This window comes from Eptesicus fuscus, chromosome 17 (assembly GCF_027574615.1).
Source record: "Eptesicus fuscus isolate TK198812 chromosome 17, DD_ASM_mEF_20220401, whole genome shotgun sequence".
Classification (NCBI taxonomy): domain Eukaryota; kingdom Metazoa; phylum Chordata; class Mammalia; order Chiroptera; family Vespertilionidae; genus Eptesicus; species Eptesicus fuscus.
Genome location: NC_072489.1, coordinates 17,090,174 through 17,357,498, shown reverse-complemented (window position 1 = coordinate 17,357,498; position 267,325 = coordinate 17,090,174). Strand labels below are relative to the sequence as shown.

Here is a 267,325-nt window from a genome sequence, read left to right as displayed (position 1 = left end):
AGAGGGATCCTCTGGCTATGGAAACAGAACGAAAATATTTTTATTATGATAGGAGAGAACTTTCAAATTTAAAAAATCCTGAAGAATTTCTTAAGCAGAGCTGCAGAAAAGGATACAAGGTTGGAAACAAAAGAAGGCAACAGAACTATAACTGAATTAAATTGTGAAGTAAGCAAAACAACTGTTTTCTCCATTTCTTCTCAGGTGACCGTCCCTCCCCAATAATAGAACAAATGATTGTGTTCACTGTGCTAGCCCTTTACATCCAACCCAATGTTTGCTTACAACTAACTACCCTATGAATGGAGACTGTTTTTATTTATTTGCAGGTGGGGAAGCAGGCTCAGACCCCAATAATGCGTAAATGCTGTATGTGGCTGGGACACAGACCTGGTCCCTACCCTTAAGCAGTATTCTTTGATCTGTTGTCCTCTGGATCTACCTGCCTCAGGAGTTAAACATCTCTCCTGACTTGCTTCTTAGCTATCAAATGTACCTTTTTTCATGTGTCTTTCCATTAGAGCCTGTTCTCTATTAAATGAGAAATGGGTTAAAGAAATCCTTCCCCATTTATTAGTAGGCACTTGGCATGGTATCCTTCCCAGGCAGCATGCTTATTAATGATGGGAATTTCAAATTGTGTCCTAGATTACTATGGAACATTTTGGAGACTTATGAAACCTTAAGTAGTTGTTGAGTCAACTGTTTCTCAGAACAAGGAAAAAAGAAATGATAAATATATAAGTTTTGAAAAAAATCAATTTTTAAGAATTGTTGCAATTCAATCCTGATTTTAGGCAATATTTGTCTATATAAAACTAAATAACCATTTGAGCAAATTATTTAATAATATGTAAAAACATAAATCAGTGTTTCTCATACTTTTTGTTTTCAGTAGCCCTTTAAAAATTATTGAGGCACTGGCTGGGTTGCTCGGTGGTTAGCGCATCAGCTCACAGACCGAAGGGTCATGAGTTCAATTCCCAGTCAAGGGCACATATCTCGGTTGCAGGTTCGATCCCCAGCTCTGGTCAAGGCTCGTGGGGCAGGCAACCAATCAATGTGAGTCTCACGTTTCTCTCCCCCCTTACCCCCTTCACTTCCACTCCGTCTGAAAATCGATGGGAAAATATCCTCAGGTGAGGGTTAAAAAAAATTATTGAGGACTACTCCAAACAACTTTTGTTTATGTGTGCCATACATATAAATACCTATTATATTAAAAATTACAACATTTTTCATTCAATAAAATTTTAAAATTTTATTGTCATTAAAAAATAATAATGCAAATAACATATTTTATGAATAATAACTATATTTAAAAAAATAGAACAGCATGGTTTTACATTCTTATAAATTTCTTTAATATCTATTCATAGAAAACAGCTGATTCTTATATCTTTTCTTAATTTTTTTCAATATCACACATCAGATAGCCTTGGAAAATTCCACTGTACACGCAAAGAATGGGAGTGATAAAGGCAAATAACAGCTTATTTTTAGTAGGAAAAAAGGCTTGATATATGGATCGCTAGAAAGGGTTTCAGGAACCCCCAGGAGTCCTTAGACCACACGTTAAGAACCACTGCCTTAAACCATACAAATGTTACCTACTATGGGATTCTTTGTCTAACCATTTTGGCATCAAATAGAACATTTAGTAGAAAGTGGAACAAGACAATGACAATTTACAGACTAGACCAATCCTATAAATATGAGTATTCTTTCTTTTTCAGGAGCTTAGAGTAAGTAAGCAGAATTCAGGGTCATAACTGAACACATCTACATTCTGCATTAGAAATCAGTCCACCAATTCAATTATGTTTGTCTTTCAGGCTGCTGTACAAGGTGGGTCCTGTCACATGAATATATAATAACACTAAAGTGGATTTATATCCCCTGTACAAACTAATATTAAAACTCCAATTAATTTGAAGTAAAAATTCTTTTCATAAGTATGAATGTATTCAGTGCTCACTATATGCAAGGCTCATAATAGGTGCTGGGCTTATAAAAATTTATAAGCACAGTTCCTGCCCTTGAGCAACTTATATATGTAAAGAGACTTACACTCAGGTATAAATGTATTTTATGCCATGTTCAATAATTCCCAAATTAGTTTGATGATCCAATGTCTCAGAATTATCTGGGGAGATGGAAAAAATACAGATTGCTGGACCATGAGATAAGCTGTTTAAATGGACCAGGGTGGTACTCAGACATTTGGATTTTTGAAAGTGACCTAGGTGATTCCCATGTAATAATGGGTTTGGGGATTAATACTAACCACATGGAACAAAGAAATGGATTTGGTTTTTGCCCATAGTACTATCACACATAAAACATGATTTCTTTATTTCTTCTTCAGTATTTCAAAGGTATATCATTGTTGGAAGATCTGTGTTATCAGGAGAAAGAGTACATAGTTAATTTCATTTAGCTAAAATAGAAACTGGCGTTTGTATTTCAAACATTTTATAGTTCATCTGCCTTTATCACATTAAAAAAATAATGCAAGATGTTACCACAGCAGTTTCTAATACATTACACCACTGGAAAAAGCAAAACATCTTTTTCAACAAGCATTTGACTGCAAAAGTGTTATTTTATAGAGCTTTGATTCAATTTCTTTAAAATGAATTCAATGAGATGCTCTGTGTTTCATTACACTTATCTTCAGGGTTCCACAGATTATGTTATAGTATTTCAAAACCTATGGAGTCTTCCATTACAAATTTCTTTGGAGGATATGTTATATGATGAGTAGCAACCTAGAGACTTATGATCCAGTGGTATTGCAGAGGGTGTTCTTTGCTAATAATTGTAGCCATTATCTTTTAAAATATATTTTTATTTATTTCAATGAGGAAGGGAGAGGGAGAGAGAGATAGAAACATCAATAATGAGAGATTCATTGATCAGCTGCCTCCTGCACACCCCACACTGGGGATTGAGCCTGCAACCTGGGCATGTGCCCTGACCAGGAATCGAACTGTGACCTCTTAGTTCATAGGTTGATGCTCAACCACTAAGCCATGCCGGCTGGGCAATTGTAGCCATTATTAATTATATTCAAGGAAATAAGAAAAAAAAAAAAAGCTTAAAATTTCCTTCCTTCTTACCATAAGGGGGAAAAAGGAAATAGCTAAACCAGCCATAAATATGATGATTTTTAAAAGTCCTATATAATAAAGATGTAATATGCAAATGGTCCTTACACTGTGAAGTGTAATGACCTACCGCATAACGACCGGATCATGGATCAGCAGGAGGGTGGGGCAGTGAGCTACAAGCGGGTGGTGGAGAGCTATAGGAGGGGTCAGGGCAGCAAGCTATGAGGGGGCTTGGGGGGAGGGGGTGGCGGGGAACTACAGGAGGGCGGGTCAGCGGGTAGAGAGCTACTGGAGGGCGGCAGCAAGCTACTGGCGAGCTACTGGTGCACAGATTCGTGTGCAGGGCTACTAGTTGGTGTATATTTCTCTTGATTTTGTGTTGGAAGCACCTTCAAAATTAAAGATTCCCTGCCCAGATCTTGGATGCATGGAACAGATTGATGAATTTCAGAGGGAAAGTGGGAGAGATGTGGTGGGAAGAGATTAACCAAAGAATTTATATGCATAACCAACGGACACAGACAATAGTGCAGTGAAGGCCTGGGGAGTGGGGAGAGTGCAGGGTGGAGGGGATCAATGGTGGTTTTGAAAAAAGAGGACATCTGTAATACTTTCAGCAATAAAGACAAATTAAAAAAAACAAAAGAAAACTCCCTGCCCAGATCTTGATTTCTAAATACTTTTCACCATAAAAGGAATCTGAGGTTATTGGAGAAACAGCTGATTTCAGGACTAGGGTAGGAAGATACAAGATGACCTAACATCACTTGAATCTAATCATGAAGAAATATCAACCAAACCCACATTGAGAACATTCTATTAACTATCATGAAAGACCAAAAAAAGGAGGGGGGGGGGGGGGGGGCTGCTGAGGAAGTTCCATATTAAAAGGGACTAAAAAGACTTGAAAAATACAGTTGATACATGATTATAAACTGTAACTTGTTTCAGGGAGGGGGAAACTGTAAGAGATTTGTTGGAACAATTGACAAAATTAGAATATGGACTGTAGATTAGATAAAATAGCCCCCACATTTGATAACTGTGTGATGATTATATAAAGGAATATCTTTTCCATGGCTGGGTAGGTCAGTAGGTTAGAGCTTTGTCCCATATGCCAAGGTTGTGGGTTTGACTCGTCAGGGCACATACAAGAATCAACCAGTGAGTGTATAAATAAGTGGAACAACAAATTGATCTCTCTTTCTCTCTCTCCTTCTCTCTCTCTCTTTCTCTCTCTCTCTTCTCTTTAAAAATCAATAAATAAAAAAAGAGAGAAGTTTAGGGAACGTTCTACCTAGAGAATGATGAGATAAAAAATAAAAAAAATAAAGGGATATCTTTTTTCTCAGTACATATAACCTAATGTATGAAGAGGTAAAGGGACATGATGAATGCAATCAATTCTCAAATGATTCAAATAAAAAACAAATAAAAATATTGAGAGAGAGAGAGAGAGAGCATGATAAAGCAATTTTTAGCAGCAAAATGCTAAAAATTGGTGAACTTGAATAAATGATATTCAGGAGTTCTCTATCCTTGTCTTGCAACTCTTTTATAATTTAAAATTGTGTGTATGTGTTTTAACGGCCCTCCAATTTCTCTCTCTCAGACTTCATTCCAAATTGGTCTAGAATATTCATTAAGAACCTTTTAATATATTTTATTTCCACTATTATTATTAGTCAGTTCTTAGTTATCTTTTATGAGTTGAGTTTATTATATGCTATCAATAAGAAGGAAAGCAACTGGATTTACAAAAGGCAAAAAAATTTCCTAAACCCAATTGCAAGAACTTTTTTTGCAACTAAAATCTGATTCAAGATGTGTGTTTTTATTTCATGTGTGTAAAATCACTGTTTTAATATAACTAACAAGGTAATATAAGATGTCCCTCCTTCTCTCAGAGAATAACATCACAATTCATTCAGTCCTACAAGGTGGAAACTTGAGGGTCATCTGACTCTCTTCCCTTCCTTGTAACCATTCACACTATCAAATAAAGAAGACCTGTTGATTATTTCTTCTTAAATTTTAAAAATGTATCTATTTATTTCAATCTCACTTCTATACTACTGGTGCTATCTTTCACCTGATTACCACAAAATCCTGTTCACTGACCCAGATTCTTTCGATCTTTTCTTACTATTCCGTTCTAGGTGTTTTAAGAAATTGACTAATTGAGCCGGTGATTCAGATGAATCAAGGTTAAACAAGGGGAAAAAAGCAAAGTAAGCAGACTTGTTCATTTCCTTGAATTATTTAGATAATTAGCTTTTCTACTTTCTTTGAGCATTGTCTAAAATGCTCATAAATAATTGGTTAAGTCTGAGGGGTTTTTTTGTTTGATTGTTTTAGTTTCTCACAATTTTTAAATATTCTTTTCTAATTACAAAGGTATGCATGCCTTTAAATTCAAACAATTGAGAAGCATGCAAAATAAACAAAAAATAAGTTCTCCTCTCCACTCTGTTTTCCACAAAGATAACCACTGTTAAGTTTTTGTATCCTTCTAGACTTTTTCCATGCTGTACCAATGTGCCTATCTGTATGTGCGTACAGTTTTTAAAAATGGGAATCATTCTGCACAATTTGTCTTTTTATTTCTTATTTAACAGAGAAAGCTTTTTTAAAATTAATTTTTATTTTATCAAAATTGTGCATATGTCGTTTTTTAGATGTAGTTTTTTACATGTAGTTTTAAAAGTCAAATAATTCAATAAGTCAAAATTGTTTCTAATCATTATGTAGCACATCCATCTGGTTTAAAATGGGAAAAGTACAAAGATTTATACTATGAAAAATCTCCCTTCTATCTCTGCCCCTGAGACACCTAAATCACAAGACAACAAATGACATTAATTTAGTGTTTATGCCTCCTTCATACACACACACACACACACTTTGAAGATCTTTTCATATCCTATGTAATAAAAGGCTAATATGCAAATCGACCAAACAGCAGAACAACCGGTCGCTATGACACGCACTGACCACCAGGGGGCAGATGCTCAATGCAGGAGCTGTCCCCTGGTGGACAGTGCGCTCCCACAGGGGGAGCGCTGCTCAGCCAGGAGCCGGGCTCATGGCTGGCTAGCACAGCAGCGGTGGTGGGAGCCTCTCTCGCCTCTGCGGCAGCGCTAAAGATGTCTGACTGATGGCTCCCGGACTGCAAGAGGGTGCAGTCCAGGCTGAGGGGACCCCCCCCCCCACCGAGTGCACGAATTTTGTGCACCAGACCTCTACTCATTAAATAAAAGGCTTCCTCAATTTTTTTATATAGCTTCATGATATTCCTTTATTTAAATGGTCATGTCTATACAATGGAATACTTAATTTATCTAATCAGACATTTAGGATGTTTCCAACAATTGCTTTTGCAAATAACCTGCTATGAATATATATCATTTTGCTTGTGTAAGTAATCTGTGGAGTAAATTCCTAGAAATGGAGTTGTGGGTTGAAAGTTTCATAGGCTAGGTTTTTTGGGAAGCAGATTCAGGGACAGAATTTAGAGTTCAGGATGTTTATTAGGGCATGCCCTTGGGTTCAACAGCTGTGGAAAGAAGAAGGAGGAAGTGAGATTGAGCAGCAGAAGAAGTTGAGCTTTGAGGGACCCCATGAAGCCTCAGCCAACACAATAGGGAAGCTGTGGAGCTTAAATGTCCTATCAGAATCAGCCTACATTGGGTGGAAATGGCTGGGCCTTTATACCCCCTCCTCCATCAGTCAGTGGATATGGGCAGCCCCAGGAAGGCATTGGCCTTAGGTGAGGTAACTCTTTTCAGTTGAGACAAACTTGAAAGGGCTGGCAGTTGAAGATTGTCTGCTGACAGAACTTCCAGCAGCTGGAGCAGCAAGACCTTCTTTGAAGAGGAATATCTGGGTCTTAGCCACTCTGATTAGGAGAAAAGTGACATCATAGTGTAGTTTCAATTTTCCTTTCTTTTATTTTGAGGGAACTTCAACTTGTTTTTCTAAGTTTAAGACCCATTTTTCCTCCCCATCCTCCTCCCCCACTTCAACTGTCTATTTATATCCTTTGTACATTTTCTTATTGGGTTGATTTTTTTTTTTGAGTGATGTGTAGGAACTCTCAGTGTTAGGGAAATTAACCATACTCTCATCATATACCCTCCCAAGATAGCCATATGATAATATTTGGCTAAATTAACATTTTATGTTTATCTGATTATGACTATAGAAACATTATTCACAACTAAGTCACATGAACTACTATAATTACCTTTTATTTTTTATACCATTTCTATTTTTCCTATAGTTAATAATTGGCTTATTTTTAAACTTTACTTAGTTTTCTGTGTGTCTTTCACTAATTCCTCTTTCTTTTTCTTTTTTTGTTAATCCTCACCAGTGGATACTTTTTCCATTGGTTTTTAGAGAGTGTGGAAGGGAGTGGGAAAGACAAAAAGAGAAACATTGATGTGAGAGAGATACATCGATTGGTTGCCTCCCACATGCGCCCTGACAGGTGCTGGGGATCGATTGAGGTATGTGTCCTTGACTGGAATCAAACCCACAACCCTTCAGTCCTCGGGTTGATGCTCAAACTAACCACTGAGCCAAACTGGCTAGGGCACTAATTCCTCTTTCAACCCTTCAACAGATGTTCCACTGTAGTCTAAGCTATCAACATCCTTGTCTGAATTATTGGGGCAATTGCCTCCTTATTGGGCAATTATTAGGCAATCTAGTTGCCTCCTTATTATCTCCCTGTTCCCATCCTTATCTACCCAGAGTCTCTTCTCACATGGCAGCCAGAGTTACCCTTTTAAAATGTCACCCCAATAAGTTTTAATTTAAAAAATGTAAACCACATGTGTCCCTGGATCCGGGTGAGGCCTCGCGCACCTAGGTCCGGGTGAGGCCACGCGCCCCTGGGTCTGGGAGAGGCCATGCGCCCCCGGGTCCGGGTGAGGCCATGTGTCCCTGGATCCGGGTGAGGCTGGGTCCCGGGTCCGGGTGAGGCCACGCGCCCCTGGGTCTGGGAGAGGCCACGCGCCCCCGGGTCCGGGTGAGGCCATGTGTCCCTGGATCCGGGTGAGGCTGGGTCCCGGATCCAGGTGAGGCCTCGCGCACCTAGGTCCGGGTGAGGCCACGCGCCCCTGGGTCTGGGAGAGGCCACGCACCCCCGGGTCCGGGTGAGGCCATGTGTCCCTGGATCCGGGTGAGGCTGGGTCCTGGGCCCGGGTGAGGCCACGCGCCCCTGGGTCCGGGTGAGGCCACGCGACCCTGGGTCCGGGTGAAGCTAGATCCCGGGTCTGGGTGAGGCCGTGTGCCCCTGGATCCGGGTGAGGCTGGGTCCCAGGCCCGGGTGAGGCCATGCACCCCTGGGTCTGGGAGAGGCCACGCGCCCCCTGGGTCTGGGTGAGGCCACGTGCCCCTGAGTCCGGGTGAAGCCGTGCCCCTGGGTCCGGCCGAGACCAAACCAGAGGGAGTTGGACCTCCGTTACCACCATTTGTCCACCATCCAGAGCTGAGGGGTCAGTGCTGACATGTACACATAAGGAACTGGTGGACATTGAAATTGGGTCTCAAAAGAACTGTTGGTCCAGAAAGAAACTCACTACAGACTGATTCATTTGCCTGTCAGCATAACTATTATTGCTCGTCTCACATTCAGTTCTTATAAGTATATCTCTAGTGACACATGATCTCGCTCATCTAGGGGAAATGATGAACAACATAGACTGATGAACAAGAACAGAACCAGAAACAAGGAGGCATCGATCGGACTATCGGGCCTCAGAGGGAGGATAGGGGAGGGTGGGGGGAGGGGGGAGAGATCAACCAAAGGACTTGTGTGCATGCATACGAGCCTATCCAATGGCTAAGTTCAACAGGGGGTTGGGGCTTCCGTGGGGAGGGGTGTGGGATGGGAATGGGGGGATGAGGACAAATATGTGACACCTTAATCAATAAAGAAATTTAAAAAAAAATATAAACCAATGTAGTTACAAAATAGTTATGGATGTAGAGTACAGCATAGGAAATATAGTAAGTAATATTGTAATAACTATGTATGGTGCAAGGTGGGTGTTAGTATTATCCAGGGGATTACTTTGTAAATTATATAAATGTCTAACCACTATGCTGTACAGCTGAAACTAGTATAAAATAATATTGAATGCCAATTGTAATTTATAAATAATATTAAGAAACACTATAGTAAGAGATATCATGCTTGAGGAAGTTACAAATAAAGGTGTGAAAAGACAAAAAAAATAAAGCTCCATGTATGCTTTAAAAATAAATAAATAAAATGTAAACCAATCATTTCACTCCTCCAGTGGGTCGCCATTTCCCTCAAAGAAAAGACAGCTATTACAGTGATCTACAAGGCCCTGCATGACATATGCCCCAACCTGTATCTCTCTGACCTCATTTTCTACTGCTGCTCCTACATCTCTCCCTCTCACATTTCTCCTCCCCCACTGGCAGTTCCCTCTGCCTGGAAATTTCTTCTGCCAGATAGCAACATGACTGATTCCCTAATTTCCCCAGGTCTTGGATAAACTGTCACTTTACACTGAACTCTATCCTGACCATCCTATTTTAAATTGTAATATACATCTTATTCTCCTCCCTACCTAGAGCAATTTTAATCTTCCTTACCCTGCTTTATTTTTTCTTTTTTATATAGCTTTTATTGCCTTCTAATATAGAATTTATTTGTTTATTATGTTTATTACCTTATGCCCTCCACTAGAATGAAAACTCCATGAGAATAGTTTGTGGCTCAAGGTGGTCACTTAATAAATAATAAATATCTTAAAATGTTGAAACCCATCAGAAAAGCAATTATTTCCCATTTTTTGTGCCTCTTGGAATCCCTGTCCTGTCTCTCTACCTTTTGTATCATTTTAATCCTGTACAGCTATCATCTATGAACTTGTCTACATTATCAATTTGGAAATCCTGTTTACCTCTCTTCTATGGTGGATCTCCTAGTTCCTAGACCCTTTGTCTTCTTTTTTGCTTTTCTCTTTTTTCAATGAGCATTTCATATTTTGGGTTTATTCTTTCTTTCTGGTAGTAGCCTCCTAAGGAAAAAATGCAAACTTTTTGCTATTTTATATGTCTGAAATTGTCTTTAGTCCAGCTGGATGCTTAATTGATGACTATGCATAGAACTCTAAATTAGAAACAATTTTCCTTGAGGATTTTTAACACACTATACCACTGTTTTCTAGTTTCCAGTGTTGGTCTCAATTAATGAGATGCAATTTTAATTCTTGATCATTTCTTTTTTTCTTCTCCGAAAGTTCTTAGGGTTTTCTCTCCTCGCCCCTCTCCCCCGCAGTGCATGATGTGGTATGTTGTGGGCCTTTTCTTATTTAATCTGCTGGCCACTCAGTAGATCCTTTATCAGGGGATTTGTGACCTTTGATTCTAGGATATCTTCTTGATTTATTTCTTTGATAATCTCCTCCTATTTTTTTTTCTTTGGTCTATCTAGAATTTCTTGAGATATGGTATGTATCTCTTTTCTTAAAGCACTCAGCAGATTGGTGTATAAATTGCTATTTATTAGATATAACTTGCATAATAGTACAGAAAGAGGACTGAAAGAAACAACATATTCCAGGGTTTAATAACACATAAAATCCTTTAGTAAGAGGCAAAATCAGTATGCTGTCACTTTCTAAGAATAGTGAACTAAGGGTGTCTCAAAGGCCAAAATGGGAGTCATATCCCCTTTAAGGACTCTCAAAAGTTCTAAAACCTAAAACAGTATCTGACACATTGTGGAAAATTAGTAAATAATAATTGAGTGAATAAATGTCCTTTGCAAGTATTTACATTTAAATACATTTATAGATAACATAAAATAAACACTGCACACATACCCAAGCAGCTTTTTCTCTGGAAAGTCCCTAATTTTTTTTTAATCTCTTAAAACATTTAAAATTAATAAATAATAATAATTAAGATATAATATTTACATCTTTTGTTACATTTACTTCTCTGTCAACCTGGAGTCACAATTCATAATCACTCTGAAGAAAAGGGATCTATTTTGCTACAATAAAAGGTATGATATTTTATATTACAACATTTCAATATCATTTTGATATTTGATATTTATTATCAACAATATAATACAGATAAGATTTTTTTCTATTAAGTTCTAGATATTTCCAAGGTAAGGAGCTTATAAGTAAGCCAAAAAAGTATAATTATACTACTCCTTTTTCCCTAAATCAAACTTCCTTTCATTATTCTTGATGGACATCATATGATTTTGTCCAAAGCCATACAACTATGACAATATTTTTTCTTTTAGGAAATCAAAACAAAAACACTCAAGGAATCCACAGCTTCCTCAGCATGGTATAGAATAGTATTTGAGACACAAAGTAGGTGAATTAGATCCAGAATCAGTTGGCTTGGGGGATGCCCAGGGTTTGTTGTTTCCATTTATTTTTTATTTGCATTAGAAAGAAAGCACATCAAATTTATAGTATTATTGTTGGTAGAAGGAAAAATATAATTAACCATGAGCTATGATTGACCTCTTCCTTCTTTCACTCTCTATTTCTGCTGATATGCCTAACTTAGCAGGACATGTCCTTAATCTCAGAGCCACCCTTAAGAGCTAAGAGCAAGTGGAAAAGTAGAATCTGAATTCTGAATTGCTTATACTATAAAGTTTCTAGAGAGTTTCGGAAAGAAACTTCTGCTGTACATAATCACATCATCATAAAACTGGACAATGGCATTTAAATAGTGGATAGGGGAATCTGTGCTGTGAGACTCCTTCCCCTTCCCCACGTGGGAGTCTATACTTGTTCTTCAATAAATTTCCACCTTTGCTCGCGCTCTCTCTCTCTCTCCTCTCTCTCTCTCTCTCTCTCTATATATATATATATATATATATATATATATATATATATATATATATAAAAATAAATAAATAGTGGATAGATGTACCTTCTAAGACCAAAAACCCAGCAGATATTCTGATGGTTAAGACTCTAAAACCATTCAATAACTTACATGTAAATATACGTTAATATTATTTTAAAATTACAGAAAGTATTCTATCATAAGCCATCTGTGGATCTATATAGTTTTCCAAAAAGTTGTTTATACTTGCTCTAATCAATTGTGAGTTTAACCAAGTGGGCTATATATTCTTTTGTAAGTGTGTCAGTTTGAATCTATGGAGGAGCAGACACCAAGATGAGATTAGATGAGCAAGAGATTTATTGGAGAGAATACTTACGAAAGGTAAAGGAGAAGGGAGTAGGATTAGGCAGGGAGAGCACTGTAGGCCTAACACCCGTGACAGGAAAGAGGGAAGGAAGGATTGGGTGGAAAGAGCCTCAGACCATAAAGCAATCCAGAGAAAATATCACCAAGCCTGTATTAAGTTTCTGAGCTGAAGTTGCCAATTAAAGGAATCCTGATTTGTGCTGGAATAGAGTGGTTCTGATACCCTACTCTGCTCAGTCATTGACCGGGAACAGTCTAAGGGAAACTCGGCCTGATCTGAACTCGTTAGAGCCAAAATCATGTCAGCTGTCAATCAACTGTCGAGGCTCCCCGAAGCAGAATCCCTTGAGGGGAATCTAAGTGGGGGACCTCCATGATTATCACAGTCCACCTCTTGCTCGGCACTAATCCATTACTCCATGTATGTTCAAGAAGCAGATTGGCCATGATTCCTGTTGGCTTGTTTTCCTAAGGGGAAACTTAAAAAGGGAAGATAAGTGGGATAAGCTACAGTCTCCCATAAGTGTAGTTAGTCTCAGCCCACAACTAGTGCTCACCATTTCTCTCCTTTACTATCCATTCTAAATCTCTTTCAGCCTCAGCTATGAACTCCATGGGTCATTAACATGAATCAGGGAAGTCTAGCATATTCAATTGAATATATGCCCCAATTTCTGGAACATACTTGATAATATGTTCATGAGGTAGATAGTGTGAAAAGTTCCTTCAAAAACTAGCCAAGGGATTCTAGTCAAGATGGCAGTGTAGGTAAACACAGTACTCAGAACCTCCCACAATCACATCAGAGTTACAACTAAACTATAGAATATCCATCGTTCAAAACTGCCTGAATTCTAGCTGAACACAAGTCCTATAATTAGGGATATAAAGATTAAGCCATATTGAAACTAGTAGGAGGTGTGAAGACACAAGATGGGCTAGTACCACACTCACCTGTGGTGGTTAAAAATCGGGAGGGATATCTCAGCTGTGGAGATCCCCTCAGGATCCAGGGTTCCCAGTCCCACACTAGAAACCCCAGCCCAGAGTTCCAGTGCCAGGGAGAGAAGTTCCCATAAGTTTGGCTGTAAAAACTAGTAGGGATTGTAGCTGAGCAAGATGGAGGGCTCCTGGAGTCCCAGGCATTCCTCTTGAAGGGCCTGCACACTGACTTACTCAGACTCACTCCCTCTGAGCTGCAGCACTGAAGCAAACAAAGTAAAATCTGCATGGTGAATATATAGGTGTCATTTATACTATTTTATGCATGTCTGATATATCTCATAATATATATAAAAAAGAAATGCCTAAAGTAAAAATGAACAGAGAACACATACTCAAATATTTTGCCATAAATCTAATTGACATACTCAGGAAGATGACCTCAAAATATGATCCAGAATCATACAGGGTCAAGAATCATTCTTATGGAGCGGGATTCCTACCACCAGCAGCTATTTTTTTCTGGCTGACTTCTCAATTCTAATGACTTTGGGTTTATGGTTATGGGACCAGTATTAGTATCATTACATATCATTATGCATTTCTCTCAATTCAATAGAAAATACTAAAGGCTTACTATGTGCAAAATACTGTGATAGGGTTCCAGCCTCTTCAAAACTGTATTTCTCTCTAAGCTAAATATAGTAACAGGTAGCAACTATAGATAATGAACTAAATGGATGTGACTCTTACTCAACAAACTTGGATATACAAGGAATGATGCATTAGTTCTTAAATATAAATTAAATTCATAGCTCCATTTTGAAAGCTTGTAGGAAATTTAGTCTTGTCTGTTGGTGCCCCTCCCATGTTACCTCAGTAGCGACCTTGCTAATGTACCCTCTATTGATTGCCTTCCTTTTCCTGTCTTACTTCCCCATTCCCTGCGCTGCCAAATTAACTACTTGCATTTTAATATTCTGATTATAGGGGAACCCAAAATGAAAGAAATAAAACATTAGGGCATCCTCACCTCAACTCAACCTCTTTGTTCATAAATATTGAGTTGTTTAATCCAAAGTAAACTTCTTAACTTCCTTCCATATAGCTGTTTACTCTAAAATGAGACTGAATTAACTTCCTCTACCAGTAATTAATTTAATTATACTGAAATTTTAATGACATGTTTTCAAGACTGTACATTGTGTAATACATAAAAGAACACATACCAATAAGATGTGACAATAATGACTCAAGGGTCAAAGGAAGTCATGGAATGTTGATACAACTTATGGGTGTGCCATAATTCACTAGGCTTAAGCTTCCATCCAGATACTTAGGAAATCTATTTACTGGGTAGTCAGAATCTATCAGAAGGAATTTTTTTATAAAAATATAAAAAACACCAGGCATTTGGGGCATTTTTATGTTAGAGGGTTCTCCCAATCCAGTAAGTGGTGTGACTTCCCCCACTAAGGTTTCCAAGCTGGCTTCTCAAAACAAATAACCTCTCTGTCAATCCAATAGAAAATCACTAAATGCTCACTATGTGCAAGATATTGTGGTATGGTCCCAGCCTCTTCAAAACTTAATTTTTTTTCTAAACTAAAGCATTTAGTCAGCAATACTAACTATATATGGGTAGGGCCCCAACCCTTGCAAGTCCTATTTCCCTACAGTTCATTAAATATTTCTCTTCTAAGAGACTACAATAGTCTTTCCTTTTCCCCGGGGGATACATTCTAAGACCCCCAGTGGATACCTGAAACCACAGGTAGTACTAAACCTATTATACTATGTTTCTTCCTATACATACATAGCTATGATAAAGTTTAATTTATAAATTATACACAGTAAGTAACTAATAATAAAATAGAAAATTATAACAATATACTGTAATAAAAGTTATGTAAATATCTTTCAAAATTTTAATTTTTTAATATATGATTCTTTTTTTATATAAATCTTAATTGTCGAAAGTATTACATATGTCCCTTTTCCCCCCCCCATTGCCCTCTCCCCACAAGCCTTCACCACCCACTGTCTGTGTCTATGGGTTATGCATATACGCATATGAGTTCATTGATTGATCTCTACCCTCCCCTGCCTTCCCTCTGAGGTTTGACAGTCTGTTTGACATTTATATTTATAAACTATACACAGTAAGTAACTAATAATAAAATAGAACAGTTATAACAATATACTGTAATAACAGTTATGTAGATATGATCTCTTTCAAAATTTTAAAAATATTCTGAGGATCCAAGATGGTGGCAGAGTAGATAGAAATGACACTTCCCTCCTTCCAAGACCAAACTGGAATTACAACTAAAATATAGAATAATCAACCTGAATAACCAACTGAAGACTAGCGGAACAGAAGGACTTAAAGAAGAAGCCACATTGAGACTGGTAGGAAGGGCAGAGACATGAAAAGGGCTGGCTCTGTACCCATGTACTTTGGCTGAGAATCTGGAGGGATATCTTAGCTGTAAATGTTCCCCCTGAGGACCTTGGGGTCTTAACCCCATGCCAGGCTCCCCAACCCAGAACACCAGAGCCAGGAAGTGGAGCCCACATAACATCTGGCTGTGAAAATCAGTGGGGATCCTGTCCCCCAGGGAGAGATGGTAGCTGCTAGAAACTCAGGTGCCCTCTTAAAGGGTCAGTGCACAAAATGTCATTCACAGCCACTCACCCTGGGCTCCAAGAGGGAGGACGGTTTGAATCAGACTGGAGTTGTTTGAGGAGAAGCTGTGTGGCTCCAGGGAGAGAGCTGAAGGGAGAGCTGCCAGGGTCCCTGTGCTAAATCCCTCTCCCATACCACAGATGCACTATTTCTTGGGTCAGGCACTCACCTTCATGCATCATTAGCCTGGAGGATTGCAATAGCCCCACCCTCCAGAGTCCCTATTTCCCCACCCTTCACAGACTGAGTCGTAAGGCTCTGGGGTGAGGGTCACTCCCCCAACCTTCCCAAGAGTCTGACTGGTGCCATCCCACTCCACCCCCAAGGGAAATCCACTTGCCCCACCCTCCAAGCTCATGGTGGCCCTGCCATGCTAAGCTCAGACTCTTTAGGAGTTCTGGGAATTATCCGGAACAGACTAAGTAGTGTGGCTCTAGGACAGGGGCCATTTCCCCCTTGTATGCCCCACTGGTGCAGAGCCCTCCCTTCACATGGCCAAATCTTGGTCTGTTTGGGCCTGATAAATTTTGCTGGTCTCCCCTGACAACTCCCTGAGGCCCTCCCCCACCACAAAGGTCAGCGGGCATGCAGCATGTGGCAGCTAACCTTGGTGCACCCTGGGAAAAATTTGCTGAGGAACCTCAGACCCAGCACTGGCACTGATTTTGAATCTCTATCAATCCGGTGAACACCCTACCTGGTGACTCACTGAGGACCTACCTCATGCAAGTCATGTACTTCCAGAGGCTTTTTCAGGGGCTGAGCGTAACAGGCAGCTGGAATAATAGGCAGGAGGTGGATTTAGAGGTGGAGACCTTGGATATTTTGCTCATCTGCCCCAGGTTCAGTGCTGGTGGAAGCTGGCCTTTGTACGTACCTTAGCCCTTCCCACCCACTCTCAGGCCCAGCAGAGGCAGTCACAAACTGTAGATCGCTTTGTAATTCCAAACAGGTTGCCAGGGGCCAGTCACAGGCAGATTCTGACGTTGCCCTGCACCGGAGTCCTCCCAGGAGTCCCCAAAAGCAAAACGCTCAATGGCAAGCTTCAGACAAAATCAGATCAGAATCCAATTAGCTCCACAAATGGCACATCCAAAGGGAGATCTTGACAGGCTCCAAACCCTGCTGAGGCAAATTCTGCTACATGTGGTCAGCAGCTGTACACTGTGGTTGGGGTCTTCCTTACAGTAAGCCAGCCTGAGAGTCGACCCTATACATGGGAGGACCAACAGCAATAAAGACTCACCTACAATAGGAGGGGTCACATAATCCACAAAAGGTACATTCCTAGAGCACCCAGCTCAGGTGATCAAGGAGACTGTACCACTGGGTCCCACAGGACACCTACTACATAAGGCCACCCTACAAAGCTGATTTACCTAATGCACAAAAACAAATACAGAAAGAGAGCCAAAATGGGGAGACAAAGAGACATTCCCCAAATAAAATCCTCAACAACATATTAGCCAACAGGATCCAGTAACACATTAAAAAGATCATACACCATAATTAAGTGGGCTTTATTCCTGGGATGTAAGGTTGGTACAATATCTTCAAATCAATTAATGTGATAAACCACATTTAAAAAATGAAGGATAAAAATCACATGATTATATTAGTAGATACAGAAAAAGCATTTGACAAAATTCAGCACCCATTTATGATAAAAACACTCAGCAAGGTGGGAATAGAGAGATTATATCTTAACATAATAAAGGCCATATGTCTCAACATAATAAAACACATAGCTGACATCATAATCAATGGGGAAAAACTAAAAGCTTTTTCCTTAAGATTAGGAACAAGACAGGGATGTCCACTTTCACCACTCTTATTCAACATAGTACTGGATATCCTAGCCACAGCAATCAGACAAGAAGAAATAAAAGGCATTCAAATTGTAAAAGAAAAAATAAAACTGTCATTATTTGTAGAAGACATAATACTGTATGTAGAGAACCCTAAAGACTCCACCAAGAAACTATTAGAACTGCCCTGGCCTGGTTGGCTCAGTGGATAGAGTGTTGGGCCGCAGACTGAAGGATCCAGGTTTGATTCCGGTCAAGGGCACGTACCTTATTTCAGGCTCCATCCCTGGCCCTGGTCAGGGCCTATGAAGGAGGCAACAAATGGATGTGTCTCTCTCACATCGATGTTTCTCTTTCTCTCTCTCTCTCCCCCCCTCCCTTCTACTCTCTCTAAAAATCAACAGAAAAATATCCTCTGGTGAGGATTAACAAAACAAAAACAAAACAAAACAAAACAAACAAAAAAAAAAAACAAAAAAAAGGAAACTAAGAAAACAATCCCATTTATAGTTGCATCCAAAAAAATATCACTCTGGCCGGGTGGGGCAGTTGGTTGGAGCTTCATCCCATACACCAAAAGGTTATGGGTTTGATTTCCATTCAGTGCACATAACTAGGTTGTGGGTTCAATCCCCAGTTGGGCCTGTACTTGAGGCAACTGATCAATGTTTCTCTCTCGCTCTCTCTCTCGCTCTCTCTCTCTCTCTCTCTCTCTCTCTCTCTCTCTCGAAAAGTCAATAAAAACATATCCTCAGGTGAAGACTTAAAAAAATAAAATGAAATAAAGCACCTAGAAATAAATTTAACCAAGGAGAAAAAAGACCTGTACTCAGAACATTATAAAACACCGAGGAAAGAAATTGAAGAAGATACAAATAAATGGAAGCATATACTGTATTCAAGAATAGGGATAATAAAATTGTTAAAATGCCCCTCCTATCCAAAGCAATCTATGGATTTGATGCAATCCCTATCAAAATATCAGTGGTGTATTTCATAGAGCTAGAACAAATACTCCAAAAATTTCTATGGAACCACAAAAGATTCTGAATAACCACAGCAATTTTGAGAAAGAAGAGCGAAATTGGAGGAGTCATGATACCTGATATCAAAATATACTACAAGACCACAGTAACAAAAACAGCATGGTACTGGAGTAAAAAACATACACACGGATCAAAGGAACAGAATACAGAGCCCAGAAATAAACTCACACCTACATGGTCAATTAATATTCAACAAAGGAGGCAAGAACATACAATGGGGTAAAGATAATCTATTCAATAAATGGTGTTGGGAAAATTGGATAGTTACATGCAAAAAATGAAACTAGACCACCTTCTTACATCATATACAAGAATAAACTCAAAATAGATTAAAGACTTAAAAAATGTAAAACTCAAAACCATAAAACTCCTAGATGAAAACATAAGTAGTAAAATCTTAGACATTTCTCTTAGTAATATTTTTCCTCAGACAAGGGAAATGAGAAAAAGTAAACAAATGGGACTACATCAAACTAAAAAGTTTTTGCACAGCAAAATGAAAAGACAACCCACTAAATGAAAGAAGAACTCATACAACTCAACAACAAACAATACAATTAACAAATGGCTAGACACTTCTCCCAAGAGGACACACAGATGGTCAATAGACATATGAAAAGATGCTCAGTCACTAATTATCAGAGAAATGCAAATTAAAACTACAATGAGCTATCACCTCACACCCCTCAGAATGGCTATCACCAATAAATCAACAAACAACAAGTATTGGAAAGGATGTGGAGGAAGTGAAGCTTTGTGCACTGCTGGTGGGAATGCAAGTTGGTGCAGCCACTGTGGAAAAAACAGTATGGAGTTACCTCCAAAATTTAGAAATGGAACTGCCATATGACCCAGTGATTCCACTTCTGGGAATATACATGAAGAGATCTAAAACACTAATTCAAAAAAATATATGCACCCCTCTGTTCATTGTAGGGTTATTTATAATAGCCAAGCTTTGGAAACAGCCCAAGCGCCCATCAGTAGATGAGTGGATAAAAAAGCTGTGGTATATTTACACAATGGGATACTATTCAACCGTGAAAAAGAAGGAACTCTTACCTCTTGGGACAGAATGGATGGATCTGGAAGGTATGCTAAGTAAAATAAATCAGTCAGAGAAAGACAAATATCATATGACTTCACTTATATGCAGACTCTAAAGAACAATATACCATAAATGAACCAACAGACTCACAGATACAGATAACAGACTGATGGTTGCCAGAGGGAAGGGGGCTGAGGGAACAGGGTAAAAAAGGTGAAGGAATTTAGAAGTACAGATTAGTAGTTACAAAATAGTCAATAGTAAAGTACAGCAAAGGAAATATTGTCAATAGTATTGTATTAACTATATATTATACCAGGTGGGTAACACTTTGTAATGTATATGATTGTCTAATATGCTGTACACCTGAAGCTAATACAAAATAATATTGAATGTAAACCGTCATTGAAAAAAACTTTCCACCCACAAATGTAATGCCTTTTCTATCTTAATTAAGTACTTGTCATACACTGTGGCTATAACTTGCAGTTTGAGGTGCAATTGCAAAACTGGCACAAATTTCTTTTTTTTTAATATATATTTTATTGATTTTTTTACAGAGAGGAAGGGAGAGGAACAGAGAGCTAGAAACATCGATGAGAAAGAAACATCGACCAGCTGCCTCCTGCACACCCCCCACCGGGGATGTGCCCGCAACCAATGTACATGCCCCCGACCGGAACCGAACCCAGGACCCTTCAGTCCGCAGACCGATGCTCTATCCACTGAGCCAAACCGGCTTCGGCTGGCACAAATTTCTTTTTCCTTTTTCACTATTTCACAGGTAGAAGATTCATTCTTTTTTGTAGATCTTAGCAACCTCAGCATATGATTTTTTTCTTTCCTTATTATGTTGAGAACTTTCACCTTTTTGCTTAAAGGAATCACTTTACAGCTTTTCTTTGGCATATTCACATTGCCAGCATCATTACTCTTGGGCTTTGGGGTCATTATTAAGTAAAATAGGGGTTACCTGAATACAAGCACTGTGATACTGAGACCATTGATTGGGTAATTGACATGGCTACTAAGTGATTAATGGGTGGGATGGTATACAAAGTTCATTGCTGCATAAAGGGATAATTTATGTCCTGGGCAGGACAGAGACACTGTAGGATTTCATCACTCAGTTCAGAACAGGATACAATTTAAATTTATGAATTGTTTATTTCTGGAATTTCCCATTTAATATATTCAGACCATGGTTGACAATGGTTAACTGAAACCAGGGAAAGTGAAACCACAGATAAAGGGGGACTATTGTACTGCTATTTGACTAAGGGCTGTCAAATCATCTCCTTTTGTCCCTCTGCTTACCACCATTATGCCCTAGGTAGGGAGAGTCAATTTACCTTAGTTTCCTCAGTGAGGAGTGAGAACGTAACCTCACAGCTTAGATAAGGCTTTATTCTGAGTAGCAATTAAAGTACTGCCTTATCCTCTGGGAAGCTGCCTTCCAGTCTCCTGAATCAGTTTAGGGATGGAGAATTGGAGCTCAAATACTTGCCATAGTTAAATCACATTAAAAAAAAACTGTACTAGGTTGTATTTTACTTTTTTAAATTAAAATGTATGAACATGACTAAAAATTTTAAACAGTGCTACAAGATATAAAATAAAAATAAAGGTGTTTTCATTTCCTGATTTATCAATTTTCAACAATGATTGCTAATGTGAAAGTAAAAACTTTCAAACCTGTAAAGAATTTTTGTGAGTTTATTTGAGTCAAACTGTTGACAATTGCCAGGAAGCAGTATCTCAACTGATTGGGATAATGCTCCAGAGAATGGAGGTTTTTCATCTATTTTTATATATTGCAATCAAAGGAGGGGATGTAGGTGGGTTACATGAAATCCATTGGTGATAGATTAGAGAGGCGGGAGAAAGCAAAGGGCAGGGATAGGGGGGTGTCTCTGGATTGGATAAAAAGGAAAATAATAGACACATACTTAGGTGGGTGCTGGATAACCAACAGTTAACAGTTAACATGATAACAATGAAGGAATTTGTGGTATCTGTCCTGGCGCCCAGGCACATTAGGTTGTTACAAGTTACAAGTTACCCAGACATTTCAAGGGTATGTTATCATAGATGCAAAAAGACAGATAGGCTCAGTTAAGGTAAAGGTTGACCTTGTCAGTGAAGATACCAGCCTAGAACGTAACTGCCCACCATAACTGCTTTAGTTAACGTTTATTTTCAGACCATGCTTTAGGTCTCTGAATTTGCAAGACCACCATGCAGGCCTTCCCTGAGCTTGTCAGGTCAGCATGTAGCCCCTTTCGTCCGAACTAATAATGAAAGATACAACATTTAGCACTCAAATTCCTTCTCACTTTCCCTTATCTCCTCTTCCCTTCAGTTGTTGTTTTCTTCTGGTAGTAACCTTTATATGGTTACTGGTATATGATGTCCTTGGGTCGTTCTGAATGTACACATTTTAGTTTGACGAATTTTAAGTTTCACCAAGCTAAAATATTGTAGGATTGTTATCAATCCCTCTAGTAAGACAGTTGCATTATCTAGTGCATTTAAAATACAGCCAATAATTCTTACAGACTTCAAAGCTATTAGCATTCTTTAATTCATGAAGATTTAGTATCAAACTAATAAAAAATTAATATTAGTTTTATAGCACTTTTAGATTTTGAGGAAAACAATACATTACAAGCCTTGTTATAAACTCACTCTCTGAAACATGAAATCTCATTTATATGGAGATGAATATAAAAATATTTATCTAAGTCTTTATGGCCTTTTTTATATATCATTAACAGTTCACTTTTATTAGAGGAGATAGAATTATTGTAATTCAGCTAGATTAAGTCCCTCCTTATAAATAAATAGTTCTTATTATACTTAACAGTAAGAATATCAACAACTTTAATTATGAAGAGAAGAGTACACAGTCTAGCTTATCCCATATCAGGGTGTATTTGCTAAGTCCTTTGTCATGCACTTACATTTAATTTAAGACCAGACAATAAAAACACAAACTGCTAATTTAAGAAGAGTCCCCACCCATTTTTTTCTTTTATTTTGTTCTTTCATTCAGATATTAACTGTGATTACTCTGAAAGAGCATTGAGAAGTTAGGGGACAACCCTTTTTACTTTTCTAGGCCTCCTTGTGGACCTCTGTAGTTAGCACCAAAAGACACTATCAAATACCATGGCTCTGAGGAAAAGATGAAATTTTTTTTTTTTTTCAGGAGAAAAATTTTTTTTCAGGAGACGGAGAGAGAAGATTAACCCAAATGAAAACCTTGAACTTTCTACACAGATAAAAATTCAAAATAGATGTACTATGTGCTGTCAATTCTTATACCCTGTAATAGGTCAAAAAAACTGTTTTAGGTAAGATTAGATAAAAGGAGAAAAGAAAAATTTGGTAATAATTCATCCTCAGGTAATGTTTAGTATACTGGTTAAATCAGAAACAACATTCTAGAAATAAATTACTTTTAACTGGCATAGAGTACTTATGTTAGGGGCAAGAATAGAATATTGGGGACTAGCTATGGTTATGGGAAATATTAATCATGTCCTGTTAACCAGGATTGCCTGGTGTTGGTTAAAGAAAGGACATTCTGACCTGGCTGGGAGTTGTACGCCCCCAGGACCTGGGAGTCAACCTTGGAATGCGGTCCATTCTCATGGAAAGATTAACAACCTTGTTGCTCAAACAATGGAGTCCCACCCCAGCCTCCTATCCCCTTGCCTGAAATCCCTACTTCCGAATACCTATGATCCATATTTCCCTGTGTAATCTTTGTCTTACCCTCTGCAAGCAGTGGCTTTTGGGGCCTGCAGAGCACATTTTTGTGGATGACCTGCTGCTCTCCCATAGTGCTGGCATGTGATTCAACCCTGTCTCTGCTTAAATTGGCTCAAGTGGTGACGGGCAGCACGGACCCATTGATTGTCCGGTTACACTTATAATAACTTTAAATTCTTATTTTGCTCAGAATTGTATTTAGGAGGAAGGAGAATAATAGTTATACGTATTTCCAATTTTATAAAGTAGTTACAGTTCTAATGCTATATCCTGAAAATTTTCAGGTCTCCTGTGGTCCCCTATAAAAGCATATATTGCAGTATATGCATCAAAATGCCACCTGAAAGGGTGAATTAAGATACAGGGCTCTACTTTAGTAGGGGCTAATAAAAGAAAGCTCATTCTGCTAGCCTAAGCCTTGCACAAACATGCTCCCCTTAAGTGGTTATTTTACAGAAATTTCTGAAGACCATCACCCCTGGACAGCCCCCTGAGAAAGGATGTCCGGCGCCAGCAGAAGGACAAAGGGCAAGGTGGTAAAACTATGACGGGGGCACGGTCCTGACACCTGGGTCAAGCCGAAGCCCCATCTGCAGCTCTCCCTGAGCACATAAAAAGCCTGCTCCCTCCCCAATTCACAGCTGACTCCGGGTCAGACCACCTGCACCCAGGTGCCTGGAGTAAATATTACGTTGATTACACTGAGCCTTGAGTCCGTTCTGTGTGACCCCGGCCCAACCCCGAACCTTTCACCACCAACTGTTAGTTTTCTAAAAATAAAGTTTGGCCTTTTCTCCTGCAAAGAGTTTATATATTAGTGTTAACTGGAGGCTAAAGCACCCACCTGAATCCTGTGAAGAATGTTGGTAGACAGTGTGCCAAGGTGAAAGGCACTCTGAGCTGGCCTTTGAACAGCTAGGTTAGCATCTCAGCTAGCTTTCAACCTCTCTGAGCCTTAGTTTCCTCATCTGGCAATGGGGATGGTATTATTTTGCTATGCCTACTTTTCTGGACAATTTTGAGGGCCAGAATGAAATAATGTATCTGAAAATGCACTGTAATCTATAAAACACTATGCAAGTACTTAGTATTACCTCAATATATATTTGAGGAGAACCTGATATAAGAATAGCACATTAAGTAATATGAAAACAGAGGAAAAGAAGTGGGTCTTGCCCTCAAGAAGAAAGAGGCACCCTGCAACAATAAACAAACAGCTAGGAGGAGGGAAGAGGGAGGGAAGGAGGAAGAAGAGAGAGAGGAGGGACTGGAGGACCAAGGAGGAGGAGACATTGACCAACATATTTCATCTTTTGCTCAGAGCCATGGTATTTGTTAGTGTCTTTTGGTTCTAAATACAGAGGTCCACAAAGAGGCCTAGAAAAGTTAAAAGGGATGTTCCCTAACTCTCAATGTTCTTTCATAGAAATCAAAGTTAATATTTGAATGAAAGTTTAAATGTATGAACTATCTTATTTAATCCTCACAAAACCCACCCTACAAGGCAGGTATTATCAATCTTTTTTTTAATAGATGAGGGGATCAAAGCTCAGGAAGTTATAAGTTATTGGGTCTAAATCCCACAGCCAATAAATGACCCACCCAGATCTTTTGATTGCAGGTCTAATGCTTTGAATTTTCATTTACTGAAGCAATGGCTCCCAATATCTCTTGGATTACCAAAAAAATATTATGCCTACTTATACCTTAATATTAACAGTTGCATAATAGCCCAAACTGGGAACAAACCAAATGTCCATCAATACATGAATGGACAAATTAAGGTATAATCATATACAAGAAGATCATTCAGCAATAATTAAAAAAAAAGAACTGTTGATACAGTAACATAGTTGAATCTCAGAATTGTTGTGCAGAATGAAAAAAAGCAGGCAAAAAAAAAATCTAAAATAATAAAAGCATAATATGCTAATTAGATCGGATGTCCTTCCAGAAGTCCTTCCTTCCAGACAAAGCCGCAGCAGGCAGGGGCAGAGGTGGCAAAGGCCTCCGGCTGCAGCAGAGGTGGCAGCAGGCTGCGGCCGGGGCCAAGGCCCTTGCACGAATTTCGTGCATCTGGCCTCCAATATACACACACACACACACACACACACACACACACACACGTATTTTGTGCATCTGGTCTCTAGTATATATACATACTCTTTAGTCCATTTGCATAAAATTGGGGATGTGAGCAGAGGGAGGGAGGAATTACAAAGAGGTACAAAGAAACTTTTAGAGTGGATGGAAATGTTATTTTGACTGTGGTGATTAATATATATATCAAAACTGATCAAATTGTATATTTTTTTCACTTTTAGTGACATGCATTTATTATGCTTTCTTGAACAAAATCAGCTTTCTAAAATCAATGTCAACTTTAGAACCATGTTAATTGTTCCATTTATCATTTCTGGGTGAAGAGAGACACTAAATGGTTTGTGTGTGTGTGTGTGTGTGTTGTTTGTTTTAAAATTTATCTTTATAGTTGAGAATATTACAGATGTCCCTTCCCTTTTTTTTTTTTTTTTGTAAAGAGTATTCTAGTACATCAATAAAACAATAAAGCTTTCAGGGAGGCAATTAAAAAATGTGTTGTTTTAATTTCCTGTAGAACGGTCTGTGATTCTTTCAAAATGCAGCCTATGTTTTCTGTAACTCAAGAGAGTTCATTTAATTGGGTCACTTTTATAATTTCTCAATTTTGACAGTAAGTGGACTTTCATGACACTGACACCTTTATTTTTAAATCTGGACACTTCTTAAAAAGCTGAGGGGAGTGCTGTGATTCTTTCTCAGCAAGTGGCCTACCTGTCTCAGATGTTTTTGCAGAATTCCTAAGAGGAATTAACTACTGTTGACCCTTGAACAACATAGGTTTGAACTGGCTGTGAATCTGTGGACGTGGAGGGCGACTGTAGTTAAGAAGTTTTTGTGAAGTCAAGTTATATATGGATTTTCAACTGCGAGGATCAGTACACCTGTATTCTCATTGTACCCAGCATTTTATTAGGCCTTTGGAGTTGCAAGAAACAGAATTACCGATAGACTATTTTAAAGGAAGGGAGTCTATTGTAAAGCTATACTTAGAGTAAAACTGGAACTGGATTTAAACCTGGAGAATCATCAGGATCAGATGCAACTCGAGGATTTAAGTACCCTTTCAGTCTTTCTCGCAGATAGCATGTTCCTTTTCTCTTTCTCTATTATAGCACCTTTTTTTGCTCTACATGCCTACTCTGTTCTCATCCTTCTCATTGTTTTATTCTTTAATAAATCATCTTTAGTTTGCCCCTCCAGATCCACTCTTAATCCTTCTCCACATTGCTCTTTTTCCTGGAAACCTGACCTGTGTAGATATCAACAGAAAGAGGTCAGTGGATTTATTCTCCTGCTCCCTCCCTGCAAGGTCTCTTTAGGCAGACCGTGTCCCTCAACTAAAACCATTGCTCCTCTCAAGATGACTCACTCTCACGACTTTCCCCTTCCAACCTCTTATTTCCCTTCAGATCTAGGGCTGGTAATAGCTCCCTTGCCACCTAGAGTGGGTTCCTCTACCATCCCTGTGGTTCCCCTACACCTTGCCTTGCACATCTGTAATTAGTTTCTTTGTAGATAAACTCTCCTCAATTTATCCTCATTTGCACATGCCATCTGTTTCTTGTTAGAACCCTGAATTACATACTTGTTTATCTGATTTGTTTTATCACACAGCTTGTGCTTCAGTTTGCTGTGATCCACCACTAGGGCATTCTTTGTATTTGCAAATTCCAACATCAAAATGAGATAATCTCAGGGAGTTGGTTTAATATTATTTTTTTTAATGCCAGGCTGTGTGGAAGGTCACAAGCTAGCCCAGGATTGGCAGCTTTTAGGACAGGTGCTTGTCCCTGGGCCACACACCTGGGGAGGGCACATATGAAAGAGAAAAGTAACATTGTATGATTGTCCTGCATCAGGAACCATGAGTGACATGATTTCTCTTAGAAAATACTTTGACCATGGCAGGTACAATAATGAAAAAAAAAAAAAAAAAGAAAGATGGATAAAATATTCTGTTTATTCTTAAACATGCTAATATTGGGTAATTAGTAATATCTGTCCTTCTATGGTCTTTTTTTAAAAAATCTTTATTGTTCAGATTATTACAGGTGTTCCTCTCCCCCCACCCCCGCCATAGCTCCCCTCCACCTGATTCCCCACCCCACCCCATACCCTTATCCCCCCGCCACTGTCTTCATCCATAGGTGTAAGATTTTTGTCCAATCTCTTCCTGCACCCCTCAGGCCCCCTTCCCCCTGAGAATTGTCTGTCGCCTCCCTTTCTATGTCCCTGATTCTATTATATTCACCAGTCCATTCTGTTCTTCAAATTTTTTTATTCACTTGATTTTTAGATTCACTTGTTGGTAGGTATGTATTTGATGTCTTTTTGTTGTTCATAATTTTTACTTTTACCTTTTTTTTTTCTTCTTCCTCTTCTTAAAGAATACCCTTCAGCATTTCATGTAATCCTGGTTTGGTGGTGATGAACTCCTTTAGCTTTTCTTGTCTGTGAAGCTGTTTATCGGACCTTCAATTCTGAATGATAGCTTTGCTGGGTAGAGTAATCTTGGTTGTAGGTTCTTGCTATTCATCACTTTGAATATTTCTTGCACTCCCTTCTGGCCTGCATAGTTTCTGTTGAGAAATCAGCTGACAGTCGTATGGGTACTCCCTTGTAGGTAACTAACTGTTTTTCTCTTGCTGCTTTCAAGATTCTCTCTTTGTCTTTTGCCCTTGGCATTTTAATTATGATGTGTCTTGGTGTGGTCCTCTTTGGATTCCTCTTGTTTGGGGTTCTGTGCGCTTCCTGGACTTGTAAGTCTAGTTCTTTCACCAGGTGGGGGAAGTTTTCTGTCATTATTTCTTCTAATAGGTTTTCAGTATCTTGCTCTCTCTCTTCTTCTGGCACCCCAAAAATTCGGATGTTGGTATGCTTAAAGCCGTCCCAGAGGCTCCTTACGCTATCCTCACACTTTTGGATTCTTCTTACTTTCCGCCTCTCTGGTTGGGTGTTTTTTGCTTCCTCATGTTCCAGATCTTTGGTTTGATTCTTGGGGTACGGTGATCTACAGTTGAGTTTCTGTATATTCTTTATTTCAGACAGTGCATGCATAATTTCTGACTGGTCCTTTTCCATTTTTTTGGTATTCTCATTAAGGTCCTTGAAGGTCTTTTCAAGTTTATCAGTGGTTTTTAGAAGATTCTTGAATAACCTTATAAATGTGGTTCTGAACACTGTGTCGTCCATTAGTTTACTTTCCTCCATCTCTTCTATTCGTGACTTGCTTCGGTGTCTCCACATTTTGGCTGCCTCCCTGTGTTGATGGAGTGGCTTTGTGTGGTCAGTGACCTATAGGGGCCGGTAGCTCAGCTTCCCCAATCTTCCTAGGTGGTCGCTCTTGGTACCCCCCTTTGTGGGCTGAGTGCAAAGTCTTGGTGTTGTTAAGCTTTGATTGCTGTTGGTACACTGGGAGGATTTGACCTCCAGGCCAATTGGCTATGAGGATCAGCTGTGTCTACACTGGGAGACAGCCTTATTCAACTAGACTTGCAAAATTGTAAAAGCCTCTGTGCTCAGCTTGGATGGGGCGGAGTTTCAGGGTGGAGCCTACAGCCTTGGCTTCCCGTCAGCCCTGCCCTATGAGGTTCCTGGGTCTCAGTGTCCCTCAGTGTCCCTCTGTACTCGCTGCAAGCACCTCTGAGAGAAAGGCGCCCTGGAGTTTCGCCCGCTGCCAAACAGTCTAGTCTCTCCCCCAATGAATCTGGATTCCCAGATTCTCGCCCAGAACTGGGTTTCAGTGTAGTCAGAACTGGGGCTCAGTGCAGTCCGGAGCTTTTGTCTCCTTCCCGCTAAGGCAATTCAGCAGCACAGGCAACAGTCCGTCCTCTGCACGCATTCATGTGCGCGCCTCCGGAGCTCTGCCTGTCGCCGCTCCCCTGAGTTTCTGCCTTACAGCCCAGATTCCCCCAGTATGAGCCTGGGTCCCCAGGGTCTCGCCCGGAACTGGGTTTCAGTGCAGTCGGAACTGGGGCTCAGCGCAGTCCGGAGCTTTTTTCTCCTTCCCGCTAGGGCAATTCAGCGGCACAGTCAACAGTCCGTCCTCTGTGCGCATTCACATGCGCGCCTCTGGAGCTCTGCCTGTCGCCGCTCCCCTGAGTTTCTGCCTTACAGCCCAGATTCCCCCAGTATGAGCCTGGGTCCCCAGGGTCTTGCCCGGAACTGGGGTTCAGTGCAGTCGGAACTGGGGCTCAGCGCAGTCTGGAGCTTTTGTCTCCTTCCCGCTAGGGCAATTCAGTGGCACAGTCAACAGTCTGTCCTCTGCGTGCATTCACGTGCGCGCCTCCGAAGCTCTGCCTTTCGCCGCTCCCCTGAGTTTCCGCCTTACAGCCCAGATTCCCCCAGTATGAGCCTGGCTTCCCAGGGTCTCTCCCGGAACTGGGGTTCAGTGCAGTCGGAGCTGGGGTTCAGCACAATCTGGAGCTTTTATCTCCTTCCCACTAGAGAATGCCGGCCAGGCACTCAGCCACCCCGTCCTCTCCGGCTCCGTCCTCCCTGCACGCGTACGTGCCCGTGTCTCCGCACGTGTCTCCGTACCTCAGGCTTTTACGGCTCCTCTGGTTTTCCTTGTGGTTTTCTCTTTCCTTCTAGTTGTGGGCATTTCAGTCAGCCAGCTTTCCTGTGGTTCTGGATGATGTCCGTTTTGACTTTTAGTTGTATTTTTGAAATTGTTGTGTGAGGCTGCAGATTAGGTGTTTACCTATATCGCCATCTTGGTTTTCTCTTCTATGGTCTTATTACATTAAATTTGCTTGTCCTAATAGTTTATGCTGACCCTGAGGAATCTAAGACTTGAAGTTGATAAAAGGCATAATATCAGAAGTAACACAGGCTTTAAAGCCAGATAAGCTTGTTTCTGTTTTGTTTTGTTTGTTTGTTTGTTTTGTTTTTAGATTGCACACATAAATGAAATAATACAGTATGTTTCTTTGTTTGACTTATTTCACTTAGCATAATACCCTGTAGGTCCATCCATATAGTCTCAAAAGCCAAATAAGCTTGGATGAAAACCCTAAAGCTGCAACTTGTTGGCTTTATTACTCTAAACTTCCATTTCCTCATCTGGAAAGTAAGTATAATTATACATACCTTATAGAGTTGCCACGCAGATAATCTGAAGCATAAATCACAGTAGATACTCAATAAACAGTAGTTATGCTCTCATGTGCTTCTTTTAATTAAGCATTCACAGCTAAAACTTTTAGCTTGATTTAGAAAACCTTTTAAATGAAGGGGAGGGGGAAAAAAAGAAAGCAGCTTATTACTCTCTTTCTCCCCCCCCCCCCACCCCCCGCCTTGTATCCTGCTTAGCTGCAAGTACCTAAGATCTAACTGTTGTGAGTTCAATCATAACAAAATTTGGAGCCAATCCACACCATTTCCACTAGTATATCAGAAATATTATTTCCACCAGTTAATGAGTCTGAAGTCAATTTGCTTTGTTAAACATAGCCTATATACCTACTAGATGCCTTTTCCTCAATTCTCATTGTTTTGAACAATCTGTAGTATTCTTATTTTGATTGCTGACTTGCATTATTTTTCTCCTTTATGACCAGAATCCTAACTTGAACCCTAGCCTGGCTGTCTGAGGCCCCAAATATCTAGCACTGGCAATCCCTTCTCCCTGGAGGTGACCCAACCTCTGTATCTCCAGCTGACGGCTAGGAACTACTTCAAACTACTACTAACTCTACTTGTACCCTTATTTGTCTAGCTAGAGCCAGTTTGGCAAGTAGATTTCATACCAGGTAACAGCAATTGACTGTAGTAGCTGAGTTAAGAAGTATTTTTCCAGGTAAAGTAGGAAAGTCCTTTTCTGGGTGAAGTAGTAAAAAAAGTCTGCCTTGGGGTCAGATTGGGGGATGTGGAAGGGAAAGGTGGTGGCATGTATGACACACATTTACCTGGCTTGCTCAGAGATCCCTGCTGCTTGATCCCCCTGCTAGATTATAGTCCTTTGTCGTAATGCCAGCCATGAAGTTTGAGTTTCTCACATAATTTTGAACATTGTGATTTGGACTGAGGTTACCCTTATGAGGGTGACCATTCCAGCAATCAGGTGACTGTGACTGAAGGTCACTGTTCTTCTCCAGGCAGGGTGGCCTGCTCTACATAACCTCTCATTTTAGACCTAGGGTAGCGGGAACAGCTCCTCACTGTTACAAACCCCAGGCTACTTGGCTATCATTTGTGGTTTCCCTAACTCTATCTACATCTTTATAAGTGGTCTTTCCTCAAATTATCTTATTTTAAGTATGCCAACTGTTTTCTTTTGGTACCATGACTGATACAAGTACGATACAATAATAAACAAAGAGATAAAAAATTGTACTTTCTGGAGATTACATTCTAGCCATTTTCAAAATGACTTACAGTCAGGCTTATATAAGTTATAGGCTGGCCTGTCTGACATTTATATGCCTATTTTATCATTAGTCATCATTAAGGAAATGCACACATGTACCTGAAAGTATATTTTTGTGTAAACCTAGAATTAACTCTTCAGAACATCCTAAGGGCAGGAACTCTCCGACTTCCTCAATATCTCATACGTTCCCTTCATTTATTTAAAATAATATATAGGGTACCCCAAAAAATGTATATACACACTTTGAATAATTATAAAGGCAGTGCTTATTAAAATACATTTCATTTTCAAAATTGAGCTCTCAGCTGTTACAGTGTATACAATTTTGGGGACATCCTGTATTTATTAAGAGCCTAGGTGCTCAATATATGTTAGCTGCCTGTTTCTTTGTTCTAGGTATCATGCTATAAGATGAGGGTGGAGGATGTGTAGGAGAAAAGGGTACAAAGATGAGCAGGACAGGTTTGTGAGCAATGAACTCATAAATAATCACTGCACAATGTGAAAAGGCCATAATAGAGGTTTGTGAGAAGTGCTCTACAAAGATAGAAGAGAGAATGACTTAATTCATTTTGGGGATTGCAAAAGGCTTCCTAGAGGTATGTTTGAGCTAAGCATGGATGAATGAGTAATACTTTTCCAGAAAGAGGGAAAGGGAAGGATGTTTAGGAAGAGGATAGAAGTTATGAAAAATCCTGAAGGTGTGAAAGAAAATTACAGTTTGCTTTGTAATGTAGAGTACCACGTTGGGGATGGTGGAAGGAATGAAACTGGAAAAGATATGCAGGGTCCAGATTTTAAAGGGGAGTTGTGCATGAAGAGTTTGTTGTTGTCTTCTCGCATGCTTTGTGATTCAGGCCTTGCCATTAGAAGGGCAATACGGATTATGCATCAACAGCAGCATTAGCAAAACTTGGAAGTTTTTTAGAAATGCAGAATCTCAAGCCCCATCTCAATCTTACTGGATTAGGATTTGCGTTATAAGATCTCCAGGTGATTAGAATGTACTGTAAAGTTTGAGACCCACTGGCCCAGGGCAAGTTTCTTCAAGCTGCGGTTGCAGCCCATTAGTGGGTCATGAAATCAATTTAGTGCTTCTGCCACCAGCATTTTAAAAATGAAATAGAACAGAAAATATCTAAATGTGTTGCATATGTAAAAGTAAGTATTGTTTTGTGAAAGTCTTGTTTTAGTTATAAATCTATTCATACTTACTGCGTCCAGCTATAAAATATGGGCTCTGGTCAAAAAAGTTTGAGCCTCTAATTAAGGGCACTATTTCTCAAAGGGTTGTCTACATTGGAATTCCCAAAAGTATTTTAAAGTCAGGCCCACATTGAGGAAGGAACAGGAACTTGTATTTTAAACAAGTACTCCTGGGTAATTCTGATTTTGATACATGCTAAATTTGAGAACCACGGGTCTGGCAGTGATTCTCAGATGTTGGCACGCGCTAGAGTCACCTGGAGAGCTTGTTAAAACATAGGTTTCTGGGCCTCACCCCAGAGTTTCTAATTTGATAAAGCTGGGATGTGGCCCAAGGATTTCAGTTCTAACAAATTCCCAGGGAATGCTGCTGCTGGTGGTCTATTGACCACTGGTCCAGGAACATCAAATTGCAATTATGAAAGGCTTAGAATCAAGGTATTTGCTTCAAGCTGAATTATCTAATTTATGATTAAACCCATCAATTCAATAAGCACTACCATTCATTTCTGTATACATCGTCCTTGTATCATCACTTAACTAAAGGACCTTTCTTAATTATTTCAAGGAGGACCTCTAACAAATACTGACAGCTTTTTACTGGTATTCTAACCAACCAAAGTATATACCTTTTGCCGGTTTCTACTTTCTCTGGAGTTTACCTTCTATAGCCATCAAAGTTTCACTCAGACAGGAATAAAGCTTAAAAGTTCAGCACTGGCTTGGCTCAGTGGATAGAGTGTTGGCCTGCAGACTGAAGGATCCCAGGTTTGATTCCAGTCAAGGGCACATGCCTGGGTTATGGGCTCAATCCTCAGTAGGGGGTGTGCAGGAGGCAACTAATCAATGATTCTCTCTCATCATTGATGTTTCTATCTCTCCCTTTCCCTTCCTCTCTGAAATCAATAAAAATATATTTTTAAAAATCAACCAATGAATGCATAAATAAGTGGAAAAACAAATCAATGTTTCTCCCTTCCTCTCTAAAATCAATAAAAATTTTAAAAAGTTCATAATTTGTGAACTTTTAAATTTACAGATACTTTTATTTATTTACTAACTAGTGGCCCAGTGCACAAAATTTGTGCACGGGGGTGGGGGGGGTTCCCTCAGCCCCGCCTGCACCCTCTCCAATCAGGGACCCTTTGGGGGATGTCCGACTGCCGGTTGTGGGATCGGGCCTAAACTGGCAGTAGGACATCCCTCTTGCAATTTGGGACCACTGGCTCCTAACAGTTCACCCAAATTTGGTTCTGATTGGTCGGTTTCTATGCCAGTCATCATCTCCGGGCCTATCTCTGGGCCTGATCAGAGAGGCGGGGCTGATCAGCAGCCCCCAGGGAGGCCCGGAGAGAAACAGTGGCATGGCTGCTGGCAAAGCCCGGAGAGAAAGAGAGAGGCAAGTGCTGATCAACAGCTGCCACTGAGGCTGTGGATCAGACCCTGCCTCTCTCTTCGGCCTCTCTCTGGGACTGATCTGCAGCCCCCTTGGAAGTCAGTGCTGGGTCACCAACTCACTGACTGCAGGACTGACTTCTGGTGTTTGGTTGAGCCTTCGGTTGGTCTTTATGGACCCTGGGTTTTTATATATTAGGATTTTTTATGTATCTTTATTATTGAGAGTACTGCAGATATCCTCCATTGCCATCCTCCACCCCAGTGCTCATAAGAAATGCAAATTTTCCCATCCCGCCCCAGACCTACAAAATCAGAATCTCAGGTTTGAGGACTAGTAATCTTCTTTAACAAGCTTTCCAGGTGGTTCTTATGTGCCATAAATTGTGAGAAGCACAGCACTAAATCACTTGCAGTTGCTAGAGGCCCCTGTTAAGTTGTAATCTCTCTGTGTCACCACACTTAGATTCAAGTATGATACTGGAGGACCCAACAGCAATATAAACTTTGGGGGCGTAATCTCGGATATTCTGACTCCATGGCCAACACAGAGTATGCAGCCTTTAACTGATAGTCAAAAATTTCCCATAGGAGGCCGCGCGCCCCTGGGTCCGGGTGAGGCCGTGCGCCCCTGAGTCCGGGTGAAGCCGCGCCCCTGGGTCCGGGCGAGACCAAACCAGAGGGAGTCAGACCTGCATTACCACCATTTGTCCACCATCCAGAGCTGAAAAGTCAGTGCTGACATGTACACATAAGGAACTGGTGGACATTGAAATTGGGTCTCAAAAGATCTATTGGTCCAGAAAGAAACTCACTACAGACTGATTCATTTGCCTGTCAGCATAACTATTATTGCTCCTCTCACATTCGGTTCTTATAAGTATATTTCTAGTAACACATGATCTCACTCATCTAGGAGAAATGATGAGCAACATAGACTGATGAACAAGAACAGACCCAGAAAGAAGGAGGCATTGACCGGACTGTCGGGCCTCAGAGGAAGGGTAGGGGAGGGAGGGGGTAGGCGGGAGAGATCAACCAAAGGGCTTGTGTGCATGCATATGAGCCTAACCAATGGTTAAGGACAACAGGGGGGTGGGGGCATCTGTGGGGAGGGGTGTGGGATGGGAATGGGGGGATGAGGACAAATATGTGACACCTTAATCAATAAAGTAATTTTAAAAAAAGATTAAAAAAATAATTTCCCATATTTATTGGAAATGTTCATGTATATACATGTTAAAAAGCAAGCTACACATGTGCATATTTTTATCTCCTGAAGCCTATTACCAGAAATTCTTTTTCTCTTTTTCTGACTCAATGATATTTTTTAAACCTCCATATATGCATGTGGAAGTTAAGTACAATGAAAATATGTTTAAAGAAAAAAAGCTTTAAAATTCAGAGGTAGAATAGAGACTTATATTGGATGTATGTAGGCTGTTCAAAGTATCTGAAAATGTATATCATGGCCCCAAACCTGTCCTTAGCAACTCCAGTCAACTCCTAATGAAGTCAGCTCATTCCATTGGTGCAATATAAATGAATTGGTGTTGCTAGAGAATCTTCATTTTTAAAAAAATTCCTGGAAAGCCCTGGTCAGGTAGTTCAGTTGGTTAGAGCGTTGTCTCCATATATGGGTTTGATCCCCAGTCAGGCCACATACAAGAATCAATCAATGAATGCATAAATAGTGGAACAACAAGTCAGTGTCTCTCCCCTCCCCTCCCCGCCCCTCCCTATCACATTATTACCATAATTTCCCCCAACAGAAGCTGAAACTGCCACTTCAGCTCAACACACCTAATGTCCCCATACAGCTAACAATGTCTCAGATAATCTGGCTGTATTGTGTGTGTGTGTTTACTACTTTTGAGTACAAAGGGAGAACAAATAGTTTTTTTTAAAACCTGTAAAATAATTTTTACTCTTTTAACTCTTTTTATTTTATTTTAAAGAGGAGTAAATTTGTCTTAGCAATGTTTTTCCTTGTAATCAGTTACTACGATATATATTGAGGGGTTTTGCTTTCTGCTTCACATTTGTACCCAACTAGAGGGTTGCAACCCCTAACTTTGTGCAGTGCACACTCAGCAACTGCAAATTGCTTCCTATTTGCAAATACCTGCCTTTGTACTAGATCACCATTAGAGATTTGTCTATTACTGATGCAGATACACTGCAAAAGGCCCAGAGTAGTTGCAAAAAGCACAGAGGTGGGTTTTTGTTTTTGTTTGTTTTTAGAGAGAGTGGAAGGGATGGGGAGAGAGAGAGAAACATCAATGTGAGAGAGACACATTGATTTGTTGCCTCCTGCATGCACCCTGACCAGGGCAGGGGATTGAACCTGCAACCCAGGTATGTGCCCTTGACTGGGAATCGAACCTGGGACCCTTAGGTGCACAAGCTGACATCCTAACCACTGAGCCACATAGGCCAGGGTGAGGTGTTGTTGTTTTTTTAAATTGATTTTTAGAGAGAGAGGAAGGGAGAGAGACTGATTTGTTGTTACACTTATTTATGCATTCATTGACTGTTTTTGTATATATGCCTTGACCAGGGATTGAACCTGCAACCTTAATGTATTGAGACAACACTAACCAACTGAGCTACCTGGCCAGGGCAGTACAGAAGTTTTAAAAGTATTATAAGGCCCTCTGAACCAGAAGCTGTAGCTATATAATCTATAGTTGTAAATTAGGACGGTGAATTATGTAATGGCTAAAGGCAAGTCCTGGTGTGTTACCTTAAAGCAAGTTACCTAAATTCTCTGAGCTTCATTGTTCTCATATGGAAAATGGGAATACTAGTAAATAAAGTTAAGAGAATTAAATGAGATAACATGTAAAGCACTAACAGTGCTTGGCATAATATAAGTGCTCAATAATTGTTAGTTGTTATTACTGTTAGTAATAATATTATTTCTCAGGCCACACTGGTTTATTCATGAAGAGTTCTGAATGGTTATATATCTCATAAGATGTAAATCCGTCTGCTCCCAGATCTGGAATTACTTTATTCTCTTTGTGTTGATTCTCCTTTTTCTCTTTTAACTGTATTTTTCTTCTTGTGAGCAAACTCATACTTCATAATAACTACAATTGTATGGTAGTACAATATCAAATTTCTGGTTACAGGAAACTTTATGCTATGGATAAGGCTTGCTCTGTTGGAACCTGTTAGCTTTGAATCTGTTCTTGGCAGGAAGATTACCTTTATACTCTGCTGCTGCTTTTCTACTGATGTTGATTTTTATTCAAAATATTTCTCTTTTGTCTTTTGGTATTAGATGGGTGTACTACTGCATAGAAATTATTGTTGTGCATCTGTGGGTAAAGTGAGACTGCCTACATTTGTTCTTAGCTTTAAATATGTGTCAATAGGATGATAATGTCTAACTTCCCAGGAGGGATCCAGCAGCCCTAGCCGCCAAGTTGGCCACTGAAGTGGGTTTTTGACCAGCTGTTAATGCTGCAACTTGGAGCTTAAAAATGGGGGAAATGGCCCTAGCCAGTTGGAACAGTGGTTAGAGCGTCGGCCTGGGGACTGAAGGGTCTCGGGTTTGATTTCAGTCAAGGGCACATGCCTCTGGTACAGGCTCAATCCCCAGGGCACATGCAGGAGGCAACTAGTCGATATGTCTCTCTCGTATCTATGTTTCTCTCTCTTTCCCTTCCATTTTCTCTAAAAAAAAGATCAATGGAAAAAATATCTTTGGGTGAGGATTAACAAAAATAAAAATGGGGGAAATGGCATGAACAGTCCACAGGAAAGTGTCTTCTTATCTTTAAGTGTATAACATTCTGCCTTCATCTACACAGTAACCTGATTTGGAATTAGACAGGAGCCAAAGATCAAGCTACATTGCTGGAGTCTGGTTGGGATTTGGTATATCAGAAGAGAACTTCACAAGATATTCCAAAGACTCTGAAGAGTCTTAAAATAATGAATTATAGGCATTTACATCCTTTCATTAAATATATGAAAGATTGAAAATTACACTACCAGATGGATAGCTTATTATATGACTTTTTGAAAGCACAATAGGTCAGGAATGTTGGTGTTTGCCTAATATAACAACTCAAGTTTCAACACAGTTTTTTACAAAATAAACCAAACAGGAAAAGACTGATGCATTTTTTAAAAACGGAACTTTACTTGAGAACCTCAGTATGACTAATTTATATATGCTACCTTATTAATACTATAATATTTGAATGAACATATTAATTCTGCTTCTGAATCCTTAGTATTTAGCACAGTATTTGGCTTTATTAAATGCTGTTTAATGAATGAGTGGTTGAATGAATGAATACATGAGAAAGAGAGAAGGAGAGAAAGAAAAGAGAATGAAAAGAAGGAAGAAGGATAAGTGAATGTAGGATCATTTATTCCTCTTTTAAAGGTGGATAGATGAGACAAAGTGATTCACTGATGACAGTCAGACTGGCAATAAAATGAACATACCTGAGTGTTCTAGACTAAAATATCCACATTGTTCCTTCTTTAGAGGGTATGTCTTATTCTAGCTGCCTTGTAAAATCACCTACAGTACTTTTTAAAGAATATCAAAGCCCCGTTTACACTCTCTACCCCATCCCAATATTTTTTAGAATGTTATTCTAATGTGTAGCCAGCGTTGAGCATCACTGTGCTAGGGAATTATAATTGCTATGTTCTTCAAGGTTTTTGGTTTGTTTGTTTGTTTGTTTTAATATATTTTTATTGATTTCAGAGAGGAAGGGAGAGGGAGAGAGAGATAGAAACATCAATGATGAGAGAGCATCATTGATCGGCTGCCTCCTGCATGCCCCCTCACTGGGGATTGAGCCCACAACCCAAGCATGTGTCCTTGACCGGAATTGAACCCGGAACCTTCCAGTCTGCAGTCCAATGCTCTATTCACTGAGCCAAACCAGCTAGGGCTGTTTGTTTCTTTGAACCATATGCCCTGGCTGGTGTGGCTCAGCTGTTAGAATTGTTGTCCCGTACACTGAAAGGTGGCAGTTTCGATTCTAGGTCAGGGCACACACCTACGTTTCTGGTTTGATCCCTGGGCGGGGTGTGTATGGGAGGCAACAGATCAATGTTTCTCTCTCCCTGCCCCTCGCTCTAAAATCAATAAGCATGTCCTTGGGTGAGGCTTAAAAAAATAATATATATATATATATATATATATATATATACACACACACATATATATATATATATATATATATATATATATATATATATGCCAAATCTTGCATTTGTTCCTCCAAAGCTTTTTAAATTCAGTATTAGGTCTTTGCTATATACCAAAGATGATGTCTTAGTCTGTTCAGTCTACTGTAAAAGAACCATAGACCAGGTGGCTTAAAAAACAAAAATTTATTTCTCACAGATCTGGGGGCTGGGAAGTCCAAGATCAAAGCACTGGCAGATTCAGTGTCTGGCAAGAGCCGCTTCCTGGTACATTGATGGCCATCTGTGTTCTTACATGTGGAAGGGGCAAGGGAGCTCTCTCGAGTCTCTTTTACAAGAACACTAATCCCTCGTGACCTAATCAGCTCCCAAAGGCCCCACCTTGAAATACCATCACGATGAAGATTAGGTTTCAGTTGGGGACAGGGACACACATAAACATTCAATCTCTAGCAGATAAACACTAACAAGGCACAAAACAAGAATATCTTGTTTTGATTCATGACCTGCAAAGGGAAGTTTGTTTATTGCTATCAGAGTTACTGTTAAAAGGTTTTTTGTTTGAAATTAAATATGCACCTCAAGATTGGTTTTCTCAGTGTGTCACTGCAAGGGCAGGCTAGGTAACACTGGGGTTAAAGCTTCAGGATGCTACAGAACACCTTGGGTGTGTCTAGAGAACATAATTTTCCATTAATATCAAGGCACAAAAGCCAGAACTCTTCTCACTTGCTTGTAAATCTCATGACTCATCTCAGCTTGGTTTCTTTCAAGAATAGGATCTTACTATGGTGTTTACAAGTATATAATAATTATCTGAAAGCCAAATTGCGTTTTCTTTGATCTCAACTACTGCAATAAAATCTCCAGCCAGAGGCCAATTTTAGGATCCCCGAGGGCAGGATATTTTGTTTGTTTCTTATTTCCTGCTCAGCCCAGTAAGATATACTAGTAGACTACTAAGCACATAGTAGATACCTGCATATTTACTGAATGAATAAGCATTGATTGACAGTTTCCAATTCCTTGAAAACTCTATGGGAACTCCTTTAAGAACTTGATTACTATTATTATGAGAATCTAGAATGAATCTTACAATGGATATCTTTTATTTTAGTTTCTTCAGCATCACTTCCACTTCCCATCCTCAGATGGTAAAACTCCCCTTATTGGGCCCAAATCAATGTAGATTCCCCCTCTTCCCTGGCGGAAGAGAGTATACTGTGACCAACACCTGTCCCGTCAGAAAATTACATCCCCTATCCACTCCCACAAACTTCTCTCTACATTTTGGTTCCTAATTCAAGCCAAGACAATCAGTCTGCCCTATGACTTCTCTGCTGGAGCTAATAGGTGTGGAGGAGAGTATGTTCCATGATGTGACTGCTGTCTAGCCTTTGAGTTGGACCCGGGTTAGAATGGAGATTGCTTACATCATGGAGACACTGTCTGATCATAATAGATGTTTATTCTGACACAAATTAGCACCCCTCCCCAGCTTCCTGTTATGTGCTGGTTCCTTGACCAGTCCTGACTTGGTCAAGCATGTTAAGTAATTTCCAAACCTGGTAGCATTCACTTACTAGTGAATATTCTCTTCCTTTTTTACCCGATATGATTCTCTGGTGCCAGTCAAGTGGCAGAGGGTATCTGCTTCCTCTTGTAGCTGCCCAAGATGTGCCTTTATGTATGTTTTCCTGAATAAATTCTGTTAATTGCCAGACTGGAATAGCCTACTTCTTTCTTTGGTCTTTCCCTGCCCTCCACTGTATGGAGGTAGAGTTTCTCCCTGAGTTTGCATGTACTAACAATAGGAACAATTAGCTCTCTCTGATGGAGTTAACTGTGGATGCAGTTTGGAGCCTGGAGCAAGTGGCAGTGAGCCTTACGAAGTAGTAAGCCAATTAGGGGCAAGCAGAATTAAAAGTTGAAGAGAGTAAGAGAGAGATCACCAAACAACTCATATACACTATTTTAAAAAAATATGTTTTTAAAAAATATATTTTATTGATTTTTCACAGAAAGGGATAGAGAGTCAGAAACATCGATGAGAGAGAAACATTGATCAGCTGCCTCCTGCACACTCCCCACTGGGAATGTGCCCACAGCCAAGGTACATGCCCTTGACCGGAATCGAACCTGGGGCCCTTGAGTCCACAGGCCGATGCTCTATCCACTGAGCCAAACCGGTTAGGGCTAAAAATATGTTTTTATAGATTTTTTTAGAGAGAGAAAGAGGAAGGGAGAGGGAGAGAGAAACATCGAGAAGAGAGAAACTTCAATTGACTGCCTCCTGCACCCCCTTCCCCACGCTGGGGTTTGAGCCTGAAACTCAGGCATGTGTCCTGGAATTGAACCTGTAACCTCAATGTACAAGGGATGATACTCAACCAACTGAAACACACCGACCAGGACTACATTATCTTTTAAAATAGAAATATCCTTTTTGTTTTTTTGTTTTTGTTTTTCTGATTACGAAAACAATAAACACTCGTAAGAAATTCAGGAAATACAAAAAGTATGAAGAAAACTTATATTTGGTTCAACACCTGCAAACTACTTTTTATATGACTTCCCATGCATATACACAAGTACTGTTTTTCCTTAAACAAAAATGAGATTATATTGTTGTAAGCTCCTTTTATCAATTTATGTATCATAGATATGTCTCCATCTCAATACAGACAGATTTGCTTCATTGTTTTTAATGACTACATAATATCCCAGTGTAAATTAATTATCGTTTACTTAACCACCCTTGTTGGTGCAGATAGCTCTTAAAAGCTTTTGATTGTTTTCTGAAAAGGCTAGTTCCTGATCACTTTCTCCTCACAACTCCTTTTTTTCTAAGTTTACCCAGCATAATTCAAACAGTTGCAGGTTATTGGTTGGGGTGGGAAAGGAAGCAGACTTTTTTGAATTGTTAAAAGTATAGAAAGTAGTATGTTTTTAACCATGAGAACTTTTTTCAAATTTTAGGCTTATTAAGTCATAGAGATAAAGATTAAGCATCACGTCCCTAGTATTTAGTTAATCTCTTGGCAAATATTCTGATTCATTAAAAATAGTGTTTACATAAATGCTTGAGGCATAATATTTTGGCAATGACTGTACCACTCTCTGATGACTACCACATCTCTAATTGCAAAGGTGTGGTTATTCAATGGCCTGAGTAAATCCAGTTCCACAACTGGCACCATTTATGCTTTATTAAGATAACAAAGCAAGGCTCAGCAACCGGAAAGCATGTAATGATGGACATCTAGAAAATATATAAGTATTCAGGGTAAAGAAACATGAATAATACTTCATTGTTTATCCACAGACATTTAGATTGTTTCCATATCCTGGCTATTGTGAATAATGCTGAAATGAACATGGGAGTGCACTTTTCGTTTTTGTAAGTTCTAAGAAATACTGGTAGTTGCCAGAGTTAGAATATAGAAGCTCTCAATTTCTCTATGTTGTCTAAGAAATGTATCCGTTTTGAAGAATAAATAAATTTGAAAAAAAAAACAAAACAACCTCTTTTCTTAACGTCTAAGAGGCTCAAAGTGTACTTAGGCAAATTAATGTATGTGGAAAATAACTTGAATTAGGGCAATGAATACAAGTTGTTAAATTGTTCACAACGTTTAGGCTTAAGTTCCAGGATCATTGTGAAAGGTGTTTTGCAAGATATATAATATACTCAAAGGCATGTAAATTTATATTTTCAATCACCTTGAGTTTCATATTCTCTGTATTTATATGATTCAATGAGAAATATTTCTTCTTTGAAATCATAAAATAGCTTTCCAGGGAGAACTTTTCATAGATGTTTTGTCACCTTTATGTCTTAAAAAAAAAAAGCTGCCATTAGACTTCTGAGATACAGAAGTGTTTCAGGTAATACTGTAGAATTCAATAGCATAGGTTAACTTTATAGACTTATTTCCTTATGGTTAACCTAATTAATACTTTTTAATATAATTAGTAATGTTAAGGAAATAACTATTGTTCTATTAAAAAAAAAGGATTGTTGTTACTATCTACATCTTTGTAACAGCTACAATGATCCTAAAACTTGATCTGAGAGAATAAGAATGCAAATAATAGAAGAGACAACGTTTTTTACTTTAAATATTTTTTTTATTTTTCAATTACAGTTGGCATACAATATTATATTAGTTTCAAGTCTATAACCCAGTGACTTGGACATTATATGACTTACTAAGTGATCACCCAATAAATCTAGTACCCATCTGACACCATATAGTTATTACAATATTATTGACTATAGTCACAATGCTGTGTTGTACAGCCCCTTGTCTACTTTGTAACTACCAATTTATATTTCTTAACCCCTTCACCTTTTCCCCCCATCTCCACATTCTTTCCCTCTGGTATCCATCACTCTGATCTCTGTATCTATAATTCTGTTTCTATTCTGCGTATTTGTTTACTTTGTTTTTTAGATTCAACATATAAGAAGTCATATGGCATTTGTCTTTCTCTGTTTTACTTATTTCACTCAGCACAAAACCCTCTAGGTCCATCCATGTTGTTGCAGATGGCAAGATTTCATTCCTTTTTATGGCTGAGTCATATTTCATTGTGCACATGCACCACTTCTTTATCCATTCATCTACAGATGGACACTTACGTTGCTTCCATATTTTGGCTATTGTAAGTAATGTTGCAGTGAACATATGGATGCATATATCTTTTTTAATTTAGTGTTTTGGGTTTCTTTGGATAACTACCCCGAAGTAGAACTGCTGGGTCCTTCTTTGTCTCTTATAATAGCTTTTGTTTTAAAGTTTATCTTTTCTGATACAAGCCTTTGTTTTCTTTTCAAATATGTTTTTATTGATTTTAGAGAGAAGAAGGAAGAGGGAGAAAAAGATAGAAGAATCATTGATCAGCTGCCTCCTGCAAACCCTTTACTGGGAATCCAGCCTGCAACCCACGCATGTGCCCTGACCAGGGATCAAACCATGACCTCCTGGTTCATGGGTCAACACTCAATCACTGACCCACACCGGATGCCCTACCCAAGCTTTTTGTTTGTTTGTTTGTTTCCATTTTCATAAAATGTGTTTTTATATCTCTTTACTTTCAGTCTGGGTGTCTCTTTTGGTCTGAGTTGAGTCTCTTGTAGATAGCATATGTAAGGATCTTGTTTTCCATTCAGACTCCATATGTATCTTTTTAAAATTGAATTTATTGGGGTGACATTAATTAATAAAATGATATAGCTTTCAGATATACAATTCTATAATACATCATCTACATATTGTATTGTGTGTTCAGCACCCCAAGTCAAGTCTTCTTCTATCACTATTTATTCCCTCTTTACCCTCTCCTACTTCCCCTAACCATATGTCTTTTTTGTTGTTGTTAATCTTCACCAGAGGATGTTTTTTCCATTGCTTTTTCAGAGAGAGTGGAAGGGTGGGAGGGAGAGAGAAACACTGATGTGAGAGGCACATCAACTCCCTCATGTGCCCCAACCAAGGGCAGGGATCGAACCTGCAACCCAGGTTCATGCCTTTGACTTGGAATCAAATCCTTGACCCTTAAGTTCATGGGTCAATGCTCTAAACACCACCCAGGGCTCCCCAACTCATATGTCTTTTGATTAGAGCATTTAATCCATTTGCATTTAAAGTAATTGTTGCCCGGGCAAAGGTAAATGTAGAGAAGCAGTTTGAAAATATAGGGAAGCCCGGCTGGTATAGCCCAGTGGTTGAGCGTCAACCTATGAACCAGAAGGTCAAGGTTTGATTCTTAGTCAGGGCACATACCCGGGTTGTAGGCTCGGTCACCAGTGAGGGGCATGCAAGGAGGCAGCTGATCAATGATTCTTTCTCATCATTGATGTTTCTGTCTCTCTCTCCCTCTCCCTTCCTCTCTGAAATCAATAAAAAATGTATTAAAAAAAAGGGTATTGGATTTTGTCAGATGTCTTTTTGGTGTATATTGATATGATCACATGATTTTTGTCTTTCAATCTGTTTATATGATGTATCACATTTATTAATTTGTGAATATTGTACCAGCCTTGCATTCCTGGAATAAATCTCATTTGGTCATGGTATATGATCTATCACTGGATTTGATTTGCTAATATTTTGTTGAGGATTTTAGCATCTATGTTCATCAGGGATATTGGCCTGTAATTCTCTTTCTTTGTAGTGTCTTTATCTGGTTTTGGGATTAGGATAATGCTGGCCTTGTAAAAAGAGCTTGGAAGTGTTCCTTCCTCTGGGATTTTTGGGGATAGTTTGAGGAAGATAGGTGTTAGTTCTTCTTTGAATGTTTGGTAAAACTCCCCTGTGAAGCCATCCAGACCAGGGCTTTTGTTTGCTGGAAGTTTTTTTTATTACTGCCTCAATTTCATCCGTTGTTATGGCCTATTCAGGTTTTTTGATTCTTTCTGATTCAGTTTTGGAAGATAGTATTTTTCTAGGAATTTATCCATTTTATCCAGCTTGTTTGCATATAGTTTTTCACAGTATTTTCTTACAGTCCTTTGTATTTCTGTAGTGTCAGTTGATACTTCACCTCTTTCATTTCTGATTTTATTTACTTGGGTCATCTCTCTTTGTTTCTTTTTTCTTTTTTTTTAAACATATTTTATTGAGTTTTTACAGAGAGGAAGGGAGAGGGATAAAGAGCTAGAAACATCGACATCGACCAGCTGCCTCCTGCACCCCCGCCACCGGGGATGTGCCTGCAACCAATGTACATGCCCCTGACCGGAATCGAACCTGGGACCTTTCAGTCCGCAGACGGATGCTCTATCCACTGAGCCAAACCGGTTTCGGCTCTCTTTGTTTCTTGATGAGTCTAGCTAAAGGTTCATCAATCTTGTTTATCTTTTCAAAGAACCAGCTCTTGGATTCATTGATTTCTTTGTTTTTTGTTTTTTTTGTTTTTTGTTTTTTTTTTTAGTCTCTATGTCATTTATTTCCACTCTGCTCTTTATTATTTCCTTCCTTCTACTTACTCTGAGCTTCTCTTGTTGTTCTCTTTTCTAATTCTTTTAGTTGTAGGGTTAGTTTACTAGAGATTTTTCTTTTTAAAAAAATATTTCTTTATTGATTTCAGAGAGCTGGGGAGAGGTATAGAGAGATAGAAACATCAATGATGAGAGAGAATCATTGATCGGCTGCCTCCTGCACGCCCCCCACTGGGGATTGAGCCCACAACCCAGGCATGTGCCCTTGGCCGGAATCGAACCTGGGACCCTTCAGTCCACAGGCCAATGCTCTATCTACTGAGCCAAACCAGCTAGGGCTAGAGATTTTTCTTGTTTCTTGAGGTAGCCTGTAATGCTATGAATTTCCTTCTCAGGATTGTTTTTGCTATGTCCCATAGATTTTGGGCTGATGTGTGTTCCTTAATGTTTCTTTTTTATAAGCTCTAGCAACATATGATTCTTGATACATGAAAGTCTCACAAATATGCAGCCACTATTCATGGCATTGACTAGTTTCCATTTTCTCCTCATCCCTTATAATATCAATATACAAATAAACAGTCCAAAGCTGTTAATATTTCCTGTTAACAGCTTCTAATATGTTCCAGGTTTAATTCTATGAAGACATTGATTGACTGTAGATGCTAATCTCTTTGACAAATCCTTAGTTTGGTCAATAATTAAGGTCTTTGTTTCCCTATGTGGAATTCTTTGTTTGTCTGTAACCTACCACAATTTCTTCAGCCTTCCACCCTTTCTCACCCAAGCAGGGCAGATCTTCTTGAAAACCATATTATGATACTCTGTGTGAAGTGCTTGTACATGTATATATTTCTAAAATATATAATGGTTTGCTCATCACCTATCACTTATAGATTTAACCAGCTCTGGAGGGGTGGGGCAGCCCTCCTTTGTAGCATTTGCCTATTTCTATTGTAAATATTGAAACTGTGGCTGATTTAAAGCTACTGACATAACATCACTGAACATAGAGTTGGGAAGAGATGCATAGTAGCACACCATTATTTCTGTCACACAGAAACAATAAATATAACTTCAAGAACATAGATACTAGTACAATATAGTAAAATAATTAAAATGTGATGAGTTTTACCTTTTTTAAAAACCTAATTTACCAGGCATAAGTGTATACAATTTAATTTTAAATAACGGCTATGTTTAATACCTGGCTTATAATATCCTAAAAATTTAGCAATTGGCTCCTAGATTCAGATTAAGTTATTGATATTCACTGAACATTCTCATATGTTTGACATTATGCTAGTCCATGAGGCTGCAAAGAAGGTTAACCATTTGTATGCCATAAGCATCTATAGATGCAAGAGGCGGACCTTTTTAAATTAAATTCAAAATATCGTGGCAGTTAACTGGTTAAGACTCTTCCTATGAATCTTCCCCATGTCAATAAATAGCATGACCATTTTCTAGTTTTTCAGGCCAAAAATTTTGGTGTAATCTTTGACTCTTTTTCTCATATACCTTTCCAAGTCCATTAGCACATTCTGATGATATCCACCTTCAAAATACTAAATAACCATATTTCAGTAACTTCTCACCCCTCCAACCATACCAGCCTCTCTGAGCTACCATTTTTTCTTACTTGGATTATTGGAATAGTATCCTAAATGGTCTTGCTTCCATCCTTGTCCACTGAAGAACTAGTCTCAAAACAATAGTCAGACTGATCTTTTAAACTGTAAGTCATGTGCTTTTCCTCTGCTCAATACTCTGATAATTTCTCATCTCACTCAAAATAAAAGCAAGACTCCTCACTCACAATGATCTTCAGGGCCCAACATTTCTGATGCCTCTCTCCTTACTTTTCTGACATGACCTACTATTCTCCTCACTTCTTCACTCTGCATCTACTATAATGGCCTCCTTGCTTTAACTTAGATGTGCTGGGCAGGAACCTGCCTCAAGGTCTTTGCACTTGCGGTTTTCTCTGCGTAGAACATTGTCTTAGTGTGTGAATCTCTCCTTCCCTCTTGTCTTATCAAAATCTTTGCTTATATGCCATCTTCTCAATGAGGCCTTCTCTACTACCCTGTTTTACCACCCTCAGCATTTCCTACGTATTTTTCCATAGATTTATTTCTATTGACATATATACAGTCTACTTATTTATTTATTGTCTGTCCTCACCAAGCTTACAACTAGAATATAAGCTGCACAAGGTCAGTGAACTTTGTTTTGTTCACTGCTGATTCCCCAGTGTCTAAAATAGTGTCTGGTATACGTATAAAGGTGTTTAATATATATTCATTGAATAAATGAATGAATGAATGAATGAAGAAAGGAATGAATGAAGAACTGTCCTCAAGGCATTTATAGGTTTCCTATGTGTATCTTCTGTAACCGAAGTAACTGGATTTCCTGCCTTTGGACTCCAGTTTCCTGGTGATTAATCTCCCATATTTGTTGCCAGGCATCTGTAGTTTTGACCTGCCTGCAAGGATCTCTGTCAGTTACCAGCCCAACTCTGTCCTGAGTCTTCCTTGGCTGAAATTTATGTTCCTCTATTCCTTTTATCCCCATAAATTGATCTTTCAGTTTCAGACCCATCTTTGAACTAATGTGATTTCATGTCTGATAATTTTTTCCTTCACTGCCCGAGCTTTGGCTCTGATAGTTCTCTAATGCGACAAAGAGATTGCATAACAAAATACATTATCATCACAATCTTTAAAAATTAAAATGGGTATTGTAAGGATAATAATTATTTAAGCAATTAGATAGAATATTACTTATTATCCACCAATCTTCCTATTATCTACACAAAATAGGTGAATATCCCTACAAAATTCTTAGGTTTGACGTACACACATAAAATTAAACAGATTAGAAACATCTGCCAACTATTGTTGGATTTTAAGACCCCTTACTACCTATACAGTTTTCTCAGGCACTTTACAAAAATCCTAGAAGAAGTAGGATCAACTGAATGGTATCCTCATTTGTTAGCTGGTATTTGCTACCTAGACAACATGGCTACAGAAGCTCTGAATAAGTGGTCTGTCTCAAGTTAAGATGATTAGGGGTGATAATGTGAATCACAATAATTTTTAACTGCTAGAAAACACAAATTTTGTGGAATAATTTTGTTTTCTTAAAATTCTTCATAGCCTATTTTATTTCTGCAAAGGTTTTGCAAAGAATGACAGTATAAATAGTTATCCAAACTATTGGGATATGGCTCAAACTCAGGGAGCACTAAGTATCTAAAAATACCAGTAGAGATAATAAAAAGGACATTTCTCTTTGTTAACAGTCTAGAGGGATCAGAATTCTTTTATAGCATTGGTACCATTTCTATTACTACATTTCTGTGAGGAATTTCCACCCATTGGGGGAAAGAGAAAATCACTTATCATGTTTTTACAGATAAAGAAACTGAGGAACAAAAAAGACTTTAAAAAAATATATATTTTTATTGGTTTCAGTGAGGAAGGGAGAGGGAGAGAGATAGAAACATCAATGATGAGAGAGAATCATCGATCAGCTGCCTCCTGCATGTTCCACACTGGGGATCGGGGATCGAGCCTATAACCCAGGCATATGCCCTGATTGGGAATTGAACTGTGACCTCCCGGTTTATAAGTCAACGCTCAACCACCGAGCTACACAGGCTGGGCAGACTTTTTCCCCCCCTGGAGTCCACAATATTACATCAATTGCAGAAATAGGAATTCAGCATCCTTTCAGTTTTTAGCTTACCTGGTAGTTTTTCCAGATCGTTCTGTTGCTAATATAATTGAAATTCTAAGAAATAATAGGAGATGGTCAGGGCAAAGTAATGGTAATGAGCCAGAGCTAGAACTGAAAATACAGTCCAACTCCTCTAGCTCCCTGTCCATTGATCCTGACATTAAGCTGCAGGACTAAATTACTGAACTTCATCAAAAAGTGGCAGCCTAATGTTATTAGACACTAACTGGCATTAGTTCAGTTAACTTTTCATTACAGATGGACAGAATAATTAATATTTTGGTCTATCTAAGGGGGAAATAATCTCAAGTAGAAACTCTTTTTAGACAATGTTATTTATTCTGTTATTTAAGTATTTACTTGTGTGATATAAAAAGGATCTTGGTTGACTGAAGCTCATTAGGTGTCAGAAAAAAAGACATTACAAGTTAAAAACAATCATCCCTTTGCTTAAAGAAGATGTGAATCAGCAAGCTGGAGAACTCAGTTTTTCAGTGGGTTGGCTAGTCCAATGTGTCAATCGGAGGGGTAATGTAGTCCATTCCAAGCTCCGAGAATAGGCCAGGGGAGGAGAGTTAAAAATAGAAGAGAAGGGGGAGGGAGGTGTCATGTTTGCTCTATACTTAAGACATCTGTTGCTTAACCTTGTAAATTCAGATGAATGAGACCAGTCATAATTCAAAAATCAAGAAACTTTTCACCAAATGAAAAAGATTCTAAGAGATACTATAATACAGTGAGATGATTTCTCCTTATATAAGCTAACACATGTAACTCTGCTCATGTATTTTCAAGGGCATGGGCATTTTGCCCTGCTGGGAGGGCTATAAAGCTCACATAGACTTCCTCAGGGGTGAGACTCTCCATATAAATCAGAACTCTAGAAAGGTAGGAGCCAAATGAACAAACATCTGCATAATTCTTTTCTTAGTTTTTTTAAAAATAAGAAATTAGTAGATGAAGAAACACCTTTGGAGTTACTCAGTTTCACTGGGTATCTCCCATGTATACAGGAGGTATACATGTATTAAACCTGTTTAAAAAAAACAACACGAGAACAACAGACACATCTATATATATAAAAGCCAAGTGACCGGAACGACCAGAATGACTGGAATGACCAGTGGCTATGACGCACACTGCAGCCAGCCAATTGGCCCAATAGGGGGTGGGGCTGGCCAGCCAACCTCCCATAGCCCCTCCCCCGGGCTGTCCTGGCCCCGATTGGCCCCAATTGGTGCGGGCCGGCCAGACCCCACCCATATACAAATTCGTGCACCGGGTTCTAGTGTGTGTGTGTGTGTGTGTGTGTGTGTGTGTGTGTGTGTGTGTGTGTATAAAAGCTAAGTGACTGTTAGGACCAGTTGACCGAACAACTGGTCGATTGGTCGCTATGATGCACGCTGACCATCAGGGGGCAGATGCTCAATGCAGGAGCTGCCCCCTGGTGGTCAGTGCGCTCCCACAGCCAACCTCCCATGTCTGGCCAACCTCCTGCAGTCCCTGCCCCTGGCCAGCTGGCCCTGATAGGCCCTGATCAGGACTGGGCAAGAGGGCTCCAATCGGACCCGATCACTGGCCAGGCCAAGGGACCCCACCTGTGCACGAATTTGTGCACCAGGCCTCTAGTTTTAACATAATAGTTCTGCTTTTCATCAAACTGACGTTTTAAATGTACCATATAGCTTTATGTGAATTATCTTTTTTAACCCCTACAACAATCCAGAGAGGAGAATATTATTTGAATATTATATATTTAATAGCAGAGGGCAAGTGTTTTGTGTAAGACCACACAGATTGCAGACTAGTTTGACCTGGATTTAGAGTCTAGGTCTCCAAAACCACTCTAATACCCTTTCCACTAGGTCACAGAAGACTATGACAGTGTTTTAATTTTTACATTTGAGACAATTTCTAGACAAAACTTTAGGCTACTTGATGGCTTTTTGAGGAATGGATGCAGGGATATTTGTTTTGCCTCCCCATTTTTCTCACATATTTCTTCAGCAAAGTATACATTAGACATCAGATATGTGGTCTTTTTGTTGCAACAAGGTAAAAATCCATTTCCTCAAAAGTGTATGTGCATGATATGCCTGTTTGTTTTGGATTCACCAAGGGTACTGTAAGTCAGCCTGATGGTTGCAGGCAGAGCCCTGAAGTGAGAACTGAGTCGACTTGCTATAAAAGGATTTCCTGTCCTTTCTGAAACAAGATAGAGCACACTAATGAATAAACTGAGCTATAAACTTTAGCTATTAGTACAGTCTATTACGAGATATTACAGAGCCTTTCAAATTTTAGGTAAAAAGCCTTCAAGTATTATTTTCATTTTGCTTATTTCCTAGAAAATTTATAATTATTGAGCATTTGCTGACTACCATCAATTCACAAATTGTTATACTAAACATAGATTCTAACTCAACCTCTATCCAGTGGAATATTGTTTTAGTGATTTGGTGCTAAAGTTATCAAAATAATGGTGAATTCCTCCAAGCCTACATTTAGAGAACTTCAGGTAAGGCCTCTGCCTTCTCTAACCAATCATTTAATAAATACGCGAATATTTCCCATTATGTACCAAGTTCAATGTTAGGCATAGTAGTGCCTTCTCCATAATAAAAGCCCAATATCATTCAATAATGATTCAACAATATGAATGAAGGAAACAGAAAAAGTCAAAGATGTGACACTTACCCCAAAGGAGTGACCATCTAGCACACTGAAACATACCAAAGAAATTAATGTATCAAATTATTTTAAAAGCACCAAATCTCCTTTTTATTTCTATTTTTACCATGATTCCATCCTCTATTGGCTCACTGTGATTATTTTTGAGCTAATTAGCTTAAGATTTTACAGGATTTACTCTGAGATCCTCATCATGTTCTGAACTGTTCCTTTCCGTGGAGGTAGTACAAAAGAACAAGTTACGTGTGTGGACTCCGGCATCAAATATCCTGGATTCACATCTTGGCCCCTCTACTCACTAACCAGGAGATGGTCAGCAAGTTACTTCTCAATATTACATCTTTCTCACCTGAAAAAGGGGAAGCTAGTATAGTATTTCCCTCATAGAGATGTTGTGGGGATTAAACAAGAGGTTACAATGTAATGTTTATATAGCACACAGCACAACACCTTGCTTGTAGCTAGCACTCATTGTTATCACTAACAGTATTTCTTTCTCTCAGATAAAAAAATACCGTCAAAGTTAGACTTAGTTAACCTTCACATAACCTTGTCAAACCGTCTGCTTCCATATGCTGCCTGCCAGATGCTCTCTGACCAATGGGAAACCTGGGTGCTTCCCTGTGATAAACGAGACCAGTGAGGCCAATGCAGTGCAGTAACGAATTGGGTTGGCAGAACTGAAATGTACAACTGCACAAGCTCTAGGAAGCAGTTTCCTGTGAAGGGGTGTGGCATAGTGAGACAAAGATAAGCCTGAGTCAGACAGACCTCCATTTGAGTCAGCTCTGCACACAGTACAGTACTTAGCCTCTTTGGTGATTTCTTAGTTATGTGCCTTACGGCTATTACTTAAACTCGTGGGGCCATTATTTTTTTCATCTGTGAATTTGGGAAAATAATACTTTTTTTTTAAGGTTTTTTTTTTTTTGTGAGGACGGTGACTACACAGTATAGGTGCTCAGTAAATTCACTGAGGGCTGCAGCCATGCAGGGTAAATGCCAGTTTGTTTTGTTTGTTTTTTTTTTACTCTTTTTCTCTAGCTATCTTGGGAAAGAGTAGCAATAGCAGGGGTAGTTGTCAGGGCAGCCCCTCTGAAACATTATGATGGATGTGACTTATCAAGTCAACCACAAAGGGTTGTTCAGTGTACAAGGGGGCCAGTGGAGATAGAATTCCAGTCTGTGTTCCCTTCTCCAAGATGGGCAGAAGGGACCTCTTTATCTAATGTGTATGCAGGTGCTCCGTTCTCATTCCGTTTCTGTACCACTTCTTGACATTCAGTTCCTTCCCACCTTCCCCAGGTACTCTGACTTCATATGGAAATGACCCATCCTGGAGTTCCCACTATAACCTACCGGACACCTCTCACATCATCCTATACCATTTATCCTGCCATGAAAGTCCTAATCTGTCCAGAGGTCCACTTCTTTAGGACTCTTAAGAGATGAGTGTGATTTGTGTAAAGTAATTCCAGATTAGGAATCAATGACTTTCCTTTAGTTATACTGTCCATTGGCATTTTTAACAAAGGTTTTCAGTGTTTCAACCCAAAAGAGCCAATGATATGAGGGTTTGAGGTATCAAAGCAAAGATAATGTAGAGAAGCAGTTTGAAAATATAGGGAAGCCCAGTCAGCGTGGCTCAGTGGTTGACTGATGACCTATGAACCAGAAGATCATGGTTAGATTCCCAGTCAGGGCACATGCTCAGGTTTCAGACCCTATCCCCAGTGTGGGGTGTGCAGGAGGCAGCCAATCAATGATTCTCTCTCATCATTGATGTTTCTCTCTCTCTCCCTTCCTTTCTGAACTCAATAAAAAGATTTTTTTTTTTTAAATAATCAGGTTTAAGTTTATTAGAAAATTTGGGAGAACCAAATGCTTTAATAAGAAGCCCCACAAACATGGGAGCCAAGGAGCAGGGGAGGAAAGGGTCCCAGGAAAAAGTCCAGTCTCTGACGTTTCAGTCAGGTGGGGGCTGGGGGATGGACCCACAACGAGGGCAGCCTCTCATCTTGACCTCCAGGGGGCGCCACGCAGTTTTCCCAGCTCAGCAGGCATTTTGGGAAAAATGCTTCCGAAGACCACGGCGCTGCTGGATACCCTCCAGATGTGAGTCCCGAGCAGAGGACGCCTCCGTCGTCGGCTGGACCTGCACACGCAGCGGGTATGTCTGGCACCGCTCTCCCAACCTCTGGCTCGTCTCCTGCACCACGCGCCCGGCCTTCCTGGAGCTCCGCACCTTCGAGTTGACTGTGGCCCTTGCCTTGATGGTCCACAATTTTAAAAATTATATTGGATAGACTTTCGTCCTTTTAAAATGTGTCTTGTGGGTGGGTGACCCACAGCATGTGCATTTTAAGAAGATTCGGAAGGCCCTTCTAGCCAACCCCGGCCGGCCCTGGCTGTTGGCAGAGGGAGGGGCTGGGGTGCCACCCTCAGGCTGCCCAGCTCGGAGGCAGCTTTCACGGGCGGCTCCCTCTGGGGCTCCACCCCTGATGATGGTGCTGCTGCTGCTGCTGCTGCTGTGGGTGGTGGGGGAGCCGCCAGGGCCGAGCTGCAGGTCTGGGCTGGGGGTACCTGTTCTGAACCCCATGGACTCCAATGGGGGAGGGGTGATCATGGTTTCCAGGCTGGGTGGGGGAGTGGTCACCTTCAACCACAGGCAATGTGGGGCATGGAAGGCTCTTCAGCCCCCCCATCCGATGGCTGAGCGGCTCGCTGTAGGGCCGCAGCTCCTCCTCCTGACCCACGGTGAGCCAGGGGTGCTGCATGACCTCTTCCAGGGTCGATCTCTGGCTGGGATCGACAGTCAGTAACGTTTTTAGGAAATTTGAACCTTTTCTTGTCATGAAGGGGGGGACCTCGAACTGCCCGGCCAGGACCTGGTCCCTCATCTTGGCGAAGCTGTCCGCGTGGAAGGGCACCGTCCCGGTCAGGGTCCTGTACAGGGTCACCCCCAGGCTCCAGACGTCCGCTCTCCGGCCGTCGTACGGCTCCCGCTGCAGCAGCTCCGGGGCCATGTAGTGGAAGGTGCCGCAGAAGGTGCTCAGTTTGCAGTCGTCACTCACCCTCCGACTGAACCCGAAGTCGGCCAGCCTGACGGTCCGGGCCTCATCCAGCAGGATGTTGTCCGGCTTCAGGTCCCGGTGGGCGATGCCCCGCTGGTGGCAGTACCGGAGCGCCGACACCACCTGCCGGAACGCGGCGCGGGCTTGGCGCTCGCTCAGGGGGCCGTGGTTCTCCAGGTGTTCACGCAGGTCCCCTTCCCTCACGTGCTCCATAATCAGGTAAAGTTTGTCTGGGGTGGCAATCACCTCAAATAGTTCAGTGATATTTGGGTGATTTAAGCTCTGAAGACAATAGACTTCTCGATGATATCTAGGGAAGCCCTTCAGACTAATGGCTTTTCCAACCGCCTCTGTCCCGGTCAGCACGTGCCAGGCCAACGGCACCTTGGCACGGGCTCCCTGGCCAATGGGGTTCCGGAGAACGTAATCACCAATACAGCGCCCCTGGATGGCAGAGGGGGCTGCAAAGTCATTAGACATGGCAACTCCAAAATAACAAAACAAAAATAAATAACTAAAATAAAAACAAAAAGAAAAATAACACAAAAAGAAAACAAAATAAAAACAAAAAAATTAAATAAAAGAAAAATAACAAAATAAAAAAAACAAAGAAAATAAAAAGAAAAATTAAATTAAAAAATAAGAAAAAAAAAAAACAAACAAAAATGAAAAAAAAAAAAAAAAAAAGGCAAAAACAAACTAAGGAGTCCAAGTCCACAGGTCACCACAATCAGCTTCCTGGGCTATAACGGACAAAATCCTCGGCCCAGTCAGGGCCTTATTATAGGAGTGGTTTGCAATTTCATCACAATGGCACCTAATGAGGTCAGAGCAAGAAATTAAAAAGATTATTAAAAAAAAAAAGAAAATAGAGGGAACTTTTCAGCATATCAATACTAGCTGCCCACTCTGTTAATGTACAAATCTGGAATTGAATACAAACCAGGAAGTAGAAGCTGTGTATGTTTAATGAACAAACCTCCCTTTCTCACATCAGCCAGTCCATTAAAAGAATCAACAAAAACTTTGAACCCTATACCAATACCTACCTCTGAAAGAAGAGAATGTGGGAGGAGCAGACTTTGTAGTTATATATATAGTGAAAAGAGAACTGCTTTGAAAATCAGAAAACTTGGATTACAGTTCTGCCTTCACCACTAAATAGCTTTGTGGTAAATCAGTTACATGCTTAGACCTCAATGAAGTTACTGTGGACGGAGAGACTGAATTAGAGAACCTGTGAAGGCTTTTTCACGCCTAACTTTCTATGTTGCTTTTTTCCCATTGCAAACTGAATTGCCTTGGGGAGGAAGCAAAGCTGAATTAAAGAGTTTTATATTGAACTGCCTATCAAGAATGCTGAAGGAAAAAAAAAAGGTGCTGGTTTCCAGAGAGGCAGATAAGAGTGATTAAGAGGATAGGGACCGGAGTCCTTTATTCCTGGATTTGGGTAGTGAATCGGGACAAAATATTTCACCTCAATTTTCTCATCTGTAAATGAGGAATACTAATACCTATGTCATAATGTTAGTGGGAGGATTAAATGAGCTAATACATATCAAAGCACTTGGCGTACTGGCTGATACCTAGAAAGTCTTCAGTACTTGGCATTATTCATCCTAGCTCTGCTACTAAATTAATTCTTAATAGGCCAAGTCATTCACCTGTCTGGGTCTTCTTAAGTTTTTATTTTCTCCCAACCACTAAGACTAGATTATTTCCAAAGTGCTTTCTATTTCCATCTTTCAATCTCTATCTTTTTATTTTTTTTTATCCTCACCTGAAGTTATGATTTTGTTTTGTTTTTATGAGAGAGAGAGAGAGAGAGAGAGAGAGAGAGAGAGACCCCAACTGGGGATCGAACACAAAACTTAGGTATGTTCCTTGACCAGGAATTGAACCCACATCCCTTTTGGAGCACGGACAATGCTCCAACCAACGGAACCACCTGGCCTGGGCTCTATCTCTTTATGTTAGTAATAGAAACTTCTGTTTTAGAAATCTGGCCAGTTTTAGTAGCTCAATTATCCTTCTGATGTGCAGAGTAGTTCAAAGAAAGACCTACTCCCATTGTGTGGAAGGGTCATTGCTGGCTGGCTACCAGGATAAGAGTTGTACAATTTTAATTTCAAAACCATTGCTGCTGTAGCTCCATTCCCAGTAACAAGAGAACCTACGTCTTCAGGTGTCTGGGTTCCATGCCACAGGACAGTTTTAGAAGTCATTATTATTGCAATATTTGTAAAGTGCAGCCGCCACTTGGTCCTCCAAGACATTTGTCTCATTAGGCAATTAATCACATTCACCCATAGGTGACAATTTAATTAAATGTGAATATACTGCATGCCATGGATTTCTAGCATCATGTTTCTTATTGACAAGGAGCTCAGTACATTCAAAACCCCAAACTTGATCACAATAGTCCTTACATCCCATATTTGAGGGTCTGTGTCCTGGTTCACTCCTTGGTATCAATTCTGTATCAGTCAGAAGACAAAGACCATACCAGTCACTTGAACAGAGATAATTTAGTATAAATCATTATTGACTAGGTATAATGATGATAACTAAGTAACTGCAAAGGTAGAAAGAAAACTTGAATGAATCACTAGGTAGCAATTGCAGTAAACAGCTATAATCGCTAGGGCTGAGAAAACAAAGAAAAATTATTAATTTTTAAAACTTAGAGATAGGGCCCATATTAACAATTTTGTACATTAAATTGTCTCTGTTCAAGTAATTGGTGTGGTTTCTGTTTCCTGACTGTACTATGACTGATACAGTGGTTCTAAAGTATTAGAACTCATATCCCCACCAGCAACATTTGAGGGTTGAGATTGTTTAACATCCTTGCCAAAACTTGGTATTTTTCAACTTTTTCACTTTAACTATTTGGTAAGCTTAAAGTGCTTTTACTGCAGTGTGGTTTTTAATTTACGTTTTTTTTCCATGGGGAATGATGTCAAACATCTTTCCATTTGTTTACTGGTTATTTTTTTTTTAAAATATATTTTATTGATTTTTTACAGAGAGGAAGAGAGAGGGATAGAGAGTTAGAAACATCAATGAGAGAGAAACATCGATCAGCTGCCTCCTGCACAACCCCCACTGGGGATGTGCCCGCAACCAAGGTACATGCCCTTGACCGGAATCAAACCTGGGACCATTGAGTCCGCAGGCCGACGCTCTATCCACTGAGCCAAACCGGTTTCGGCTTTACTGGTTATTTTTTTAAAAAATAAATTTATTGGTGTGATATTGGTTAATTATATAGTTTTCAAGTGTACAATTCTATGATATATCATCTGTATATTGCATTGTGAGTTCCATCACTATATATTTCATTATTTTGTTCTCCTCTTTTGTGAGTATTCTGTTCAAGTCTTTTGCCCATTTTTCTATTGGGTTGCTGCCTTTTTCTTATTGATTTGTGAGAGTCCTTCGTATGTTTTGGACTTGAGTTCAAAACATACAGCTCTCTGTCAATATGTCCAGGCAGCCTTACTAGTTCAGATGTGCTTCCTTTGATTAAATGGCCCTAGGAACTAAATTACCATGTTGTTCTTATTGCAGGACTTCAACAAACCTAAGCGTAATGGAGATACTATAATTTTCTGGATTATGAGAAGATAAGAATATGTATTTTATCCATGCATTTATTCATTCATTTTACAAATCTCTTTGAACACATGTTTATTAAGCATTAATTATGTGCTAGGAACTATACCAAGTATGTATTTGTATACAATACTTCCTCCTAAAGTATTAGAACTCATCTTGAGAACTTTACAAATATCATCATTGTGATACATTAATAAATTTGCAATAGATTAAAAAAAATCTTCAGGAACCCAGAATATTTTTGAAGAACTAACAACTCATACCCACTAACTATCTGAGCCCATGAATATCAGTTATCTCGAAAAGTCTTGTGCAATTGTTTAAAATGCCTTCTAATTTTATGAAGACTCATGATTATATTCATTCTTTTTTAAAAAATAAATCTTTATTGTTCAGATTATTACAGGTGTTCCTCTTTCCCCCCCACCATAGTTCCCCTCCACCTGATTCCCCACCCCGCCCCATGCCCTTACCCCCGCCACTGTCTTCATCCATAGGTGTAAGACTTTTGTCCAATCTCTTCCCACACCCCTCAGACCCCCTTTCCTCTGAGAATTGTCAGTCCACTCCCTTTCTATGTCCCTGATTCCATTATATTCACCAGTCCATTCTGTTCTTCAGACTTTTTATTCACTTGATTTTTAGATTCACTTGTTGGTAGGTATGTATTTGATGTCTTTTTGTTGTTCATAATTTTTATCTTTACCTTTTTCTTCTTCTTTCTCTTCTTAAAGAATACCCTTCAGCATTTCATGTAATCCTGGTTTGGTGGTGATGAACTCCTTTAGCTTTTCTTGTCTGTGAAGCTGTTTATCTGACCTTCAATTCTGAATGATAGCTTTGCTGGGTAGAGTAATCTTGGTTGCAGGTTCTTGCTATTCATCACTTTGAATATTTCTTGCACTCCCTTTTGGCCTGCATAGTTTCTGTTGAGAAATCAGCTGACAGTCGTATGGGTACTCCCTTGTAGGTAACTAACTGTTTTTCTCTTGCTGCTTTCAAGATTCTCTCTTTGTCTTTTGCCCTTGGCATTTTAATTATGATGTGTCTTGGTGTGGTCCTCTTTGGATTCCTCTTGTTTGGGGTTCTGTGTGCTTCCTGAACTTGTAAGTCTATTTCTTTGACCAGGTAGGGAAAGTTTTCTGTCATTTCTTCTAATAGGTTTTCAATATTTTGCTGTCTCTCTCTTCTTCTGGCACCCCAAAAATTCAGATGTTGGTACGCTTAAAGTTGTCTCAGAGGCTCCTTACATTATCTTCATATTTTTGGATCCCTTTTTCTTTTTGTTTTTCTGGTTGGGTGTTTTTTGTTTCCTCATATTTCAGATCTTTGGTTTGATTCTTGGGGTACGTTGATCTACAGTTGAGTTTCTGTATATTCTTTATTTCAGACAGTGTATGCTTAATTTATGACTGGTCCTTTTCCATTTTTTTGGCATTCTCATTAAGGTCCTTGAAGGTCTCATCAAGTTTCTCAGCGGTTTTTAGAAGATTCTTGAGTAACCTTAGAAATGTGGTTTTGAACTCTATGTCATCCCGTAGTTTGCTTTCCTCCATTTCTTTCATTCATGACATGTTTCTGTGTTTCCGCATTTTGGCTGCTTCCCTGTGTTGATGGAGCGGTTTTATGTGGTAGGTGACCTATAGGGGCCAGTAGCTCAGCCTTTCCAATCACCTGAGGTGGACGGTCTTGGTACACCCCTTTGTGGGCTGATTGCAAAGTCTTGGTGTAGTTAAGCCTTGATTGCTGTTGGTACACTGGGAGGAATTGTCCTCTAGGCCAATTGGCTGTGGGGACCTGCTGTGTTTATAATGAAAGAACTGCTGCACTGGAGACACACTTATGGTGCAGGACTTGTTTCAGTGGGGTTTTGGTGCTCATTGAGTCTTCCTCTTGAATGTGTCACTTATGGATGTGAGGAGTTGCAATCTGTGTCTCACACTGACCACTAGGTACACTGGCTTCTGGATCTCCAATGGGGTTCAGGTCAGCTACTGTCTGAGGCCACCCTGCAGGAGCTACAGCAAGAACTACAGTCCTCTCCTCCCTGCTTGGGATTTGTAGATTATGGAGCTATCTGAACTGGTTTGCAAGTTTGCTAGGTTAAGCAGTGTTAGTGAAGGCCATTCATATGCAAAAGCCGCTGCTTGGAGCTTGGGTAAGTTTGTAGGTTGTGCGGGGCGGGGTCTCAGGGCGTCACTAGGCTAGGGCGTGGCAAACAGCAATGGCTGGCAGCCAGCCGTCCCAAGCCTCTGACCACATCCCCGCGTCTCACGCCCCAGCGCAGCCAACAATTATTCCTCCGCGCAGCTCTGCAAGCAAGCCACCCTCACTTTCCGACCCGATGGCAGACAGTCCAGCTTCTCCCCGTAGGAGTTTGGGTCCTGTGTGTCTCCCCAGAAACTGGATTTCAGAGAAATCGGGAGCTTGTCTCCCTTCGGGTTGAAGCAAGCAATGCCCGCAGCCAGCCAGGATCCGCCGCCAGCCCGTATCGCGTGCACCCCTGTACCTCAGCTTTTCAGCATTTGTGCACTGAATGCTCTTTTCTATTTCTGTCTAGTTGTAGAACTTCCACTCAGCCTGCCCTCCCGTGGCTCTGGGTGATAGACGTTTTGTCTTTTAGTTGTAGTTTTGAAATTGTTGTGCACGGCTTCAGTTTAGGTGTTTACATACGCTGCCATCTTGGGTTCTCTATTCATTCTTTCATTTACTCAAATCAAGTATTAGTTAAGCACATATTATAGAAACATATTAAATGTAAACTAATTTCTTAGGTCTTCCTTTCTTCTGTAGTCTTATCCTGGGTGGTACCATCTATTCCTATGGCTTCAGTTACCAACTAGCTATATGCTGATGACCCCCACATATGTTGAGAAGCCCAAAGTCCTTCATGAGTCTCAGAGTCAAATAACCAATTGTTGATGAATACTGTCACTTGGATGTCTCAAGGCACCTGACTACAACATTTTTAAACCTGAATTCATCTTCCCCCAACAAATATTTCTTTCTGTTTTCTTTTCCCCCCCAGTATATGGCATCAATATCCACCCAGTTACCAAAATGAGAAACGTAGAAATTTCTCTTGTTACCTTTCTCTTCTTCATTCCCACCCCCTAATATTTTATCAATTACCAGTACCTTTTGATTCAACTTATATGGCATCTCTCTTAAGTTAGTATATTTTTTCCCATGGCCAATACTATAAACCATACCACTGGCATTTCTTGCCTAGATCTCCTAATGTGTTTCTGTCTTTAGTCTTTCTAGTCTCTAATCTATTCTCTAATCTCCCCCTTTTAAAAAATCCTTCAAGACTTACCTTTCTTCTTTGGTTAACCCTTTGCACTCGCTTGCTTTTTTCTCGATTCCTTTATTCTAATGCTAACCGTGTTGAGTCACACTTGACATCCGAGTGCAAAAGGTTAAAAACCAAATACCTTAATATAGTTTATATGATCCTGCTCCTTTTGTCCCTTGGGCAGCACATCTCACTACTCTCTCTTTGGGATTTACTCCTACTAATTATACAAGTCTCCCTAAATATTACTTCCTCTGATCCTCAATATTGCATTAGATGCCCTCCTACAATAATCTTCCATGTCCCTTATCTCTCATCATTATATGGTAAACTCTAGGAGGCCAGAGCTTTTACTTTGTTTGCTGTAGTAACTCAACCAACAAATCACATTATTTATTGAAATAATGAATGAATTTCTTGGAACTCAGGATAGTCATTATTACAGTTACACAAGAAATTTGCCCTGTCCGGTTTGGCTCAGTGGATAGAGTGTTGGCCTGTGAACTGAAAGGTCCTGGGTTCGATTCTGGTCAAGGGCACATGCCCAGGTTGTGGGCTTGATCCCCAGTGGGGAGCATGCAGGAGGCAGCCAATCAGTGATTCTCTCTCATCATTGATGTTTCTATCTCTCTCTCCCTCCCTCTCTGAAATCAATAAAAATATATTAAAAAAGAATAAATTCTATTGTATTTAAGAAATAGTTCATATCCTTTAATATTAGGAGATATCTGGGTGCAATGTAGTTATTAAAAATAAACATACTTTGAATTTTGTGTAAGCCCAATTTCATCTTATTTATGCTGATGCTTGTAGAAAGCTATTGTTTGTCATGAGCATGTGTTAAAAATTTATCTGCCAAGATGGAACAAAATTTAAGAATTATGACCCTAAGGGATGCATTCCAGAAATGACTGACTAGATTTTAGTTTTCAAGATTGGCCTCCTTACTATTAACCTATATGTAAAATTTAATTTAACAATCCCAGTAGTATTTCTGGGAGAAGGACCCATGTTGGCAATCAGGAGGTTATTTGTCTATGTTTATATTTTTTCACAAAACTGATAAGAAAGCAGCAAAGGCCAATTTTAAAAGAATCATGAAATATTTATAATCTTTCTCAAATCCTCTTAAATGAGTACTACATTATTTGAATTAATAATGATATTTGTAAATTAACTCAGGATTCTGAGTTAGGACCATTTCAACATGCTATCCTGGTTTATAATTTTTTTGTAGTAAGTGAAATTTCCCTCTTCTTGATAATAATCATGTTTTGATTGAATAGATAATAGGTCTAATTGCTACAGGGTCTTAAAGTTGTAGCATTTATAGATATCTATATATGTCTATAACAAATCCATTAAATGAGTTATTCACTCTAATATTGGATAAACCAATGGCCCCTATTTCAGTCTAATACATAAATTTTAGCAAAGTAAGACATGTAGAAAGGAACACAATGTCGTCTTAGAATTCTCTGAGACTGAAATTTTGTTTATACTCTAGGCCAGTGGTCGGCAAACTCATTAGTCAACAGAGCCAAATATCAACAATACAACGATTGCAATTTCTTTTGAGAGCCAAATTTTTTAAACTTAAACTTCTTCTAATGCCACTTTTTCAAAATAGACTTGCCCAGGCCGTGGTATTTTGTGGAAGAGCCACACTCAAGGGGCCAAAGAGCCGCATGTGGCTCATGAGCCGCAGTTTGCCGACCACGGCTCTAGGCGATAAAATAGTTTGAAACTATTTAAATAGAATTGTACCCTATTACACATTGACAGCAAAAAACTACATTTTTTCATATGTATTCTTAGTAATGTTATTGGGTATGGTAGATTATGACACTAGTCATATGTTTTAAAAATTTATGTTATATTGATGCTCCAAGATAATTCAAGGGATCTTTCAGTAATTATTTTGAATGATACATTAATGTTGGACTGCAAAGTTATGGGAAGAACTGGTCCAATTTCATGGTTAGGATAGATAAATGAGCATTTTAGAAAAAGAAAAACATTGTACATAAAATGTAAATTTTGGAAAAATTTCTCCTAGCATATATTGCTTGGCACATAATAGGCATTTAACATATTTTTTCTTGACTGACTAACTGAATAAATAAGTAAATTATACTCATCCAGGTCTTATACCCTACTCTTTTTTTTAAAAAAAAATATTTTTTTATTGATTTCAGAGAGGAAAGGAGAGGGAGAGAGAGATAGAAACAATGATGAAAGAGAACCATTGACTGGCTGCCTCCTGCATGCCCTTCACTGGGGACTGAGCCTATAACCGGACATGTGCCCTGACTGGAATCGAACTGTAACCTCCCGGTTCAGGTCGACACTCAACCACTGAGCCATGCAGGCTGGGCCTTATCCCCTACTCTTATCCCAACTCTCAATTAATAGTAATTATTTTCTGAGTCTTCACCCAAATTTTAGATAATTTTGTTCCTAAGTTTTGGCAACTGCATTGGCTTTTAAAAGGCCTAATTAAGAAAGATTTGTTTGGTGTTCTGAACACACAATACAATATGCAGATGAGATATTATAGACTTGTACACATGAAACCTATAGAATTTTATTAACCAACTAGTAGCCCGTTTGCACGAAGATTCGTGCAATAGACCTTCATTCACCTGGCTGCCTGCACCAGTTTTCTGCCGGCACCGGGGACCCAGGCCTTGGCTGTGGCCACTGCCTTCTACCTTCTTTCAGGGTCCCGGCTTGGCCCTGGGCGGTGGCCTTGGGCTCGGCTGCACCCAGCGTCCCTGCTACCCTATCTCAGGAGCGAGCCGACCACCCAGGTCGGCTCGCTCCTGCAATTGGAGCAGGCACCCCGCTGGCGCCCAAGGCCCGGAAAGCCCCGGGCGGCTTTCCGGGCCTTGGGCTCCTCCGTATCCCAGCTTCCCTGCAACGGTTTCCTGGTGGGCGTGGTTGATGGGCGTGGCTTGGTTGGTGGGCGTGGCTTGGGTGTAGCGAAGGTGCGGTCAATTTGCATATTTGTCTATTATAAGGTAAGATGTCATCCAAAAAAATTCATTTAAAATGAAAGATTTGTTAATGATTATTACCTCTGAATAATTTTCTTCCTTTTTTTCACTCTTATAAGCTATCTACACTTTTCAAGACTCATGCTGCCTTTTATTCTTTAGGCTAGTTTTTATTTAAGAGAACAAAACTCTGTTTCCCTCTGCTTTTTAATAAATGTGACCCTTTCTGTCATCCTTTCCTTGATCCTTTCCAAATCAGCAGTGTTGCTATAAGTGAGGGCTGAGAGAAAACATGCCAAGTGCGATGGCTAAATTTAAAGAGAAGCATTTGCACCTGTTGTTAACTGGCAATGACCAGTCACACCCGGTTTCTTCCACCCTCTGCTTTTCACCAAGTGAACCCATAGCCCACTCTTTATCTGTGCCTGTATAAGTAAATACTGATGATTATATACATCATAACAAAATGAGAACAAATATAGCGTTAGACACTAAGTGAGTTCAGTTTCAAAGAAGCTGAAATTTATGCAATGTTGTATAAAAGAGGCAATCCAAGAAGTACTTGTCATCATCCAAATTTAGCTTAAATTAATTTGCCAGATCGGCAACTCTAACCCGAAGGAGCTCTGTAGGAGAAAGATAGTAACATAAATAATTTTGATAGGAAATACACATAAAAGGTAAAAGAAGAAGGGGACAGTGACCCAGGCAGCCAGATTAATCTAATCAAGCAGGTCTGATAATAAAGGGGTGTGGTTGACCTCATTGTAAGATCTGCTCACATCAAGTACCAAAGTACGATGATAGGAAGTCAAACAGCAGCCCTGGCTGGTGTGGCTCAGTTGGTTGGAGCGTCATCCTGTACACCAAAAGGTGGTGGTGGGTTTGATTCTGGGTCAGGGCACATGCCCAGATTTTGGGTTCGGTCCCCAGTTGATGTCTTACTCTCACATGGATGTTTTGGATGAGCCACATACTAGTATATGACTACCTAAAAAAAGTCAAACAACAAATGATGAGAGTTTAATTTTACCTGGACATTCACTCTCAGAGAAGGCCAAGCTGGTCTTCAGAAGAGTAGAACAGATGCTTATAGGAACAGTAAGAGCAAAGAGTTGGAGGTAGGAAGGTCAGGGCATGTTCAGGGTATGGGTAATAAATACCTGGAGAGTGCTGAGAGAGGGGAGCAATGCACTGATTTAACAGTTCGTTATAATTCAGCCTTCTCAGAGAAGGTTGTTATGATTTGGGGGGCACTTTTGATTACTCTGGAATGGATGGTGTTGGGTTCCATAAGAGTGTGCTGGATTTCTATGCACTTAGGAGGTGTGGTTTATTTGAGTACAAAATTAGTGTCCTGCCCCTTTGAATCACTGTGGATAGGAACAAAAGACTTCCTGACTCCAAAGGTCTAGTAAACAGCAACGGCCATAGGAGGCCACAGGCAGACCCAACACAAAAAGGACAGCATTCAAGTTTGCTGCCAACCTTTCTGATCCTGAGGAACAGGGACAAGGACAGTCCTATTTGAACAAGCCCTGCCCTTCTCAACTCACTGTTTTACTGGTGTTGTGTTCTAGACAGAACAAACGTGCAGATTGGATATTCCTGACCTAAAAGAATGTTAGATTGCAGGGTCACTGAGGTATAAAATGAATATGGAGTTGGTCATCCTTTGGAGGCCAGGGCATGAGACTCTTGTCACACAAACATGTTAAGAGGGAGTGTATAAATATATCTGGTAAATTATGTGTGTAAAGTATGTAAAGGATCCAGGAGAGAAACAAAATGAGGAAGAAAAAAAATGTGTGTGTGTGTGTGTGCGCGCGCGCGGGCATGGCTTAATGAAGTGAGACTAGAAATAGGTATATATAGGAAAAGATATGTTAAGAGTAGTTGAACCCTTCTCAGCTGCATTTACTAGAAATATTCATGATCCACAGAAGCTGACAGGAAGATGACATAAAAGATCACAGACACTAGGAAGTCATGGGAATGTAAGTGGTAGTGTTGGGGAGATAATTACAGATGAGTAGGTGTAGAGAAATAGGAATAATGACATCTGGAAAAATAGTGAAGGCAAGTAGCTAGAAAACAGATGTAGGCTGAAGTTTATGATAAATATTTGAAGGCTAAACCCTTACTCTTGCTTTGCTTCTTCATATACTTTTTTTCTGATCTTTAAGAATTGCTGATCTGACTTGGATAATAAGTCACTATCAGTGAACCATAACCTTTAAGCAGACCCCTTTCATGATTTCTTGCTCATGTCAATGAACTGTGTACATCACCTAACCTGGTTATTCTGGAATTCTTAGGCATATACTCCACTGAGTTGAGTCATAATTGGGAGCTGACTTCAATGTATATTTTAGTAGGGAACCTAGTTAGGTTTTCATGCTTCAGGAAATCTGTTCTGATTAGTTGTAGCTGAAAAAAAAGATCAACCTGTTTTAAGGATTGGCACAGAAAACAAGTCTTTAGCCATGTAGATTCAGTGACTACGTTTTTACAATTATAAAAATAGCATGCAGGTGGGGAAAAGTTAAACCATTAAAAAAGGCAGCTATCCCTTAAAATTCACCAGTCAATGTGTTTTTTATTTATTCTTCCAGAAATCACTATCTATCCATCTAAATTATATATTTATATATAAAACTTTTAAAAGTATTATTACTCTCTTAAAAAGTAGAGATGGGAGAATCCAGAAATTGACCCAAAACACTATGCTCAATTAATATTTGACAAAGGAGGCAAGAGCATACAATGGAGTCAAGACAGTCTCTTCAATAAATGGCATTGGATAAATTGGACAGATACCTGCAAAAAAGTGAAACTAGACCACCAACTTATACCACACACAAAAATAAACTCAAAATGGATAAAGGACTTAAAAGGGAAACCATAAACATTTTAGAGGAATCCACAGGCAGCAAAATCTCAGATATATGCTGAAGCAATATCAGCTCCTAGGGCAATGGAAACGAAAGAGAAAATAAACAAATGGGACTACATCAAAATAAAAAGCTTCTGCACAGCAAAAGAAACCATCAACAAAACAACAAGCCCACTGCATGGGAGAACATATTTGCCAATGTTATCACCGATAAGGGTTTAAACTCCTACATTTATAGGGAACTCATACAACTTAACAAAAGGAAGATAAACAACCCAATCAAAAAATGGGCAACGAACCTTAACGGGTTTGGCTCAGTGGATAGAGCGTCGGCCTGTGGACTCAGGGTCCCAGGTTCCATTCCGGTCAAGGGCATGTACCTTGGTTGCGGGCACATACCCAGTGGGGAGTGTGCAGGAGGCAGCTGATCGATGTTTCTCTCTCATCGATGTTTCTAACTCTCTATCCCTCTCCCTTCCTCTCTGTAAAAAATCAATAAAAAAATATTTTTAAAAAATGGGCAACGGACTTAAATAGATACTTTTTGAAAGAAAACATAAGGAAGGCCAAGAGACATATGAAAACATGCTCAAAGTCACTAATCATCTGATAGATGAAAATCAAAACAACAATGAGGTACCATCTCACACCTGTCAGAATAGCTATCATCAACAAATCAACAAATGACAAGTACTGGTGAGGATGCGGAGAAAAAGGAACCCTCGTGCACTGCTGGTGGGAATGCAGACTGGTGCAGCCACTGTGGAGAACAGTATGGAGTTTCCTCAAAAAACTAAAAATGGAACTCCCATTTGACCTAGTGATCCCACATCTAGGAATATATCCCAATAAACTAGAAACACCAATCAGAAGGATATATGCTCCCATATGTTCATAGCAGCACAATTTACCATAGCTAAGATTTGGAAACAGCCTAAGTGCCCATCAGCAGATGAGTGGATTAGAAAACTGTGGTACACGTACACAATGGAATACTATGCTGCTATAAAAAGGAAGGAACTCCTACCATTTGCAACAGCATGGATGGACCTGGAGAGCATTATACTAAGTGAAATAAGTCAGTCAGAGAAAGATAAATATCACATAATCTCACTTATTTGTGGAATATAATGAACAACATAAAATGCTGAACAAAAACAGATTCAGAGACAGAGAAGCATTGATCAGGTTGTCAAACCTCAGAGGGAAGGTATGGGAGGGTAGGGGTAAGGGGGAGAGATCAACAGAAGGACTTGTGTGCATGCATATAAACATAACCAATGGACACAGACACCAGGGCGGGGGTGAGGGCATGAGCAGGGGGAGTGGGCAGGCAATGGGGGGATAAAGACACATATGTAATACCTTAATCAATAAAGAAAAAAAAGTAGAGATGGGATAATTCTTTTTTGTTTTTCAATTACAGTTTGCATACAATATGATCTTAGTTTCAGGTGTACAACATAGTGACTAGACATTATATAACTTAAGTGATCAAGTCAATATGTCTAGTACCAATCTGACACCATACACAGTTATTACAATATTTGACAATTCATTTAAAAATTATTGCATACATTCGGTTACAGGGTTATTCTCTAATTTAACCAATTCCTTATTGGAAGATATTTAAGTTTTCTTCAACATTTTATTTCAAAAGTTCTGATATTTTAAAGTTTTTTTTTTCTGGTTGCTTTACCATCCCTTATAAATTTTATATCTCTAGAGGATCAGCACAGTGTCTGACATAGCAGGTAGTTGATAAATATTAATTCCTTTCCCTTCATATATATATATATTTAAAGGTATGAGGATGATTTTCTGTTGTGCTACCTACACTTTCTCCTTCTGGGGCCTGGTCAACCAGCCAATGTGAGATATGTCCTTTGCATATATGGAAAAGGTCTTCTTTATGAAGAGACAATTGACACTTGTTTAGATTAGTTTCTAGCCCTGGATTATTATAACTCAGTTTAGTCAATGGATCCTCAAATTACACAGTTTACCTGTGGTGCATCAGTGGTTTCATCTTTGTAGATAAAAGATGGCACATTTTGGTAAATAAATAAGAAGAAGGTTTTGGCCATCCCTCCAGTTTCAGGTTTATGCACTTAAAAATCACACCCCTATTATTGTGGTCATTGTGCAAATGTGCAGAACGAAATCTCAGTACTGCAGGACGCACGTCTAATTTTTATACTTGAAAAATAGAGAAAACAGCAATTCCAATAGAACTTCTCAAGGTGTAAGATGGAGATGAAGGGCACAATCCTGATTCATAGACATATTCGAGGAAGGCACAGGCAATAGAAACAAAACTAAAATCCATGGTAATCCTAGTAAGAAGGTGTGAAGGGAAGAGAGAGAAGAGGAAATGGCACTGGCACAGCATGGATAGCACCTAACATGCAGATGAGATAAATATAGATGGGTGGAAAACAGCTGTAAGTGGTTTCAGGAAGGTCAAAGATTTCCAGCTAAGGGGGTTAGTGTGTGCAGCTGTCAAATGGGGGGCTCATCTCATTCTTAAGCTCTCAGGTTTCACTGTTGGGCCATAAATGCCTTTTGGGTGAGTGGCTTGATAGTCTCATCCTAACCAGCCAATCATTTTACGGTCCTGTCCTGGAGTGGGGTGGAAGGATTAAGCTAACCAGTATTTATCAACTCTTGGTCAAAAAAGTACCATTTCAGTCAAGCTTTAAAGAATATTATTAGAACAAGTGATAGAATAAAATTGTGTTTGCGTGTTTTTGTTGTTTGTTTCTTTATCACCTAAGGCTACCCTTCAAAAGTGTTTTCAAAATTAAGAATAATACTTTTATTTGCTTACCAAACTGTTTTCTTGCTCCATATTTTAAAAATAGGTGTGAGAATTAACCAGCTCATAATAAAAACAGACAGTAAGGAAAAATTATCTTCTAAGGAGATTCAGGAACCCCAAATCTTATTTTTTTTTACAGTCTTTAATGAGCTCTCAGGATGACCTTGTTTCTTGTGGAAAGAAGTATTTTTCAAGAGAAAGTAATCAATGTTATTCCAAAGCATTTTCTAATGCCCACTTTCACTAAACTTTGAAAATTCATTAAAATAACCTTTGTATGATTTTATTAATTATCAACATGTTCTGTTTCTATAGTTTAATACTGGCAAGTGCACAAAAGGTCAAAGATGGTAAGAAAATAGTAGTGCTTCTGGAGAGTGTAAGAATATCAATATAAAGGTGCTAAAAATGAATTGAGTATTTAAAATATATACAGGTCTGTTAATTCATTCCAATGGCATGTACTCATTCTGGGACTTTGATATCATAATCATTCTACCTCTCCTATACTATGTTACTTATCTCAGTCATTAGATCACCCTATGATGTAGGGTTAATTTCAGCATATCCAAATGCCATCAGTTATGAATAATAATTCTAGGCATGTTGTTGAGAGTTCCAAGCATGCCTAGTTAATTATTATTAATTTGGTGCCTATTTTGGCGACTTAGAACACTCACAGAGTACAAAGCTTTGCACAAATGTCTATTTTCCCAATTACCCTTATCACAGCTCTATCCTTGGTGTAGATTAGCCAAATCGAATATGCCATCTCTGTTGCTGCTCTTCTGAGGGGCTCGAGTGACAATTACCAGTTCCCTAGAATTTGCCCGTAATTGACTAGGTCCCACAATAGGTAACTCTGGAAGTGACAGGCAGCCTCAAGTGTGCTTCTCCCGCCTGTCGATTGGACCTCGCAGGAAGCCCCGCCTCATCAACTCAGTCAAGGGCTGCAGTTGGTCCGGCTCCGGTGAATGGCGGGCCTTAGCTCCGCCCCGGCCGTCCGCTGCGCTGCCTGGGTCGGCGCCGTTTCCAGTTGAGAGATGGCGGCCGCCGCAGGTAGATCGCTCCTGCTGTTCCTCTCCTCCCGAGGCGGCGGCGCGGGCGCCGGCGGCTGCGGAGCGCTGACAGCCGGCTGCTTCCCCGGGCTGGGCGTCAGCCGCCACCGGCAGCAGCAGCACCACCGGACGGTGAGTGAGCGCGCCCGGCGGCTCCGGGGAGGGCGGGGCGGCGCTGGTGTGTGGGAGCTGCCGGTAGGCAGGCCGCCCGGGCAGCGGGCGAGTTCCCTCAACTCGCGGCCGCTCCCGGGGTTGCCGGGCACCGAGGGGCCGCTGTGCCCTTCAGGCGCCTGCGGCGGCGACCAGGAAGGGAGGGCGAGCGGAGGAAGCCGAGAGGACGAGGAGGAGGGGCGACGGCGGGGATGTTCCCGCAGGACCGGGGACACCAGGGCGGGGAAGGCAGGGACTTGAACCTCTCGCTGACCCGCCCCCGGCCTCGGTCCCTCCCTCCGGCTTTCTTCACCGCCCTGCCCCGCTGCTCCCGCCCGGAGCCCTGGGCAAGTTGTCCCCTGGCCCCCTGCGCGGGCGGGTTTGGGCGTCCCGAGTTGCCGCGGCTGCCTGTGTGTGTGTCAGGAGAGGGGCAGCGCCTGCTTCTGGGAACTGTCCCCGGAGGGCGCCCGGGACCCGCGGGGCCGCTCCCCGGGCCTCTCCCGGCCCTTCGGGGATGGGCAAGAAGGAAGATCAAACTTTATCCCTCTCGGCGACTTCCTGCGTGCGTGGGCGCGGGGAGCGGCGCCCTTGCGAGGGATGCTGCATTGCTTCAGGAGGCAGGCTGCATCCCCAGCCCTTCAAGGTCCCCGGGGGTCCCTTCGGAGGGCCGGGCGATAAACTTGCTCCGGGTGCCTGAAGGAGCAGGGTGGGCAGCAGGCAGAGGGACGCGAAGATGACAAGTTATTCAGGGAGTCGGATTTGGTGGTTGTCTTAGTTATTGCTGGTTTTCATTGGCTGGCAAGGATCGGGGAGTTTATGTCTGAACAGTTGTGTGTGTGTGTGCGTGCGTGCGTGTGTGTGTGTGTGTGTGTGTGTGTGTGATTTTTTTCAATTGCAAGTGATCCACTTGCCATGGAGTTCTAGACCTGACAAGTCTGCAGGTTCTCTTCCCTTGCACTTCCCAGACCCATATGTGTTGGTCTCTGGCCAACTCAGAAAGAGTGCAGGTTTCATGTCCTGGGGCTGAGTCCTGTAGTGTGTTCATGAGAGAATCACTGCAGACAGCCCAGCCGGATAGAAGACACTGGTCCCTTCAGCCCTCCACAAATACATCCACCTCCCCGGTGCTGATTACATGGCTGTTGAGTGGAAACTGGACTGGGGGTTTCTCAGAGAGGATACCCCAAGACCCATGACAGCAGAAAAGGAAGTGTCTGAAAGAGCTTTGCAAGGGCAAGATGGTACTGTCATTATTAGTCATAGGTATGGACCCTGTTCTTACTCTTTCGAGAAAATTGCACTTCTTCATATTTGCCATGCTGACATGTTGCTTTGCTGAAGCTTTTGGGTGAGAGCCTAGCTTCTTCACAGTTCAATTGCGATTTGCAGGTTTTATAGCCTCCAGTTATGTGTTCTGTTCTCATAAAAAACACACGGGCACCCAACAATCTGATTGTATTTCCCTCTCAAACAATTTAAAGACTTCCCAAGTTGTCTTTATCGCTATATTTTTATAACACATCTGCTGACTTTGCACAGTTTGTTTTTAAGACTATTTGGGTGTGGTATTCATGGAGCATTTTTGAATTTGTGCCTTGTGTGTTTTCCACTATGAGAATCTGTAAGGCTGTGTCTTCCTTGTGTGGGTACTTCATGGAAGTGTTCTGTGCTATTCTGGGGTAGGTAAAAGTAATGTGCTGAATTTGTAATGGAAAGAACAATGAAAGTGAAGTGTTATTTCTGAAGGGCAGAAGTGTTATGGGAATGGTGACTTGTAAATGAATTTTTCCCCCAAAATTTTAAAACTGATTATTTAAAATATATAAAGAGATTTTGTGTGTATCTTGTGTGTGATTGCTCTGAAGCCATTATTGTATACAGCTGCCTCTATTCGTTATTCTATGATTTCTTACAAGACTCAATTTGAAAGATATCTCTTAGAGATTTAAGTCTTGATATTTTACGCCTGAAATTGAGGCCCAAGAATGGGAGAGACTTGGCCAGAATTACACAGCTAATATGAATAGTTTTAGGATTTCCACCCACCCCCAATATTTTGACTCCCTTATTGTGTTCTTGTTGTTATGAAGTGCAATTGCTTCTTCACATCTCTTTCCTCCCTCACACTGTTTGTTAGGAAAGTATTAGTATTTCAAAACCCCGTGAATGGGAATTCTTCTATAAGGAGGTGTTGGTTTGAGGCACATGTATTAGGCAGATATGGAAACAACTTGCTCTATAAAAGTCCCTGAGAGACACTAAGGTTGAATCTTGCATAGGAGACATCCTGTGTATGTGCAGCAGATGGCACTCTGCATTGAACTAGATCACAAATCCAGCTTGTGCCACTTATGTTCTGCTGTAGTAGGTATGGCACATTAGAACGAGGGGGGCATTACAGTTCTGGTTAATTTTTTGCTTGAGAGGCATGTTTTTTGAAATCCAGTTATCTCCAGTTTTGAGAATGAGTTCTAAGCAACACAGTTCAGCTAATTGGTAAATGTAGTTGTGACGTTATAAAACATAATTCCTCCTCACCCCCATTAAAACATTATTAAACTGGGTGAATAGGAATAAAAGTACAGGGGCTTATTCAGTATTTTTTAGCACCATCTAGTAATTTTTCCTTCCCTGTTTGGAGCTCCCCAGCTTGTGACTGTAACTAAGACTGATGTAAAATGTTTGTTGCATGCCTTTCTGTGTGGTTAGTGAAGGTGGCTGCTATTTTCAAGGATGGTTCTTTAAGGGGGGACTGCCTTTCATTGTAAGCTGTGTAATTCCTTTGCTAAATCGAACTGTTTCATCTCTGATTATGACAGTCTGACTGTTGGCATTTCCTATCGGTCAACGGCTATGCTGAATTACTAAATCTTATTTTCTTAAGTCTGTCACTGTACTGTTACAGTTTGTGGCTGCCCCTCAGTATTTTACACATTGTATTTCTTTGGCAGAAATATCATTTCAGTTTAAACTGAAAGTTTTAACCGAGGTTACATTGCCTGACACAGCGGCAAATCCCAGTTCTTTAACTGGGTTCCTCATGTCTGGCCCAGTCTTAGTTTCCCAGATCCACCCTAGCACAAATACTCCACTGCCCTTAAGGCAGTATCCCATATATCCATGCTAAATGTTTATGCAGTTCGTATAGCTGAATTTCAGTTTTCATCACCCCTCTAACCCTAAGGTCCATTTCAGGTTAGAGACTGTGACCTCCGACTCCTCTTTGAATCTCACATCCTCACTTTGCACATGAGGAGACAATGGGAGCTAAGGGAAGGGACTTGATAGTTTACATTTGTGGTTAATTACACCTGCCATTAAAATTCTTTTAAATGGAGGGAGATTCAAGTCCTAGTCCTATTCTTGATTTGTGTGGTTCCTGGCTCTTAATTCCTTACTATTGTTTTATTGTGTCCTCTCTGAATTCTGATAGAATATATTATTTTCAGGACACAGATTGACACTTGTCTTGTTCTCTAAATGTTTCATTTGTGGTACCTTATCTTACTGGGAAGATAAGGCAAACACTGTGTATCTTATTACCCTTCTGTCTCTCAACTCCACAGTGCTGGGTATATAGGTGACACTCAGACAAGCATTAATTGAATATGTACCCTTTTGTCTGCTTGCTAGTGATAAGGCACAACCCTTCCCTGTTTTGCCTTGTTTAATGGCCTATTGCTTAGGCTGTCACATTTGGGTAATTGCTTTGTTTTGCCAGAGTTGTCTTTTTGTATATTGCACTTCTTTATGATGGATTGATGGAGAGGGTGGGTAATATTGGATTAGTTCTATAGTGGTACTAGCTTTCTATCCAAAGCCAGCAAAAGTATGATAACTAGCCAGATTATTAGAAATATAGTGGAACCTTGGTTCTTGAACTTAATTAATTCTGGAAGCCTGTTCGAGAAACAATTTGTTAAAAAAACAAATCATTTATTCATATTAGAAATAATGTAAATTGAATTAATCTGATCCAGATCCCCAAATGATTTGTTTAAACCTTTCTTATATAGAGTACATATTAAATGTACTGTTTAATCTATAAATAAACATTTAAAAACAAAAGAACATGAAATATAAGTGAAAATTTAACAAAAAGAAAATGAAATGTACAGTAAAAATGAAAATTTACATACACACTAGAACTTACCTTTAATGTTGAGAGATGTTGACTGAATTTTGAGAGGAGGGATGGAGGAATGTTATTGTTTGGGAGGAGAGTCCCTTCCATGAAAACATCAGGTATCTGGGTTTCTTTCTCGATTTTGTCTCTTTGCTCCACTAGAACTTGCTTCAGGCTCACTGGGCCTCTTTCTCACTAAAAACCTATCCAATGATGTTTGTTTTTGCCTGTATTTTAACACTTACCTGAGTGAAACACTGCATTGTCATTGAACAAGTTTATTGCACAGTTTGCTGCTTCTTTGTCAGGGTGATACAGTTATTTCAATAAAACTTTGCATTTCTCCGCATTTCCCAAGCATTTCCTGGATTAGTGAAGTAGGAATACCTCCTTTCCCTCCTTCTCCTCTGAAGAGAGCTCCTCAGCTACTCTCTGTTGCTCTGAAGGTCTTGCAGTTCCTTGGTGGTCAGCTCAGTGTTGTGGTCCTCCACCAACTCCTCCCCATCATCATCACCCATCTTCAAGCCCATGGACTTGCCCAGAGACACAATATCCTCTACAACAGACACTGGCACATCCTCAAAGATTTCAAAGCCTCTTTCAGCAATAGACTCAGGCCACAGTTTCTTCCAGGCTGATTGCATGGTCCTGGAAGACACTCCGCCCATGCTTTATCTATTAGCCTCAAGCAAGTGGGGGTGTTAAAATGTTCCTTTCAGAACTCCCTGAGGATTACTTTAGTTTCAGAGGTCACCTCAAAACACCTCTGAAACAGTGTCTTTGTGTAGAGTTTCTTAACATTAGAAATGACCTGCTGGTCCATGGGCTGGATGAGAGGAGTTGTGTTAGGTGGCCAGAACCTAACAGTGAAGAAGCTATACTCCTCCACCAACGGGGCTCCAAGCCTGGAAGGTGGGCAGGAGCATTGTCCATTACAAGTGCCCTGAGTGGCCGTTGTTTTTCTTAGAGCTATTTCTTCACACTTGGGGCAAACACTTCATGAATCCACTCAAAAAATTGCCTGGTTACCCAAGCTTTGCTATTAGCTCTCCACATCACATTCAACTTGTTTTTCATGACATTATTTTTCTTGAAAACACATGACATTATTTTTATTAAATTCAGAATGATAGACAATTAGAGGCTTAAATTTAGAGTCCCCACTCTCATTCCCTCACAACCTAATGTCAGCTGGCCCTTCACTTGTTTGTGTCCCAGCAATGACTTCTCCTCCTGTGTGATAGAGGTCATCTTTGGCATTTTCTTCCACAGGAGGGCTATCTCATGAGAAGTGAACACTTGTTGGGGAACAAATCCCTTGGCCTCTACGTATTCTTGAAATTCTGTCACAAAATTATCAGTAGCTACTTTGTTAGAACTGGCAGCCGCCCCATGCTTCTCTATATTATGAATGACACTTCTTTTCTTAAATTTATTGAATCATCCCTATTAGCCTTAAACAAATCACTTTCAGCACTCATGCCAGGGGTGTCTTTCAGGAGATCAGTATGCAGCATCTTTGCTTTTTCACATATCATTGCCTCTGAAATGCTGTCACTGGCTGACTGCTTTTTGTTTATTCAAATCAACAACAATTTTCCTACCTCTGTAATTGCCTGTGACCCTTGTTTAGTGAGCACTTTCACACCCTTAGCAACATTACACTTTTGATGTCCTCTTTATGTATTAAAATTATGCTAATTGTTGATTTCACCATGCCATAGTTGGTAGCCAGATTAGACATGACAAACTCCTCAATCAGACTTTGCAATTATTTCTTTTTAAGCTCTATTGCTATTCTCACAACTTTCCTTTTCACTTTGCTGCTATCACTAACCTTCTTAGGACCCATGGTGACTTCCTGTACGTATCTTATCTAATAAAGAGGGAATATGCTAACTGACCATCACTCCGTCACAAAGATGGCTGCACCCACAGCTGAGGCCAAGTTCCCATAAGGAGCCTTAACGAGCAATCAGCAGGGACCTGAGGCTACCCCCTCCCCCGCCCCCGTGGGGCTTGACAGGGGACCTCAGGCCCCATCGCCCATCCGGCAGGGCTTGCTTGACAGGGGACCTCAGGCCGTGCCCCCTGCCCTGGTGTCAGGCTGGGGGACCTCAGGCCACACCCCCTGCCCCAGTGCCAGGCCAGGGGACCTGAGGCTATGCCCCCCCCCAGACGGGGGACCTCAAGGTGCGCTTCGCCTCCTGGTGCTGGGCTAGGGGACCTCAGGCTGCTCCCCCTGCCCCAGCGCCAGGCCGGGGTACCTCAGGCCGCGCCCCCCACCAGGTGGGACTTGACAGGGGACTTCAGGCCGCACCCCGGCACCAGGCCAGGGGACCTCATACCACACCCCCTGCCTGGTGGGGCTTGACAGGGGACCTCAGGCCATGCCCCCCACCCCAGCACCGGGCCAGGGGACCTGAGGCTGCACCCCCCTGCCTGGCTGGGCTTGACAGGGGACCTCAGGCCGTGCCCCTCCACCCAGCAGGGCTTGATGGGGGACCTCAAGGCACGCCCCTCACCCCATCTGGGGGACCTCAGGCCACGCCCCCCGTCCTGGCGCTGGGCCAGGGGACCTGAGGCTACGCCCCCTGCCCAGCAGGGCTTGACAAGGGTGGGACTGGCCGGGTCTGGATCTAGCCCAACTGGGGGGGCCGGCCGGGTCTGGGTCTCAAGCGATTTTGAGGTGCATGTGGGTGGGCAGGGACTTGACTCTGGGTCCCGTGGTGTGCCCCAGACTCTGACTGGAGGAAGGTTTTCATATACATTTTACTAATTTTATTTCATCTCTGACACTTCTATTATAGAGAAAGGGCAAATAGCAATATTAAGTTATTTCCTCTAATTAATCCCCTTTTAATGTGCATGAATTTCATGCACCGGGTCACTAGTATTTAAATAAGAAAATTTGGATCTGTTCAACAAATTTTGATTATTTGACCTTTTCTTTCTCAAGAACTCTACTCCAAAATGAAATCTAAATAGAAAATTCAGCATCAAAAAGGGTGTATGTCAAAAGCAACAAATTGAATGTGAATCATTTTGGTTTTGGGGCTGCCTCATGTTTGAAGATGAAATTAAGGAGTGGTCATGGTCTTTTGCAATAGCACTTCATTGATACCATTATCTGAATAACTGCTGAGATGGTGCTTTTATTTCTTTTTATATTGTAATTTTGCAGCCCTGTGGGTTTTCTTAAAAATTACTATTTGTTGATTACTAATCAAAATTACTAATCTTGATTAAGGGCAATATTATCTTTTGAGATCTTGAAATAGCTACTGAATATAAGGGAATCCTCTATTTTTTACTTGACTGATGAATACCATACCATGGCTCATGAATATATTAGAATTACTGGAATAACATATTATTTGGAAAACTAAGATGGAGGATATTTAGAGCTCAGAAAGACCTGGTTAAGGAAACAAGAGTGTACGAGTGGTGAAATGGCTTTTCCCTTAGTAGCCCAGCAAGTTACTATGGAGCTGAAAATGTCTCATATGTCTCCAGGTTTTCCCATTCAATTCAATTTCATAATTCTGAATTACATTTTTTAAAAGATTAAGATGAAACTGTTTTTTAAAAGTGAATTGCTATCAAATTCTTCCACTAAGTACCTAAATTAAAACTCAGTCTTGACTTACTCCCTGATTTAGATCAAGCTTGATGACATCTGTTAAAAACCTGTCCTCTGTAGGTTGAACACAAAATAGAAACAATGCATTTATTTGTTTCACGGCACTTTGTTAAGTACTTACAGTGAGGTTACCGGTGTAAAAATTAAAGTTGACTTCAAGCAAAGTAATTTAAATAAGTTTAGTGAGTTATTGACCCATAAATTGTATTCAGACTTGAATTTTTTCTAGTGATAAAAATATAACTTGGTAAATTACATCACCAACTGGGTCTAATAGTATGCCAAATTGAACTTTTTCTAATGCAGTTCTGGAATAATTGGATAATATGACATTGCATTTTGATACCTCTCTTAAAAATAAGAGCCTTTTCCAAAGGTTCTTTAAGGGCATTAATGTTTATTAATCTAGAAGAGTGGTGTTTACCTTTTATTCTTTGTTTTCATACTTTTTCTTACTATTTATTGACCACTTTATTGTTCGGGGATCACTTGTAATAATGACCAGAAAATTGCTGAGAAGCGCATTAGGGTATGAGGCTGTCCAGAGGACAGTCTCCAACATGCTTATAGGTTACATGATCCTTTAACTTCATCTTTGCCTTCTAAGACAGGTCTACATTAGACTTCTTATTTATTGATAGTAAGTGGTGTTACAGGATGTTTGAGAGTATTACCGTTTGCTTTAAGCTTTAGTTTAGAGAAAGTTAATGTGACTGATAATTGGTCAAAGAACAGGAAAGCAAATAGGTTAGTTTGAACTGTGTGACCTATATAGTCAGAGGAGTAGATATAGAAGAAAGCATCTAAAGTCTGAGGGCATTGTGTTACCTCATTTAATACTTACCATAACCCTTTGAGAGGTATTATTATCCCAGTTTTATAGATGAGGAAATTGAGGATGAGATAGGTTCACTTCTTCTTAAGTGCCATAAACTTTTAGTGCTAGGGATGTAAAGATGGTCAAGACACATATTTTGGAACTGAGACTAAGTCTCAGTCTGGCTAGAATTAAAGCCGTACGACTCTGGTGTCAGTGTGAGTGCTCCTTCCCTTGTATCTTCTCCTTCAGCCATGTTTCTTTCTGAAGAATCTACTGCAGTCTTCTTTCAAGAGATCTCACCATCCTTCCCACTAACTACTTTTCTTAAATCTGTTTCTCCACCTTCCCCTCCAGGGATTAGCTGATGAGTCTCAGGCATGCTTTTTAGGTATCTTTGTAATTTAGTTTAGGATTCTAAAAACTCCCATTTATTGAGCATTGCTTCTTATGTCAGACACTTTTATAACAGGCAAAGCACTACCCCCATTGTATAGAGGAGAAAATCAGGACCTAGAAAGGTTAAGAACCTGGAGTCATTTAGAAAATATCTGTTGAAACTCCTACTCTTTGTGAGATGCTGTGCTGGGAAAGAGAACTGCCTCTGAAGTGGTTGGCCAGTAGACATCGACAAAAAAAGACTGTAACTGGCTTTGTGCCTTTTCCCCCCTTTCTGGTGGTGTAGTGGGAGCACTTAGACCTGCCTGCAAGAGTTGGAGAATATTTCACAGGGGAGGCCTCACTTAAGCGGAACCATGAGGAAATATAACGTTGGCCACATTCCAGGCAGTACCAAGATCTGACATGAAGTATGAGGAAGTAAGATATTTTGCCAGTAGTTTATTACAACTGGACTCTGGGCAAGAATAGCTAGAGCCTGGCTGGTGTGGCTTAGTGGTTGAGAATCGACCCATGAACCAGGAAGTCACTGGTTCAATTCCTGGTCAGGGCATATGCCCGGGTTGCAGGCTCAATCCCCAGTGTGGGGCATGCAGGTGTCAACTGATCAATGTTTCTCTCTCATCATTGATGTTTTTATCTCTCTCCCCCTCTCTCTTCCTCTCTCTGAAATCAATAAAAAAAAAAAAAAAATCCTACATAATAAAAGCCCAGCAACCGAACAGTGAATGACCAGAACGACTGGTTGACCAGTCGCTATGATGTGCACTGACCACCTGGAGGCAGATGCTCAACATAGGATCTGCTCCTGGGTGGTCAGTGCACTCCCACAGTGGGAGCGCTGCTCAGCTGACTGGGATGAGCGGCGCTCCCACAGCGGGGATCCCTGCAGGCACGAATCCTGTGTACCAGGCCTCTAGCAAATAAATAAATATCTTAAATAGCTAGGGATTAGGCTGGACAGTAAGAGTGATATCAATAATAATATTTATCAAATACACCATTTGCCAAGCATTTTACATAGATAATTTCACTTAATTCTTGTGACACCCAACAGTAGGTACTATTATCCTTGTTTTACAGATAGTGAAACTGAGTTACCTCAGACTGGTAAGTGACTTGCCCAGGATCACAGCTAGTAAATGACTTGCCCAGGATCACACAGGTAGTGAGTGACATATAAACCCAAGCAGGCTGGCTCCAGAGCCTGTGTCTTAACCATTGTGAGGGAATTAGACTGTGAAGGGACTTGTGAAGGAGTTGAAATTTTATTATGTAGGTCAGTGTTTTGTTTTTTAAAACTCAACCTACAGTAGAAATACAGTTTATATTATGACCCAGCATGTGCATGTGTATATAAGGAAAGTTTTATGAAACAATATTTTAAATTTGTATGAGTGATACATAGTTTCTATCATGTTTTGTTAACACTGGTTGGGACCCACTTAAATTGGTTTTACAATTTAAGCCACAGTTTGGAAAAATCCTACTAGTCAATAGGTGAGCATCTGAAGAATTTCAAGTAGGGCAATCACATGATCAGGTTTGTGCCTTAGGTATGTCACACTGGCAGCAGTATGAAGACTGGATTGGAGAAGAAGGGACCAGAAAGCAGAGAGACCAGTAAGGGCTATTTTAATGGAACAGGTAAAAGATGCCTGAATGAGGTAGGGCAGGAGCACTGGGGAGAGAGAAAAGGGAATAGAGAGAAGGGAGACTTAGGAAGTAGAATTGGTAGAACTTGGTGATTGGATGGGGACCATCAGCTCATACTTGGTAGAAAAGAAAGTCATTTTAATTCAAAGCTTATCTGACTCTATTCTTCAGGCACTGAAACTGTGTGTGTTTCTTTACATACTGTTTGGTTGTTTTTTCTAATCCTCTACTTTTATATATAAAAATGTGCTGACCTGGCTTAATTATTTAAAAATGATTTTTAAATTTATATAAAAAATTAGATGCCCACCTCATCCCCACATTCCTGCCTCCCCTCCCCTGCTCCGTGCCATTAGAATCTGGAAGATTTGCACAGCAATATGAATAAGTTCACATAGCAATATGAGCACTCAACAAATCTTTGTTGAGTGTGTTCTGTGTTATACTCTTCCAAAGCAGAAACTCTTAACATTATGTTCATTAATTAGAAAAATACTTTTTTGAGTGATTTTCTTTGACTTTGTTCTCCCTTATCTTTTCATTTTTGTAATATTTGATTCCCTTTAGGGCAGTGGTTCTCAACCTTTCTAATGCCGTGACCCTTTAATACAGTAGCTCATGTTGTGGTGACCCCCAACCATAAAATTATTTTTGTTGCTACGTCATAACTGTAATTTTGCTACTGTTATGAATCATAATGTAAATATCTGTGTTTTCTGATGGTCTTAGGCTCTACAGCAGCGGTTCTCAACCTGTGGGAAGATGGACCATTGGAAGAAGACCATTGGAAAATACAGATATTTACATTACGATTCATAACAGTAGCAAAAGGTTGAGAACCACTGCTTTAGGGGATATTGAACTTTGTATGTATGATAGTATTTAATTTTTTTACCTTAAAAAAAGGCAAAAAATAACCCTAGTTATTCATAAGCATGAAATCTTTTCTCAGTAAAATTTTAGCAATCTTTCTTTTTTTAAAAATTGTTTTTATTGACTTCAGAGAGGAAGGGAAAGGGAAAGAGAGATAGAAACATCAATGATGAGAGAGAATCATTGATTGGCTGCCTTCCACATGCCCCACACTGGGGATCAAGCCCACAACCCGGGCATATGCCATGACTGGGAATTGAACCGTGACTTCCTTGCTCATAGGTTGACACTCAACCACTGAGCCATGCTGGCCAGGGTTAGCAATCTTTTTTTCCACATTAGAAATGTAGATCTGAGTTTCATACTGCTTCTGCTACACCAGTTTCTCAAGAGAGGTACATAAATAAAAATATGTAATTGAGAACATGTTATTTGGAGTGATTCTCTAGAATTTTAATTGACCAGGCACCTTACTGGTTATTTTTTTTAGAAAGCACATATTCTTTGGTCTTCTAGGTATTATAATACAAAGATAAGTATCTATTTATTATGACAACTATGACTATTTTTAAGAGATATTACTATATCTATGTTACCAGAAAAGATTGTATTTGCAATGTAGTTGGTGACCCTTTTTAAATCTCATGGGAGCAAAGGATTGCAGTACCATTACAGAATTATTTTAGTTTTGTGAGATAGTTAAATAAATGAAGAGAAGGAGGTGTTAATAGGTATGTGTTTGTGCTTCCCAGTCACCAAAATAATGGTAAGTAATTGAAGAGGATTAGGAGCAATGTGGTATAATAGAGCCAGGCTCAAGGTTCTCTTCTTTTCTATTCCATTAACTTGTTATTTGTACTTGGGCAAGTGACTTAACCTTTTCTGTTTTAATAAGTAAGGATGCCTGATTAGGTAAGCCTAAAGGGCTTCTTTAATCCTAAGTCATATATCATTTATACTAATAAAAGGGTAATATGCTAATTAGGGCGGATGTCATCTGGACGTCCATCCAGACGTCCATCCAGACATCCATCTGGACAAAGCCACAGTGGCTGCAAGGCCTGGGGCTTAGGCAGCCATGGGCTCAGGCAGCCATGGGCTCAGGCAGCCGTGAGCACCGGTGGCTGTGAGGCCGGGGGCTCACTGGGAGTGGGCCTAAGCCATCAGTAGGACATCCCCTGAGGGCTCCCGGACTGTGAGAGGGGGCAGGCTGGGCTGAGGGACCCCGCCTCAGTGCATGAATTTTCGTACACCAGTGGGGTCCCTCAGCCTGACCTGTGGGATCGGGCCGAAACTGGCTTTCTGACATCCCCCGAGGGTCCCAGATTGTGAGAGGGTGCAGGCCAGGCCGAGGGACCCCACCAGTGCACGATCGGGAGGGACATGGGAGGTTGGCCATCTGGGGAGGGACCGTGGAGGGCTCCAGGGAGTGTCCAGCCCGTCTTGCTCAGTCCCGATCGGCCGGACCTCAGTAGCAAGTTAACCTACCAGTTGGAGCATCTGCCCCCTGGTGGTCAGTGCCGTGATAGCGACTGGTTGATCAGCCGACTGTCTGCCTCCTGGTGGTCAGTGCATTTCATAGTGACTGGTTGACCAGTCAACTGTCTGCCCCCTAGTGGTCAGTGCTCGTCATAGTGAGCGGTTGACCGGCCTTAGCATATCATTAGCTTATTATGCTTTGATTGGTTGAATGGCCGGCCGACTGGCCAACTGGACACTTAGCATATTTAGGCCTTTATTATATAGGATTATAAGTAATCTTATGTTATTGGGTGGCTTGTATAAAATCATAAACTCAAGTATAATGTATTTGCTTATTCTTACAAAAGTTAAAGGCTTGAAGTGAAGAAAATAGCCTTCCATTTCCTTTTCAGGAAGTTCACATTGTTACTTCTCACATTTTGATGAGCAGTTTATCTTGCATTTCTCTTAAACAGGTCATTATGCTTTTAGTCCCATTTTCCCCTTTCATCTTCTTTTTTCAATCTAAACTGCTGAGTGAGTGGGGGCAGAGGTGAGGATGTGTTGGGGACTCCATAGTTGTAGAGATGGGAGAAGGAAAAAAGCAGTTAATGTTGGAATGTTGAGGGAAGATGGGACTGTTCTAATAATTTGTTAATTCTGAGTTGTTGCCAGCCAACCTGAGTGTGAAAACCTTAATAAATGTTTAGTGCCCCTAATCGTCTGTTCTCCCAAACACTGTGAACTGAGCCTAATAGTGTCAAGAACATAGATAGTCAGTGTTGGATAAATGAGTCATTGAGTTAAAAAGTCCTAGAGACTATTGTCTAAATCAGGCGTCCTCAAACTACGGCCCGTGGGCCACATGCGGGTGTTTTTGCCGTTTTGTTTTTTTACTTCAAAATAAGATATGTGCAGTGTGCATAGGAATTTGTTCATAGTTTTTTTTTAAACTATAGTCCGGCCCTCCAATGGTCTGAGGGACAGTGAACTGGCCCCCTGTTTAAAAAGTTTGAGGACCCCTGGTCTAAATCCTTCCACTCTGTGAATAATGCACCTGTAGGTCACCTTGTTCTTTGTGCCTGGATACTACAGTGATGGGAATCACAGAAATATGAAGAAGGAATTACTTTCCTTTGATTCAGGCAGCAGCTAATAATCTTAAAAGAGATCACCAATTGTGCTGAAACAAGCAGGACTATGTAAAATGCTAAGTTAAAATAGTAATGAAAAAGACTATAGTGCTATTATGTTATAAGTAATTTAAGAAATTGACATAATGCATTTACCTGGCAAGTATTTGGAGTGAGTAGGGGAAAGAGGGAAGAGTGAAGGGCTAGGCACTGCAGGAGGAAGAAAGGAACTATTTGAAAGAGATGCTGCCAAATCTGGGTTTCTTACATGTATATATTTCCAAAGATGACAGATTTTTGGAGGTGTTTATTTTGGAACTATTCTTCTGTATTTCCAGCTGCCCCCACTGTATCCTGTATCTTGCACTGCCAGAATTCTGCTAGCTGCCATGAAGCAGGGCTATGGCAAATGGCCAAGTGTGATAAAAACTCATTTTTCATTTTAAAACAGTATAGATATCAGAATACTTTAAAGAAGTATTTAAAGATAGATTTACTGGAGTTGAAGTAGTAAAAAACCTAAGGAGACAATTGAAAGTTTTTTATTTTAATGTAAGTGCATTTCTTTTGTAAACAGAAGAATGCCAGCTTATATCTGTCTCTGTCAGTTTTTCTCTTTTTTTCTTCTCTTTCCCTGATCTTGAATGCTGGCACTAGAAGCACTGAATAGACAGGATAAATGAGTTTTCTAATCAGGAAGAGGTGGTGGTGTTTTTTATTTTTGAGGGAAATCCATATATTCTGTGTAAATGTCTTATTACATGTATGCACATTAATAGTTGGGTTTTGTTTCTTTATTTTGTTCTTATTTTAACCCACAGAAAATGAAATCTTTTTTTTTTCCACTTCCAGTTCTGACTTAAGCTTCAAAACAAAATGTCTAAGGATAGTTGAGATATTAAACAGAATTACATTATAACATATTGCAGAATTTTGGAATATTCATTTATTAGATGGAGAATTGAACTCCAGGAAGTACATTCTTTAATTTTAACATCTCATTCTGCATTGGTGTTTGAGTAAAAATGAAATCAAGTTCATAGTTTGGCCAAGTGCCACAAAGTCAGGTGAGCTTTAAATATATAATGGCTTTCTTTTTAATGCTTGCAAGGGCTTTTAGCAGTAAAAGGGGGAAAATAAAGGCAACTATAATAAATTTCTTGCCTATAATGAGTTTTTGGTAAGATTACAAGTAGAGACAAGCTGGAGCCCTGAGTTATGAATCTCCAGGTCACATCACAGCCAGCATCAGAAAGTAACAGTACTAGTGAAAGAAAAGACAGAAGATTACTACTGATCAGCAGGCTGTCAAAGAAGCTCACTTGGAAAGGCCCTTCTATCACCAGAGGGTTTCTTTTGGGGGGATGGGTGGTGAGAGAGTCCCTTCATAAGGAAATTATATTGTGTTTAGGCAAACATACAAGGGGAAAAGTCTTTTTAAATTATGTCATGTCTGTAAAAACAAGTAGAAGACCGTATTTTATCTTGAGAAATTAAAACTACAGCTGTAATTGCTGCCCCAAGTATCCTTCCTATTTCCTGTTTTCTCTCCCAGAAGTCACATCCTCTCCAAATTGGTATTTACCATTTCCATGAGTTTATGTTTATGATATACACACACACACACACACACACACACACATATGCCTTATATAGTATTGTAAGCATGTTTTAAATCTTATTTAAGAAGATATTAGACTGTATGTATCCTTATGCAATTTGTTCTCTGCTTAATACTTTAAAAATATTTAAATTTCATTTTTTATTTTTTATTTCTTGTGGTGTTTCATTCTCTATTTTACATATTTAACCATTCTGTTGACTGAAAGTCCTTTTAGCTGAATATTTGGGAGTGGGCAGGAAAAAGGAATATATTATGTCATTTTTAAAGTTAGACTGGGAATGTTGTTTTGACTTTCAAAACAGCCAGTTTCCTTTTTTGGTGTGGAATGTCCTCATTTATCATATTCCTGGGAAAACCCTTTGTACTTCCCAAGAGAAGACAGAGAAGAGTAATGTTTCATTACACAGATGAACATGTCTTGTGTAAAATGCAGAATAGCATCTGCTGTATACAGCAAGCTCATGAGGGATTAAGCTGTTGCAGCAAAATCTTGGTTTACTGTATAAAAACTCTCGGATTTTTCAAGTGCAGACAAGCTATGGATGGAAACTTGTTGGCATTTATTTATTATTTCTTTTCTGTGTGTTTGGAATAAATTGTAATTTGGAACTTCTGTATTTTGCAAAAGGGTCTGTGTCTTAAGTGGTAAAAAGCCTTCTTGAATTGTGTCTTGGTTTTGTGGAGCAAAGGAAAACAAGGTCTAGGAATGAGGGGAGTTACTTCTTTTTGAGTCAGGTAGTTGGTGTGAAAGAAATATTTCTTTTAATAATAAATTATATATATATATTTGCTAGTGTGTATTCTTACATTGTAGTCTTTGTTTTAAAAAGGCAATCTCTGATAAATATTTTTTCTTCTTTGATTGTTTTCTTCTTAACATCTTTGATAATGGATTGAAAATTTTGCAAAATACACACACAGAGCTTCATTCAGGTTGTCCCTCCAAACAATTTGCCATAGTGCATTAACCAGAAATGCTGATGCAGCAAGGGAAACACTAATAAGTGGGATGCTTTCCAGGGACTGTTGCCAAGGTGAGGCAAACACAAGCCGAAATTGAGAAGAAAATGTTAGTTAGGCACCCAAGATGTAGTCTGGCAAGATATGCTTGCTATTAACAGTGAATATCCCATTCTAATTAAGTTAATTGAGGCCTGCACAATTTGAATCACCAGTCTATCTTAAAATGTGACCCAACTGTAAGCATTTGGAATAATGCAAGAATAGTCTTTAGGCTAAAACTGATTTAGAATGAAAACTCAAATTATTGGATAAATTATTGTGCCTCAAGAATGATTAAGCTTAACTCCCTGTTTCTTCCATTGTGGTTCTGAAGGAAATGATGCTGAATGGACCTGCAAGTAAAAGAAAATATTTCTTTTTTGGTAGGAATGATTAGCTAAAAAGAGGAGAGGAGGCATTGCTAATTGAGAATGATTTTTGTTTTTTTTTCACTATTGGTGCTTTTCATACAAATCACGCAAATATATATTTTTTCACAATTATTTTACCCACAAATAATGTAGGTATGAGGAGAGGAGGTAGTGGTTTGTGAACAGGCTTTTAAAAAAATTGTCATTTTTTTTATTTTTGAATGATCTCTTATTCAATTTGCCGAGTCAAGCCTTTTGAAACACAACTCCTAAACCAGAGAGTTGTGTGGGTAGGCAAATGAATCAGTTTTTTTAGTACACCAAACAAGTTTTGCAAACTTGTTTCTGAAACTAGTCAAAATTCCTGAATGAATTTGGAAAGCCCGAGTCTTCTATTGCCAGGGTACCCTTAAGTTTTAAAAAACATTTCTTATTCTTCATTGTTTATTATAGTTCTATTTGTGTTTTGAATGCTGGCTGCATAGAGATGGGGCAAACAAAATTTCCTTTTAAAAAAATTTTTTCCCTTTCAAATGATTTTTAGAAGTATTGGTTTATGAGTTGTTGCTTTAGATCAGGTATCCTCAAACTATGGCCCGCGGGCCACATGCGGGTGTTTTTGCCATTTTGTTTTTTTACTTCAAAATAAGATATGTGCAGTGTGCATAGGAATTTGTTCATAGTTTTTTTTAAACTATAATCCGGCCCTCCAACGGTCTGAGGGACAGTGAACTGGCCCTCTGTTTAAAAAGTTTGAGGATTCCTGCTTTAGATCCTCTATTTTTACATCTGTATGGATTTACTATGTGATTATCAAGGATTCAGTATTTTTTCTGACAAAATGTATATTTTAGTTTCTCATAACTAATCTGGATTTATTCTAGGTTATAACTCACATTCTTTTAAAAGTGCCCTTTTGTCTTAAGGGTCACTGTAATAATAACTAACTGGCAGCTAAGATTGACCTAAGTAATATCTTTTCACATTTTCTTTTCTTTTTTGGCATTATATGCTGAGGTACCCATGTCACCAGGCTCAGGAGGGCCTTTTCCTTTTACATTGACTTTACTTTTTTCTATTCTTTTAGGTCTTTTACTACCATTCCTACAGTGGTTGGCAAGATATCGTTTCTACCTCACTCTCCATGTACCATGCCAGTGACATCTTAGCTGCTAGAGTGTGGAGCTGGCCTGTGGGAGTCAAGTAAGTGCCTTTTTTACTATTTGGCATGGTTTTTGCTTACTTTGCAAAGCCATGTAGAGGAATTTTTTAAGATTAGTTTTTAAAAAGGCACTTGCTTGATCCTTGTGGGTTGGCTCTTTGCTCCAGCCTGCTACTGAACACCTGGTGGCCAACATGGTGCTGAATTTAGCGAGGTGACTATTGCAGAATGGAACATTTTTAGTAAGGTAGACCCTAAGGGCTGACAGATCTGATCTTGGCCTGATTAGACCGTGTATAGATGAGGAATCTCTGTCCCATCTCAGAATCAATCAGAACTTGTGTTAGCTCAGTTAGTTACTCTGGCCTCTTGGAAATTTAACAGATTATGGATGACCAAGGGTCCGCTGGTCTAAACCAACTGGAATGTGTGGAAAAAGAACAGTTCTCCCAGGAAAGCCAATGACCTTGACACTTACCTGAATTAGTTTACCTTACTATATAGAAGTGATATTTGCCCTTACTGAGGTTTGGATTTCTGTATTTATTGCTAAAGTTGCTAAAACCTGGTATTTTACTTTTGCAGGTCACCTTGTAAATTTTGCTACATAAATTAACACATCCCCTGTTATGTCATAACAACCATGTAAGGGAGAGTGTTTTCCTGCTCTGTCTTAGGTATTGGTGATGTGACCTGTTCACGCAGGGGAAACTTGAACATTCTCAGGTATGTGAAGATCATGATTCGTAAGCATTTGCTTCCTGCAAAAAAACCCAGTTTTTTTCAGTGTGAATTCATGATGTGGTTTTACAAAATCAGTCTTGTCAGTTGATGTTCCTTCCCCTGATATTATAGAGCAGAGATTGGCAAACTATAGCTGGGACTACTGTGTTTTTGTAAATAAAGTTTTATTGGAACACAGATAGATCTGTTCACATATTGTCAGTGGCTGCTTTTGGCACTACAACAACAAACTTGAGTTGTGACAGAGACAAAGCCTGAAATATATGACTCTTTAAGAAAAAATTTGCCAACTCATGCTATAGAAGAACCAAACTTCAAGTTGCATTTAGATATAAACTTTCTACAACCACAGTTAAATTCAAATAGTCTTCTAAAGGGAAAGCCAAGGCCTGTGCCATAATGCTAAGTAGGAAGTAACATTTGCAATATATATAGTGGTGGGATTACTAATACAGGTTAACGAAGAGGAAAAACTATGTATGACAACAGTCCACTTTTTATTATATTAAACTAGGGACCCGTTGCGGGAATATTTCCTGCAAGACTTCTGGAGGCGGGTTTCCCTCCCAACCCCCCACCTCTCCCGCTGTGGCGGGCGGGGCGTGGCGTGGTGGGGCGGGCCAAACGGGCGGGGTGCCTCCCGCCCGTCCCGCACTCCCGACCCTCTGCGCCCACTGACGCAGCTGCCTCTGTGGCCGTGCACTGCCGCCGCCTCTGATCACCCCGACCCACTGAGCACGCTGCCGCTGCCTCCTCAGCCCAGCGTGCTGCTGCTGCGCGCCCCACCCACCCACCCGCCTCGCCACGCTCCACCCGCAGCCACCACTGCCTCCAAGGCCACCTCGGCCTCGCACACCACCTGCCATGCCCCGCCTGCTGCCTCTACTGCACGCCCCGCCCACCGCCTCCGCCACTGCTGTGGCCGCGTTGCCGCCTCTCAAACTGCCCGCCACCGCCTCAGAGGCCACCATGGCCACGTGCTCCACAGCTGCACCACCGCCCACCCGCGCAGCCGCCATGCTTTCTGCTTTCTTCACTCCTCCCTCCCTCAGCATATGCAAATTAACTGCCATCTTGTTCGCTCTGATTGGCTGTGGGCATAGTGAAGGTAAGGTCAATTTGCATATTACTGTTTTATTAGATAGGACAGGGGCTCTTCCTGCCCCTATCCCTCAGTAGGTATAAACATTCATTCAGTGGTAGGATATTATTTTTCTTTCTAGACATTCTAAAGGTTTAGAGAACAGATAATGATAAAAGATTTAACTAGGACCATGGTCGGCAAACTGCGGCTCTCTAGCCACATGCGGCTTATGGCCCATTGAGTGTGGCTCTTCCACAAAATACCACGGCCTGGGCAAGTCTATTTTGAAGAAGTGGTGTTAGAAGAAGTTTAAGTTTAAAAAATTTGGCTCTCAAAAGAAATTTCAATCGTTGTACTGTTGACATTTGGCTCTGTTGACTAATGAGTTTGCTGACCACTGAACTAGGATATCTGGCATAGCCAAGAAGTGATAAGGTGCTCAGGAAAATGTTCAAGGACCACAGAGCATATTAGTGGCAGAATTCAAAGTAGAGGCTAGATCTCCACCTTCTTGCCCAGAGGTCCTTCCACTAGCTCTCATACCATATTAGGGTTGTTTGTTTTCCCTGCTAGCTGTAAGGCAAGTCTATTTTGTTTCCCTTTATTCCTCCCTGAAGTAAAAGCAAAGACTCAGTGATTTAAACCACAAAAATTTGATTTATTGGAGAATTGACTTTACTTGAAGCTTGGATGCTCTTTATTGTTTAAAGATAACTAGGGTGTTGCTTTTTAATGATTCATTAAGTACTTACAGTGTATACTCAAAAGATTAATAAGTTGGAATGAAAAAGAAAGTCTGAGCCTTGTTCATAATGTCATTGCTAGGAGCAAAACCAAAACCAGCACAGACAGAATGCTTCCCCTATATGACTATGTATCTAATTCCATAGATGAAAAGAGTGTATATGTCTGTGTATATGTATGCATGTGTAGGCATACAACAGCTTTTAAGTGCATTTTTATTGCATTCTGAGAGGAGTTTAGCAGGTCTGTTACAATCTGCAGATTATGATAGTTTCAAATGGACCATCAACTTATACCATCTACAAAAATAAATTCAAAATGGATTAAAGACTTAAATGTAAGACGTGAAACCATAAACATTTTAGAAGAACCATAGGCAGCAAAATCTCACACATCTTACTGATACATCTCCTAGGACAATGGAAACAAAGGAGAAAATAAACAAATGGGACTACATCAAAATAAAAAGCTTCTGCACAGCAAAAGAAACCATCAACAAAATAACAAGAGAGCCCACTAAATGGGAGAACTTATTTGCCAATGATACATCTGATAAGGGGTTAATCTCCAAAATTTATTGGAAACTCATACAACTTAACAAGAGCAAGATAAACAATCCAATTAAAAAATGGGCAAAGGACCTAAATAGATACTTTTCCAAAGCGGACATACAGACGGCCAAAAGGCATATGAAAAGATGCTCAGAGTCACTAATCATCTGAGAAATGCAAATCAAAATGACAATGAGGTACCACCTCACACCTGTCAGAATGGCTATCATCAACAAATCAACAAATGATAAGTGTTGACGAGGATGTGGAAAAAAGGGAACCCTCATATACTGCTGGTGGGAATGCAGACTTCGTACAGCCACTGGGGAAAACAGTATGGAATTTCCTTAAAAAATTAAAAATGGAACTCTCATTTGACCCAGTGATCCAACTTCTATGAATATATCCTAAGAAATCACAAACATCAATCAGAAAGAATATATGCAGCCCTATGTTCATTGCAGCATTATTTACAATAGCTAAGATTTGGAAACAGCCTAAGTGCCCATCAGCAGATGAGTGGATTAAAAAACTGGCACATCTGCACAATGGAATACTATGCAGCTGTTAAAAAGAAAGAACTCTTCCCATTTGCAACAGCATGGATAGACTTGGAGAGCATTATACTAAGTGAAATAAGCCAGTCGGAGAAAGACAAGTATCACATGATCTCACTCATTTGTGGAATATAATGAACAACATAAACTGATGAAAAAAATTAGATCCAGAGACATAGAAGCATCAGACAAACTGTCAAACTTCAAGGGACGGCAGGGGAGGGTGGGTGGGTGGGAGGAGATCAATGAACTTACATGCATATATGCATAACTCATGGACACAGACAATAGGGTGGTGAAGGTGTAAGGTGGGGAACGGAGGTGGGCTCGGAGAGGTCAATGGGGGAAAAAGGACATATGTAATATTTTCAACAATAATGATTTAAAAAAATAAAAATAAAATGTATCCAGAAAATTATACACACACAAAAAGATGAGAACTCCTAAGAATCCTCCAAATCGGTGTTGGCGGCCTCCGGGGCCCCGAGGATCTCACTGCGCAGCTCGGCCAGGTCGGTGGCGCGGATCTACACACACAAAAAGAAAGAATAAATTTTATTTAAAAACTTTTGGATTTTCAGGAAAATGGTGAAGATAGTACACAAAATTCCCATTTATTTCCTATATTATTAACATCACACATTATATTGTACATTTGTTACATTTAATGAACCAATATTGATATATTATTATTAACTAAAGTCTCTATTCAGATTCCCTTAGTTTTTGCCTAATGTCCTTTTTCTGTTCCAGGGTTAAATAAATGTTTATTAGCATGATCACTGATATAGAAGGCATCCACCTGGAGGTTACACTAGTTCTGAAGTCCCTTTCAATTTGTGGGAGTATGATTAAATGACTTACAGGCTTAACTGTTGCAGAATTCTGACTGGTAACAGTTGCATTCTGTAACAATTTTAGAAAATGGTTACTTTATTGATAGTAATGGCTCTTCAGTAGTTTTTTCCCCCTAAATTTTTAGCATCATCAGTTCTAGAAAGGACAAGACTAACTGTTATTGTCATAGTCTAAATTGTAGGTGAAAATAATCTAAAGTAAATTACCTTCTTTGGAAGCAGTGTGGATCAACTATTCTACTTCAATATGTTTACCCTCCTGAAAGTAGTTTTTGAAGCCAGCACTTTTTTCAAAATCTAATCATTCACATTTCCTTATAAAGATCTTAAAATATTTCTTCCATAAAAGTTCATTTGTTATTTACTAGAGTTGAACACATGCATGTCTATGACTCAGCAGTTCCACTACTAGATTTATACACAACTGAATTGTGTGCTTATACTCACCAGAAGACATGGACAAAAATGTTTATGGCATGGCTAATTGTAATAGTCCAAACTGGAATTTTTCAAATGCCTATCAACAGTAGAATGGGTAAATAAGTTTCTGGTACAGTCACACGGTGGACATTGAATACTGATCAGAATGAACAAACTATCACTACATGTAATAATGTGTGAATTTCACAGATGCATTGCTGAGCAAAAGAAGCCAGACACTAAAAGTGAATACATTATGATTCTCTCACAAACAGGTAAAACTAATATGCGGTGTCAGAATTTAGGAGATTGATTATCCTTATTGAAGGTTGGGGAAAGTGTTTAGAATGGTGTCTGAAAGGCCTTCTAGGGTGCTAATTATGTTGTTTCTTGTTTTCGATACTAGTTTCATGTGTGTGTTCACTTTGTGAAAATTTACCAAGCTTATATATTTTTCTGTATTTATGTTATTCTTCAAAGAAAAGAGTATACAAAAAGAATCAGTGATTCTGCAAAACACAAAATTCACTGCTAACATTTAAGCGATATATGGAGAACAAACTGAACATGTTAACCTTATATGGTTTCCGAATTATAGGATTATCAAAGTGCCATTGTGTTACTGGAGCTGTTATAGTCTTATTTATATTACTAGAGGCCCGGTGAACAAAATTCATGCACTGGGGGGCGGGGGGGTAGGTGTCCCTCAGCCCAGCCTGCACCCTCTCCAATCTGTGACCCCTTGGGGGATGCCTGACTGCCAGTTTAGGCCCGATCCCTAAACTGGCAGTCAGATGTCCTTCTCAAAATCCGGACTGCTGGCTCCCAAACGCTCGCCTGCCTACATGCCTGATTGCCCCTAACTGTTTCTGCTTGCTAGCCTGATTACCCCCTAACTGCTCCCCTGCTGGCCCGCTCACCCCCAACTGCACTCTCCTGCAGGCCTGATTGCCCCTAACTTCCCTCCCCTGCCGGCCATCTTGTGACAACGTGGGGGCGGCAATCTTGTGATAACATGGGGGTGGCCATCTTGTGGTGGCCATCTTGTTACGATGTGGAGTGGCCATCTTGTGACGACTTGGGGGTGGCCATCTTGTGACGACTTGGGTGGCTATCTTGTGATGCAAGGGAGTGAGGGTCAATTTGCATATTGCCTCTTTATTATATAGGATAAGATGAATAAAGTAGGTGGTGCTAATGGCTGCTTTTTACTGTAATCAGGATTTAGGGATGCCTCAGAAAAGATCCCCCCCCCACCCCCCCGCAGTCTCTATGAAGTAGAGTCACAAATCACATTGTACACCCATTCTTTTATTGTAGTAAATACTGATAAGCCAAGTACTTGAATATATTACTGTTTTTATGTTAGCTGCAATTTCTCTTTCCTACTGATTGTCTTTGTTAGATCAGCAAGTGAGCTTCTGTCTTGCCTCTCAGATATTCTACATGTTCTTTGGCTTTACTAGTAAAGGCATCACTTCCAACCTGACGAGAATGTAGAGTCCTTTTCCCAAGCGGAGCCCCTTTTTTGTGACTTTACTGGATTTTTTCTTATTGGTACCTTTGGTTCTTCCAGTTACTTCAGTTAAAATTATTTTTTGGCTCTTCCCTTTTCCTTTGTAATGCTTTCCTATCCTTTTAAAAAAAATATGTGGTAACATATATATGACAAAACTGACCATCTTAACCATTTCTTTTATAAAAACTTAATTAATTTTTGTTAATTCTCACCCAACGTTATTTTCCCATTGATTTTTAGAGAGAGTGGAAGGGAGAGGGAGAGACACAGAGAGAGAAACATCGATGTGAAAGAGACATTGATTGGTTGCCTCCTGCATGGGCCCTGACCAGAGCTGGGGATTGAGCCTGCAAACAAGGTATATGCCCTTGACTGGAATCGAACCCAGGACCCTTCAGTCCTCAGGCCAACACTTTATCCATTGAGCCAAACCAGGTAGGGCATTTAAAAAAAATTTTTTTTTAATTGATTTTTTACAGAGAGGAAGGGAGAGGGATAGAGAGTTAGAAACATCGATGAGAGAGAAACATCGATCCGCTGCCTCCTGCACACCTCCTTCTGGGGATGTGCCCGCAACCAAGGTACATGCCCTTGACCGGAATCGAACCTGGGACCTTTCAGTCCACAGGCCGATGCACTATCCACTGAGCCAAACCGGTTAGGGCAGGGCATTTTTTTTTTTTAAATAAATTTTTATTTATTTTAGAAGAAGAGGAAGGGAGAGGGATAGACAGATAGAAACATCAATGAGAGAGAAACATCATTGGCTGCCCCCACACGCCCCCCTACTGGCAATGAAGCCTGGACCCTGGGCATGTGCCCTGGCTAGGAATTGAACCTGTGACCTCTCTTTGGGTTGACACTCAACCACTGAGCCACATTGGCTGGGCATCTTAACCATCTCTTAAGTATATAGTTCAGTAACCCACCCTTTTATCTACTAACTAAATCCTATCAGTGATGGGCAACCTTTTGAGCTTGGTGTGTCAAACTTATCCAAAAAACTGAGCATAACTCGGTTAGTGTGTCACTTTGAGGAAAAAACATTATTTCACAAATGTTTCATCCTCAGGAGCAGCAAATGTTTCATCCGCCGCGTGTCATCAGAAATGGCTATGCGTGTCAGTGCTGACACGCGTGTCATAGGTTCGCCATCACTGTGTGGAGCCTACCTTTGTCATCTCACTTAAGTTGTACTTTGTATTTCCGTTATCACTACCTTTACACTAGTGTAAAACTCTTATCCGTGTGCCTGGACTTTTGTTTAAATAGAAATTCAACTTCCAGTGTTTCCTCTGTAGCCAATACATTCTATATCTTCCTGCCAGATTTCTTTCTACAATTTCACTTACAAAATCATTTTTCACACATAATTTGCCACTACCTATAGGATTTAATGCAAATTCCTTAATCTCATATTCAAGGCCTTCTATAATTGAGTTACAATCTAGCTTTCTCTCTTTAATGATTTTTTTTTTTTATAACCAGTAACTGCTTACTAACTTCCAGGCTGTGTGAAGCACCATGCATGCATGATTTTATTTAATTTAGTCCTATGAAGTAGGGACTGTAATTGCCACTGCTGAGGAAATAGAGGCTGGAGGGTTCTAAGTAACATGCCCGTAAGTGATGGAACTGGGAGTTCAAATATATGCCTCCATATCCCATAGTTGTAGATTGTATCTTGCAGTGCTCCTGAATGCCTTGAATAGGCTAGTCCCCAACCATCGAGCATTTCTACGTTTACCTTAGATCTTTTATTTTGTAGATCCACTGCCCGTAAGGCTCTTACTTGTTTCTTTCTTCCTCTCTCAAATCTCGTACTATGCATCCTTCAAGGCCTAGCTGAAGTCCCATCTGTTCAGTGATTTTTTTCCTCCCTTTCCCCAATTTATAGAAGACTCATTAGCCCAACACACACTTTGTACTTGCACTGTATAAATCTGTATCTTTTATATATGGATGATTCAGTTTAGACTTTAGATTGTAACCTCCTTTAGGTTGAGGGCTTGGATTATAGATTTTTTTTTTATTTCCTGCAGTGCCTTATATGTAACAGGTGCTTAATAAATGTACTAGTATATGTTTGTCATTTGAAATGATAACAGAACTGTTAATAGCTAAGATCTATGATGCTCATCTAAGACTTGTTTTTGTGTGCTTCTTTACAAATCCAACTAGCAGTCTGAATTCAGAACCAGGAATGATATATTTAGATTAGAGCTAGATATCATTGAGTTGTTGGCAGGAAGCTTGTTTACTATTGCCACATACTGATCCAAATTAGAACAGCTCTTCATATCCAGAATTGGGCTTTTTCTCACAGTCTCACCACTGGCACTTTGGTTTAGGCCACCACCATATCTAACCTAGATGATATTAACAGCCTCCAAATTAGTCTCTCTGCTTTTGCCGTTTATTTTCCATGGTCAGAACTCAAGTAATGGAAGTAATGATACCAGGTAGAAGACTACCCTTCCAACAGCTTCTGATCTCACTCAAAGTAAAAGACAAAGTACAGTTATGTACCACTTAACGGTGGGGATATGTTCTGAGAAATGTGTCGTTAGGCGATTTCATTGTTCAAACATGCTAGAGTGTACTTACACAAACCTGTATGGTAGAACCTACTACACACCTAGACCATATGGTACAGCCTATTGCTCCGAGGCTACAAACCTGTACAGCATGTTGCTGTACAAAACAACACAAGATTACATCAAGGGAAGAGAAAATAACGCAACCAAGAGATGCTTGGTAAACATGAGATATATGAGGCTATTGTCTGCACAACATAGGCTCACTGCCTAGGACTACAGCACACTTTTAAAATTTATTTTATTTCTTTTGTTAATCCTTATCTGATGATATTTTTACCATTGATTTTTTTAGAGAGAGTGGAAGGGATGGGAGGAAAGAGGGGGAGAGACAGAGAGGGAGGGGGAGAAGGAGAGAGAAACATTGATATGAGAGACAGACATTGATTGGTTGCCTCCCACATGTGCTCCAACCAGGTAGGTGCCCTTGACTTGGAATCGAACCCGAGACTCTTCAGTGCACAGGCCAATGCTCTAACCACTGAGAAACACTGGCTAGGACTATAGCAGGTTTTTTTTATAAATAGAAAGAGTACACTCTAAGACAGTGATGGCGAACCTATGACACGCGTGTCAGCATTGACATGCGTAGCCATTTCTGATGACACGCGGCCGCTGAGGCGGCCGCATGCCGAGGATGAAATATTTGCGAAATAATGTTTTTTCCTCAAAGTGACACACTACCCAAGTTATGCTCAGTTTTTTGGCAAAGTTTGGCACACCAAGCTCAAAAGGTTGCCCATCACTGCTCTAAGATAATAATCAGAAGTATAGTATAGTAAATATGTAAGCCAGTAATATTTTCATTTATTATCATTATCAGGTATTATGTACTGTACATAGTTATATATGCTACTAGAGGCCCGATGCATGAAATTCGTGCAAGGGACTTGACCCCCACCACTGTGGCTTCGTCCGGAAGGTTGTCCGGTCTAATTAGCATATTATGCTTTTATTATTATAAGTACTTTTATAGGACTGGCAATAGGTTTGCTTACACCACTATCACCACAAATGAGAGTAATGTGTTGTGCTATGATATTAACATGGCTATATCAGTAGGTGATAGGGATTTTGTTTGTCTGTTAATCCTCACCTGAGGATATTTTTCCATTGGTTTTTTTAGAGAGAGTGGAAGGGAGGGAGAAACAGAGAGAGAGCTATCGATGTGAGAGAGACACATAAATTGGTTGCCTCCCACACGAGCTGGGGATTGAGCCTGCGACCGAGGTATGTACTCTTAACTGGAAAGTCCCAGGCTGATGCTGTATCCACTGAGCCAACTGGCTAGGGCAGGTGATAGGAATTTTCAGCTCTATTATAATCTTACTAGGCCATTGCCACTTTTGCAGTCTGTTGTTGACGAAAATGTCATTATGTGCTGCATGACTGTACTTAAAGTAGCCCATAGGCAGCAATGTGCTGATAAACCAGACTTCCAGAGGGGGAAACCTCTGATTTGTAGCATTTGCCTGTTTCTGTGGTATAATTACTCCCACTATGGAATTCTAGAATGTATAATAATCTGCTTTTCAGCTGGTTACCCGCCAACTCCAGCTTACCACTGCCAAACATTTGGCTCCCCATCCGGCCCTCCAACTGCTGCCACTTTCCCCCTGTCCACTCCAGACAGGCCAGATGTGCAGTACCTCACAGGATCTTTGCATTTGCATTTTTCTACAACTAGAATGCTCTTCTGAATATATGCAGGCTTGCTTATTTCTTATCTTTCTCAAATATCATCCATGATCTGCCAATATAAATTTGCAATCTTTCCCCATCTACTCAACACTCTCCTTTTCCGTTACATACTCTGCTTTATTTTTTCTTGGCTTTCCCAACATTTCATATGTTATGTTACTTGCTCTCCCTTCCTGTCCTCCTCCATTATAGGAGGAACATTTTCTTCACTAGAGAATCCTTAGCACCTAAAAGAATGCTTACTAACACAGTCTCTCAAGTAGTGGCTGAATGAATTAATAAATACTTATTTTAAAGATGCACATTTGAGTGTATTTCTCCATTTGGGAACAAACATCCTTTGTATGGAAGGAATTTTTGTTTTATTGGTTGTTGAGATGATTTCTAATATATACTACAGTGTTTTTGTACCTGTCTGATGTCTGGCAATAGTGATGCATTACTGCTTTTTCTAGGCAGTATTTTCTGTAGGTGGGGATAATGGTTATATTTCTGTTGAGACCAAAAGAGAATCATTCCATTTTGTTTGAAATGAGAATATCTGCAATACATACAAATAAACCACTTTGGGCCTGTCATTGGTAATTGCAACTCAAAATAACTGTTCACTTAAGCTCCTTATGAGGAACTCTACAATATTTATGGTTAGGCTTATTGGTGGTAGTATGTTATTCTCACAACAATGTCACTGAGTTTGAAGATCTGTGGAAGTAATGTGAAAATGGAATTTGTACATTTTATTTGAAGATTGAAATGAGTTTATGCGGGCATTTTTCTATATAAATATTAAAATTTATAGACCAGTTAGCATAATGATTTATTATAATTAAAGAGGTATGACCTCTCTCGCACTAGATGTTGCCTTTCCCCCTTGATCTCAGTTGCTCCCTTTTTCTTTCTTGAAGTGGAATCCAACCTTCCATTTGACTTAGTCTAAGCATAGACAACCATTACAATAAAGTAGCAAGATTAAGTTGTAGCTACTGTCAGAGTTTTCTTTTTTTTACAAGTAAAATTTCAGTTGAAATTCTGATAGCTGGAGTTACTTTTTTAAAATTAATCTTTTGTTGAATAATCATAATAACACATTTTTATTTGGGGGTTTGAATCACAGAGGTCAGAGAAGAGAGTAACTTGAACTGAAAACTGTCACTTTTTCCTAATAGACAATTAAAAACTGGAAAGAAAATCTGTTTCTTTTTTATGAGATTGTGTGTTACTTTGAATGACATTTTAACTAAAATTTGCAATATATCTTTCTTCAAGACTTGGACATGGAGAAAAATTCCCTTTCTCTTATGAAAGCTTAATTTCCTTTGTTCTGTCACTTACGTCTTCAGAAAAATGTTTATCTTCTGGGTGTTTTTAAATTAAGACTTTATTTTTTTAGAGCAGTTTATGATTCACAGCACAACTGAGGGTTGTTGTTTTTTTTTACAACTACACTTTTATATATTTATTACCAGACAAATTTGTCAGAGAGAACAAAGATAAACTTAGTCTTCTGCTATGTATATGGTGCTATGATTCTTTTTTTTTTTCTAACACATTTAGAATTATCCATTTTAAAAGCTCATAGCTATATGTTAAAACTTTATCATAGAAAAAGTAAAATATACAGAGAAATGAAAGTAAGAAGAAAATGTTACTCAGAGACAACTATTGTTAACATTTTTATGTTGCCTTCCAGACATTTTTTATGGTGTTTATCTTGCCTTTTTTTTTTTTTTTTATAATCTTCACCCAAGGATATTTTTCCCATTGATCTTTAGAGAGAAGGGAAGGAGGAAGGGGGGGTGTGGGGGGTAGAGAGATAGAGAAAGGAAAAGAGGAATATTCATGTGAGAGAGACACATTGATTGGTTGCCTCCCTGCATGTGCCCTGACTGGGACTGCGGATCGAACCTGCAACCAAAGTACGTGCCCTTGACTGGGAATTGAACCTGTGATACTTTGGTCCAAGGGCTGATGGCTCTAACCACTGAGCAAGTCAGCCAGAGCTTATCTTGCTTTTGTTAAAAGAATTGTTCATTTTTATGTATAGCATAAAACTGTATAACTGTATTTTGCTTCCTTTACTTAGTATTGTACCAAATATTTAATGAAGTTACCATGAACATTTAATGGTAGCATAATATTCCAAAGACTGGCTGTATCATTGTTTGTATTTACAATTCAATTTTCAAAATAGATTTTATTTTTTGGTGGCACACTTGAGAGTTTTAAGGAATAAACCATCTTTCCCTTCAAAATAAGTCTCAGGAAAATTGGAAAAAAAAGCCCCCCAAAATCCAAAATAATATTCACCTCATGAGCCTTTTGTAATGTGTTACTGTGTGAACAGAATTAGTTATTGCCCTGGGCCTCTAGTAAAATATAATTATGTAGCCTTTTTACAATTATTAGTTCGAGGATTTGCTAGGTTCTTAGAAGACTTTATCTGAAGAGTTAACTTTATAAAATTGTCTTTTTGTCTTCTGAGTAACTGTGTTACAAAATTCTTTCCTCAATGTTCTAATTTATGTACTCAGTATGAAGGTAGTATTCTAGTAGACTGGATGGTAAATGGAATTGAGACACATTTTTAAATTTGACTTTGAGGATAGGGTTAAGAAATGAAGGACAATTTGATAATAGATTTTAATCTTTAAATTGAGCATCCTCTTGGTTACAAGAGGATAATTATCAGAATCTCTTTCTCTAGTAGTCTCTCAGCTTGAACAGATAAATATAGAACTTCAGTGTTCAGAGAGGAAATGCTGTAGAAAATGTGTGGGTAGCTGTTGTAGTTTTTACACAGCAGATATCTAGAATAAAGAATATATGAAAGTGCTCATTGAGAATTAGTGCTTTTGAAACATCAAATACAACATTACCAAGTCTAGCATTCAGAACCATTGGTATTCTTGCCTATTTTGCATATTTAAATATTTCCCACTGAGATCCAACACTGTTCCTTAACCCTGTTTTTTTCTTTTTGTTTGCCACACTTACAGTGCCATTCATTTGTTCTCATCCTTTTAAAAGTCCTAAAGCTCTTCTTCTACACTCCTATGGAAAGATCATTACAGTCCATCTTTTCTTGTTTTTAATTGAAATTATTGGGGTGACATTGGTACACAAAACCATACAGTTTTCAAGTGTACAACTAAACAGAATATCATCTCACACTGCATTGTGTGTCCATCGCCCAAAGCAAAGTCTCTTTTCTGTCCCCTTTGCCCATCTCCACCCCCCTTTCCCTCTGCTGTTACCACACTGTTATCTGTGTCTCTGTGTTATATATATGTTTTTGTTTGTTTGTTTGTTTTGCTTAATACCTTCACCTTCTTTCATCCAGTCCCCCTAACCCCATCCCCTCTGAGCTGTCATTCTGTTCCATGTATCCATGCCTGTTTCTATTTCTTTTGTTAGTTTATTTTGTCCATTAGATTCCACATATAAGTGAGATCATATGGTATCTGTCTTTCTCTGATTGGCTTATTTCATTTAATATAATAATCTCCAGATCCATCCATGCTGTCAGATTTTTTATGAACAAGTAATATTCCATTATGTAAATGAACAACAGCTTTTTTATTCACCCATCTACTGATAGGCACTTGGGCTGTTTCCAGATTTTGGCTATTGTAAATAACACTGCAATGAACATAGGGATGCATATATTCTTTCAAATAAGTGTTTGGATATCTTTGGTTATACAGAGATGGGCAAAAAAAAGTAGGTTTACAGTTTTAATACTAATAAATAACACAATAATTAATAAATGATAATACAAGAATAAATTCTGTCTTGCATATTTACAACCATAAACAGAATTTATTCTTGCATTATTATTTATTAATTATTGTTTTATTATTTGTATTACAACTGTAAGCCTACTTTTACCCATCCCTGTATTCCCAGATGTGGGGTTGCTGTGTCAAAGGCAGCTCCATTTTTAATTTAGGAAACTCCATACTGTTTTCCACAGTGGCCGCACCAGCCTGCATTCCCACCAACAGTGCATTCCACATCCTAGCCAGCACTTATTGTTGACTTATTGATGGTAGCCATTCTGACAGGTGCGAGTTGATACCTCATTGTGGTTTTAATTTGCATTTCTCTGATGATTAGTGACTTTGAGCATTGTTTCAATACTCAAGTGCCATCCCCCTCATGAACACTCTCTGACTTGTCCAGTTCACATGAGTCTTTTTAGCTCTTAACTCCCATAGCTCCGATATTTTCAATTTCTTCCACCTGGTTCCTAAGAATATATTTATGTAGCAGTAGAGAGAATTTGTTATTTTTTGTTGTTTTGTTTTTGGGTTTTTATTGAGTGCCTCTGTATGTGCATACTATTCTAAATACTGGGTATATGGGGATGAACAAGATAAATAAGGTCCCTATCTGTCCTCATGGAGTTTATGTTCTTGTGGGAGAGACAGCTATTAAATAAATAATTAACAAGAAAATATTAGTAAGACATTTATGAAGAATGAATCAGATATTTTAGTTGTAAATGGCAGAACCCACTCTAGTTAGTTTAAGCAGAAAACATATTTTTAAAGGTTATTAGGTAGCTCACAAAATCTTTAGAGGAAGCCAGAGAATGAGTCTTGGGTTCTAGTTAGCCAGGAACAAAGCCCAAATTATACCACTATTCTACATCATTGGACTCTACTGCTTTTGCCACTGGGAACAGGTATTGGAATTCACACTGTCTATCCTGAGGATGAGATGCAACTGCTAGGATCTTTGTCATTTCTCCTACTGAAATAAAGCTGATGTTTGTCTGAAATGTCCTTCAGAATGGATTCCATATGGTGCCTCTATTATATCACTTGCTTCCTAATTGAAATATCATGTGGATGTGTTAGGTTGGCAGAACCTAGGTCACTTACCTGCTTCCAGTTTTCAAGATAAACTGGTAAAGTGAATATCTGCCCTTTATCTTGGGGAGGCAAGAATTATGAAATGAGAAATTTTCCAAATGAGGAAGGCTATTTAAAGGTGCCAACTAATTAAAAACCATGGGAAATTTGATATGATAGAGAGTGATTTAAGGGTCAATTTACATTTGAAGAGTCAGAGAAGGCCTCTCTGAGGTCAAGACACTTAAGCTGAGCCCTGAATGACAAGAAGAAATCCATGTAATAAGGGTGAAGAATAGTTCAGTTGAATAAATAGGTGAAAAGATGGTTTAGGACCAGGATTGGGGTTTGGGATGGGAATGAAGTTGGCTTATTGGAGGAACAGCCAAATAGCCGATGTTGCTGGAGTATAGTGAGTTGGAGGGAGTGTAATGTGAGATAACATAGGAGAGAAAGGTTTTGTATTGTTTTGTTTTGGACACCCATTTTATTTCCTTTTCTTTCCCTGAGATGTCCTATTGAGAAGTTTGAGGGCACTCATTTTATTTCATTTTCTTCCCCTGAGATGTCCTATTGAGAGAAGGGATATAATTTTAAGTGTGGAGAAAAAATGATATTTCTGAGTTATTAAGCCCTAAAAGCTATTGGATATCATGGAGTGACTAAAATTATTTGTATACCGTTTATGAGGAGAACAGCATGAGGTTTCTAGCAAAGGAAGACTACATGTCAAGACAGTAGTGGGATGGAGCCTTCTGTTTTCATTCCAGTGCCCCAATCCGATGGGCCTTGAGAGACATTGCTTCTTTATTCCTCTCACCTCGATGTACAGGAACAATGTTTTGTGGTTACAGTTCCTTGTATTGTGTTAGCTCTCATAACTGCTTCAGAATATCAAAAGGCCCCAATCCTAGATATTTCTTAGTAAATAATTGTATTATATTGTGAAGTTACAGAAAAATACTTCTTTAGACTTTTTAAAAAGAACTCAACCCCACAAATGAGATAACTTTGCCTTTGGAATGCAGAACAGTTACCACTCTGAATAAAGTAGACTCTGTCTCTTGTTCACTCTGTTTTCCGTTTTCCAATTCAAATTGGGACAGATAGTCCAGATACATCTAATATTATCGTTCTACAGAGTGGCATTTGTACTTTAGATAGACTGACAAGACTATAGGTGGAAATACTCTATCTCAGAGTTTCTCAACCTTGGCACTACTGATATTTTGTACCAGATAATTATTTGTGATTGGGGGACTGTCCTGTGCATTGTAAGATATTTAGCAGCAAACTGGTCTCTCCCCATTAGATACCAGTAGCACTTCCTGGTTGTAATAACCAAAAAATGTTATTAGACATTGCCAAATATTATCCCTGATTGAGGATCACTGCACTAATTATATCTTTTCTGACTTCTTTTATAGTTTTTTTCCATATTTGTCCTTTCTAATAATATATGAGGCCACACCCTGTATGTGCTTTGCAGAGAATGCATCCATGGGAACAGTTCCGAATATGACCTTTTAATCCTAAACATGCAGAAAGTTTTAACATTGGTTCAGAATGAGAAGACAAAACCTTTTTTCCTTGGTGTCTATCCTTTGGAGTTTTCTAGTACTAATTTTGTAAGATCACATAAGGTAATGTATACAAAAGTATACTGTGGGCAATGTTAATGAATGTAATGGTTTTACTTTTCCCCCATTATCAATAGCAGTATGGTGTCTGAATTTGACCCTACCCTAATGTGCAAGCTTTGATCAGCCTAAGTCAGTGGTTCTGAAGTTGCCAGACATGACCTATTAAAGGGTCATAGGATCAACTTAGTAGAGGGACAGCCAACTTTAAAAAAATAAGTGTAATAAAAAAGTCAGAGTGCATTATGCATGGTAAAGATACTATTATTTCATGTTAACTTATCTGTGTATATTTGTGTGTACTGAGTCTTCATGTAAAATATGTTTCTTATTGTGGTTGAAAAAGTTAAAAAACCACTGGGCTAGCCCAGCCAGTATGACTCACTGGTTGAGCATCAACCTATGAACTAGGAGGTCACGGTTCCATTCCCAGTTATGGCACATGCCTGGGTTGCAGGCTCAATCCCCAATGTAAGGCACGCAGGAGGCAGCAGATCAGTGATTCTCATTATTGATGTTTCTATTTCCCCCTCCCTCTCTCTTTCTCTCTGAAATCAATAAAAAAAAATATGTTTAAAAAAACACACCAAAAAACACTGAGCCACACAGGCTAGGGCCTGGGTGTCATTTTAGAAACCACAAGAAGAATCAGCCAGTGAGGTTAAAGAGGGACACATCCTGGACCCTTGGAGATGTTGTGGAATTGCCAGATTAACTGGCCTTAAGGCTACTTCTACCTCTGGTCCTTCATGTATGGACAGTACATTTCCATAGTGTTTAAATCACTTTAAGTTTGTTTTGCTCTGTTGGTAACTCAAAGAGTACTGACTAATGGGTGTAGAATAGTTGTTGGGAATTTATCTATTTTCTGTTTTTAGAATCTTGATGAAAATCATAGACTCCCTTTTCTCATCCAGGAAATGGAGGTCTCACATAGAACAGAAGGCTTTATTTGAATGCAATTTTCACTGTTTGTAGAGTGTGCCACTTCGTGAATATGTGAATATTATACTTAGAAACTTTCATTTTAAAGGCTCTATTAGCCATCCAGTGTTTTGTGGTGTGTGTTTTTTTTTAATTGGGTTTGAAGCGTACTCTGTCTCTAAACTTTCTTTTTATATATTCTCAGAGCTTCTTTTGTTTTCTGCACTCAGAAAACAGCTGTGATTTTTTTTTTTACTGTTATATTGGGTTGTATTTATTTAGAGTGTTCAAAAGGAAAAAAAATCATTTGTATCATTCTTTTTTGTTGTTAATCCTCACCGGAGAATTTTTTCCATTGATTTTTAGAAAGAGTAGAAAAGAGGGAGGGGGATACACACAGAGAGAAAGAGAGAGAGAAGAACATCAGTGTGAAGAGATTAATTGATTGGTTGCCTCCCACATGCCCCCCGACAGGGGCTGGAACCTGAAACCCAGGTACATGCCCTTGACTAGGAATCGAACCCATGGCCCTTTGGTATCTGGACCAATGCTCTAACCATTTAGTAACACTGACTAGGGCTGTATCATTCTTATTAAATGGCAAAAACAATAATAATCAAGGATGTGTATTGAACAAACCTATGAGAAAATAACAGTTACTAACTTCTTTGACTTAGAGTCTTTTATTCTAGGTATTCTTATCAGTGAGCACCCATGGAATGGATAGTGGAGGCTATGGCTGTCCTTAACTTCAGTGACAAAGGATAGGAATCTCTCTTTTTACTAACAGCTTTATTGAGATATAATTTACATGCCTTAACAATCATCCTTTTAAAGCATACAATTATGTGATTTTAAGTACCGAGTTCTGCATTAATTCCAGAACATTTTCATCACCACAAAGAAATACCCGTACCCAAATAAATAAACGAATGAAATAAGAAACAGACTTGATACAGAGAATAGGCTGAAGGTTGACAGAGGAGAGGCTTGTGGGGGACTGGGTGAAAAAGGTGAAAGGATTAAGAAATGCAAATTGGTAGTTACAAAATAGTCATGGGGATGTAAAGTATAGCATAAGGAATATAGTCAATAATCTATAATAATAAAAGGGTAATATGCTAATTAGACCGGACGACCTTCCAGGCGTCATTCCAGACGTCCTTCCAGATGAAGCTGGGGCCGGAGCAAAGCCCGGGTCTCAGGTGCCTGCAGCGGCTGGAGGGAAGCAGCCTGGGTCCCAGGTGCCGGAGGGAAGCTGGTGCTGGAAGCCGGGAGAAGGAAGGCCTACTCTTGCACAAATTTTCGTGTATTGGGCCTCTAGTTTTATAATAATTATGTATGGTGCCAGGTAGGTACTAGAAATATTTGGGAGAACACTTTGTAAAGTATATAATTGTTTATACCTGTGGTCAGCAAACTGCGGCTCGCAAGCCATATGCGGCTCTTTGGCCCCTTGTGTGTGGCTCTTCCACAAAATACCACGGCCTGGGTGAGTCTATTTTGAAGAAGTGGCATTAGAAGAAGTTTAAGTTTAAAAAATTTGGCTCTCAAAAGAAATTTCAATCGTGTACTGTTGATATTTGGCTCTGTTGGCTAATGAGTTTGCCGACCACTGGTGTATACTGTACATCTGAAACTAATACAAAATAATATTGCATGTAAACTATAATTGAAAAATAAAATTTAAATTAAAAAAACCTGTACCTATTAGCAATCACTCGCCATCCCCTCTTACACCTATCCCCTGGCAATCAATAATTTATTTTCTTATTTCTATAGATTTTCCTAATCAAAACATTTTACTTAAATGGAATCATGTAACACATGGCCTTTTGTGACAGGTTTCTTTCATTTAACGTAATGTTTTTAAGGATCATCATGTTGTACCATGCTTCAGTACTTCATTCTCTTTTATTGCATAATTTAATCCATAATATTTCATTGTATGGATATATGTATTTTATTTTTTCATTCAACAGTTGATGGATATTTGTTGTTTTCCATTTTTGACTACTATGAATAATGCTGCTATAAACATTTTTGTACAAGTGGTGTGTTTTTTTGGTGTGTGAACATATGCTTTCATTTCTCTTGGGTATATACATAGGAGTAGACTTGCCAGGGTCAAAGGATAATTCTATGTTTAACTTTTTGAGGAACTGCCGAACTGTTTTCTAAAGTGACGTTACCATTTTACAGTCCTGTCAGCAATGTGTGAGGGTTCCAGTTTCCATACATCCTCAGTAATGCTCGTTATTATCTGTGTTTGTTTGTTTTTTAGTTTAATTTAGATTATAAACATCTGAAGCACTGATGACCAAGAAACAAACTTCTATTCTGTTACAATCACCCAATTTCTAGAAAAGAGAGAGGAAAGAAAGGACATGCTACCATATGAGCTTTTTTGATCAGAAGACTCAATTAAATGAGAGGGGTGGCTATTGTCTGTCTTTTTTATTTTAGCCATGCTAGTGAGTGTTTAGCAGTATCTCATTGTGGTTTTGCTCTGCATTTCCCTAATGACTAATGATGTTGAATATACTTTCCATTTTTATATTTCCGTTGAAAAGATGCCTATTCAAATCCTTAGCCCATTTTTAAATTGGGTTGTTTGTCTTTCTGTAGTTGAGTTGTAAGAGTAGGGATGCTTTTTAAATCTTTACTTCCTTATGAATTTGTCATCCATTCATTTTCAATCTGATAACTCAGAATCTTTTCCCAAAGAAGACAGTTATGTATCCTTTTCAGTGTCTTTTAGCTTTTTAAAGTGCCAGTCATAGTAAGTCATGTGTATTTTAAAAAAATTGAAATGGAGATTGTTCATGCACAAAGACAGATAAGTGGAAGAATTTATAAAGTACTACCAATATAGATCAAATGTATTAGGATTTAGTGAAATGAATTAAATCCCTTTAATTCCTATGGGAAGCTGATTGAACAGGGAAGACATTATAGCCAAATATGTTAAACAAATGCTGTTGGTTTCTAGCACACTCCCTCAAATGGAATATAAGAAACATTTGTACCTGGTACTGCAAGGTTTTGTACATAATATTTTGATTATGTATTTGTTTTACCCTCCCACAAAAGGAATTTGGGTATTCAAAGAATTCCTAACTGGTTTAACTGGATCATAAGAATGCTTTACATAGCTATCATATGTACCATCTATTATAGTAGCAAATGACAGCTATTAAGTATATTCTTAGCTTGATTAAATTACAGCAGAGCATCCATGATACCAAAATTGGCCTCTTGGTTTGTTTCTACATTTACTGGGTTTAATATGGGTGTAATATTTTAGTAAGAGCATTTGTACCTGATTAATATTAAATGGAAAAACCCCCACACTAATAGAATATCTGTAAAGAGTGCTGAAAGAAAGGTAGAGAGAATTGAAAAGAACGCAGACTGTGGTGCCAGACAGGGTTTCTAAATCTACCATTTTCTCCTTAGTGACCTTGGACAAGTCGCATTTATCTTTCTAAATGTAAGTCTTCTCATATATAAAAAGGGATGGATAAAATCTACCTTGTAAAGTTGTTGTAAAGATAAGATGAGACAATGTGTGAGAAGGATATAAGCTAATGCTTAATAGGCACTTAATTGATGGTACCTGTTATACATTATGTTTCAAATATATATATGGCAAAATTTAGTCTTATTTAGCTGAAATTGAGGACCTATCAGTCTTGACAAATGTTTCTGGTCATTTAATTTCATAGAAGGTAGATAAAGCAAACCTGGGCCTACTTTTTTAAAAAGAATTAATTTTTTTACTATAATGGTAAAATATGCTTGCTAAAGAAAACTTGGAAAATTATTTTGAAAGTTACATTTTAAAAATAAACAGAAATCTGTGAAGAAAGGCTTTACATTGAACCTAGTCCAAGAAGGAAAGAAAAATCTCACTTGTCCAGTTAATAGTAACAGTTTTAATTGGAAATTATGAGTAAGAACTGGGAAGGATTCTTTAAAAACTGATGCATACTACAAAAGAAATTCATTGCTTTCTAAGACATTTACAAAATACCAATGGGGAGGATATGCCATCAAGAGTGATTTTAGAGTCTTATCAGAATGGGCTCAAAACGAGATGAGGTTTCTAAAGTTACTAAGACAACAAAATTTTTTTTATAAAACTGCATAATAGGAATGGGTAAGAATGGGTTTGCTTTTATACATAATGCTGTTTAAACAGGTGTCAATGAAAGCATAATTCCTTACCTCTTATTCACATTTCTGATAATGAACCTCTTTTGACTTGAAGGATGGAAAATGACATCAATGAAGGGTAGTTTAAGTCTGAGAATAGTGAAGAGCCTATAAGGGAGCATAGGGTTATCCCAGAAAAAAAAGAAAAAAAAGCCATGGTACCCAGAATTTACATATGAGATTATCTGTGGTCTTTGAGAAATCTTACAAAATGAGAGAAGTACTAGAAGCTTGAAGATGAGTCTTCTGAAAAAGAGTAGAGAGTAGATTTGAATACCAAAGAAAGACTGGTGACATAGGCAGGATTCTAGAATGGATGATTAAAAATGGATTTTAAAAAGTATATATTTTAAGGAGGAAGTAATATTTGTAGCATATCCTAATTTCTTTACAAATAGGATTGTGAAACTAGTGGAGTGAACTGCTTTATGCGTGCTGTTCCATATGGTAGTCACTAGCCACAGGTGATTTGAAATGTGTGTAGTTTGAATTGAGATGAGCTGGAAAAGTAAAATACACATCGGATTATTTACATGTTGGAATGATAATATTTTAGATATATTGTGTTAAATAAAATATATTAAAATTAATTTACCTGTTTTTTAAAACTTTTATTACTATGGCTATAGACTATTTAATATACATAATTCACATATTGGAAATATATTGGGCAGCACTGTGCTTCAGGAATAGTAATAGTTACTAAGTTAATTTTGGAAAATTTATAAATTAAGGTATTGGATATTGAATCAAAGTTATAACAATTTTCTTATAAAAAAAAGAGGATTTTACATTCTTTAAAAAAATTTATATATAGATCTTTATTGTTGAAAGTATTACATATGTCCCCTCTTTTCCCCCATTGACATCTTCTAACTTATCTCCACCCCCACCCCAAGCATTCACCACCCTATTATCTGTGTCCATGGGTTATGCATATATGCATACAAGTTCTTTGGTTGATCTCTTCCCACTCATCCATCCTCCCCTGCCTTCCCTCTGAGATTCCACAGTCTGTTCCATGCTTCTGTGTCTCTATTTTGTTCATCAGTTTATTTTGTTCCTTAGATTCCACATATGAGTGAGATCATGTGATACTTTCTCTGACTGGCTTATTTTGCTTAGCATAATACTTTCCAATCTCTCTATGCTGTCTCAAAGGGTAAAAGAACCTTCTTTTTTATTGCTGCGTGGTATAAATGTTCCACGGCTTTTTTATCCACTCATCTACTGATGGGCACTTGGGCTGTTTCCAGGTCTTAGCTATTGTAAATTGTGCTGCTATGAACATAGAGGTGCATGCAATCTTTCTGATTGGTGTTTCGGGTTTCTTAGGATATGTTCCTAGGAGTGGGATCACTGGGTCAAATGGCAGTTCCATATTTAATTTTTTGAGGAAACTTCATACTGTTTTCCATAATGGCTGCACTAGTCCGCATTCCCACCAGCAGTGTACTAGGGTTCCCTTTTCTCCACATCTTGTAATTTGTTGATGGTAGCCATTCCGACAGGTTTGAGATGGTACCTCATTGTCATTTTAATTTGCATCTCTCTGATGATCAGTGACTTTGAGCATTTTTTCATATGTCTCTTGGCCATCTGTATGTCCACTTTGGAGAAGTGTCTATTTAGGTCCTTTGCCCATTTTTTTAATTGGATTGTTTGTTTTCCTTTGGTTAAGTAGTACGAGTTTATATATTTTGGATATTAACCCTTTATCAGATGTATCATTGCCAAATATGTTCTCCCATATAGTGGTCTCTTTTTTCATTTTGTTAGTGGTTTCTTTTGCTGTGCAGAAGCCTTTTATTTTGATACAGTCCCATATATTTATTTTCTTTCCTTAGTGTCCTTTGTCCTAGGAGATGTATCTGCAAACAGTTTACTACGAGAAATGTCTGAGATTTTGCTGCCTATGGTTTCTCCTAGGATTTTTATGGTTTTACAACTTACATTTAAGTCTTTTATCCATTTTGAGTTTATTTTTGTGTATGGTGTAAATTGGTGGTCTAGTTTCTTTTTTTTCATGTATCTGTCCAATTCTCTCAACACCATTTATTGGAGAGAGACTCTTGTTCTATTGTTTGCTCTTGCCTCCTTTATCAAATATTAATTGAGCATAATGGCTTGGGTCAATTTCTGGGGTCTCTGTTCTGTTCCATTGATCTATATGCCTGTTCTTATGCCAATACCAGGCTGTTTTGATTACTGTGGCTTTGTAGTATAACTTGCTATCTGGTATTGTGATCCCTCCAACTTTGTTCTTCTTTCTCATGATGGCTGCAGCTATTTGGGATCTTTTTTTGGTTCCATATAAATTTTTGGAGTGTTTGTTCTATATCTGTGAAATATGCCATTGGCATTTTAGTAGGGATTGCATTGAATCTATAGATTGCTTTGGGTAGTGTGGACATTTTAATAATGTTAATTCTACCAACCCATGAATGCAGAATATTCTTCCATTTGTTTATATCTTCCTCTATCTGTTTTTTTAATACAAGTCTTTTACTTCCTTGGTTAAGTTAATTACTAGGTATCTTACATTTTTTGTTGCTATGGTAAATGGGATTGTTTGTTTAGTTCTTCTTTCTGAGAATTCATTATTGGTGTATAAAAAAGCCATTGATTTCTGGGTGTTGATTTTGTATCCTGCTATATTGCTAAATTCCTTTATTAAATCTAGTAGTTTTTTGATGGAGTCTTTATAGGGCATTCTGTGTACAATATCATGCTATAAATAGACTTATAACTAAATATCCAAAGAATTTTAATAGAAAGAATGCATGTGTCTAATGATATGATGTTTTAGTTGTAGTGACTATGGTAACGGTGAACAGTGGGAAAATGGTTGCAGTAGGCAGACACTTTTGTTCAGCATTTTAAAAATTAATTATTTTTTAAAAATTAAAATGTTAACTTTGAGATAGTTATAGGCATGCCTCAGAGATATTGTGGATTTCATTCCACACCACCACAATAAAGTGAATATCACAATAAAGTCATGAATTGCCTGGCTGGTGTGGCTCAGTGTTTGAGCATCAGCCTATGAACCAGGAGGAATCATGCCTTGATTCCCAGTGAGAACATAAGCCAGTTTGCAGGCTTGATCCCTAGAGGGGGGCGTGCAGGAGGCAGCCAATCAATGTTTCTCTCTCAGTGATGTTTCTATCTCTCTATCCCTTTCCCTTCCTCTATCTAAAAATCAATCTACACTAATAAAAGAGAAAAATACAAATTGACCATACCTTTGAGATGCCCACCAGCCAATCAGGAGTGACTATGAAAATTAACCCAACAAAGATGGTGGGTTAATTTGCATACGCAGGCACCTGAGCGGCAGGGGGGCGGGGCGGGACTCTTGTGTCATTGCCATAGCGATGATGCAGGTGTTCTACACTGCCCTAGCCGCTCAGGGCCTCTGGGCAGCGTGGGAAGGCAGGGCCAGAGCTGACAGAGGTGGCTCCAGGGCTGGAGCGAAGGCGGTGCCGGCAGCCAGGGAAAGGAAGGCCCATTCTTGTACGAATCTTCATGCATCGGGCTTCTAGTAAGAAAATAAAAAAATTTTAAAGACAATAATTTTTTGGTTTCCCAGTGCATATGGACATTATGTTTACACTATTGTAGTCTACTAAGTGTGCAACAGCATTATGTCTAAAATACAATATACATACCTTAATTAAAAATGTTCTTTTGCGCCCTGGCCTGTGTGGTTCAGTTTCAACCTGTACAACAAAAGGTGGCGGGTTTGATTCCTAGTCAGGGCACATACCCAGGTTTTTGATTTGATCCCTGGTCAGGGCTAGTGTGGGAGGCAACCAGTTGATGTTTCTCTCTCACATCGATGCTTCTCTCTCTCTCTCTCTCCCTCCCTCCCTTTCCCACCCTTTTCCTCTCTCTAAAAAAAGTAACAAAGGAAAAAATATTAAATTTTAAAAAAAGGTTTTGGCCTTAGCCGGTTTGGCTTAGTGGATAGAGCGTTGGTCTGCAGACTGAAGGGTCCCAGGTTCGATTCTGGTCAAGGGCACATGCCTAGGTTGGGGGCTTGGTCCTCAGTGTGGGGCGGGCAGGAGGCAGCCTATCAATGATTCCCTCTCATCACTGATGTTTCTATCTCTCTCTTTCTCTCCCTTCCTTTCTGAAATCAATAAAAATATATTTAAAAATTTTTTAAAAGTTTTTTGGTTGTTGTTGTTTTGCTAAAAAATGTTAATCATCATCTGAGCCTTCAGTGAGTCATAATGTTCTTTTGCTGGTGGAGGGTCTTGCCTCAATGTTCATTCGTTGCTTTTGACTAATCAGGGTGGTAGTTGCTGAAGGTTGGGGTAGTTGTGTAAATATCTTAAAACTAGAGGCCCAGTGCTCGAAATTCATGCACGGAGGGCGGGGGTGTCCCTCAGCCCAGCCTGCACCCTCTCCAATGTGGGACCCCTCAAGGGATGTCCGACTGCCCATTTAGGACCTATCCCAGTGGGATCGGGTCAAAACGGGAAGTCAGACATTCCTCTCACAATCCAGGACTGCTGGCTCCCAACTGCTCACCTATCTGCCTTCCTGATTGCCCCTAAACACTTCTGCCTGCCAGCCTGATCACCCCTAACCACTCCCCTGCCAGCCTGATTAATGTCTAACTGATCCCCTGCCAGCCTGTTTGCCCTAACTGCCATCCCCTGCAGGCCTGGTCACCCCTAACTGTCCTCCCCTGCAGGCCTGTTCACCCCTAACTGCCCTCCCCTCCAGGCCTGGTCCCCCGCAACTGCTCTTCACTGCAGGGTTGGGTCCCTCCCAACTGCCTTTCCCTGCAGGCCTGGTCGGCCCAACTTCCCTCCTCTGCTGGCTTGGTCACCCCTAACTGCCCTCCCTTGCAGGCTTGATTGCCCCCAACTTCCCTCCCTTGCAGGCCTGGTCCCTCCCAACTGCCCTCCCCTGCTGGCCATCTTGTGTCCACATGGGGGCAGGATCTTTGACCACATGGGGGCAGCCATCTTGTGTGTTGGAGTGATGGTCAATCTGCATATTACTCTTTTATTAGATAGGATAGAGGCCTGGTGCACTGGTGGGGACCAGCTGGTTTGCCCTGAAGGGTGTCCCAGAGCAGGGTGGGGGTTCCCTTGGGACGTGGGGTGGCCTGGGCGAGGGACCTATGGTGGTTTGCAGGCCGGCCACGCCCCCTGGCAACCCAAGCGGAGGCCCTGGTATCTGGGGTTTATTTATCTTCTACAATTGAAACTTTGTAGCCTGGAGCAGAGCCAAGCCTTCTGCTTGCTCCGTGGTGGTAGCTGTTTCTGTTGGAATTTATGTATCTTCTATAATTGAAACTTTGTAGCCTTAAGCCGAGGCCTGAGCCAGCCAGGGTGTGTGGAAAGCTTGGCTTCCTCCATTGCCGGGGGCAATCCTAGCCTCCTGCTCTTTCCAGCTCTGTTGCTGCCGCCATTTCTGTTTGGATTTATGTATCTTCTATCATTGAAACTTTGTAGCCTTGAGTGGAGGCCTAGGCTGGCAAGGGCAGGTGGAAAGCTTGGCTTTCTCCATTGCCGGGGAAACCCAAGCCTCCCTCCTGCTCTCTGTGGCCGTAGCCATCTTGGTTGGGTTTATTTGCATATTCACTCCTGATTGGTTGGTGGGTGTGGCTTGTGGGTCTAGCAGAGTGATGGTTAATTTGCATATTACTCTTTTATTATATAGGAAGAAAATAATGAGGCTTGCTGCATCAGTTGACTCTTTCTTTCATGAATGATTTCTCTGTAGCATGTGACGTTGTTTAATAGCATTTACCCACAGTAGAACTTCTTTCAAAATTGGAGTCAGTTTCTTTCATACCCTGCTACTGCTTTATCAACTAAGTTTATGTAATTCTAAATTATTTGTTTTCATTTTAACAGTCTTCACAGCATCTTCAGAAGTAGATTCCATCTCAAGAAACCATTTTCTTTGCTCATCAGTACATAGCAACTCTTCACAAGTTAAAGTTTTATCATGAGATTGCAGTAATTCAGTCACATCTTCAGGCTTCACTTCTAATTCTAGTTATCTTGATTTTTCCTCCACATTTGCAGTTACTTCTTTCATTGAAGTCTTAACCCTCAAAGTCATTTATGAGGATTGGAATCAACTTCTTCCAAATTCCTGTTAAGGTTACTATTTTGATCTCTTCCCATGAATCATGAATGTTCCTAATAGCATCTAGAATGGTGAATCTTTCCCAGAAGGTTTACTTTGTCCAGATACATCATAGGAATCACTATCTTTGGGAGCCGCAGCCTTTCAAAATGTATTTCTTAAATAATAAGACTTGAAAGTTAAAATCTCTCCTTGATCCTTGGGCTGCAGAATGGATGTTTTGTTAAAGGTATGAAAACAACATTAATCTCATCCATCTCCATCAGAACTTGGGTGACCAGGTGCATTGTCAATGAGCATTAACATTTTGAAAGGAATCTCTTTTTTTTAAGCAGTAGATCTCAACAATGGCCTTAAAATATTTAGTAAAGTATGTTGTAAATAGATGTGCTATCAGCCAGGCTTTGTTGTTTTGTTATTGAGCACAGACAGATTGGACTTAGCATAATTTTAAGGGCTCTAGGACTTTCATAATGGTACGTGAGCATTGGCTTCAATTTAAAATCACCAGCTTCATTAGCCCCTAACAAGAGAGTCAGCCTGTCCTTTGAAGCTTTGAAGCCAGGTATTGACTTCTCCTCTCCAGCTATAAGAATCCTAGATGGCCTCTTCTTCCACTATGAGACTATCTCTGTTAGCTTCATACTTTTCTTCTGCCGTTTCTCACCTCTCTCAGCCTTCATAAAATTGAAGGGAGTTAGGCCTTGCTCTGAATTAGGCTTTGGCTTAAGGGACTGTTGTGGCTGGTTTGATCTTTTATTTAGACCACTAAAACTTTATCCGTATCAGCAATAGGCTATTGTGCTTTCATATTATTCCTGTGGTCACTATAGTAGCACTTTTAATTTCCTTCAAGGATTTGTTTCTTTGCATTCACTTGACTGTTTGGCACAAAAGGCCTCTCATGGCTTTCGACATGTCTTCCTCACTAAGTGTAATCATTTCTAGTTTTTTATTGAAAGTAAGAGCTGTGCCACTCTTCCGTCACTTGAACACTTAGAGGACATTGTGGGGTTATTAATTGCTCTAATTTCAATATTGTTGTGTCTCAGGAAATAGGGAGCCCCGAGGAGAGAGAGATAGGGGAATGGCTGGTTGGTGTAGCAATTGTAACACAACATTTACCAACTAAGTTCACCATCTTGTATGGGTACAATTCATGGTACCCCCAAACAGTTACAATAGTAACATCAAAGGTCACTGGTCATAAATAATCATAACAATGATAATAATAATGAAAAGTCTGAAATCATGTGAGAATTACCATAATGTGACACTGAGACATGAAGTTAGCATATGCTGTTGGAAAAATGCCATTTGTAGAATTGCTTGACACAGGGGTCCCACAAACCTTCCATTTGTAGAAATCACAATATCTGTGAAGCACAAGAAAGAGAAGCACAGTAAAATGAAATATGCCTTTATAGATTCACATGCAGTTGTAAGAAATATTGCAGAGAGATCTAGTGTGCCCTTCCTCATTTCCCCCAATGGTAACATTTTGCAAAACTGTAGTACAATATCCCAACCAGAATATTGACATTGATTTAATCCACTGATCTTATTCCATTTTCTGTTTTACTTCTCATTTGTGTGTATGTGTGTGTGTTTATTTAGTTCTATGCAATTTTGTTATGTGTTTATGCTTCTGTATCCACCACAACAGTGAAGATACATCACAGTATCATTACCACAAGGAGCATTTCTTTTGTCCTTTTATAACCACATCTGTCTTTTCCCTTCCTACTCCCTAACCACTCCCTGTCAACCATTAATTTGTTCATTTCTATAGGTTTGTCATGTCAGGGATGTTATATAAATGGACTCATACTGTGTGTTACCTTTTGAGATTGGCTTTTCCCCCCACTCAATATGTATTAATATTTAATTCCTTTTCTTCTTTATTGTGGTAAAATATATGTAACATAGTATTTATTTTAACCATTTATAAATGTACAGTTCAGTAACATTAAACATATTCACATGTCATGTATCCATCATCACTATCTGTATCTAATATTTTTTCATCATCCCCCACAAACTATAGCATTCTATATATATAAAAGCCCAATGACCAAACAGTGGAACGACCAGAATAATTGGTCAACCAGTTGTTATGACGTGTACTGACCACTAGGGGGCAGACACTTAACGCAGGAGCTGCCCTCTGGTGGTCAGTGCGCTCCCACAGTGGGAGTGCTGCTCGACTGACCAGGATAAGTGGCTGCTCCTGCAGCGGGAGTAGTCTCTAGCAGTCCCAGGGTGAGGCCAAGTCTCTGCACCTATCAAATGCCTGAGACAATCCAGACTCTGGCCTGACCCCACCAGCTGAGGCAGGCCCTCTAAGGTGTGTTCTAGAAATAGCATGGGAGCTGGCATAGGTGGATGGCAAGAGGGGACGTGACTGTGGACCTCTCAGGGAGGCTGTCCTGATAGCTGAGGATCCTGGAGCACGGCTGCCTTGAACATCCCCGATGGTGTCAATGACCTGGCATCACATATCAAGGACATTCACTGAGTGGCTTTGGGATACAAAGCTCTCCACCAGGTTCCTCCAGGACACAGAACATGCCTTTACCAAAGACTTTACCCCCAAAATATCAGCTCAGAATTTCCTCATTCAGCAGCCACTCAGAGGGCAGGTCCACAGCTGCTCGGCTGACCAGGATGAGCGGCTGCTCCCGTAGCTGGCCAATCCCTGCAGGCCATGCCCCCCACCAGTGTACAAATCCATGCACCGGGCCTCTAATTAAACAATAATTTTCCTCCCTCCATTTCCTAGTAACCTCTATTCTTTCTGTCTCTAGGAATTTGCCTATTTTAGGTACTTCATGTAAATATAATCATACAATTTTTGTCCTTCTCTGTCTGGCTTATTTCACTAAGCATAATGTTCTCAAGATCCCTCCATGTTGTAGCACATATCAGACTTTTGGTCCTTTTTATACTGAGTAGTATTGTAGCATCCCACATTTTTATTAATAGCATGGATGGAATATTGATGACTTGCTTTGCAATCCTACATATGACTTGTAGCTGGCAATGAGTTGTATAGTTAATGTGTTGTTTTTTAAAAATAGAGATTGAAAATAGTTATTAGACTAAAGGATGGACTAAATTGATCAAGATGTATTAAACATTTACATGTGTAAAATTTCACACACTATTCCAAAAATAAGTGTTACTGTAGATGGATGCTTTGTGGTTTAATAGCAGATAATATGAAAAATACCTGGGGGGACACCCTAGCGTGTTTGGCTCAGTGGATAGAGCATTGGCCTGCAGACTGAAGGGTTCCGGGTTCACTTCCAGTAAAGGGCACACACCTAGGTTGCAGGCTTCATCCCTGGCCCTGGTTGGGGCGCATGCAGGGGGCAACCAATCGATGGGTCTCTCTCACATCGATGTTTCTCTCTCTCTGTCTCTCCTCCTCCCTTCCACCCTCTTTAAAATCAATGGGTGATATACAAAAAGTAAATAAAAAGAAAACTACCTTGGGGATTTCATTTGACAGAATACTCAACGTGGGTCCACAGTGTGATTTGGGCTCTGTTAATAGAAGCAAAGTGCCAAGAAGGAGGACTGTGGTTGTTCTCTAGAGTATTGTGTTCATTTCTGGGTACCTTATTTGATGGATATACATTTTAAAACAGACGTATTTAAGAGAAAAACCAGTCAACGGGGGTAAAAATGACAACTTTCCAGAAAGGTGTTAGAATGAAATCTGTTATAAGATGGAGTGGACTGCCTCAGAGGTAGTTAGGTCCTTGTTAAAGGATTTGTTCAAGCTGAGGCTGGCTGAACTTTTGGCAGGGACATTGTAGAGTATTTTAGTATCTGTAGTTGGGGGTGTTAGGTTAGGGAAGGTTGTGGATATTACCTTTGCAGATCCTCAACCTTGAGGTTTTGTAATTATGGAACATTGTAGAATCCTGGGGTTTAAACTGGTAATAACGGTTGTCTGTGGGGGGTGGGATGACAGGAACTGTCACTTTCCATGTTACATATTTCTGTATTTAATTTTAGTTTTTACAACAACTATATATTGCTCTATTTTTTAAAAAAAGCAAAAAAGGTCATAAATATTGGTTTTGCAAATCAAAAATTTAATACTTTAATTTTTAAAATTTCAAAATAACAGTAAATTAATATAAATATTTTTGCGTTTAAAACCCTTAGTGTATATTGAGAGTTTGTGTACACATAAGAGTTGGATACATTAGTTTTGTATATCTCTGGGAAAGTGCTTGGCTTAGTTTTTGCCTTAATTCCTTTCAGTAGTTCTCTGGATGGTGACAGTGAAAGTTGATTGGGCTTTGGCAGATCATTCTGCAAGCTGAGATTCACCTCCAGTTCCAGGTTTGGGGTATTAGATAGCTAAATAATAAGATTTTGACTTATTTGTATGTTTGATTGCTGTTGTCCCACTGTACTTGTAAAGGCTGCTAGTTCAAAAAGGAAGTGAAACTGGAAAAAATTGTTGCATTCTCTTAGGAAAATCTTTCCTTCTGACCCAGACATCTTTTGTTTTCCCTCAGATAGTTCTGTTTCAGGGGTGGGGAACATCTGGCCCGTGGGCCATGTAAGGCCTGCAAAATCATTTGCTCTGGCCCTCCTGAGCATTAGGGGTGAGTTAATTAAATGTTTGACCAAATATAGCAGGCTAATTTTAATGTTGATAATTTTATATGGCCCTTGAATGATGTTAGAAATATCCAAATGGCCCTTGGCAGAAAGAAAGATTCCCCACTCGTTCTATTTTATCCCCCAGACACCAAGGTTGGCCCTTTATGCTTGTTGGGAAAGAAAGATTATGACCAACACTTGCCTCCTGGAGCTGTTTAGGAGAAATGTTGCTAAGCTGCCTTAGTAATAGGCTATAAACAAAAGCCTGAGCCACACACCCTTCCCCCATTATTATCTTCGTAAATTTTTGTTTCAGATTCTAATGATTTAAATGTTGCAGTTCTCTCACAGACTTTTAAAATATGTAACATGTCAGTGAAGAGAGTTATTACTATGCTTCCTTTGCCACTTAACCGTGCCCTTTCAGTGATTTTTTAGGCCAGGCATTGAGCAGTCTAAGTGGTGGACAGTCTTGGAGATTGTTACTTGATGTCAGCATGAAGCTGTTCCGTAGTGCTGGAGAAATGGTTCTGTTAGCATTTGATCAAAGAGGTTTCACAGGCTGGTTGCTTTCAATGTTTATAAAAGTTTCCACAAAAAGTTGTTTATAATTCACTACAAAGTTCACTTTAATGTTTCTTCCCCAAAGCTTCTTCGTCTTCTTAGTGAAGCATATAAGGCATATGCCTTGTGGCTTAAACTCTAAATAGCCACAAACATTTAAAAAAAATAACTCTTAACTTGTTTTCTTAAAACTTCAGGAATTCTCAGTTGGTATCATAATAATGGCATAATCCGAACTCTTCAGCCATAAGTTTGCATTCTCAGAGATATTATAAGGAGTAAACTGTCTTGGAGTTAAAAAAACAAAGAAGGGCGATTTCTAATGTACTATTGCAATAGCAGGAACTTTCTGGTTAGAGCAGTATAGGACTGAAGATAGTAAAGCAGATGAGCAGAAACCTCAATTCAAGGAATACTTATTTCAAAAAATAACCAACAACTTATTTTCTACCTTCTATGTAAAAGGGCCACATTACTAGTCCTTGGTCCCAGAACTCAAATAGCATAAACCTTATTGTAAGATATTTATAATTTAAAACTTAAAGGGAGGAGATAGGGAAGCAATTCTATATGAATTCTTTGGGAGGAAATTTGGCAATTTTTAAACTTTTAATCTGAATTTCAAGAGTAGCCTGCTCTGGATATAGGCACCAAGTGCAGCAAGCTGTTGATTACATCCCTGACAACTCCTTATCATCCTCCTACTTTTAAGTTGTCATGAGAGTATGGACGAGCAGTGGGTGGGGGTTGTCCGTAGGTACAGTTGCTGCTTTAGTAGTTATTAGCACCTGCAGGCTTCTGGGAGTTTGTGCAGCTGGAAAAAATCCTGTAATATTTTACTTGTAAAATTTTTTTTTCCTTTTAAAGAAATCCTGTAATATTTTAAAAGAATGAGAGAGAGAGCCTAGACTGAAACTGGAGGTAGAGTTACAATCTGCTATAAATAAAAACCAGTGGAAAAGCTTTCCAGCTCTGTTAATGGAATAAAGCTTATAATTATAGTAATCAAAAAGTTTATTTGAGGAAGATAGAGAGGGAATTGGAGCAAAGTTATATGAATCAATACTCTGGGGACTCTGAAAAATTCCTCCCCCTCCTTCCTTAGTTACATGTCCAACAAATCAAAGCCTCATGGAGTAAGGAATAGAGCCAATCATATATAGTAATAAAGTAATGTGTAGTTTTAAATTGAGCAAACTTACTGTTCCATCTGGTTTATGCTGTTTGTTTTAGATAAAATGGGACAAAATGACCAAGTCTTTCTAGAAAGTTTATGCTAACCCAGGAAATGTGGATTCTTAACTGCCTTGAAAAAGAAAATGTTGAATATTGATAGTCATGATGTTGACATCCTTGCCTCATATTTCAATAGTTAAAGATTAAAAATTACAGAACTTAAGGAACTGTTATGTGAAACTTACAATTTCTTATCTGTGGAAATTCTGTATTCGGTACAGTTTTTAATTGAATTTATCGGGGTTATATTGGTCAATAAAATTATACAGGTTTCAAATGTACAATTCTACAATACATAATCTGCATATTGCATTGTGCACTCACCATCCAAAATCTAGTCTTCTGTCACCATTTATCCCCTGTTTACTCTCTTCCACCTGATCTCTTCCATCTTCCCCCTTTCCTCTGGTAATCACCAAACTGTTATTTGTGTCCATGACCTTTTTTTTTTTTCAATCCCTTCACCTATTTCACCCCGCCCCCCAACCCTGTATTTGGTACAGTTTTTAAATCATTTGCTGCTTGTTGTCTGGAAAATAAACCTTAAAATTAATGAGCTTTGGTATTGAAATTCCTTCATGGTTTGAACCAAGTCTGATCTTCCAGGTTCATTTTTCTCCTCCCTTTTTCAACCTAGGCTTTTGTTGTGCTAGTTTCCTGAAATATTCCTTATAGTTCTGTCTTTATTCACAGCTTTTTTATGTGTGGGACATCCCTCCTGACTCTTTTTAATGGTCAAAGTGCTAATCATTCTTTAGGGTCTCACCTATTTTGTTTATTTGAACAATAGTATTTTGAATACTATTTTTTTTAATACTCCTCTCGTTAAATTTAGCTAGAGCCAAAAGTATGTTTGGATATGTATTAGAAGGCAAGTACTATGTGCACATAGTATAAATGATTAAGCTTTAAATATGTACCACACTGATGTGCGACACATTGTAGATGCACAGGAAATTGTGATTATTGAAGTAGGAACTATAAATTGGAGTATCTAGGTGTAATTTATGTTAATAATTTTTTGACTGCTGATGACTAGTTGACTAGTTGCCAAAAAAGAAAAGACTGGAAAGACCAATATACTAGTACATTGGAGTGAAGTTTATATTCACATTTGAGGTAGAACCTTTTTTTGAGAGTTTATTGGGGTGACATTGGTAAATAAAGTTTCATAGGTTTCAGGTGTACAATTCTATAATAAATCATCTGTACATTATACTGTGTGAGGGACCCTTTTAAACACTTTAAAAGTAACATTTGGGATTATGCTTAACATTAACAAAATTTGAACTTGTTAAATTGTATTGTGACACAATTGTATTGTGTCAGATAAGTGTTGGGAATTGGACAGGTGATAAAGTCAGACTATATATGTGCTTTTTTCTTTGATTTCTAGCTAAAAGTATTAACTTCAGTTCTAGGTGAATTCAGTATTTTAATAGCCTTCCTTGCAGCAGTCCTTTAGGCTTCTCTGTTTATGACATAGAGAAAATTTTTTCCATTCTAAAGAAAGCCAACTTTTTATGCTCCTGTAGTCTGACTTTTTGCAGGAGTAGGGTTTGGGGGTGTGTGGTTGTTCAACCTCTTTCCTGTTAAAGTAGGCTTAGTACATGAAGTTAACCAGTGAAGACAATGAGGATTTTTATTGTTGCTCTGCTTTGATCCTGTAGTCAGTGTTTTTCTACTTGCTATGTGGTGATTGGTAGTATCTCTCTTGGTTACTGTGGGGAGGCCATTTGGGAAAGAGTGCTCTCATCATGATCTTTTTCCTTGTAGTGTGAAGCTTTCTCTTCCATTACCCAAAATAGGAAGCCTTATGGTTCATGTCTGATCATAACAGTGAAATGACAGAATATCCAATTAGAAATGGCTTTCCCAAAACAAAACTTCTTACTTACCAGTTTTGTTGGAATTTTTTGAATAACCAAGCCTCAGGATTGCAATTTTCAGTTCTGCATTTCTCTCTGACTTCTGATTCTTATTCCTATTTATATTTGACTTATTATTTGTTTTCTTGATTTCTAACTTTGATTCCAGCAAGGCCATAAAAGCTAGTGTAGTACAAGGGTGGGTTCAAACCAACAGGTAGTAAGAATCATTTGCTCCTTTGCCGGGGCAACCAGTGTGCTGCTCTTAGGTATGATTGTATCTCTTAATGAACTATCTCTCAGGACAGATCTTAGTCCAATTTTGGCAGTGGGGACACAAGAGTATGAGAGAGGATGGTTTCTGGATCTAAAGGCAAAGACTTATTGGATGCCTAAAAAGATTCTAGCTGTGTTTGGCATAATGTAGGCTGTTCCAGCATATTTCAATAGTTAATAAAATATTAATGCATTTATTCTTATATTTAATTATAAACACAATTAAGCTTTCCCCCATATATAACAGTTAATGAGTTTAATAATTGAGCTCTTGAGAGAGCAGCATTAATTGACCATGACTAAATATAGGTTTCAATGGACATAACAAATGATGTCAAAAATATGCCTCTGTGATTTATAGACATTCACTAAAAAGGATAAACATATAGAAATAGTCTGCTTTTGGAAGTGGAACATATTTCATACCAGGTGGAATAGAAGGCATTGTACTGTAAGGAGAGTGAGTGCTCATGTGTCCTGTGCTCTGTGGTCACACTGTTGACATTTCCTGTGCCATGCATTCAAGTCGATTGTTGCTTGTGGATTATTTGTATCTAAAACTTCTATTTGATTAGTCTTCTTGTTTTCACTTGTTTCTATTTTTTCTGTGGACGCTGTCCATCTTTGTCATCTTTGGGATTTCTTTACTTCAGGCTTGCAATTCTGTTGTATTTATACTCTGTTGCATTACCATTTCCCCCCAGAGGTTCTCAGCATTTTTATATACATTTCAGCCATTTTTTTTTTTAGACTACTAGGCTTTTGATTGAGTAAATAATGCTCAGAAATAAATGTGATTCTGAGAGTCACAACCTACTGTTCACCACTGGTCAGTGGTTTTGTTTGTAACTTAATAGCCATGGTTTTTATGTGTTCATTGAGTCCTGTCTGTTCATGGACCAGATTGACTATGTGAAAATTATACCTAGACATGTTCATGTAGGACACAATGGAAGATAAGTCAGACATATGGCTTGTCCAACAACTTCCACACATATAGGTATGCCTAGTAATTTTAAAAGAGCCATTAATTTTAAAAGAATCTGTTGCCCATGGGCAGGACCTGGACTGTTGATAAATTGCAGGGATTGATTTTATCCATGTATGAGACAGAAAGCACCAGAGTACCTGATTTAGGAGAGATCTTTCTCCTGAAGATGTAGTTAGAATGGCCGCTTGCTCTTTGGGCAACTCTGGAGCTGATTTTTAAGGGGTGCAAGCTGTACATACTACTAAAAATTTTATAAGATAGGAAGGGAAATTAGGGAAGCAAGTATCCTATATTTGGATTTGGTATCAAATGGGTGTGGGAGTGTGAGTGGGAGAGTAAGAGCCAGTTGATCATCACATTATGTTTATGGCATTGCCATAATAGGGTTTCTAGAGCCCCTTTAATATAAGTACTTTATGAGGGGAGATGGTAAATAACTATAATTCACTTTTTTATTTGTTCAACAAATATTTATACTTAGTATCTACTGTGTATCAACACTGTTCTAATCATGGGCAGCATTATTTTTACTGTACTTGTTTATTTAAGGTGCTATAAGTCATGTTTCTACTTCTAGAAGCTTGTAATATAAGTTTCATGATATAAATTAGTATATTATAAACTTAGCAGTAAATTAATGAAACTTTAACAAGTAAAAATTCGTTTTACATTAGCACCTAGAGGGGCAGATGCTCTTTTTGGAAAGTAGCTATAAAGAAATCATGAAAAATTTGGTATATGCATGGTAGAGAATTTGAAACCAATGAATTAGACTTGAAAATAACCTTTGTTCTATGCAGTAGAGTTACTTCTACTTGAAGTTTTCTTGGTGCCTGATGGCAGCTGGTTCTGAGAAGCTGCTGAGCAAGGTACTATTTGGCAGTATAATTAAATGCTGCAGCTCTTTCCAATAATCCAGCCATTTGTTTTTGTAGGTTATGCTGTATCTCATCATTTTCACTTCTCTCCCTTGACAGTTTTATATATTTGTTTGGTTTGGTTGGGTTTTAAAAAATTAATCCTCTGCCAAGGATATGTTTTTATTGATTTTTAGAGTAAGAGGGAGAGAGGGAGGCAAGTATGGAGAGAGAGAGAGAGAGAGAGAGAGAGAGAGAGAGAGAGAGAGAAAGAGAAAGAAACATTAATTGGTTGCCTCCTATACACTCTCTGACTGGGCATTGAACCCACAACCTAGGCATGTGCCCTGACCAAATAGAACCAGCAACCTTTTGGTGTATGGGATGACACTTCAACTAACTGAGCCACTCAACCAGGGCTCGTTTTTTTATTTGAAAACTAGAAGCCCGGTGCACAAAAATTCATGCACTTGCGGGGAGGGGGTCTCTCAGCTCAGCCTGTGCCCTCTTGGGGGATGTCCACCTGCTGGCTTAGGCCCATTCCCCAGGGGATTGGGCCTAAGCTGGCAGTGAGACCCCTCTGGCAGCCCAAGAGCCCTCAGGGGATGTCCGATTAATGACTTAGGTCCGCTCCCTCCGGGAAGCGGGCCTAAACCGCAGTTGGACATCCTTAGCGCTGCTGAGGAGGTGGGAGAGGCTCCCTCCACTGCCGCTGCGCTGGCCAGCCATGATCCGGCTTCTGGCTGAGCGGCACTCCCCCTATGGAAGCGCACTGACCACCAAGGGGCAGCTCCTGCATTGAGCATCTGCCCCCTGGTGGTCAGTGCTCATCATAGTGACTGGTCGTTCCCAATAGTTCTAGGGTCAATTTGCATATTACCCTTTTATTATATAGGATTATTTTAACCTAATCTCTTTATAACCCACCTTTATTATAGGAAGTCTTTTCTATATATTCCATAATTTTATTCTATGTACTAGAGGCCCAATGCATGAAATTCGTGCAAGGGTATGCCCTCACAGCCCCAGCTGCCTCTGCCCTTGCAGCCCCCCTGGCTGCTGTCTCGGCCCTCACAGCCCTGGCTTCATCTGAAGGTCATCTGGATGGTCCTCTGGACGGTCATTCTGCTGTTCAGTCTAATTAGCATATTAGCTCTTTATTATATAGGATTATGTAGTAACTGTATAATTAATCTCTTGGCTTTATTTTTCCTATTTTAGATACAAAGCAGGTTTAAAAAAAAAACAAGATTTTTGGCCCTGACCAGTGTGGCCCAGTTAGCTAGGCGTCATCCCATGCACTGAAAGGTTGCTGGTTTGATTCCCAGTCAGGGCACATGCCTGGGTTGCAGGCTCTACCCCCAGTTGGGGGAGTGGAGGAGGCTGCCCATCGGTTTTTTTTCTCTCTCTCCCTCTCCCTTCCTCTCTCTTTCTAAAAATCAGTAAAACATATTTAAAAAAATATTTTTGGATGGTTAATGCTAGGAGTATCTCTGTTTAGTGACAGACTGAGTGCAAATTTGGTTAATCAATGGACTGACTTCATTTTGACAACTAGTTTCTTAAATCCATAGTTTGATGAGGAAGAGAAAATGCTAGAATTTTTGGCTGACTGGTCTCAGCTTTGGGACAGAACATAAAACAGCAAGGCTGATGGTAAATTCAAAGTCATAAGCCCATTCTTCTTTTTTTAAAAACATCTGGTTCATACCACATTTCTTTATGTCAGATTCGTTTCTGAGTTTTGTTAGAGTATTGCAGGAATGTTCAGATAAACCTTGGGGTCATCAAACAATCCCCATATTACCAGTTGATATTTCATATTTTCTTTATTTTAAAAAATATATTTTTATTGATTTGAGAGAAAGAGAGGAAGGGAGAGAGAAAGAGAAACATCAATGGGTCGCCTCCTGCATGCCCCTGAAACTCGGGTGTGTACCCTACCAGGAATCATATCCGCAACCTCTTGGTGTGTAGGACGATGCTCAACCAAGTGAGCCACACTGGCCAGGGTGAGATTTCATATTTTCTTTTAATCCTTGTATGTTATTGTAAGATAGAGTTTTCTCTCTTTAAAGTGATCTGCCGCTCTTCTTTTGGATTTATGTAACAAGATCTGCCAATATGTATTTCATATTAATTGTAAAATTGTTTATGGGGTCTGTCTATATGAGTTAAAAAACTATGAGTTAAAACTATTTATAAAATTGAAAGGCTTCTGAACAACTTAGGTCAAACAGTTTTAATTTAATTTTTTAAGCAACCAAGTTTATTTCTAAAGGTTCAAATTCTATACTTACATCAAGTTATACTTAGTTTTTCTTTCAAAGGAGTAAACGCTATTTAGTATTTTATATATAAACAGCTACCACAGTATGTTACTTTTCTCACAGGGGCTCAGCACAAACAGATATTTTGTAAAACAGAGTATCCTCATAGTATAACTTTTTCAGTGATAGCCTTTCTGCTTATTTTTGTGTTTTTTTTATGTACCATGTACCATAATATTTTACAGGGGCAGAATTTCTCACCATAGTCTCAGTGTCTTCCTGTATAAGTCTGTAGTCACACTTGGCTGAGTGTGGTAAAATCCTATCTAATAAAAGAGTAATATGCAAATTGACCATCACCAAGACACAAAGATGGCTGCCCCCATGTGGTCAAAGATGGCTGCCCCCATGTGGACGCAAGACGGCCGCCACAGGATGGCCTGCAGGGAAGGGTAGTTGTGAGAAGTTAGGGGTGACCAGGCCAGCATAGGAGGGAGCAGTAGGGGGGGACCCAGGCCTGCAGGGGAGGGCAGTAGTGGGCGATCAGGCCAGCAGGGAAGGCAGTTAGGGGTGACTAGGCCAGCATAGGAGGGCAGTTGGAGGAGACCAGGTCAACAGGGGAGGGCAGTTGGGGTGGGGGGAGACCAGTCCTGCAGTGGAGGAGAGTTGGGGGGGGGGACCCAGGCCTGCAGGGGAGGGCAGTTGGGGGGGACCAGGCCTGCAGGGGAGGGCAGTTGGGAGCCAGCAGTCTTGGATTGTGAGAGGGATGTCCAACCACCCATTTAGGCCCGATCCCACTGGGCCTAAACGGGCAGTCAGACATCCCTCAAGGGGTCCCAGATTGGAGAGGGTGCAGGCTGGGCTGAGGGACTCCCCCGCACCCCCCCCCCCCCCGCACGAATTTCGTGCACTGGGCCTCTAATATACATAATATAAAAATTACCATTTAAAAGTGTACAGTTCAGTGACATTTAAGTACATTTACATTGCTATCCATCCCCAGAACCTTTTCATCATTCCATGCTGAGTAGCTATCTTTAATGTTTCTAATGATTAAAACCTGGATCTGCCTATATTTTGTTTCCTTACATTGAGTTTTTCTTTGCAATCTGATTCTAGTGTACATATTTCCCTTCTCACTTATTTACCAACATATGTTTATTGAGCACCTTCAGTGTACATGGTAGGTCATAGAAACTAGTGGTGTAACTGTTAGCTATAATATTTGAATACAAAAAAGATTATCTGCTACCAACCACACTAGCATTATAATAGTTTTTCAAAAAGAAAAAAGAAAAAGCCTCAATAAAATACTTGAAAAATTGCCAGACTGAAAAGGAAAAAATACAAGTCACATCATGTACCTGGAGAATCCAAGATTTTTTTGTGGTTATTAATAAAAGCTTTCTTACAATGTTCTTGGAATTTTTTAGTTAAGTGTCAAAAAGGCATAATTGTGAACTGTATCTATATAACTATTACCTCCTTATTAAATTGGGTAAATCTGGCTCTACAAAGATAGATCATTTGAATTGTATTTATTGAAGCTGTGTCTGTCCTGAGCAATAAATCTAAAGTCCATTATTTTCAGATCTCCTGTTAGTTCTAGGATATGGAATATGACTTCAGTGTTTGAAATCTGAAATTGTCTCCAGAGATTATCCTAGCCACTATGTGTTTGGGGAATTTATGCTATTTTATAATTGTAATGTCAACAGCAATCTGAAATCTAAGCTTAATGCCAAATTTGTTATAATTGCTACCATGTAGGTAGGCCAGGTTACAGAAAAAAGAATTTATTTGAATCTTCTGATGCCAACTCTGAGATATCAAGGGGTTTAGGGAGGTGACTGATACCTGATGTCTTTCATAGAAGTTTGCTAAATACTTACTTAACAGGAGGTTGCTAAGCATGAAGCTAGCCTATTTGAAATTTGGAAATATAAAGGAATTTCTGAACCTAACAATGAAACTTTTTAGGCCTTTTCATCCTAATTCTGGAGATGTTTACCAAAAACAGCTAAAAATACAAACTAAAAGTGTAAGTTTAGGAGTAGATCTGGGACAAAAGTGCTAGAGAATAATAGTTGTAATTTATTTTTATTTGAACCCTGGTTGCCTCCTATTTGCTGTGTTTAGTACACGTTCAGGGCTTAGGTTTTGCTTCCTTAGCGCACATTTCACTACTTCTCTGTGGCTATATGTTTTGCAAGCTGTTGCTGTGGTCTTAAAAATCTATGGTTGTTTGCTTTGAGATTTTTCAGGGATGGCACAGTGCCTAGAAAATAGTAGGTACCCAATAAATTCTTAGGGAATTAAGAATGCCCCTTGAATACAGAAGTGAGGAACATTACATTTTTAAAATATTCTGAGTTTTGCCTTGGTTTTAATTTTCTTTTAAAAATTGTTAAGGAGGGGTTTGTTTACTATAGGGTAATGAGGACTGTTCTTATTACAGTTAATTTTGTTGCTTTGGCACTTTTAGTACAATCACAAAGATGTTATAACTGATTCAATAATATCCCTGCTATTGTTATTATAAAAATTACTAGAGGCCTGATACACGAAGATTCGTGCAAGAATGGGCCTTCCTTCCCCTGGCTGCCGGCACCGCCTTCGCTCTGGCTGGAGCTGCCTTTTCACTCTGGCCTGGAGCCGCCTTTCTGCCTTCCCACGCTGCCCAGAGGCCTAGAGTGGTTGGGGCAGTGCGGAATGCCTGCGTCCCACCCCGCCCCGCCCCCGGTTGCTCAATGCCTGTGTATGCAAATTAACCAGCCATCTTTTTTGGTTAATTTGCATACTTACTCCTGATTGGCTGGTGGTTGTCGCAAAGGTATGGTCAATTTGCATCTTACTTGTTTATTAGTGTAGATTATGAAACACATGAAAACATAGTCTATGATAGGACCGTTCAATCCTATCTAATAAAAGAATAATATGCACATTGACCATCACTCCAACACACAAGATGGCTGCCCCCATGGGGTCAAAGATGGCTGCTCCCATGTGGACACAAGATGGCCACCACAAGATGGCCTGCAGAGGAGGGCAGTTGGGGGGGACCCAGGCCAGCAGAGGAGGGCAGTTGGGGGGACCAGGCCTCCAGGGAAGGGCAGTTGGGGGGGCCAGGCCTGCTGGGGAGGGCAGTTGGGGGTGACCAGGCCTGTAGGGGAGGACAGTTAGGGGTGACCAGGCTGGCTGGGGAGGGCAGTTAGGGGTGACTAGGCTGGCAGGGGAGGGCAGTTAGGGGCAATTGGGCCGGTAGGGGAGCAGTTAGGCGTCGATCAGGCTGGCAGAGGAGTGGTTTGAGGGTGATCAGGCTGGCAGGCAGAAGCGGTTAGGGGCAATCAGGCAGGCAGGCAGGCAGGCGAGTGGTTGGGAGCCAGCAGTCCTGGATTGTGAGAGGGATGCCCGACTGCCCGTTTAGGCCCGATCCCACTGGGATGGGATTGGGCCTAAACGGGCAGTTGGACATCCCTCAAGGTGTCCCAGATTGGAGAGGGTGCAGGCTGGGTTGAGGGACACACCCTCCCCCGTGCACGAATTTCATGCACCGGGCCTCTAGTCTCTCTATATAAAAGGCTAATATGCTAAGTGCCCCTCCTACCGTCCAACTGGTTGCTATGACATGTACTTACCACCAGGGGGCAGACACTCAACGCAGGAGCTGCCGAGCTGTAATGACTTGGCAGTAGTGGTTCCCAGGTGACACATCCCAAAACCAGAGAGAAGGGAGCCTGATTCCTCGTGGGGCCGCATGATTCCACCTTTGGCCAGGGGTTATATTGATGCTGGGGCACTGTCGCCCAAATCTGGTTTACTGCACACTTGCATTTGCGTTCCACACCGTGTACGACAGCAACTTTGCAGAGTGCCCTCTCGCACTCCGGGACCGCACTCCGGGACGCCTTGGGGGATGTCGGCCACATTTTAATTAATTTCCTTTTACTTGTGTAATGTTACTGTTTTTAAATTCTAGATGAAATTTATAAAACAGATGCAAAAAAACTTGATTACTTTTTTTCCTGAGAAATGTTGTAAGACATTGATTACATACTTGGTTTTTATTATTTAGAGTTCCTTTTTAGGCCTTTTGTTAATCTTTGAGGGAGATGTCATAGTTCTTATGTGGAGGCTATCTAATTGTGTGATCTGGTAGCCTTTTACATTTTCAGGAGGTGGATATGTGATATGTAATGCCATATATCTTGGATATACATCACTTTGATTTTTTACATAATAAATTTGACTTTTTTGGGTGTACATTTATATGAATTTTAACACATATGTACATTACTGCAACCACATCAACAGTCAGAATGCAGAACAGTCCCAATACCCCTAAAATTCTCTTATGCTTTCCATTGTACTCAAACCCTCTTCTCATTCCTAATCGCTGCCACCTTTGATCTGAAGAATATTTGTTTATTCAAAAAAACAAAATACCATGGATAATATTAGACACTTACCCTATGAACTTGGGATACTAGAAACTATCTGATTACTATAAAGCATTTTAGTTTAAGATTAATAAAGACCAAAAGAAGAATTTGAAAAATGTACTTTTGCCTTTTATATATATAGATTTTTTTTTAATAGATGCTGCCCAAAGTTGTCATACCAGCCTACTTTTTACCAGCAGTGTATCAGTGTTTACTCTGCTCTATACCCTTTTCACCACTTGGTGTTGTCAGGCTTTTTATTCTTTATCTCTATTATGGGTATGAAATAGAAGTGTATGTTTTTTAAATCATTTTCCTGATTCTGCACTAGGTTGTACATTTAAAAATATTTATTAGCAGTGTGTGTTTCTCCTACTATGAGTTGTCCATTTATATTTTTAATCCATTTTTCTATTTAAAGTAGGCTATTAACACAATTTTAAATGTTTTCTACGTAATTATACGTTTTGAAATATTTGTCCTTGCATCAGAAAAAAATTTAAAAACCTTTCAATACTTTCTAATATGAAATTAGGGGTCCTTAGTTTGTCTTTTCAGATCTTCAGCTTCAGAAATCTTTGTTCACTTTCTGCCTTCTGAATGTTTGCACACTTTCAATATATTTTATAGACTGAATATGTTTTCTGTATAAATTCAAATTGGTGATTCATTTCAGCAGCTGAAACATATTTAATGTTTTAAAACCAAACCATTTACTTCATCTGTGGATCTCATGTTTAGATAAGCAGCCATTTTTAACTTGTGGTATGCCATATCAATGTTGCCATGCATTGTTTGTAAAAGATTGCACCAATGACAACATGTTTGTATGCTATATAGCACACAAGTGTTTAACTTTGGAAATATAATTCTTGAATTACCTTGTGTGTCTGGCTTCTTCCTAGTTATCCTTTAAAGCCCGTTGAGGTGGTTGTTTTATTTCTCCATGGCTTGATTTATATGTGAGCTGTGCTCTGGATAAGAGATGCTGTGTGTTAGTAATCATGCACATCCTATCTAATAAAGAGGGAATATGCTAATTGACCCTCACACAGTCGCAAAGATGGGGGCGCCCACAGCCAATAAGGAGGGAATATGCTAATTGACTGCCCCACCCTCAAAGATGGCGGCACCCACAGCCACAAGATGGTGGTGCCCAGTCCCCGGCCGCTCCACGCGCCTGCCTCTGGAGTACACCAGTCCCCTCAGCCTCCCAGCGGCCCAGGGCCAGCCCGAGGCTCAGGTAACCAGGGCTGCCGAGGCTTGCGCTGCCGGCAGTGGTAGCAGCAGAGGTGTGATGGGGCATCGCCTTCCCCTGATCACTGGGTCGCCTCCCACCCCTGAGGGCTCCCAGACTGTGAGAGGGAGCAGTCCAGGCTAAGGGACCCCCCCACCCCCCCGCTCCAGTAGCACTGGGCCTCTAGTTAAATAAAGAAAATAATTCCTCCATGAATGTGGTAAGTGCACATTAGCGATAGCCATTCAGTATTATACTTAACATTTGGCAGCCTGCTCATCTGTCTGGTCATGATATAGGGAGCCTTGTCTTTGAGAGATTATTTTGCTATATGTCTAGTGTTTCCTTCCCAAATGGAGCAGCTTGAGTCACATGAGTCTGGCCTTGATGGAGGTCAGTTTATATATAGTTTGTAGAGCTGCCAAGTAGAAACCAAGGATTTCATGAAGCTAATCCCTTATAGTGCCATATGGGACAAAATTTTGCGTCCTGTGCTTTGTGGTGAAAGTTCCTCAGAAGATAGTACAAAAGCCTGTGAGAAAGGACAGGAAGTTTTTGTGCTCTTCTTGTTATTTTATTTTGTTTAGAAGGTTGATCAGCCCCAAAGAAGGCAGTGCATTTTAGGGAAAAGAACAATGAACATGGCTTATCTATTGCTTCAGTTCTGGTCTTAGTTTTTATTTCATACATTTAAGTAATTGCCCAGACCTTCTTCAAGGTAATATCGCTTGACCCGAGTCTCCCTGAGAGATGTAAGGATAGGCAGATGTGAGGCTTTACTCTTACTGTCCTTACAGGAGTAGCACATGCTGCATAAAATGCTACTAAAGAAGCCAAAAGAAGGCAGCAAGTACTGCTAACCAGATGTTACTGGTGAAGCTGGTTATTCCAACTGTCCATACTTAAGCTTCTAGAAGTTTCCAAATTCTAGTTACCTTTTGATTGAGCCATTTGTGTGCAGTACATCTAGCAGATGCTATAATAAGATTATAAAAATGAAAAGGTGATGTAATTCAGAAGGGCTTGCATTTGTGGAATATTTCTATTATTGAAAAGCACTTTCGCAGCTTTTCCTTTATAGTGCATTGAAAAAACTAAAGCACAAATTTTTATATTTACTTGCATGATGTAGTGTTGACAGAAAAATTATTTCCATATGTATATCACTTTATAATTAAAAAAATATTTTTTTCATACATTATCTCAGAGGAGAACCACAGAGCTTAAATAGTTTGCTGAAGATACAACCTATTTTAGTGACAGATTCAGATGTAAATCCAGAGCTTCTTGGATAAAAATGTGTTTTAATGGACATAGTAATCTATGCTAAATATAGAATGTGCTTATGCCTGAGTGCTAAGAAGATACAGGCATTAGTAAAGTTGAGAAGGCATTCTTTTCCCCCCTTAGTACTGTATTAATAAATGTATAACTAGAATGCTGGTAGTTGTTATAAGTGTGAAAAACAACCAAACAACAAAACTTGTAAGCACATTTGGAAGATAGACGTGAAGAAAGTATAAGGTCCGTTAGCAGTCTTAGGTCTTCATTTTATTTTGGGATTTGCCTGCTGCATGGGTCACAGTAGCAGAATTCAGTTGCATAACTGGAGGCCTGTTAAATCCTTCAGTTTGCAGGCCTGTGATTAAGTGTGTGCTCTTCGTAGCTGAATAATGGCTGCTGTGAGACTCTAAGCTTGGAATTTATGGTAATAGAAGCTCTAAATATCCCAAATATTGCAATATGGATAGAAGAGGCCGCTTTCTTAAGGGAGCAGGGTCAAATATCTATTTTGAGGTTGAATAGAATCAATGGGCAGTTTCTGAGGAATGCTATTTCCACGTTCAGAGAAACTGCAGTTGTTCCCCTATGTGTAAATGTCTCATGTGGGTATAAAACACAATCTTTCCCATTGAGAGACTCTGATTTTAAGCAAGAAGGTTTAGTCTCCCTGAGGTGATTTTTCTTTCTTTCTTTTTTTTTTTTTTTTGCTGCTGTTAGCTTTGATAGATAATAGATTTTTGGGGGAGCTGGATACCACAGAGTCTTAGACCCCTTAGATTTGTATTGTTTACAGATCTCTCTGATGAAATAATATTCCTCTCAATTTTTTTGTTATTGTTGATCCTCACCTGGGGATATTTTTTCCATTGATTATTTTAGAGAGAGTGGTAGGGACGGAGGGAGGGGGAAAGAGAGAGAGAGAGAGAAACATCCATGTGAGAGAGACAGTGATTAATTGCCTTCCTCACTCTCCCCAACTGGGGCTGGGGATCGAACCTGCAACCTAGGTATGTGACTTTGACTGGGAATATCAAACCCATAACCCTTCAGTGTGGGCCAATGCTCTAACCACTCAGAAACACTGGCCAGGTTCCTCTCAGAGTTTAGAATGATCCATGATCATGATTATCCTCTCTAAAACAAGAAATATCAAAAAAATTAATGTCTGACATAAAAATTTTAAGCATCAATACTAATAGCAACAATGCCATTTAATATTTGTTGTGCATTTACTGAGTGCTAGGTACCAAGAACTTTTTTATTTGCTAATCCTATATAATAAAGAGCTAATATGCTAATTAGACTGAACAGCAGAACAACTGTCTGGATGACCTTTCAGATGAAGCCGGCTCTGTGAGGGCTGGCCGAGGCAGCTGGGGCTGCGAGGGCTGAGCCCCTTGCACGAATTTTGTGCATTGGGCCTCTAGTTCTTTATATAAAATTAGAAGTAAACATTCAGTAGTTTATAAAATATTTTCTCATTACCAAATTCAACATTCATAGAAATGTCTTGTGAAGTAGTTGATAATTCATTTTAACAGATGAGGGATATGAAACTCGGAGAGGTTGTGATACTACACGTGGTTGTTACAACTTATTGCTTACAATTTATTGAGCACTAATTAAGCGCCTGCCAGTGTATTAAACACTTTACTTGCATCATTTTATGTAATCCTCAAAACCTCACTATGAGGCAAGTACTGTTTTCAAACAGTTTCCAAATGAGGAAACTGAGGTTTAGAGTGGTTAAGTAACTTGCCTAAGATTATAAAGCCTAATAATAAGTAGTGTGGTAGGCAGAGTCACTACTGGTTTATGAGACTCTTTTGTTTGAAATAGAAAAATGTACCCCCCGTGGTGAACCAGTTAAATAGCTGAAACATCTTCTGGGCTGCCACGCCACCCTAGGCAGTAGTTTGGGGGCCTGGGTTAGGTGCCACTTTTTCCAGCACATGTACTAGTAGCCGCCATTCTAGGGTAAATGGCTTTGTGATCTAACATGGGCAGAATTTCAGCTTCATTTTGCTTTCTGGGTCAGGTGCCTTTGTACTGTGCACAAACCTTGCCACCTTACACAATGATCTTAAAGCCAGAATTTCAGTCCAGGTCTCTCTTACTCCAGAGCCTGTACTGTATTTAATAGCAAACTGCCAATTAATGGAAAAGTTAAGTATTCAACCCAAGTTTTCTGAACATAAACACTTTGCTCTTTCTGTTATATACCTTTCAGGTTGGTTGAATTACAGATAACACTGAAACCCCATATTATGCTATGTCCATTGCTTTGTTCCATAGGCATTATTTACTGTTGATGGAAAAGACTTATGAGTTTGTTTACAAGGGGAGAGTTAAAGAGTTATAAACCTTACATGTCTCATAGCCAAGTTCTTAATAATGTAGTTCAAGACTTGAATTAAATTCCTGGCTTTACCATCTCATTAGCTGTATGACCTTGACCAAGTTAGGGAGAGAATCTATAATAATAAAAGCATAATATGCTAATTATACCAGACAGCCGAATGACCTTCCGGACGTCATTCTGGATATCCTTCCGGACGAAGCCTCCACGGCATGGGCCTAGGCAGAGGTGGTTAGGGGCGATCAGACAGGCGAGCAGTTAGGGGTGATCAGGCAGGCGAGTGGTTAAGGGTGATCAGGCAGGCAGGCGAGTGGCTGGGGCTATCAATAAGGCAGAGTGGTTAGGGGTGATCAGGCAGGCAGGTGAGTGGTTAGGGCTGATTAGGCAGTCAGGTGAACGGTTAGAGGAGATCAGGCAGGCAGGCAGGCAGGCAAGCAGGCAGGCAGGCAAGCAGTTAGGAGCAATCAGGCAGGCAGGCAGAAGTGGTTAGGGATGATGAGGCAGGCAGGAGAGCAGTTAGGGGCTATGAGGCAGGCAGGCAGGCGAGCGGTTAGGAGCCAGCTGTCCTGCATTGTGAGAGGGGTATTTGACTGCCGGTTTAGGCCCGATCCCGCAGGGATTCCCCCCCCCATGAACAAATTTTGTGCACCGGGTTTCTAGTCCTATATAATAAAGAGGTAATATGCAAATTGACTGTCACACAGTCACAAGATAACAATGCCCACAGCGGGGCAGGGGGGCAGGGCCAGCTGCTCCACATGCCTGCCACTGGAGTCCCCTCAGGTCTGCACGCCTGCTGCCGGAGTCCCCTCAGCTCCGCCATGGGCCTTGGGTCCTCCTGCAACCCCCACTGACTGACAGCTCGCCCAGGCTCCTCCAACAAGCTGCCCATCCCTCTCTTCCTCCCTCCCCTGAAGCTGAAGCCTGACTGTGGTGTCCAACAAATTGGAAGTTATAACTCATGTCATTGAGAGTATCCTCCATTCATTAGTTGGGGCTGGCTGCTCTGTGCACCTGCCACTGGAGTCCCCTCAGCTCCACCGGGGGCCTCGGGTCCTCCTGCACCCCCCATTGACTGAGCTCAGGCAAGCAGGGCCGGCCCAGGCGCAGGAAAGCCTAGGATGGTGGCTGCCCAGCCACCAGTGGCCGGCCCAAGGCTCAGGTAACCAGGGCCGGCCGAGGCTTGCGCTGCCAGCAGTGGCAGCAGCAGAGGTGTGATGGGGGCATCATCTTCCCCTGATTGCCTGGGTCGCCTCCCGCCTCTGAGGGCTCCTGGACTGTGAGAGGGGCCAGGTCGGGCTGAGGGACTCCCCCCTCCAGTGCATGAATTTTCATGCACCAGGCCTCTAGTCCTATATAATAAAAGCCTAATATGCTAAGTGTCCGGTCATCCGGTGGGCCATTCAACCAATCAAAGCATAGTATGCTAATGATATGCTAAGGCAGCTCAACTGCTTGCTATGACGAGCACTGACCACCAGGGGGGCAGACAGTCAACTGGTCAACCAGTCGCTATGATGTGCACTGACCACCAGTGGGTAGATGCTCCGACCGGTAGGTTAGCTTGCTGCTGGTGTTCTGATGATTGGGACTGAGCGAGACAGGCTGGACATGCCCTGGAGCCCTCCCGCAGTCTCACCTCAGCTGTCCAACCTCCCTTGTCCCTCCCCAGCCCAGATCATGCATCCATCGGTGGGGTCCCTCAGCCTAGCCTGTGCCCTCCTGCAATCCAGGACCCCTTGGGGGATGTTGGAGAGCTGGTTTCAGCCTGATGGCGGAATTGTCAGTTGCTATGACACACACTGACCACCAGGGGGGCAGACACTCAATGTAGGAGCTGCCCCCTGGTGGTCAATGCGCTCCCACAGGGGGAACGCCACTCAGCCAGAAGCTAAGGATGTCCAACTGACGGCTTTGGCACGCTCCTGGTGAGCGGGCCTAAGCCGTCAGTTGGACATCCCCTGAGGGCTCCTGGACTGCAAGAGGGTGCAGGCCAGGCTGAGGGACTCCCTCCCTCCCCCATCCCACCCCGCAAGTGCACGAATTTTGTGCACCGGGCCTCTAGTATAATATAATGGATAAGAGCATGGACTCTGGACTCATACTACCTGGGTTCAAATTCTAGCTGTTACTAGCTATGTGATGTTGGGCAATTTATTTAATGTCTTTAAGGCTAATCTGTAACACTAGAGGTGGAATGGGGAACAATAATTTCTATCTCAATGAGTTGTGAGAGCTGCTATATAAGTTAAATATATAAAGCACTTAGAATACTGCTTGGCACATAAATATATATAGCAGATACTATTTAAGTGCTAGCTGTTGTTACTGTTATTGCTATTCCATCATTATGAGTTTGTGCTAAAAGTCAAAGCAGTTTGACTTGCTGAAACATAAATGATCATCTAAATGTAGTGTTTTAGGACTTTTTTTTTCCCAAACAGGAGTTTGCAAAGACTATGTCAAAGTACTTGCTTTGGGGGTACTAGCCCAATTGAAAAGAAATCACCAAAAGAGGTTTGCACAGCCATATAGTATTCACCATTTATTTATTTTTTAAATGACTTTTATGTTGTGTTGTGATATCAATCTATGTTTGGGTTGTTAGCATTTGAGAATTGCATTTTCACCTTAGCTGGTTTGGCTCAGTGGATAGAGCGTCTGTCTGCGGACTGAAGGGTCCCAGATTTGATTCCAGTCCAGGGCACATGCCTGGGTTGCGGGCTCAATCCCCAGTGGGGGGTGTTCAGGAGGCAGCCAATCAATGATTCTCTCTCATCATTGATGTTTCTATCTTTCCCTCTCTGAAATCAATAAAAATATATTTTTAAAAAGAATTACATTTTCAGTAGATTATTGTTGGTTATAGCCATTAACAGTTACTAATACATAAAAACTTTCTTTTTACTCATTAGCCAATTTGAAGAACCTCTCAGAAGAAACTACATAATTCACTAGATCAGCAATTTCCAACCCTTTTCATCTCATGGCACACATAAACTAATTAATAAAATTCTGTGACACACCAAAAAATATAGTTTTTGCTGATCTCACACACAAAAAAAAATAGGTGTAATTTTGCTTTGTTCACACCAGACAGCGATTGTTGTGTTGTCTGTTGTCATTTTTTAATTTGGCAATCTAAGGGAAAGGAGGTCAGTGCCCCTGACTAAATGGTTAGAAATTACATGTTTTAAAAATAACTGCAGCACACGGGTTGAAAATTGCTACACTAGATGAATGGGAGTTCCTGGATTTTGGAGATGAGAATAGCATTGTTATTGCTTGTTGTATTCTTTGTCATGTTTTTAATAGTACTTTTGCTATATTTAAAGAACATCTCAATGAGATACTCCCTGGTAGACATAACTTTAGCACAACTAGCATATTATCTTCGTAGCTTTTTCATCCTCCCTGCCCCCCGACCCCATCCTCATCCTTATTTCTGCTCCTGCCCTGAAAAGTCAGAGGTTTTATCTCAAGGCCCATGAATTCATCATGTTTACGCTTTTTACTTAAGGAATCATATTAAAGCACCTAAGCATATGAAAAAGCTTATTAACATTTCAAAAAGTAGTAAGTGATAAAGTGCCAAATACGAAGGTTGGGCTTTTTTTTTTTTTTTAAGTTAAGTATAGTTGTACAATATTATATTAGTTTCATGTGTACAATATAGTGATTTCACATTTATATACATTACAATGTGAGCCACACTAAGTCTAGTAATCATCTGTCACCATGCAAAATTATCACAATATTATTAACTATATTCCCCTTCCCTTTTTTTCATCTAGTAAGTGGTTTTATCAGTCAGGTTCTCACTAAGTAAACAGAGCTCTGGTATTTACAACAAAATTAATTTGATGCAAGAAAATTATAATACAAGCAGTGAAGGAGCTGAGAGCCCAGTAGGAGATGGTGAGGTAATATAGCGATTAGCAACAGGAAGCCACTACCACCACCCGCTGAAGAAACACAGGGAGGCACAATGTTACTGCATAGAGTACAAACATTGTTTCAGGAAAGAAAGAAAAAATAGAATATTTAATTTCATTAGGTAAGGACAGGTAAAATGTAATTCATCTCTGTCTCCCCCACTCCACCTCACTCCAAATAAAAGCACAGAAAACCTTGTAAAAATTTCTATTTTTGAATAGGAAGCTTCTCACTTTATCTAGGAAGTGCCAGCCTGCACGTCAATTCTAATGGATAAAAGTGGTTTGTTTTTTGTAAAAAAGCCATGGTAATAGGAATAGGAAAAATGTAATTTTCATTTTTTTTTAATCTCTAAAAAGAGGAAAAGAGCTTAAAACCTAGCCAAAGTGGTCTGAGGAGTAATACCCACCAAATATAAGCCAGTGTGTTTCTCACTAAAGAATTGTCTCCCTCTCCACCCCATGAGAGTGTTTTTTGTAGCAGCCCTCTATGCTATATCATGTCCACAGATATATTGTATACAAGTATTTGGTACCCAGAGAGATGGTGTATGAATAAGATCTCTGCCACCTAGAGAAAGTGAATATAGTTATTAAAGCATTCTACGCATTTTTTTCTGAAAACAGGAAAAGGCAAAACTGGAAATAATTATGTAACTCCAACATGCCTCTGAGTGGATTAGGGTCATTGATGAACGCTGGTCAAGAAATAAAACAATTACTTTGCTGACTGTGCCAGTTTTTTGGTTTTCCTTAAAAGTGGAAATCACAAAATTATAAGGCTAAAATTAAACCTTAGTTTTCATGGCTCTGATCTATTTTTTTGGCTTTGAGAACTTGTCATTTAAAAAAATATATCTTTCCTTTAATATTATTTAAATTTCTAATGGAAACAATTTTCAGGCAGATTTAAGATGTGTGAGAGGACAATGATAATACATTTAGAAATAGAAGTATGAAAAATACAATATTATTTAATGGAACGAGCTTCAAGTTAAAAGGCCGAAATTCTATTTGTAACTTCTCTGTTCAGTTTTGTCATTAAGGTTATGTTGCTCAACCTCTCCATGTCTGTTCCTCAGGCATTTCTATTCATCTTAGAAACTTGGCATGAGGTTTGAATGAGTTCTATAAAATTTTCTTTAAAATAAAAAACTCTTAGTACAAAATTAAAGTAATATTCTTTGTTATGGATTAAATATTTGTATACTCCACCCCAACCCCAATTCATATATTGAAGCCCTAACCTCCAATGTGACTATATTTGGAGATAGGGCCTATGGAGAGGTGATAAGATTAAAAGAGGTCATAAGGGTGGGCCCTAATTCAATAGGACTAGTGTCTTTATAAGAAGAGGAAGAAATACCAGAACTCACAGCCACAAGTTGGATGTCTACAAGCCTGGGAGAGTGCTTTTACCAGAAACCAACCTTGCTTTACCTTCATCTGCAACTTCCAGCCTCCAAAACTGCGAGAAAATAAATTTCTGTTGTTTAAGCCATTCAGGCTACAGTATCTTGTTATGGCAGCCAAAGTAGACCAAGACACTCTTTAGAATACGTTATCTTTAAATTCTACAAAACATTCAAATTCTGCTTCAAGAAACGGCTCCCTGAAAAGCATGATTATAATGCTTTAAAGTCACCCTGTAAGAGAAAGGAATATTTAGTGAGTACTTAGAACCAGGCATTGTTTTAGATGCATTTTAAAAATGTATTTAATAATTTAATCCTGAAAAGAGCTGTTTGTCCTTATTTTACTTAAAGGCAACTTAGACTTGCCAAGGTCATGCAGTTAGTAAGTGATAGGGCTGAGATTCAAACATAGTACCTCTGAAGTTTTTAAATTATGCCCTAATTCCTTCTATGATTCTACTAATTGTTCTGTGCTCAGTAGATTGCCAGGCAGAGTGCAAAGGTTAATGGCATCCTAGGATCTTAGAATTGGGAAAAGATTTTAGACTTCATCTAGTCCAGGTTTTTCATTTTATGGGTGAAAGAATCAAGGAGAAGAGAGTTAGTAAAGTGACTTAAGGTTACAGAGCTGGTTAGTGAAGTGAAGATCAATATCGCTAATGGTATGCAGTCCACTTTTAACCTATATAAATGCTAACCATTAATAATGAGAACCCTCAGAAGATGTTGAATGAGAGGTTTGAGTTGTGTATATGGAATAAAGCTTAAGATAAAAAATGAGCCTGAAATTTAAAATCTTTCTACTTTTCATCTCTCAAAGAATGGAAGTAACAGTTGATAAGAAAGATGCACAGTATTTATATATGATTTACAGACCTATCTTCACTTTGGAAAACAGATTCTAAAGTACAAAGAATATAAAGTTATCTTATGGCCAGAGTACCTTTTGTCACCTTGTCATGTGGTACTTTTTGATATTTTTTGATAGCCATTGCCATACCTTCAGTGGTACCTGTCACTCGGAAAATTCTTTGTCAAATATGAAGATTGAGTTTTTCCAAATTTCATTTTTTAATTGGTAGAATATGCTATATAAATGTTGATCTAAGAAATCTTCTTTTTACTCTTTAATTGACTTTGTATTTGAATTCCCAAGTCCACTACTTTTGAGCTCTATAATTAAACTTGAGAAAGACACTTAATCCCTGAGTCCTCCCACCCCAACCCCAAAGGGGTGTTACCAATTGGTGTTACCTGCTGGGACCTCAGTTCTCGTTTATGCAGAAAAAAAGATTTTAAGGTCAACGAAAATGAAAGTAAAGCAAAGTGGGATTTATTTTACTTTTTAAAAATACTTTATTGATTTTAGAGAGGAAGGGAGACTGAGAGAGAGATAGAAACATCAATGATGAGAGAGAATCATTGATTGGCTTCCTCCTTCATGCCTCCCACTGGGGATCCAGCCCACAACATGGGCATGTGCCCTTAACTGGAATCGAACCTGTGACCCTTCAATCCACAGGCCGACGCTCTATCCACTGAGCCAAACCAGCTAGGGCCAAAATGGAATTTATTGAAGGTACACTCGAAGCCACTAGTGGGCCAGTCGAGAAAGACAATGGCCCCAAACTCCTGGGTTATAAGGTTTAAATGAGGGATTTTCTGGGTGGAGACTTTCATTTGTATTCTGTGATGACTGACAGAAAAGGGTTATATAACTATATTTCTTCTGTGCATGCCCTTACCCATAATGCACACAGAAAAAAACCCTGGGGGGACAGTGTTGTTTTTCCCTGAGCTTGCACCAAAAACCAGCTGGTTCCCAGCCTGCCTGCTGGAGGTCTGCTGGCTGCCAAGTCACCCATAGAGAGGCGATGTGAAGGCAGTGTTGGTCCCACCGCTGTTCAGGACCCCAGGGCAAGCCCCACCCCAACTGCTCATGTCTAACTTCCTACCTAATAAGGGGTGATATAGAATCACCTTCATAAGGTCATTGTAAAGACTAAAGCTTGTAAAACAATTACCACAGAGATGGGCAAATATTATGCCCTAAAAATGTTAGCTGATAGATACCATTGGGAAATATAGTATTGACCATGCCTCGGAAGAGGGGAAAATAATGTAAATTTTAGAGGGTTATGAAATGGCACTTTGGTACCTTCTGAATATTTTTAAATCCTTGATAAAATAGAGAAACCTCAAGTAGTAATTTATTTGGTCAGATACTCAGGAAACCTAAGTTAAAAGCACTGTGGATAGATAACATTGAAAAGTGGATCTTGTAACTGATAGAACTAAAAATATGTTCCTAATGGCAATATGTATGATTTTAAAAAATATGTGATATCTGATGTGAAAGAGGAGCATGAATATAAAAAAGCCACCTACATGCAAGTTCCAGGGGAAGAGTGGGTCACGGTGAGTACTTGTCCTGTTAATAAAAGTCAGAAGATGTAAACTAGTATTAATAGATCTCTGTGCCTAAAATGACTGATGAGGTATGAAAGCAATTCATATTGTCAATTAAGATTCTGGATCGAAGAAAAATGTTTTGATTGTAGTAATAGGATCTTCAGAATTAAATTATGAATATATATCAGTTCTAAAATACTATTGAGCATCTTTGTAGACTGGAGCTCTGCTAGGTACTGGGAATACAATTTTAAGTAAGATAGAGAGTTCCCACCCTTGAGCCCACATAGACAGTAATAATATAGCATGACAAAACTGTCCCCAAGTATATTAGTTTTTATTGTTGCCATAACAAATTACCACAAACTTAGTGACTTAAAAGAACATACATTTATTATCTTTCAATTCTGTAGGTCAGAAATCTGACATGCATCTCACTGGGCTAAAATCAGGGTGTCATTAGAGCTGTATGTCTTTCTGAATATGTTATAGGAGAATTCATTTCCTTGCCTTTTCTAGTTTTTAGGGGCCATTCATATTCCTTGGCTCATAATCCCTTCTTCCATCATCAAAGCCAGCACCAGTAGGTCCAGTTTTGTCACTGATTTTAAGAACTCCTGTGATTAAATAGGGCCTATCTGGATAATTCTGGATGATGATTTTAAATCCTCATCTAAAGTTTTTAGCCATGTTTACAAGGTAACTTTTGCTATATAAGGTAACAGATTCATAGATTTTGTAGGATTAAAGTGTGGACATATTTGAGGGCCATTATTGGCTACCACACCAAGGAACTATGGAAAAATAACCCAGTTTAAGGGTACAGAAAAAACTTCTAGAAGATCATCTGAGTCTTGAATTGTGTGAAGAAGGAATTTAAAGAGGTGGCTGCTGGGTGGGTATTAGGATGAATTAGGGGAAAGCAATTGAGCTAAGGGCAGCTATCTGAGTATTTATGGAAGTGTGAAATAGCATGGCTTATTTATTTTTTTAAGGAACCATAAATTAGTTCAAGCTATGTATAAAATAGGGGGATGGGGAGAGATAAGGATGGAGAGAAAGGGTTGATTATGTGAAGCACTTTTCATACAGTGCTTCAGAGCTTGGATTTATCCTATAGACAGTGACATTGAAGGGTTTGAAACTGAAGGTGACATGATCGCATTTCACTTGAGATAGATCCTTCTCAGCTGTGCAGAGGGAAAATAAGACTAGAGGTAAAGAGACAGTGAAAAGGCTGTTACTTTTGTTCAGGTATCTATACTAATAAAAGCATAATATGCTAATTAGACCGGACAGCCGAACGACCTTCCGGATGTCCTTCCGGATGAAGCCAGGGTTGTGAGGGCCGAGCCCCTTGCACGAATTTCGTGCATCGGGCGTCTAGTCTTTATATATAATTCACTTGATTACTTTTTGGCCTAGATGATTGGGTTGTACCATCTGAGAGAAGAATACAGCAAGTAAGTTTTGAGAGACATAGGGTAATAATAATACTCTCTCCACACACATACACAGAAAACAAAGAAGAACCTTGTAGGGAGTTAACTCAAATTCTTGATTTTCTTCTCTGAAAGTAGTCATTTACTATCAGTACGTAAGCAAAACAGTGTAGGTTGAACTGTTAGATTGTTTTCTGTTCTTACGAACAAGCTTTTATCCCCTTCAGCATCCTTTGCACATTTACATAGGCCACATATTTCCTTTCCCTGCCCTGTAGCTTTCACTCCCACTAAATGATTTAAGCAATCAAACCATTGTAGAAGTCTATTCCAGTTTACTTTCTCTTCCTTTGGTATGCTGTGGTGATTGAGCCAGTTTCTGGCTTGCCAAGTAGTCCATTATTCAATTTAATGGGCAGTATAATCTTGGCCGCAGAAGGAAATTGTTACTTCAAGATATCAAAAAAATTCAGGGAGATGGTTGCTGATTGGGAGTGAATTTACATGTAGACATGGTATTCTCTCTTTGTGGTTATGCAGCAATTTAATTTATTGCATAGCCAGGGATTCCAGTTATTTTGAAAGATGAGTCTGTACTTGGTCTGGTAGATGAAAGGTCATGTGCCCATATATTTTCTGTTCACTAATTGGACTAAGAGTTCTTACATATGCTGCTTAAACAAGTTTCAGCAGTGATTACACCTTTTCATTAGGAAAATTATGCAGCAGGGAATAATTGTAATTTAAATTTAAATGATTTCATTCCTTTAACCAGATTTAGGGTTATATTTTTAATATTTCTAATTGAAAAACGGGGCACATTCTATTCAGAATAACTATGAAATGTAATTGCCATTGTGGGGAAGGACAGAAACTTTCATCTACCCTCAAGTTTTTTTGTTTGTTTGTTTTGTTTTTCTTATCCTCACCCAAGGATATTTTTTTCCACTGATTTTTTTTCACCTTTTAATAAGTTTATTGGGATGACATTAATCAACATGATCATATAGGTTTTAGATGTCAGTTTCTATGTTACAAGATTTGTATGTTGTACTGTGTGCCCACCACCCAAAGTCAAATCTCTTGTCACCATAAATTAGATCCCTCTTCTCCCCCTGCCTGCTTCCCTCTGGCAACCACACTGCTGTTTGTGTTCATGAGTTTCCATTTTATATACCACATATGAGTGAAATCATATGGTTCTTAGCTTTTTCTGACTGACTTATTTCACTTAGCATAATATTCTCAAGGTCCATCAATGTTGTTGCAAATGGCAGTATTTCATCCTTTCTTATGGCTGAGTAGCATTCCATTGTGTATATGTGCCACATCTTCTTTATCCAGTCCTCTATCGCAAGACACTGGTTATTTCCATGTCTTGGCCACTGTGAATAATGCTGCAATAATAACAGGGGTGCATATATCTTTGCGAATACATGATTTTGAGTTTTCCGGGTATATATCCAGGAGAAGGATTGCTGGTTTGCTCAATTCTTAATTTTTTGAGGAATCACCAGATTGCTTTCCATAGTGGTTGTACCAGTCTATATTGCCTTTTCTAGTTTTTAGAGGCCACGCCTATTCCTTGGCTCATAATCCCTTTTCCCCCACAACCTCTCCAACATTTGTTATTGCTTGTCTTGTTGATAATGGCCATTCTAACAGGTATGAGGTGGTATCTCATTGTAGTTTTTGATTTGCATTTCCCGAATTGCAAATGAGGTTGAACATCTTTTCATATATCTACGGCTGTTTGTATGTCTTGTTGGGAGAGGTGTATTTTCAGGTCCTCTGTCCACTTTTTGATTGGGTTGTTTGTTTGGTATTGAGTTTTATGAGTTCTTGATATATTTTGGAAATTAAATCTTTGTTGGAGCTACTGTTTGCAAATATCATCTCCCATCTGGTTGGCTGTTCATTAGTTTTTAGAAAGAGTGAAAGAGGAAGAGAGTGAAGAGAGAGAGGGAGAGGGAAAGAGAGAGAGAGAGAGAGAGAGAGAGAGAGAGAGAGAGAGAGAGAGGTCCATGTGAGAGAGACACATTGATTGGTTACCTCCCCCGCATATGCTCCATCTGGGGCTGGGGATCAAACCTGTAACCCAGGTACATACCCCCCCCCCCCCTTTAAATATATTTTCATTGATTTCAGAGAGGAAGGAAGAGGGAGAAAGAGATAGAACATCAATGATGAGAGAGAATCGGCTGCCTCCTGCATATCTCCTACTGGGGATGGAGCCCACAACCCCGGCATGTACCCTGACCAGAATAGAACCACGACCTCCTGGTTCATAGGTTGAAGCTCAACCCCTGAACCATGCCAGCTGGGCCTAGGTATGTGCCCTTGACCAGGAATCAAACCTGCCATCTTTCAGTGTGTGATGCTCTATCCACTGAACCACACTGGCCAGGGTCCTTCAGGGTTTTTTTTTTTTTTGCTGATCTAATAATCAAATAAACTTGAAACAGATTAGCAAGAGTAAATGACCAGATTTAATTACATACATATGTATGGGAACACCACATAGATGACAGTCAGAAACCCCACATATATGAGAGTTTCTAAGACAGAAAGGGAAAATGGGTATATATGTCATTCTGATGTAAGGTGCCTTGGGGTTTAAAGGGTCATTGCAGGATTTTAGGAAAAGTAAATGTTTAGTAAATAGAAGTTTGCTTTCCCCTACACATAGGTCAAAAAAAGTTATTATGGGCAAGGTCCCTAATTCCAATTTCTTTAGATAGTTGGGGCTGGTGGTGGTGGTGGTGGTGGTGGTGGGGTGGATGAAGTTTCTCTTGAGTCCACAGACTCTCAATTGTTTTTTAGCTAAAAATAATCTATAAAACACTGAGGCACATCTTGGGGTGGCTCTTTCTGAACCTCCACACCATGAAATTCTAATTTATATTACTTTTTGGCCATATGAAGGGGTTTATCAGGGGATGGTCTGAATTTGTATATAGCACAAGTTCACTGTAAATTCCTTTTTTAGTAGCCACTATCTAGATTCATTAATGACTGGAAATTTGTAGAATGGGATAATAATGAGACTTATATTGATGTGATATATGCCTTTAGGAAGGAAGAATTAAGACATTAGGGCATAGAGAAAACAAAGGTTTTAATGAAAGTGGTGTGCGCTGCCCAGTAAACTCAGTCTGTAATAATTCAGTTGTTGATAGCATAGTATAGTTAATTTGACTGTCCAATCATTTTGAAATATATTAATTAAAACAATTTTGTCCACATAATGTTGCAAAATTTACAAATGGTTTCATTAGAAATGAGAGATGATGGGAAAGAGTGGTGAATAGGAAGGAGGGAAAAATTTATTAGCCTTTTGTTTTGCTTTATGCCAGCTTCTTCTGAAAAGCTATTATTTCCTGGGTCATGTCTTATGTTTCAAAGATTATTATCTTAATAACCTGTAGGACTTTCTATTGCAAATATTAAAGGCAAATAACTTTATCAAGAATAAGACATTCCTTTTTTTACTAGTGAGTTACAGAAGCTTTAAAACTTTCAGAGTAAAAACAATCCAGACTATTTTTTATTTCTCAAAGTTTATATTCATTGGAATAAAATTAAGAGAAAGTTGGAAATTTAAAGTATCTTTCAGGCAGCTCCTTTTCCCTTTTCTTTCTCAAAAGAGATTGTTCTTGTGGGGGAAACTTCTCTATAGGGTCTGTTCTTGGATTCTGTGTCTTTTGTTCCTTTTTAAGTCAACTTTGTGTAGGTATACTTTACCATACAATGAATTAAACCTATTTTAAGTGTACCATTAATGAGTTTGACACGTGTATATGTCCATGTAACCACCACCACAATCACATAGAATATTTTTAGAAGTATCTTTATTGTTGAAAATATTACAGATGTCCCCTTTTTTCCCCATTAACCCCCCACACCCACACTCTGCTATCCCAATCCCCACCCCCGACTCCCATGTCTTCACCACAGCTCCAAAAGTGGACTTATTCTCTTTCAGTTAATCTCTTCCTTCTACCTCTTGTCATAGGCTACCCTCGACCAGCTTTCTGTCATTACAAATTCTCTATTATTTATTTCAAACTACACTTATTTCATGTCTTTTTATTATTTTAATGGGTTACTTTTGTTTAGGACTTTAGGGGCTTCCAAATAAAACAATTTTCCCTATGCTCTTTGTAATGGTCCTCTCAGCTCTGAAGTTTCCTAGGGAAGATATTACTTGCATGTATAGATGAGAAAACGGAGACACGTATTATAGAGGCTCAGAGATTATATAGAACCATGTGAATTTTCGCTTCTTGAAAAAGGAGCTCAGTTTGAAGTCTCATGAGGAAAAAGAAAATATCTGTTTTGATTTGACTGTATCTGTGGGTTTTAGTATGAAATCGGTTCATTTCAGCTGTTTTTTTCCTGTGGCATATTAAGTTCTGATGAATTTTAAAAAGGTAAAAATTAAGGATTTGGGATTTGTTTTGAGTGCTGAGTCTGCCCTCACCTCCCTTTTTTTAACTGACTTTTACCAGATCACTTAAGGTTTTGAAATTTAGTTTTATTATAGGTAAGATAAAACTAAAAATTCAGAGTTGTTTTAGGAATTAAAGTGAATGTATGAATGGACAGAAGTCTGTTTAATTTTGGGAGAGATTGTTCTGGTTATTTTGTCATCTTGTTAGGCTCTTGACTTTTAATTTAGGCACATATTGCATGATCAAATCAACTTAAAAAATAAAAAAATAAAAAACACCTCTAAGGGAACATCGAAAATGTCAAGGTTCTTAAAGTGACTTGTACTAATAACAAGAAAAATAATTCTGAGATGTTCTAAATTAAATTACAGCTGGCTGGAAGAGAGAAAGACACAGAACAGTCAGCGTGTTAATAGCTGGGGGCCAGCTGACAAAAGACTGCTCACATTCCTGAATGTATGTTGGAGCTTTGGATCAACATCCAGGCATCTACTAGATGGGCCATCACACCCTGCATGTGGATAACTTTTAGGACCGCTGCCCACAACCAGTCCAGAGGAGCAAACACTTCTTTCTTACAGACTCAGCACCTATCCCAGAACTAGCTCTGCTTCACCTTAGCCTGCCCCACCAATCTGTAGCTAATGTAAATTCTTTCAAAACAAGTTACCTCTTTCTGTCTCCTCTTTGATGTATAAAAAACACCTGTCAACTCCAGGACAGCAAGCATGTTGCCTTTTCCACCTAGTGCTGCTGCTGGTGGTTTAGACTGGTCCTTTACGGCACAATAAACCCTTCTTTTAAAAGGCTTTCACCTATCAGAGTTAAGTTTTTTGTTTAACACTCTATTAGAGCAGCAATTTTCAACCTCTTTCATCTCATGGCACACATAAACTAATTACTAAAATTCTGTGGCACACCAAAAAATGTATTTTTTTGCCAATCTGACAAGAAAGAATAAGTATAATTTTGATTCATTCACATCAATGACTATTGTGTTGTCATTTTTTTTATTATTTGACAGTCTAAGGGAAAAGAGGTCAGTGCCCCTGACTAAATCGTTAGGTATTGCATGCTTTAAAAAGTTTTGTGGCACACTGGTTGAAAATTGCTGTGTTAGAGTAAAAAGTTTTCAAGGGGAAAAAAGAGGATTGGGAAATAAAGAATAGTCAGTTTTAAATAAGGAAGAAAACAAACAAACAAAAAAGGCTTATAATTTGTTTTTTAAATTGTGTTTATTTCTGCACAAAATAAAATTATCATATAATCTTTCATAAATTCTAACTCTGGAATCTGGAATCCTCGTTATGTGAAACTACTTGACTATGAAGTCATTTTGGTACTTTAATAATTAACCTCTCTTGTCCAGGTTGCAGGACAGGCATTCTTTTTTATTTATTTATTTAATCTTCTTTAGAGTCAATAATAATAAGGTTCTGAAGAACTTCTTTACAAAGGTTTTGGTAATTAATTTCTTTATTTAAAAATCTTTGTATAATCTCAATGAAGTTAGGACTTAGTATTCTTGTTAGAATTCTAGTAAGTTAGAGTTAGGCAAATCAATCTTAAGTATTATAGGTACTAAGTTAGCAAGATGAAAATTTCAGCCTCTTAAATGATGAATGTAGTCCACTCACATTGATTGTTGTTATTAATATACTATACAGTATTTAATTGCCTCTAAGCTGCCATCAGTTGTAAGTCACCATCATTTTATGTAAGGTTAGAAAAATGTAATTAAACTATGACATAATGCTTTTTTCTTTTTCAACTAGAGGCCCGATGCATGATATTTGTGCATGGGTAGGGTCCCTAGGCCTGGCCAGTGATCAGGGCCGATCTGTGGGGCGACCAGCGGGGCGATTGGGGGGACCTGTGCTGGCACCTACCTTGGCCAGCCTGGGGCCTGCGGGCTGGGGGCAGCTCCTGCATTGAGTGTCTGCCCCCTGGTGGTGAGTGCACATCATAGCGACCAATTGTTCTGCTAGTCGTTCTGCTGTTCAGTCGATTTGCATATTAGGCTTTTATTATATAGGATAGGATTACAGTTTATTTTTAATATTATTTTGTATTGGTTTTGTTGTAGGCAATGGGAATGCACCAGGTGTCTAACCAGTGAGGTCACACTGACCTGGGTTCAGCAACCACAATACTTGAGTTCTGGCTAGGGAAGAGTTCAGAGCCAAGATCCAAAGTATAAGAGAGCATTTATTTATAAAATCACAGAGGTAGAAAAAGTAATTCCTAGAAGAAATGGGCTTAGGAAACAAGTTATAGTGGTAAAGGAAGGGTATTAGGAGCTTGGGAGAGAGATAGAAACATCAGTGAGAGAGAATCATTGATTGGCTGCCTCCTGCACACCCCCAAATGGGTATGGAGCCTGCAACCCGGGCATGTGCCCTGACCAGGAATTGAACTGAGACCTTCTGGTTCAACTACTGAGCCACACTGGCTGGGTCTATATATTTTTTATTTGTGTGTGTTTCTTCTACTTCACATATAAGGTATCTAGATATATATGTGTGTGTATATGTATACATACATATATGTGTATATATGTACATATATATCTATTTATCATGTTTGAATTCATGTCTTTTATAGTTTCTGGATAATTCTCAATCAAATATCTCTTTGAATGTTGCTTTTTTTCCATTATCTCTTATCTCTGTGTGAAATATCTATTAGCAGTGTGATGGTCCTTTTAATTCTTATATTTTAAGTTTTCTTTATCTTTTATTGATGGATAATGGATGATTTTTTTATATATGACTTCCAGTTTACTGATTCTTTCTTCAATGTGTCTCCTGTGTTATTTGAACCTTGAATTATAAATTTTAGTTATTACTAGTTTTTGTTTCTAGAGGTTCTATTGGGTTTTGTTCAAATATACCTATAATTTTTATTGTCTTCAAACATTTTTCAAGTTCTTCTTTTGGTCTTTATTCATCTTAAACTAAAATGCTTTATAGTAATCAGATAGTTTCTAGTATCCATAGTTCATAGGGTATCTAATATTATCCATGGTATTTTGTTTTTTTGAATAAACAAATATTCTTCAGATCCATAGATTGCCCTTTTACCTTCATTGGGTTTTGTATGTGGTAATTCTGTGTGAACTAAGTTGAAGATTTTGTCTTCAGAGATGTTTGATTTTTATTATTTTTTTTAATGATTGTCTGAGATTATCATGTTAAAGCACAACTTTCTGTATTTCTGAGCTTACGGATGTTTTTTGTACTATTTGAATAGAGGTCAGGCTAATGGTATGTTTCCTTGTCATAGCCCTGTGGTATGGATTGATTCCTAATAATCCGTTCCTTTATATATAGCACTTCGAGAGTTCTGGCTTTATGTAAGGATCTTAGTCATTACCTTACTTTATTTTTTCCACCTTTTTTTTTTTCTTATAAAAGAGGAAGGGAGAAGAAGAGAGAAAGAAACATCAGTGTGAGAGAGAAACATTGATTGGCTCCCTCCCGACCAAACCCTGACCTCGGATTGAACCTGCAACCTGGGCATGTACCTTGATTGGGAATCTAATCGGCAACCTTTCAGTCCATGGGACAGCACTCCAATCAATTGAGCCACACCAGCCAGGGCATAACCTTACTTTTTTAATAGCTCAAATTTTTATCTCCAGTATTGTCATGGGTGTTTTTTCAATTGTGGTGAAATACACATAACATTTACTATCTTAACCATTTTTAATTGTACATTTCAGTAGTGTTATGTACATTCACATTGTTGTGCACCCAGTCTCCAAATTTCTTTTCATCTTACAACACTGAAGCTTTATGCCCATTAAACAACAACTACCCATTCCTCCCTCCTGCTGGCTCCCATAAACCACCATTCTACTTTCTCCCTATATATAAGTATGTACATTTGACTACTTTATGTACCTGATATAAGTGGAATAATAGAGTATTTGTCTTTTTGTGACTGGCTTATTTCATTTAGAGTAATGTCCTCAGGGTTCATCCATGCCGTAGCATATGTCCAAATTTTCTTCCTTTAAAAAAATATTTTTATTGATTTTTAGGGAAAGGGGAAGAGAGAGGGAGAGAGAGAGAAACATCCATGTGAGAGTGAAACATCAATCGACTGCCTCCTGCTCACCCTCTGTGGGGGATCAAGCCCACAACCTGGACATGTGCCTGCCCTGACTGGGAATCAGAAAAATAAAATCGGCAACCCTTTGGTGCATAGGATGACACCCAACTGAGCCACACTGGCCAGGGCAAATTTCATTTTTTTTTTTTTTAAGGCTGAATAATATTCCATTGTATGTATATATCACTGTATGTTTGTCCATTCATCTGTTGATGGAAACTTCAGTTGTTTCTACCTTTTGGTCATTGTGAATAATGTTACTATGAAAATGGGTGTGCAGATACTTCTTTGAGTTTCTATTTCTTTTGGATATATACTCAGCAATGAGATTGCTTAATCATATGGTAGTTCTTTTTAAAATTTTTTTAGGAACTGCCATACTGTTTTCAATAAAGGTTGCACCATTTTACATCCCCACCAATAGTACATAGAGTTCCAGCTTCTCAAAGTCCTCACCAATGCAATTATTTTGTTTTTCTTTTGAATAGTAGCTGTCTTAATAGGTATGAGGTGGTATCTCATTGTGATTTTGATTTGCATTTCCCTAATTACTAATGATGTTCAGCATCTTTTCATATGCTTATTGGCCATTTGAATATATTCTTTGGAGAAATATCTATTCAAGTCCTTTGACAATATTTTCGTTGGGTTGCTTGTTTTGTTACTAAGTTGTAGAATTCTTTATATATTTTGAATATTAATCCCTTATCAGAATGACTTGCAGATGTTTTCTTCACTTCTATGGTTGCCTTTTTAGTCTGTTGGTTGTGTCTTTAGATGCCCAGATATTTTTAATTTTGATGTAGTTCCCCCTGGTGAGTTTTAAAACCAAAGCCTGTATATTACCCAGACTAAGGAATTTCCCTTGGAGGTCTGTTTTCAGTTCTCAATTCATTTTTAGGCTCCTGAGGTTTTTTTTCTTATTTCCTTGTGTGCTCAGCTTTTTTTTTTTTTTTTTTTCAGCTACCATTTTAAGGGATATTTGTTATACTTTTATCCAGCACTTCTCGATGTTTTGTGGTAAGAGGGTTTTTAGTTTAACTGGCCTAAAGTATTGGTAAGAATAGAGGTACTACCTGATCTAATTTAGGAAGTTTTGCATATATGAATTAGGGTAAGGGCCTCTTAAAATCCTAGGATTAAAGAAATCTTAATTAATAATATCCCCATCTTCGATAGCAAGTAGGTTGCCACAGGGTGGGAAAGATGATTCAAATTTATTTAAGCCATGCCCTAGTGTTACTGCAGATGTAGCTAGCCTGAGGGAAGATGAATTGATGTTATATACAGTTTCTTACAAATCTAGATAACACAACCTACTTATAAGCTGTATAATGATGCTTTAATATTATTTTTTTAATCTAACACCTACACAAAAGTATAATACTGTCAGGATAGTGTAGGATGGGAAAAGTCTCAATAACTTTTAAATAGCTTTTTATATATATTTCAAGCTGATGAACATATAGCAAATACCAAGAGATATATTTTTCACTATTTCCTATTATTTTTATACAGCTGAAAATCTATAGCCATTTGCCCTTGGGCCTTATTGGATATTGAATGCTGTGAAATATTGTTTGGATCAGGGTTATCTGTGATTGGCCCATGTGTTAGCCTTTTATTGCTGTCACTTTTTATCAAATAGAAAAAGCCTTTAGGCATAAGCTAGCAGAAGGTGCAATAATACTTAGTTTCATTACTTCCAGAGAGTTGATTGCAATGTAGCTGCACATCTCATTGCTAAGTCACAAATCTTTGCGACTCTTGAACTCTTTGGCCAATTGTTTTTCCACATGTACCAATCAATTATAGGAAATATTCAGTGCCTTGCAAATTGATTATTCATTTCTTTGGGTATTATAATTAAGAATCTTGAGATGAGGATATTATTTTGGATTATCTGGTTGGATCTAATATAATCTCAAAGGTCCTTATAATAGGGAGGCAGGAAATGAGAGTTAGTAGTAGGAGGTGTGATAACTGTAGCAAGAGGTTGGAGTGATGTAAGAAAGGGGTCATGAGCCAAGGAATGCAGGAAGCCCCTCAAAACTGAAAAAGGTAAGGAAATGTAGCCTCCTCTCAGAACCTCTGGAAGGAACCAGTCCTGCTGAAACCTTGACTTTATTTAGCTCAGTGAGACTCATTTTGCATTTCTGACCTCCCAAACTGTAAGAGAATAAATGTGTTGTTTTAAGCCATAAATTTGTAGTAATCCTATCTAATAAAGAGGGAATATGCTAATTGACCCTCATGCTGTTACAAAGATGGTGGTGCCCACAGCTAATAAGGAGGGAATATGCTAATTGACTGCCATGCCCTCAAAGATGGCGGCACCCACAGCCACAAGATGGTGGCGCCCAGTCCCCTCAGCCCTGCTGGGGCGGCAGACGCATGGCAAGTGTGGGCCCACCCCCAGGCAGGCCTGGCCTCTCCGTGTGCCTGTCTCTGGATTCCCCCAGTCCTCTCAGCCCCCAGCTGCCCAGGGCCAGCCTGAGGTGCAGGCAAGCCTCTGATGGCGGCTGCCAAGCCACCCAGGTCCGCCCAAGGCTCAGGTAACCAGGGCCGAGGCTTGTGCTGCCAGCAGTGGCAGCAGCAGAGTGTGATGGGGGCGTTGCCTTCCCCTGATTGCCAGGTCGCCTCCCACCCCTGAGGGCTCCCAGACTGTGAGAGAGGGCAGGCTGGGCTGAGGGACCCCCCCCCACACCCCCCGCCCACTAGTGCATGAATTTTCATGCACCGGGCCTCTAGTTTTTTTACAAGAACAATAGGAAACTGATGAAACAAGGAAGACCTAACTTCTTGTAACTGTGTGGTGAAGGCACTGTAATGCTAATAAAATATTTGTATTTTCTGAGTACTTCCATTTTTGTTTCAGGAAAAACTTGACTAACTTTTGTTTTTAAGTTTTGGGCATTTTCATAGTTTAGGCAACTAAGATTGTCTAATGTCATCTTTCTTCTGTTTCTGATAGTCAAATGAGCAGTAGACCAGAGCAGAAAAGCTTAATTAAATTCACACAAATAATCCCATAGCTATTATTCATTATCAAACCAATGCCTTCCTTTATGTTCTCTGTTGCTAATATGATCACTTACATTTTGTTTCAAAACCAATAGAATAAAATTAACTATTAAAGGCTAATTTCTATCATCACAGACATTTAATCCTCTTCTGTTTTGAGCAAATACAGGCTTCTTTCGGAATTCAGTGGATTTTAAAAACATAGTGAAAGGAATGTTCCCTTTAAATGATTAGCCAATAAGTTTCACAAATACAATATTTCTTTGAAACTGATTAATATTTAATGCAGTTGTTAAATTTTCTGCTTAATTCTCATATTGTATCATTGGGGAGCTTTGAAAACTGTCATGCATAGTAATTATTAGATGAAAAAAATGTTCAACCTTGATATATAGAAAAAAACAACGGTGTATAAAATGATGTACTTTTAAAATATTTGTAGGCAAATTCTCTCTGGTTGAGAGTACTTAGTGTAAGAAACAGCAAAAGGAAGATTAAAAAAAAATTTAAGCTCTTTGGAGTGTAAGTCATAATTTGTAACTAGAACATGGGGGTATTGTTTCCATGACTGCCCCAAATGACTAGACTGGCCAGCATAAGTCTCTTGGCTTATTTGATTTTTATCATTAAAAGCTCTGTTGTTGTTTAAGAAGCAATATCTATTCACTGCAAATAGTAAATTAGAAAATACAGATATGTGGAAATAAGAACCAGTGATATAGTTACTATGAACAATTTGGTATAGATCCTTTCTGGCCTTTCCCATATATGCTATTTTCTAAAAAAATTTTTTTAAATCACATAGCATCACATTAAATATCTTTTCATGTGACACACTAGAATTTTAATATATGACAGTGTTTTCATAAAGCTCAAGTTTAGAGTTGGTTTTTATTCTGGACTTTTCAGCTTATACTTATACTAGAGGCCCAGTGCACAAAATTTGTGCACAGGTAGGGTCCCTAGGCCTGGCCAGCGGTCAGGGTCGATCTGTGGGGCAACTGGTGGGGTGAACAGGGAGGCCCCCACTGGCACTCACCTTGGCCGGCCTGGTGCCACCCACTTGCCAGCCCTGCCCCCTGCCACCGCCGCTGGTCACCTCCCTCTGCGGGGCGATCGGGGGGGCTCCCGCTGGCACCTACCTTGGCTGGCCTGGGGCCTGTGGGCTGGGGGCACTCCTGCACTGAGCGTCTGCCCCCCAGTGGTCAGTGCGCATCATAGCAACTGGTCGTTCTGACGGTTGTTCCGTTGTTGTTTGGTCGATTTGCATATTTGACTCTTATAATATAGGATGACTTGGCAAATAAACCTCATTTGTAAAATGGGGGAGCATCATAAGATTGTTGGGAAGATTAAATGAGGTCATATAAAGTATTTAACAAATCTGAAACAATTAATAAATGCTCACTATTTTTGCTCAAATATTCTATTATATGAACATCCTAGGTAGGTAATATAACAAATTCCCATGGTTGGAAAACTTTTTGTAATGTTTCAGGGTTATTAAAAAATGCAATTTTAAGCAACTTCTTAAATGTCAAGAAGACTTAGTAGTTGAGAGATTGAGGAATTGAATCTTGATACTGTTGGCAGCAAGAATGGCACCAGTGGAGTCAGACCAGACCTTGGTTCAGCAACCTCAGTGCTTGAGTTCTGGCTAAGAAAGAATTCAGAGCCAAGACTCAAACTAGTAAGAGAAAGTTCATTTAGAAAGTCTACAGAGGTACAAGTGAGTTGAGAAAGGAGGAAAGATACTTTTGTTATCACCTGTTAAAACAAACTTATCATAGTTTATGAGAGCAGACACATGATGCCTACTTTATTCAGATGGAAAACCTCATAGCTTCACTTCACCCCACCCCCACCCGCCAATACTCCCATCATCTGGAAAGGTCTAGCAAAAAAAGAAGAAGAAGGAGAAGGAGAAGGAGAAGGAGAAGGAGAAGAAGAAAAGAAGAAGACGACGATGACGACGGCGGCAGCCTGGGATAGTGATATCTTGAGTTTTATCATATCAACTGCATCTCTGGTTTTTTCCTGTTCATAACCTTCCTTAATATTCACAGGCTTGTATGAGAATCAAATGAAGTTTTAGGAAGAAAGGGCTCTTTTTTTTAGTATAATTTATTGCTTTTTTACAGAGAGGAAGGGAGAGGGATAGAGAGTTAGAAACATGGATGAGAGAGAAACATCGATCAGCTGCCTCCTGCACACCTCCTACCGGGGATGTGCCCGTAACCAAGGTACATGCCCTTGACCGGAATCGAACCTGTGATCTTTCAGTCCACAGGCCGATGCCCTATCCACTGAGCCAAACCGGTTAGGGCAGAAAAGGGCTCTTAAAGAATTAGAAACATGCTACAAATGTAAAGAAATGAAATGGTTTGTGTGTTTTTTTAATTTGGTGACTTGGGATGTCCATTTAATTGGTTTGACTGACTTGTAGAGACAGTAATTCAATGAATAGAGTTTATTCATTTATTTCTGGGTGTTTTACCATCCTATATAATAAAGAGGTAATATGCAAATTGACCCTCATGCCCTCACAAGATGGCTGCCTACGACCAGGCTGGCAGGGGGGTTAGTGAGGGACGACCAAACAACTGAACAGCAGGTTGCATGAGGCAACCAGGCCGGCGGGGGGGGTAGGGGGCAGTTGGGGCGATCAGATTGGCAAGGGGGGAAGTTGGGGGCGACCAGACTGGCGGGGGAGGGCGCAGTTGGGGGCGATTCGGCTGGCGGGGGGAGCAGTGAGGGGCAACTAGACTGGCGGGGTTGGGGGTGACCAGGCCAGCAGGGGGGGCAATTGGGGGCGACCAGGTCGGCAGGGAGGGGGAAGTTGGGGGCAACCTGGCCCACAGCGGGGGCAGTTAGGGGCAACCAGGCTGGCAGGGGGGACAGTTAGGGACGATCATGCCGGCATGCAGAGGCAGTAAGGGGCGATCAGGCTGGTGGAGGGGGCAGTTAGGGGCAACCAGGCAGGCAGGCAGGTGAGCGATTAGGAGCCAGCAGACCAGGATTGTGAGAGGGATGTCCAACTGGCAGTCGGACATCTCTCAAGGGGTCCCGGATTGGAGAGGTTACAGGCTGGGCTGAGGGGACAACCCCCCCCCCCGTGCACAAATTTCGTGCACCAGGCCTCTAGTCTTATTATAATTTTTTAAAATTGGAACACTTGAGTGGGGTGAAGGGATATATTAGATAGGGAGATATTTTATGTAGAAGTTGTTATCTTGTTATTAGTAATCAGGAAATATTTGATGAATTGAATTTATCAGACAAGGATTTGGGGGATCAGAAATTGTTGAGGCTGAAGCTACTTGGAGCAAGTAGGGACCTCTTTGTTTAGACATAAAACAAAAACGGATGTATCCTTAGCCTGGGCAACAAGCTTTTACAAATTTTCCCCATAGCTTACTTTGCCTCTGACACTTTGCTTTCTTGTTTTTTAGATTCAGTTTAAGGCTAGCCAGACTATAGGTGGTAAGGATTCCCAAAGGCAAAATATACACAAAGTATACTGTATGAGGCATCATTCATTCATTCCAGTTTTCGTTAAAACAAGACTTTGAAGGCTTGGGTATTTATGTTTATTTTCAGAAAAAGATGCTTGTGTGGTTATACATAAATAAATGTTTTGTTTTCCTGGGAATCAGTTGAGACAAGTATATGACCTTAACCTGAGCTAATTTCTAGGTAGAGAATGAGAATAACCATTTGCTTAATATACTTCAGATAAATAGGTATCTACTTTCATATTAGTTTCTTTCAGTTTTTACCCCTTCCCTTGGTGCTGTGATATATTTAAGTTCTTTGTGGCTTGGCCATAGGGATAATAACCATAACCCTGGAATCTATTTTAGTGACAGGAACTTTGTAGATGATCCAAATAATAGGTAGAATGAGGACACCTATGATTTGTGGTCATGCATAAGCTGCAAAAAAGGGGAAACTCCTTTTTAGTCTCATCAGATATTTGGGGTCACTTCCATGAGGGAAACTAGTGAGTGCTGCCAGGACTGCAGCATCCTCTGTACAGTCCTGGAATCATAATTCTCCCTGCTCCATCCTCCTTCACTGTGACTGATTCTGTAAAAGAGTACACCCCAACACATTTGGATGTGAGGGACCCAAGAATTGGCAATACAAAAGAATGTCATATCGCCCTGGCTGGTGTTACTCAGTGGTTAGAGTGCCAGCCCCTGCACCAAAGGGTCGTGAGTTTGAGTCCTGGTCAAGGGTACATGCCTGGGTTGCAGATTCAATCCTGGGCCCCAGTCGGGGCGCGTGCAGGAGGCAACCAATTGATGTGTCTCTCTCACATTGTTGTTCCTTTCTCTCTCTAGTGAGAATTAACAAACAAAGAATGTCATATCCCATTTCAGTCCACCTGAAACCTTATGTACTACTTGTAGAAGTTTAGAGCTACTTACACTGGTCTATTTCTGTTTGTAGCATACCTGGTACATTTTCACCTCAACAGTACACGTATTTCTTCACTCATGCTCCTTCAAATGTTCTCTTGTTCTTTTCCATTTATTTAAACCCTACCTTTTTTTTAAACTAGTGAGTGCTGCCAGGACTTCAGAGTCCTCTGTATAGTCCTGGGGTCGTAATTCTCCCTACTCCATCCTCTTTCTGAATTCCTACCTCATCTGAGGAACCCATTTTAACTTTATAAGGATGTGTGTTTATTTCCCTTACTGCTTTGTAAGTTCCTTGCATAGGACTCATGCATTATTTGCAACTTGGCTGGTAGTTCACAAGGCCAGTAACAACAGTAGTTATTGTGACTCTAGTGTTCGATATCTAACATCCTGCAGTAGCATACAAGGGTCTAGCCCTTGAATTTTAAAGGAAACCAGATAAATGATCAAGAATCCAGGGAATATTTGTGACTGGTGGCATCTCTCACTAGACCCTCCTACTGAGGCAATTTGCAGCCTACAGTTCCACAGGAAAGTGTTCAGGGAGTCAGCCATAAATAAAAGAAACAGTAACTAAATTGGTAGGAAGTTTTTGCTGTATTCACTTTAAGCATAATCAATATCCACCCTAAGTTCTTCATTGAATAGTTTAAATGAAACTACTACATTGCAGAGAGAAACCAAGATGGCAGCAAAGGTAAACAACTAAACTGCTGCCTCGCACAACAATTTCAAAACTACAACTAAAAGACAAAACGTCTATCATCCAGAACCACAGGAAAGCTGGCTGAGTGGAAGTTTTACAACTAGAAGTAAAGAGAAAGGAGCACAAATGCTGAAAAGCTGAGGTACTGAGGCACGCGAATCAGGCTGGTGGCGGGCGACTGGGTGCGGCTTTTTTTTAACCCAAAGGGAGACAAGCTCCCGATCACTCTGAACTCCAGTTTCTGGGGACATGCGGGGGACCCAGATGCCTACGGGGAGAAGCTGGACTGTTGGCCATTGGGTCGGAAAGTGAGGGTGACTTTTTGCAGAGGTGCGCCCAGCAATCAGTGTTTACTGCGCTGGAGCGCACAACGCGGGGACTTGGAAACGCAGAAGGGCAGAGAAGGCTGGCTAGCCATCGCTGATTGCCACGCCCTAGCCTAGTAACGCCCTGAGACCCCGCCCCGCCCTGAGACCCCGCCCCACACATTCTACAAACCTGCCCAGGCTCCACACAGTGGCTTTTGCATATAAATGGCCTGCCCTGTGGCAGCTTAACCAAATAAACTGCAGCTCCAGTCAGACTGCTCCAAAATCGCCAAATCCCAAGCAAAGAGGAGAAAACTGTAGTTCTTGCTGTAGCTCCTGCTGGGTAGCCTCAGACAGTAGCTGACCTGCACCCCATTGGAGATCCAAAACTAGTGTATCTAGTGGTCTGTGTGAGACGACACCAGATTTCAACTACTCTCATAAGGGACACATTCAAGAGGCAGACTTAGTGAGCACCAAAGCCCTACTGGAACAAGTCCTGCCCCATAAGTGTGTCTCCAGCACAGCAATTCTTCCATTATAGACACAGCGGGTCCTCACAGCCAATTGACCTGGAGGTCAATTCCTCCCAGTGACACCAATGACAATCAAGTCTTAACTACAACAAGGCTGTACACACAGTCCACAAAGGGCTGCACCAAGAGTGTCCACCTCAGGTAACTGGGGAGACTGACCCATTGAACCATATAGAACACCTAACACACAAAGCTACCCTACCAACTCAGGGAAGCAGCGAAAATGAGGAGACAAGGAAACAGATCACAAACAAAAGAAATGGAGGAGAACAAATGACTGGACATAGAGTTCAAAACCATGGTTATAAGGTTTTTCAAGAATTTTCTAGAAAAGGCCGATAAATTTAACGAGACCCTCGAGGATATGAGCGAGACCCTCGAGGATATGAAAAAGGACCAACTAGAAATTAAACATACACTAACTGAAATAAAAAAATATTATACAGAGACCCAACAGCAGACTAGAGGAACGCAAGAATCAAGTCAAAGATTTGGAATACAAAGAGGCAAAGGACACTCCTCCGGAGAAGCAAGAAGAGAAGAGAATCCAGAAAGTTGAAGATAGTGTAAGAAGCCTCTGGGACAACTTCAAGTGTACCAACATCTGAATTATGGGGGTGCCAGAAGAAGAGAAAGAGCAAGACACTGAAAACCTATTTGAAGAAATAATGACTGAAAACTTCCCCCACCTGGTGAAAGAAATAGACTTACAAGTCCAGGAAGCACACAGAACCCCAAACAAAAGGAATTCAAAGAGGACCACACCAAGACACATCATAATTAAAATGACAAGGGCAAAAGACAAAGAGAGAATCTTACAAGCAACAAGAGAAAAAGTTAGTTACCTTCAAGGGAGCACCCATACGATTATCAGCTGATTTCTCAACAGAAACTATGAAGGCCAGATGGGAGTGGCAAGAAATATTCAAAGTGGTGAATAGCAAGAACCTACAACCAAGATTACTCTACCCAGCAAAGTTATCATTCAGAATTGAAGGGCAGATAAAGAGCTTCCAAGATAAGAGAAAGCTAAAGGAATTCATCACCACCAAACCAGTATTATATGAAATGCTGAAAGGTATTCTCTAAAAAGAGGAAAAAAGTAAAGATAAAAATTATGAACAACAAATACATATCTATCAACAAGTGAATCTAAAACTCAAGTGAATTAAAAATCTGAGGAACAGAATAAACTGGTGAATATAATAGAATCAGGGGCATAGAATGGGAGTGGATTGATAATTCTCAGGGGGAAAGAGGTGTCTGTGTGGGGGGTACTGGAAGAGACTGTCCTATCAATGAGGACAGCGGGAGAGAGGTAAGGGCAGAGGGAGGGGTGGGAACCGGGTGGAGCAGAGCTATGGGAGGAAAAAAAGGAGAAACAACTATAATAATCTGAACAATAAAGATTTATAAAAAAAAAAAAAAATAAAATAAACTACTACATTGCAAATACACTGACTTGTCTAGAGGATATCAATGTGTAGATTGTTTTAAAGTTAGATTTTATTACCTGCCATAGGTATACCATCTTGGTACATTCTATATAAAATCTCCAGATATATTGAAGGATTAGATTATATTGTGGTGTTTTGTTTTGTTTTTTACTTTTCAATTACAGTTGACATTTTATATTAGTTTCAGCTAACTAGCATAATGGTTAGACATATATATATAGCTTACGAAATAATCCCACAATAAATCTAATATCCCACACACATAGAGTTATTATAGTATTTTTGACTATATTCCCTATGCTGTATTTATATCCCTTGATTATTTTGTAACTACAATTTGTACTTCTTAATCCTTTTACCGTTTTCAACCAGCCACCCAGCCCTCCTCCTACCTGGCAGCCATCAGCTTGTTTTCTGTATCAATGAGTTTGTTCACCAAGAAGTGAAATCACATGGTATTTGTCTTTGTCTGACTTATTTCACTTAGCATTATACCCTCTGGGTTTATCTATGTTGTCACAAATGGTAAGATTTCATTCTTTTTTATGGCTGAGTAATATTTCATTGTATATATATACCACTTCTTTATTAAATTATCCATTGAGGGGCACTTAGATTGGTTTCATATCTTGGCTACTGTAAATAATGCTGCAATGAACATAGGGATGAAACATTCAAAGTTTTGAAAAGTAGGGACCTAAAATCAAGATAACCCAGCAATGCTGTAATTTAGAATGGAAGGAGAAAGAGCTTCTCAGACAAGAAAAAGGTAAAGGAGTTTATTACCCCCAAACAAGTATGACAAGAAATGTTAAAGGGTGTTTAAGAAGAAGAAGGAGGAGGAGAAGGGGGAAGGGTAGATTAAAAATATGAATAGTAAAATGGCAGTAACTACATACCTATCAATAATTATTTTAAATGTAAATGGATTAAATGCTACAATCAAAAGTCACAGGGTATCTGAATGGAGAAGAAAACAAGACCCATACATAATAGGCTGCCTGCAAGAGACCCAATTCAGACAGATAGACACACACAGATGGAAAGTAAAGGCATGAAAAATGATATTCTATGCCAGTATCCCTGGTGAACATAGATGCAAAAATCCTCAACAAAATATGAGCAAACTGAATTCAGCAATACATTAAAAAGATCATATGCCATGATGAAGTGGGATTTTATTCCTAGATTATGTTGTTTAAATTTTTCCCATTCTTTCACTCCCATCCCCATGACCAAAACACTTAATCATTTTAGAATATTATTTAGGACAAAGGCATGGAAAAAACCCAGATATGTAATTGCCACATGCTACTCATTTGGGTCTGTCTTTGGCATCTTAGAGGTGTTACATATACTGTGTAAATCCTCTTTTTCTAAAAGAGTTCACTTAGTGGGACAATGTTGGGATTTCCAGCCCATTTTCTTGAGGTTAAAAATATGTCAAGTTAAACATTGCAGGATGGAAGGCTTTTGGTGGGGAGAGCAGTTGTATCCAGAGTGTTACTATGGACTATATACTGTTCATTTTATCAAAGGGAAAGGAGAGATCATGCCAAGAAAAATACATAGAGTGGAACGAGGTGGAGAATAAAGTGTGAAAAGTCCCTAAAATCAGATGCATGTAGGAAGGATCTTCTCCATGATTAGCTTCAATTTTTTTTAAAGTTAGCATTGCTTGTTTCTTTCTTAGTTTTTTTTTTTTTTTTAAGTTTTTTTTTTTTTGTTTTTTTACTCTGTCCTGGACTCTTTAGTTTCAAAAGCTGGTTAAGAAGTTTATTATGAGCCCTAGAGCCAAAGGCATTATTGAAATTTATCAGCCCCCCAAAATCAATATCCAATTACTGTACCTTTTTGGCTGTTCCACATAATTAATCTGCTGCTTGATTCAAGGGAAGCCCAGCACTGTTGGAAGCTGTAGTTCCTTCCTTAACCCTTCATGTTGTACTTGCAAGGTTGAATGAAGAGCCCATTTACCTGGATCTCAGAGGGGTTGCATTTTCAAAGAAAACATTTCCTTCTACTTCCTCTTGAGAACCAATGTAAAGGGTATTGCATAATTCTCTTCAGAGAGAGATTGCTTGCTTTGAATTTGACTAAAAGGGGGAAGTACACAGGCTATTGTTTTCCTTTCTTTTTTTAATATCCTATCAAAGTAATACTGTTACATTTGGGGAAACTGTGCTCTGTTTTCTTAATAGATCTCTTAGAATTATGTCTTTTATGCAGATAGTAATTGTGTTTTTTAAAGCTAATATGTGTGATTTATTTACTTAAAATCAGGCCACCTTATAAGCCAGGCATAATTTTCCTGAGCATTTTGTTGGAAGGTAAGTGCAGTAATTAATTGGCTACAGTTAGTTATCGGAGAGCTTTAAGAAAAGGTTTAAATAAGCTTGCTGCCTACTGGCATATCAAAGAAGAACGAAAAGTCCTGCAAAAACAATTTGTTCTCTGGATGTCCTTGCCTATCAGGAAAATCCCTTTGTGCACCTAGTAGCTCCCATAAATGTTAATGTGGCACTGTGCAGGGAGAGAAGGGCATCTCATTTCAGAGCAGGTTGCTGGGGAAGCCTGTCCCTAGGTATACGTGAGTGTGCGTGGGAGGGCTGCTGAACTCTCCCTCTCTGGCTAAAATATATTGCAGAGCAGCTTTGCCTTTTCACTGGGCTCCGGTGTGGGGAATCCCTTCCTCCCACCCAGTGAATTTGGGGGAATTCCTAAATGCTGATGCATTTTCAGCTCTAAAATGATAATGCCCTTGTTGGAGTGAGGACCAGAAAGCATATAGAGAATGTTTTTAAAATACAAATCAGCCAATTCCTAGTATGTCTTTTACTTGCTTGATAGAGCTGTGCAAGCATAATCTTGCTGTTGTCAAGGGAGTTGGGATTCCACATAGTCCAGGGATTGCTCTGCATTTTCCCAGGCTCCTCCTGCTCTAATTATTTAGCATGCAGATGCAGTTTCATGATCCAGCAGGAGAATCTCCTCAGTTTCCACATATATCACGCAGTCAGCGAGGCAAATGGTAGTGGTGGCTGCTCCTGACAAATCTGGCAGTGCTTCTGCCAGCAGTTTTCTAATAACCTTGGTGTCTCTGCAGTAAGGTTAGTTGTGTATTTACTGAAGTTGCATCTTTCTTTTTCTCTTCCCTCTCTGCCTCCATCTGTACCTCCACCTCCCCTCCTGCCACCCACTACACTTAGGTTTATAAATTTGTCTATGGTATGCAGGAACTAGACACGCATTATTAAAGTACATTTTAGAGTTTTTAAAAGTGTGCATAATAGAAATATATCTAAGAGTTTAAAAACATTCTCTGATAGTCATGGTTAGAGCAGATTAAGGAAACAGAATACAAAATAGCCAAATATTTTCTAGGAAGTCATCCTTGTTGAGTAGGCATTTGTCTGACAGATTGAAGTGAGCTTCTTTTGTGTGTTGGCATATAGACCAGAATAGCAGTTTTGTTCACTTTTTAGTATTCATGTAAAATTAATTCTCCTATTGACTCATTTCATGGAAATAAGGGCTCACTTTATCTCTGACCCTTATTTGTAGTAAAACCCTACAGGACAGCAATTTTCACCTTGGTATAATTTGTAAGGGAAACATTTTATGTTTAATTAATTTAGTGTTAATTATCCTATATAATAAAAGCATAATATGCAAATTGACCGAACGGTGGAACGACTAGTTGGCGGGGGGCAGGGCCAGCAAGCAGGTGGCACCAGCCCAGCCAAGGCCCATGCCAGTAGGCGGAGGGAGGGAATGGCGATGGGGAGTGGGGAGGCAGCAGTGACCAGTGGCGGTGGAGGGGTGATGGGTGGGGGGCAGTGCTGGGGGAGGGCAGGGTGATGGGGTGGCACCATCCCCTGATTGGCCTGCCTGGTGGCCTCCCACAGAGGGAGGTGAAGGCTGGGCTGAGGGACCCCTTCTCCCCCCATCCCCCCCCTCCCCCGTGCTCGAATTTTCGAGCACCGGGCCTCTAGTTTAATAATAGAAATGGACGAAGAGAGAATCCTTTTGGAAAGGAGATTTTTCTAGAAATCAAAGAGTATATCTCAGCAAATCTTAATTAATAGGTGTTTGTTGAAAACACACTCTGGAAATGTATTGATCACTTTACAAATTCTGAAGAAAAATAATACATCCTTGTCTACAAGGTGTTTCTTTCCAATTTGAGAAGATGAAAGCTGTCCATGGTGCAGTAAGTGAATAAGACTTTATAAAATAATGTACTAAGCTGTGCAGTAAAAGTTCAAGAATAGAATGGTACATAATAGACTAATTTGCCATTGAGATCATTTCATTAGACATGAGGTTGGTGTTCAGAGATGTCACCCAGTTTAGTTAATGTAGTTCTGGATAACTGTGGAGTTATGGCTAGTTTTAAAAAATATCCATATCCTGTTTTTGAACACATTGACATTGAGTGAACAGCCACTGCTTTTGCTACCTAAAAAGATGAGTCACACAAGGTAGACAGAGAGGAGTTTTTAGAACTAGAAACATTCAATTTCAAATCCTAATTGTACTGATTCTTTCTATTAGTTTAATAATGTCATATAAAAGGATTTTAATATTAAACTAAACAAAACATAATTTGAAAGACATACCTGCTGCTCTGCACCCTTTATAATAACAGATCCTTCTGGACCCAGCTGAGGTCACCCCTTCAAGAAGCTCTCTCTGGCCACTCTGCCCACAATAATCTTGAGACATTGAAAATTCAGTTTCTCTTGGTTATTTAAATTGCATTGCGTTTACTTCTCATTTGGCATTAAGCATCGTTATAAAACAATGTATATTTATTTTTATGATTGTACCATGCTTACTAATTAGATTATTAGCTACTAGATGCCCGATGCATGAAGATTCATGCAAGAATGGGCCTTCCTTCCCCTGGCTGCCAGCACTGCCTTCGCTTCGGCCGGAGCTGTCTTTCCTCCTTGCTCTGGCCCGGAGCCGCCTTTCCACCTTCCCATGCTGCCCAGAGTCCCAGAGCAGCTGGGGCAGTGCCTGTGTATGCAAATTAACCCACAATATTTGTTGGTTAATTTGCATACTCACTCCTGATTGGCTGGTGGGCATCGTGATGGTATGGTCAATTTGCACCTTTCTCTTAGTGTAGATTAGCCCACATGAACCTTATTTTATACTTTATCTTCCTCAGTGTTGCTCTGTACGTAATAGGCACAGAGTTTATACTTTTTATTTGAGGAAAGTGGTAACAGTTGTCAGGAAACAAGGACAGATTCTATTCTGTATTCCAGTTTGTGGAGGGAGTTCTGACCTATTTATTTAATAGGTATCCAGCCATTATCCAAACAAGTAATTGTTGACTTATAGTGTGTGACTCTAGCTGGTTAAATAGCACAGTGGCTGCTTTCCAGGGTAGCACTGAAATGATGGGATTACGGTGGAAACCTACTACATAGGTAGTAGGTTCTATGAATGGCTACATATATAAACTAGTAATGAGTAAAATTTATTTAGTATATTTTATTTGGAAACTTTACACCACATCCATATTGCTAAGGGATGGGTAAAGAAAATGTCTTAAAATCATTTTGTATTTTGCATTGTCACATAGGAACCTATCATGAGTAATTGACTCATGACAGAGTGCTTGCTTGTTAGTTTATAACATCTCCTATTTTAAAGGATATTGGGCAGTGGACCACGTAGTTTATTTGGAATAAAAATAACATTTACTAAGTAAAGACTAAAGAGAGTAAGGTTTGGGTTTGTCTGAATCCCTTCTTCTGACAAGAATCTAGGGTGAAGTGTGATATCTTAGAGCCAGTTTGGCTATTTTCTTGAATCTCATCTTGTTATCTCTTTTCCTAAGTGGAAAAAATAAGGCTGTGCTTAGAGTTCTTGAATTCTGTAACTGTCCTTGAGGCTTATAAGGGGTAAGTTTGGGGTAGTAAATAGCGAAAATTAGAGGGCAGAATTGTAACATCTTAGTCTTTATCCTTGGTCCTCACGTGGACTGAGTTCACATATGCTAAGGTACACAATAGGGACCTTAAAACCTACCATCATCAAGTGACAGAATTGACACATTCAGTGAATTGACCAGTTCCAAAAATGGGATTGAATGGCTGGAAATTTTGGAGACAGTTATGATCTTAAGAATGTAAGCTTGCCCTGGCTAGCGTGGCTCAGTGGTTAAGTGTTGAACTATGAACCAGGGGGTCATGGTTGGATTCCCGGTCAGGGAATATGTCTGGGTTATGGGTTCCCCAGTGTGGGGCATGCAGGAAGCAGCTGATCAATGATTCTCTCTCATCATTGATGTTTCTATCTCTCTCCCTTTCCCTTCCTCTCTGAAATCAATAAAAATAAATGTTGTTTTAAAGAATATAATATTAGCATAATAGATATTATGTTCTAGATTTAAATAATATTATGTAATTCAAGTTTTGTTGTTAGTAGTATGGGTACCAATTAATATCTAATAGAGTCAAATGTCTGGAATTTGAAAGATTGCTATTGCATATCCTATATAATAAAAGCCCCCTGCAAATTGTCCCCTTAACCTGGAGTTCGACTGCTCACTATGATGTGCACTGACCACCAGGGAGCGGTGCTAAACATGGCAGGCATCAGTGACATGGCACTGGCAGCAGGCAGCAGTGGAGGTGCTGCTGGCCCCAATGGGCCCCAACGAGAGTGGGATTGTGGCGGGATGGTGGAACAGGTGAGCAGGTGGCGCCAGGCCAAGGCAGGTGCGACCAGTGGCGGTGGAGGACGGGGCTGCCACCCGGCTCCCAGGCATTGAGGGAGCCGGGTGGGGGCCTGGTGACTCAGGCGGAGGGGGGCATGTGGGGGCCTGGAGGCCCAGGTGCTGCCCAGGGCCCAGAGGTCAGGTGGGACCTGCCCTTCCATGCCAGACTCTCAGCCAGGCCTATGGACCACACTCATGCATGAATTTCATGCACTGGGCCTCTAGTTAGTTATAATACAGCATTCCTCAAATATCTGTGATGTGTTTAGAACTATATTAGCTTGAGCTATAAAATTTGTAATGCTAGCTATTTATCCTTTTATAGTTTAACTAGCATTCCCGTTGCAGGAAGAATCCTGCAATAGTGTTTCTTGCTGCACTCTACCCCGCCCCGCCTGCTCTCCTCCCTTCTCCCCTGCCCCGCCTTCTCCGCCAGCCCGCCTGCTCTTCTCCCTTCTCCCCCAGCCCCGCCTCCGCTCCTCCCTTCTCCGCCAGCCTACCTGCTCTCCTTCCTTCTCCCCCGACCCCGCCTCCGCTCCTCCCTTTTCCGCCAGCCCACCCGCTCTCCTTCCTTCTCCCCCGACCCGCTTCCGCTCCTCCCTTCTCCGCCAGCCCGCCTGCTCTCCTTCCTTCTCCCCCAGCCCACCCACCTGCTCTCCTTCCTTCTCCCCCGACTCCGCCTCTGCTCCTCCCTTCTCCTCCCCCCAGCTTGCTTGCTTCTCCACAGCTTTGCTCCCTTCTGCAGCTCTTTGCTTCTTTCTACGCTGTCTTGATATGCAAATCAACCACCATCTTGGTTGGGGTAATTTGCATACTCATCCTGATTGGTTGTTGGGCGTGGCTTGGTGTAGCGAAGGTGCGGTCAATTTGCATATTTGTCTATTATTAGGTAGGACTAGGGGCCCAGTGCATGAATTTGTGCACCTTGAAAGGAACTGTGGGTCGCGAGGCTGTGGTGGGCACAGGGCAGGTCTTGGCCCATCCTCCACACCTCTGCCCAGCCCTTCTCGTCGCGACCCCCCGGTCCCCTCTCTGCTGTCAGCTCTGCTCCCACCGCTGCCGCTCCCACCTGCTGACGGTGCTGAGCGATTGAGACTGGCGCCGGGTGCCGGCAGCAGGTGCGAGCGGTGGCTCCAGCACCAGCAGCAGGTGCGAGTGGGGCCAGTGCCAGCAGTGGGTGTGAGTGGCAGCTGCCAGCCCTGATTGCCCCTCAGGAGCAGGGGGAGGTGGAGAAGCCCTGATTGGGGCCGGCTGCTGCCACTCACACCTGCTGACGGAGCTGAGTGTTTGGGGCAGCCACTGTGCTCAGAAAGCTTTGATTACAGAAGTACTTTTGTGAATACGAGCACTTCAGTTGAAATGTAATCTCCTAGGATCTCTTAACATAATAGTGCTTTTCATTTTGATTATAGAGAAATAAGAAACAAAGAAATATATTGTGATCTGACACAGATAGACAAATCAGGTATTTTGGAGGCATTTCAAAATCTTGAAAGCCTTGCTCTGTTGCTATATACTTAGTGGATATTCTTCAGTGATTGATTCTCCCTGGAAGGAATAGTATGCATGTGATGTATTCTTCATAATCTTTGTAGATGGGCAGAGGGATTGCAAGAGTATGTAGTAGTCCTCCCTCATTCACAGTTTCACTTTCAGGGGTTTCAGGACCCGTGGTCAATTGCAGTCCAAAAATATTAAATGGGGATGTGGGTAAAGGGGGGAGGAAGGGAATATCTGTAATAATGTCAACAAGAAATTTTAAAAATTTTCCAGAAATAAATAATTCATAAGTTTTAAATTGTGTGCTGTTCTGAATAGCCATCTTGCCTATGTCAGGAATCATTCCTTTGTTCAATGTACCCAAGCTGCATATGCTACACTACCTGTCCATTAGTCACTTTGTAGCCATATCAATGATCAGATCTGTTGTAAAGGTATTGCAGTGCTTGTGTTCAAGTAACTCTTATTTTGGTGTTATAGTTGTTTATTATTTATTGTTGTTAACCTCTTACTGTGCCTAATTAATAAGTTAAACTTTGTCATAGGTATGTATGAAAAAAACATACTATGTATAGGGTTCGGTATTATCTGAGATCTCAGGCAGCCATTGGGGGTCTTGGAATATATCCCTACTTCCAGGAATATTGACTCTGAATTGTCAAATAAAAGTTGTTTTATAATCAGTATGCTTTAAGTAAAATGATTAAATTTTAGAAAGTTTTCCATTAAAAGTGCTAAAATTTAAAAAGTGTGTATGTGGCAATTATAAGTATGTTTTAAAAATAATTTTATCTTTTATAGATTTTTAAATATTAGTGTATAACATGATATAATTTCTAGGATATTATTCTTCAAAATAATGTTAGTGGGGGAAATGTGATGTGGGACAGATGAAATAAGATCAAACAAAAATTGGCAATTGTTGAATCGGGTGATGGGTATATGTGGATTTATTGTACAGTATATCTGTATATATTTGTTTTGTTTTGTGGGCGGCAGCAAAAGTTATACTCCGGGATTGAGTTTGTCTTTGCCAGCAATATATTTATCACAAGTTTACTGTGGGAATTATAATGATATCACAAGCCAATAGCATACAGGATGATAGCTCTTAATAAGCAAAATATAGAAATAACATACTTCAAACAAATGAGATTAATCACAGGATTGTTCCAGGGAAAGGGAAGTGAAGAAATAAAGTTCAGATTTAATATGAAGTAAACCTTTTTATATGAGGAGGTACTCGGGAGAGTGGGTGAGCAACCAAGAGCTGATTTCTAGCTGCCAGTACAAAAAAAGGCCCCTGTTGCTAGAGCACATTGCTAGGAAACCGGATGCCAGGGTTGGTAGGCAGGCTGATATCTTTCACAGGCTATTTCCTGGTTTATCACCACTGTCTTGGCCAGGGGTCCCCAAGATAGGAGCACATGTCCTAAGGGTCTCTGGAGAGTTTTTAGGTTATCAAAGAGTTGCCTCCACTATACCAACATTCTCAAATAGTACTCACAAACTCTCAGTATGTCCCCTCACCATAGTTGCTTCTCCACATGTTCTTACTAGTAACTAGTAATGATAAGCCCCCAGCTGGGATCCTCAGCTGCTGGGCTGCTGACTGCTTATCAATGACAATAGATGTAGAATAGAATGATGGCATCCTAGCATGACTTACATCATTCTTGTAACAAAGCATTGTGGATGATGACATACTGATACAACTTCATACTTATATGAAAGCAACTTTTTCTTTGCCATAAACAAGTAGATTAAAACAACTTCACTTAAGTCATAAACAAGTGGATTTTAAATCATATTAAACCTATGCACAACAAAATTAAAATGTTTCCACAATAAAAAGTTAAAATAAAAGTACTTTGAGAGTTCTTCAGAGGAAAGTAAGTTAAAACTTAAAAAGAGTTATACTACCCTAGCTGGTTTGGCTCAGTGGCTAGAACGCCGGCCTGGGGACTGGACTGAAGGGTCCCAAGTTCGATTCCAGTCAAGGGCATATGCCCAGGTTGCGGGCTCGATCCCCAGTAGGGGGCGTGCAGGAGGCAGCTGATTCATGGGTCGATGCTCAACCAGTGAGCCATACCAGCCGGGCTCATTTTTTTCCTTTTTAAAACACTTTATGATTACTTTCTTTATCCACAAAGCTGTCACATGATCTACTTTTCTTGATCTCACCTGGCATCATAACAAAAAAAGTTACTATACTGTACTAGGCAATTTTCAAGCTCTTCTCCTAAAGTACCTCTATCTCAGGATCTAGGGAAATCCTTGGCAAGTGTGAAATTTCTTTGAAATCCCATGTTTTACATTTAATGCTTGCATATATTTTTTTCTGTTATGTACTAAGTATATCTATCTATCTAAAAGCCTAAGCGACAGTTATGACCGGTCAACCAGTCCCTGTCACTATGACAACGCACTGACCACCGGGGGGCAGACGCTCAATGCAGGAGCTGCCCCCGGTGGTCAGTGCGCTCCCACAGACAACCTCCTGCGGCTGGCCAACTTCCCGCGGTCCCTCTCTCCGGCCAGCTGGTCCCAATTGGCCCGATTGGCCCCGATTGCTAGCCAGGCTGAGGGACCTCACCCATACACGAATTTGTGCACCGGGCCTCTAGTTTATTATAATATTAAAATGCTTTGTACCATAACTCTAAGAAAAATATACTCCAGGGAGTTATGCCAAATTTCTCCTCTAGCACCAAGTAACAACACATGGGCACACGGTTACTTATTCATTTGTAATTCAATCACAGCTCCTGGTTACTAGAAAAGATGGCTTCTGAGGTAGCTATGATGTGGTATCTGTTTCTTTATGACAAATAGCTGCTGTGCATAGATATTCATAATTGTTATATCTTTGTGGTGAACCATAACTCTTTGTGGGCTGCCTTAGGTATATCTCTTTCCAGCTATGTGATCTTGTACATCTTCTCTAACCTCTATGAGATGCTGATAGATAGTAAAACAGTATTAACATAATTATTATATTGAGGTTTAAAAGTTTTTATTGTTATTTTCAGTTAATGCAATTTGAACAATACAGAAATACATGGAGGGGAAAAGAAAACTACTCAATGTGGCATTAATTTTTACTAAACCAAATTCATAAAGGTGAAAAAACTACCCATCGTTTTAGAACCCAAAGGTAACCACTGTATTTTTATTACATCCTCCCCATATGTTTTCTAAGTGCATTTTAAATATTTAGAAAATTTTTCTTATTAGAATTTGTAAGTAAGTCATATAATACAAAAGTGTTATAGAGTGAAAAGCAGACGTCATGTCTCCTTAGAGATAAAACCATTAACAGTTTGATGTAGATTCTTCTAAACTTTTCTCTATGCATGTACAAATATTAGGATATATTTTACATGCATATATAGAATACTAGTAGCCCGTTTGCACGAAGATTCATGCAATAGACCTTCATTCACCTGGCTGCCTGCACCAGTTTTCTGCCGGCACCGGGGACCCAGGCATTGGCTGTGGCCACCACCTTCTGCCTTCTTTCAGGGTCAGGGCTTGGCCCCGGGCGGTGGCCTTGGGCTCGGCCGCACCCAACATCCCTGCTAAGGATCGCAGGAGCCAACCCCCAGTGGTTTCCTGCGATCTGTGAGGCTTTCCCGACCTTGGGCTCGGCCGCACCCAGCGTCCCTGCTATGGATCGTAGGAGCCGACCCCCTGGTCGTTGCCTGCGATCCGTGCAGGCTCCCCGCTGGTGCCCAGGCTCCGCCACACCCCAACGTCCCTGCAACTGTTTCCTGGTGGGCATGGTCGGTGGGCGTGGCTAGATTTGGTGGGCGTGGTTTGGGGCATAGCAAAGGTGCGGTCAATTTGCATATTTGTCTATTATAAGGTAAGATACTATATATTTTAACAGAAATATAAAATCATACTACATTTAATTTTATAACTTAATTTTTGCACCTAATGGCTCTATGATATATTCTTTTCACATATATATATGTGGATCAAGCTCATTCTTTTTAACAGCCATGTAGTATTTCATTGCATTGATATGCCATAATTTATTTAGATTGTTTTCAAATATTCATTATAACAGATAATGTTAATGTAAACATTCACTTATTCAATAAATATTTAATGAGCACCCTCTGCATGCCAAGCACTTTTTTGGTTTTGAAAATATAAGATAAGTATCTAATAAATTGCTTTTGAAATATATTGGACATTTCATATTTGGTTAGATCATAGTTTCTTTTATTTTTTTCTAATCAATCTGACAAGTAATGCAAAAAGATGGGAAAGCCTCTTAGTCATGTATCAAGAGGTCAAGATTTATATGCTGAATGACTTAATGAGTCCATATAGTTCCTCTGTCTAAAACTTACATTCTCTGAGTTATTCTCTTCATTTGAAAGCCTGAAAGATCACTGATAGCAAAGGCAAACATCCTCTCACAGAATTCTGAATAAAAGAGAAAGTTGTACTATCCTAAAGAAATCTTTGAATGGAGTTGTGTTTAGATAATTTTTTTAACCTTTCCAGAATGCATTAAGTTGTTTTAATTGAAATATAATTTACATTCAGGAAAAGAAATACAATTTACATCTAATTTAGTACACAAATCTTAGGTGTTGTATTATTTTTAAAACCATTTCAATGAAAGGAAAAAACAAAACATTTAGCATATTATCATTATTAACTTGGGAAGATGGAGGCAAGTAGAAACCCTATTTGTAGTGCTTTGAATACTTCCTTTGAAAATATGTAGTTCTTTTAGTGTTAGCGATACCATGTCACCTTTTAAGCTAGGTACTGTTAGTGTATTATAGAAATTTAAAATACTTTAGAAATGGAGGTCAGTGAAGGGTTCTAATTGATTAAATTATTTTCTAGATAATTAATATTGCCTCATAACACCTCTAGTCCTTTTTGCTGAAGTATTTCCTAAAGCTGTATTCTGTTCTGTTGATTTTATAGGTACAGTGTAGTTAATGTAAGTGACTCTTACTTGAATGATTACATTGCCAGGTACTTTGAATGTAAATTTATTTTTACCATCTAGGATTGTAGTATAGAGGCTGTAGTATCAAAAGTGATTTGATATAATTTTATAGTCAAGATCTTAAAGATCATCTAATGAAGTCTTGTATCACAGATGGAGAAACCGAAGTTTAGAGAGAGAGAGAGATGAAGGAATTGAGAAAGGTCATAGTCTCGGCCAGTACTGGAGCTAACATTAGAACTCTGGCCTTCTGACTCCAGTCACATGTTCTTCCCATATACCCTGCTTCTTTTGAGAGGCTTAGACTGACTCTGACCCACAGACTTCTTAGAATATTTTTGGTAATTCTTTGTCAGTTTGTTTTCTGGAAAACTGCCACTTTATTCTAAAAGTAGAAAATAGAAAACATTTTGTTTCATGAGGATTCTAGGTAATTAATTCAAGGTAACAATTAAGCATGTTTTCCACATTAATGTAAGATTTATTTGAAGAATCCGTATGTGGCCTTAAGGAATTGTGATACTAAGTGTTCAGCTAAAAAAAATGGAAACTTCCACAGTTGAGAAGTTGGCCCATTCTGTCCTGAAGGCTATGAGGCATTTCCTGATGCAAATGGTTCCAAGAGGCAGGCGCTCAGTGTATCCTAATGATTTTCTCCACCTACTTTGAGCCAGTCATCCATCTATCCTTGTTTCAGTAACTTCAGCATTTTCAGTAAGTCTAGATAGGAATAAAAAATAAACAAGACAAAGAAATTTTGTTAACCCCATTTCTATTTAAAAATAAATTTATATTTAATTGAAATATAAATCAAGCCTATTTGGATTTTCTTAAATAAATAAAGGTTTATGAGTGACTCAAAGCTAGCAGCTCTGGCCAGGGTTTCTGAATGATGTCTTAAAAATCCTTTAGTGTGCCCTAACCTGTTTGGCTCAGTGGATAGAGCATTAGCCTGCAGACTGAAGGGTCCCAGGTTCGATTCTGGTCAAGGGCATGTACCTTGGTTGCAGGCACATCCCAAGTAGGGGGTGTGCAGGAGGCAGCTGATCGATGTTTCTCTCTCATCGATGTTTCTAATTCTCTATACCTCTCCCTTCTCTCTGAAAAAATCAATAAAATATATTTAAAAAAATAAAATAAAATACTTTAAAAAAAAGTTCTTTAGTGAAACTAGCAAGAAGCTAAATCAGGCCTACAAATTTGTAATTTCATCAGAAACTGAGTGAAAAGGAAAGTTATGGTAAAGGTAAATACTTTAACTGCTCTAGGTAGTTGGATAGACCACAGCTCTCAGAACCTTCCCTGCTCAAATATTATATTTAATATGTATATAGCTTCAAGTTATTCATCCATTGCTTTTAAAAGGAAATAGAACATTGATCCCTTTGTGTAATCCTTAAAGTTTCACTTTCTGTTATATACCTTTATTTAAACATTAAAATAATATTTGTTTATATATTTCTCCTTATTTTATAAATGCCTAGGAAGAGTGATTTGGTAAATCTGTTCAATCCTTTACACAAACATTACCACTCATACTTATTTTGAAATATTTATAACTCCTGAGTACTTGTGTCAAGTAGCTTTTCACTACAGCTTAATCAACAGTAGTTTCATTCCCTATACCACCTTCATATTATGGACCAAAAGATTGTATCTTATTTCATTTGCATTATCTGTGACTCGTTTCAGTATTTCTCTTATAATAGAATTAGAGGCCATTGCACAAAAATTCATGCACTTGGCGGGTGAGGGGGCGCCTCAGTCCAGCCTGCACCCTCTCGCAGTCTGGGACCCCTTGGGGGATGTCCACCTGCTGGCTTAGGCCTGCTCCCCAGGGGATTGGGCCTAAGCTGGCAGTCAGACATCCCTCTGGAAGCCCGGAGTCTTTGGGGAATGTATGACTAATGGCTTAGGCCTACTCCCCGCATATCCTTAGTGCTGCTACAGCCTCCTTGCTCACAACCGTCATCCCAGCTTGTGGCTGAGCGGAGCTCCCTCTGTGGGAGTGCACTGACCACCAGGGGGCATTAGGGTCAATTTGCATATTACCTTTTATTATATAGGATAATATTTTCTCCCCATCTGCTCCTTCTTTGTGTGTATTTTGTCAGAGAAGATAGGTTTAAAACAATATTTTTTAGGAGCAAAGTCAGGTGGTTTTTACCATCTGGCTAATCTGTCTTATTGTGGAGGAGAATATAGCTCATAGAGTAGACAGTTTGGTGTTTTTCCTGCTTGTGTGTTTGTTTTAGAACCCATTTCTTCATAAAAATGCGGCCGTTCTAATTTTTCCTGTATTTTTTCATCCAGTTGACTCTCATTTTTCCCCTACTTGTCTATGGCAATAAAGACTCCGTGACCTGAAGGAAACTGCAGAACTTCATTTAGTAATGCATTAGTGGAAAGAATGAACAAATACTTGTCACAAAGAAAAAAATCCAAACTCATAAATCTGGATTGTTCAGTTTGTTCCTTAGCAACATACTCTGCTATTAATTTATCTACGTACACTGAAAATTCTGCAGAAGGAACTTGTGTTTGAAGATGTTTCTTGGAAAATCTCAGTGTCTGTTGAATTCTTATCCTCCAAGTATTTTTGTAATAAATAACTTTGAGCTCCCATTTTATATTCTTAATATTTTATTATGAAAATTCTAAACTTTTATGAAAGTTGGAAGAATAGTTTAATGAATTTCATGCACCCATTACCTTACTTTACCCATTATCAACTACATGGGCCATCATACTTCATCTCTACCTTCACCCATGTCCATGCACACACACACAAATACTGAATTGTTTTATGCAAATCATTTATCATAACATTTCTCCCAAATTACTTCAATATATTTCTTTCACATGTAAGGATAACCACAATACCATCATCACATCTAAAATATCAATAATATTTCCTTAATATCATTAAATAATTAGTCATTGTTCAAATTTATGTAATTGTCTTATGTTTTATTAGAGTTGGTTCATTTGATACAGAATCCAAACAAGGACCATACATTATATTATTTTTTAATATATAGGTTCCTCTTCCCTCATTTTTGTTTAGCAATATAAGTGAATATTTCAAATGAGAAAAGAACTTCAACAATTTATGCATGTTAAGAACCAACAAATACATGTTCTAGAACAAGCATGTCAAACTCAAAAGCTAACATGGGCCAAATAAATAAGATTTAAGTTTATGTTGGCCATTAAAAAAACCCAAAAGTTTCCATTTTCATAGAAATGTAGGTTTATTTCAGTAGAGATATGCTGAATACAAAGGGCTGAAATAAATGAGTAATTTTTAACATAAAATAATAGAACATTTTAATAAAAATTAATATTTTTTCTTGAACATTAACTTACCAGACACTGAATAACTGTACAAATTAATAAGCATAATGCAAATAAACCTATTTTTCTTGTTCTCCGAAAGCGAAATATTTCCTGTTGTGCACACTAAACAAGTCAGTACAAGATTAATGACGTGGCAATCGGCTGCTAAAATATTCACTGCTAGTATTAGTGGAGAGAAATGGTGCACCTGTGCTTAAGGTGTCTAAGGAAAATGAATGCAACACGATTATAGTAATCAGTCATTAGCGAAGGTTGTAGTCCGTTATTAATAATTACATATAACAGGATATTGTAAAAATTAAGTTACAAAATTTTTATTAAAATGTTTCTTACATACCGTTATATTGGCTGGGCTGCAAAAATATTCGTTGTGGGCCACATGTGGCCCATGGGCCGTGAGTTTGACATGCTTGTTCTAGAAGAACATTAAAAACATTTTTATTATTAACTGACAAAGTTATATAGTACTTTTTAATTCTACATTTTTTGGTCTTAATACTTTTTGATCACTTTTTCATATAACAACAATTTTCTATTGAGAGTGGAAGCTAATTAAAACTTTTCTCTAGCATGATTGATTGAAATTTGTTTTTATTGTTGATAGTTTGGATGCAAAAAATGAGAAAATTCACAAACAGATGCGCTCATTAGTTATGGTATTACTATAAACAGGAGTACCAATTCTGTTTTGTACTATTTCTAACAAAAATGAAAAAGGTATGGTGCATTATAATTGTATCTACGTGTTATCAAATATATTTCTTTTTTATTTTTAAATCTTTCTTGTTGAAAGTATTACATATGCTCCCCATATTACATGTTTCCCCCATTGACCTCTTCTAACTTGCCTCCATCCCCCCCACCCCAGGCCTTCACCACCTTATTGTCTGTGTCCATGGGTTAGCATATATGCACACAAGTTCATTAGTTGATCTCTTCCCACTCACCCACCTTGCCCTGCTTTCCTTCTGAGGTTCAACAGTCTGTTCAGTGGTTCTATGTCTCTGTATCTATTTTTGTTCATCAGTTTATTTTGTTCATTAGATTCCACATATGAGTGAGATCATGTGATACTTGTCTTTCTCTGACTGGTTTATTTTACTTAGCATAATGCTCTCCAGGTCCATCCATGCTGTTGCAAATAGTAAGAGTTCTTTCTTTTTTATAGCTGCATAGTATTTCATTGAGTAAATGTACCACAGGTTTTTTTATCCACTCATCTGCTGATGGGCACTTAGGCTGTTTCCAAATCTTAGCTATTGTAAGTTGCACTGCTATGAACATTGGAGTGCACATATTCTTTTTGATTGGCATTTCTGATTTCTTAAGATATATTCCTAGAAGTGGGACCACTGGGTCAAATGGGAGTTCCATATTTAATTTTTTGAGGAAACTCCATACTATTCCACAGAGGCTGCACCAGTCTGCATTCCCACCAGCAATGTATGAAATTCCCTTTTCTCCACATCCTCACCAACACTTGTCATTTGTTGATTTGTTGATGATAGCCATTCTATCAGGTATGAGGTGGTTCAAATATATTTCTGACAAAGAACTTCCATTTGACTAGGTGCCAATGAGAACTGAATCTTTCATTTACATCTTCCCTCCTCCCCCCGCCATTTATTTGTGGAACAAACCAGGTTATTTGTACTGTAGAATCTGCTAATCCTTGTGTTAGCTTTCAGTATATTTTTCTGTGTCCTACAAACTGTTAATTATATCTAGAGGTGTGATCAGATTCTAGTTCAGTTTGGGTTTTTTTGGCAATAATACATCACAGGTGATTCTGTGTGCTTCCTATTGCATCACATCAGGGGCACAGTGATTGCATAGCTCTCCTTTTGTCAAGATATACTTTAGCACTATCCTCCAATTTTTAGTTTAATTTTCTTAAAAGCAAGTTTAAAAGCTTGATGTTGAAATTTTGCTTTAAATATACCAATTTGAAATTTTTAACATCCCAAAACAAATTTATCTTTTTCTTTTGTAATGTTAAATGTGTAATGTTTTCTTTTATTTTTTAATTTTTTAAAAAGAATCAGGGAACAAATCTAATTCCCAGAATAGGCCTTCCTAAATAAGAACTATACACTGAAAAAGCTATTTACTTAAATTAAGGAATATTTTCTTAAGTTTTTTTTTTTTAAGTATATCTTTACTGATTTCAGAGAGGAAAGGAGAGGGAAAGAGAGATAGAAACATCAATGATGAGAGAGAATCATTGACTGGATGCCTCCTGCACGTCCCCTAATGGGGATCAAGCCTGCAACCCAGGCATGTGCCCTTGACAAGAATCGAACCTGGGACCCTTCAGTCTGCAGGCTGATGCTCTATCCACTGAGCCAAACCAGCTAGGGCTAAGTTTTATTTTCTTTCTTTATTCCACCAATATTTATACATATAAGTATTTATGGAGAGCCTGCTATGTGCCAGACCCTGCAAAGGTGACATGGTTCCTGCTTTCATAGAGCTTATCCTCCTATCTAATAAAGACGGAATATGCAAATTGACCGTAACTCTGCAACAAAGATGGAGGCGCCCACAGCCAATAAGGAAGGACTATGCAAAGTGACACAACAAGGTGAGAGGTAGAAGGTGGCTCCGGGCCGGAGCAAAGGCAGAAAGGCGGCTCTGGCCGGATCGAAGGCGGTGCCGGCAGCCAGGTGAAGGAAGGCCTATTCTTGCACGAATCTTCATGCATCAGGCCTCTAGTTGTCTCATAAAGAAAATTATATTAGTCAAATAATCTCACAAATATACAATTATAATTTCAAAGTGCTTAGGAAAGAGATATGAAGAACTTTAAGAGTATTTAATAAGGGAATTTGGTCTAGTCTGGTTATCAAGGAGGTGGTGATTGAATGAGATTTGCAAAAATGAATAGGCATTAACCAGATAAAGGAATAAATTGGGGTCTTTTTCTAAACAGACTGAATGGGGAAAGATCCTGTGCCTTCAGAGAAGAATGTAGAATTTTTTGTTGTTGTTAATCCTCACCCAAGGATATTTTTTCCATTGATTTTGAGAAAGAGAGAGGGAGAGAGAGAAAGAGAAACATTTATGTGAGACACATCAATTGGTTGCCTCTGGCATGCACCCCACCCAGGGATGGAACCTGCAACCCAGGTACATGCCCTTTACCAGAATGGAACCTGTGGCTCTTCAGTGTGTGGACCGACACTCTAACCACTGAGCAAAATCAGTCAGGGCAAATGTAGAATTTAAGTAGTTAAGCCAGTGTTCACTGAAGTATAGAGAGTGAGGAAAAGCCTGGTGTGAGATGAAGTCGAAGACCTATAGGTAGGCAATAGGCCATGAAGGGCTTTACAGGCAGCTAGATGGAAGCCTTTAATTCATTGATTTTTTCAAACATTAGTTATTTGAGTGAGTTCATCTATTATGTGCTGGGTACACTGCTGTTGGTGCCAGGAACATGTAGTTGAACCAGTCATGGACCTTGTGTTCTAGTGATGGTGTAGGCCGAAGGGAAGGAGATGAAAACAAATTCATAAGAAATAATCACATAGTGAGAAGCACCAAGGATAAAATAAAGCAGAGTCTTGTGTTCACAGTGACTATTGAACTACTTTAGATTGAATGGAAATAGAAGACCCTTTTGAGGAGCTGTTTGATGAAAGCTGAATAACAAGAGGAGCCAGTCGTGAAAACCTATGGAAGAAATATTCTAGGCAGAGAAAAGAAATTATGTGCAGCCATAACGTTGGCCATTTCAAGGAACTGTAAGAAGGCGTTGGGCCAGGACATAAGGAGTGAGGGTGACAGAGGTACAAAACAAAGTCAGAGAGAGCATATAGCTCCTATGTAGCTATAAAATCATATTACAAAGCTAGTAAAATTCAGGAACCTTTAATTTTATGTGATAATGTTTTACTAACATTACTAGTAAATGGCCAACTTGAAATATAACTGTGGCACAGATTACCACTGCTCGGATTCTTTTGAATCCATCACACATACATTACTATGTGTGGTGTAATGCCTCAATTCTCCTACCACTTTTTCCTTCCTTTTGGCTGCATAGAATTTATTTTCACTAACAGTATAAAAAACAAATGTGGAGGTGAGTTTTGTAGAATTACACCAGTGTTTCTAGGTTATGCTTTTTTACAGTCTGAATAGCACAGTTCTAAAGAGTGACATTTGCTTTGGTAATTAATGTGTGTGTTTTTAAGTCATTGAGAAACAATAATTATTGTATTGCTTGTCACACAGAGAACCAGCATTTTTATTTATTATTTTGTTATCTAGGTGAGTTTAAGAACTTGAATTTGACCATAAGTAATACCATTATAAAGCGATTCACCTTTAGGGAGAGAGGGGGAAAGGCTCTTTGACAGTAGTTTAATAATTCCTCATTAAAAACACAGTCAACTGAAGTAAAACCTAAACAAGAATCTTAAGGAACATATTACCTCTATTACCTAACTAGAGGCCTGATGCATGAAATTCATGCAAGGGCCTTGGACCCCGCCGCCGCTGCCTCTGCCTCGGCCCCCACCCACCGTGGCTTTGTCCGGAAGGAAGGATGTCTGGAAGGACATCCAGTCTAATTAGCATATTACTCTTTTATTATGATAGATGTTAATATTTTAATGACTGTTCATTGGACCAAATGTGCTTCTTCTGAAATCTTAAGAAAAAAATCACTAAGGTATTTCTCCTTGGACCCAGTAACTTTTAATGTGGTCTAAGCCAAGAGGACTAATGAAATTTGCTCAAGTTCATTGAGTTCTCTGTCATTTTTATTAGAAAAGGAGGCTAGTCATCATGGTATCATCAGAGCCTAAATTTTAGCTTCAGTTCTAAATTGAAGTTATGACAAGAGGAACCAATCATGTGTAAATAACTCACTTCTAAATTGTTTATTGGAATCTAATTGATTGTTTTGCCTCATTTTACTCCTCTCTGCATATAAATGCTCCTCAATTTACAGTGGGGTTACACCTGATAAACCCATTGTAAGTTAAAAATATTGTTAATTGAAAATGCATTAAATACACCAAACCTGCCAAACATACCTTACATGTGCTCAGAACACAATATCCCAAATCACTGGCAACACAATACACTGAGTATCATTTGTTTACCCTCGTGATCATGTGGCTAACTGGAAATTGTGGCTTGCTGCCACTGCCCAGCATCATGAGAACAAATCACACAGCAAGTATATCACTAGCCCTGGAAAAGATCAAAATTGGAAGTACTCTTGCCCTAGCTGGTTTGGCTCCGATAGAGCGTCAGTCTGTGCATTGAAGTGTCCCAGGTTCGATTCCAGTCAAGGGCACATACCTGGGTTGTGGGCTCGATCCCCAGTATGGGGGGCGTGGGGTAGCTGATCAATGATTCTCTCTCATCTTTAATGTTTCTATCTCCTTCTTCCTTCCTCTCTGAAATCAATTTTTAAAAAGTTGGAAGTACTCTATCTACTGAATGAGTACTGCCTTTGCACCATCATAAAGTCAAAACACAAGTCTGGGGCCCTGGCCGGTTTGACTCTGGTTTGGCTCAATGGATGGAGTGTCAGCCCATGGACTAAAGGATCTTAGGTTGGATTCCGGTCAAGGGCACGTACCTCATTTGCAGGTTCGATCCTGGTCAAGCCCATGCAGGAGGCAACCAATTGATGTGTCTCTTTCACATCGATGTCTCTCTCTCCCTCTCTCTCTCTCTCTCACTCTCTCTAAAAATCAATGGAAAAATACCTTCAGGTGAGTATTAACAAACAAAAAACATAAGTCTGAGGCAGTATGTATATACCAGGTGTACCAGTTAATAATGTGGTTTTTTTCAATAGATGGAGTTACACATATGTTGATATATATGCGTTTTGATGTGTGCTATTTTGTCATATTGACAGCAAGCTTCAAAACTTCATATGTCAAATTTGCTGAAGGTGTGAACATCTTAGATATTTTTACTCATAAAATTGTCGAATTTCATGCCCAAAAAAGAGCATTTGCAGGAAATTTTAATTCATTATTTTTAAGAAAAGTGCTGCTGAATACTTTGGGAAGCTAATGGTGAACATGCTCCATCTCAAGATACTTGTGAACGCTGGTTTAAACACTTCAAAAGTGATGATTTCGATGTGAAAGACAAAGAATGTCCAGGTCAACCGAAAAAGTTTGAAGACCAACAATTACAAGCATTATTGGATGAAGATGCTTGTCAAACTAAAAAACAACTTGCAGAAAGATTAAACGTTGCTCAGCAAACAATTTCCAATCGTTTACAAGCAATGGTAAAGATTTTTAAAGGAAGGGAAATGGGTGCCACATCAACTGAACGAAAGATGGAAAAAAATGGACAACCGAAAAGTCATCAGTAAAATGTTGCTTCAAGGGCACAAAAGAAAGTCTTTTTTTGCATCGAATTGTGACTGGCAATGAAAAGGGGATTTACTTTGAGAATCCCAAATGCACAAAATCATGGGTTGATCCAGGTCAACCATCAACGTCAACTGCAAGGCCAAATCACTTTGGAAAGAAGACAATGCTCTGCGTTTGGTGGGATCAGGAAGGTGTGGTGTGGTATATTATGAGTTCTAAAACCAGGTGAAACCGTTAATACTGATCACTACTGACAACAAATAATCAATTTGAACCACGCTTTGATCATGAAATGACTAGAATGGGCCAGAAGACACGGCAAAGTAATTTTGCTTCATGATAACACACCATCACACACTTCAAAACCAGTTAAAGACATGTTAAAAGATCTTGCCTGGGAAGTATTAACCCACCCGCCATATTCACCAGACCTTGCTCCTTCAGATTACCACTTGTTCCGATTGATGGCACACGCGCTTTCTGAGCAGCACTTCAAAACGTACGAAGAAGTGGAAAATTGGGTCTCTGAATAGTTTGCCTCAAAACAAGAAAAGTTCTATTGGGACGGTATCCACAAATTACCTGAAAGATGGGGGAAATGTGTAGCTAGCAATGGACATTACTTTGAATAAAGCACTTTTGATATTTCTCTTGAAATTACCATGGTTTTTTTTTTTTATTACAAAGTCCACATTATTAACCAGTACACCTGGTACATATCTTCTCTCTCCTTCTCCCCCTGCCCCCAAGGTTTGATCAGAAAATAGATTTTGGACTTTTTTACTGAGGTATTGTACTGACTATCCTAAGGGGTAGCCAACAGTAAATAGGGCACTGAGTATCTTTTCCCTTTTCTACCCAGGGCCATGTGTTATTCATAAAATAACACATTCTCTTAATGTGCGTTTACAAATTATTGAAGGACAAACTTGAATGAAATAAAAAAAAAAACTTGAAAAGAGAATCATTGATTTCTGTTCAGATTCTGTCTGCTTAAACATCTAATTATTTTTCTAAATAGGAACAATGCTATCTAGTCTGTAAGCAACATGAAATAGGAAACTTTAGATGATTGCTGTAAGAAATACTTAGAAAAAGAATAACATGAATTTAAAGAATGGTCATATTTTACAATGACATATTATCACCACTAATGGCTATTAGGTTTCTTTTTTCATTGTGTGCAGCAGTTGGCTTTTCTTCCACCTGCTATCTCTGAAACTCAGCCAGATTCTTTGTCTTTTTTTTTTTTTCTAATGCAGAGTTTATTACCAGCCAAATGAAAAAGAATTTGAGTAAATGTTTGCTATGAAATTTAGATGAGTCTGCTGCAGGAACAGTCATGGGCATCTGAATTACTTCAAAAAGTCATGGGCATCTGAATTACTTCAAAGAGACCCAAGAAAATATTTTACAGTTTTGACTGATGAATGAAGTTTCCAAAAAATTTTGTTAATTTTTTCAGGTGAATTCTTTATATTCATGGGATAGTCAGCGGTGAGATAAAGGAAATACGACTCTAATAATACATTTTAAGGTCATGTTTTAGAAAGAACTAGTATCATGAGAAAGAGTTTGGACTGGTGTATTTTGTGCAAAGCTTTGAAAATCGTAAGAAGTTTTGGCTTTATTCTTTAGGCAAAGAAAAGCAAGTGAAAGTGTTTTGAAGAGAGGATGATATGTATCATCCAGTTTTTATTTAGGAGGGTGACTGGTACAGTTTGATGGATATATTAGGAGTACAAAAGATTGGAGGCTATTGCAGGAATAGTTAAGAATAGCCAAAAAATTTTTTTAGTGTTTTTGAGTGTCCAGTGCTTTTATACACTAGCTTTTTGACAGCTCACAACATCTAGATTTATAGATGAAGAAACTAAGTCTTGAGGTAAAGAACTTGCTCAAAATCACAAAGCTAATAAATGAGGGAGCCTCATGAGATTCAAATCCATTTGTGACTTCAGGGTCTTTGCTCTTAACCTCTAAGTTATACTAATGTTGGTAAAACAAAACAAAAATTGAAAATGAGTAAAAAAGAAGTTAAAAGGGTGATGGTGAACTTGATAAGATATGGAATTGGCCTAAAAGCCTGAGGGACTGATTAGAAGGTTGGAATTAATCAAAATAGAAAACAAAGGAGTAGAGCAGGTTTGAGAACATATTTAGTTAAAATTAACCTACAGGTATATTTTTAGAGATATCTAACAGTTGGAAATTTGGACCTGAAAATTAATTTGAGAAAGGATTGAAGATATCATTTTGATTGAGATAATAACTTGAAATTCTAAAAAAAAAAAAAAAGTTGAGCTCTCCAAGCAGAATGAAGTGTGAAAAGATAAGCCAAAGAACAAGCCTTAAGCAGTATTTTTGGGACAGCTGAAAGAGCAAGAGTCAGTGAAGGAAGCATAGAAGTAGTCAAAGACATGGAAGGGCATGAAGTAAATTCAGGAATACTAGTGTCAGGGAATTCAAATAAAAGAATTTCAAGAAGGAGGTGGTAGTCATTCGTATAAAATGTTTTCAAACAGTATTAATAATATGAGAAATGAAACAAAGGCCATGGAAAGTTAAACAGTGAAAATTAGTTTGGGTGGAAAGTAGGATCAGTGAAGGCAGAGTTTGTGGGAAGGTGGGGGCAGGTGTGTGTGTATATAGTACAGAAGTAAGCATGGAAAAGAGTCATTGAAGTTGAAGACATAAAAGATGTCAGAGAGAAGAACTAACTGAAGTAGTAAAGGGATTAACCTTGCAAAAAGAGTAGGGACGCTTCATCCCCTCATACAGAATAAAAAAAGAGAAAAAAAAGAAAACCGAGAGAACCTTTTGGTGGGAAAGAGAGTAGTTGTGGGAGTGAATTTTGGAAGACATAGACCTCAGTAAAAAAGAAGGTGCGGTTATCTAATGAAAGGCAGAAAGCAATTCTGAAAGGCTTCTGAGAGTCTACTAGAAATGTGTGAAAGCATTTAGTGAGCAAACATTATCATCTAGCTAAGGTTGGATAACATGAATTTGTAATAGTGCTAATAAAGACAATTATGTTGCCTTTTTTAATAGCCCTTGCCACATCCGATGACAGGAGTTGATCAAATGGATTTACCACAAGTAAGGGTTGGCAAAATGGGTCTAGGAGGTCGAGGAAGCTGAGACACTAGAGAACACAATTAAAATAAGGCTTATACTGAGTAGGGAGGGTAGTAAAGCAAGGAGAATAGGCCTGGATATGATGAGGGAGAAGGTTGAAAAGAGTTGGTAACTTCTTTTGGTTACATCCAGTAAGAAACCTCAAAGCTGTTCAGCACATGCTTTTAGTTATAGTTCTTCAGTGTACACTTTATTAGTTTACTCCTTGGGGTCACACTTTGAACTCAGATCTTTTACTGCCAGTTTCTTAAAACAAAATTGCATAATTTATAATATAGAAAAGATAAGCTATAAAATAGTAAATGGTAAGATTTATGACCAGCTGCCTTTTTGGGTTTGTTGTGGTTGTTGTTGTTTTGAGAAAAAGGTTATTGATGTTGAAGCTTTGTAGCATCAATGAGCCAAAGTAGTATTTTCTGAAATCTTGTTGATGTGTTCATATTTGTTTTTTGCTGAACTGAATTGGCATTTTATATATTTTATATATGACAATTCAGTTCAGCAAAAAACAAATATGAACACATCGACAAGATGTGTTCATATTTCTGAGAGAGGATGGGAAAGGGAGAGAGAGATAGAAACATCAATAATGAAAGAGAAACATCATCAATCGGCTGCCTCCTGTATGCCCCCTACTGGGGATTGAGCCCACAACTTGAGCATGTGCCCTGAATGGAAACCAAACCCTGACCTTGAATCAAACCCTGAGCTCCTGGTTCATGGGTCGACACTCAACCAACTGAACCACACCGGCCGGGCATGAATTGGCATTTTTATGAGCTAAACATTTTTTTTTTCTGCCTAGTTATTTAGGTAGTAAAGATCCAATGTAATCAATATACTTGATCCTCTATGAATTTGTTTAATAAGATTTATATTGTCAGATCAGTGGGATTCATTCAGATTATTCTTACAATTGCATTTTCTTTTCTTGACTAGGCAGCTACTGAATCTTTGGTTTTCTTTCAATCAATGCATTAGAATTTCAGAGCAGGAGGAAAGGAATCTTTCAGACTCAGTTTAGTTTGATAGAAAAGTCACACTGTTTATTAAAATGCATAAATTGTCTTTGAGTTTATCATTTAATGATTTCCTTCTCTCTTTATATTCAGACACTGAGTAATAAAAATGTTTTAAGTTTTTTTAAAAAAAAATAAATTTCCAACTTATCTTTGAAGACAAAATAATTCCTCAAGATAACATAAATGTTCTTTTAAAGAATGTTACCAAAAGGACCCTGCTGGCTTTTTCTGTCTTATTTTATCTTATAAAATTCTAAATGATGTCTTTTCCTTCATCAGAGATATAACCTAAAACATTCCTCTGTGTCTTCCTTGTTTTTCAGAAGAAAAATAAATTTCACTTAGCCAAGCCTGTGTTTCTTGTCATTTATGTACTAGCTATACTTAACAGCAATTTCCTATATGAAACATAGTTTTTAATTTTTAATTATTTTTAGATAGAAGAGAGAAAAATAGAAACATCTATTTGTTGTTTCATTTATATATTCATTGGTTGCTTCTTGTATGTGCCCTGACCAGGTATCAAACCTGCAACCTTGGTGTGTTGGGATGACACTCCAACCAACTGAGCTACCCAGCCAGGGCTAGAACATATTGTAGAAAACAATATTATTTATCTATTAATTTTAAATGTGTACAGTACCTAGAGAATATTATGCTAAGTGAAATAAGCCAATCTGAGAAAGACAAGTATTACATGATCTCACTCATATGTGGAATCTAAAGAACAAAATAAACTGATGAACAAAATAAATCCAGAGAATTAGAAGTATGGAACAGAGTGTCGAATCTCAGAGGGAAGGCGTGAGTGGGTGGGAAGAGATGAACCAAAGAACTTATATCCGTATATGTATAACCCATGGACACAGACAATAGTGTGGTGAAGGCCTGGGGTGGGTGGGTGTAGGCTAAAAGGGGTCAATGGGGGGGGAAAGGGAGACATCTGTAATATTTTCAACAATAAAGATAAATTAAAAAAACAAAATATGGAAAGTATAATGCTTTTAATTTATGATTTCAAGATTTCTTATACTACTTCATAATCAATTTGAGGTGAAGACTGGGTAGAGCAAGAGACAGAACAAAGGAAGAAAAGGGACATCTGATCTAGTTATGAGAGAGAACAGGATTATATAAAGAGATTTAGAAGTTGAATACAGGATGTGAAGGGGCAAAGGAACTGCAGGGAGAATCTCTCGTGAGTAATCTTTAGTGTTCATTATTGAAGGTAATGCTCTAAAGTAGCATTTGGAATGAGGGGCTATTTTTCTGAAAATACATGCCATAACTTATTAATGTTACATTTGAAGCAAATTGTTGTGAAGCAACATAAAGAGGAAGTAAGCTTTCATCTCATTGCTACTTTAAATAACATTTATCGAATACTTACGTTTTATGTCCTCTGTTTACCTGGTATTAGTGTCCTGCAAGAGATTAGTGGAATGGGACACGAAGCCCTTGAGTAAACATAAGATCTGCAGCTTGAAAATTTAGTCATCTCTGTGGCTTGGAGATTAAAAATATGTTTTAACTGTCACCTCTGATTCCTGGATCACTTTCATCAGTGTCATTCAAAGCTGTGCTAAACATTAAATAGCGTGAGGGCTCACTGCTGCCAGCACTTGGAACACAGTTAGTCCAGTATTCCAGCCTAACATTCTGATTTTGTTATGTTGAGGATGACTAATGTCAGGAATACAAACAGACCCCCAATTCCCAATGGGAAGTTGAAATGAGAAAGCTTTTAGTAAGATGACTAGACCCCAAATTCAAGTGATATAATGAGCCAGAGCTGCTGATCAGCCAACTTAGAAATTAACATTCAGAAACAGAGGATCTTTTTATGAGCAAACGCATTTACTAGCAATGTAACAAGATTCAGAGTAAACTACACTGAAGACTGCAGAAACCCAAACTTTTAATTATAGAAGGTGATTTTTAAAATGGCAAAATTTGGGGGGAAAGTGTAAGAGGGTCTGTTAATTTGAATACCATCTCTTTTGATATCTGCACTGGATAGCATATTTCTTGTGATTTTTTTTTCAGATTACAAAATAATACATGATTACTATAAATAATTTGGAACAATACATAATCACCTACAAATCTATTTGGCATCTGTCCGTCTAGTCTATACCTCGATATTTTAAAAGCATAATTCATCTTTATGCTGCATAATGTGTATTATTATTTACAGCATGATATTTTACTACCTAGCCCAAAGAATTTAAGCCTCAAAAATAACCTGATCAAACCTCCTGAAAGTGGAGGAAATATTTGAACCAGAATGGCAGAAAGGAAAAGCAACTATACACATACTATCTGTCAACAATTGGGCACCAACTCAAGTGGAAGCGTACAATAAGGGACTTTAGTGATGGTCAGGTAAAACTGCTACTCCTAATCCTGAACCTAATTACTATATATATATATAGTATAAGCATGCTATAGAAATCTTTTATAGTATAGCATTCTGCAGCTACTGTTAGTACAAGTGATACAACTGATTTGGCATGGCTGCTCGAACAGATCTCCAAACAAATGTTGCTCCTGGCACAGGCTTCTTCTAAGCACTTCTTTCACACTGCTGATGTTGGTTTTTTATCTTTCATTTCCTTATGCATTCAAACCAATCAAGCCTATAATTTATTGCTTTAAAGATTAGCTCATTTTAAAATATAATGTGTGAGAAGACTTACATGTGTGAAGGTAGCAGCATAAATAAATTTTTATTGTCTCCTTTGAAACTCACTAAAAACAAGAATATAGGGAAATAGGAAAAAAAAGTCCCATTATTAGTGAAACTAGGCACAAGGCTAAGCCCAACATACAAACAATGAAGCATGACTTGCTAAATGCTTTGAAATCTAGACCACATGCTGGAGGATGCTGAGCCCCTCCTGAGAACCCCAAGCAATACACTGATTTCTCTAAAAGAAAGTGTTATATTGCTTTATAGTTCTAACCAGTGAGCCTTTATTCAGCTCTGTCATGTAGTTTTTCATAGACTCAAAGAAATTATAGACATGATCTGTTACAGAAAATGCAGTAACAGTTTTTTAAAACCTCTCCAACAGATGTGTTAAGAAGAAATAACAGTACAATAGGAGATGAAAAACCAGTGTGCAAATCTCATGAAAGAATTACAAGAGAAAAAGAAAAGCATTAAAGAAATGAAATTTGACACACACAGAGAGAAACAGAGACAGAGAAAATATAATCAGAGACATGGCTGAGAGACTTGAGGAAATTATATAATTTTAAGAAAATATAAGCATTATAGAGAAGATAAGGGCAAACAAAGGAGAGCTAACATATGCATGGGGTCAGCAAACTTTTCCTGTAAAGGGCTTGATAGTAAATATTATTTTAGGTTTTGTGGTCCCTACTGTTTCTGTTACAGTCATTCAGCTTTGCCTTTTGTAGTACAGAGCAGCCATAGATGCTATGTATGACTGTGTTCCAGTAAAACGCTATTTTAAAAAACAGATGGGGGAGTGATTAGCCAGGGAACTTATCTATATATATAAAAGCCTAAGCAGCCATCACCACCAAAACAACCAAACAGATGACCAAATAGACTGCATGGCACGACCAGGCTGGCAGGGGGGGTTAGTGAGGGACGACCAAACGACTGAGCAGTGGGCTGTGTGGGGCGACCAGGCCGGCAGGGGGGTTAGTGAGGAACGACCAAACGACTGAGCAGCGGGCTGGGTGGGGCAACGTGGCTGGCAGGGGGATTAGTGAGGGATGACTAAATGACTGAACAGCAGGCTGTGTGGGCCGACCAGGTCAGCAGGGGGGGCAGTGAGGGGTGACCAAACAACCAAACAGCAGGCTGTGTGGGGTGACCAGGCCAGCAGGGGGGGCAGTGAGGGTCGACCAGGCTGGCGGGGGAGGAATCAAGGGCGACCAGGCTGGTGGGGGGGCAGTTGGGGGTGACCAAGCTGGCAGGGGGGCAGTTGGGGGTGACCAGGCCATCAGGGGGGGCAGTTAGGGTGATCAGGCAGGCAGGCAGGCAGGTGAGCAGTTAGGAGCCAGTGGTCCCGGATTGTGAGAGGGATGTCCAAGAGGTCCTGGATTGGAGAGGGTGCAGGCTGGGCTGAGGGGACCTCCTCGTTAATGAATTTTGTGCACCAGGCCTCTAGTATGCATATATGGACACAAACAATAGAGTGGTGAATGGGGGAAAAAAACACAAAGGCGACATCTGTAATACTTTCAACAATAAAGGGAAAAAACAGATGGTGGGCAGGATTTTGCGTGGTCATAGTTTGCCCACCTCTGTTCTTTAGGAAAACAACAAATGGAGCTGAAAACATATTTAGAACTATAATAAAAGAAATTTTTCCCTGAACTAATTAAAATTTGATTCAAAATGAGTAACCTGTGGTCTGGGAATAATTGATATAGAAGAATTGATATTAAGGCATATCTTGGTCAAATTACTGAACTTGAAGAATAAAGAAAGAATTCTGTGGGCATCTAGGTAGTGGATGGGGGACAGAACTTGGACTTACTTTAGCTCTTTTTTCAACAAGAAACAATGAAGGAATGCCTATCATGTACTGAAGTTTACCCAGGATTTTAAAAAATATATATATTACCGCCTTTTGTCCCCCTACCCCAGCCTAGGCCTTCACCATTATTTAACCAGCAAATTCTTTAAGCAAAAGTACAACACATGGATATTGTAGGAAAACATCTCTAGCATGGAAAAGCTCAACAAACATAATCAGAACTTTTTAAAACAAATTATATCATAAAAAAAAATACCTAATCAAAAGATTGAGTCAGAAGAACATATACCACAATTAAAATAGTGTGATGCTGGCGTGGCTCAGTGGTTGAGCATCAACCTATGAACTAGGAGGTCACAGTTCAATTCCTGGTCAGGGCACATGCCAGGGTTTTGGGCTTGGTCCCCAGTGGGGAGCATGCAAGAGGCAGCCATCAATGTTTCTCATCATTGATGTTTCTATCCCTCTCCCTTCCTTTCTAAAATCAATAAAAATAATAAATAGTATGATATTAAATTCATTTCATTACAGAACTTATATAACTCAGTGGAAATTATACTTTTAGAATAGATTATAAATTTATACACCTTGGTATAAAAATAACATAACTAACAAGTCAGGTAGGGATGGGGGATAAATAGGAGAACAAATGTGTTCCTTTCTTCATCTTTCAGATGAAGAAGGAGTCAATAAATACTCTTTAAAGTTGAACATGGCTAAAAAATTGTTCCAGTCTCTAAATTTTTCACAGTTTTTTTCTTAATTCTATTGGGATATTTTAGGATTGGTATGTCATATGATGCAGCATTTATTAATAAATCTTCCATTTTACATCAGCTTCTTTTTCTTCAGATAATTCAGTGAAAACTTGAAAATACTCTAACAATACTATGTAGGAATGTGTTGGAATGGGCAGAAAATAAGAAGAGAATTATTTGGTTATACAATACAATTTTTAGTAGTCATTTAAGTAAAAGGAAATTTCCTCTGGCTTCCTGCACTTAAGTAACTGAAAGGTATTCCTTTCCAGCCAGTTGGTGTGTGCTTTTAAGTAGCTAATAAAAGATGATATAACCTGGTGAAGTTACTGAGCGTCATTATAATAAATCTGGGATGCTAGGCAAATAACTATAAAAGGGATGTGGCATGGTAGCATAATGTCACTATATAAATAGTTGCATTTAATAACTTGATTAATAAAAAGTATTATGCAGCAGACTTATTGCCAATCTTTTTTTCTATTTCTTTCCATTGCTGTGAATTTATAGTTACTTATTGGGCAGTTTCCTTCATAACCCTCCCCTGGCATATACCTTAAATAGAAGGATCCAGAAAAATAGTCTCTGGTTGGTTCTCTCCCTTCAACTAATGTTACTTTTTTTAATTGCTTTGGCTTCAAATATAGACCTTTCCACTGCAAAGCAAATATCCTGTATATATACGTTACACGCAAAGTAATTATGGTGACTAAGCTTTTACTTTAGAGGTGAGACTCTCCTCAGATATCTGTTTCTTACCCTCCTACCTGGCACCACTTACACAATAAAGTAATAGGACCTTTGCCCTGACTGGTGCGCTCAGTGGTTAGAGTGTCAGCCCAAGCACCGAAGGATCTCAGGTTTGATTCCTGGTCAAGGGCACTTACCTGGATTGCAGGTTCGGTCCCCGGCCCTGGTCTTAGGGGTGTGGGAGGCAACCAATCAATGTGTCTCTTACACCAATGTTTCTCTCTCACTCTCTCCTCTCTCCCTCCCTCCCTTCTACTCTCTCTAAAAATCAATGGGAAAAAATATCCCAAATATTCTATTTAGAAAGTTCCTCACAACAGTTTCGTGAAGATTTTTATTTTGCAGGGATAGAGTACTCTCCAATCAAGCAATAAACAAAGTTAAGCCCTTTATTGTCATAAAAAAAAATGTCATCTTTAACTCAACTGGTGATAAAAGCCCCTGAGGATAATACCACATTCAACACTGTAGAATACTTGGCTATTTCCAAATACACTTGGAACATTTTCCAAAATTGACCATAAGCTAGGCCAGTGGTCGGCAAACCGCAGCTCGCGAGCCACATGCGGCTCTTTGGCCCCTTGAGTGTTCTAACGCCACTTCTTCAAAATAGACTCGCCCAGGCCGAAAACCGACTTCTGCGCATGGGCCACGAAGTTTCAATCACACTGTACGTGCGCGCCTGCATGTGGTATTTTGTGGAAGAGCCACACTCAAGGGACCAAAGAGCCGCATGTGGCTCGCAAGCCGCGGTTTGCCGACCACTGAGCTAGGCCATAAACCTTTTGAAGTTTTAATAAATTTCAAAAGATTGAAATCATACAGAGGATGCTCTGTAACCATAGTGGAATTAAGCTAGAAATCATAACATTTTCATTGGGAAATCTTCCAATATTTGAAAAGTGCATCAAAGAAGAAATAACCCAAACTATCACAGATTAAGAAGAAAAGTAGACATATTTACCAATATCAGTAACAAAAAAAGGAATATCACTATAAATTCTATAGTTATTTAAAAAATTAAGAAATTATTCTGAACTTTCTGTCAGTAAATTTAAAAATTTACACAAAATGGACAAATTTCTAGAATAATGTAATTTACCCAAAACAATGCTAAACTCAATAAGATAAATAACCCAATTTTAAAGTGGGTTTAGAAAAATGATCTTAATAGATAGTTCTTCAAATAAAATATATAAATGGTTAATAAGCACATGAAAAATGCTCAATATCATTAGTCATCAGAGAAATGGAAAGCAAAGCTACAATGAAATACCACTTCACACCCACTCAGGTGGCTCTAATAAAAAAAATAGATAATAAGTGTCAGTGAAGATGTAGAGAAATTGAAAGCCTTATACATTGCTGGTGAGAACGTAAAATAATGCAACCACTATTCGGCCATTTCCTGAAATTCAGATATAGACTTCCCGTATGATCTCACAATTCTACTCTGAGGTAAACGAAAACATATGTCCACGCAAAACCTTGTACAAAAGTGTTCACATCACCTTTATTCATAATAGCCAAAAAGTGAAAACAACCCAGATGATTATCAACTGATGAATGGGTAAAATGTCATATATCCATACACTGGAATATTATTTGACAATAAGAAGGAATGGAGTACTGATATGTGCTAAAACATAGATGAACCTTGAAAACATTATGCTAAGTTAAAGAAACTAGTCACAAAATAACATACTATATGACTTCATTTATATGAAATGTCCAGAATAGGCAAATCCATAGGGACAGAAAGGAGATTAGTGGTTGTCAGCGGTTAGAGGTAGGGAGGAATAGGAAATGACTGGATATGAAGTTTGGGGGTGATAAAAATGTTAAAAAACTGATTGTAGTGATGGTTATATAACTGTGTATACTAAAAATCATTAAATTGTATACTTTAAATGGGTGAATTATATGGTATGCGAATTAAATCTCAATAGTTTTTTTAAAGCATTACCCTATCCAAAAACAATGAAATCCAAACTAGAAGAAATATAAAATCTGATCAGTCTCCTATCTATAAAGGAAATTTAACTTATAATTAAAAAGCCTTCCCACATAGAAAACTCAAAGCCCAGATATGCTAAACTCAGTAAGACAAATAACCCAATTTTTAAATGGGTTTTAAAAAAAAGGATCTTAATAGATAGTTCTTCAAATAAAATATATAAATGGCTAATAAGTGCTGATGAATTTTTTTAATTCTTTAAGGAAGAAATAATTATTTTACAGAAATTTTTTCAGAGAATATGAAAAGTAGGAATATTTTATAACTTGTTTTATGGCCAAAAAGGACATTGTAAGAAAGGGAAAGTATAGGCCATTTTCTTTATAAATAAAGATAGGTATAAACATCCTCCAAAAACAAACTAATGATCATTAGCAACCAAAAAAATCCTCTCAGCAAACTAGGAAAAATTGGAACTCCCTTAATCTGATAAAGGGTTATCTACAAAAAATTTATAATAAATTTATATTTAATGGTGAAATATTGAAAGTTTTCTTTTGAGATCATGAGTGAGATAAGGATATGGCTACCATCACCATATCCTTATTCACTATTGGACCGTAAGTCCTAATCAGTGCATAAGGAAGAAAATAAAAGTCTTAGTAACAGAAAGAAAGATATGAAACTGTTATTTGCAGGTGACATCATTTATATCTAAATCCAAAAGTATCTACAGATAAAATAAAAAATTAACACATGAGTATCACAAGGTTGCTAGAAATGAAGTCAGTATACAAATATTGGTTGTGTTTGACCAATGATTACAATTGTGATCAATTTGTAAACATTCATCAAGTTGTAATTCTTGTTTGGTGCATATTGTACTTCAGTACAAAGTCTTTTAAAAATTAGTTGTATCTCACCCAGCCAGTGTGGCTAAGTGGTTGCATGTCAACCCATGAACCAGGATATCATGGTTTGATTCCTAGTCAAGACACATGCCTGGGTTTTGGGCTTGATCCCAAGTAGGAGGTGTACAGGAGGCAGTCAATCAAAGATTGTCTCTTATCATTGATGTTTCCATCTCTTTCTCTCCCTTGCTCTCTCTGAAATCAATAAAAAATATATATTTTAAAAAATTAGTTGTATCTCTCTATATGCCAAAAATCAGAAGAAGAGTATCATTTGAAAAGTATTTTTTTAAAAAATATCTAGTAATAAATTTAACTAAAGATGTGCCAAACCTCTATAGGGAAAATTACAAAGTAGACCCAAGTGAATGGAGGAATATGCCATATTTAGGGTTTGGAAGACTCAGCATTGTTTAATTGTCAGCTCTTCACATATTGTTCTATATATTCTATATAATCCCAGTCAAAACCCTAGGAAAAATTTTTTGTGGGAATTAACAAACTGCTTCTAAAATGTATAAAGAAATGCAAAGGGCTAAGAATAACCAAGACAATCCTGAAGAAAAACAAAACTGAAGAATTTACACTACCAGATATTAAGACTTAATAATGCTATAATAGTTAAGATAGCACAGAACTGGTACATCAGTAGATACCAGAGGAAAGACTTTCTGCTTTCCTTAAATGACAACCTGCCCTCCCCTCCACCCGGTTCCCACCCCACCCCATGCTCTTACCCCACCCCCCCCACTGTCCTCATCCATAGGTGTATGATTTTTGTCCAGTCTCTCCCGCACCCCCAACACCCCTTTCCCCCTGAGAATTATCAATCCACTCCCTTTCTATGCCCCTGATTCTAATCTATTCACCAGATTATTTTGTTCACCAGATTTTTTATTCACTTGATTTTTAGATTCCCTTGTTGATAGATATGTATTTGTTGTTCATAATTTTTATCTTTACCTTTTTTTTCTTCTTCCTCTTCTTACAGAATACCTTTCAGCATTTCATATAATACTGGTTTGGCGGTGATGAACTCCTTTAGATTTTTCTTATCTGTGAAGCTCTTTATCTGACCTTCAATTCTGAATGATAGCTTTGCTGGGTAGAGTAATCTTGGTTGTAGGTTCTTGCTACTCATCACTTTGAATATTTCTTGCCACTCCCGTCTGGCCTGCATAGTTTCTGTTGAGAAATCCGCTGACAGTCGTATGGGTGTTCCCTTGTAGGTAACTAACTGTTTTTCTCTTGCTGCTTTTAATAGTCTCTCATTGTCTTTTGCTCTTGGCATTTTAATTATGATGTGTCTTGGTGTGATCCTCTTTGGATTCCTTTTGTTTGGGGTTCTCTGTGCTTCCTGGACTTGTAAGTTTATTTCTTTCACCAGGTGGGGGAAGTTTTCAGTCATTATTTCTTCAAATAGGTTTTCAGTATCTTGCGCTCTCTCTTCTTCTGGCACCCCCATAATTCAGATGTTAGTAAGCTTGAAGTTGTCCCAGAGGCTTCTTACACTATCTTCACATTTTTGGATTCTTTTTGCTTTTTGCTTTTCCAGTTGGGTGTTTTTTGCTTCTTTGTATTTCAAATCTTTGACTTGATTCTTGCATTCCTCTAGTCTGCTGTTGGATCTCTGTATATTATTTTTTATTTCAGTCAGTGTATGTTTAATTTCTAGTTGGTCCTTTTTCATATCCTCGAGGGTCTCACTAAATTTATCAGCAGTTTCTAGAAACTTCTTGAAAAACCTTATAACCGTGGTTTTGAACTCTATATCCAGTAATTTGCTTTCCTCCATTTCTGTCATTTGTGACCTGTTTCTTTGTCTCCGCATTTTCGCTGCTTCCCTGAGTTGATAGAGTGGCTTTGTGTGCTAGGTGTCCTATAGGGCCCAGTGGCTCAGCCTCCCCAGTTACCTGAGGTGGACACTCTTAGTGCACCCCTTTGTGGGATGTGTGCATAGTCTTGTTGTAGTTAAGCCTTGATTGTTGTTGGTATCACTGGGAGGATTTGACCTCCAGGCCAATTGGCTGTGAGGATCAGCTGTGTCTACGATGGGAGAACTTCTGTGCTGGAGACACCCTTATGAGGCAAGACTTGCTTCAGTGGGGCTTTAGTGCTCACTGAGTCTGCCCCCTGAGTGTGTTCCTTATGGATCTGAGGAGTTGTAATCTGGATGGTCCTACTCTGAACCCTGGGTACACTGGCTCTTGGATCTCCAAGGAGGAGCTAATTTAGCCTCTGCCTGAGGCCACCCGGCAGGAGCTGCGGAGAGATCTGCAGATTCCTCTTCTTTGTTTGGGTTTTGGAGGTGCCCAGATGAGGCCCAGCTGTGAAGCAATGCAAGCTGCTGTGGGGCCTTGGGCCTTCTTTTGGATGTTCTGGGTCTCTCTGACCCAGCTGCAGTTTGATAGGTAAGTTTAGAGTTCAAAGGACCAGGCCATTCATATGCAAAGGCCTCTGCGCACAGCTTGGATGGGGCGGAGTCTCAGGGCGGAGCAAACAGCAATGGCTTCCCGTCAGCCCTGCCCTAAGAGGCCCCCAGGTCTCAGTGTCCCTTGGTAATCGCTACAAGCACCTCTGAGAGAAAGCCGCTCTCGAGTTCCGCCCGCTGCCAGACAGTCCAGCTTCTCCCCGTATGAGTCTGGGTCCCCAGAGTTTCACCTGGAACTGGAGTTCAGAGCAGTCGGGAGCTTATGTCTCCCTGCGGATTGAAAAAGCCAGCCGCGTACTCAGTTGCCAGCCCTCTCCGTGCACGCGCCTCCGTACCTCTGCACTTTACTTCCGCAGCTCCTCTGAGTCTCAGTGTGCTTTTCTCTTTCCTTCTAGTTGTAGAATTTCCACTCAGCCAGCCTTCCTGTGGTTCTGGATGATGTCCGTTTTGTCTTTTAGTTATAGTTTTGAAGTGGTTGTGCGAGGAGGCAAGTTCAGGTGTTTACCTATGCCGCCATCTTGGTTTCTCTCTTCCTTCTATTTGTTAAGAACTTACTATTCATAAGAAAAGTGAAAACATGGCCCCTTTATATCATCCTACCTGTTTATTGTTTGTTTGTTTTTTAATCCTCACTTGAGGATATTCCTCCATTGATTTTTAGAGAAAGGAGAAGACAGAGAGAAATATCAATGTGAGAGAAGCACATTGATTGGTTGCCTCCCTGCATGAGCCCCGATCAGGGAGGCGCCTGCAACCAAGGTATGTGCCCCTGACCAGAATCAAATCCGGGACCCTTTGGTCTACAGGTCCAACGCTCTATCCACTGAGCCAAACTGGTTAGGGCCCTACCTGTTTTATTACAACTATTATTTTATCAAACATTTTGTTATGAAACTTTTCAAAAATACATCAAAATTGAAAGAATTCTACAGTAAATGCCCTTTCATACCTGATTCTACATTATCATGTTATCTATTCATTCCTCTATTTTATAGAAATTCTTAACTCTAATAGTTTCTTTTATCATTTTAAAATACATTAACATTCTCCAACTCCATTTCCTTTACAATCATCTAGATTTCCCCTGTACCTCTTTCCATTTATTACACTGTATTCTAATTATGTTTGGATATAGCCTCCCTTCAGAATAATTATTACTCTGAGGACTGCCTTCATTTCTTTATATATTGGCACCCTCCCCCCACCATGCACTAGGAGAAAGTAGAAGCTTAATAAATATTTACTTGAGTTGTCTTCTTGCTTTGTGTCCAGTTTCCCTTCCATGGGAATTATTTTACTACTAAACTATTCTGAGAAATAAGGAAGTAATTATGATTTCTATAAGCATTTTGGGAGATATTCAAAGTGCAAATTTTCTTATATATATTAAATCTTTTTTATTTTTAGCTGCTGTAGGTGTAAATGTATTCCACATTGTATGAAGATGACCATCCTATCTAATAAAGAGGGAATATGCTAATTGACCTTCACGCCATTGCAAAGATGGCAGCACCCACAGCCAATAAAGAGGGAATATGCTAATTGACTGCCTCACCCTCAAATATGGCGGCACCCACAGCCACAAGATGGCAGTGCCCAGTTCCCTCAGCTCCTCCAGGTGCAGCAGGCATGCAGCAAGGCTGGGCCCACCCTTAGGTGGGTCCAGCCGCTCCACATGCCTGCCTCTGGAGTCCCCAGTTCCCTCAGCCCCCCAGCCACCCAGGGCCGGCCTGAGGCACAGGTAAGCCTCAGATGGCAGCTGCCCATCTGACGCCCAGGGCAGGCCTGAGGTGCAGGCAAACCTTGGATGGCAGCTGCCCAGCTGCCCAGGACTGCCTGAGGCTCAGGTAACCAGGGCCGGCCAAGGCTTGCGCTGCCGGCAGTGGCAACAGCAGAAGCGTGATGGGGCGTCACCTTCCCCTGATTGCCGGGTCGCCTCCTGTCCCTGAGGGCTCCCGTACTGTGAGAGGGGGCAGGCTGGGCTGAGGGACCCCCCTTCCAGTGCATGAATTTTCATGCACCAGGCCTCTAGTTAAATATACTGCTAATTATTCTTTGTAAATAACAAAAACCCAAATGCAAAACCTTTACTTTAAAGGATTCACTGTCTCATAAAACCTAGCTTTGTACCTTTCAACAATCATTTGCACAATTCAAAGCAGCATATAAGGGAATGAAATCAGAATATAAACTACATGGGAATGTGAACTCTCAATAAGTGTATACTAAACGAATAAACGTAGCTGGTTTGAAAGACGTTTTTATTGAGAATAAAAATGGAACATCATTGGTGCTTTTTTTTTTTAATTGACAGTTTATTTTGGCTATGATTCTTTTTATCTCCTGAATTTATATTTCCTTCCATGGTACCATTAAAGTCGGTGGAATCTCAGTATTTGTTGACATAATAATATTAGGAAAATTGTATCTACAAATTAATGTATTGGGCTAAAAACTCCCTTTTCTGAAGTGGCATAAAAGTTAGGAAAATAAAAGCCTTAAAAATATTTTATTTTGGCTTTGATGATGAGTAAACAGGTATTAGTTATATTATTCTCTATATTTTATGTAACTAAAATATTTTACAGTTTTTTTCTACTTTGCTGGTGCTTGGGGGCTATAAGATTTCTGTGCTTGTTTAGATAACTGCTCCTTAAAATGTGGTTCATGGGTCTGCAGCATCAGCATCAGATGAACATGTTGGAAATGCAGATTCTCAGGTTTGACCTCATACTTAGTGAGTCACAATTTGCATTTTAACAAGATCACTAGGAAATTCACATGCACATTAAAGTTTGAGACTTTAGTTATAGTTCATCCAGATGAGACTCAAATGGGTTCATTAGTTAGTTAGGTGTAGTAGTCTCAGACATTTTACCTTTCTCATTCATCAAGAGCCCAGTACAAGCAACTAAGCTTGTGAGGAGACAACATGACATAACAGAAAGAATATTGTATTGAGAGTTTGAAAAACTGGGTTCTAGTCTCATCTCTCATTGTGTGGCCTTGACTCTTGGTTCTTCTCATGTGTAAAATAAACAGGTTATATACAACATACATTGTAAGGCCCTTCCAACTCTGAAAAGTCTATAAAATAGTTCAACTGTATGTGATATCTCAAGAAATCGGGTCTACTTTTAATAGTACCGAGGCCTTGTCTATCAGTTACTTTATATTTATGTCAGTTTGAAAATTAACCTCTATCTTTCGTTTTCACACTTGCTTTCTGGAAGATGCATAATGGTGAATAACTTAGGAAGTGGGTGGCTGCTATTAATAATTCTCCTCACTGCTTCCTTTGTTCTTGGATGCTTATAAAGCACACGTAATAGACAGGATTCAGTAAAAAGGAAAATCAGATTCTGTATTTTGTACAAGAGCAGGAGAATGTTAATGTTTTAAGAAAAACATGGCTAAAGCATTAGAGGAAAAGGATTATGATGACACTGTCAAATAGATCAGGAAATAAAGAATAATACACACACACACACACACACACACACACACACACACACACACGAGTATGTATAGACAGAAAAATAAAGCATATGTGGCAAAATATCAATGACTGCCCTAGCTGGCTTGGCTCAGTGGATGGAGCATTGGCCTGCGGACTGAAGGGTCCCAGGTTTGATTCTAGTCAAGGGCACGTGCCCAGGTTGTGGGTTTGATCCCCAGTGGGAGGCAGCCAATCAGTGATTCTCTCTCATCATTGATGTTTCTATCTCTCTGTCCCTCTCCCTTCCTCTCTGAAATCAATAAAAATATATTTAAAAAATATATATCAATGACTGATGAATCTAGGTGAGGAATATAAGACTATACATTGTACTCTTTCTGCGGTTTTTCTCTAGGTTTAAAATTTTTTCAAATAAAAATTGAGAGAGGAAAAAAACATAATTCTTGCTACATACATATACATATAAATATAATATCTACTGACCCCAAAATGCCCTGTTCTATCCTTGTCTTTTTAAAAAGTAAAATACAATAGATTTATTTTTCTGTAAACTTTAAAATGCAACAGAAAAACTATGATAAAAGGAAAAAAAATTACATAGAAGGTTTAATATACATTCCCATGTTGCTTCTTTATTTTGCCTTTTAGTTACAGACTTGCTTACTTTTTTCTTAGCTAAGTATAAAATAAAAGGGGATAAAGAAGTGGTGGAGAGACGTCATCTCACATCTTCCTTATATTAATAAAGTGAACAATTTCAAAGCAAAAGTAGTTCTTGTGTGATTTTCAGTTTTGTTCCAGCTTTAGCTAATAATGAAAAAGAATGTAGTTACCACTCATAAATATAAATAACTACAGGCCTTTTTCATTTCCCTGAAATGAGAGGGACATGACAGCTGTTATAAAAATCACTCTCCAATCTCCCATGTGTTGTGTAAGTGTAATGGACTTATACCATGAGAAGAACAAACCATAAAAAGAGAAAATAACAGCAAAGTAGTTGGTTTTGCTCCAGAGCTCCTTTTCATTTATTGTAAGTTATTTTACAAATTAAAAACAAAATGAACATGCTGTCTGCATTTCTAACATAATTGTCCTACTTAACTGTAAATCTCAATCCAGAATACAAGTAATAGAATTGTGTATGCCCATTAAGGAAAATGTAGCAACCATCAGAGTATAAACATATTCCACATGTAGATGTAGAATTGCCTCCAATAACTAGGGATCTAGACTACACAATGAAGCTTTAGATCTTGATTCTGGTTCTTACACAATATAAACCATAGGTTGTAATTTTGGGGTAATAACAAAATCTGAAATAGAAACATTATTTATCAATCAAGTTAATTTATACTAAGTTATCTTAACTTTATAAGTAGTGATATATTAGAAATAACACTAATCTGCAATCTTAGAATCTAGTTATTGATTTCAAAACCTAATGTAAGAGAATTTGCTTTAGTGAGAATTTAAAGAGAATTTCTTGATAATGTTAAATGGATAAATGTTTGTATTTATTAGGATAAAAATGACATTTTACTAATTCATATGTTGAATGATATACTACATAACTTACAGTTAAGGTTTGAGCGCTATGAGTATTTTAGTCTATTGCTAGATCAGCAGTGGTGAAGAATTTTATGTTAAATTCTTGCCTTGTGTGTTTTATATATATATTATCTTACTTGATCTTCAAAGTACTGTGAGTTTGGTGAACAAGTATTAATTTTTAAATAACTTTATTGATAATTTGGAAGTTTGACTTGATCTTCTAATTAGAAAACTGATGTTGAAAGATGCAACAAAAAGTCTTTTATATTGCTTTGTTTTATAGATGTGAAATTCTCTTAGATATCAAAGGTATATAAATTGAATTATGACTTTCATTATAAAGTAACAATATATTCTAGTGGGGGAAATGTTGCCCATGTTCTAATAAAATGTAGTGATAATTTTAAATAATATAGTCAAGGAGAAACCAAGATGGCGGCATAGGTAAACACCTAAACTGCTGCCTCGCACAACAATTTCAAAACTACAACTAAAAGACAAAACGTCTACCACCCAGAACCACGGGAAAGCTGGCTGAGTGGAAGTTCTACAACTAGAAGGAAAGAGAAAAGAGCATTGAGACGTGCACAAGCGCTGAAAAGCTGAGGTACGGAGGTGCGCGAATCGGGCTGGCGGCAGGCTTCTGGGTGCACTGCTTTTTTCAACCTGAAGGGAGACAAGCTCCCAATTACTCTGAACTCCAGTTTCTGGGGAGATTCTGGGGACCCAAACTCCTACGGGGAGAAGCTGGACTGTCTGCCATCGGGTTGGAAAGTGAGGGTGACTTTCTTGCAGAAGTGCGCCCAGCAATCATTGTTTACTGCGCTGGGGTGCGGGACGCGGGGACTTGGAAACGCGGAAATGCAGAGACGGCTGACTGGCAGCCATCGCTGTTTGCCACGCCCCGCACAATCTACAAACCCACCCAAGCTCCACGCAGTGGCTTTTGCATATAAATGGCCTGCCCTATCACAGCTTAACCTAACAAACTGCAGCTCTGGTCAGACAGCTCCAAAACCTCCAAACCCCAGGCAAAGTGGAGAAAACTGTAGTTCTTGCTGTAGCTCCTACTGGGTGGCCTCAGACAGTAGCTGACCTGCACCCCTTGGAGATCCAGAAGCTAGTGTATATAGTGGTCAGTGTGAGTCAACACCAGATTTCAACTACTCACATCCATAAGTGACACATTCAAGAGGCAGACTCAGTGAGCACCAAAGCCCCACTGAAACAAGTCCTGCCCAATAAGTGTGTCTCCAGCACAGCAGTTCTTCCATAATAGACACAGCGGGTCCTCACAGCCAATTGGCCTGGAGGTCAATTCCTCCCAGTGACACCAACACCAATCAAGACTTAACTACAACAAGGCTGTACACACAGTCCACAAAGGGGTGCACTAAGAGTGTCCACCTCAGGTAACTGGGAGGCCAACCCATTGGGCCATATAGGACACCTAGCACACAAAGCCACCCTACCAACTCAGGGAAGCAGCGAAAATGCGGAGACAAAGAAACAGATCACAAACAAAAGAAATGGAGGAAAACAAATGACTGGATATAGAGTTCAAAACCACGGTTTTAAGGTTTTTCAAGAATTTCCTAGAAAAGGCCAATAAATTTAACAAGACCCTTGAGGATATGAAAAAGGACCAACTAGAAATTAAACATACACTGACTGAAATAAAAAATATTATACAGAGACCCAACAGCAGACTAGAGGATCCCAAGAATCAAGTCAAAGATTTGAAATACAAAGAAGCAAAAAACACTCAACTGGAAAAGCAAAAAGAAAAAAGAATCCAAAAATTTGAAGATATTGTAAGAAGCCTCTGGGACAACTTCAAGCTTACCAACATCCGAATTATGGGGGTGCCAGAAGAAGAGAGAGAGCAAGATACTGAAAACCTATGTGAAGAAATAATGACTGAAAACTTCCCCCACCTGGTGAAAGAAATAAACTTACAAGTCCAGGAAGCACAGAGAACCCCAAACAAAAGGAATCCAAAGAGGATCACACCAAGACACATCATAATTAAAATGCCAAGAGCAAAAGACAAGAGAGACTATTAAAAGCAGCAAGAGAAAAACAGTTAATTACCTACAAGGGAGCACCCATACGATTATCAGCTGATTTCTCAACAGAAACTATGCAGACCAGACGGGAGTGGCAAGAAATATTCAAAGTTAATAATAGCAAGAACCTACAACCAAGATTACTCTACCCAGCAAAGTTATCATTCAGAATTGAAGGTCTGATAAAGAGCTTCACAGATAAGAAAAAGCTAAAGGAGTTCATCACCACCAAACCAGTATTATATGAAATGCTGAATTAAGAAGAGGAAGAAGAAGAAAAAAGTAAAGATACAAATTATGAACAACAAATACATATCTATCAACAAGTGAATTAAAAATCTGAGGAACAGAATAACCTGGTGAATATAATAGAATAAGGGGCATAGAATGGGAGTGGATTGATAATTCTCAGGGGGAAAGGGGTGTGGGGGGTACGGGAAAAGACTGGACAAAAATCATACACCTATGGATGCGGACAGTGCGGGGGAGGTAAGGGCAGTGGGTGGGGTGGGAACTGGGTGGAGGGGAGCTATGGGGGGGAAAAGGAGAAACAATTGTAATAATCTGAACAATAAAGATTTATTAAAAAATAATATATTCAAGAAGAAAATAATTTTCTTTTTAAAAATTTTATTAATTGATCTTAGAGGAAGGGAGAGAGAGAAACATAATTTGTTGTTCCACTTATTTACACATTCATTGGTTAATTCTTGTATGTGCCTTGACCAGGGATCCACCTGCAACCTTGACATACTGTATTGGGATGATGCTGTAACCAACTTAGCTACCTGGTCAGGGCTGAAAATAATCTTCTAATATTAAACTGTAATAAATACCACCCTCACTTAAACTGTATCAGAAACTTTGTTTCCCTGGTGAATTATTAAAAGGAGAATAAAATATGTCCTGCATCTAGTCTAATCCTTGAAATGTTTGTAGTGCTATCGGAAAAGTTTCTTTTAAGACCTTAGGTTTTTACCTTTAACATCATAAGTAGTTTATATTGTATAATATTTCTTTGTTTAGGAATTATTGTGGCTTTTGAAATGTATTATACTTATCAGATTCTTTACAATAAGAGTCAGTCCCTTAAGTAAATTGAAGATTTGTTTTGAAATTATGTTTTCTGGTATTGGACATTTTGGTAGAATGTTTAGTCATTCAAATGTCATATTTATATTGTCACTTATCCTTATATGATATCAGCCTTGTGACATAGTCAATTATGCTATCATTGCTGTTGTTTTTAACTTAGTAGATGGAGAAACTGAGACTTAGAGTTGAAATTCAAGATTGTAAATTGGAACTGGGCCCAAGTCTTTTAACTATAGTGTTTTCTCCCGATATCAGATCTCAAGGGTTTGAAGCCACAGTGCTTATTTTAGTATATTGATAGAGTTGAACTAGTGAAAATTTATTTCTGATGTGATGCTTCAACAATTGTATTATGTCAAGGATATGGACAAAACAGTGCCATGTTGTAGAATCGGTTTTATACCAACTGAAATAGTTTTACACTCTTAATCCTAGTATGCTTATAAACACTGGATTCTGGAGATAGGTTTGGCAAAGTTGTTGAAATATGGATTGTCTGGACTTTAAAAAGAAACTTTTGGAACATATATTGAAAGGATCCATTCTCATAAGCATTTCATATTATACTAAGGGAAATGTCACAGAGAGAGGGATGTAATTTAAAATATCTACACTTGTGGTATAGTGAAGCTGTCTTTAACAAGGATTTAGCCGTGGACAAACATATACATATAGTTATTTCATTTAAAGCTGTTTGATATAGTTAGTATGTATTATTTGATATAGTGTGACACAGTTAATAAATATTCATTTGCTATGAAATTAGGTCTCAAGATTTTCTTAAATAAGGGAGCTGGGTTAATAAGGAACTACCTTATTCTTTCTGTCTTTTTTCTATTTTTCCCTACTCTGGTCTAATGTCTAACTGTCTATGAATATTTTGGGGGTATTGGCAAATTATTTAGACTTGACAGTCTTCCGAAGTTGCTGGCAGGAATATATTGCTGAGTTTGCTCTTCTGAACAATGAAAGGTGAGTGTAGGGGAAGTTGTACAATTTATGATAGAAGTAAAGAATTTTAAAGTAAGTTTTGACTTAAATTTAATAATTTGTTCTGAGGGTATAAAATGTCTTTTTATAATAATACTAAAATTTGATTTTTGTTATTAGCGTGAATCTTACGACGTGGGAAAATAAAATTACAGTGTTTTATAGTATAATTCTAACTTGTTAACACTAGTATTTTTTCTTCTCCTAGAGTTAAGATGTAAGGGAAATGATTGTAATACTAGGACAGAAGTTGTACTTTCATTTAACTGCAAAACACTGTTTTTCCTAGAAGTTCTTAAGTTACTTCTCCAAGATGTGGACTATCTCATACCAAAAGTATAAACTTGTATTTCCTTTTCAAGGGCCTGTGTTAGCAGTATCAAGCCTAGAGATTTTCTTTTTTTTTTTTCCTTATGATTTCTGCTCATTCTGAATATTTACTTTCTTAACTTTAATCTTGTTCTCTGCCTATAAGATTTAAATATGTGAACAATACATGCCATTGCCTGAATGTTTTTAACTTCTTGACATATTTGAAAATTTTTAGCATCAGTCAAGTATTTATTAAAAGCTTTCCGTTTTCCTAAGATTTTCGAGTATACAATTTAAACAATGAAATATATTCAATCTAGGATAGTTGTAGAATAACTTAGAACAGCAATGTCTCTTTAGCCTTGAGCACTTACATTTCTCTTGTGTGTTTTTTCTTTTGTTTGTTGTTGTTGCTGCCATATTTCAGAGCGAAAGGCAAGAGCAAATTCATTTTTGTTTCTATTGGCCTTATTAGGCTGCTTAGGTAAGAAGGTTCTTGGGTAAGAAGACTCAAAACCATAGATAACATTCTATGGTCAGTTTCCCTTATGTTGATGTGGGGGAAAATTAACATGGAGTCAATGGGATCTCTACTTCAAAACAAAACAAAAAACCAGCTAACATTTATTGAACCCTTAACTCTATGCCAGGCATTGTTCTAAATGCCTTACACATTTAGTCCTCCCAGTGACTTTATGTGGTAGAAGCTAGTATTACTCTTTGTCCATTTTTCAATAAGAAATTGAAGCATAAAAGCTTGCTCAAGGTTGCAGTTAGAGTAAGTTACTAAATCAGAATAGGAACTCAGGCATGATGATTACAGATTCTGTGCTTCTAACCACTGTGCGATATTGCTTCCAAACCTAACAGGACTGTGTGTGTATGTGCATGTGTGTGTAACTAGATAAACTGACTCTAAAGTTCATATAGAGGAAAAAAGTAAGGAAGAATAGCCAGAAAAATTCTTAAGGGAAAGTGGTAAGGGGAAACTAGCCCAGCCTACCAAATATTAAAATATGTTATAAAGCTAGAATGTTAAAAGAATGTGGTTACTAGAACAGGAGAAGACAGTTTATTAGAATAGAAGTTCAGAAAAAGATCCAAATTCATATACTTATTTAGAAAGTTATAAAGGTAGCATTACAAATACAGTAAGAGGGAGAATGAATTATTCAATAAATGGGATAGCTGTGTTATCATGAGAGGGAAATTGATTGGGTTTCTACTTTTTAATTTTGACTAAAATTAATTCCTAGTGAATCAAATATTTAAACTTGAAAAATTGGAAGAAACCATGCGAGAATTTTACAATATTCTCAAAGTAGGAAAGGCCTCTAAGATATATGACATAGGCCCCTTAGTCAGAGAACAAATTGATAAATTTGACTCTAAAACATGAAAATCGTATGCATACAAAAACACCATTAACAAAGCAAAATAAAAAATGGGAAAATTTTGTAACTTTTTTTTTACAAAGGTCAAATTTTCTTAATCTTAAAAAACTTTTACAAAATAATATTCAAAGACCAAGAATAAAATTGGAAAAAAAAAAAGACAAAGGATGTAAATACTCAGTTCATAAGAAAGCAAATACAAGGAACACTTAGAGAGATAAAAATATATATAAATCCTCAGTTGCAATATAAAACAATGCAAATTATGACTCTGGTGAAATACTGTTCACCTGTGACATTGCAAAATAAAAAGGTTTGGTAATACATTGTTTAAAAGGGTGTTGGGAACCAGATACTCATTTAATGAACAAGAGTGTAATTTGTAGATATGAAAATGCATATAACCTCCATGAAAAACAATTTGGCAATACCTTTCAAAATTTAAAATGCACATAACTTTAACCTAGAACTTTCTCTTGAAGTATTTTATTCTCAAGAATCTGTGCCCATTTGCAAGGATATTCACTCTAGTATCATGTATTTTAATAATAAAAGATTGTCAGTAGGCATTTGTAAAGATGTGCCATGTAATTCCATTCAGTCACTAAAAACCAGTGAGTTAAGAACCAAACATATGAGTAGTGGGACTGCAGCATGCTACCAGTTGCATTTTTTAAAACTTGCACAAATACATTCAGAGGTGCACAAAGTTACATATGTATAACGCTTTCTTTAGTATGATACCCAGATTTAACCTTCATAGAGGAGAATAAGTAGCTGGGCCAGAGGGATAGGAGGAAGGCCAATATTAAGTGCAAAAGCTGTAATTTTTAAATATATATATATGTATGTACATGTACACACACACACACACACACACACACACATATATATATATATGTACATATATATATATATTTTTTAATTGATTTCCGAGAGGAAGAGAGAGGGAGAAAGAGATAGAAACATCAATGATGAGAGAGAATCATTGATTTGCTGCCTCCTGCATACCCCCTACTGGGGATTGAGCCCACAACCCAGGCATGTGCCCTGACCTATAATCAAACTGTGACCTGGTTCATAGGTTGATGCTCAATCATGGAACCATGCCAGCCAGACTAAAAGATGTAATTTTTTTACTTAGTTTTTGTACTTTTGAATTCTATATCATGTACTTGTCTTATTTATTCAAAAGAAATAAACATATACAGTATATATAAAAGGCTAATATGCTACATCTCCTTCCCACTGTCTGACCAGTTGCTATGATGCGCACTGACCACCAGGAGGCAGACGCTCAACACAGGAGCTGCCGTGACGCACACTAGCCATTTACAGAGAAATGGCAGCACGGACCTGGCCGACAAAGCAACACTCGGCTTCTCCCAAGTGGGACATAGGCCCCGCCACCACCCTGGAACTACCACCCACCAAATCGCAGCCGATGCTGCTAAGATCCTATGGCCAGTCCAGAAATGGTCACTGTGGGCACCGGGTAATGATGTCACATAGCAACACCTGGCTTCCTCTCCCTAGCAACTAGCCTCCTTGCAGTTTCTTCAGCACAGGAACACAACTTGCTTTATACCCAGGTGGAAACATTCACACTTTAACCAAATGTCTGTGAAGCTTTTTCCTGTTCCTCATCTCATTTGATCCTCATGGAAGTCCTGGAGTAGGTAAATAGGAGACTTGGTGGAATCTTATTTTCTTTTCATTAGCCAGAAAACAGAGATTTAGAAAGCTTAGAAACTTGACCCGACTGAAAAGAAGTAAGAAATGGTGGACCTTAAAAATGACTTCAGGTTTTCTCACTGTGCGGAATATAGTCAAACTCTGCTGCAGTTAAATATTTTACCCTTTGTTCTCCCTGCATGATCTACAATAATAATCTGCTTCATGTTGATATTTACTGCTGTGTTGCTGACAATTACCTGAAAGAGACGTTGGGGTGCTTCACTGGGCTGGAAAAAGTTTAGCTAAATTAGAAAGCAGGTCTAATTAAGCAAGTTTGCTCTATATCTTTAAAGGCTAAGTTGACTCGCGCATGCACAATACCTATAAAGCTCTCACTGGCACCAATCGCACGTGTGTGTTTGCATCTGTCATTGTTGATCGTGAATTTGGTTGACACTTCTATTATAGAGAAAGAGCGAATATCAATATTAAAATATTTAATCTAATTAATTTCCTTTCAATGTGCACAAATTTGTGCACCGGGCCACTAGTTTTAAATAAATTCATATTGCTAGGAAATACGTAAATATCCTAGCCCCTAATGCTATAGTTGAGCAAACTGAGACACAGAGAGGACCTGACCAGGGCCCTGAATGTGTACTAGTATATAGATGATTAGCAGTATTGAGACCTGAATTCTAATCCTGATTCTTATATATGACTCTTAGTAAGTTATTTTCCTTCTGTGAGTCTCACTTTTCTCATTTGTAGAGTAAGGAGTAGGACTCATCTTCCTTTGTCTTCCATCATTAGTTTTCAAACTAATTCATAGAGCCCAAGGATTTTTTCAATCTCTTTAGGGGTCTCAAACAGGTGGTTGGGATTGTAGAGGTTGCCATCACACCCGTCTTTAACCAGAGCATCCCTGGACATCTGAGCAAGACTGAGTTTAACTAAATGTTTTGAAACTTTTTTAAAAGTCTGAAAGTCACAGTCCACAGTAAAGTCACTGTATATATTAACTTAAAGATTCTCAATGTCAGTGTCAAAACACATTATTGTATCATGATCAACTGTGAAGTAGTCTCAAGTAATTTTAAATGATTATTTACATCCTATATAATGAAAGCCTAATATGCAAATCGACCAAATGGCAGAATGACTGGTGGAACGACCTGTCACTATGACGCACACTGACCACCAGGGGCAGACGCTCAACACAGGAGCTGCCCCCAGCCTGCAGGCCCCAGGCCAGCCAAGCAGAGGGAGGCAACTGGTGGCAATGTGGGGGGCGGGGCCAGTGAGCAGGCAGCGCCAGGCCGGCCAAGGCAGGTGCCAGTGGGAGCCCCCCAATCGCCCCACTGGTCACCCCAGATATTGGCCCTGACCGCCGGCCAGGCCTAGGGACCCTACCCATGCATGAGTTTTGTGCACCAGGCCTCTAGTCCTATATAACAAAGAGCTAATATGCTAATTAGACTGAACAGCAGAACGACCATCCAGACAACCATCTGGATAACTTTCCAGATGAAGCCGGGGCTGCGAGGGCTGAGGCAGCCGGGGCTGCAAGGGCCAAGCCCCTTGCACAAATTTAGTGCATCGGGCCTCTAGTTTTAAAATAAACGCCAACCTCACATTTCTGTATGCTCTCTTAAGCTGGAAGGAGGTAGGAGTTAGGATATTCACATGAAGGATGTAAAGTCTGTTATACGCTATAGTTGTGTCAAGGCATGTGTTGTTGTAGAGTCCTGAATGTTTTCTTTGGGCTGATGGAGTGGAATATAATATTTGGCTCTGCAGCTAATACATGGTTTTTAGTCAGTTAATGCCTTCCTGCCCCCCTTCCTTCTTTAATACTTTTTGGAGCTGGGAAAATAAAAGGTACAAAGGAATAAATTAAGCAAATGGCAAGTCAGAAACAAATTCATTACTCTTTTTGAAGCTTAGTTTAATGTGACAACCTAAATTTCAGATTTAATGCACAATGACACTACTCTTTGAGGAAGTAGTAAAGGCAGACATGGGTGTGACTGTTTTCCTTCTAGCAGTCAAAAGATGGTGATGATGAAGGATTCAGGAATGAAGTTGCCTGACCAAGTCTATTTTTTTAAGGGGAGTGAATAGAAAGATCAAATGTTTACCCAACAACAGTAAATTCATAATATAACTACTTAATAAGTGATGATTCCTAGTAAAAGATATGATAGAAATGCAGGTCTAAAAATCAGCAAGAGGAAGAAGCAGGGAAGTATAGTTTATACTTGATAGCACTTAAAGCCAATATTAAGTGTTTTTAAAAGTAGATGAAAAACAATTTGTGCTATAGGTGTATATAAATGTGTTTGTATAAAATCTTGAAAACAAACCAAAATGTTCATTACTATTATCTTAGGATGATGGGAGTTTGAGAGATTTTTATTTTCTTTTATCTGTATTTTTTAACTTTTCTACAAAGAATACATACTACTTAAGTATTCAAAATGCTGTTATTATATATGCACACAGATGCATAAAACATTTGTTATCTGTCCTGACTTTAGGTGTGTCTTTGTATTTTCTAGGTGCACCAAAGGCTTTCTTGGCAGAATTTGGGTGTTGTTTATTGCAGTACTGTTGTGCCCTCTGATGGTGAGTTTTGGCAAATCCATTTTTCATGTCTAATGTATTTGTCCCTCTTAAGTCAACTATATACTCTTTTACTTAAAATTTGCTTGGAGTCAGAGAAATAAAGAGGGTCCTAAAGAAGAGAAATTAAATTTGAAAGAGGATCTAATGAATTTAGAGGAGAAATCAGTATGAAAAACTAATAGGCCCATTAAGTTTTCATGGATATGGAATATTACTGTCTAGGTGTTTTTTGTTTTTTCTGCTTTTCTTTTAAACTGGGGACATAGTTAATGTGAAGCTCACAGAAGCACCATCTTTGGTATTTCTTGACCATGGGGTCTTTCAGATATGGATAATACTAAAAAACTCCAGCCCCTTTGCGGTATCAGAGCCTACAGGGAAGCAACTGAAAGTCTGAGACCTCCCCCCTCCCTTGTCTTTTTCTTCCCTTAGGCTCAAAGCTGTAATACCCTTCTTTGATGTGGAAAAGAATGAACAGATGCTTGAGGACTGTATGTGGTCCTTTGTAAAGGTCTATGATGCTGCAAACTGGCAACAGGATCTAAGTTTTGGTTGTTTAGAGGAGATATGTTTACTACTCTCTTTGTCATTTCTCTTACCCAATATTGTACATTGACAGTTTAGATTATTTGCTTAGGGTTGACTGTTAAATATATTTCCTCTGTGTAAAGTTTAGTTTGATAGAACTCTAATTTCAACCTTATAAGCATTGATTCTTTGGTAGAGCACCCATTGAAAGAGTATTCTGCAAATTTGTAAGGATACCTGAAACTGAAGAAACCCCAGATCAACTGTGAAACTCCTAGGATCCCCTGTATTTAATCAGTATTGATATTTGCAGTGTTTTCAGAATCCCCTCCCAAAGCTGTTTAGTTATCTGAATATATGTGTTCATTTTTTGCTAAATTATCTAAACTTGGAGGAAATATCCATTTGTGATTACTCAGTTGTAATATGAAAAAGTTGAAAGGAAAAATAGGCCAGAATCAAAATCAGGAAAATAGTAGCTGGCTTTCTTTATCCTATCTCTTAGAAACATCGAGAACTGACAAAGTAATATCCATATATAAATTAAAAAGCAGCACTCAATGCTTTGTTACAGCTGAGGACAGGTAGGTATGTTGACCCCAGTCAAAACTCAGTATGTAGATGCCAGTTTTTCTCACATGGCCAAAAGGCACTGGACCATAATGCCACCTTCCCATGCCACCTACTTTGTTTCTCTCTTGAGCCCCTCCAAAACAGTGAATAGCTATCACTCTTAACCCTAACACTGTCTTGGCCCATTAAGCATCCAAATGGGTGCTGTCCACATCTATGCCAGCACCACTCCCAGGTCCTATTACCTTCATTCCACTACAGGTAACAGCATTAGATAGTTTCAATAAAGAGAGAACTTCTATCAATGTATAAAATATTGTTCATAATATTGAATCTTCTCAGCTTTTGCTGAACTAACAGCATTTCATTCAAAATTGTCTAGGTTTTATATTGTCTGACATTGTTATATATTTCAGTATATATTAATATGTATTCCATAAGTTATGTATATTCAATATCAACTAAGTTACACTACAACGGGACAGTCATCTGCCAGTGGTTGTTATTATATTCAGAGGCAATTAACTTAAGCTAATGAATTTATATTGAAATTTATATTATTAATTTTACCACTTAATGGAGTTACTATTATTATCCTATATACCAATCTATATGGAAGTATTTCAGTAATACAACAATGGTACAGTTATACTGGGGCATCTGGCTGCATGTTATCCCAGAACATAAATACTAGTAGATTGTCCCTATGTTGCATGAGGGGTTGAAGGTAATATTTTCAAAAGCTAAAGGGATACATAATTTTAAAAAGAGTGACTTCTAAATTTCCTGCCAATAAGAAAATAACTCATGTTAGTTATCAAGAAGTAGAAGCACAGCCGAAACCGGTTTGGCTCAGTGGATAGAGCGTCGGCCTGCGGACTCAAGGGTCCCAGGTTCGATTCCGGTCAAGGGCATGTACCTTGGTTGCGGGCACATCCCCAGTGGGGAGTGTGCAAGAGGCAGCTGATCGATGTCTCTCTATCATCGATGTTTCTAGCTCTCTATCCCTCTCTCGTCCTCTCTGTAAAAAAATCAATAAAATATATTTTTTAAAAAGTAGAAGCACAAAACTATTTGATTTAATGCAACTCAGTGTTCTTACTACCACCAAATTATTCACCATTCTTATTTTGTACTTCTTAATTAATTTTACCTTAGGGTCAATATAGCATATGAAAAAACTCTGCTATTAATACACAGTGACTTTAATAGAGTTTAGCCATCAGTAGTTAACAGTTCTATCATCATTCATTGCTCTTTGTTGTAACTGCTGGGTCTTTTTTTTTTTTTTTCCTTAATCCTCACCCAAGGATATTTTCCCATTTATTATTTTTTTATTTATTTATTTATTTATTTATTTATTTATTTATTTTAGAGAGAGTGTAAGAGAGGGGAAGAGACAGAGAGAAACATTGATATAAGAGAGACACATCCATTGGTTGCCTCCCGCACATGCTCCGACCAGGGGATTGAGCCTGCAACTTAGTTACGTGCCCTTGACTGGAATCGAACCCGAGACCCTTCAGTCCTCGGGCCAATGCTCTATTCACTGAGCCAAACTGGCTAGGGCTGCTGGGTCATATTCTATTATCAAATGAGGGCTTGACCCTAATGTTTTAAAAGTACAAAATCTAAAATACCACATTACATAATTATGATACTTATACACCAGTATATATACCTAATATTTACTGCCCCTTAGTAATTGCTTATTAATAATGTTGTTTGGCAGATCTTCTATTATGACAATGATAGCTGATATAAAATATATAGATTATCTTAAATCTCTAGCCTTCCTCCCAAAGCAATCTAAAAGGTTCTTGTTTTTTGTATGTGCCATAAATATTTTTGAGGATCTGGTGTGGGCTCTAGATTCTTTCTCTAGAAAATTTATATGTACTAGTATACATAGGAAATTTTACATATAATTTCTTAGTGACCAGACTACCTTAAACCAATTCATAGAATCCCTAGTCTCATGCACCTGAACTCAAGAACTTTTTTGGATACATTGCACATAGGTACACATGCACATACCTGTACCCACAATCATGTTCCCTTTCAGGGAAGGATTGTGCTTAGAGGTAAGAGAAGAGCTTTGGAGTCAAACAGAGCTGGGTTTACATCCCACTTCCACCATTTAACCACCTTGTAACCTTAGGCAAGGTAATTAACTTCTCAAAAGTCTTTTCTTATCTGTGAAAGGGAGATAGTATTATTTACCACCTCCAGGAGAAAAGTGCACTTAGCCTACAGAAATAGTACTTACCCACCAGAAACTTTTTCCTTAAAGGGTGGTTTTGGTAGTGTTACAGACAGCTAATCTAAAGTGTGTGGTTTGGAGTTCTCATTTTAATTTCTCTGTGCCCCAGATCCTCAAATGTAAAGTGGCTCACTGTGAAATGTTTGCGATTGCATGATTAGCCTTTAGGGGTTCCCTTTCTTATTAATGGAAGTAAAGAATGAGAATAATTTCTCTATATAAAGGGTTAGTATATAATTTATCATCCAACTGAGGACACGTTTGAGAGTGAAAAGGGGACAATCAGAGTTGTCCTGACAATTTTTAATAGCGTAAGTCAGGACATATCTTCACCTTAGCTACAGAGAAAGTGCCAAAGGTGAGCTGTAGTAAGAGCAAGGAAGAATAGCCTCTTCTAGCTGCCTTCATTTCTCTATACAGAAATGTAATGCTACTCAGTTATTTCTGTATTGAATTGTGCTAGAGAGTTGTGTTTATTTTGTATTTAACAAAAAAATATAAGATTTCTTTACAAAAATTGTTTGAAGGCAAATAATTTTAGTAATTAAGGATTACTGGAAATTCCTGTTTAATAATAATCAATCCAAGTATGGATGATCTTATAAATTCTTAACCTAAGGTCTACGGATAGTTTGGGGAATAGATACCTATCCCAATTTTTTTTCTTTGGTTTTTGTCCCGTTACTGTTTTTAAAAAGCTTTATTGAGATATATGTTACATACCAAAAAAGTCACCTATCACTGTGTAAGCATCATGAGAATCCAGCTTTAGACTATGTGCTTCACCCCTAAAAGTTCCTTTGTTTCTGTTTTGCAGTCAATCCCTGCTCCCACCTTACATCCCAGGCAACCACTAATATACTTTCTGTCTCTATAGTTAAACCTTTCCTAAAAATGTCATATAAATGGATTCATACAAAATGTAGTCTTTTGCATCTAGCTTCTTTTACATATTAATGCTTTTGAGGTTTATATTGTAGCATATATTGTAGTTCTTTATTTATATCGCTGAATAGTAATCGAGTACATGGAAATATCACATTTTGTTTATTCACTTACCAAAAGAAAAGCATTTAAATTGTTTTCTATAATGTTGCTATCAACATTTGCTTATAATCTTTGTATGGACATATGTTTTCATTTCTCTTGGGTAGATACTTAGGAATGGAATGGCTGGGTCATATGGTAAGTATATACTTAACTCTTTAGTAAATTATAAAACTGTTTTCCAAAGTGGCTGTATCACATTGCATTCCCAACAGCAATGTATGTGTGTCCTGGTTTCCCCATATCTTCCCCAACACTTGGTATAGCCGATCTTCTTGCTTATAGGCATTCTAGTGGATTGTTTTCCTTGTGGTTCTAATTTTCATTTCATGGATGACTAATAAGCATCTTTTAAGGTTTTATTAACCATTCAAATATTTTTGTTGGTAAAGTGTCCAAATTTTTTGCCCATTCAAAAAAAATTACTATTGTCTTAGTATTGATTTGTAAGGGTTCTTTATATTTTCTAGAGTTTTTCCTGTTACTTTTGAAATCATTTTAGAAGAAAGAGAAGATGATTTTTTGAGTCATGCTGTGTTACTAATGGTCACACTCTGGTACACAGTTGTAAGTTCTGTATTTATTGTCAACATCATATTGAAGGCACAAACATATCCCACTACTATCTTTCATTTCAACTTTAAAAAAAAAAAATGAAACTCCAAAAATGATGGAACACAAAGCTTCAGTGTTTTAATGTGGTCAGCATTCTCACCAACCTAAATATGAAGTTGGAATAACTGAAACACCTTGTATTTTTCCATTTTTGAAATGTATTCTACAGTTTGCATTTTTTTAGAAGTAGAAGTTTCAATTTGAAACTACCAGAATGTTATTGAACTTGTTCCATCACAAAATATCCCCCTCCCTTTTTAAATGATTCTATATAATTGACTATCATTGCCAAGAAAACCAGTCACATGAAATTGGAAAGACCTTTAAGCTTTATGCACTGACAGTATTTGAACTAGCTTAGTTTGGAATAGAAGCAAATTTATGTCAAATATCAGATGATGGCATCTAATCTAGGATTGCAACATTTATTCCAATATTTTGAAATAAGTTTTGAGGAAATTGGAAACTATTCTATTTCTCTCCACAATGCAACTTGATGAAACTATTGATATTGCTCGGAGGAATTAATTCCTAGTTTTTATCTGTTAATAAGCAACTTTTCACAGTTAAGGAAAAATCCTAAATATGTGAGATTCTCTTATGGAAATTAGAAAGGCTGTTAACATTAGTGACTATCACCATCTTTGAAAGAGTGTTAAAATTTTTTGCCAAAATAACAACCAGAAAAAATTATTTTTCACTCTGAGGAAGATCCTGTTACTTTACTTTCTACACAAGCGATGCATCTTCCACACTTAGTATCATGCATATGTGTATTGCCTCAGAGAAGAAAGGAGCTTCACCCATTTTCCCCCCAGTTGGTACATACTGGCATTTAAGACTCTTCCAATAGCCCTAAAAGAAGCCTTGCCTGTTGTCACAGAAGTAATCACTATCATGAGAAAAAAATTTATAAGAAAAAGAATCAAAATAGAATTATCTTCTTGGCTTGATTAAATGTTGGATAGGAGTTTTTCTATTTAAAAGAGGAAAAAGTTTAATACAAGAAAGAATTTAGTTATGGCTTGATCATTTGGGGATATATGAGGCTTTATGAATGAGCACAGTCTTCTTATTTAAGACTTTCAGTCATTACTATTGAGTAGAAAAATTGTGAACTATTTTAAACAAGCTATAGCCCTGAAGTGGGTAATTAGAAATAGACAACAATATAAATTTTCCAACTGCTGGACTAAGTTTCTCTGTAGGCTGGTCATAAATGGAAAGCCTTGTCAGTTTCTCTGTGGGAATTAAAAATGTCATAGCTCTTAAAGATATCTCCGCTCAGAAACCTTAAAACTGAAACTTGAATTTGTAATCTTTTCATTTTGATATTGCATCAAAGTAGTGATATGAATTCAATTCTATGAGTATTAGAGAATTCTTAGGTTCTCTAGACTAGCGTCATTGACAAAGTGAGCTATGGGACCTGTGATTATGTTTTTACCACATACTTTTCTTATAGTCTCAAAGTTTTCACAACTTCTTTTCATCAAAACAGAAAGGCACAACCTTTTAGATATCAAAGATGATATTTAAGTTACCATATTCCAAAACTGGGTCCATTATGTGACTTCTTTATTCAAGCTAAGCAATATAGTAGTATTGTAATTGAAATGTCATTTTATATAGAATTGAAGTTTATTTTCTGTTTTAATTGAAGTCTTGTTTTGTGTCTTTAAAAAACAGGAAATAGCCATTAATTTTGTTTTAAAAAGAAGAAAAGTGCTTCAGATTTTACAAACATTTATTTTTTAAATATGGCAATATAGTAGTGTGCTCAGGCTGCCATAACAAAATACCATGGACTGGGTGGCTTAAAGACCAAAAATTTATTTTCTCTCAGTTCTGGAGGCTGGAAGTCTTGAGATCAGGTGCCAGCACGGTCAGGTTCTGGTAAGAACTCTATTCCTAGCTTGCAGATGGCCACCTCTCACAATGGGGAGTGGGGGGAGCACTTACTCTTCTTATAAAACCACAGTCCTGTCATATTAGGGCCTGATCTTTATGACCTCATTTAATCTTAAATACCTCTTACAGACCCTATCTCCAGATAGTCACATTAGCAATTAGAGATTCAACATATGAATTAGGGGGGAGGGGCACTATAACACAGTTCAGTCCATAGCCGGCATTATAAAGGAAATCCATTTCCAAGGCAATAAAATAAATTAAATCTAAAACTTTTATGTATAAACTAGAGGCCCATTGCACGAAGAGATTCGTGCTATAGGCCTTCCTTCCCTTGGCTTCCAGCACTGGTTTTCCTCTGGCACCCGGGACCCAGGCCTTCGCTCCAGCCAGAGTTTGCCTTCTTCCTCTTCGCTGCAGACTCCGGCCTGTTCGTCTTTGATGCAGACTCCAGCTGGAGTCTGCCATCTTCGTCTTTGCTGCAGACTCTGGAGTCTGCAGTCTTGTCTTCGCTGCAACACTCCTGGAGCAGCTGGGCAGCTGCCATCTTTGGCCTTCTAATTTGCATACTCACTCTGATTGGCTGTGGGTGTAGCAGAGGTCTGGTCAATTTACATGTTTATCTATTATTATGTAAGATTGTTTGAAATTTTTAGGAAATAGGGGTAAGGGGGGAATCTATACCTTTATCAGATTCTCAAAGAGCAAATTATCCAAAAATACTAAGGAACACAGAATTGGTTTGCATAATTTATACTCTCAACCTTTTTTGCCTTCAGTGGAACAAGTAATTTTTGTTGTCTTGAAATTTAAAGGCATGATTGGAAAATTTCTCATGGATGTGTTATATGATTTTAGTCTTTAGGTTTTAAGACTTTAGATTTCAGAAAAAGCAAGAGAAACTATTATAGCAGGCATTTTCATATATTCTCATTGAATATTGTGAAATATTAGAATCTCTGCAATATAGGGAAGGAAACTGAGATATACGTATTATACTCAGTAATCAGTAATATGCTTGGGGATTCAACATGTCTCCTATGGTAGAACTTGAATACTACCAAATCTGAGTTTCCAAGACCCATAATTGTTCTACTGCACTGTCACTATTTCAGATTGTATTGTATTTTTCACCACCCAGAAATTAAAGTGGAGTCTAATTTAATGAAGTTACCATATTTTTCGGCGTATAAGACGACTTTTTAACCCAAGAAAATCTTCTATACGTAACAGTCATCTTATATGCCAGAAAATACGGTACTTTCACAACAGCACCATCAAAAGCAGTATTCTTATAAAGAAAAAGGGGCTAGAGCACTATATTGGTATAGGGTTTCATTTTTACAAAAGCAAAATAAAATCTTTAATTCTCAGTAGAATGAGTACATGGATAGGAGGAAGGGAGGGAATGGCCATTTACTTCACACAAATGCTTTGTTGACATTTATGAGAAACTAGTAGCCCTGCGCACAAATCCATGCGCCAGTAGGTTGCTGCCACCCTCCTGTAACTCTCCTAACCACCATCCCCCCACCCCCCCCCCCCCATAGCTTGCTGCCCTGCCCCATCCTGTAGCTCTCCGCTGCCCACTTGTAGTTCGCTGCCCCACCCTCCTGCAGATCCCTGATCCGGTCGTTACACGGTTGGTCATTACGCCTCAGGGTGTAATGGATAATTGGCATATTCCTCTCTTTTTATATAGGATTCTTTTCATAAACTGATTTTAAAAGTACCAGAATTACAAAAGGTACATAGAATTGTACGACTTTCACGTAGGACTAATAATAACATATATTAAAAAATGATTTATAACTTTGTTTTCAAAATTTTTATCATTTAGGCCTCATAATCACATCTTAGTTTTGTGGATAAAAAAGGGCCCACATGCCCTAGCTGGTTTGGCTCAGAGGTTAGAGCATCGGCCTGCGGACTGAAGGGTCCCAGGTTCGATTCCAGCCAAGGGCACATGCCAGGAGTTGTAGTCTTTGCAGTCTCGATCCCCAGTAGGGAGCGTGCAGGAGGCAGCCAATCGATGATTCTCTCTCATCATTGATGTTTCTATCTCTCTCTCCCTCTCACTTTCTCTCTGAAATCAATAAAAAAAAAGGGGGAGGGGGGCGCATACTAAACTTGCCTGACAAGCTAAGGGGAGGCCTGCATGGCAGCCTTACAAACTCAGAGACCTAACGTAACCACATAGGATGGTCTGAAATTAAATTTCTTAACTAAAAGTGAGTCATGTTCTAAGGTTGCTTACTAATATAGCTGAGAAGTTGGTGCTGGCTCTTGGTGGGAGACCCTACTTCTTCTCCATGTTGACTTCTCCATAGGACTGTAGAATTGTCCTCATGATGTAACCACTGGTTTCCCCAGAGCAAGTGATTCAAGAGAGTGGGACAGAAGCTACACAGTCTTTTATGGCATAACCTCAGAAGTTTCACACCATCACATCTGCTGTATTCTGATTATGCAGCGCAGTCCTGACTTGATGTGAGATGATACCACACAAGGATGTGAATACCTAGAGGCAAGGATCATATAGAGCTATCTCAGAGGCTGGCTATCACAATACTTACTATGTAATGTATATTTGGGTATGTATATGCATCTGTATCTGTGTGTGTGTGTGTGTGTGTGTGTGTGTGTGTGTGTGTGTGTTATGGATGGTAATGATAAACACAAAATACCAACTTCAGGATAGTGGGGGTTTTTGAAGAAGAAAGATTACCCTGATTCAGTGTGGATAATTTTTTGAATGGGAGCAAGGCTTGAGTGAAGTAAGTAGTCCAATACAAGGTAGCTGATATAAGAAAGAGGCAGTGGTGACCTGCATTAAGATAGTAATAGTAGAGCAAATTGGAAGGATTAGAGATTTTAGGAAATAAAATGAAAGGATGTGCTGACCTATTAGATATGAGAAATATCATGTTCTGCATCTAAGAAATGTCCAAACCTGTAGAAAAATTTTATGAATTTATTTGAGCCAAACTGATTACAGTTGCCAGGAAGCAAAATCATGACAGATTGAGAAAATATTGCAGATATTGGCAGTTTTGCACCTTATTTTATACATTAGTATAAATGGAGACACAAGGGAGGGTTACATGAAATCCACTGGTGGTAGATTAAGGAGGTAGGAAAATGCAAAGTGAGGACATTTCTGGGATTGGATAAAAAGCAAAATGGAGAAACACATATTTCTTTTACATTTGTGGTTACTTCATAGTAAATGTCACTGGAAAGGGACAGGGCTGAGGCAATTTGTCCCAGCACAGGTCTTAGATGTGTGGGTCCTTGACTTTGTGCAGGAAAGATTTCAAAGATATGAGTCCAGGTGATTTTGAGAGTACATTTAATAAAGCTTAGGACAGTGAGACAATGGAAGGGCTTAGGATAGAAGCAGCAAGATCATAGCAACAGGATTGAGCCAAGGCCGAGCTGCTTTGACTCAGAAAGATCACAGAGACAAAGGAAGTGAGCCGAGGCAGGGCTGCTTCAACTCGGGGAAAAAAGTCACAGAGGCAAAGGAAGTGAGCCATGCATGGCAGGGCTGCTTGGCTTTCTGAAAAGTCAATAGAGGCAAAAGGAGGACCCGTGGAGACAGGATCAAAGGGTTAGCCTGGGACCAACTGCTGCTACCCACTGCTCCCCTGGTTGCAACCCTTAGAGCTCAGGAGAAAGAAAGCGAAAATACGTGTCTGGTGTCTGTGCGAATGCTCAAGGCAGAGCACATGCTGGCATTCTTTGTCTTAAGGGCTTTTATCTGTTTTCTGCAGGCGAAAAATTTAGGCCTGAATCAGAATATTTATCGGCTTTCTAGGTATGTCCTTTAATATGCTGGTGTATCAAAATGAGTGTATAGTGGGGTTTGAGTTCATTATCTGGTCAGCTTCACCTTTGTCTTGGCTTTGTGTTTTGGGCTGTTGTGTTATTTATTCCCCTGACTTCATCCTTTTTGGGTTTGTCTGACACGAATGGCACTAACTGGGTACTCTGTTATCTCTCTCCCTGACTTGGGTGATTTAAGCTATCTGCTCTTTGGTTAGTGAGGAGAGATGTAAACTATCTGCTTTTCGATGTCTTTGGTTAGGGAAGATAAGTTCTTGTGATTTATTAGCTCGATGCTAATTGCTCAACCGTTTGTTTAACTCTCTCACAGTTTCCGCATTCCAATTGTCAAGGAATTTTCCTAGCTTCTTACTAATCTGCCTCAGTAAACACTTGCATTTCATAGAGGTGGGTATGTGGGCAACAAGATAACAATGAGGGGATCTGTGGTCTCCTGCTCTGGTGCTGGCAGTTGTGTTTTGAGGGGTCTGGAAAATATTACTCTGAAATTTCAAAAATACATTTTGTTGGATGCAAAAAGACAATAAAACAGGCTCACTTAAGGTAAAGATTGACCTGTGTCAAGGAAACTACAGGCCTAGGACATAACTACCCACCACGACCTGCTTTTACTTAGGAATTTTTTATGTTCAGGCCATCCTGCATGGTCCTGAGTTTGTAAGGCCTACCAGGCATGCCTCTCCTGAGCTCAGCAGGTTTAGTGCGTGGCCCTTTTTTTCATCCACAAGAGGAGTCAAGGATATCAGACAATTTTCTGGATTGGGCCATAGTTATGTAATGATGGTGTTATTGTCTGAGATGAGAAATGTCAGAGACGGTTTGGGAGAAGATTAATTTAGTTTTAGGATTTTTGAGTTTGGGGTATGCCTGTGGGAAACCTAGTTGTCCAGCAAACAATTGAATTTACCGTAGGTTTGAACATCAGCATTTAGATGGTAGCTGACACTTTGTAAGGCGATGAGATTGCCTGGAGAGTGTGTGGATTGAGAAGCATAGAGGTCTAGGACAAAGCAATTAGAAACTTAAGGGGTGAATACAGGAAGAGCCTATGAAGGAAAATTAGAAGGTATAATCAGAAAGGTAAAAACAACCAGAAGGGTGTGAAAAAAGGAAAGCTTTTTATAAAATGAAGGAGTAGTTAACATCATTAGATGCTGTAAAATGGCTTTGGGTTGAACTATCTGACCTTAGCACCATCATTTAACCTTGCTCAACTTTGTTCTCCTTAGCACCTGTAAAAGAAGGACATTAGTCTGTGTGATTTCCCTGGCCCTTCCAATACTAAAATGTTATGCTTATATTTCACATTCTTGATGTAGAATATTACAAAAAGAGGGAAGAAAGAGACAATGGTAAGACATAAGCCACTGGAATCATCCATCATATAAAGTTCAGCTCTAAATAGTTTTGCAGAAAACACTCCACATGTGCTTTCTTATTGTACCAGTTTCCTTTCATAAGACCTTAAGATATAGTCAAGTTCATAATATATTTTAAAGATTTTACCCATTGCTTTGAACACCAATCGAACATCCTGCTATGCATTTTTATAAACATTTTTAACAATTGGCTAAATTACAAGCATTTGTATTTTATGACTTTTTTATACTTATTGCCCCAAATACATTAAAAAAATAATTCCTTCTTCAAACCCAAATATTTGTTTGCCTTGTACTTCTTTTAGTCTGGAAAATTCCTTGTCTTTTTATTTTTATGTCTAAATCTGCTGTCATGTTCTATCTCTCAGTATTCATACTGGATGCCCCATATTTCTAGATTTCTTTGAAGCGCACTGATGTAAAACATAGCTTATTTCTTATTTTATTGAAATGGAAATTATAGCAAAAGATGAAAAAAACAACAACCCAAGAGTCACCTGATGAAATTTACACTTAAAAAAGAATATCTGTCTCCTGAGAATAATAGCAGACAACTGTCATTAGCTTGGAAATGCCCATTGTGACTTAACTACAACCAGCAGCTATTTTGGATATTGTTAAACTGGAGGAACTTTGGTAATTGTCCTTTTTTTGGTTGCAAACCAAGAAAACTAATATTTACATTGTGATTTATTATGTGGGAAAGAAGGAGACCTGCAGATTTATTTCAAAAGCAGTATTATAATGAAGCTTTATCAGTTCTGAAGTGTATTATTCCATGCAGTTTCTCAAAGCTTTCATATTTCATTCCTTTGAAAAGCTTCACAGTCTTTAAAGAAAAAAGTTAAAGTACATGAGAAAGACTAATTTTCTCTCCGTTATTTTAAAATAGTAACCCTTAAGCACTTACCTGTGAAACATGTTTTAGTGAAATTTTCCATACCATATGTGTTTAAGAGTCATAGATTTCTTTTATTTAAATTCAACTCAGTCTAATTTTGAAATCTATAGTTGAATTTTTTTTTTCATATATGGAAAGGAAATAATTGAGGGGAAAAATACCAGGTGAACAAGTTAGTCACCTAGTTTTATGAGATCATCATCATTACTACCTGCAGAAGAGAAAGAGATGTTCATATTAGTGGCTCTGACTTTAAGAAAACCGTGGATTGCTCAGGATTCTCTTAGAAATTAGAAAGACATTTCAAATATTTTTATATATTGAATATATTTTTATATTTTCAAATTTTTTATATATTGAAAACTTTAGATGGTACGTGCTGTGTGTTAAGTTCACATTATTGTTTCTGGTATCTTCTTTCTTAGAAACATAGACTACCCTTTTGAAAGGATTAAACTAAAAGATTTTTGACTTGGCTTCTTTTTAGTTTTTATATAAAAGTTAAAATCATGTCTTCACAAAGAATTAACTGCCATGGAAATTGTTGTCCTGCTGTCAACAACTAGAATACCAGACAAAATATGTGAACCAACTGTTTTTAGACATTGGACAACTGCACAGGACTGTGATATCTGAGAGAAGAGAAACAAATGAGATTAACCCTGTGTTGGAGGCTTCAGCTAAATTCTAAACCATAAGACCAGGCCAGAACAACTTCCAAGGAAAACAATTGCTAGGAGCTATAAAATGAATGATTTTCAGTGCTCATACAGTGCCAGAAATCATTTGATTTCTCTCCAGCCAGAAGGAAAAGACAGCACCGAATACATGAATATTTAGTAGAAACGCCCAGAAGAACCATATCTTAGAAGTGGAACCAAAATGGCCCTCAAATAAAAGATTCTCTAGATCTATCCTAATAGACTTTTTTAAAGACTTGAAAGTAACTTAATGCCCAGCCAGTGTGGCTCAGTGGTTGAGCATCAACCCATGCACCAAGAGGTTGCTGGTTCAATTTCCCAGTCACAGAATATGCTTTAGTAGTGAGCTCAATCCCAGGTGAGAGGCGTGCAGGAGGATGCCAATCAATGTTCTCTCTTATCAATGTTTCTAGCTCTCTCTCCCTTTCCCTTCCTCTCCCTCTTAAAAAAAAAATTAATAAAAATATGTTTAGCCCTGGCTTGTGTGCTCAGTGGATAGAGCATCAGCCTGCAGACTGAAGAATCCCAGGTTGGATTCCGGTCTAACGCACATTCCTGGGTTTCCGGCTCAATCCCCAGTGGGAGGCGTGCAGGAGGCAGCTGATCCATGATTCTCTCTCATTATTGATGTTTCTGTCTCTCTCTCTCCCTCTCTTCCTTCCTCTCTGAAATCAATAATATATATATTTAAAAAAAAAAAAACTTTTTTTAAAAAAGAAAGCTACTTAACTATACAAGATCCAGCACTCAACAATGTAAAATTAACAGTTTTTAACCTCCAATCAAAAATGACTAGGAATATGAACAAGCAGGAAAAGAACCAGAATATTGAAATAGACGTAGAAATGATGAGAGGAAGACATTAACAGATCAGAATTTTAAAATAGTTATTATAAATATGATCCTTTTATTCAGAGGAGAGAAAGAAAAAATAAGCATAACATGAAGAGAAAAAGAAGATATAAAAATAAAACAAGTGGAACTTCTAGAGATGAAAAATATGTCTGAAGTGAAAAACAGTGCAGATGTAATTGACAGCAGATAAAACACTACTGAAGAAAAGGTCAGTGACATTGAAGCGCATGACAATTAAAACTATCCAAAATGAAGCTGAGAGGGGAAAAACAAAAACAAAAAATATGAAAAGCACCTCGGTGCCCTGTATCACATGAACTAATATTAAGTGTAACTAGAATCCCAAAAGAAGAAGTGTAGGAAACAGGAAAAATATTTGAATAATGGACAGAATTCTCCCAAATTTGAAGAAATGTAATGACTCACATGCAATAATCACGAAGAATAACATAGAAAGAAAAATTATAATAAACTTGTTTAAAACCAATGATAAAGAGAAAATATTAAAAGGAGTCAGAATTAAAAAGACATATTACATACAGAGAAACAAAGATAAATATATACTTTGCAAACCAGAAGACATAGTTCTTTAGAGTGCTGAAAGGAAAAAAATATCTGTCAACGTAGAATTTTTTGCAAAATTCTCTTCAAAAATGAAGGGGAAATAAAGCCTTTTTCTGACTTGCCAAAGCTGAGAGAATTTGTTGCCAGCAACATCTGCACATCAAGAAATGTTTGAGGAAGCCCTTCAAGTAAAAAAAATAATACTAAATGGAAATTTGGATCTATACAAAAGGGATGAATATGTGTGTAAAAATAAAAGAGATTTGTCCTCATTTCAGAATTTCTTGAAAATATCACATATCAAAGCAAAAATAATGTATTGTGTGGCTTATAACATACAGAAATCCTATATAATAAAAGCCTAATATGCTAAGTGTCTGGTCATATGGTCATCTGTTCAACCAATCAAAGTGTAATATGCTAATGATATGCTAAGGCCGCTAAACCGCTCACTATGACATGCACTGACCATCAGGGGGCAGACGGTCGACCAGTTGACCAGTTGCTATGATGTGTACTGACCAACAGGGGGCAGATGCTCCAACCAGTAGGTTAGCTTGCTGCTGGGGTCTGGCCAATCGGAACTGAGCAAGATGGGCCGGACATACCTTGGAGCCCTCCCGCTGTTCCTCCCCAGCTGGCCAACCTTCCACATCCCTCCCTGGCCTAGATCGTGCACTGGTGGAGTCCCTCGGCCTGGCCTGCGCCCTCTCGCAATCCGGGACCCCTCAGGGAGGCACATTGACTGTCAGGTAGTTTCATCTATATAATAAAAGCCTAAGTGACCGTTATGGTGGAACGACCAGAACAACCAATCACTATGATGCACACTGACCACCAGGGGGCAGATGTTTAATGCAGGAGCTACCCCCTTGTGGTCAGTGCACTCCAACAGGGGAGTGCCGCTCAGCCAGAAGCTGGGCTCACAGCGGCAGTGGCAGGAGCCACTCCCACATCTGTGGCAGCACTAAGGAGCAGCAAGCCGAGTGGTAAGGAGCGAGCAGGTGGGCGGTAAGGAGTGAGGGGTCCTGGACTGTGAGACCGACATCCCCCAAGGGGTCCCAGACTGCGAGTGGGCACAGGCCGGGCTGAGGGACACCCCCCCTCCAGTGCACAAATTTCGTGCACCGGGCCTCTAGTAAAATATATGATACTACAAAGCAAGGGGAATGGAAGTATACTGTTGTAGCGTCCACTGCACTATACCTAAAATGGCATAAATTATTTGAAAATTAACTGTGATAAATTAAAGGTGTATATTGTAAACCCTAGAACAGGGTTCAGCAAACCCAGTAAGCCAAGTCCTGCTCACTGCTTATTTTATAGAAAAAGTTTGTTGGGACACAGCCATGCCCATTTGTTTACGTGTTGCCTAAGGCTGCTTTTGCACCACAGTGCAGAGTCTGCAGTTGGAACAAAGATCTTATGGCCCACAATGGCCAAAATATTTATTATCTAGCTCTTTACAGAAAAAGTTTTCCAACACCTGCTGTAGAGTAACTCCCCTAAAAACATGAGGAGGTATAGTTAATAAGCCATTAGTAGAGATTAAACATAATCATAAAAAATAATCCCTGGTCAATGTGGCTCAGTTGAAGCATCATCCAATACACCAAAAGGTTGAGGGTTTGATTCCCGGCCAGGGTGCTATTGGCTGATGGACTGATCAATGTTTCTCTCTCACATTGATATTTCTCTCTCTTTCTCTCTCTCCCCCTCCCTTCCTTCTTTCCTCTCTCTCTCAGATAAATTTAAAAAAAAACACACAAAAAAAACCCTCAGTTAAATCTAAAAGATGGATGGCAAGAATATAGGAAAAGTAGAAGAAAGAACACTTAGGTCAAGAAATTAAGTATCAAGATGGTGGGTGGACTTATATCCAACTATACTTATAATTTATTAAATGCAAATAATATACACACTTTAGTTGAAAGGCAGAGATGGTCAGATTGGATAAAATAGCAAGACCTAAGTATATGCTGTGTAAGGGAAACCCACTTTATTTTTTAAAATATTTTTATTGATGTTTTTTAGAGAGAGGAAGTGAAAGGGAGTTTTTCTTTCACACCCCCTGCACGCTCTCTGCTGGGATCAAGCCCACAACCGGGGCATGTGCCCTGACCAGGAATCTAACCTGCAACCTTTCAGTGCACGGGATGAGCCACACTGGCCAGGGCGGAAACCCACTTTAAGTATGAAGACATGGATAGGTTAAAAGTAAAAGGATGAGAAAAGGTATACCACAATCAATAGGTGAATGGATAAATAAATTATAGTGTGTCCATACAGTGAAATACTATCAGCAATAAAAATGAATGAACTACTAATGCATACAGCAACATGAATATCAAAATCATGCTGAGAGAAAGAAACCAGGTTTTAAAAATGTGTATATAATATATGATTCTAGTGTTATGAAACTAGAAAAATATGGTGACAAAAATCAAAACTGGTTGCCCAGAGATTAACTGGGGTGGGGCTCAAGGGAATTTTTATTATTGTGTCAAAACTCATCAAACATTCATTTAAAATAGTGTTTTGTTTTTTATTTATAAGCTATGCCTTAATAAAGGTTGCTTTAAAATTTAAGTCATGAAAGAATTTAGAGTGAGACTTTTGTATACATTTTAGACCTTATAAATTACTAGATAGGTAAGAAAATAAGGTGTAAATGACTATGGAAACTTCAATGCATCTGGGGTCTCCAGAACTTGAATCTACATACATTTTCTCTCAACTCATCAATTTTGAGGGATATGAATCCTTAGAAACATTATAGAATGTATCTTTTGATTCTTAAAAAAAAAACACAAATGAGGCAATGATATCACTATGTATCAATCAGTGTGCTAAGTGTTTTAAATGGTTTATTTTATTTACTAGAGGCCCCATGCATGTAATTTGTGCACTCAGCAGGGAGGGGGACTCTCAGTCCAACTTGTGCCCTCTTGCAGTCCAAGAGCCCTTGGGGGATGTCCAACTGATGGCTTAGGCCCGCTCTCCACATTGGGAGCGGGCCTAAGCCAGCAGTTGGACATACTTAGCACTGCCACAGAGGTGAGAGAGGCTCCCGCCACCGCCGCTGCGCTCACCAGCCATGAGCCCGGCTTCTGGCTGAGCTGTGCTCCCCCTGTGGGAGTATACTGACCACGAGGGGGCAGCTCCTGCATTGAGCGTCTGCCCCGTGGTGGTCAGTGCGCATCATAGTGACCGGTCATTCTGCCATTCAGTCAATTTGCATATTAGCCTTTTATTATATAGGATTCCTCATAACAACTCTATCAGTTAGGGATTAAACCCAGCTTATATATGAAAAAGTGAGGCTCAGAGAATTTATATAAGATGTCCAAAGTTAGCCAGAATTCCAGCCCAGATTTTACTCTGAAACCTGTTTTCCTTCCTTGGTGCTAACTTATCTTTAAATATTTGATTGCTTATGTGAAGAAAACTGGTTCAAAATTAATTTATTTTTAAAAATTCATTTGAAAATTACTTTGAGTTATTCTGACATTTGTTTTAATGACAGGCTCTGCAAATCAAGAGTAGTGAGGAAAAAGATAAGGAAATAAGGAATTCTGTGCCATACTGTTGTAGAAAATCCTTTCAGTTGTACAGCTTATAATAATATCTCCTTTATTAACTTTTTGTTAGAAAATGCCAAATAGTTCATCTTTGGCTTCTCTCTAAGCTCAGGAAGATGTTCAGGAGAATATAAAAGGAACTGTTTTTTATTATTTCATAATATGTCCATGTTGTGTAAGAGAATGCATAGTTATCAAGTACCTTGGATATAATATTGTACTATAAATATGAGTTGTATTCTTGAACAAGAATCTCCCTTATTGGTGTACTTTAAGATATCATTAGTGGCCTCCCAAGAGCCACTTCCTATAGGTTATGGAGTCAGCTAGCAATCTCTGACTACCTAATAAAATCTTAATAAACGGAACCAGGTAAAGTTCTTCAGCAATACCAAAAACTTTACCTCAAATTCCTAAGAAAGCTTTTCCTTGATCCACTTAGAAGATAATCCTTTGCATGTTTCCATTTTTCTGAAAAGTGAGTTGTGTGATTCTAATTCCCAGAATAACTGTCAACTAAAGCTAAAGGACATATTCTTAAACCTTTGAAAACATTTTAAACCACACTTATAATAACAGATCCCATATACTAGTAAGAATGGTAAGAATATAGCTGTAACTTATAATGAATCTAACTTTCATATAATTGGGGGTCTTTTTCATTCAGATGTGACAGTGGTGTATCAAAATGGGTTACCTGTGATATCTGTGAGGCTACCATCCCGGCGTGAACGCTGCCAGTTCACACTCAAACCTATCTCAGACTCTGTTGGTGTGTTTTTACGACAACTACAAGAAGAGGATCGGGGAATTGACAGAGTTGCAATCTACTCACCAGGTACAGTCACCTTCATTATTAATTCCCACCCATCCATTTCCCCAAACCACCCCCCCCCACCACACACACACACACACACACAGGTTTCTGCAAAAGAATCTCTTACTCTTAACTTTCTTTGCTTAGCAAATGTCAGCAGGAGAGAAAGTGGTTCTCAGATATAACTGTTCAGTTTTAACAAATATATATGCACAGAGAGTCTCATTCAAACGCACCTCACATATAATGCTGTGGGCACTGTATATTATTAAGACCTTTCATCATTGCCTTAGGCATAAAATAAATTTTTCCAGTGGTTGACTCCTCCTCTCTGGAGATATGAAATATTAGGACTTCTTTTTAGATTTTCTTATGTCTTTCACATAAAGATTTACCAAAATAAAAACATGTATACTTGAAAAGAATATAAAATAAGGCACCAAAAATTCCCATTTGACATGACACCCATTTTACTTATTTGTTTTTAAGTGCTTTACATATTTTCCTCATTTTTACTTTGAAACATTTTAAATCCACATTAGTACAATAAGTACCCACTTACCCTTCACTTGAATTCACCAGTTATTAACAATTTGCCACATTTCTATGCTATAAATATTTGAGATAGACTTAATACTCAATTCATGAAGTAGTATAACTAGTAGACCAGCTTGGTGTACTTGCTAGCCCTAGCATTCATCCCTAACAAATTATTGGCATCTAATCAGTGACCACACTGAAAAGTACCACATAATGGAAAATGTTGTTTTTTTACTCACCTACCTTCCATCACAGACAAATATAAGACGCCCGTGCAGCTCTCCCAGTGGCCCTAGATTTCCAACTGACACCTATAGATCTATATAATTATTTCATTTGTTCATGAAGTTCTCCCGGAAAACTATGTCGTTAAATCTTCACAGGCTTGAGGCCATGAAAACAAAAAGTCTCAGATAATAGCATAAACTTTGTTTAGCATGGTCTCAGATAATAGTATAAGCTTTGTTTAGCATAGACTTGGGGATGAGGCAAAAAGTTAACTGCAATTAAGAGAGACATCATTCTTAAAATCTATTTTGAGGATTACTTTTTCATGACCATTCTTAAATAATTATGGACATAGGACAAGTTTACCTTTTCACATTAAACTTTTTTCACAGATGGTGTTCGAGTTGCTGCCTCAACAGGGATAGATCTCCTCCTCCTTGATGACTTTAAGCTGGTCATTAACGACTTAACATATCATGTCCGACCACCAAAGAGAGGTAAAAAGTAACCTTGATAAGGTCAGAGGAACGAGGGAAGGGCTTTTGGAAAGAACTTAACTTTTCCCTGGATAACCTTGAGAAACGGGCAGTATTCCAAGAACACTGACAGGTTTACATGCAGACTCTGTTTCAGTTGAAGAACTCCTTGAGTACCTGGCACTTAGCCAGTACATTGACTAAAACTTAAATTCTACCTACACATGAGAAAGCTTATTATCTGATATTGCCACTGGTTCACATAAGTGAATGTTCTACATAACTTAAGCTTCTTCCCTCCATACAGGCTAAAAGTCATATTATTTTAATAACATTATGGGGGGGAGGTCTTTTTAAAATGAATTATGGACTTCCCTGTGCTCTTAAACATTTGTAATGAGAATTAATCCTTTTTTTTTATAGTTCCAAGTCAGCAGTCTGAAAGTCAATTATCCTATCTAATAAAAGAGTAATATGCAAATTGACCATCACTCCAACACACAAGATGGCTTCCCCCATGTGGTCAAAGATGGCTGCCCCCATGTGGACACAAGATGGCCAGCAGGGGAGGGCAGTTGGGAGGGACCAGGCCTGCAAGGGAGGACAGTTGGGGGCGATCAAGCCTGCAGGGGAGGGCAGTTAGGGGTGACCAGGCCGGCAGAGGAGGGAAGTTGGGGGCGACTGGGCCTGCAGGGAAGGGCAGTTGGGGGGGACCCAGGCCTGCAGGGGAGAGCAGTTGGGGGGACCAGGCCTGCAGGGGAGGGTAGTTAGGGGTGACCAGTCCTGCAGGGGAGGGCAGTTAGGGGCAAACAGGCTGGAAGGGGAGCAGTTAGGCATCAATCAGGCTGGCAGGGGAGTGGTTAGGGTGTGATAAGGCTGGCAGGCAGAAGCGGTTAGGGGCAATCAGGAAGGCAGGCAGGCGAGCAGTTGGGAGCCAGCAGTCCTGGATTGTGAGAGGGATGTCCCAGATTGGAGAGGGTGCAGGCTGGGCTGAGAGACATCTGCCCCCCCACACACGAATTTCATGCACCGGGCCTCTAGTTATACAATAATAGACCTTAGGAACTTCTGACATATATATACTTTTATGCAAAACAGTGAGGTACTTGCCTCAGGAGTAAATTTTAAAAGGGAGCCTAAAAACTTAGTAGTCAAAATAAATAAATTTACAAGAAAACTGTTAATGAAAAGACATGATGAACAAAATATCAAAAATTTAAATAACAACATAGTCAATGTTGCTGATTTTTCTTTTACCCCAGGCTCCAATGTGGCTCTGCACAGTACTGATGCTCAATAGCCCTCTAAAGTAGCATATTGAGTTATATCTACTTTTCTTTCTTTATCCTTGATATTTATTGTTACTGACTAGTATTCTTAATGCTCCTTCCATCACTACCATCCCTCTACCAGCCTACTAGGACATCTCCACTTTTCAATTCTGCTTTTGAGAATTGTGACTAATATAGAAAAAGATCTGAGTAAAAATCTAAGTATTGAATGCCTCCAAAGTCTGGTCCACATCTACCTTTAAAATTTTTCTCTTTCTCTCTTACATGTTGCCTGCTTTTCCTCCACCCTGTGTCCCTTTGTTCCTATGTCCAATTCTTTGCCATCTGAGTGTTTGCTCATCTTTTCTCTGCCTAAGATACTGGTACCTGTCTCCTTTCTTCCTAACCTCGTTTCCTTATGTCAAAATTGTCAATGTCAGCTCTTCTATGAAGCCTTTAATGATCCTATTCTTTCTTTCTTCAACTCCCAGCCAACCAGGAGTGATTAATCTAGTTCCTGAGTTCTTCTGATTCCTTTTCTTTACAAATGTTACTATGATATTGTAACCCTGATTGACTCAGGTGGTCATTTTACTTGAGTGAATTAAATGAGTTAACTTGGTAGCATTTTGATTTTTCAGAGGCCAGAATCTCCTCTGTGTTCAAACAGGCTGGCAGGGGAGCAGTTAGACATCAATCAGGCTGGCAGGGCAGTGGTTAGGGGGTGATTAGGTTGGCAGGCAGAAGTGGTTAGGGGCAATCAGGAAGGCAGGCAGGTGAGCAGTTGGGAGCCAGCAGTACTGAATTGTAAGAGGGATGTCCGACTGCCCTAAATGGGCAGTGGGACATCCCTCGAGGGGTCCCAGATTGGAGAGGGTGCAGGCTGGGCTGAGGGACACCCCCTAACCCCCTGTGCACGAATTTCGTGCACCAGGCCTCTAGTTATGGAATAAAAGACTTAGTATAGGAATGAAACCTTGTACAGTTAGTTGTATGAAGCTGAAGAAGTAGGAGTCTGAAAAGGGAGCTTGGAAGATGGGAGAATAGTCACCAATTTTTAAGCAGTGACACAGATGGACAAATCAAAGCTTGCCAAAGAACCTGGAAATTCAGATACATCCCACCGTTAGGGTAAGGATTACCAAAAGAGGGCTGATAGAGAAATCCCGAGGGATGCTGCCACCTCACTGTGAAATTCTAGACAAGTTACTTCTTTCTAGAGTGCAGTTTCCTCTTCTGGTAGCTGGAAAGTGTAAAGCTGAATGCAAATGTGAGCTGCAACTTTAGTGCAAAGAAGACCCTGTTGACATAGATGACTTCTAGAGTTCAAAGTGTGCAAGACTCTATGCTCATCCCATTTTACTATATCAGCTCTTCTCTAATCCAATTTGCTGCCCTTATTTGAATTTTTATTGATTGACTTCCTGTGTTAACTGTACTAAAGGATATTTTTGAAGAATATTTCACAGATTAACAGTATGGTAGTTACCAGAGAGAAGGGGGTGGGGCGGTAGTAAAGGGTAAAGGGGCCAAATACATGGTGACGGAAGATTATTTGACTTTGGGTGGTGGGCACACAATGCTATATATAGATCATGTATCACAGAAATGAATACTTGAAACTTATATGATCCTATGAACCAGTGTCACCCCAATAAATTTAATAAAAATTCTTTTTTTAACTGTATAGTTAATTCTGATTGTAGCTTATTTTTATTTAGAAAAGGGCTGAACTTAAGAAAATGGCACAATAAGGCTAATATTCTAAAACAAAAGCTTTATTTGTAGTGCTTTAATAAATGGCAGCTGAAATCAGCTGGATTTTTTATTAAGTTCTCACAACATAATTTTTATATTTCTGGAAACACATCCTACTCACAGAAGAGGATAATGAATCAAAGAATTTAATCTTTTACCCTTTCAATCATTATAACTTCATGTCCTTTAGAGCATGATATTGAGGTCCATACAGCTATTCTGTGTCTTTTCCCAACAGAAATAAATAAAAGTTGTATGCTAGGGGGAAGATGTATGGGAGCTAAGATTATTAGAATAATGGTATTTTTATTTATACCTTTGTATGTGCAAATTTGAAATACTTTAGCTTTTCTTCAGATAGTACTAAAGGGGGAAAATCATCAATTAAAATGGTAAGGCCATAGATAAATTATAGATCAGCATTTTAATAAGCATGATAATAAGATTGATTTTAAACCTCTCTTCTTGTTTTTAACATACTGTCTTCATTTTTTATTTTTATATAATGAAGGTTATTATTTGTAGCCTCATAGGTAGCATTTAAACATCTAAAAATATAATGGTGAATGTTGGTTTCAAAATTTTCAAGTTGCCCAAATATGAGTATACTTTCTATGATTTGTAGATACCTCCTTTTTTAAAAAAGAAATATTACTTTCCTTCAGTTTCACACTGAAAGTGAGATCCCTATTGTGGATGAATCTGCCTTGTCCTTATTGTCTAATAGCCCCAAGAATAGCAACTCTTCACTTAAGGCATACATTTTTTTAAAAAAGTAACCTTTTCCTTTCAGACCTCTTAAGCCATGAAAATGCAGCAACGCTGAACGACGTAAAAACACTAGTCCAGCAGCTATACACTACACTCTGCATCGAGCAGCACCAGCTAAGCAAGGAGAGGGAGCTTATCGAAAGATTAGAGGATCTCAAAGAGCAACTGGCACCCCTGGAAAAGGTACAAATTCAAACCTCTGACTTTTTTCTTCACTGATATATTTTTTTCAGAGCATATTTACCTCCATTTTAAATTTGCTTTTTTATGTAATTGAGCTGTGTCAATCAAACTAGTCCACTAGTTTTTGGGACTGAACCATAAAAAAGTTCCAATCAAAGCTAAGAAAAGACTTAAAAAGAAATAGTTTGGAGCCTTGATAATGGACTTAAAGCTTTGAGGTCTGAATGTCTGCCCTTACACAGATTTACCACCTTTACAACAAAGTTTGGAATAACTGCTGATCAAGAAAGGTTCTGAGGATAGTGGGTAATGATTTTAATCAAGTTAAGAATTATATCAAATATTATACAGCTGTTTAACATGATTGTGTAGACCTAATATGCTATAGAAAACTATTCATATATTTTATGGAAAGGAAATTATAAAAATAAGCATATTAGTACATACTGTGATCCAAGTTTTAAATGTATTATGCTCATAGTTATACATATGTATGTATTTTAAATACATACATATGTAGAGAAAGATATGCCAATAGAGTAGTAGGATTATGATTGATTTTTTACACTTTTCTGAGTATTCTAGAATGAACATGTGTCATTCTTACTTTTTGATTATATAAGCATTTTCATTTTAAGAAATTAGACTATAAGAGAATTACAAAGGGAACAAATACTCTTTATATTGTGCTTTTTCTGATTTCTTTAAAAATAATCAACACATATCTCAAGGTTGTTCTCATTAAACTTAAGACCATCAGAAAGCTGTGATATGGGGGTTATTGGGGGAAAAGGAGGAACATATATAAGTACTTTCAACAATAAAGATTAAAAACAAGAAAGTTGTGATAAACTAAATTTAAGGAACTGTTGTCAAGAGGGAGGAGTTTTAAATTTGGTTTTTTCAAAACATAAAGCATTTTCTATGTGTCAACTATAATAAAGTAATTATCATCCTATACTGTATATTTACTATCTACCAGGAATTATGGTAAGTATTTTACCTATATTCTGTTAATCCTCAGAGCAACTCAATACTGAAGTTAATGATGATTTGCAATGAGGGCTTAAACTCTTCCGGTCTGAATCCAGAGTCCATGCTCTGACTCACTGTGCTGGTCTGCCCCCTCCCTAGTAAACCCTTTGAGTAAAAACTGATAATAGATTAAATTTTATATGAACAGTGAGAGAACATTTGCATGCTTTCATTTCCCTCCTCTCAAAGAAAATAATCTTGTAGTTGGATGAAGAACTATTGAAAATAACTTACTCACTCCTGTAGTTCACCAGATTTTCAGCCACTTCTAGGATGAAACATAAAACACAGTGTCCTAAATAAATATTACGCCTTTTAAATACCTTATTCAGTGAGAACTATAGGTACTATTTAGGAAGACAAACTATATTTGATAGAACTGAGACTAACTTGTATCTTGATTATGAGTCCTGTTTCTTTAGTGAACATAGAACAGTTTAAATAAGAGTTTTCTATTGATTCTATGTCAAAGTGCTTTACGATTGATCGATCATGTGTGCCCCATAGGTACGAATTGAGATCAGCAGAAAAGCTGAGAAGAGGACCACTTTGGTGCTATGGGGTGGACTTGCTTACATGGCCACACAGTTTGGCATTTTGGCCCGGCTTACCTGGTGGGAATACTCCTGGGACATTATGGAGCCTGTCACCTATTTCATCACTTATGGAAGTGCCATGGCAATGTACGCGTATTTTGTAATAACACGCCAGGTAAGAATTTTTAAATATGTTTTCATTGATTTCAGAGAAGAAGGGAGAAGGAGAGAGAGAGAGAAACATCAATGATGAGAATCATTGATCAGCTGCCTCCTGAACACCCCCTACTAGAGATTGAGCCCACAACCCAGGCATGTGCCCTGATAGGAATTGAACCATGACCTCTTGGTTCATAGGTCAACACGCAACCACTGAGCCATACCAGCTGGGCTCTCATATTCTTTCTAAGGCCAGTTCCATTTAAGTACTCATTTATCCTTTACACACACACACACACACACACACACACACACACACACACACACACGTAGGTGTGCAGGCACTATTTTATTTTTTAAAGTTTTTTTTAAAAAAATATATGTATGCATCCTATATAATAAAAGCCTAATATGCTAAGTGTCTGACCATTCGACCAGTCGCTATGACATGCACTGACCACCAGAGGGGCAGACACTCCAACTGGTAGGTTAGCTTGCTGCTAGGGTCGGGCAGATCAGGACTGGGCGAGGTGGCCGGACATGCCCTGGAGCCCTCCCTGCGATCCCTCCCCGGCCCGATCGTGCACCGGTGGGGTCCCTCAGCCTGGCCTGCGCCCTCTCACAATCTAGAACCCCTCAGGGGATGTCGAAGAGCCGGTTTCGCCCCAATCCCTGCAAGTCAGGCCGAGGGACCCCACCGGTGCATGAATCCGTACACTGGGCCTCTATTCTATATATATAAAAGCCAAGTGACTAGAACGACCAGAACGACAGGAACAACCAGTCACTATGACGTGCACTGCTGCCCTCCCCCGGCCCGATCGGGTGCAGGGCCAGCTAGCCAACCTCCTGCGTCCTCTCCCCCCAGCCAGCTGGCCCCGATCTTCCCCGATTGGCCCCTATCGGGGCAGGCTGGCTGGACCCCACCTGTGCACGAATTCATGCACCGGGCCTCTAATATGTATTTATATATATTTAGAGAGAGAGGGAGAAGGATAGAGCTAGAAACATCATTGATTGGCTGACTCCTGCACACCCCTACTGGGAATCGAGCCCATAACCCGGGCATGTGCCCTGACAGGAATTGAACCAGTGACCTCTTGGTTCATCAGTCAATGCTCAACCACTGAGCCACATCTGCTGGGCATCAGGCACTATTTTAGATGCAAAAGAGACAGATATAAGATATGGGTTCTGCCCTCATGAAGCTCACAGATTATAAAGAGAGCCATATAAAACATTAAATTCAGAAAAATATATTACAGTAAGTTATAGAATAAGAGGGCAAGTGAGAAGAGTGACCAGTGATAGGATAACTTGTTCAGCTAAGTTGGTTGGCTTTTATGTACTGTGTAATTAATTTAATGGTCAGATGGAGTAGTCCCAAGCTTTTGGTTTTTGTTGAATTCTTGGAATGGAGAATTGGTGATACCTAAAGAAATAGTTAAACTAGCCCAGCCGGCATGGCTCAGTGGTTGAATGTTGACCTATGACAGTTCAATTCCCCGTTTGATTCCCAGTCAGGGCACATGCCCAGGTTTCAGGCTCGATCCCCAGTGTGGGGAGTGCAGGAGGCAGTCAGTCGATGATTCTCATTATTGATGATTCTATCTCTTTTTCCCTCTCTGAAATCAATACCAAAAAAAATATTTTTAAATAGTTAAACTAAACTCTGGGCTACTTCTCAGTATGTTAAGTGAATACGTGGGGGGTTTTTTTGTTACTGTTTTTACTTCATGGAAGAGAGGCAAAATTAGTTATCTAATCATTTTATACTCTTGGTCTATTCTTTATCAACCAAGGCTCATTTATTACATATCAGTAGCTATTAAAGACACTGTTTGAATTGGTGGAATTTTTTTCTTTGAAATAACAGAAGCTCATTTCATATTTTCTCTCAGTAAATAACTATACTTACTTCAAATTCAACCTGCAATACTTTATTTTCTTATGAAGCCAATGAAATAGTCCATTAATTATTAATAATACTGTCTCCTTAATAAATAGCTAATTGTCACTCCTTAAGTAAATATCAGTAGCTAGAACTAATTTTTATTGCCAGTGATATTTTTTTAGTAACTTGGAAATTCATAGTGTCACTTTAGGAAGTATGAGGGATTTATTATCACTTATTATATATGTGATACCACCACAGATCCAACCTCCCTTAATAAAAAAGAAACATTTGAAATAGCTGAGACATATTTCTATTTCCTTAGGAAACAGAAGAAAGCTAAGAATTGTTTATCTTATATTTTTAATGGCTGCTATAGACTATAGGCATTTTTCTTCTGTTATTAGACCAGTGGTCATGGGCTGTTGATGTGTGGGAAAAGGAAAGCCCAAGAATATTATTTAGCCTTTTGTCCTCCTAAACTTGTCTAGTAGAGAAGAGAGAGGGTAAACCGTTCATGTATGCCATTGTTCACTCAGAGTCTCCAGCATCTAGTTCCATGTCTCGCTCATACTACTCACTCTTGAACAGAACTTAACAGCCAGAAAAATGTATTTAATCACAGCTCTGGACAGGGCTTGCATATGTATATCTGTCTATGTATGGGTCTTTCCCTTTCACCTCACTCATCTTCCCTCTTCTCTCTCTCCCCCTTAGATACATACCCCTTTAATGGGTTCTTTTTATGTATTTATTGATTGAAGTCCAGACCCCTTAGCCTGCTATTGTCTTTGCTGTTGCTTTCTGTCTTTTCCAAATGTCTATCAGCCCACTGTGTATCTACTGTGTTCTAAAAAAAATCAAATTATATTCTTTATTTCCCCACAAATGCCCCAAGTTGTTTAACCCCTCATTCCTTACTTCATACATTCTATCAACTGAAAAAGTTCTCCCTGTTGATCTCTACCTGTCATATTTCAAGATCTACTTAACTGCCTATCTTTCATGAAACTTTGACCTACATCCAACTTCAAATTCTTCAGAATTCCTATAAGCACATTGTACCTCTCATTTCACTCATCCTGTGCTCTCTTGTATTATAATTATTCATGTACAATGTCTTTTCCCCTCTACTAGACTATGATATCTTTTGAGGCTTGGCATTTAGTTTTTTCGATTTTTATTGCCTAACACTGTGCCTTATATCTTTAATAACCTTTCTGTCCTATTAGTTAAATGCTATACTTCTGTGATTCCAAAGTATTTTTGCTGCCCCCAAGTGACAAATTGCAAAATAGCAGTAGTAAATAATCTTGTCATTTGTGACTAAAAACTTGACCAAATAAAATATAGATTCTCGCGTTAAATATCCATATTCATAATTAACATCCATGAAGCAAAATACTTGTTCAACATCATTTAAATTCTTCTAAACTCTTGTTACAATGAGATGCTGCATTTGTTAGCAACCTAAATGTATTCCAATAGTATATTAGGTTCCAAAGAATCTTTATAAGATGACAAGCTCCTTTAATTCATAAAATCAAGTAGAATATTGAATTTTACTGACTAATATTTCAGTGAAACCTGAGTCTCCATTTCTGTTAGGGAAAAAAGAAGCCTGACCACAAGAATTGCCATTCTGAGCTACTTCAGCATGCATGTAGACTGCCCATCTAACACCCTAGTCCATGCATTTTCTTTCTTTCTTTCTTTCTTTCTTTCTTTCTTCCTTTCTTTCTTCCTTCCTTCCTTCCTTCCTTCCTTCCTTCCTTCCTTCCTTCCTTCCTTCCTTCCTTTCTTTCCTTCTTTCTTTCTTTCTTTCTTTCTTTCTTTCTTTCTTTCTTTATTTCTTTCTTTATTTATTTATTTTGAAGAGAAAGGGAGAGGGAAAGGGGAAAGAGAAACATCATTTTGTTGTTCCACTTATTTATGCAGTCATTGGTTGATTCTTGTATATGCCCTAACTGGGAATTGAACCCACAATCTTAGCTTGTCAGGACAACACTCTAACCAACTGAGCTACCCAGCCAGGGTGCCCATGTATTTTCATCAAAGGGGATATTGCCTCCAAGGGGAAGAAAATTGGTTTTTGAGGAGTAAAACATCTTAGTTGTTTATAATATATCAACAAATATACAGTGTATTTGTGGTATTAAGCCTTTTGGGGAATGAGGGTAATCAGGAAAAAATACCTAAAAAGGCTACTTAGGGGGACAATAATGAAAAAAAAAAAGTAACTTTTAATAGCCTATGTCATCTCTATTTCAGGAACTGTCATTTATATTCTACTCCAGCAAACCACTTCAGTGATTGTTTAGGACCTTCTTTCCTTGAACTGCCCTACTTATATACCAACTTCTGACCACAGTTTACTTTCTTTCTAGCCCTTTAGTTCACTCACTTTCTCCTTTGACTTCACCCAGATCTTTAGGCTTCTGATAGCTCTCTCTCTTAACTTTTTACTATCACCTTCCTCATGTATTGCTTTCTTTTCTATCAAACTTAGATGATATTGCCCTTCTCTTCTTAGTATTTTACAATCCTTACCCCATTGTCTTTCCACCATAGGTACTCTATAAATTCCTAATCTTAGCCATTTATCCTACATGCAAGCTACTGCACATGGCTAGAGAAAAATCATGTAATAGTGTGCAAAGGCCACTGCTTAGAGTTCCTCCCCCGATACTCCCACAGTATTTATTCTAAGACTTTACATTAAACTCCCCATGCCAACCTTAGCCTGGCCTCCTACTTACAGGAAATTCCGATAACAGATATAAGCTTTCTAATTTTCTAAATTTGTATGTTTAACAATATTTGTACCTACTATCACCCTATTTCCTTCTAGCTCAAATAAGAGGTAGCATTTTCCTGTTCAGGGCTAGCTCCTCTACCTGTTTTTAGCCCCACCCTCCACCCCTACTTCTAGTATCTTACTCTGGTTTATTGTTTGTGTCCCCTGTGTTATCAATCATCTTCCTCTCTGAATTTCTTCCCAAGCTGTCTGCATCTCTTCTCACTGATTATCAAATCATCAAATTTCTAGAATAGAGTCTAATATATAGTTGCTTAGTAAATGCTTGTTGCCCAAAAGAGGGAGCATAGAATGAATTTGAATAAATTTAAGTTTGTGTATATTTTTACATTCTAAGCAAAGATAGGTAAGTAACCTAGTAACTGCAATTTAGATGAAAGTAAAGGGCTTTCCCTTAAGTTTTTAATCCAACAATTATCCCTTCAGTTAGTATTCATCCATTATCTGTCATCATCAATAATTGAATATTTACTTCTACTTCTAGTATGGCATACTAGGTAATCAGACCAATACTCCCATTAGGAACAATTAAAATAACCAGACAAAATGTAAAACACATCTGACTGTGGACACTGGAGAGCCAAAAAGATAGAAGCAATTACCAGGCAAGGACCTGAAGAAGCAGAGTGCTGGGACAGAACCTGATACGAGGTGTGCTTATTCCTCTGGAGATTTTCATTAATTAAGGATGGTAAGGCTGAGAGGCCAAGAAGCTGAGCCATCTTTGATCATTTAAAGCAGGGGTGGAAACATCCGGCCCACGGGCCATATAAGGCCTGAGAAATCATTTGGTCTGGTCCTCCAAGGCATTGGGGGTGAGTTAATTAAATGTTTGACCAAATATAGCTGGCTAATTTTTAAGTTGATTATTTTGTATGGCCTGCAAATGATGTTATAAATATCCAAATGGCCCTTGTCAGAATAAAGGTTCCCCACCCTGATCTAAAGGATCAAAGTCATAGAAATTGGTGTCCAGGGATCACTAAAGTAGATTCTCTCAGAGACTGTAGTTCATCTTCAGTCATTTCAATCCCAAAATTAGGTTGAAGTAGTCCTAGAATTCTGGTAACCAGAATGCTAATGCTCACAAGTTCTAGGCAGAAGCAAACAAATCATCCCTGAGCAGAGAAGTCAAGAAAAAGAATAGCTGTAAAGATTGGAAAGAAAGAAAACTGATGTAATTAATAGATTTATACATTTAAAAAATACAAAAACATGTAAAGATAACTGGTTAGAATCCCTAAGTGAGTTTCATAAGGTTACTGCATACAAGGTCAATATACATAAATCAGTTGCTTAACTATATGCCAGCAAGAGTTAGAAAATGAAACTTTATAAAAGATGCAACTTAAAAATACCTAGAAATAAATTGTGCAAAGACCTCTATGCAATAAAAACACAAAATTAAAGAAGACTTAATGGAATAATATAGCATGTTCACAGACTAGAAAAGTAAGTATTACAGAAATGTCAATCAGTTCTATCCAAACTGGTCTATTTGATTCAGTGCAATCCCAGTCAAAATCCCAACAGATTTGGGGGTGGGAGGAAGGGATTTGAATAAGCTGCTTCTAAAATATATATGGTAATGTAAAGACTAAGAAAAGCCAGGAAACTCTTGAAGCAAAACTAAGTAAACCGATTTGTTCTATCAGATATGGAAGACTAAATAGCTTTACTTATAACACTACAGTAATTAAGATAGTGGCACAATGATAGACAAATAGTACAAAGGAATAGAAGAGAGAATGTAGAAACCAGCATAAATGAACTTTTGATTTTAAAAAGATGGCACTGCAAAGAAAGGAAAGTCGTTTTTGATAAATGGTGAAAGGATAATTGAATATCCATATTAAAAATGAACCGACCCCATCCTTACACTGTAAACAAAATTAATTCCAGATGGATTGTAGATCTAAATGTGAAAAGTAGCACAATAAATAAAGCTCCTGGAAGAGAATATAGAAGAATATCTCAATTACTGTGGAAAAGGAAATTATTTCTTAAGTAGAATGAAAAATGCTAACCATAAAGGTAAGAATGATAAATTAGACTGTTAAAATTAAAAACGTCTGTTATTAAAGCACACCATAAAGAGGGTGAAAGACTGGGAGGAGATATTTGCAGTACATATATCGAACAAAAGATCCATATCTATAATAATAAAAGCCTAATATTCTAATTAGACTGGACATCCTTCCTGGCATCCTCCCGGACGAAGCCGGGGCTGCGAGGGCCAAGCCCCTTGCATGAATTTCATTCATCGGGCCTCTAGTATATCTCTAAGGGAAATGAAAACATAATGTGCACACGAAAACTTGTATATGAATGTTCATAGCAGCCTTATTCATAGTAGTCAAAAAGTAGAAACAACCCATATGTCTATTAATTGACGAATAGATGAATTGTGGTATATCCAGTCAATGGAATATTATTTGGCAATAAAAAGAAGTAGTACTGATACATGACACAAATAGATGAACCTTGAAAAAAGCCAGACACAAAAGGCTAAACACTGAATAATTCCATTTATATGAAATATCCAGAATATGCAAATCTATAGAGTTAGAAAGTAGATTAGTAGTTGCCTAGTACTGGAGGTGTTGAGGAAGATAGGAAGTGACTATTAGAGTATGGGGCTTCTTTGGGGGATGATGAAAATGTTCTAAAATTGATTGTAGTAATGGTGGTGTAACTTGTGAATATACTAAAAAACATTGAATATTATACTTTAAATGAGTGAATTGTATGGTATGTGAATTATATCTTAGTAAAGCTGTTTTTAAAAAATGAGGTAGTACTTCAGCACTCACACACTAGAATTCCTATTTAAAAAACTGGTAATACCAGCATTGACAAGGATGTAGAGTGATGGAAACTCTCATACTCTGCTGATGGGAGTATAATTAATACAACGATTTTAAAAATCTATTTGATATCACTTCTTAAATTTGAACATATGCATAAACTATGATCTGGGATTTCTTCTCATAAGTATATCCCCAACAGAAGAGATAAGTCCAGAAATGTTCTTGGCAGCATTATTCATAATAGCCTAAACCTAGAAATAACTCAAAAGTCTATCAATAGTCCAATGGATAACTAAATTGTGATGTAGTCATACAATAGAATATAACATAGTAAGAGAAATGAATAGACTACATACAAAAGATGAATCTCATAAACATAACATTGAGTGAAAGTAGTCATATACACACTATCTGACTTCATTTTTATAAAATTCAAAGAACAGGTAAAACTAAGCTGTAGAGTTCAGGGCGGCGGGGGTGTATGCTTAAATGGAGCAACTATAAAGAAAACCAGAAAATAATTATCATAAAAGTAAAGATATTTATTACTTTGGGAGGAAAGAGGGTTAGTAATTGGGAAGGGGCAGGAAGGGAGCTTCGGGGTTGTGGGCAGTGTTCTATTTTTTTTTTAGCTGGTAATGATTAGCATGTTCAGTGTGTGATGATTCGTTGTGATGCACATTTTTAGTTTGTGTGCTCTTCTGTGTGTGTTTCCCAATTAAAATGTTTACGAAATAATTAAATATTGAATACAACACATGTCAGCATATACTTTTTTTCTGCCAAGGGCCGGATATTTAATTAACTCACCCCTAATGCCTTGGCCAGACATTCCCCCCGCTGCTTTATATGTATGCATATGTGTTGAATCTTATCAACAGTGTATAAATGATTACTTTGTGAAGATGGTATGCTAATGACTAATAATTTAATTTCTCCTTTATTTTGTAGGAGTATGTTTATCCAGAAGCCAGAGACAGACAATACTTACTATTTTTCCATAAAGGAGCCAAAAAGTCACGTTTTGACCTAGAGAAATATAATCAACTCAAGGATGCAATTGCTCAGGTAAGTTTTCAAAAATAAAATTTAATAAATTTCAGCCCCATCTTATATGGCATTATTATTATTATTATTTTTAATCCTCATCTGAGGATATTTTCTCCATTGATTTCTAGAGAGAGTGGAAGGGAGGCAAAAGGGGGGGAGAGAAAGAGAGAGAGAGACATCAATGTTAGAGAGACACATCGATTGGTTGTCTCCCGCACCTGCCCCTACCCGGGGCTGGGAAGTGCAACCGAGGTACATACCCTTGACCAGGAATCAAACCTGTGACCCATCAGTCCGCAGGATGACACTAACCACTGAGCAACCGGCCAGGGCTGGCATTATTATTATAATTATCTATAACCATAGTACTTCAATGGGTAAACTGAAAGAATGACCCAACCCCTTCTTCCTATATAAATTATTCCTCATCTATAATAATAAAAGGATAATATGCTAATTAGACCAGACGACCTTCTGGACGACCTGCCAGACGAAGCCGGGCTCCGAGGGAAGCCCGGGTTCTGGGTGCCTGCCAGCGGCCAGAGGGAAGACCCGGGTCCCGGGTGCCAGAGGGAAGCCGGTGCTGGCAGCCGGGGGAAGGAAAGCCTACTCTTGCACGAATTTCGTGCATCGGGCCTCTAGTTTGATGTAAATGACTATTTTAGCATGGACACCTCTAGAAAGTTTTATAATACAAGCAGGTGAAAAGATGGTGAGTCCTAGCTATCCTGTTAACACTAGCATATTGAATTTTTTAGACCTATTTTTACTTTTTCATTTTGTTTCTTTAGAGGTGTCTTTTTTTACTTTTCTCTCTTTTTAAATCTTTCTTCAATAATTGACACAGAAGTTTCTCACCTAAAGAGTGTGGTAGCAATGGGGCAAAAATAAAATCCAGAGATTACTAGGAATCTTTGTCAGGAGCAGGTGAGAGATTATTGAACTAGAAGATGCTTTTTAAAAATATTTTTTTTTAATTTTTTTTTTTTTTTTTTTTTTTTACAGAGAAGAAGGGAGAGGGATAGAGAGTTAGAAACATCGATGAGAGAGAAACATCGATCAGCTGCCTCCTGCACACCTCCTACTGGGAATGTGCCCGCAACCAAGGTACATGCCCTTGACCAGAATCGAACCTGGGACCCCTTAGTCTGCAGGCTGATACTCTATCCACTGAGCAAAACTGGTTAGGGCTAGAAGATGCTTTTTAAAAAGATTGATACAGCCCTAGCTGGTTTGGTTCAGTGGATAGAGCGTCGACCTATAGACTGAAGGGTCCCAGGTTCGATTCTGGTCAAGTGCACATACCTGGCTTGTGGGCTTGACCCCCAAGAGGGTGGCATGCAGGAGGCAGCCGATCAATGATTCTTTTCATCATTGATGTTTCTATCACTCTCTCTCTCTCCCTCTCCCTTCCTCTCTGAAATCAATAAAAATATATTTTTTAAAAAGATTGATACATTTTATTTTTCATAATCATTACCACTTTCAGATTTCTGAGTGTGCCTTCCTCACTCTGAGATATTAGATTTTGGTGAATAAATCCTCATCTTACTTTCCGTTGTCCTTTATGACTTTAGAGGAGTTTTTTTTTAATCTCCAGAAGCTCTTCTATCCTCTTCTCTGGACCTTCTCTGCCTTCTCTGTCCCTTATTGGTTATGGAGTTGTGCTTTGAATAAGCTTAACCCATCTTCCTACGTTGGCCTAAGTGGACTCAGGTCTTCTGTTGCTCTGGGTGGTAGGTGTCAGCTGGAGGGACTGCACCAGAATCCTCCCTGGAGCTATTAAAAATGCAGATGCTGCAGCCCCACCCTAAACCTATTAATCCAGCTCCTCAGGCGTGAGGGTCCAGCATGTGTGAGTTTTAAAAGTGCTGCATTGACTACAAATCCTTGTTTTAAAAGTCTGTAGCTATTGAAAAACTTAAACAACTCTTGGATACACAACAAAAGTCTTGAGGAGCTTAAATTAAACTTCTGGCTCCAGGCAAAGGTTTGTGAAAGGGCTTCTCTCTGGCAAAACACCAAGGTGCATCAGGGCTCCCCGTATTCTTGAGCCTGAGTCCTGCCCTATTGATAGCAGTCCCTCTGGAGGCTCTGTTGACAGCTGAAACTGCCAGCCTTTGCCGTTGGTCCCTCTTTGTTGCCCTTTGTCTCTGAGGCACTCCTATTTTGAGAGTAATTGAGATGACTTCTTTGACACATAGTGATGGAGGAAAGACAATTTCCTTTCCTTAGGAGACACTAATATGGAAAGCTTCATTAGCAAGTCTTTCTCACCTTCTGTTTCTATTTTAGGCAGAAATGGACCTTAAGAGACTGAGAGACCCATTACAAGTACATCTGCCCCTCCGACAAATTGGTGAAAAAGATTGATCTGCAAAGAGCCTCTGAGTCCCAGCAGAAAGAACACTTGTTTATAACTATTGCCTTTTTAATTAAAACATTACAGGTGGAAGCTGGGAGCCATGTTGGGGTGGAGGGTTTTTACCTTTAATTAAAAACAAAAACAACAAGGATGTTAGGGAAGAAAGGAATGTTAAAATCTGAAGATCAAGCTTTGTGAAATATAAGCTCAAAGGGCTTAGTTAATATTGTCTTAATCAAGCATCTCAGTTCCCGGATGAAATGATAAGTTATATATTTGAGAGATTCAGAAAGAGAAAATGATGCTGGGGTGTTAGTTTCTTGCATCTTCTTTGCAGGTCAGCAAAACAGTAACACACCAGCACCCCACTCAGCTCTATTTTTTTTTTATTTAACTTTTCTTATTTTTGACATAGGAGTCAATAAATATATCAGAAAAGCATATCCTCAAGATATGTGGGTGGCAAACAGAGTCTGAGCCCAGTCATTAGCATTTATTTTAAATTGGACCCAGCCTCTACAAGTAAACCAGGAATCCGTCCCGCTTGTGCCCCTTTTCGGACCACCCACCTCCGTTGGTAACATTAATTTTATCCATATGATCGTTGGTACCAATTTATTACTGTTGGATGATCGACATTTTGGAGTATACCTTCTCAAATGTCTGTATATTCCAGTGCTCTGGATCAGTATCTAGGAATCATTGGCAACACTGCATGAAGTTTTTTTGTTTAGTTTTGTTTTTTTACTAATTAATCTTTGAGAGGAGGCAGAATTTCTCTCCTTTAACTACCCCATTGATATTCCACTCTCCCTCCATAACTCAAATTGGAGGGGGAGTGTTCAGCTGTGTTACCAAATCGGAAAGATGAAAGGTTTACAAAGTGGCTAAAAATCATGTCTGTGTAGCCATTTCAGAACCGGAATGATTTCATTGCTGTTAATCTGCTTGTGTGACAGCATTCAAGGCCACCAGATGCCACTGTCTCGTCTGGAGGCTTTGTCAGTCTCGAAGGACACACACACTTGAACCCTGTTTGTGAGCCCTCCCACCTCCACCACTTCAGGAGTTGTAAATCAAGTGTGTGGATCACAAAGGGTGCGATTTATCTTTATACAGGCATACATTTCTATGGCTCCTTTCGGCCTACCTTCTTCACCCAATTTTTTCTTAAATTGAGAGAAAGAAGCATTAATCTTATACTCTATCAAATATTTTCTACCATATTTCCAGTTGACATGTGCACTTGAAAATCAAAGGCATCTGTCCAATATTCTGTTTTTAATTACTGTGGGGGCAGGAGGGAGAGGAAGATGGGGCTTGCCACACAGCTGATTGGCTTTTTTCTTTCACATGATTCATCCTCCTCATTGTGGCAAGGGATTCCTTTCTCTTTTTCTTTCTCCTTTGGGATCATTGTGTATGAAAAGAAAAAATTTAAATGACAAACCCAGACTCCAGGTGCCTTGCAGAGGTTGAAGGCCAGCCAGGATTGCTGCTGCTGCTCCTGCCACCACCCCTTCCACTGGCATGATGGAATGAAAGGATGCATGTCTCCACTTCCCAGCCCCTCCCCACTTCCTTCCCCGCCCCCCCTCACCCCGTCGAAACCTCTTCCTTCATTTATTTTTAAGTTGTGTGAATTATTTTTAAACCATTTATCCTGTTTGTGCACAGGGTTTTTAAGAAGAAACAGCACAGTGCAATGAGCAAATCCTTTCAGGATGTGTGGGAGGCAAGGGAGGGAGGATGGATGGGGAGAAAAGTCCTTTAAACAAATAGTAAAATATTGAACATGTGTAAAATCCTGTATCATTTATGAAATATGTATAAAAAGCAATGTAACTTCTGGAACAATAAATAATTATTCAATTTTTGAACTGTAGCATCTCATTCTTTAAAGCAAAACCAAAAAATAGAAAAACAAAAAAAAACATATTTTCCTGTGATTCTAGATGGGAAGCTTTTTACTTCTAAAATAATTTTTATAAAAATACCATTTTGAAATCAAGATTTGTTCCTAGAACCTATATTCTTAAAACAGACATTTCATTAATTTTTCCTTAACTAAGATGGTCAGTTGCTTCCTCATTTTCCAGTGCCACCCAAGGTTAAGTGACCTGACCGGCCATAATAAAGCCAGTGGCAGCGCAGAGACTACTATCACTATCTCCTGGTTAACAGGAAAATCGTATCAGGCCACTAGATTGCCCAGGTGGTCTCCTAGACTCCAGGAAGTTGTTCAAGATGGATCAAGATTAAATATTCATTATTTTAAGAGTTTGTATCAAATTTATAATGATCACCAAACAAGAAAGTGCCACATGCTGCCTCGTCCACCAAAGGCATATCAAAAAGCACATATTAAATAAAAGATTAAAATCATGTGATCTTATCAGTGGATTCAGAAAAAGCATTTGGCAAGATACAACACTAATTTATGACTAAAACAGTCAAAGTGGTTATAGAAGGAAAGTACCTCAAGATGTTAAAGGCCATATATGACAAACCCTCAGCTCATATAATGATGAAAAAGCTTTCTTCTAAGATCAGGAAGAAGACAAAGATGCCCACTCTGACCACTGTTATTCAATATAGTCCTGAAAGTCTAGTCAGAGCAGTCAGGCAACAACAAAAAATAAAGGCATCCAAATTCAGAATAAAGAAGTAAAACTCACTGTTTGCAGATGACATGGTTCTACAGGGCTCCACCAAAAGACTATTAGAAACAATAAATTGCAGGATATAAAATCAACATACAAAAATCAGTTGTGTTCCTATATACTAAAATGAAATATCAGAAAAAGAAATGAAAACAATTGTTTTCAATTGAAACAAATACCTAGGAATAAACTTAAAGGAAGTAAATAACCTATACACTGAAAACTATAAGACATTGTTGGAAGAAATTGAAGAAGATACAAAGAAATGGAAAGATATTCTATGTTCATGGATTGGAAGAATTGACAGTTAAAAATACCATATTACCAAAAGCAATAAACAGATCTAATGAAGTCTCCATCAAAATTCTAATGGCATTTTTTCAAAGAAATAGAACAAAAAATCCTCAAATTTGTGTTGAACCACTAAAAAGCCAAAGCTATCCTGAGAACAAAAATCAAAGCATAAAACACTCTCTGGCTTCAAATTATGTCACAAAGCAACAATCATCAAAACAGTATGGTATTGGAAGAAAAACAGACGCAGACCATCCTATATAATAAAAGCGTAATATGTTAAGTGTCTGACTGTTCATTCGACCGTTTGTTCGACCATTCGTTCGACTGTTCCACCAGTTGCTATGATGCGCACTGACCACAAGGGGGCAGACGCTCCAGCCAGTAGGTTAGTTTGCTTCTGGGGTCTGGCTGATTGGGACTGAGCAAGACAGGCCAGACATGCCCTGGAGCCCTCCCTCGGTCCCTCTCCGGCCGGCCAGCCCCCATCAGCCCCGATCGCCGGCCATGCCAAGGGACTCCACTAGTGCACCAGGCCTCTAGTAGAATTCGTGCACCGGGCCTCTAGTAGAATTCGTGCACCGGGCCTCTAGTAGAATTCGTACACCAGGCCTCTAGTAGAATATAATTTAAAGTCCATAAATAAACCCACACATATATAGACTACTTTTTTTTTTTAACCAAGGAGCCAAGGCATACAATGGAGAAAAGAAAGCCTTTTTCAATAAATGGTGTTGGAAAAATTGGAAAGCCACATACAAAAGAATGCAACTAGATTGCTATCTGACATCATGCACAAAAATTAACTCAAAATGGATTAAGTACTTGAATATAAGACCTAAAACAATAAAATACATAGAAGAAAACATAGGCACTAATTTTATGGACTTTGGTCTCAGAAGGATTTTTGTGAACTTGACTCCAAAAGCAAGGGAAATAAAAGCAAAACTTAAATGAATGGAACTACATCAAACTAAAAAGCTTCTACACTGCAGAGAAACCATCAACAAACAAAAAGACAACCAATCAAAAGGAAGAAGATATTTATAAATTATACTTCTAATTAGGGGCTAATATCCAAAATATATAAGTAACTCATACAACTCAACAAAAAACAAATTAAAAAATTGTCAAAGGACCTGAATAGACAATTCTCCAAATAGGATATACAGATGGCCAATAGACATATGGAAAGATGCTCAATGTCACTAATAATCAGAGAAAATTAAAACCACAGTGAGATATCATTTCACACCTGTTAGAATGGCTATCAATAAATCAACAAGCAACAAGTGTTGGAGAGGACATGAAGAAAAGGGAACCTTCGTACACTGCTGGTGGGAGTGTAAATTGGTACTACCTCTATGGAAAACAGTATGGAGGTTCTTAAAAAAATAAAGAATAGAGCCACCATGTGATCCAGCAATCCCTCTCCTGGGTATCGACTCCCAATATTGAAAACACTTATTTGATATCTGTACCCCAGTATTCATTGCAGCATTATTCACAATAGCCAAAACATGAAAAGAACTAAATGTCCTTTGACAGATGATTGGATAAAGAAGATGTGGTACATATATACAGTAGAATACTAAGCCATAAAAAATGAGGAAATATTGCCATTTTATTGGATGGATCTTGAGAGTATCATGCTAAGTGAAATAAATCATGTGGAAAAGGACAAGAAGCTATGATTTCACTCATGTGGGACCTAAAAGAAAGCAACAAATGAACAAACAAAACAAGCTCATCGACTCAACAGTATGGTCATTACCAGAGGGAAAGGGGGGTGGAAGAAGGATGACGAGGATAAAGAGGGTCAAATGTATGGTGACGAAAGGAGACCAGACTCTGGGTGGTATGCACACAATGCAATGTACAGATTTGTATTATAGAATTGTGCACTTGGAATTTATATAATGTTACTAACCAATGTCACTCCCAATAAATTTAAAGGGGAAAAAAGCATGTGGTAAATGTCTGACTGCATTTAGTGTGGCATGAGATATCAAAGAACCTCCTTTCTATAGGCCTGCCTCCTGGCAGCTTACAGCAACCTCACTAACACAGGCATCCAGGACGTTTATAAAGTGTAAGACGATAAAAGGTTGAAAACGTGAAGCTCTTGTTTGCATTCAACAAATAATGTCTGCATATTCCATGACATTCTGTTAGGCTTTAGTGGGTTTTCAGTTGGAGATAGTGGAGAGTGTTAAATCCACTAGTGAGTGTAGGTAGTGCTGTTTTGCTAAGAGATCATGGACATCTTTTTAGAGCTGGAAAAGCAAAAGGATTCTCAGAGTATGATCTCTGCAGCAGCAGCTTGGCGTTCCTTGTTAGAAACACAAGTTCTCTGGTCCTTACTGAATTATAAATGAGGAGAGGGACCAGCAATAACAAGCCCTCCTGGTGATTCTGATGCAAGCCACTGATTTCATCAAACCATTGCTTTAAGGAGAAGGAAACTGAGGCCGAGAGAGAGCAGCTATGTCAGAACCACCATTAAGTCCTGCATCACAACCAAGTGCATGAAGGGCTGGTCAGTGCGGTGAGTATGGCTAATGGAAAGAAAGAGATCATGTCTCATGGACTGTTGCATCTTCCTTGCCAGGGTGCAGTGGTAAACACATAGTAGATGATTACAAGAGCAAATGCAAATAGGTCAAGTTTTTACAATGTCTCTGGAAAGATTTCACATAAAAGTGGAACTTCTTAGATTTTGGAACTCAGTTTCACCAAAACTGTTAAGGGTTGTCATTCATTTTTATCACAGCTAACAACCTTTAATTCGTTGCTCTCCTATATGTCCAAACTCCTTGTCTCCAAAATGCTGTTATATCATTAGGATAAATGTATAGGTTAATCTTATTGTATCCTACTGAATATAAATGACTCGCTATGTGAAGAAAAGTTTCATTTCACTTCATGTTTTATAAAAGAATCATCCACTGAGCAATCCCTCCTCCTCCTCCTCGAAACTGCCCTCAGCTCCTGTGACTCTGCTCTTGGGTTTCCTTCTATAAAT

The 267,325-nt window shown here is 39.0% G+C and overlaps 2 protein-coding genes across 4 annotated transcripts; one reads left to right on the top strand and one right to left on the bottom strand.

The window, feature by feature from the left end:
- Positions 1-55,779: 55,779 nt before the first annotated feature.
- LOC129152093 (serine/threonine-protein kinase MARK2-like) lies at positions 55,780-56,865 on the bottom strand. The gene has a single exon (XM_054729343.1). It carries the CDS (start codon positions 56,863-56,865, stop codon positions 55,780-55,782), a length of 1,086 nt encoding a protein of 361 aa, XP_054585318.1.
- Positions 56,866-73,031: 16,166 nt separating this feature from the next.
- MCU (mitochondrial calcium uniporter) lies at positions 73,032-263,217 on the top strand. Of its 3 annotated transcripts, XM_008145398.3 has the most exons (8): positions 73,032-73,210; positions 223,799-223,865; positions 243,300-243,470; positions 244,610-244,714; positions 248,516-248,676; positions 250,219-250,422; positions 258,880-258,996; positions 261,274-263,217. In XM_008145398.3, exons 1-8 carry the CDS (start codon positions 73,064-73,066, stop codon positions 261,349-261,351), a joined length of 1,050 nt encoding a protein of 349 aa, XP_008143620.1. In that variant the 5' UTR covers positions 73,032-73,063; the 3' UTR covers positions 261,352-263,217. The 3 variants fall into 3 exon arrangements, with proteins under 3 accessions (XP_008143620.1, XP_054584729.1, XP_054584730.1); XM_054728754.1 differs by lacking the exon at positions 244,610-244,714; XM_054728755.1 differs by lacking the exons at positions 73,032-73,210; positions 223,799-223,865 and adding an exon at positions 228,389-228,414.
- The last annotated feature ends 4,108 nt before the right edge of the window (positions 263,218-267,325 follow it).

Bases quoted from the DNA above. Each gene is read 5' to 3' on its own strand.
- MCU (XM_008145398.3), top strand. From the start codon at position 73,064: ATGGCGGCCGCCGCAGGTAGATCGCTCCTGCTGTTCCTCTCCTCCCGA. The intron at 244,715-248,515 runs GTAAAAAGTAAC...TTTTCCTTTCAG, and splicing joins TGTCCGACCACCAAAGAGAG to ACCTCTTAAGCCATGAAAAT. The intron at 258,997-261,273 runs GTAAGTTTTCAA...TTTCTATTTTAG, and splicing joins TCAAGGATGCAATTGCTCAG to GCAGAAATGGACCTTAAGAG.
- LOC129152093 (XM_054729343.1), bottom strand. From the start codon at position 56,865: ATGTCTAATGACTTTGCAGCCCCCTCTGCCATCCAGGGGCGCTGTATT.